At 47.1% G+C, this 249,193-nt stretch overlaps 5 protein-coding genes across 6 annotated transcripts; 3 read left to right on the top strand and 2 right to left on the bottom strand.

The window, feature by feature from the left end:
• Positions 1-25,359: 25,359 nt before the first annotated feature.
• Positions 25,360-141,944, top strand: LOC141272152 (ABC-type organic anion transporter ABCA8B-like). The gene is made up of 39 exons (XM_073682524.1): positions 25,360-25,707; positions 39,060-39,164; positions 42,484-42,697; positions 50,545-50,700; positions 50,805-50,902; positions 52,438-52,664; positions 52,788-52,926; positions 58,448-58,633; positions 59,075-59,222; positions 62,743-62,908; positions 64,697-64,755; positions 65,183-65,293; positions 66,198-66,373; positions 67,739-67,858; positions 70,538-70,676; positions 71,809-71,899; positions 72,192-72,331; positions 73,022-73,141; positions 89,552-89,744; positions 93,497-93,663; positions 93,907-94,034; positions 94,243-94,380; positions 94,906-95,016; positions 95,547-95,717; positions 105,856-105,969; positions 106,283-106,399; positions 112,574-112,633; positions 112,912-113,003; positions 113,617-113,710; positions 115,501-115,618; positions 115,740-115,831; positions 116,762-116,940; positions 122,874-122,949; positions 123,232-123,326; positions 123,425-123,544; positions 137,707-137,847; positions 139,863-139,942; positions 140,188-140,243; positions 140,341-141,944. Exons 2-39 carry the CDS (start codon positions 39,060-39,062, stop codon positions 140,374-140,376), a joined length of 4,773 nt encoding a protein of 1,590 aa, XP_073538625.1. The 5' UTR covers positions 25,360-25,707; the 3' UTR covers positions 140,377-141,944.
• A 15,175-nt stretch (positions 141,945-157,119) lies between these two features.
• On the bottom strand, positions 157,120-181,302 carry PGS1 (phosphatidylglycerophosphate synthase 1). The gene is made up of 10 exons (XM_073682522.1): positions 181,041-181,302; positions 166,943-167,141; positions 166,639-166,716; positions 166,080-166,167; positions 165,762-165,951; positions 165,397-165,575; positions 164,700-165,194; positions 163,846-163,994; positions 161,926-162,052; positions 157,120-157,398 (listed from the first exon to the last, which is right to left on the bottom strand). Exons 1-9 carry the CDS (start codon positions 181,136-181,138, stop codon positions 161,933-161,935), a joined length of 1,596 nt encoding a protein of 531 aa, XP_073538623.1. The 5' UTR covers positions 181,139-181,302; the 3' UTR covers positions 157,120-157,398; positions 161,926-161,932.
• Positions 181,303-208,570: 27,268 nt separating this feature from the next.
• SOCS3 (suppressor of cytokine signaling 3) lies at positions 208,571-211,522 on the top strand. Its single transcript, XM_073680989.1, has 2 exons — positions 208,571-208,777; positions 210,057-211,522. Exon 2 carries the CDS (start codon positions 210,142-210,144, stop codon positions 210,724-210,726), a length of 585 nt encoding a protein of 194 aa, XP_073537090.1. The 5' UTR covers positions 208,571-208,777; positions 210,057-210,141; the 3' UTR covers positions 210,727-211,522.
• Positions 211,523-217,853: 6,331 nt separating this feature from the next.
• On the top strand, positions 217,854-223,747 carry LOC141272149 (uncharacterized). 2 transcript variants are annotated; one of them, XM_073682519.1, is made up of 8 exons: positions 217,854-218,010; positions 218,262-218,481; positions 218,614-218,697; positions 218,929-219,017; positions 222,305-222,490; positions 222,566-222,703; positions 222,772-222,964; positions 223,366-223,747. In XM_073682519.1, the coding sequence occupies exons 1-8, from the start codon at positions 217,966-217,968 to the stop codon at positions 223,641-223,643; spliced, it is 1,233 nt and encodes a 410-aa protein (XP_073538620.1). In that variant the 5' UTR covers positions 217,854-217,965; the 3' UTR covers positions 223,644-223,747. The 2 variants fall into 2 exon arrangements, with proteins under 2 accessions (XP_073538620.1, XP_073538621.1); XM_073682520.1 differs by having other exon boundaries at positions 217,951-218,051.
• Positions 223,748-225,342: 1,595 nt separating this feature from the next.
• Positions 225,343-235,861, bottom strand: BIRC5 (baculoviral IAP repeat containing 5). Its single transcript, XM_073682521.1, has 4 exons — positions 235,648-235,861; positions 226,237-226,346; positions 225,961-226,078; positions 225,343-225,560 (listed from the first exon to the last, which is right to left on the bottom strand). The coding sequence occupies exons 1-4, from the start codon at positions 235,795-235,797 to the stop codon at positions 225,471-225,473; spliced, it is 468 nt and encodes a 155-aa protein (XP_073538622.1). The 5' UTR covers positions 235,798-235,861; the 3' UTR covers positions 225,343-225,470.
• Positions 235,862-249,193: the final 13,332 nt, after the last annotated feature.

Raw genomic sequence — 249,193 nt, 5'->3', positions numbered from 1 at the left:
CGGGAGCCGATAGAGGAAGCAATCGATGCAGAGAAATGGTGCCAGAAGAGAGAAAGAGCCGAAAATGCGCGCCTGAAGTTGGATAGGCCGGGAAGAAGAACGCCAAAGATAGGCTGCTGCACTGGAAGTGGGCCGGGAAGGAAGAGCAGGAGAAAAAGCCTGCGGGAATGTTATTGGCAGGCCAGGGGAAGTAGACCTCGATGATGCCTTGTACTAAATTTTGACAGCGATCCACCAGAGGGACCTGGGGATGCGACCTGAAAAGGAAAAATTGCGGTCCTGTGGAAACCTGCCGAAGGCTTTAAGGCCCGGAGCCTCCACTGCCTGCAACGCTGGAAGGAGGATTACCAGTTAAGGGCAGTGCATTTCCGTCTGGAGATGAAAGTATTTGAAGATGACTGTGCTGTCATCTGGTGTCTCAACTCCTTCTCATCATGGAAGACGTTCATCAGGGTCTCCTCATGGGAGTCACTGGTATAGGGTACGTCTTCCCTCCCCGCATACGTCCCGTTATGGTGGGCGAGCAGGCCAGAGATAGATGGCAAGGACCAATCCGTCTTTCACTCTGTGCAGATGCCCCAAACACTCGATGTGCTAGGGGGATTGGGTCCTGCCTGGTAGACATGAGAGGGTACAATGTGGATCAGACAACACTTCACTTGGTCTCTAGGTAGGATGACAAGGTGAGCAATTACACCCTGTTGCCCCTTGTCACAAGCTGTATCTGAAAAAAAAAGGGAAATCATTAATAAAACAAAACAAAAAGGTAGAGACGGGTCTGAACATAGACCAGTGTTTGCCTCCTTAGGACACTAAACAAGAACTGACTAGCTTGGTGTCACGCTCCACTAAGGAGCCAGATGGTGCACGGCGAGACAGATGGGAAGGGAAGCACTGCAACTAGGGAAAGATTAAAAGGCCACCGATGAATCTTGCTCTGCACAATCCTGAGCTCCCTAGACGTGTTCTTTCACCCCATGCGGCAATTACATTCCTAATCCTTGTCCTGCCCTAAGCACGGACTTGGCTAGTGTGTGGGGCAGCAAGAACGCTTGTCCTGTTCTATAATACAGACACAAAAGGAGAAAGACAAGGGTAAAGAAAACAGTAATGATTTTCAGCGCACCCACACTAAGAAATGTATATAAACTGAGAGGAAGGGTGAGGCAAATCAAAAAGGGAGATAAGGAGAAGGATAACACTAAACAAATTTCCAAACAGAAATCTCCAGAGACTAGTCCTAAACGGCTTCTAACTCCACGGATCACAGCTCCAAAACCAACTCCTAGGTATAGCAAGCTATCACTGGCAACTACTCATGCTAAGAAGTGAGCATTTATACCAGAGGGGAGGGGCAAACTCATAACCGTGACACTTGGTTCCAGCTGGTGAGTGTAGCCTGCTGGGGAGGAATTTTCTTCGTGTTATAACCCCCTCTTACTATTTACAGCCCTAGGTGATGACAGGAACCTTTCTTCATGTTATCATCCGTCTTACTAATCACAATCAGGTGTGATTACAGGAACTTTTCTTCATGTTATCACCCCCTTTAGAAAACAGCATAGAAAGATTACAAGAACATTTCTTCATGCTATCATCCCTCTTTCTAATCACAACTAAGGGTGATTACAGGAACTTTTCTTCATGTCACCCCTTTTACAAATTGCAGCCAGGGCAGATTATAGGAACTCTCTTTCATGGTATCATTACTCTTACTAAACATATTACCAATCACAGCCAGGGTTAATTATAGGAATTTTTATTCATATCACCCCTTTTACAAATCATGGAAAGAGGAGATTGCAGAAACTTTTCTTCATGTTATTACCCCTATTTCTAATCCCAGCCATGAGAAATTAAAGGCACTTACCTTCAAGTTATCACCCCTTTTAATAATAACAGCCAGGGGTGATTACAGGAACTTTTCTTCATGTTATCATCCCCCTTACTAATCAAGGGATATTTTAACTCTCTGGCTGTCAGGTATGGGGTAGTAAGTTATTTTTAATAACACTAAAGCAGTAACAAGTTGAGCAGTTGCACATTTAATCATGTCCTTCATTTCCTAATAAGAACAATAACAGTTCTTTGACTCGGATGTTTACTTTCATCTGGATCTGATATGCATTATCTGTGCACATATTTTATTATGTGTTTTGCATCTCAAGCTTTCCTTGGGTCAGACTTTATGTATTTTTTTTTACAAACCTTTTTGCAAAATTTCATGACGGTGCAAATATAAAGGGTGGAATTTATATTTTTTATTTTATAATTCAGTGTTTGTGAAAAGTATGAAAACTGTCCTGGCAGCAAAATTTATGTAAAATATAAATTATACTGTACTGTCATGTCACGGTTTTATGACTGTAGCATCGGCGTCTCTGCCCGCTGACAGGCAGAGATGCCGTCCCCCTTACCGTTGCGCTCCTGGCCCGGCGTCTTCCAGCTCTCCTGCTGCTGCTGCCGCCGCGCGCAGCTTCCCGGGAACTGTGCTTAGGGCGCGCGCTCCCTCCCTCTTAAAGGGGCCGCGCGCGCCGTCCTAAGGAGTCCCCGGCCAATGGCCGGAGGACCTCTCATATAAAAGGCACCGCCTCCAAAATGGAGGTGCTAGCGCAAGGTTGTAGCTCTGTGTTCTAACTCTGCTTCAGCCCTCAGGTTCCGCTGCTAGTCTGACTACCAGTCCAGACCGCCAGCCTGACTATCAGTCCAGTCCACCAGCCTGACTACCAGTCCAGTCCGCCAGCCTGACTACCAGTCCAGTCCGCCAGCCTGACTACCTGTCTCCGCCAGCCTAGTACACTTTCCAGCCCGACGGTCTGCATACAGTCCAAACCTGCCAGTCTGTCTATGGGCCAGGCTTGCCTGCCTACCCGGAGAACGTACCAGTTACCTGCCGTGCCTACCAGCCAGCCTACCTGGAGGCTCCTGCCAGTTACCCGTGGTGTCTGCCAGTCCGTCTACCCGGATCACCCGTCATCCTGCCTGCCGTGCTCATCTGCTGTACCGGTCAGTCCCTGCCTTCTGACCCGTGGGAGTCACCTGCTCTCATACAAGGACTGGCCCAGGGTAGCACCTGGTCCCTCTGCTCGGTCCTTCCCTGGTTCACGGAGTCAATTAAGCCGCCATGCGACCTTGGTCAGTCCGAGTTGATACCTAGTTGCGCCCCTCTGGTCTCTCCTTGCACCGCAGCACAGAGGTTCCACCACCCGGATCCGTAACAGTTTGAACGGGCTATGGAACTCGGTGGCCCCCAGGCTCCTTTGCTTGCTGACCTGTACCAGGAGGTTTCTCGTCAGAGATCTCAACAGGAAATCATCCTGACCTACCTGCGGTCTGTCAACTCTCGCCTGGTCACGCTGTCCGTCCCACCTGTGTCCGCTTCGAGCCGAGCGACACCCGCTCTGGTGGCGCCTCTGCCTACCAGTGCTACGGCATCCAGCTCTGGACCCCGGCTCTCTGCGCCTCCTCGTTTTGGGGGTGACCCCGTCTTATGTTGTGGTTTTCTGAACCAGAGCACGCTACACTTCGAACTACTGGCACATCAGTTTCCCTCCGACCGGGCCAAGGTGGCGTTCATTATGTCTCACCTCACTGGGGAAGCATTGGCATAGCTAAACCCTCTATGGGAGAGAGGGGATCCCCTGGTGTCCGATCTTTTGGCTTTCCTCACTGCCTTCCGGAAGGTCTTCGATGAGCCTGGACGAAGGACTTCTACTGCCTCCTCATGGCTCTGTCTCCGCCAAGGGAGTCTCACCGTTGGCCAGTATGCCATACAGTTCCTTCCCCTCGCTTCTGAGCTTGCCTGGAACAACGAGGCCCTTGTGTCCACCTTCTGGGAGGGTCTTTCCGGATGGATCAAGGACGAGCTAGCCGACCGGGACATTCCTACCACCCTGGATGACCTGGTGTCACTAGCTACCCGGATTAACATCCGTTTCCTGGAACGAGCTAAGGAGACTACCCGGGAGAGAAGATTTCCTCGTCTTGCTCCTGTTTTCCAGAAACCTGCCTCACAACCAGCAACTCCCCGGGCATGCACGCCCGAACCCATGCAGATCGACCAGACCAAGATGGTCAAGTCTCGCCAAGAAACACGCCGAGCCGAGGGGAGCTGTTTCTACTATGGTAGTAAGGAGCATCTGATCCGTTCCTGTCCGGTGAAGCTGCGAAACTCCAGTGTCTAGGACCGCTAGGAGAGGTCGTCCTAGGCAAGAGTAAATCCTCTCCATTCTTGACTCTATCCATTTCTATTTCTTGTGGAGAGAACCGCTTCTTTGAAACCGCCCACCTGGATTCCGGAGCCGCTGGGAATCTCATCTCTCAGTCCCTTGTAGAGAAATATCAGATTCCCACCAAACCTCTGGCTGAACGATTGGAAATCGCTTCCGTGGATGGAAGACTCCTCCCAGTGACCATCTTGCTCGTCACAGAGCCTGTAACCCTTCAGGTGGGAATGCTGCACTTGGAGAGGATCTCCTTCCATGTGCTATCCAGACTCTCTCACTCCCTTTTGCTAGGTCTAGCCTGGCTACAGAGACATGAACCCGTTCTGAATTGGCGATCCGGTGAGGTGCTCCGTTGGGGGCAGGATTGCCATGAGACCTGCCTGGTTCCGGTTCGCCCGGCTCTACCTCCGGCTAATTTACCTGGTCTACCAGCACCTTACTGGTCCTACAGTGGTGGCTAAAAGTATTGGCACCCCTGCAATTCTGTCAGATAATACTCAGTTTTTTTCCTGAAAATGATTGCAATCACAAATTCTTTGGTCTTATTATCTTCATTTAATTTGCTTGCAAGGAAAAAACACAAAAGAGAATGAAGCAAAAATCAAATCATTGATCATTTCACACAAAACTCCAAAAATGGGCCAGACAAAAGTATTGGCACCCTCAGCCTAATACTTGGTTGCACAACCTTTAGCCAAAATAACTGTGAACAATCGCTTCCGGTAACCATCAGTGAGTTTCTTACAATGCTCTGCTGTAATTGTAGACCATTCTTCTTTGGCAAACTGCTCCAGGTCCCTGATATTTGAAGGGTGCCTTCTCCAAACTGCCATTTTGAGATCTCTCCACAGGTGTTCTATGGGATACAGGTCTGGACTCATTGCTGGCCACCTTAGAAGTCTCCAGTGCTTTCTCTCAAACCATTTTATAGTGCTTTTGGAAGTGTGTTTTGGGTCATTGTCCTTCTGGAAAACCCATGACCTCTGAGGGAGACCCAGCTTTCTCACACTGGGCCCTACATTATGCTGCAAAATTTGTGGGTAGTCTTCAGACTTCATAATGCCATGCACACGGTCAAGCAGTCCAGTGCCAGAGGCAGCAAAGCAACCCCAAAACATCAGGGAACCTCCGCCATGTTTGACTGTAGGGACCGTGTTCTTTTCTTTGAATGACGCTTTTTTTTTCCTGTACACTCTACAGTGGTGGCCAAAAGTATTGGCACCCCTGCAATTCTGTCAGATAATACTCAGTTTCTTCCTGAAAATGATTGCAATCACAAATTCTTTGGTCTTATTATCTTCATTTAATTTGCTTGCAAGGAAAAAACACAAAAGAGAATGAAGCAAAAATCAAGTCATTGATCATTTCACACAAAACTCCAAAAATGGGCCAGACAAAAGTATTGGCACCCTCAGCCTAATACTTGGTTGCACAACCTTTAGCCAAAATAACTGCAAACAACCGCTTCCGGTAACCATCAATGAGTTTCTTACAATGCTCTGCTGGAATTGTAGACCATTCTTCTTTGGCAAACTGCTCCAGGTCCCTGATATTTGAAGTGTGCCTTCTTCAAACTGCCATTTTGAGATCTCTCCACAGGTGTTCTATGGGATTCAGGTCTGGACTCATTGCTGGCCACCTTAGAAGTCTCCAGTGCTTTCTCTCAAACCATTTTATAGTGCTTTTGGAAGTGTGTTTTGGGTCATTGTCCTGCTGGAAGATCCTTGACCTCTGAGGGAGACCCAGCTTTCTCACACTGGGCCCTACATTATGCTGCAAAATTTGTTGGTAGTCTTCAGACTTCATAATGCCATGCACACAGTCAAGCTGTCCAGTGCCAGAGGCAGCAAAGCAACCCCAAAACATCAGGGAACCTCCGCCATGTTTAACTGTAGGGACAGTGTTCTTTTCTTTGAATGCCTCTTTTTTTTTCCTGTACACTCTATGTTGATGCTTTTTCCCAAAAAGCTCTACTTTTGTCTCATCTGACCAGAGAACATTCTTCCAAAACGTTTTAGGCTTTCTCAGGTAAGTTTTGGAAAACTCCAGCCTGGCTTTTTTATGTCTCGGGGTTAGAAGTGGGGTCTTCCTGGGTATCCTACCATACAGTCCCTTTTCATTCAGACGCCGACGGATAGTACGGGTTGACACTGTTGTACCCTTGGACTGCAGGGCAGCTTGAACTTGTTTGGATGTTAGTCGAGGTTCTTTATCCACCATCCGCACAATCTTGCGTTGAAATCTCTCGTCAATTTTTCTTTTCCGTCCACATCTAGGGAGGTTAGCCACAGTGCCATGGGCTTTAAACTTCTTGATGACACTGCGCACGGAAGACACAGGAACATTCAGGTCTTTGGAGATGGACTTGTAGCCTTGAGATTGCTCATGCTTCCTCACAATTTGGTTTCTCAAGTCCTCAGACAGTTCTTTGGTCTTCTTTCTTTTCTCCATGCTCAATGTGGTACACACAAGGACACAGGACACAGGTTGAGTCAACTTTAATCCATGTTAACTGGCTGCAAGTGTGATTTAGTTATTGCCAACACCTGTTAGGTGCCACAGGTAAGTTACAGGTGCTGTTAATTACACGAATTAGAGAAGCATCACATGATTTTTCAAACAGTGCCAATACTATTGTCCACCCCCTTTTTTAGGTTTGGTGTGGAATTGTATCCAATTTGGCTTTAGGACAATTCTTTTTGTGTTTTTTTATTGAAGACAAATTAAATGAAGATAATAATACCAAAGAATTTGTGATTGCAATCATTTTTCAGGAAGAAACTCAGTATTATCTGACAGAATTGCAGGGGTGCCAATACTATTGGCCACCATTGTATGCAGATGTCTTCGACAAGAAGGAAGCAGAGACACTGCCACCTCATAGGCCATATGATTGCCCTATCAACCTGGTACCCGGTGCCACTCCACCCCGTGGGCGTATCTACTCCTTGTCGCTGGACGAAACCCGGGCCATGTCTGTGTACATCGAAGAAAATCTGGCTAGGAGATTCATCCAGAAATCTACCTCCCCGGCTGGAGCTGGATTCTTCTTCGTAAAAAAGAAAGACGGTTCACTACGCCCCTGTATCGATTATAGGGGACTCAACCAGATTACTATCAAAAATAAATACCCCCTGCCGCTCATCTCAGAGCTGTTCGACCGCCTTAAAGGCGCGAAGATCTTCACCAAGCTCGATCTTTGTGGGGCATATAACTTGGTCCGGATCCGCCAAGGAGACGAGTGGAAGACGGCATTCAATACCCGGGACGGCCACTATGAATACCGTGTGATGCCCTTCGGCCTCTGTAATTCTCCAGCTGTCTTCCAAGAACTAGTTAACGACATCTTACGTGACCTCTTATATTCATGCATGGTGGTGTACCTGGACGTCATCTTGATCTTCTCTCCGGATCTACCCACACACCGGAGGGATGTTCGTCAGGTCCTGCTTAGGCTCAGGCAGAATCACCTATACGCAAAATTTGAGAAATGCCTCTTCGAGCAGACCTCTCTTCCATTCCTGGGCTATATTATCTCTAAGACTGGTCTACGGATGGACCCCGAGAATGTCTCTGCCGTCTTAAAGTGGCCCCGACCGGAGGGGTTGAAGGCGATTCAGCGATTCCTGGGCTTCGCTAACTATTACCGCCTCTTCATCCCACATTTCTCTTCCCGGACTGCACCCATTTCTGCGCTCACCCTAATCCTAAGGAATGGACGTCCGAAGCGGAGGAGGCCTTCCTCTCCTTAAAACAAGCCTTCTCTTCTGCCCTGGTGCTGCACCGTCCGGATTGCAACAAACAGTTTTTTCTGGAGGTTGATGCTTCCTCTTCCGGAGCCGGAGCGGTGCTCACCCAGAAATCTCCGTCCGGGAGAATGGTAACCTGCGGTTTCTTCTCCAAGCTTTTCTCATCGTCCGAGCGCAACTATTCCATAGGAGACCGAGAACTGCTAGCCATCAAATTGGCGCTGGAGGAGTGGCGTTACCTGCTAGAGGGGGCTCTGCACCCGGTGGTCATCTACACTGACCACAAAAGCCTGGCATATCTACAAGATGCCCAAAGACTCAATCCACGTCAGGCCCAGTGGTCTTTGTTCTTCGCCCGTTTCAACTTTACCCTACATTACCGCCCTGCGAACAAGAACGTTAAAGCTGACGCTTTGTCCCGATCCTTCCTGTCTTCCGATCAAGAGGAGGAGCCTATGCATATCATCGATCCCTCCAAAGTGATGAATGTGGCTCCCTTGGACCTGTCTCGTCTCCCACCCGGTAAGACGTTTGTAGGGGTTCCGGATCATAAGAAGGTTCTTCACTGGGGTCATTCATCTAAACTAGCCGGCCATGCTGGCCAGAGGAAGACCTTCCTGCTCATTACCCGGCATTACTGGTGGCCTTCCCTGCACAAGGATGTTGTAGACTTCGTAACGGCCTGTTCATCCTGTGCCCGCAACAAGGTTCCCAGACATCTTCCAGCCGGCCGTCTCCTGCCTCTTCCCGTACCTGCTGCCCCGTGGCAACACATTGCTATGGACTTTATTACTGATCTCCCTGTTTCTGCCCGTTGTACTGTCATTTGGGTGGTCGCTGACCGCTTTTCTAAAATGGCCCACTTTATCCCTCTGCCTGATCTCCCTTCTGCATCTGTGCTGGCTAAGGACTTCAGCCATCACATCTTTCATCTCCATGGCCTACCCCTCCACATTGTGTCTGATCGAGGGGTCCAGTTCACTTCGCACTTCTGGAGAGCTACGTGTAAGCTGCTGGATGTCACCCTGGATTTCTCCTCTGCTTATCATCCTCAGTCCAATGGCCAAGTGGAACGTATCAACCAGATCCTTACCAGCTTCCTCCGGCACTTCGTCAACGCTCACCATACCGATTGGGTAGAGCTCCTACCATGGGCCGAGTTCTCCTATAACAACCATGAGAGCGAATCTTCTTCCAAGTCCCCGTTCTTTGTCGTCTACGGTCAACATCCCCGAATTCCGTTTCCCGTCTCCGCTTCAGTGGACAATCCTGCCGTGGAGTCTCTGGTCAGCGAATTTTCCACCATTTGGGAGGACACTAGATCCGCACTTCTTCAATCCTCCGAGTGGATGAAGAGACATGCCGACAAGAGACGTCTGGACCCACCTCAATTCCGTCCGGGAGACAAGGTTTGGCTCTCCTCCAAACATGTTCAAAATACCCTCCTATAAGTTGGGTCCACGATTCATCGGTCCATTTGAAGTCCTCAAACAAATCAATCCAGTGGCCTACAAGTTAAAACTCCCAGCCACCTTACGGATTCCCAACTCCTTCTACGTGTCTCTCCTCAAACCGGTTGTTCTTAATTCTTTTCCGACGATCCAGGTACCTCCCCAGCTCCGGTCTCCGCTGAGAACGTCTATGAGGTAGAGAACATTCTGGCCACCAAGAGGATGGTGGATTGGAAGAGGTTTGGCCTAGAGGAGAGAACTTGGGAATCCAGGGAGAACATCCATGCCCCGCTTCTTCTTAAAAAAATTTTTTCAGGCCTAAAGAAGAGGGGGTGTAAAGGGGGGGGTACTGTAGCATCAGCGTCTCTGCCTCCTGACAGGCAGAGACGCCGTCCCCCTTACCACCGCGCTCCTGGCCCGGCGTCTTCAGGCTCTCCTGCTGCTGCTGCCGCCGCGCGCAGCTTCCCGGGAACTGTGCTTAGGGCGCGCGCTCCCTCCCTCTTAAAGGGGCCGCACGTGCCGTCCTAAGGAGTCCCCGGCCAATGGCCGGAGGACCTCTCATATAAAAGGCACCTCCTCCAAAATGGAGGTGCCCGTGCAAGGTTGTAGCTCTCTCTTCTAACTCTGCTTCAGCCCTCAGGTCCTGCTGCTAGTCTGACTACCAGTCCAGACCGCCAGCCTGACTATCAGTCCAGTCCGCCAGCCTGACTACCAGTCCAGTCCGCCAGCCTGACTACCAGTCCAGTCCGCCAGCCTGACTACCTGTCTCCGCCAGCCAAGTACACTCTCCAGCCCGACGGTCTGCCTACGGTCAAAATCCGTCAGTCTGTCTATGGGCCAGGCTTGCCTGCCTACCCGGAGAATGTACCAGTTACCTGCCGTGCCTACCAGCCAGCCTACCTGGAGGCTCCTGCCAGTTACCCGTGGTGTCTGCCAGTCCGTCTACCCGGATCACCCGTCATCCTGCCTGCCGTGCTCATCTGCTGTACCGGTCAGTCCCTGCCTTCTGACCCGTGGGAGTCACCTGCTCTCATACAAGGACTGGCCCAGAGTAGCACCTGGTCCCTCTACTCGGTCCTTTCCTGGTTCACGTAGTCAATTGAACTGCCTTGCTACCTTGGTCAGTCCGAGTTGATACCTAGTTACGCCCCTCTGGTCCCTCCTTGCACCGCAGCACAGAGGTTCCACCACTCGGATCCGTAACAATGACAAGTAATTTCTGCTTATTTACCATGCTGATAAGAATGATCTAGTAAAGATTAATGGCATTTTCTTTTATAATATCACAGTGTTTACATTGAATAGCAAAGTTCATGTCCACCTTCTTTACCTAGTGTTGGTGGACACAAATGCTCAATCACCTTCCAAACAACCAGGTCTCTGCATAGTGATTTTCTGTTCACTACAGAGTAGCCATAAGAAATGGCTTCATGCCATGCATAAAGAAAAGTATCAGAACATCTGCTGTAGCATGGCAGCATATCCAAAAAGACTTCTTTTGTAAGGGAAGTAAGAAGGGAGTATATTGATAACGTCCAGAGGACAAAGAAGACTGATTTTCTCCAGAGCACATCCCCAGGAGAAGAGCAACCAATGGAAAAAAAACGTTCTGCCCTTGTTGTCAGGATAGGAACAGTCTTTGAAGTAGCATGGCAGTATAGGTGAAGAGACGACTTCTTCAAGGGTAGTAAGAAGAGACTAATATGACAACTTCCATAGGGGGAAGGAAATAGATTTTTTTCCAGAGCATGAACCCAGCAGCTGAGCAGTCAGTAAAAAAGCTTTCTGCCCTGCTTGTCTGGAAAGGAGCAGAGATTAGTGTATGCAGAAGTATGGCAATATACAGTACAGACCAAAAGTTTGGACACACCTTCTCATTTAAAGATTTTTATGTATTTTCATGACTTTGAAAATTGTACATTCACACTCAAGGCATCAAAACTATGAATTAACACATGTGGAATTATATACTTAACAAAAAAGTGTGAAACAACTGAAAACATGTCTTATATTCTAGGTTCGTCAAAGTAGCCACCTTTTGCTTTGATGACTGCTTTGCACACTCTTGGCATTCTCTTGATGAGCTTCAAGAGGTAGTCACCGGAAATGGTTTTCACTTCACAGGTGTGCCCTGTCAGGTTCAATAAGTCTTCCAACAATCTTGAAGGAGTTCCCAGAGATGCTTAGCACTTGTTGGCCCTTTTGCCTTCACTCTGCGGTCCAGCTCACTGCAAACCATCTCGATTGGGTTCAGGTCTGGTGGCTGTGGAGGCCAGGTCATCTGGCGTAGCACCCCATCACTCTCCTTCTTGGTCAAATAGCCCTTACACAGCCTGGAGGTGTGTTTGGGGTCATTGTCCTATTGAAAAATAAATGATGGTCCAACTAAACGCAAACCGGATGGAATAGAATGCCGCTGCAAGATGCTGTGGTAGCCATGCTGGTTCAGTATGCCTTCAATTTTGAATAAATCCCCAACAGTGTCACCAGCAAAGCACCCCCACTCCATCACACCTACTCCTCCATGCTTCACGGTGGTAACCAGGCATGTAGAGTCCATCCGTTCACCTTTTCTGCGTCGCACAAAGACCCGGTGGTTGAAACCAAAGATCTCAAATTTGGACTCATCAGACCAAAGCACAGATTTCCACTGGTCTAATGTCCATTCCTTGTGTTCTTTAGCCCAAACAAGTCTCTTCTGCTTGTTGCCTGTCCTTAGCAGTGGTTTCCTAGCAGCTATTTTACCATGAAGGCCTGCTGCACAAAGTCTCCTCTTAACAGTTGTTGAAGAGATGTGTCTGCTGCTAGAACTCTGTGTGGCATTGACCTGGTCTCTAATCTGAGCTGCTGTTAACCTGCGATTTCTGAGGCTGGTGACTCGGATAAACTTATCCTCAGAAGCAGAGGTGACTCTTGGTCTTCCTTTCCAGGGGCAGTCCTCATGTGAGCCAGTTTCTTTGTAGCGCTTGATGGTTTTGCAACTGCACTTGCGGACACTTTCGAAGTTTTCCCAATTTTTCGCACTGACTGACCTTCATTTCTTAAAGTAATGATGGCCACTCGTTTTTCTTTACTTAGCTGCTTTTTTCTTGCCATAATACAAATTCTAGCAGTCTATTCAGTAGGACTATCAGCTGTGTATCCACCTGACTTCTGCACAACACAACTGATGGTCCCAACGATAAGGCAAGAAATCCCACTTATTAAACCTGACAGGGCACACCTGTGAAGTGAAAACCATTTCCGGTGACTACCTCTTGAAGCTCATCAAGAGAATGCCAAGAGTGTGCAAAGCAGTCATCAAAGCAAAAGGTGGCTACTTTGAAGAACCTAGAATATGAGATATATTTTCAGTTGTTTCACACTTTTTTGTTAAGTATATAATTCCACATGTGTTAATTCATAATTTTGATGCCTTCAGTGTGAATGTACAATTTTCATAGTCATGAAAATACAGAAAAATCTTTAAATGAGAAGGTGTGTCCAAACTTTTGGTCTGTATTGTAGGTGTGAAGATTTCTTCTGCAGGGGAAGCAAGAAGGGACTATATTGTGAGCTGCCAGAGGGTGGAGGAGACTCATTTTAACCAGAACAGCCAGAGGGGAAGCAGCAAAGCATAAGCAGTGGTATGGAAGTTGTAGTGCCAGAGTCTCTGTACGCTTCCCTCTTCCCCCGGCAGGGACGCCAACTTAGTCACCACTGCGGCTCCACTCCCTCACTTCCTCCTCCTCCAGCTTCTGTCCGGGGTCTGCGCACGGCTCCCAGATCCCCGTGCAATGTGCTTAGTGCGCGCGCTCCCTCCCTGTTAAAGGGACAGCACACGCCATCCTAAAGTGTCCCCAGCCAATAACTGGGAGACACCTATTAATTAAGGCACCTCCACCTGTTGGGAGGTGCCTGAGCAACATTGTTAGTCTGTTCCCTGCACGCTTGCTAGTTCTCAGGTCCCCAGTTTGTTAGTACCAGCCAGTAACCGCTAATTCCTACTGGTGTCTTCCCATACCTGCCCGTACCCGCTTGTTCTTGCCTCATTCCTGCCTGTCCTTGCTTGTGCCTTCCAGCATACCTGCCTGCATCATCCGTGCCACCTGTATACCCGCTTTACCTACCTGCACCCACCATGCCGACCTGTATTTCAGCCATACCCCCCTGCACCTGCCTGTGCCTACCTGTATTCCAGCCATACCCGCCTGCACCTGCCTGTGCCCACCTGTATGCCAGCTGTGCCTGCCTGCACCTGCCTGTGCCCACCTGTATACCAGCCATACCTGCATGCACATACCTGTGCCTACCTGTATACCAGCTGCACCTGCCTGTGCCCACTTGTATACCAGCCATACCTGCCTGTGCCCACCTGTATACCAGCCGTACTTGCATGCACCTGCCTGTGCCCACCTGCATACCAGCCATACCTGCCTCCACCAGCCAGTGTCTGTCTATCTACCACCTATGCCCACCAGCACCTGCCACTCCTGGGTTCTTGCCGTGCCTGCCTGTACCAGCTGATCTTTTCCTTCTTGGCCGTTCCAGCTTCCTGTCAATTGGGGGTCAGCTGTTGTGCAGCTGAGGTCAGTCCTGGTGCAGCATCTAGTTACGCCCCTCCATGCTCTCCTCAGATCATGGCACAGTGGTTCCATCACACCCATTACAGTTTGCTCAGACCATGGAATACGTTGGCGCTCAATCTTCCTCTTATCTCTGACCTGTACAAGGAAGTATCCCGCCAGACAGATCAGCAAGACAAAATCTTCTTTTATCTGCACATTGTGACCACCCAGTTAGACACGGTGACATCTGCAGCCACATCCACCCCTGATCAAGCTGCAACAACCTCAGTAGTGAATCCTCAGAATACCAGCTATGTTCCCGGTTCCGGACCCCATCTATCGGCTCCACCACGCTATGACGGTGAAATCCTCTGGGGGTTCATCAATGAACTCTGCACTTTGAACTTTTGACACACCAGTTTGTTTCAGATCTAGCCAAAGTGACATTCATCATGTCTCACCTTACTGGCGAAGTTCTGGCATGGCTCAATTCCCTATGGGAGAGAGGGGATCCTCCAGACCTTTTTAGAAGCCTGGCTGTGTTTCTACCGCAGCATCGTCTCTCCTCAGTTTGCGCCAGGGAAACCTCACAGTGGCCCAGTACATTGTCCGATTTCTTACCCTGTTGCCTTAGTTGCCTGGAACAACGAGGCATTGGTGGCTGCCTTCTGGGAGGGTCTTTCTGGGAGAATCAAGAACGAGCTGGCCGGTCATGATATTCCTACCTCATTGGACAACTTGGTGTCCTTGGCTACCCGGATTGACATCAGATTTAGGATGGAGTACCAAGGAGGTGACCCGTGAGAGAAGATCCATGCGCTGGACCCCTACCTCCCAAAGGCCGATCATGCCGTAGGCCCCAGCTTCGACACCCTCACCTGAATCCATTCAAATCGACCGGGTGAAGATGGCCAAGCATATTCAGGAGGCCTGTCATGCTGAAGGGAGGTGCTTCTATTGTGGCAGTCCCGAACATCTAATCCGCTCCTGTCCTGAAAAACCGGGAAACTCCAGTGCCTAGGGTCTGTTTGAGAGGCTACCCTGGGGCGATGACTACTCTCCTCCTCCACTGATTCTGTCGGTAGCCTTTTCCTGTGGCAATATCCATTGTGTTGAATCAGCCTATCTGGACTCTGGTTCTGCAGGAAACTTAATTCAACAGGCTGTTGTGCAGTGGTATCAGAACCCCATCTACAGGACCCATTGGTGGTATCGTCCGTGGATGGGAGACTTTTATCCGATGCTGCTCTTTTAGTTTCTGAGCAGTGGAACTTCGGGTAGGAATGTTGCATTCTGAGAGGATCTCTCTTTACTTACTTTCTGGTCTGTCCCATTCCCTGCTCTTGGGCTACGAAAACACAAGCCTGTCTTGGACTGGAGATCCGGAGAAGTACTCCATTGGGGCCTGGCCTGTTATGAGAGATGTCTTGTCCCCATTCAACCTCCGGCTACTCCCTAGGATTCACTCTCTAGGTCTTTTCTGTCTTCTGACAAGGAGGAAGAGCCTTAGCACATCATTGAGTCCTCCAAATTAGTCACTGTCACTCCGGTGGACCTGTCCCAGGTTCCATCGGGAAAACTTTTGTCACAGAATTAGATAGGAAGCTGGTCCTTCAGTGGAGTCACTCTTCCAAATTGGCTGGTCATGCCGGACAGAAGAAAATGACTCTTCTCATTTCACAGCATTATTGGTGGCCTTCCATGCGCAAGAATATTGCGGATTTAGTTTTGGCCGGTCACTCCTGTGCTCAGAATAAGACTCCGAAACAACTTCTGACCGGCTGGTTACTTCCTCTCCCTGCACCATCAGTTCCCTGGCAGCACATTGCAATGGATTTCATTACCGATCTTCCAGTATCGGCCGGATGTTCTGTCATTTGGGTGGTTGTGGATCTCTTCTCTAAAATGGCCCACTTTACTCCGTTCGCCGGCCTCCCGTCTGATCCAGTGCTTGCCGAAAAGTTCATCCAACACATCTTCTGCCTCCATGGTTTTCCTCTCCTTATAGTCTCTGATACATCTCGCTTCTGGATGGCTACCTGCAAACTATTAAATGTCACCTTGGACTTCTCTTCAGCCTATTATCAGAAGTCCAATGGCCAGGTAGAACGGGTCAACCAGATAGTTATTTGTGGCACTTTGTCAATGCTCACCACAGTGATTGGGCCGAACTTATGCCTTGGGCTGAATTCTCGTATAACAGTCATGTGAGTGAATCCTCAGCCAAATCCCCATTTTTAGTGGTGTACGGTCAACATCCCAATTTTCCGTTTCCTGTGTCTACTTCCACTGATTTTCTGGCTGCTGAAACTTTCCTCAAAGGTTTCTCTAAGATCTGGGAAAATACCAAGACCTCTTTAATGAGATCTTCCGAATGGATGAAGAGACATGGGACAAGAGACATCTGTACCTGCCTCTCTTTCACCCTGGGGATAAAGTTTGGCTTTCTTCAAAGTACAGTACAGACCAAAAGTTTGGACACACCTTCTTATTTAAAGATTTTTCTGCATTTTCATGACTATGAAAATTGTACATTTACACTGAAGCTCCTCTTGACTACCTCTTGAAGCTCATCAAGAGAACGCCAAGAGTGTGCAAAGCAGTCATCAAAGCAAAAGGTGGCTACTTTGAAGAACCTAGAATATAAACATATTTTCAGTTGTTTCACACTTTTTTGTTAAGTATATAATTCCACATGTTTTAATTCATAGTTTTGATGCCTTCAGTGTGAATGTACAATTTTCAAAGTCATGAAAATACAGAAAAATCTTTAAATGAGAAGGTGTGTCCAAACTTTTGGTCTGTACTATATGTCCGTCTCAAGATACTGTCGTATAAATTAGGTCCTCGCTTCATCAGTCCGTTTGAAGTTCTCAAACAAATAAATCCTGTAGCTTACAAGTGACGCACCCCCTGGGACATATTCCTTTTTGAGGGGAATACCCGGCACCGGATCAGATGGGGGGTTGTAGTCTCCGAGCGGCTGTGACCCGGCCCGTGCCCAGGGCGTCAAGCTCAGTGTTATGTGGCAGTCCTACAGATGTTATTAAGAGTTCTTTTGTGTCGACTACGCCACCCGTTGTGATGCGGTCACTGTGGCCGCCGCTGCAGCAGGGTCCGCTGAGGCTGATGGTGGGTGCGCTGCTTGGTGGGATAACCCCCAACGGGGGGGGTTGTGGTGGTGCAGTGCAGACGGCAATGAAGACAGAGTCGGGTTGTGCAGTTAAGGGTGTTTACTTACTGCAGATGTTGTACTGGTCACTCCAGCTGCTAGTGACCACCCGAGCCGTGCTGCGTCCACCAGGTCCTGGATCCAGCCAACCCCCAAACAAGTCCGGAGCGTGGCCCTGAGCTCTCCTTCTGTCCCGTTCTCTGGCCGTCCCCACCAGTAATCCACCTAGGTCCAGCTCCCTCGGGCCTTCTGTTGGGACACCCTTGGCCCTGGGTTCCCTGACCCTTCATGTGGTGTGCCTTTGGGGTGGATGTGATGGGTGACCGTGGCAAACGCTGCCCACGGTCTCCGGTCTCTGGCTAGGGTGTGTTTTCTGCCCCCACCAGCTTGGGTTCCGGTACCCTGTGCCGACTCCTCACCCAGTGCTTTTGACGCGCCCCCTGGGACATATTCCTTTTTGAGGGGAATACCCGGCACCGGATCAGATGGGGGGGGGGTTGTAGTCTCCGAGCGGCTGTGACCCGGTCCCGTGCCCAGGGCGTCAAGCTCAGTGTGATGTGGCAGTTCTCAGATGTTACTAAAGTTCTTTTGTGTCGACTACGCCACCCGTTGTGATGCGGTCACTGTGGCCGCCGCTGCAGCAGGGTCCGCTGAGGCTGATGGTGGATGCGCAGCTTGGTGGGATAACCCCCAACGGGAGGGGTATAGCCTCAGAGGGGACAGGCGCAGAGGATGGGGGTTGTGGTGGTGCGGTGCAGCCGGCAATGAAGACAGACTCGGGTTGTGCAGTTAAGGGTGTTTACTTACTGCTGATGTTGTACTGGTCACTCCAGCTGCTAGTGACCACCCGAGCCGTGCTGCGTCCACCAGGTCCTGGATCCAGCCAACCCCCAAACAAGTCCGGAGCGTGGCCCTGAGCTCTCCCTCTGTCCTTTCTTCAGCCGTCCCCACCAGTGATTCACCTAGGTCCAGCTCCCTCGGGCCTTCTGTTGGGACACCCTTGGCCCTGGGTTCCCTGACCCTTCATGTGGTGTGCCTTCGGGGTGAATGTGGTGGGTGACCGTGGCAAACGCTGCCCACGATCTCCGGTCTCTGGCTAGGGATTGTTCTTGCCCCCACCAGCTTGGGTTCCGGTACCCTGATGCTGACTCCTCACCCGGTGCTCTAATTTGGGTTCTTGGGTCCCTTCAGTCTTTCCCCCTCTGGGTCTTTCTCTGCTCCACTCTCTCTCCAGGGCTGCTGTTTCCTTCTCTCTCCTCTCCAACTCACTTTCTGCGTCCGAACTTGTCCTCTGCAGCTGACTGACTCTCTGCGTCTGACCCTGATTCTAGTTGGTGCCCACCTTATATATCCCTCTATGTGTGAGCTCAGGTGACCAGCACCCAATGAGCTCCTAACTTTACCCAGGCTGCTCCCCCTATCTGCCCCTACACTACATGGGATGTACCACCCCCCTCCCACTCCAGCCAGGAACAGGCTCGGTTGTACCTGCACATTTCTAAGTGGGAGTACCGTCGGCCTGCTCCTCTGAAATGGGATGTATGTAGTGCATGCAGTCTATCTGAGCTCAGTTCCACACTCCATCCTTACCCGGGAGTGGAATATCACACCTCTGGGTTGAGGTGCAATACCCCTGTAGCAGCCGAATCCTCAGGGTGCTACATTCCCCCCTGGTAAATCACAGCACGTCCTCGGGCTGTAAAGACAAAAACACCAAAACATACAAAATTTTTATAAACATATAAAACATTATATATATATAAAACATCATATAAAACTTTTCAGATTAAACATTCTCGTAGTCGTTTCTTGTTTCAGGTTCCTCCTCCGGACACTATGCAACGTGTGTCCGGGAAAAGTACGACAGTCTCTTAGAAAAACTGGTTTTCCTATAAAACCGGTAGGGGGCGCTTTAGGAAGCGCAACTATATACAGGGAAAGTTGGCCGCTCTCAGTCCTCGGCCAGGTAGAGGGAAGGGAATGGCTGCTCACAGTCCTCAGCCTGTAGGATGAAGGGGGTTAACGGGTAAACAGTTCACTCAGCTGGTCCCAACGGGGACTATATATATATGTATCATCAGTTTCTTTGGTACCCGGTCGGGTAACTATTTACATCACTTGCTCTGCCGCACTCAACGGCGTCTTCCTCCTGCTCTTTGCTTACAGCTGGTTGTTACTTCAGACCCGTCCGGCCATGTGAGCTGGCTGAACAAGTCCTCCCCCAGGTGTGGCACCCTTGGTTTTACGGGCGCGGGCACGGTGGTGGTGGCGCCCGGGTTGCCCAGGCCTTGCGGCCAGGCCTGGGGCACCTGGAAGGTGAAGGGCACCGTTAGGACGGCGGCGCCCTGGGCTACCTGGCCTTGCGGCCAGGCCGGAGGCTCCGCGGAGGTAGGGGGCGCTGTTGGTGATGCGGCGCCCGGGGGTACTAGGCCTTGCGACCAGGCTGGTGGTATTTCCTGCTTTGCCACGCTCCGGGTCGAGGCGCGTGACGTCACAGGGGTCGCTGCGGCGGCTTCCGGTCGGGGCCTAGTCCATAGCGGTGACATGGCGGCTACGGGCACAGCAGGGGGACTTTCGGGCTCTGCGACGGGGAGCTGGGGCAGGTGAGCGGTGTCACGGCTTGGGGTATAGGCGTCCCCTTTACCTGCCTCCATGCGTTCGGCTCCCTCTTCGGCGCCGTCTCCGGCCTTGGGTCCTCCCGCGCCATCCTCAGAGGCGGTCTGCTTCCTCTTCCAGGGTAGCGTGCTCCGCTGACTGGTCTCTGCGTGCTGAGCCATCTCCCGGCTCCACTCCGCCAGTATCTCCCGCTGTACCCGGGCCATCCTCCGTGCGAGGCCCTCCAGGGCAGTCTGTGCACACTCCCGGTCTCGGGGGAGCTGTGCAAGGACCTCCACTAGGCCTAGTGGGGTCGTGGTGTCCAGCAGGCTCCTGACCAACGGGTCGGTGCTGCTCTGCTCTTCTTCCAGCAGGCTCCTGGCCAGCGGGCCGGTGCTGCTCTGCTCTCTGGACATCTCCGGGTGAGCTTTTCTGCTGCTCCTCTCCAGGCTTCCTGCCTCCGGGTGCGCTCGCTCCAGACTGCTCCAAGCGACACCCATCTTTTCTCTTCTCTTTCGTCTCCTCCCACCTCGAGGGCGGTCCCGGGGCAACTCGGTGACTGTCAGCTCCAGGGGTAGTTCTTTCACGCTGACAGACACCTCCAACATCACAGTCTCTGTTGGTGGGGGCGGTTTCCACTTTTGGCGCCATTTTCTGTCCCGGCCCACGATGGGAGGTGGCCTCTTGCCCTCCTTTGGCACGCCCATAATGGCGTCCGCTGCCCTTCCAAGGCGGGAAATCTGCGGTTTTGGCGGGAATCGCTTCCCAGTGGCGGGAAACTCGGCAGATGGCGGGAACAAGCTGGAAATGGCGGACAATCGGCGGGAAACGACTGGTGATGGGGTCCGATGGCGGGGACCCTCCGGAACCGGCGGGAGACTTCTTTCTGAGGTAAACTTGCACTTTTCTTCAGGCACGCAGTACCCGGGTGTTGCGGGCACGTAATCCTGCCGACTACGCCAAAGTTGACGCGCCCCCTGGGACATATTCCTTTTTGGTGAAAGTGACCTCGTCTCCTACGTAGAGGTCACGGCCTTTGTGACCTTCCGGCAGGTGGGACTCGACGTCTCTGCGGGTCACAAAAACGTCACCGCGGTTGTTACGGTCCCGAATAAAGCCCCACCCATGCTGCGGGTTGAACTTTATCACCGTCCCGATGGTGCGGGGACAGTGCGCTGCACGGGGGTTCCTCCTAGTCCGGCTCTTCTGCTCCGCGCTCCGGATTTGGGCCTGTTGTTCTCTGACCCGTCTCTCCTCCCGTTCTCTCGCAAACTCTGCTAGCTGCTGACGACAACACTCAGTACGCTCAGCGGCGACTGCCCGAGTTTCTCCGGTGAACCCCATCAAATCTTCTCCCGTGGGGTCCCACACGAATTGGGCTTCTTCTAAAGGAGGCGAGACCCGAGTCACGGGCTTCGGAGCCGGGATCAGGGGCTCACACAAGGGCCCTAGTCTTTGTTGCCGCTCCAGCTCACAAAACTCCTCGGGCCAGATAAAGGGCCGCCCGTCCGGCCATGTGAGCTGGCTGAAGAGGTCCTTTCCCAAACTCGGCACCCTTGGTTTTACGGGTGCGGGCGCGGTGGTGGTGGCGCCCGGGTTGCCCAGGCCTTGCGGCCAGGCCTGGGGCACCTGGAAGGTGAAGGGCACCGTTAGGACGGCGGCGCCCTGGGCTACCTGGCCTTGCGGCCAGGCCGGAGGCTCCGCGGAGGTAGGGGGCGCTGTTGGTGATGCGGGGCCCGGGAGTACCGGGCCTTGCGACCAGGCCGGAGGCTCTTCCTGCTTGGTCACGCTCCGGGTCGGTGCGTGTGACGTCACAGGGGTCGCGGCGGCGGCTTCTGGTCGGGGCCTAGTCATTAGCGGTGACATGGCGGTTACTGGCACGGACGGGGGACTTTCGGGCTCTGCGACGGGGAACCGGGGCAGGTGGGCGGTCTCTCGGTATGGGGTATAAGCGTCCCCTTTACCTGCCTTCATACGTTCGGCTCCCTTCTCAGCGCCGTCTCCGACCTTGGGTCCTCCCGCGTCATCCGTAGAGGCAGTTGGTGTCCTCTCCCAGGGGAGCATGCTCCGTGGACGGGTTCCAGCTTGCTGGGCCATCTCCCGGCTCCACTCCGCCAGTATCTCTCGCTGTACCCGGGCCATCCTCCTTGCGAGGCCCTCCAAGGCAGTTTGTGCACACTCCCGGTCTCGGGGGAGCTGCGCTAAGATCTCCGCTAGACCTAGCGGGGTTGTGGACTCTAGCAGGCTCCTGACCATCGGGTCGGTGCTGCTCTGCTCTTCTTCCGGCAGGCTCCTGGCCAGCGGGCCGGTGCTGCTCTGCCCTCCTTCCTCGGTCTCTAGCAGACTCCTGGCCAGCGGGCCGGTGCTGTTCTGCTTTCTCTCCATCTCCGGGTGAGCTCCTCCGCTACTCCTCATTAGACTTCTTGCCTCCGGGTGCGCTCGCTCCAGACTGCTCCAAGCGGCACCCATCTTTTCTCTTCTCTTTCGTCTCCTCCCACCTCGAGGGCGGTCCCGGGGCAACTCGGTGACTGTCAGCTCCAGGGGTAGTTCTTTCACGCTGACAGACACCTCCAACATCACAGTCTCTGTTGGTGGGGGCGGTTTCCACTTTTGGCGCCATTTTCTGTCCCGGCCCACGATGGGAGGTGGCCTCTTGCCCTCCTTTGGCACGCCCATAATGGCGTCCGCTGCTCTTCCAAGGCGGGAAATCTGCGGTTTTGGCGGGAAGCGTCGCCCAGTGGCGGGAAACTCTGCAGATGGCGGGAACAAGTTGGAAATGGCGGACAATCGGCGGGAAACGACTGGTGATGGAGTCCGATGGCGTGGACCCTCCGGAACCGGCGGGAGACTTCTTTCTGAGGTAAACTTGCACTTTTCTTCAGGCACGCAGTACCCGGGTGTTGCGGGCACGTAATCCTGCCGACTACGCCAAAGTTGACGCACCCCCTGGGACATATTCCTTTTTGAGGGGAATACCCGGCACCGGATCAGATGGGGGGTTGTAGTCTCCGAGCGGCTGTGACCCGGCCCGTGCCCAGGGCGTCAAGCTCAGTGTTATGTGGCAGTCCTACAGATGTTATTAAGAGTTCTTTTGTGTCGACTACGCCACCCGTTGTGATGCGGTCACTGTGGCCGCCGCTGCAGCAGGGTCCGCTGAGGCTGATGGTGGGTGCGCAGCTTGGTGGGATAATCCCCAACGGGAGGGGTATAGCCTCAGAGGGGACAGGTGCAGAGGATGGGGGTTGTGGTGGTGCAGTGCAGACGGCAATGAAGACAGAGTCGGGTTGTGCAGTTAAGGGTGTTTACTTACTGCAGATGTTGTACTGGTCACTCCAGCTGCTAGTGACCACCCGAGCCGTGCTGCGTCCACCAGGTCCTGGATCCAGCCAACCCCCAAACAAGTCCGGAGCGTGGCCCTGAGCTCTCCTTCTGTCCCGTTCTCTGGCCGTCCCCACCAGTAATCCACCTAGGTCCAGCTCCCTCGGGCCTTCTGTTGGGACACCCTTGGCCCTGGGTTCCCTGACCCTTCATGTGGTGTGCCTTCGGGGTGGATGTGATGGGTGACCGTGGCAAACGCTGCCCACGGTCTCCGGTCTCTGGCTAGGGTGTGTTTTCTGCCCCCACCAGCTTGGGTTCCGGTACCCTGTGCCGACTCCTCACCCAGTGCTTTAATTTGGGTTCTTGGGTCCTCTCTGTTTTCCCCTCTGGGTACTCCTTCTTTGCTCCTCTCTCACTCAGGGTCTCTCTCTTGCTGCAGGCTGACTTCCTCTCTGCTTGCTGTCTGCTCCTCTGCAGCTGTCTTGCTGTCTCCAACTGACTTGTTCTCTGCATCTGACAGACTCTCTGCATCTGACCCTGTTCTTAGTTGGTGCCCACCTTATATACACCCTCTATGTGTGAGCTCAGGTGACCAGCACCCAATGAGCTCCTATCTTTACCCAGGCTGCTCCCCCTATCTGCCCCTACACTACTTGGGATGTACCACCCCCCTCCCACTCCAGCCAGGAACAGACTCGGTCGTACCTGCACATTTCTAAGTGGGAGTACCGTCGGTCTGTTCCTCGGAAATGGGATGTGTGTAGTGCATGCAGCCTACCGAGCTCAGTTCCACACTCCATCCTTACCCGGGAGTGGAATATCACACCTCTGGGTTGAGGTGCAATACCCCTGTAGCAGCCGAATCCTCAGGGTGCTACACAAGCTTAAACTCCCAGCCTCTTTACGGATCCCCAGTTCATTTCACGAATCTCTCCTCAAGCCTTTTGTCTTCAGTCCCTTCAAGGATCCAGGTACCACTCCTGCTCCAGTCAGTACTGAAGATGTTTTAGAGGTAGAGAATATTCTGGCCACAAAGAGGATAAGATGAAAAACTTTTTCTTGTGGATTGGAAAGAGTTCGGTCCTGAGGAGGGGTCATGGGAGCCCAGGGAGAACATCCATGCCCCTCTCCTCCTGGAGATATTTTTTGCGGGTTTGAAGAAGAGGGGGAGTAAACAGCGGGGTACTCTAGCGCCTGCATCCCTGCACACTCTCCTCCTTCCTCGGCAGGGACGTATTCACTGCCGCAGCTCCACTCCTGCACTTCCTCCTCCTTCGGCTCCTGCCCGGGGTCTGCGCACAGCTCACAGATCCCCGGGCGCTATGCTTAGGTCACGCGCACTCCCTCCCTCTTAAGGGACAGCCCACCCCATCTTAAAGTGTCCTCAGCCAATGGCTGGGAGACACCTATTATTTAAGGCACCTTCACTTGTTAGAAGATGCCCGAGCAACGTTGTTAGTCTGTTCTCTGCACGCTTGCTAGTTCTCAGGTCCCCAGCTTGTTAGTACCCTCTAGTTCCCGCTGGTGTCTGCCTGTACCCGCTTGTTCTCGCCTCATTCTTGCCTGTCCTTGCTTGTGCCTTCTAGCGTACCTGCCTGCATCAGCCGTACTACCGGTATACTAGCTGTACCTGCCTGCACCTGCCCGTGCCCACCTGTATTCCAGCCGTACCTGCTTGCACCGGCTGTGCTCACCTGTATACCAGCCATAACTACATGCACCTGCCTGTGCCTACCTGTATACCAGCCGTACCTGTCTGTGCCCACCTGTATACCAGCCGTACCCGCCTGCACCTGCTTGTACCCACCTGTATACCAACCATGCCCGCCAGCACCTGCCGCTTCTGGGTTCCTGCCATGCCTTCCTGTATGAGCTGAACTTTTCCTTCTTGGCCGTTCCAGCTTTTTGTCCCTTGGGGGTCAGCTGCTGTGCATCTGAGGTCATTCCTGGTGTAGCACCTAGTTATGCCCCTCCAGGATCTTCTCGGATCGTGGCACAGTGGTTCCACCACTCTCGTTACAAAAGTTTAACTGAGAAGTCTCTTTCTGCATGTAATGTAAGAAGGGACTATGCTTTTAGCTGCCAGAAGGAGATCAGCAGCAAGCAAAAATCGTGAAAAGGAAATTTTTTTAATTCTAGAAACAGTGCAATTTATTATGAAACAGCTATCTTCTTCATTTCTGGACTTTTGGCATAAAAATCTTTCACAAAATAACATATTTGTCCCAACTCCCACCAAGTATTTCTGAGAAAAGCCACAGATGTTTCTCCTGCCAGCAGAGGACATTCTCATTATACAATGAAGCTTCTTGTCAGCAAGAACCTTGGCTCATTTTATTTTTCTGAGTTACAGTGCATAGCCAGCGGACAATCACATCACAACCGGACAATCCTAAAACAGATCACATATCACGTGATCTGACTTGTTTTCATTCTTAAGATACAGAATAGAACAGCTAGTGAGTACTTTCTACTACTATGTAGGACTGGAAAGACACAGACTCAAAGATATCTACCCCTCCCACCATATCCAAAATCTTCAGAGCAACGGAAGAAGACAACATGAAGCTACCAAACTCTACTCTGAGAGCAGCCTAAATTTCTAAGTAATACTGACTATTATCCCTGCGACTGACATCAGCATTAAGGGTAAGTCCGGGGTACTGACACAGTCCTGCTTCACGCAGCACTTTAATAGTTGATGCACTAACATGACAGATGGTGTTATTCACCATAGAATAATTATGACTGTTTATACTGTAACCGTATATATGTATTTAAAGACTGACCATCTACAGCTCAGGTAAATGAGCAATCACTTTAAAGAAAGTGTGTATGTACTGTATGTGTGTGTGTAATATATATATATATATATATATATATATATATATACACGCACATACAGTGGCATTTAAAAGTTTAGGCACCCCTGATCAAAATTACTGTTATTGTGAACAGTTAAGCAAGTTGAAGATGAAATGATCACTAAAAGGGCAAAAGTTAAAGATGACACATTTCCTTTGTATTTTAGGCACAAAAAAATTTGTCATTTTTTAAAAATTTTAAAAATGACAAAAAGGAAAATGGTTCGATGCAAAAGTTTGGGTACCCAGCATGGTTAGTACCTAGTAGCACCCCCTTTTGCAAGTATCACAGCTTCTAAATGTTTTTTGTCGCTGGCCAAGAGTCTTTCAATTCTTGTTTGACGGAATTTCATTCATTCTTCATTGCAAAATTCTTCCAGTTCTGTGAGATTCTTGGGTCGTCTTGCATGCACTACTTATTTTGAGGTCTAACCACAGATTTTCAATGATGTGCAGATCAGGGAACTGTGACGGCCATTGTAAAACCTTCAGCTTGCCCCTTTTTAGGTACTCTATTGTGGATTTTGATGTGTGTTTAGGATCATTATCCATTTGTAGAAGCCATCCTCTTTTCAACTTCAACTTTTTTTTGCAGATGGTGTTATGTTTGCATAATTTGTTGAAATTTCATTGAATCCATTCTTCCCTCTACCCATGAAATGCTCTCTGTGGGATTGGCTGCAACACAACCCCAAAGCATGATTGATCCACCCCCATGCTTAACCACTTTATAGCCTGGGGTGTATTAGTACGCATGAGGCTGTCACCCCCTGTTCAGCACGGGCTCCGGCGCTGAGCCCACACTGAACCGGGCACATGTCAGCTGATTCTTACAGCTGACATGTGCCCGCAACAGCCACAGGTGGAATCGTGATCCACCTGCGGCTGTTAACATGTTAAATGCTGCTGTCAATCTCTGACAGCGGCATTTAACATCGCCGCGCCGGAAGCGCGTCACTTACCCCGCCCATCGGTGACCCCCGTGATCGTGGGTCACTGATGGGTGGGCATGACAACCTTGGGTCTGCAGCAGACCCCAGTGGTTGTCTTGTGCTGATTGCTATGAGCACCACCTAGTGATCGGCGCTCATAGCACAGGAGCATTTCTGCTACATAGAGGTGATCTGCTCATCACCTCTATGTAGTAGAGGCAATCAGACAAGTGCTGCTTCTTGTCTCCTATGGAGACTATAGAAGCATGCAAAAAGTGAAGAAAAAAAATGTTTTTAAAAATATAAAAAAATATAAAAGTTTAAATCGTCCCCCTTTCGCCCCATTCAAAATAAAATAATAATAAAAAAAACAACACATACACATATTTGGTATCGCCGCGTTCAGAATCGCCCGATCTATCAATATAAAAAAACAATTAATCCGATTGGTAAACGGCGTAACGATAAAAAAAATTCTAAACGCCAGAATTATGTTTTTTGGTCGCAGCAACATTGCAATAAAATGCAATAACGGGCGATCAAAACATCGAATCTGCTCCAAAATGGTATCAATAAAAACAATAGCCCGGCGCGCAAAAAATAAGCCCTCACCCGGCCCCAGATCCCGAAAAATGGAGACGCTACGGGTCTTGGAAAATGGCGCCTTTTTTGTTAGCAAACTTTGCATTTTTTTTTTCACCACTTCAATAATAAAGAACCTGTACATGTTTGGTATCTACGAACTCGTAATGACCTGGAGAATAAGAATGGCCAGTCAGTTTTAGCATTCAGTGAACGTGGTAAAAAAAAAAAAAACATCTGCGGTATTGCACTTTTTTTTGCAATTTCACCACACTTGGAATTTTTTTCCTGTTTTCCCGTACACGATATGGTAAAACCAGTAATGTCGTTCAAAAGTACAACTCATCCCGCTAAAAATAAGCCCTCACGCGGCCATATTGACCAAAAAATAAAAACGCTATGGCTCTGGGAACAAGGGGAGCAAAAAACGAAAATGCAAAAATGGAAAATCCCAGGGTCCTTAAAGGGTTAATGGTTGGCGAGTTGTTCTCCACACATACCTTTGATCATTGTGGCCAAAGAGTTCTATTTTAACCCATTGGTCCACAGGACTTGTTTTCAAAATGGATCAAGCTTGTTTAGATGTCCTTTTGCATACTTGTGATGCTGGATTTTAAGGTGAGGATGCAGGAGAGGTTTTCTTCTGATGACTCTTCCATGAAGGCCATATCTGTGCAGATGTCGCTGAACAATAGAGCAATGTACCACAACTTCAGAGTCTGCTAAATCTTTCTGAAAGTCTTTTGCAGTCAAGCGGTTGTTCTGGTTTGACTTTCTAGCAATCCTACAAATAGCTCTCATTGAAATTTTGCTTGGTCGTCCAGACTTTATATTGACCTCCACTATTTCTGTTAACTGCCATTTCTTAATTGCATTTCGAACTGAGGAAAGGGCAAACTGAAAACGCATTGCTATCTTATAGCCTTCTCCTGCTTTGTGGGCCGCCACCATTTTTATTTTCAGAGTGCTAGGCAGCTGCTTAGAAAATCCATGGCTGCTGTTTTTTGGCACAAAGTTAGAGGAGGCTGGGTTTTTATAAAGCTGGGAAATTTGTCTCACCTGGCCTTTCCTAACGATGATAGTGAACAAGCCATAACCCTAGCAGGCGAATTAAAGTCTGAAACCTTGGTCAAAGTTATCTGAGCAGACAAATCTCCAAGAGTACCCAAACTTTTGCACCTGCCCATTTTCCTTTTTGTAATTTTTAAAATTTAAAAAATGACAATATATTTTTTTCTTGCCTAAAATACAAAGGAAATGTGTCATCTTTAACTTCAGCTCTTCTAGAGATCATTTCATCTTCAACTTGCTTAACTGTTTACAATAACAGTAATTTTGATCAGGGAAACACAAACTTTTACCTGCCACTGTATATATAATACACCAGTCCGCCATAACATTTATGCTACTGTGATTGCCAATCTGGTGACAGTGATGCCTGCCAAAGGTGGTGGATATATTAGGAGCAAGTGATCATTCAGTTCTAGAAGTTGATGGGCAAGTTTAAGGATGTGAGCAACTGTAGTACAGCAGGTCTTGTGGGTTGTTCCCGGTATATAGCAGGTCTTGATGGGTGTTCCCGGTATACGGCAAGTCTTGTGGGGTGTTCCTAGTATACAGCAGGTTTTGTGGAGTGTTCCCAGTATACAGCAGTACAGCAGGTATTGTGGGGTGTTCCCGGTATACGGCAGGTCATGTGGGGTGTTCCTGGTATACTGCAGTTCCTGTGGGATGTGCACCGTATACGGCAAGTCTTGTGGTGTGTTCCCAGTATATGGCAGGTCTTGTGGGTTGTTCCCGGTATACAGCGGGCCATGTGGGGTGTTCCCGGTATACAGCAGGTATTGTGAGGTGTTCCCGGTATACGGCATGTCATGTGGGGTGTTCCTGGTATATGACAGGTTTTGTGGAGTGTGCACAGTATACGACAAGTCTTGTGGTGTGTTCCCGGTATACAGCAGGTCTTGTGGGGTGTTCCCGGTATACGGCAGGTCTTGTGGGGTGTTCAAGGTGTACGGCAGGTTTTGTGGGATGCCCCTGGTATACAGCAAGTCTTTTGGGGTGTTCCAGGTATACGGTAGGTCTTGTGGGGTGTTCCAAGTATATGGAAGGTCTTGTGGGGTGTTCCCGGTATATGGCAGGTGTTACCAGTGGGGTGTTCCCAGTTTATGGCAGATCTTGTGTGGTGTTCCAGGTATACTGAAGGTCTTGTGGGGTGTTTGCGGTACATAACAGGTCTTGTGGGGCGTTCTCGGTATATAGCAGGTCTTGTGTGGTGTTCCAGGTATACGGTAGGTCTTGTGAGGTGTTCCCGGTATATGGCAGGTCTTGTGGGGTGTTCAAGGTGTACGGCAGGTTTTGTGGGATGCCCCTGGTATACAGCAAGTCTTTTGGGGTGTTCCAGGTATACGGTAGGTCTTGTGGGGTGTTCCAAGTATATGGAAGGTCTTGTGGGGTGTTCCCGGTATATGGCAGGTGTTCCCAGTGGGGTGTTCCCGGTTTATGGCAGATCTTGTGTGGTGTTCCAGGTATACTGAAGGTCTTGTGGGGTGTTTGCGGTACATAACAGGTCTTGTGGGGCGTTCTCGGTATATAGCAGGTCTTGTGTGGTGTTCCAGGTATACGGTAGGTCTTGTGGGGGTGTTTCCAGTATATGGCAGCTCTTGTGGGTGTTCCCAGTAGACAGCAGATCTTGTGGGGTGTTCCAGGTAGATCTTGTGGGGTATGGAAGGTCTGGTGGGGTACTTTGGTATGCGACAGCTCTTGTGGGGTGTCCCCGATATATATGGTGGATTTTGTGCGATGTTCCAATTATATGTCAGGTCTTGTGGGTCCCACTATGCGGCAGGTCTTGTGGGGTGTTTCAAGTATATTGCAGGTCTTGTGGGGTGTTCCCGGTATACAGCGGGTCTTGTGTGGTGTTCCAGGTGTACGGCAGGTCTTGTGGGGTGTTTCCAGTATATAGCAGGTCTTGTGGGGTGTTTCCAGTATATGGCAGGTCTTGTGGGGTGTTCCCAGTACATGGAAGGTCTGGTGGGGTATTTTGGTATGCGACAGCTCTTGTGGCGTGTCCCCGGTATATGGTAGATTTTGTGCGATGTTCCAATTATATGTCAGGTCTTGTGGGTCCCACTATACCGCTGGTCCTGTGGGGGTTACCAGTATATTGAGGTCTTGTGGGGTTGTTCCTGGTATACTGCAGGTCTTGTGGGGTGTTCCCGGTATATGGCACATTTTACACCATATGAACTGCCGGAGGCGTGTGTGTCACTTACCTGGGGAAGAGAATGCACCAGGTTGCACCGAAGAGGACAAGTGGCGCAGTATTTAGTCTGTACAATGGTTATGTAGGTTGTACGTTTCACATCGAAATGATGCCAGTAGACAAGGTTTCCAGTAGAACATAGGTGATTCTGGGAACCTTGTGCCCTGGCATCATGTGGATGTGACACGTGTCACGTATATAACCATTGTACTGACTAAGTCTCCCCTTCATGGCAGAGAAATTCCCTAGTGACAAGTCCCCGTTTTGGAGGATCTGCAGTTTATACAGAATTAATGCTTACATGTCAGGGCCTGCGGCTATGGATCTGTTGTGTTATAGCCCCCGTAAGGTGAGAGCAATCGTGGAATATGCATGTATTATTCATATTAATGAGAACTAGTGTTAATCGAGCACTAAAATGCTCAGGTGCTCGAAGCTTGGGCCGAGCTCACCGTGATACTCGGGTGCTCGACCCGAGCAACGAGCCCAATGTTAGTCTATGGGAGACCCGAGCATTTTTGCGGTGGCACCCCCGGCAGTATGTAGAAAGCCTAAAAAGTGCCCAAAACGATAGTGACAGTGCTCAAATTACATGGGGGCAGCATGGGGATCGCCCCAGGAAGCATTTCTGACCCCCAGGTTACTGCTGTCAACAACGTGGTCAGAGGTATTAAGCCACTTTTACGAGTTCACAATAAAACGTTCAAAAACGAAACTGAACCTGTTTTCCTGTGAAATATGTTAAGGAACATCCTTTCCAGGGTAAAGACTTGTGTATAAGGTAAAATAAATAACCAAAAACAAAAATACTCCTCCACACCTTGGGCTATGTTCACAAGTAGCATTTTTTATGCGTTTTTGCACTTTTGTATTGCTTTCAACCGTGACAAATGCATTCACCGGGAAATGTCATTTTAACATTTTACAACCTTATCTGGCCATGTGCTGTGTGACACATGCATACAGTGCTGAAAAGACATGGGAACAGCATGGGGAAGACCCCTGGAAGCATCTCTGACACCCAGGCCACTGCCTAAAAGTGTGCCCATCAGAAGTGATCCTTGCCGCATCAGAAGATGCAGACATCCAACTATCCCTGTGCAAGTCCTTGTCCCAGGGCAGTGTTCAATTGTACCTCCCCCATTCCTTGCAATGCAAGCGCAAGTATGCAGCCTGCCACCCACCCACCCCCAGGCTGCAATACCATACTGCTTGCTTGCACTTGAAATTGGGCCTTTTAGGCATGTGGAGGCAAAATCTGGCCACCACGTCATGGCTGCGTCGGCGGCCTGGTATCCATACTCAGTCCCCAACCGCCCGGCGGCCGGGTGTCCACGCTTCGTCCCCAGCCGCCAGGGGGCGGCAGGGCGTCCATACTCGGTCCCCAGCAGCCCCGCGGCTGGGTGCCCACACAAGGTCCCCAGCCGCCTGGGGGCGACCGGGTGTCCATAAACGGTCCCCAGCCGCCCCTATTTGTCCCGGTGCGCCTTATACACAAGCGCGCATACCAAAACATTACCTGTGCCCTCCCCAGTGCATTTAGTGGGAAGGACAGCCTAACCACAAACACGTGGACAAGTGAATGTGGCCAGGGATGATCCATCTCACTGATGCCTTCACACTAGGTTAATATTGTGGAAGCCGGGACACAGTTGGACAATGGGATGCAACACGTCCTCCAGACATAGAGGATTGCGGGTCCTGGGTCAATCAGGCTTCAACACAAAGTTCAGAAGGTAGACAGCAGCAGTGGTCGGCCTCCTACACAACGAGTAAATTATTGATGATCATGAGGCCATCCATCTCCTTAGCTTTCTGTTCCTTGGAATGCAAGCGCATGTATGTAGTAGCGGCTAGGCCTGAGGTGCTCAGCGTTTTGGCGCATATCCTACCTCCTCCGAGGATTGCTGGATGTTTTCCTGCTACTATCCCAGTTCTATGACTCCTGTTAAAACAAAGCTTCAGGTGATGAATGATGGATGAGGTGGTGGCAAAGGAGAAAGAGCAGGAGGAACAGGGACCATTCACATCAATATCAGGCCAGTCAACCACACATGTCTTGTAGGATATGTTTCTGTACCAAAAGGAGCGGTTCGGCTACACAGTTATAGGGCATACAGTGAGTGCAATGCCTACCAAAAATTTCGAGGCACTCTAATGCCCCTTGGAAGTGACATGGAGGTCAGAGGGCCTTAACTAAACCTTTTTTTCCATTTATAGCAACTGGGTCTCCTGTACACTGTTGGCCTAAGTGAATGGAAGGCTTTCCAAAAATTAAGAGGAACTGCAATGCCCCTTGAAACGTGGATTACAGCGTACTAAAAACCTTCTACCCATTATTGGGGAGTGGGTCTCCCTTAGTGTTCGCCTATGCATTGAAAAGCAAAAGCTGACTAAAATTAGGAGGAAATGCAATGCCCGTTGGAAGAGTCGTGGAGGTTAGAGGTAATTAAAAACAACATTTCAATTCCCCTTGGAAGAGCTGTGCAGTTCAGAGTGGTTTAACAAGACGGTTTTAATGCCCCTTGGAAGAGATGTGGAGGTCACAGTAGCTTAACAAGACGGTTTTAATGCCCCGTGGAAGAGACATGGAGGTCATAGTAGCTTAACAAGACGATTGTAATGCCCTTACAAGAGCCATGCAGTACAGCATATTAAAAACATTATTCCCATTATTGGGGAGTGGGTCTCCCATAGTCTTTGCCTAAGCATTCCAAGCAAAAGCTGCCAAAAATTAGGACGGAGGAACTTGCAATGCCCCTTACAAGAGCCATGCAGTACAGCATATTAAAAACATTATTCCCATTATTTGGGAGTGGGTCTCCCATAGTCTTTGTGTGTCACCCTGGCCTGGATGCCACAAATATAATAAAGCTGTGTCTGAGAGCAAGGGGGAGGTTCTCTAGTCAGGGGAACATTAGCATGCAATACCTCCTGTCTCAGGCCAGTAGGGGGAGCAGGCTGCCCCTATAAAAGCTGGAACTGGGGGCAGGGTTAGGGAGAACTGGACGACCTGTTTCAGGATTGAGAGTTGTCCCAGAGCAGTGAGGGACAGTTGTATTGCACCCTAAGAGGAAGTGTGGCAGTAGGAGAGCCACAAGCCAGAGACAAGAGGCGAAGTGAGCCTGTCTTGGTAGACAAAGAACTCAATTTACCAGACTTTGGTGTCTGAGGCTGTGAGGATTCCACATCCTGCAGCAGATAACCAGTCCGCAGGGGACTGTATGTTCCTTGGCCTAAGAAGCCCGGAGGCTCTGCCACAACAGAAGGGACCAGCAAAGCCGTACCAGGCCGGGAGTAGAAAGGGATCCACGTTGCAGGCCATACAGGCGAGAATACACGGTGAGCTCGGACCGTGGGCTGTTACCCTATCAGGAGGAGATAGCCAGAAGGAGCGCAGAGAGCACGGTAGGCCTACACCCTCACCCTGACCAGGGCCAATTTCCCGTTTGCTCTCAGACGTCCAGGCCCCCTCCTAGCCGGGCCTGTTTGTGGGTCAGTTCCCCTGTTCTAGTAAAGACCGTGGACTGCAACCTGTTGTCTGTGTGCTCCTTGCTCCGCCAGCACTAACGGTACTGGAACGCCCTACACCATCACCCGCATCTTCCATTATACTGCCCTGGGGCCGCACTCTTCCCATGGGGAGTCACACTATCCCAGCTGCATACATCATCAGCCCCAGCGGTCTGCCTTGCAGCGGCGGTTCCTAATAACCGCAATCCACGGGTGGCGTAGTCGGACATCACTTAAAACTTATAAAGGGACTACCACTGGTCTGACCACCCTGAGCCATGGACCGGGTCTCCACTACTACCCCCATCGTTCCCCTATTGCCCGGATCCGAGTGCCCCACGGCCCAGGGGGCGAGTCATTTGCCTATGCCTTCCAAGCAAAAGCTGCCAAAAATTAGGACGTAGGAACTTGCAATGCCCCTTACAAGAGCCATGCAGTACAGCATATTAAAAACATTATTCCCATTATTGGGGAGTGGGTCTCCCATAGTCTTTGCCTATGCCTTCCAAGCAAAAGCTGCCAAAAATTAGGACGGAGGAACTTGCAATGTCCCTTACAAGAGCCATGCAGTACAGCATATTAAAAACATTATTTCCATTATTGGGGAGTGGGTCTACCATAGTCTTTGCCTATGCCTTCCAAGCAAAAGCTGCCAAAAATTAGGACGGAGGAACTTGCAATGCCCCTTACAAGAGCCATGCAGTACAGCATATTAAAAACATTATTCCCATTATTGGGGAGTGGGTCTCCCATAGTCTTTGCCTATGCCTTCCAAGCAAAAGCTGTCAAAAATTAGGACGGAGGAACTTGCAATGCCCTTTACAAGAGCCATGCAGTACAGCATATTAAAAACATTATTCCCATTATTGGGGAGTGGGTCTCCCATAGTCTTTGCCTATGCCTTCCAAGCAAAAGCTGCCAAAAATTAGGACGGAGGAACTTGCAATACCCTTAGAAGAGACATGCAATACAGCATATTAAAAACATTATTCCCATTATTGGGGAGTGGTTCTCCCATAGTCTTTGCCTATGCCTTCCAAGCAAAAGCTGCCAAAAATTAGGACGGAGGAACTTGCAATGCTGGCAACACGGACCACGGTCACCCTGGTGGTATAGTGGTGGTGGAGGCTGAGGATAAGGAGAAGAGCAAAAAACAGCCGAAATGAGGAAGCGTATACCCATGTGTGGGTGTGAAGCGGTGCATGGGAATACACCTCCCGAAATAACACAGTGGATTTGACTTTATGTTACTCTGCTATCATTTGGTGGTGATGAGCAGTCTGGCCCAATCCAGCCCTTGTTCATTTTGATAAGGGTCAGCTTGTCAGCATTGTCAGTTGACAGGCGAGTGCACTTATCAGTTATAATTCCCCAGTGGCACTAAAAACACACTCCGATAACACGGTGGCAGGGCAGGCCAGGACCTCCAAGGCGTACAGAGCGAGTTCATTCCAAGTGTCCAGCTTGGATACCCAATAATTAAAAGGCACAGAGGAATCACGGAGGACGCTGGTACGGTCGGCAAGGTACTCCCTCACCATCGTTTGAAACTTTCCACTCCTTGTGAGAGTACCCCGCACCTCAGGGCCTGTAAGCTGGACGGGTCTCAGAAAACATTGACAGTGTTCCCCTGCCTCTGCTGGATTGGAGTTGTGTCTCTCTCGCCTGTACGCCTTGGTTGGGCAACGAACTGTGACCTCTGCTGCTAGCATGTTCAGATGGGAACTTTTTTAACATTTCTGCAGCAAGGGCCTTCTGGTACTGCCCCATTTTTGTAGACCTCTCCACCTCAGGAATAAGAGAGTGAAAGTTCTCCTTGTAGCGGGGGTCTAAAAGTGTCACCAACCAGTAATGACTGTCACTCAACATTTTGACAACGCGAGGGTTACGGTTAAGGCAGCGTAACATAAAGTCAGCCATGCGTGCCAGACTGGTAACGGGCAATACTTCGGTGTCCTCACCAAGATGACGACTGACCATGCTCTCCTCCTCCTCCTCCCCCCTGTCCTCAGGCCACCCACGCTGAACCGACGGTATGACAGTTGTACAGGTACTACCATCTACAGCGCATGATACCAGCTCCTGTTCTTCCTCCTCCTCCTCTCCCTCATTGTCCCCCAATGCACTTTTTGATGAGATGAGTCTGGGCTGTGTGTAATCCCCGGCTACGGCTTCTTGATCCATCTCATCATACTCTGGCTGCAATGCCTCCTCTTTAATTCTCTGCAGAGAGCGTTGCAAAAGACAGACAAGTGGGATGCTGACGCTAATGATGGCGTCATCATCGCCACTCACCATCTTGGTGCACTTCTCAAAGTTTGTCAGGATGGTACATATGTCAGACATCCAGGTCCACTCCTGAGGTCTTATGTGTGGAGTCTGACCTGAATATCGACGGCCTTGTTGCAGCTGGTACTCCACAACTGCTCTCTTCTGCTCACAAATCCTTTGCAACATGTGGAGGGTAGAGTTCAAACGTGTGGGGACATCACACACCAGTCGGTGTGCTGGGACCTGCAAACGCTGCTGCAACACAGCAAGGGCGGCGGAAGCTGTAGCCGACTTCGGAAAATGAGCTGACAGGCGGCGTACTTTGACTAGCAGATCTGGCAACTCGGGGTACGATTTAAGAAACCGCTGAACCACGAGGTTAAGCACATGAGCCAGGCATGGTACGTGTATGATCTCACCTCGCCTCAGAGCCGCCACCAGGTTACGGCCATTGTCACACACGACCATGCCTGGATGTAGGTTCAGCGGTCTCAGCCACAGATCTGCCTGCTCTTTCACAGCTGTCCAGAACTCACAAGTAGTGTGAGGTTTATCACCTAAGCTTATGAGTTTCAGCACAGCCTGTTGCCGCTTGATTGAGGCAGTACTGCAGTGCTTCCAGCTTGTAACTGATGTGGTGATATCTGAGATGGAGGCTGAACATGAGGAGGAGGTGCAGGAGATGTACACTGTGGGGACAACTCTGACTGACATAGGGCCCGCAATCCTTGGTGTGGGGAGGATGTGTTCCGTCCCAAGGTCCGACTGGGTCCCGGCTTCCACTATGTTTACCCAGTGTGCCGTCAGGGAGATGCACCGTCCCTGGCCACAAGCACTTGTCCACGTGTCCGTTGTCAGGTGGACTCTCCCAGTAACTGCGTTGTTGAGGGCACGGCAGATGTTTTGGGACACGTGCTTGTGTAGTGCTGGGATGGCACACAGGTCAAAATAGTATCGGCTGGGGACCGAGTACCGAGGGACGGCCACCGCCATAAGGTTGCGGAAGGATTCCGTCTCCACCAGCCTAAAAGGCAGCATTTCCAACGCAAGCAGTCGTGAAATGTGCGAATTTAGGACTGTGGCCTGTGGGGCGTTGGCTGCGAATTTGCGCTTTTGTTCAGAGGTCTGGGATATGGACAATTGAACGCTGCCGTGTGACGTGGATGTTGATGCTGCTTCTTGAGAAACAGCCATAACAAGTGAAGACTGAGAGGAGGGGGCATCTTTGCATGCAGTATGGACAAGGGATTGCCTTGCACGCACAACAGGGGGTTCTCTTACATGCACAACAGCGGAAGAAGCAGTCGTGACACCCACTGATAGTGATCGTGGACCCTGGGGTTCGCCTCACAAAGTCGGGTGCTTTGCTGACATGTGCCTGATCATGCTGGTGGTGGTCAGGCTGGTAGTTTTGTCACCCCTGCTGATGCTGGCCTGGCAGGTGGTACAAATGGCCTTTTTGGGGTTATCAGCAGAGTCTTTAAAAAAATTCCAGACTCTGGAAGACCTACCGGTTGTACTGGCAACGTCCCTTGTGTGGGTGTTACGGGGAACGATTGCCCGCCTTCTGTCTGCGGCCACCACACTGCTTCTTCCTGCCTGTTGGGGTACTCTGCCTCCCTCCCCCTGTGCGCTGCTGGCCTTGCTCTGCGTGTCCTCCAGCCACGTTGGGTCAGTTACTAGATCATCCACCAACTCCTCCTCTTCCACTTCCGCACCGCAGTCCTCCTCCTCACTTTGTGGCAATTGTGTCTCGTTATCGTCCACCTCTTGTGACAAATTTTTTTTTTTTTGGGGGGGGGGGGGGGTGGGAATACCAAAAGGTTAATAAGACGGGTATTTGTACAGTCTGACTGAGGAAAAAAAAAAAAAGAGGATTTAGATGAAAAAAAATGATTTTTCCTGGCCCTTGAGACCTGGCGCTAAGTCTAGCAAATGTGAGAAGCAGCACACAGGACTGTAATGCAATGTTTGTTGGTATAACCACTGCGTCTCCTATACAGCCTGCCTGCCTGCCTGATATCTGGGATGGATATTAGTCCTCAGAAGGACTGTTTGTTTGATTTTGCAGGCTTTAGAGACCCTACACTACCTATTTCGCAGTATAAATCTCTCCCTAGCTCGGCAGTACTCTCCCTAAACTGTCTGATCCGGAGTGACTGTGTCCAAGATGGCGGCGCCCGGTTTTAAATACTCGAGGTGACGCTGTGCGGCCAGCAAATTACTGTAATGCCCACAATCAACATGGCTGCGGCATTACAGTGACTGGCTGGCAATCCCTGCATGTTCATTGGCTCTGTAAAGAGCGCCAAACATGCAGGGCGGAGACCCGAGCTCCCGCCTGAGTGACCCGGAAATGCTCGGTGCTCGCCGAACATCCCGAGTAGTGAGATGCTCGGGCGAGTACCGAGCAGTGTCGAGCATGCTCGCTCAACACTAATGAGAACCATTCTTTGGCATTGGTTACGGAAGTCTGTATTTGGCAATATGTGAGGGAGCCTATGAAAATAAGAGAACTCCCCAACAGACTATATGAGATTTAAAGAGTTTTTTTACCGACCTTCTGTCTTCCAGATGACGGAGAGGAATGTGATGGATACCAGTCTTCTTCAACAAACCTTGGCTCTGCTGCTGAAGAATCTTCTTTTGAAATGGAGGAGGAAATGCTCCACTGTCTGGGTAAGCAAGTAATGTATCTGCTGAAGGTGCTAACCACTAATGATAGACATCACAATGCCCGACGATTTACAGTACGATACCTACAAATGGGGTTTTAAAAACACGACCTGTAAAAATCTCTGGAAATGAAGGGCATGTTAGCAATTTTTCCAATGCTGTGATTTTTTTTTCCGCAGATTTCACACTTTACAATGCACAGGGTGAAATCTGTCTCAAAATCAGCGTAGAGCACATGCAGATTTTTATGATGATTATTTGTTGCAAATTTGCGGCAGAAAATGTCTGCTTTGAATGGACGGAGGAAAAAGTTGTGACCAGTGAGTCCAGATTAGCTACCTTGGAGCCTGGAAATACGTCTAAACAGGATAGGCACATAGGATTTTCTGGTGCGGATTTGCATGCAAAAAATCCGCTGCATAATACATCACCTGCTAAATTGTTCGCGGTTTAAGAAATCTCATCTTTGAATTTGAAAGCTTCTGCATTTATTTTTTCACTGTGCAACAATGAGAACCGAGACATTTTACTTTCCTTCAATATGTGTGATCTTGGCGCTTTGCAAATATTCTTGTTTTTCCAATCTCTGTGAATCTCTGGAGCCTGCAGATGTGCCTCATGTATGATCTCATGTCATGGGGGCTGGGGAGTGGGGACAGACCATAATTCTCATGATCCTCTGCAACAATACAAGTGCACAACATGATTTCTAGTGCATTTAAGTAGTAAAAAAGCTGAAATCCCGTCCCATACATTGGAAAAGGGTTGTTTCTGCAGCTTGAGCAGACTCAGACTTGCCCATAGGAGAACAGGACTATCCTCTGGTAGGCCCCTGTGAAGGACTGCTAATGTGTAGTGCTGTTACACTTGATACACAATTTGCAGAAAAAAAGTATAATCTAATTATTCATTAAACAAGTTAGCCAAATTAATATTACATAGAAGCAAAAGTGAATTTGTGTACTAGAGTCAGGTTATTTTTGCATGTAGCTGAACAGTGGACCCCAAGAACTGGTTACTGGTGGGCCGATGCCAACTCAGTCCGACACTGAGCATGAGTATGGATTTAGGCAAGCCTCGTCAAATAATTGGAAAAGTTACAAATGCTTCTGCAATACATTATTCTTGTTCATACACTTGGAGTGCTGTCATGAACAGCCATATATTAACCCCTTCCTGACATCAGCCATTCATGTATGGTGGAGGGTGGGTGTGCGTATATGGAGCAGGGTCAGGAACCGATGCAGGCTGTGTTATACAGATGGCACACGCCTTTAACAGAAACAATCAGATCTAGCTCCTATCTCTGCTGTTTAACCACACAAATGTCGCTGTCAGTGTCAGATGGCAGCATTTAGGTGTTAAGATCTAGGGCAGGGTCCATTCCAGTGCTCGTGGCGCCCCCAATCTCTGTGACACGATCACAGTGTGACAATAGGTTGCCTGCTGAAGGACCCGTCGATGCCATCCTTATACTCCTGTGAAGCCCAGCCAGTGGCTTCATAGGAAATCTTAAATTTCACCATTTACGACTACACTGACAATCTGCATTGTATATCAGAAGTTATCAAATAATTGCAGGTTCATGTTCTGCAATCTTTTTCTTTTCTTTTTTTTTATGTAAAAAAAAAAGCACATTAAAAAAATGCAACCAAAATATAAAATAATTAACCAGTTTGGTAATTGCTGTAATGAAAACAAAATGAAACCTCTGAATTATAGTTTTTTATGATCATCGCACCTCCCCAAAAATTGCAATAAAAGCGATCAAAACATTGTATGTAACCCACAATGGTATCAATAAAACCGACAGCTCACCACGCAAAAGAGCAAGTTCTCTTACAGCTCAGTTGATTTAAAAATTTACGGGTCTCGGAAAATGGCGACACAAACTAAAAAAATTTTTTTTTAAAAGTTCTGAATTCTTTTTAACCACTACAATAAAAATAAAGTATACAAGTTTGTTATCACCGTAAAGTACTGATCTGAAGAATCATATTAACAGATAATTTGGTACAGCCCTGCCAGGACCTTTTTCCTCCACTTCCACTGTCACATTTGTGGACACTTGGGCGTGGCCGGTCCTGTACAGTAGGGACAGGTCACCGAATGGGAGTCACGAGGGATGTGGTAGAGGAAGGGTACTAACAATGATTGATGAGGATGACTCGCCCCCAGGGCCATGGGGTACTCGGCAGCCGGGCCTTATGGCTGCTTGCAGGGAATATTACGGTGGCTGGCCCGGTCCGTGACCCAGGGCGGTCAGTGCAAAAAGGGGATATTTATAGGGGATTTGTCGTGACGCCACCTGTGGTGTCTGGTGAGGATCACCAGCGCTGCAACAGTCCTCTGAGGCCGATGATAGGGCAGCTTGAGATGGAACGGCTCCCCACAGGTGGAGCAGGCATCAGGGCAGCGTGGGATGTATTGGATGGTGGCGCAGGGGAGAGACGGCAGGACGGTTCCGGAGGAAAGGACAGACACTCACACGGGGGTGCGCTTCAGTACCTTTACTGATGACGATGCTGACACGGTCCAGGGTACTCCAGGTGAAGGGCGCACTTTTGGACTTCTCCCCAGTGAGCGGGTATAGGGCCTCCTGATCGTCTGCCTTCACTTGCTAAGCTCTGACCGGCCTGGCTTGACTACTGTCTCTTCCTCTTGCACCTGCTGAACTGGTGGTAGGGCTTTCTCCTTGGAATCACTCTCCCTGGACGCTGGGGCCTCCGTGACTCCGTGACGCAGTCAGCGTTTGGTAACCTGGGACCTGTAGTTCTCCAGGGGTTCCAGTGGTTCCTACTGGGTATAAGGAATCCCTGTAGGCGTGGACCCGGTGTCCGGTATATATATCGGGGTGAGCTTACTATGCTCCTCTGCCCCCTTTATCACTCCTTCCTTCCTCTCGCCTTCGGCCATGCTCGGGGCCCTCACTAGGCTTCAGTGTTGCTGGAGGCCTAGCTTGCCTCACACAGCTTCCTGCGTGCTGCTCTCACTCAGAGCACGCTCTGGAACTCATTCTAACCAACTGAGCTGCCTGGCTCCACCTTCCCTTTATATATCCCTATCAGGGCTCCCTCTGCTGGTATGAGGTGGAAGGTGGAGGTGTGTGAATGTAGTGAGGGCCTCTTGTGGAGAAATCCATCCATGCACCCTTCTGGGTTCTGTGGCATCAATGCGCAGCAGGGCGCCACAAGGACATCACACAGACCTGTGGGCTGAGAAGAGGGATGGGAAACCGGGGTGCAACAACATGAAATATGGTCTTGATTTAGCCAGATGATTATTTTTATCAGGCATTTATAGCGTTTTGTGTTGTTTTCAGGAATGGATACAGAACTTGGCATTTGTATTGTTGATGTTGATGTTAATCAGCATTGGAGAACATCATGCCTTGGATACCATACAGCGCTCCCCCGCAGCGGAGATCGGGGCTTTGGATGGATTTAACAGTTCCGGTGTTACGATCGGATATGTGCGTAGTCCTCTGTCCACCAGAGAGATCATGAAGAAGGTGGCTGCAAGCAGCATAGTACCAGGTAGGTGCACAGAAAGCACAAAAAGATTGAGGCAGAATACAAATTTAATTTTAACATACAATTCCAAAATTAAAAAGTGGACACCCAGAAAGATAAATGATAGAAGCTCAGCTGCCGGGAGCTGCTCCAACATAGAAGCATGAGAGTACCTCCGTGGTATGCTGCAGGTTACATTGCCGGCAGTAGGCAGCTATAGGGACTGCTATAAGTGCTGCACACACCGGTCTGCTGTGTGCATCAGGCCTTAGACTGTATTCACATGGTGCAGGTATATGGCAACGAATAGAAAAAAAACCCTCAGTTTATCTGTAACTTTTTGCAACCACCATAAGGCTACGTACCGACGATGAGTTTTTGGAGAGTTTTTGACGCTGCTTATTTTTTTTAAAAAATGCATGTAACCTAACTTACTTAATGGGTGCAGAAATGCTGCAGAAAATCTGCAACATCAAAAACTCACCAAAAAGCTCATTGTGGGAATGTAGCCTAACGCTGCAAGTTTGTGCTCAGGTTCACATGTCTAAAAATTCGGGTGTACCTACTTGAGACATTTATTTGTGGTTTATTTCAATGATTTATTTAAATCGATATTTAAATGATTCTGTTGCAAATTTGCTACATTTACGAAAAATTTGAAAAAAAAAGTCACAGTTTTCAGCCATATTGTGCCTTTTTGCAGAGATTTTTGCAAAATTGTAGCAAAGCACCACGGATGTGCAGTGATTTTGCAAACATTATGGCAAAAAACACATATTGAAAATTAACCATCAAGTGATTTTTCCATGGTGGTGACAAATCTACTTTTTTTGTGTCATTTGACTGCACCATCAACCTGTCCATCACTCATAGGACTGGCACATTGTAACACCAGGTCTTATTACACTCCAAGATTTGATGAAAAGTTCCTGTAAACTTAAAAGAAAATCCCCAGTCTCAGGAGGGAGTTCTGTTCATGGTGCAACTTTCCATTGAATACGGGCTACATTCATGTAATGTGATTGTATGTGATGGGCACTGTCAGGGTTTCACAGAGACTACACCGGGGAGATCACACAATATCCCACCGCTGCCGTCACTATGTCATCATTGAGCAGGGATTCGTGAACACACGATCACGATTACTCACTACACAGGTATCAGCAAGCATGCAGTGAGCGTATGGCGTATACACCTCCAAATCCCAATGCATGGAATATGTGTATATGCCCCCGTACAATCACTGCTAGCTTCACGGTAGCCCAAATAATATTATTCGCTGCCACCACAGATCCAGTATGAAATATAATACAGGCCTGGTCGGGCGCCAGCTTTCTGACAGCTGATAGCTTCGGGGGAGGGAATGACTAAAGAGCAAAAGAAACAGAACTATTACATTTTATATTTAATACAAAAGAAAGGCAGTGTTTATAAAAAATATACAAAAGGCTTTACAAAAGGAGACATTACAATATAGAATATACAGTTACACAAATAAAATAGGATTAAAGAAGAACTTATTTACTATAAAGATCGCAGAGACGACTCAGTATATCTGGAGGTGGCGCTCCAATTTGATTTGACCGTTATCAAACGTGCTCCTTTGCTTATAGGATCTATACCCCCCGGCAATGAACACTGACCCATCTTCGGTCGGGTCTTTTATGCCAAAGGGGGAGACCTGCCCACACACCCCCTGTGATGATCTCATGTGGGCTGGGCTCCAGCCTTCATATTTTATTAAAAATATCTGGCTTCTGCGATAACTTATCACAGGTTAATCGCAGAAGCTTGCAAGTGACACAATTTTCATTGTTATGAATTTACCTTTCTTTAGAGACCACAAATGACATAGCTGCGGTCTGTTATTTTGTACTTTTGCATTACAGCTCACCAGAGGGGCTCACAGCTACAGTAAATTATGCATATTGTTCCTTAGCTGACCCTGCCACTAAAAATATGGGTCCCATGATTATCGGACGTATAGAACTTCAGATATTCCATATTTTGCACCGGTGCCAACCAGACTAAAGATTTCTGTTGAATTCTTCTAAAGTTCTGGGAATACAACCTTCTCACCTAGATGTAGATTTATCGCAGGTCTATGTCACTGGAACATACACTCGCATGCTAATTGGGTTTGCCACCTCTCTTTGTACTGGCATCTGCCTCTTAGCCACTTCTCCTGTGTGTGTTCATTTGCATAGAAGCCACTGGCCAAAGTGTCAGCTCTTCTCCTGTGACAAATGGTAGATAGGAGGGGGAATGAGGGGTTTCAAGGAGAGAGAGAAATCCTTAATATTTCTTAATATTTTTATGACAGGCACCTATATGTGTGCTGTGGTTTACACAAAGGACACTATTACATGTTGTCATTACACATACATTGCTTTATTATACGGTCACCATCTTGGCTCGAGAATCTTTGGATTTTTAATGGCCATCCACTCAGCATCGATTTCCAAGCAAGAGGCAAGATAACCTGAATCCTTCAATAATGCGATGTGTCAAGTCATGTTTTTATGTTTTCACCATATGATCATCTCCACATTTTTGGATATTTCCTGAGTGTAGTTCAACATCATATCCATGTCCATTAAGTATGTAGTGGACTTTCATCATCGTTGGGTGACTGGTCACATAGGTCTTTTGATAAGAAGAAGTCATTTGTAGCGAGTTTGGCCATCATTGTCTTCCAGCAATAAGGGTCCACTCTACATCCATTTTGGTGCACATGTAGTGTCTCAAAAACATTTTAAAATTGTAAGGTCTTGTGGCATAAGATGATATCGTAAACCTAACCATCTTCACATTGTCTTTGGTGCCAACACTAGTGATTGACACTTTTAATAAAAGTCTTTAAAACTTTCTGTACTTAGTGTTTTAGTTAAGTCGTCCGTCATAGTCTATTCCATCTTTCACCGTGTCTGTGCTCTTGCCACTTTCTTGTACCATTGTGTTTGGACACAACAGGTATTGTCTGAGGAGACAGGTGCTGTCCATCTCCTCTGTGCGGAAATAGCTTCTTCCAACAGGGACCTGCCAGAAGAGCGGTCTACTCCTCCGATATAAACTGGGCTCTGTTCTGAGATTTTTCCAGTCCAAGAGGAGTTTGCTGAAGTCTTTCCATGGTCTACAACACATGGACAAGACAATATATGGGCCAGGAATAGTTTTTTTCCAGGATATATCTACCTGAAGAACAGCCTACTCCTTCAATATATACTGGGCTCTGTGTTGAGCTTTTTCCAGTCCAGGAGGAGTTTGTTGAGGTCAGTCCGTGGTCTATAGCACATGACCATCTTTGTCTTTCAGCAATAAGGGTGCACATTGAGCTTGTAATGTCTCAAAAACGTTTGAAATTAGGAGATCGTGTGCCATAAAAAGACATAACTGACCTCGCCAACATCACTTTGTCTTTGGGTGCAGTCACTAGTGATTGGCCAAGTGGCCAACCCTTTTAATAAAAGTTTCTAAAACTTTCTGTACTTGTCATTTTTAGTACCGTAATCTGTCTCCATTGTTTTTTTTTCTATCTCTCACCGTGTCTGTGCTCTTGGCACTTTTTGGGAGCATTGTAATTGTACAGTCCTGAGGAGGGACAGATGAAGGCTCATACCCTGGTGTAGTCCTTTTCCTCTATACTGAAATGGCTTCTTCCAGCAGCTACCTGCTAGAAGAGCGGTCTTCTCCTCCAATGGACAAGACAATATATGGGCAAGGAATAGTTATATTTCTAGTAGGTACCTGCCAGAACAGCAGTCTACTCTTCCGATAAATACTGGGCTCTGTGCTGAGCTTTTTCCAGTCTAGGAAGAGTTTGTGAGGTCAGTCCATGGTCTATAATAGATGGACAAGACAATATATGGGCCAGGAATAGTTATATTTCTAGTAGGTACCTGCCCGAACAACGGTCTACTCCTCCAATATATACTGGACTCTGTGCTAAGCTTTTTCCAGTCTAGGAAGAGTTTGTGAGGTCAGTCCATGGTCTATAATAGATGGACAAGACAATATATGGGCCAGGAATAGTTATATTTCTAGTAGGTACCTGCCCGAACAACGGTCTACTCCTCCGATATATACTGGACTCTGTGCTGAGCTTTTTCCAGTCTAGGAAGAGTTTGTGAGGTCAGTCCATGGTCTATAATAGATGGACAAGACAATATATGGGCCAGGAATAGTTATATTTCTAGTAGGTACCTGCCCGAACAACGGTCTACTCCTCCGATATATACTGGACTCTGTGCTGAGCTTTATCCAGTCTAGGAAGAGTTTGTGAGGTCAGTCCATGGTCTATAATAGATGGACAAGACAATATATGGGCCAGGAATAGTTATATTTCTAGTAGGTACCTGCCCGGACAACAGTCTACTCCTCCGATATATACTGGACTCTGTGCTGAGCTTTTTCCAGTCTAGAAAGAGTTTGTGAGGTCAGTCCATGGTCTATAATAGATGGACAAGACAATATATGGGCCAGGAATAGTTATATTTCTAGTAGGTATCTGCCCGAACAACGGTCTACTCCTCCGATATATACTGGACTCTGTGCTGAGCTTTTTCCAGTCTAGAAAGAGTTTGTGAGGTCAGTCCATTGTCTATAATAGATGGACAAGACAATATATGGGCCAGGAATAGTTATATTTCTAGTAGGTACCTGCCCGAACAACGGTCTACTCCTCCGATATATACTGGACTCTGTGCTGAGTTTTTTCCAGTCTAGGAAGAGTTTGTGAGGTCAGTCCATGGTCTATAATAGATAGACAAGACAATATATTGGCCAGGAATAGTTATATTTCTAGTAGGTACCTTGCCGATCAACGGTCTACTCCTCCGATATATACTGGGCTCTGTCCTGAGTTTTTTACAGTCCATGAGGCGTTTGCTGCGGTCAGTCTATGGCCTACAACACATGGACAAGACAATATATGGGCTATGAGTCCAAATTGCAATAAGTATTTGGGGATGAATTAAGCTGCCATGCTGTTCATCCATGCGGACGGGAATCCTGATCGTGCCATTGAGTTACATCCTCAGCACGATGCGATGAATACTAAAGATGGCTGCGGTATAGATAGTTCTCATTGTGGTGGTTCCTGGAGAACGGAGGAGCTGATTTCTTCTCATCTCCTCCAGTTGTGGGACTAGTTTTAGTAGCCGGTCTCCCGTTCTCTCTTTCCATCCACGTTGATCATGTGTCTACCATATGTCATAAATCCTGGGAGCCGGTACATCTGACATCCATAAAGGTTTCTTGCCAATGTTGGAGGCAGCGGTTTGTGTCCCACCTGCACCAGCATCTTCACGTACATGAAGGTGTGAGACAAGTTAGTGAGACTGGAGTCCAGAAGTAACTGCTTAGCCGGGTCCATTCTCTCCAAACCGTCCAGACAATATGGCTCTGCCGTGTGAATTCCTCTTTATTTGTATTCCAAACGTCATAATGACCAAGCTGTGATGTCATAACCACCAAGTTCCAAAGTCATGCTCTGCAGCCGGTGTAGTGTGATGTCATCACTTTAGAGCCAGCCATTGTGGTAGCCATGGAAACTTAGAACATGGAACTACAACCATGAAATGTCACCAAGCTTCCCTAGAAACAGATCTAACCAAGAAACCTCTGGATTGTTTACAACTGGGCAGATGACAATGAAGAATTTGTTTCCTTCCATTTTATTTTATTATTTTAGGAGTTAGGAGGAAATAGTCTTAAAGGGGTTTTCATATCACTTTAATAAATATAGAATTACACTATAATGTATTTAACCATTTCATGACTGTCCCCCCAAAAAAATCCAAGTGGAGTGAAATGGTGAAAAAAAATAAAATTCTGCCATGGTTTTTTTTATTTTATTTTTAATCCGTTCATCTTTACAGCGATACCAGACTTGGAAGTTTTTTTTTATTATTTTAGCGGTTACAAAAAAATCAGAGCGTTGTGAAAAAAATGACATTTTTCATTGGTACCATTTTGTATTACATTTGACATTTTTGTCGCTTTTTATTATATTTTTTTGTGCATAAGTGCAGTGACCAACAAAAACACATATCTGGCTTTTTGATTTTTTTTCTTTTTCTGTTCAGCGTTAACATATGGTTTTAATAATTTTATATTTTCATAGATCGGACTTTAAGTACGGGGCGATATCAAATATGTATATATATATATATATATATATATATATGTATATTATTTTTTCATTTTTGAGCTTGGAAAATGGGGGTAATTTAAAATGTAATATTTTTTTTAATATTTCTAGTTTTTAGTCCCCTGGAACTTGAACCTATGATTGCTTATACTATACTTGTTCGATTGCTAATACTATATACTGCATGATATTAGAAAATTGGACAATACCTGTCATGTCTATCCAGGGAACCCTTTTATATCATACACATTAGTCCTTTATCTTTTCTCGCTGTTATTATAAATAAGATGCTGTTCACACCGCAGTAATATGAGGGTCCTGCAGAGAGCATGTAATGCTCTGTAGGACCCAGAAGATGTATTGCTATGAGACCTCAAAGCCAATGTCCAAAGATGCCTTATAAAAAAAATGTTTCATCAGAAAGTGACATATTGTTTTATCATACTTAAACACATTTGGTGATTTTTTTTTTTATTTAATTGTATATATAATTATCTATATTAAAAATAATAATAAAAAAAGTCCTGAAATCTTGCAGTGTTTACTCTGTTCATTAACCTCATAATATGAGATAATTTCCTTGCCGTCATCAAATTCCCTAAGTATAGCTAATATAGGATCCACCATTCACAATAGGTGATGTCACAGCTCACCTCTTCCCCCTCCTGTACAATGACTACTAACACCTCTATATATTAGATAGCACAGGATCCATCATTCACAATAGGTGATGTCACAGCTCACCTCCTCCTCCTGTACAATAACTGATAACACAGGATCCACCATTCACAATAGGTGATGTCACAGCTCACCTCTCACTCCTATACAATGACTGATAACACAGGATCCACCATTCACAATAGATGATGTCACAGCTCACCTCCTCCTGCTGTACAATAACTGATAAGACGTCTACATACAGTAGATAACACAGGATCTACCATTCACAATAGGTGATGTCACAGCTCACCTCCTACTCCAGTACAATGATTGATAACACAGGATCCACCATTCACAGTAGGTGATGTCACAGCTCACTACTTCCCCCTCCTGTACAATGATTGATAACAACTCTATATAGAGTAGATAACACAGGATCCACCATTCACAACAGGTGATGTCACAGCTCACCTCCTCCTGTACAATGACTGATAACATCTCTATATACAGTAGATAACACAGGATCCACCATTCACAGCAGGTGATGTCACAGCTCACCTCCTCCTGTACAATGACTGATAACATCTCTATATACAGTAGATAACAGGATCCACCATTCACAATAGGTGATGTCACAGCTCACCTCCTCCCCCCTGTACAATGACAGATTTGGGTGCAGCACCTGTACTCATCTATACTCTGTTTTGACCCCACATTGATGTAGCTGTAGAGGGTGCAGTGGGAGCTGTTGTTTCTGGACCCACTAGTGTTTTACACGGTAGACGAGGGCACTGTGGCTCTGTTACAGACTTTGCATTGGGGTCCAGGAACGCCAAGATACTCTTCTTACCTCCAATAAATCACATCAGGAGCTATTTAAAGGGACAACCTATAAATGCACATTGACATGTTAAATATATCTACAGATTATATGTATACAGTAGACATTTAGTGCCTGAAGGATTGCACAGCTGGTTATGGTGGGCAGTGGTTGTCACAGGGTCCTTCCCTGGCCTCTCGTTTCACATCTGTCACTTTTTTGTTTGTTTGTTTCTTTCAGCAGAGAATTTTGAAGAATATGCAGAAGAAAGTGAATTGCTGGATGCCATGAGCAGAAACCTCACGGTGGCCGTTCTTTTCCAGGACTCATTCCGCTATCATATCAGATACAGCATGAACGATATCATCCTTCCCAATGAATACCTCTCATACATGGGTAAAGGAATCATTCACTGACATTAATCAGGGCCTCAGTTTCTTATTTGTCACTCCAGTCAGGTCCGTTTCTCCAGTGATGGACAGCTACTTTCTTTTTTGCAGGATTCTGTGATGCAGCGTCAGAGTATTGTGCACCCTTAAAATATTGGAGAAGTGGATTCCTCTCACTGCAAGCAAGTATCGACTCTGCCATCATTGAAGTGAGTGGAGTTTCTTTTTCTTTTTTTTTGCCCCTTTCCCCTTTATAAAGTTATAAAATACCTTTGGGGAAGTTTTAACAGTACATTATTTTTTTTTTTTAATTCTGATTTTCCCTTAACTGGGGTTGACATATTAAGCCCAAATCCAGGGGAACCACATGTTCCTGGGATGGATAATCTCTGTCTCCTAAAACCCAACATAGATCACTTGATCACCAGGACTGGAGCAGTTAGAAGCATTGCCTCTTACTGATCAATGAACACTTGGCGGTTATATACCGTAATATACTTTTTTAAAAGTCATAATTGATGAATCAGCCTAAAACATAAAAACCTAAAATGCCATCCACAGTGGCGAACATAAAAAAACAGACGAGCACATATAAAGTAGATTTTAAAAAAGACGCAAATTAAAGGAAGAATTAGGCACAAATTCAAAAAACATCAAGAACTAGACAAAACAAAGGCGCAAATGAAAAACAAGTGAAAAACATAAAAAACTAGATAAAAAAAGGCACAAATGCAGTAAAAAATCGCTATTAGAGTTCAATTGATTGTTGTCTTTAAACCTTTTATATCTCGTTTTTTATGTTTTTCATTTATGCCTTGTTTTCTCTAGTTTTTGGTGTTTTTCGCCTGTGTCTTTTACTTCTTTTTTAATTTGCACTTTTTTATATTTTAGCCTGTTTGTTTTTCAATGTTCATCATTGTGAGCGATGCTTTCGACTGATTGATTGATTGCGACTTTTTAAAAGTTGCAATATTTTGGAGTCCATCCCTCCCACAGAGATTTTAGAGGCGCAAATTTTGCACCATTTTAGCGAAACATGGGACTTTTTGGACAAAAAAAAATCACGAAAGAGGTTAACGACAAAAAAATAAAGAGGATTTATGATTTTGAGCAAAATTCCGGAATAATGTGCGCCATTTTGAAGAATTTGGTGTAAAAAAAACCCTAGTGAATGCCACAAGACTGAAAAAGAGAAAATTGCAAATGTTAAATCGGGCCATAAGAGTTTTACATATGTCTGCAATAGAGGTGTCATAATAATAATAATAATAATATTTATATTTATATAGCTGCAACATATTCCGCAGCGCTTTACAAATCAGACAATTTACAGACATTATGGGCACTGTCCCCATTGGGGCTCACAATCTACATTCTCTATCAGTATGTCTTTGGAGTCATCTGTTTTCCCAGACAAATCTACTGATGCATTTTACTAATTGGCAAAGTGAGTGGTAAGACACGGTAACAATCACTGTCCATATGCCCTATTAGATCGCAGGGATGTCATAGATACAGATAGATGTCACTTTTTCTGGCAGGCTCATGTATGACACATATGACAATTTATTTTGACCACCATGTAATACTGTACTTCACCTCTAGTGGCGCTGTTTGGCCAGACTTGGCTTTCCACGGCGATCATCTTTGATCTCGGGCGGTCACAGAAATTTTAAAATAGATGATTTTTAACTCCTATATTACCCCACATTAATATTGCCACCACCAACTTTATGGTTTACAGATGACCACCAATCATTCTGCATGGAAAAACATGGCTTCCATCAGGGTAACCAAAATGCTGTCTCCAACGCATACGTGGCGATCAAATCTGCACATCGGATCCTTCCTGCTCTTCATAAACTTGAGCTTTGTGTGTGTGATGTATCTCCTGTCTCTGTACGTCTCAAGAGAGCGGCGTGAGATGAGGGAGATCATGGACATGATGAGGCTGAGAGACTTCGCTTTCTGGTGAGCTGTCAAACATTATTCCCCTTAAAGGGATAAGGAATACCCCTTTAAAAGGAAATGTAAGTTTCTTTAACATTATACTGTAAGTATTAGCTCATTGCACTTATTGCTCTCCACTTCTAGGTTGTCCTGGGCCATAATGTACGCCGGCTACCTGCTCATCATTGCCAATCTGATGACTCTGCTTACACAAGATTTTCTGTTTTTGCAAAGCTCCTATGGCGTCATCATGCTTTTGTTTTTCCTGTATGGTTTATCATCAGTAGGTATTATTATTGTCTAGCATTCTACAAATTATTATTTAGCAGGGTCTGGAATAATGTGTATCTTCAACAAGGATTTTAGGTCCACAATTCTGTGCTTAGCACTTTCATATTTTATGTAAGTCAAATGTGGCGGGCACCACCCTAATGTTCAGAGGGGATCAACCCAAAGCATATGAATAGCAAGGTACAAAGGAAGAAAAAGATATGCATAGATGGGGATCCCACCCAGAAATAATTAACACTTTGATAATATCGAACCTTTATTAGCACATAAATATACACAACAACCAGCATATAAAAACATTTAAAACAGCCAAACTGGCCCAAAAGGAAACAGCCGAACTAAAGATAAAAAGTTAGGCAAACACCCATCCCTCAACATACCGGCACTTGAAATCATCAATCATGAAATAATAAGAGGCCATGATGTCCCTATGTAGATATTACACTTTTAAATACATTAGGCATGTGGAGACCATCATCCAGTAAAATGCTCAAAGCATATATGGCATTAATCCCAAAACAGTTTACAAAACAGGTATAACCCTGACATGACAAGAGAACATAATACCAAGAAAAGTTGAATACTCATATACCCAAACGTATTACAGTGGCATTACACTGGAGAAGGCAAGATGAAACTTATAAATAAGTAGTCATAACATGATCAAAAACCCCTTGTCTACCCAATGGGGTCGTCGTCAAGAGGCCCAGATTAGGTTCAAAGCAAGTCACCTGTCCGAATGATACATAGAGGAAGGGGGCATTGGAACCCCATGCGTATCGCTACATTAAACCTGTAGCTTCCTCAGGGGAGAAAAATATGTGATGTGTTTCATATTTTACCTTTTGGTAGGGATTGGAGCATTGTTTTTTTCTGAAACATAGCACACTAGCATAGAGGTAAATGATAGTTTAGATCGACTTCAGTAACCATAAGGGGGAGGTATACAGCAGTAATAATGACACCTTTTGCCCCTACACTGTAATGATGCCCCCTCTTTTGCAGCCATATAGTAATAGTGTCCTTGTTATGCTTCCCCAATTGTGAAACGCCCATTTTGCCTCCATATGTAATAGTGCCCCCTCTGTGCCTCCATATGTAATAGTGTCCCCTCTCTGCCTCCACATAGTAACAGTGCCCACTCTGAGACTCCATATAGTAATCCTGACCCTTTTGTGCCTCCAAATAGTAATAGTGCCCCCTCTGTACCTCCATGTAGTAATTGTACTACATCTGTGCCTCCTTATATTAATAATCCCCAATCTGCTCCTCCGTATAGTAATAGTGCCCCCTATATGCCTCCATACAGCAATAGTGCCCCAATTGGGCTTCTATATAATAATAGTGCCCCATCTGTGCCTCAATATAATAATAGTGCCTCCATATAGTATTAGTGCCCCACCTGTTTCATATAGTAATAATGGCCCATCTGTGCATCACTATAGTAATAGTACCCCCTATGTGCCCCCATATAGTAATAGTGCCCACTCTGTGCCTCCATACAGTAATAGTGCTCCATCTGTGCCTCCATATAGTAAGGCTGAGTGCACACTATGCGGTTTTAATGTGTTTCTCCGCCGCAGAAACGCATTAAAACCACTTGGTAATAGGTCTGCCATGTATAGCAATGATAATCCGCATGTGCTGTGCACATGATGCGGAATTTCCGCTCCGGATTATCATTTCGGCAAAAACCGCAGTATAACCAATTCAGGCACGATTTCGCGGCGAATTTGCGCCCATTGATTTGCATTGAATCGCAGCAAACCTGCATGTATAATACCTGTGCATGCGGATTTGCTGCGTTTCAATGAAAATCAATAGGCGCAAAATCGCGCCGGAATCACGCTGCAGGTGGTACCCGAGTCGGGAGAGGAGGCTGCTACTCCTCTCATCCGACCGCTGCTCTGGCTGATAACAGCGAGAGCAGCGTGGATGGGAGGAGTATCAGTCTGCTCTTCCCAGCCCGCGGTAGCTAAAAACAAAATAAAAAAGTAAAAATAAAAGAAAAAACCTTTATACTCACCTGTCCGGCAGCTCTCGGTGTCCTCCTGGTCCCCAGCGGCGATCCTCTCTTGTCGGCGGCCAGTGGTACACTGCAGGGCGCGGGCTTGCGCCCCGCAGTGTACTGCCAGGACCTGCAGTGACGTCACTGATCACCTGATGGTCACGCGACCATCTGGTGATCGGTGACGTCAGCGGTCAGCTGATGGTCGCGTGACCATCAGCTGATCAGTGCCAACAGCAATCAGCTGATGGTCACGTGACCATCAGCTGATTGCTGACGCCAGTAATCAGCTGAATGGTCCCATGACCGATCAGCTGATGCTCACTGTGGGGACATTCACAAGAATGTTTCCACGGTCTCTAGCTCACCCGGGCTCATCAGCTGATCTTCAGCTGATGAACCCCAGTGACCTCCTGCAGCCTGTATACTGACATGGGGTGATTTTACACAGTGCTGTATTCTACAGCTGTGACATAAGTGATTGCTAACGTCACAGCTGTAGAATTCACCCGGATCGTCATGGGACACTTGGCGTTACGTGGACTGCGTTGTGTGTTTTATTTCATTAAAATACTTTATTCTGGCCATGTCTTTTATTGAAGAAGCAGCGACCATTTTACCACGCGGTTAGTAATGGTGGTGTCTTATAGACGCCCTCCATTACTAACCTGGGCTTCACGTCAGCCACAATACAAGGCTGACGTGAACCCCAACCCAATTACTCCACTCGCCACCGCTATAGGGCAGTGGGAAGAGCGAGGCTAAGCACCAGATTTGGCGCATCTTCCATGGATATTAATATCAGCCCGCAGCTGTCTAGTTTAGCCTTTGCTGGTTAGATGTTATAGGGGGACCCCACATCAATTTTTTTCTGGGGTCCCCCTGTAATCTCATGTCATTATATGCGGTGGATTCATATGTACTGACAACTAAAGTGCGGCATTAAAATATTGCGTTTTGAACGCAACATAAATATATTGTGTCCAAAGTGCTGCTGAGTTCTGATTGGGGGGGCGTCGTGGCTAACGAACCAGCTATGAGATGTTATTTAATGGCCAGGGAAATGTTTGCCTAATGGCACCTTCCCAGGCCAAAAAAAAACAGCTCACAGCAGTCGCATAAATTACATGAATAGAAATGCTAATGAAGATTGGGTGAATGGGACTAGCTGACACCGAGCTCTTTTGTTTGGTGATGTCAAGGTGTCAATCAGACATTTTCATGACCTAACAAAGTAAAGAAACACACAGACACAGGGTAAACACTTTATTTGAAATACAACAGACCCATTCTCTAATCATTTAAATGAACCAATATACTCACCCCAGTTCTTATGGTAATCCAAGGGCTTAAGCAATGTCCCACCAAATAACTTTATTTAGCTCCAAAAATCATTCATTGATGCTCAAAAACGCTTCAAAAAACGCATGTAAAGATGTGTCAAAAACGCATATAAATCCGCATGCGTTTTTTTCTGCCAGGGAGAGGCAAAAATGCTCAGGAAATTTCTGCTTCAATTCCTGAACGTGTGCACATACCCTAAAGTGCCCCCCTTTACGCCTTGATATAGTAATAGTACTCCATCTGTGCCTACATATACTAATAGTGCCCCATCTGTGCATCCATATAGTAATATCCTCTCTGTGCCTCCATATAGTAACAGTGCACACTCTGTGCCTCCATACAGTGATAGATCCCCTTCTGTACATCCATGTAGTAATAGTGCTCCATCTGTGCCTTCATATAGTAATAATGCCCTCTCTGTGCCTCCATATAGTAAGGCTGTGTGCCCACCATGCAGATTTAATGTGTTTCCGCGGCGCCATTTCCGGCGCGGAAACGCATTAAAATTGCTTAAGATGTCTGCCATGTTTCCTAATGATAATCCGCATGTGCTGTTCACATGCTGCAGAAATTTCCGCTGCGGAAAAATCCGCAGCACAACCATTTATTGTGCGATTTTGTGGCGAAATAGCCACCACTGACTTGCATTGAACCACATAACATCCGCATGTATAGGTGAAGATGTTATGCGGTTCAATGTGTGGATGGTACCCGGGTCTGGAGAAGAGGAGACTCTCCTCCAACCTGGGTACCATGGTACCTGCAAGTTAAAAAAGAATAAAAAAATATATATATATTCATACACACCTCTCCGGCAGCCCCCGATGGCATCCTCTCTCCTCGGCAGCCTGCGGTGTTCTAGCAGGACCTGCGGTGACGTCATTTAGTCATCTGATGGTCACGCGACCGCTGACGTCAGCGGTCAGGTGATGGCCTCGTGACCATTGGCTAACTAAATGACGTCACCGCAGGTCCTGCCAGAACACCGCAGGCCACTGAGGAGAGAGGATCATCGCCAGGAGGAGACCGGGGGCCGCCAGAGAGGTGTGCATGAATATTTATTTTTTACAATTTTTTTTTTTTTTACTATAGGTGCAGTATTTTAAGCAGAAATCTCGGTCACGCAATATAAATCCATGCCAGTTGCATAGATTTATATTGTGTGACCAACTTGTCAAACCCTTTTCCAAGTGATGCTCAAAATTGCTTGAAAAAACGCATGCATAAATGCATGTAAAAACGCTTAAAAAACGCTTCTCCCTGGCAGAAAAAACACATGTGAAATATGCATGCTTTTTTTCTGCCAGGGAGAGGAAAAAACACTCAGGAAATTTCTGCTTAAAATCTGCATCATGGGCACATAGCCTAACATTGCCTACTCTGTGACTCCATATAGTAATAGTCCCCCATCTGTTTCTTTATATAGTAATAGTGTCCCCCTTTTGTAATAATGCCCCCTCAGTGCCTATATGTAGTAATAGTGCTCCATCTGTGCCTCCATATGGTAATACTCACCCATCTGTGCCCCCACATAATAATAGTGCCCCATTGTGCCTTCGTTTAGTAATATTGCCCGCTCTGTACCTCCATAGAGTACCCCAATTTATACCTCCATATAGTAATAATACCCCCTTTGTGCTTCCATAGGAGTGCCTTTGTGCCTCCAGAGGACTGCCCTCCGCTGGTCCTCCAAATAATAATAGTGCCCCTCTTTGTGCCTCCATGTACTAATAGTGCCCCCTTTGTGCCTCCATATAGTAATAGTGCTCCTCTGTCTGTACCTCCATATACTAATAATGCCTCTCTGTGTCTCCATAGTAATAGTGACCCTCTGTGCCCAGAAATAAAATCAGAAAAAAAAATACTTTCCTTACTCTTCTGCCATGATAAGTGGTGAATGCCTCTTCTGCGTTCCGGCAGTCTGTGTGCAGGTGTAGGCGGCACAAGGAAGTGACCTAATCGCACTGTGTGATGGCCCCTATGTGATCTTGATGTATCTTTGCTCTACCACAGTTTTTAATAGTATCCACATCCTGAAGACCTAGTGCAACCCGCCACCAGCACCGAATCATCTAGTATTTGCCAGAACTGCCAGATGGGCAATCCTGAAAGACATACTGACATAGTATATGTCACTGGCAGTATTTTTGTTTTCGCACAGATGTGTTTCACCTTCATGCTGATCGCTCTTATCAGAAGTCCTCGACCTACGGCCATTGCAGGATTCTTCATCACCTTCCTCCAATCTGTCCTCAGCCTCCTTCTCCTAATGAAAGATCTCCCCAAATCTATGGAGGTTCTCTTAAGCATCTTCCCGACTTTTGCCTTCTCGGTTGGAATTTCACAGGTAACCTATGCAGATGCCCAGATTAAGAGTTTCCCATGTTATCATTTGTATTAAATACTGACTTCACAGGATTGCTGGTTGCAAAGCATTCATTAATGGGACTCGAAGCCTGTACGAGAAGTCAGTGATAGGATGAATGACATAATTTCTAAACAATATCTACCTCCGTGATAACTACTTTATGTTAAAAAAAACAGTAGGGTTTCCTAAAAAGTGTGTAATACTTCATTTCTCCTGGGGTGGCGTGGTAGGCATATTGAACACTTGGTGTGAGTTAATCACAGATCACAACTGATCGCAGGAGACTTAAGTAATAAAATTCTAGCCGACTGCAGCCACCACCAGGGGAGCTCACCGTAGTCAGATATACACCACTGACGTGCAGCCCGCTCCTGGGCTGCCCCTTATCATTCTCTGTTATGGATTTTGCTTTCTTTTCAGACTTTACATTTGGAACATGATTTTCGAGGTGTCCACTTCTCTGACATGATGAACGATTCCTCTCACATCCTGTTCAGCTGCATCGTTCTCATCGTGGACACAGTTTTTTACATGATGTTGACGCTGTATTTTGAGAAGATTTTGGCTGGTAAATAATGTGATGTGTATATGAGATGGTTTACACAAAAAGTAGAGCATTAGAGGGCTATTCCTATCTCAGCAAATAATAGGACCCCCGTCGATCCTGTGAAATAAGGGGCCACAGCTCTATGGTCTCTTAACAGTTTTTCCTTTGCATACAGGTGTTTGGTGGACGAGTGCTTTGTATCATAGCTGAGATACTCTGCATTTCCTCACACCTTTCTATCACCATCAACAGTATTTATCAGTAATTTAGGGTACAGTAACTCTGAGGTGGGATCAGACCAGATGGGCAGGCCTTCACTAACCTTACCAATCAATGACACCATTCACCGGTTGTCTTTCCTTGTACCAATTTTGGTAGGCACTAACCACTAAATACTGGGAGCTCCTCAAAAGACTTGCCGTATATCGTGAACACACCCCAAAACTTGTCGTATGCCAGAAACACCCCACAAGACCTGTCGTATACCAGGAACACCCCACAAGACCCGTCGCATACTGGGAACACACCAAAAGACCTGTCGCATACCGGGAACACCCCACAAGACCTGTCGCATACCGGGAACACCCCACAAGACCTGTCGCATACCTGGAACACCCCACAAGACCTGCCGTATACCAGGAACACCCCACAAGACCTGTCGCATACCGGGAACACACCAAAAGACCTGTTGCATACTGGGAACACCCCACAAGACCTACTGTATACCAGAAACACTCCACAAGACCTTCTGTATATTGGGAACACCCCACAAGACCTGCCATATTTCGGGAACACCACACGTTACCTGCTGTATATAGGGAACATCCCACAAGACCTGCCGTATATAACAACTAGAATTCACATGGCCCCAACCATCCATTTTTTGTACTGCAGCCTTATGTGACACAGGGGTTCAGGTCTGAGCTGTTGGCATAAAATAACTTGTTACAGCTTGCCTAAAGTGCAGGACATGCATAGCTTGGAGAGCGGCCAGTGTCCAACCATTGATCTCTTACTCTGTGGTACTGATTTCAGCATGGACCTCTCCAGAATACAGAGTGTGGTCATTACAAACCTCAGTACAGTGCATCCTGTAACCACAGATGGAGGACGTGCCAGCACAGCCTACAACGTCCCAGCAAGAGCAATACTTCAACACTGCCCCCTGCCGTCTGAAATCACAGATAAGAACTACAATAAGACTATTGGTGCTAGCCACTAGACCCTCCACTCTTCAGAGGGAATGTATCAAAGCCGTTCCCTTAAGGAGAAGTTATCATCATGACATATTATGTAAATCAGGTTTTTCTATAAAAACATTTTTTTGCAATGTCTTTTTTTTCCTACAAAATACAATAAATTGTGAATAAGATAAAAAATTTTGCAATTCTCACACAGGCAACTGGGGCTTTTTTAAACTCTAACTTCCAGTTCTTTCAGGAAACAACACATGTACAGGTTAGGTAATTTCTGATGATTGCTTCCCCTTAAGGTGACCATACACAAGGCTCCCTGCTGATTTGGGCAGGACTGGCCTACCATCTAACATGTTTTGGGGCTTGATGACTCTTCTCACAATGGCAGATGTTGAGAAAAAGTAGGAACAGGCATGTTGTATTTCAGCATGCCCAATCCTTTATTCTTGGGAAGATGAATTGTCACAAGTAGGGGATTACTGCACTCTCATTAAGAACACGTGTGCATGGAAGGTGTGAGGAATACCTAATGGCAATTTAAAGTATATGGCCACCTTGACACTGGCCAGAGATATGAGGTGTCTGCACATTATTGGTGCATAAGCTTATTACTTACAGTACAGACCAAACGTTTGGACACACCTTTTCATTTAAAGATTTTTCTGTATTTTCATGACTTTGAAAATTGTACATTCACACTGAAGGCATCAAAACTATGAATTAACACATGTGGAATTATATACTTAACAAAAAAGTGTGAAACAACTGAAAATATGTCTTATATTCTAGGTTCTTCAAAGTAGCCACCTTTTGCTTTGATGACTGCTTTGCACACTCTTGGCATTCTCTTGATGAGCTTCAAGAGGTAGTCACCGGAAATGGTTTTCACTTCACAGGTGTGCCCTGTCAGGTTTAATAAGTGGGATTTCTTGCCTTACAAACGGGGTTGGGACCATCAGTTGTGTTGTGCAGAAGTCTGGTGGATACACAGCTGATAGTCTTACTGAATAGACTGTTAGAATTTGTATTATGGCAAGAAAAAAGCAGCTAAGTAAAGAAAAATGAGTGGCCATCATTACTTTAAGAAATGAAGGTCAGTCAGTCCGAAAAATTGGGAAAACTTTGAAAGTGTCCCCAAGTGCAGTTGCAAAAACCATCAAGCGCTACAAAGAAACTGGCTCACATGAGGACCGCCCCAGGAAAGGAAGACCAAGAGTCACCTTTGCTTCTGAGGATAAGTTTATCCGAGTCACCAGCCTCAGAAATCGCAGGTTAACAGCAGCTCAGATTAGAGACCAGGTCAATGCCACACAGAGTTCTAGCAGCAGACACATCTCTACAACAACTGTTAAGAGGAGACTTTGTGCAGCAGGCCTTCATAGTAAAATAGCTGCTAGGAAACCACTGCTAAGGACAGGCAACAAGCAGAAGAGACTTGTTTGGGCTAAAGAACACAAGGAATGGACATTACACCAGTGGAAATCTGTGCTTTGGTCTGATGAGTCCAAATTTGAGATCTTTGGTTCCAACCACCGTGTCTTTGTGCAACGCAGAAAAGGTGAACGGATGGACTTTACATGCCTGGTTCCCAACGTGAAGCATGGAGGAGGAGGTGTGATGGTGTGGGGGTGCTTTGCTGGTGACACTGTTGGGGATTTATTCAAAATTGAAGGCATACTGAACCAGCATGGCTACCACAGCATCTTGCAGCGGCATGCTATTCCATCCGGTTTGCGTTTAGTTGGACCATCATTTATTTTTCAACAGGACAATGACCCCAAATACACCTCCAGGCTGTGTAAGGGCTATTTGACCAAGGAGGAGAGTGATGGGGTGCTACGCCAGATGAGGCCTCCACAGTCACCAGACCTGAACCATATCGAGATGGTTGGGGTGAGCTGGACCGCAGAGTGAAGGCAAAAGGGCCAACAAGTGCTAAGCATCTCTGGGAACTCCTTCAAGATTGTTGGAAGACCATTTCCGGTGACTACCTCTTGAAGCTCATCAAGAGAATGCCAAGAGTGTGCAAAGCAGTCATCAAAGCAAAAGGTGGCTACTTTGAAGAACCTAGAATATAAGACATATTTTCAGTTGTTTCACACTTTTTGTTAAGTATATAATTCCACATGAGTTAATTCATAGCTTTGATGCCTTCAGTGTGAATGTACAATTTTCAAAGTCATGAAAATACAGAAAAATCTTTAAATGAGAAGGTGTGTCCAAACTTTTGGTCTGTACTGTATGTATAAGATTCTCAGCTTATCCTCCAAAATGTATATGTACCGTATACGACGTGTGGTCCTTGCTTTACATGTAATTGCTGACATCCGTATTATTCCCACTAGACAAACATGGCAGGAGGTACGAGCCGTTGTTCTTCCTGAGATCTTCATTCTGGTCAAAAGGGAACTTGGCCCCTCTAAAGACGGAGGAGGATGGACGCAACGAGATGCCGGCAGGAGAATACGTAGAAAAAGTCTCTGCAGAATTACTGGGCAGAGAAGCTGTAAGGTAAAGACGGCAAGGCATTTCTTGTGCGCCACCTTGTATAGAGGCACCTGCTCAGGTCGGTCCGATCCACCCTGCCTATCTTTGGCATGAATACTGACAGCAAAAACTAAGGAATAGGGAATCCGCGATGGGAAAAAGGGGAAAAATTAGCGCAGCCCCTTCCTAAAATGGAGAATTTAACCATTTTTTTTTGCAGTGCATTTTGAGTGCTCTGATGAGGATTACATAATTAGATATAAGATGTCTACACTATATGGAGAAAAGTATTAGGACACACATCTTAATCATTCAATCCCACTTTTTCATTCAGCTCCATTGCCCCCCGGTGTATATCATCAGGCTCATCACCCCTGGGGTATAACATATGGCCCCTCACCCCAGTGTATAACATCAGGCCCCTTACTCCCCCTAAGTGTTTAACATCTGGCCCCTCACTCCTAGGGTATAACATCTGGCCCCCTTGCAACAAGTGTACAACTTCCGGCCCCTCACCCCCGGGGTATACCATCCGGCCCCTCGCCCCCAGTATATAACATCTAGCCCTTCACCACTGGGGTATAACATCTGGACTCTCACCCCAGGTGTATATCATCTGGTCTCCTTCCCCCAGTATATAACATCCGGCCCTCCGCCCCACAGCGTATAACATCCGGCCCCCTCGCCCAGGTATTTAACAGTCGACCCCTCACCCCCGGTATATAATATCCGGCCCCCTCCATGCTGTCTGCCTTTACTAACATGTGAGACAACAGCTGGTGGTAAAGAGCTCACTGATACCTGTGTAGTTCTGGAATAGGAGCCACCAGGTTAACAAGTCCATTCATGACATTTCTTCTTCCTAAATCTTTCCTCATCACCTATGAGTGATATTATTGAGAAGTGGAAGGAACCGCAGCAACTCAGCCACAAAGTGGAGACAACATAACATCACAGAGCGGGGTCACCAAGTGCTGAGGAGCCAATGGCAGAAAAGTCACCAATGCTCTGCTGACCCCATAACTACAGAGTCCAAACCTCTCTGGTATAACATCAGCACAAACACTGCGTTCCCCTGGGAACTTCATAGATTACCAGCTGCAACAGCCTTACACCACCAAGCACAATGCCGATCCTCAGATGGAGTGGTGTAAAGCCACCACCACTGGAGTCTGGAGGAAATGTATTTTGTGCAGTGATGGATCACACTTATCTATTTTAATTCTTCAACACATGACATTTTAGATAATTGTAGCTTCCAAATTTATGGGAACAGTTTGAGGAAGGTCCTTTTCTGGTTCACATGACTGTGCCCAGAACACAAAGTCCATACAGACATGGTTGGGGGAATTAAGTTTGGAAGAACATGACCGGCTGCACAGAACCCGATCCTCAACCCTTCCAACACCTTTGGGGTGAACTAGAACAGAGATTGTGAGCCCACCCTCTCCCCAACATCAGTGTCTGACCTGACAAATGCTCTTCTGGGTGAAGGGGCAACAATTCCCACAGACAACTCCAATATCTTGTAGAAAATCTTCCCAGAAGAGTGGGAGCTGTTATATCGGCAGGTGGGCCGACTCCAAACATGTAGAATGGGAGGTGATAAAAACTCCAGGAGGTGTCCCAATACTTTCTTTTCTGCATATAATCTATGTACATACATAGGGAAATTAAAATCTGTGCAAAACAGTAAGGCTGCAGCTTTTCAACTTTCCCTAAAGAAAACTTTTGCAAAAGTTATCGAACTTTTACTGAAGAGTATTAATCTAAGAAATGTTAAAAACTTAAAACAGTTTATTTTTCTTCCAGGATACATGAGGTTAGGAAGACATTCAGCGACTCGGATAAAAAGGTTGAGGCTTTGAGAGGCAAGTTTATTTCTTATTTCTTTTTCACCACTGTAAGCACATTATGTTTCTGTGAAGATTTTGTAAGTCAAAAGTTTAGGATTTCCAGATGTTTTCGTTTGATTCATCATTTGGGACTTTTTCAAAGTCACTAAATTTGTTGCCAATGTACTCCGGTCCCCCCCCCCCCCTTCCTTGGTGTGATTTTATGTACGCCAAAAATCTTGGCACAGTTGTTGCTTATAAAAAGTCACAAAAATGGTCAAAGACAAAAAAAATTTGGTGCAAAAATCATCAATGAAGAAAACCACAAGATGAAAAAAAGAAAAGTGACTTAAAATGACAGCTGTGGATTTTTGCAGGGAAATTCCATTAATATGGAATTGTGGGTCAAAAAGGCGCTGGATTCTTAAAAAGTCATTAAACAGCTTATTTTTTTCTCTCGCAGGTCTAAACTTAAATATATATGAAGGGCAAATTACGGCTTTGCTTGGACACAGCGGGGCAGGAAAAACGACACTACTTAATATTTTAAGTGGGATGTGCCCGGCGACTGGTGGTAAGATGGCATCGTAACGTCTATAGATAACCCTAACCCTTCATGACCGAGCGATTTTTAATTTTTGCAATTTAGATTTTTTTCCTTCCCTTCTTTCAGGTGGCATAACTTTTTTATGTTTCCATTGACATAGCCGTACTAGGGCATGTTTTTTTAGATGAGTTGTAGTTTTGAATGACACTTTTTACTTTACTGAAAAATGGGTGAGACGAAATGATAAAAGAAAACAAAAATTGCAGTGACCGAAAAACAGCAATTTTGGCGTCTCAATTATTTTTCTCTTCACAGCTTTTACCATACAGCTTAATTTAATATTTTCATAAATCGGACTTTTATGGCTGTAACAATATTGAATGTTTATTTTTTTTAACTAAAGAAAGGGAGAGAGTCAAACTTAATATTTTTTTTTCTCACTTGTTTATTTAAGGGACTTAAACCTGCAATCATTTGATCTCTTTTTCCGATTGCCTATAAATCTCAGCTTATTGTGTGGCTTCATGGGAGTAGAAAGATGATGTCTTTAGCAGGCCTCCATCTGCATTGCTAACCCTCGCCTCGATTGGTGCACGAATGTTCACGTGACGTGATCACTCCGCTTAAATGCTGCGGTCAGAGATTGATAGCGGCATTTAAGTGGTTGAACAGCAATGATCGAAGCTAGCTGGCACCTGTCTTGTGAATAAAGGGTTTAGCTTCTGAGCCCAATCCATAACCCCCACCCGATATAGGATGTACCAGTATATCTTGAGTTGATAATGGGATAAAGGGTGTGTAGAGTTTTGTGAACATTTTAGACACTTAACTGCATTCAAATCTTTAAAAAAAAAAAAAATCTAGGACAAAAATATCTGAACTTTTGTGAACAGCTCCTATGCAGATGATGTGACTTTGGATCTCTCTCCAGGTTCAGTCTCTGTTTATAACTACAGTATATCACATATGGAGCACGTGGAAGAGATAAAGAAGAGACTTGGCTTCTGTCCACAGGTTGATGTGAAGTTTGACGCTTTAACAGTAAAAGAAAATCTGAAAGTATTTGCCATAATAAAAGGCATCCCTGCCAAGCAAGTGAATCAAGAGGTAACGTCAAGTATCCACACCTTACCTATATGTACCAGAAAGTTCCTGGGGAAGCGAAACTCTTCTCTGGCGTCTGGTTACTTGGCTATGGCCGTGCCTCCTATGACGCGTAGACATATGATCTTGACGTGGCGGGACATCATGATTGGCCAATTTGTGTGTGCATCATTATGGGGGCTGGCAAGAAGCATCTGTGCCGCATCATGGCCGAATGAGCTATAACTTTCATTGTGCTCCATTGTGTTTATAAAATTGTGTCAGCCTCCTGATGACGTGATGGGGGGCGTAACGCGTTGAGGTAAATGATGCTCGATCATATATGAATTACAATATAAGGATGTTTGGTGAACACATTATCAGCATTTAATAGGCAATACCTCTATGACTGGGATTGGAGACTAGGTAGTACGTGTAGCTCTGAGGAGCAATGAATGCCGGTAGTTGGAGGAAGACATGAGTATACGCTAGTTACTGATACAGTATATATAGTCTATAGAGAACATAGAGATTATACATCATATCTCTGTGATAACTGTGGCTGTATTTATATAGGAGGAGAAGTTTCGAATTTGGGAGATATTATATATCTCTGAAATCTGCAGTGATATATGTCTCCTTCTATAATCCTGCTGACAAAATTAGATTGGTCAGTTTGGAGTTTTGGTAGGGTATAATCCCATAAACTACGTTAAATGATACCTACCAGTCCATAGAATTTATATAGCATTTATTCTTAGCATCCACTGTTCATGATTGCGCCCCTGTGGTGTCTCAGTATTTGTGGATAGACTTATGTATAGTATGGTGGAATTGTATTTGTTGACATTTTAACCAATTTAATAAAAGTTAGATTATATACTTAAAGTCAGTGAAATTTAGAATTAGTGGGCTCCTTGAGTTCTGTAGGTCCTCGATCAGTGAAATTTAGAATTAGTGGGCTCCTTGAGTTCTGTAGGTCCTCGATCAGTGAAATTTAGAATTAGTGGGCTCCTTGAGTTCTGTAGGTCCTCGATCAGTGAAATTTAGAATTAGTGGGCTCCTTGAGTTCTGTAGGTCCTCGATCAGTGAAATTTAGAATTAGTGGGCTCCTTGAGTTCTGTAGGTCCTCGATCAGTGAAATTTAGAATTAGTGGGCTCCTTGAGTTCTGTAGGTCCTCGATCAGTGAAATTTAGAATTAGTGGGCTCCTTGAGTTCTGTAGGTCCTCGATCAGTGAAATTTAGAATTAGTGGGCTCCTTGAGTTCTGTAGGTCCTCGATAAGTGAAATTTAGAATTAGTGGGCTCCTTGAATTCTGTAGGTCCTCGATCATTGAATTTATATAAAAAGATAATATTTAAATAATTTTTAATTTTTTTTTCCACTAGGTCCAAAAAATTATTTCCGATCTTCACATAAAAAACATTGAGAATGTGGAGGCCAGTAAACTAAGTGGAGGACAGAAGAGGAAATTGACACTGGGGATCGCCCTGTTAGGAGACCCGCAAGTAAGGTTTACATGGGCAGGTCTCTGCTCGTAAAGAGCGACAATATAATAAGTCAATCAGTGCTCGCTGAAGATTCTTTTTACCCTGGCCGATGCAAGCTGTATGGAGACGATTGCTTATTACTAGAACATACAGCAGGCATACTGTCAGCAGACCATTCACTGTTTACACAAGATGTTCTGCCAATAGCACTTATCTTTTCGGCTGGGCAAAAGATGAGATTAGCTGAATTCTGATCTCATTGACTAACTGATCGCTGCCACGTTTACATGGGTGAGCGATCAGGAACAATTTTTAAATTCTGGAAAATTACCGCCTGTAGGGATCCACACTCTTTGGTAGCTGCTAGTATACACACGGGCTATGTCTCTGGTCCAACAAGACAAAGTTTATTAACTTCATAAACTCCCGAAGGACTCAAAACAAAAACAGCCTTTCTCTGACACAAAGGTAAAACAGAAGAAAACAGTTTGTACATCAGATATAAGTCCAACACTCAGTGTCTGGCGGAGAACAACCAACTTTAGAGTCCTTCCCTCCTACCACACACAGACCATTTCCGAGATAGCTCAGCTGCCTGAAATAAGAGCTGCAAATCCTGGACTGGAGCTGTGGGATTGACCACTTCCACCCAAGCTCTTCCGGTCACTCCTAAAACCCAGACCCAAAATTCTGTCTCATTAAAAACTTCTCAGCAACCTATTATTGCTGGAACCTTCATTTCTACGACTTATATCACCGAGACTAGCCACTTCGGTAACAAATATCTCCTGTCCAGGACTTTACCACCTGCTTTCCTAAATGCCCCATATAAGAGGACATTAGGTGTCATATAGGGTAGGTTTTCGGATTGGTCAACCATCTGATTAATATAAGGGTGTAATTAAGACGTGCGCTGAATTAGCGTGGAAAGCCACAATAATAATCTTCCATTTTATCAGCAGTAACAAAAAAATGTACTCAGATGAGGTACTAATATACAACAAAGGAGAGTCAGCTCACCCACTAGAATGGAGGCACAGGAATTCATAGCGCAACGAGAGGTTATAGATGGAAGAAAAAGAAAAATCCAGCTTCCAGGATCATCCGATAAAATCCCAAACTTTATCATAGGAAAAAAGATATAAAAACAGTCGCAGCTAAAAACACCGCAGTGAAAGATCAGATGAGATACTTGGTCATAAATGTTACAACATCAACATATTTACAGACTCTGCAATTTTTCTCCAAAACTCATTCCTTCTCTTGTCCACATGATAACCGGGCACAATTCTGCATTTGCCCACTCCTTGGTCGCTCTCTCACCCTGAGAGATCACAGAATGTTAGAGTTGGAAGGGACCTCCAGGGTCAGTGTCCAACCCCCTGCTCAATGCAGGATTCACTAAATCATCTCAGACAGATATCTGTCCAGCCTCTGTTTGAAGACTTCCATTGAAGGAGAACTCACCACCCCTTGTGACAGCCTGTTCCATTCATTGATCACCCTCACTGTCAAAAAGTTGGTTCTTCTGGCACACGTGTCTATGGCAGGTTTACTAAAACACTCATACAACAAACCTGACGATCTTAGGCACCACTCTTTGGCATCTAAGTATTTTACAATCCTGGTAGAAAACTTTTCACCATACGCATATTTCATGATTTTGGTGACAGACTCCCTATGGTTATGTACACAGAGGCCTCTCAAGTGATGGCAGCCCATTGCTTATACTTCAACAGTCTCTCTTGACTTGAGGCGGTATCATCTCTAAGCTCCTCACCCTCACTTACCAGGTGGTCTCTTCCTCCTTTCCTTACAAACAGCATGTCTTCCTCTACATTGTCAATATCCGTTTCATAACCTGGGTTGATGCACCTCTTCAGATGTGCCCTCTTCACTAGCAGACACAGAGAGAAGAGGGCCCCTGTGCAAGAACAATACAGGGGTCCTTTGCAGTTCAATAACTCATCATAATGCCCAATTCCACTTGCTTTAGAGGTGTAAATGGGCGCCCTTACATCTTGGGCTCCTGTGCGGCTGCACAGGTTGCACTAATGATATGTCTGCCCCTGGCCCTCCTCCGGTTACAAGTTGTGGCCTCTGATAGGCAGCGGAGCTCCTACCTTCCTATTTCTTGTGCTCTCTGCAACTTGCAAAGGGAAGCCAGCTATTAAAGAGGACATAGATAAATGCTGTATGAGTCCTGGTGAGAAGCTGAAAGCTCACAAATCAAAGAAAATTAGCAAAATAGTCATTTTTCATTTTCAACCCTTTTACTATCAGTCTAACCCAACAGCAGATGTTGAGGTAAATGATTGGTCATGTTGGATTTCAACATGCCTGATCCTTTGCATCTGATAAGGGATAAACCACCGCCAGCCAAGAGGTGAAATGAGAACGCACCTCAGCCATATTTATGATGGAGTCTGAATAAATAGCCGTCTTTTTACTGACAGGCATGGCCACTCATACTGTGACAGCCATTCATTTTATGGAGAACATAATGTACTGCTATGTTTCATTTTCCCTGCGGCGGCATTAACACTTTTCCCCAGGTTCCCTCATACATTACACCTGATGCATGAAAATAAAAAGGAATTATTCAAGGCTGACTTTCCTAGATTTTTGGGGGAGAGGTGCAATTTACATTGTTAAATATGCAAGTATTGATTAGGAAATGATTGTCATTTATTACAGATTTTGCTCCTGGATGAGCCCACCGCGGGATTGGACCCGTGTTCCCGCCACTACATTTGGGCACTGTTGAAAGAACGCAAAGCCAATCGAGTGACCATGTTCAGTACCCAGTTTATGGATGAGGCAGATATTCTTGCTGGTAAGCGAAAAGAGGACCTGTTTCTTGTCACAAATAAGTATTTTCTTAAAATCACGTGTAAATGCCGCTGTTCTTCTGAATCCGCTGTATATAATTGCTGTCTGATTAACCAAATGGGAGTGCTCATCAACTCTTCTTTGTGGGCATATGTTTGGGACCACGCCCACTTGGCTAACAAGACTAAATTTATATACAAGAAAGAGGGCCATATCTCAAAAGTTGAATTTTAGTTTCACCAGACCACAGGACATGTCTTCAAAAATTAAGGTCTGTGTTCCTGTGTGCATTTGCAAACATTAATCTGGCTTTTTTATGTTTCTTTTGGAGTAATGGCTTCTTCCTGGCAGAGTGGCCTTTCTGCCCATGTTGATACAGTACTCGTTTCACTGTGGATATTGACACAATCTTACCAGCTTCCGCCATCATCTTCACAAGGTCTTTTGCTTTTGTCCTTGGGTTGATATGCACATGTCAGACCAAAGCACGTTCATCTCTGGGACACAGACCCCGTCTCCTTCCTGAGTGGTATGATGGCTGGACATTCCCATCTTGTTTGTACTTGTGTATGATTGTTTGTACAGGTGAACGAGGCATCTTCAGGTATCTTGAAATTGTACCCAAGGATGAGCCAGGCTTGTGCAAGTCCACAATTCTCTTCCTGATATCTTGGCTGATTTCTTTAGACTTTCCCATGATGCTACACAAAGAATCAGTGTGTTTCATGTGTGCATTAAAATACATCCACAATTGTGTCTCTAATTAACTCAGAAGCTTCCAAACACATGACATCATCACATGGGCAGTCCAGAATTGTTTAAAGGCATAGTAATCTTAGTGTATCTAAACTTTTGACTTTGCGGTATGTAATAAAAATGCCTTAAACATTCTCTCTCTCTCATTATTCTGGCATTTGACAAATATTAAAAATGATGGTAATCCTAATTGACCTAAAACTGGAAAGGTTTATTCTGATTTCAGGTCAGATATTGAGAAAAACATGCATATGTGTCTTTTTATATAGTGTATGGAAACTTCTGGTTTCAACTGTATGTAGTCTAAAACGTAATCTCAAAATATGTAACTTCTGTCCTAAGTGCTTATTAGTGTATTTGTGTCTTTGCATTCCTTTTAGATAGGAAAGCTGTAATATCCAATGGCAGACTGAAATGCGTTGGCTCATCCCTGTTCTTGAAGAGAAAATGGGGCATTGGCTATCATTTAAGGTATAGAAAATAACTTTTATATAAATACTAAAGTCGTCATAGCATGCTGTGAGTTGTAGTTTTCTAAAAGCTGGAGAGCTACACACATTTTTTGTATGCCTCTACCACTAGGGGGCGCTTACTGAAAGCAGATTTATTCAGCTCTCTTCGAACTCCATAATCAGAGAAATTGAGCACCGTTCTTCATAAATAATAAATCAGGACCATTGAATAATATCTGCAGTATAAATTTGTCCTTATTCCTTACATTAGTTGCTTTTTCACAATTGGTTATTCCTCTGACAATGGTCAGGATGCAGGTGCCTCCGTCTTGTGACCCTGAGCAGATGACCTCCATCATTAGGCAGCACATCCCCAGCGCTGAGCTGTCGGTGCAAAATGAAGAACAGCTCACCTACATGTTACCTTTTGAAAACATGGACAGCTTCTCAGGTAACTAATACACCTCCGTATCCTGCACGGCCGGATTAGTGTAATATTACCGAGACTGGATACAGTTAGGTTTTAATACAAATAGTAGCCCTTTCCCCCAGACGATAGTCCAGAAAAATAAATGAAGTTTTGCCAAAACTATAAATTTAAAAAGATAATCTTTATTCAATGCATAATAAAAACAATGTATTTGGATAAAAAAAAAGCAGAGATGCCTCCAGAGGGCGCTGTGGTAGCATATATCAAGAATCACAATATCCTGATCGAATAGCTATAGTATGTAACAATATCATTTCCCAATAACCACAAGTAATGGTCATATTATTCGGTAGTTGGTTCTAAATGTAAACCTTCATATTCCTGAATAATGACTATGACATGCTTTTAAGGAATACCATATAAGAATGCAGCTTTTTACCAGAGGCTGCTAGATGCTCACTATACCATATCCTATGTAGCATCATTAAGTGCCCAAACGTTGCATCATGATACCGTCAAAATCAAATGAGGGGAAAATGCAATAAATAATTACCTTAAGAGATCAATAATGCAGCTGCTGCCCACAGGACGCTCTCACCCCAACGCCGTTTCGTCTCGCTTCTTCCAGGGGCCACGGTGATTGGTAAATTTAGAATCTCATTTTGTGAATTTTTAATACAAAGACAGATTTTTCAAATATTTGACTTTTAGACCTCTTTGCTCATCTGGACAGACGTGTGGGAGAGGACGTTGTCACTTATGGAGTCTCCATGACCACACTGGATGATGTATTCATCAAACTGGAAGGAGAGGCAGAGCTGGAAAAGGGAGGTAAAGAGGAAGGTTGTGCTGAGCTACTAGAGGAACTATTGGTTTCAATACTGCCCCCCCCCCTATAAACAGTCATGGTTGAAAGTGTTGGCACCCTAGAAATTTTTCCAGAAAATTAAGTATTTCTCACAGAAAATTATTGCAATTACACATGTTTTGTTATACACATGTTTATTTCCTTTGTGTGTATTGGAACAACATAAAAGAAAAACAGAGGAAAAAAAAGGCAAAGTGAACATAATTTCACACAAAACTCCAAAAACGGGCCAGACACAATGGTTGGCACCCTCAACTTAATATTTGGTTGCACACCCTTTGGAATAAAAAACTGCAATCATTCGCTTCCTATAACCATCAATAAGCTTCTTACACCTCTCAACTGGAATTTTGGACCTTTCTTCTTTTGCAAACTGCTCCAGGCCTCTCATATTTGAAGGGGCCTTCTCCCAACAGCAATTTTAAGATCTTTCCACAGGTGTTCAATAGGATTTAGATCCGGACTCATTGCTGCCACTTCAAAACTCTCCAGCGCTTTGTTTCGATCCATTTTTGGATGCTTCTTGAAGTATGTTTGGGGTCATTGTCTTGCTGGCAGACACATGAACTAGGACACACACCCAGCTTTCTGACACTGGGCACTACATTGCAACCCAAAAGCCTTTGGTAATATTCAGATTTCATGATGCCTTGCACACAGTCAAGACACCCAGTTCCAGAGGCAGCAGAACAACCCCAAAATATCTTTGAACCTCCACCATATTTGACTGTAGGTACTGTGTTCTTTTCTTTGTAGGCCTCATTCCATTTTCTGTAAACAGTAGAATGATGTGCTTAACCAAAAAGCTCTATATTGGTCTCTTCTGTCCACAAGAGGCTTTTCCAGAAGGATTTTGGATTACTCATGTACATTTTGGCAAAATGCAGTCTACTTTTTTTATGTGTCTGTGTCTGCAGTGGGGTCCTCATAGGTCTCCTTCCTTGGCGTTTGATTTCATTCAAATGTCGATGGATAGTTCGCGCTGACACTGATGCACCCTGAGTCGGCAGGACTGCCTGAATTTCTTTGGCACTTGATTGGGGCTACTTATCCACCATCCAGACTATCCTGCGTTACAACCTTTCATCAATTTTTCTTTGCCATCCACATCCAGGGACCTAATCTACGGTGCCATGGGTTGTAAACCTCTTGATTATGTTGCCCCCTATGAACAAAGAAACATCAAGATCTCTGGAGATGAACTTGTAACCTTGAGATTGTTGATATTGTTTAACAATTTTGGTTCTTGAGTCCTTAGACAATTCTCTTCTCCTCTTTCTTTTCACCATGTTTAGTGTGGACACACAATACAAAGATTGAGTCAACTTCTCCCCTTTTTATCTGGTTTCAGGTGTGATTTTCATATTCCCCACACCTGTTACTTGCCACATGTGAGTGTGAACAAGAATCACATGCTTGAAAAAAAGTTGTTTACCCACAATTTTCGAAAAGTGCCAACAATTTTGTCCCGCCCATTTTTGGGGTTGTGTGTAAAATTATGTCCAATTTGCCTTTTTTTCTCAGTTTTTTTTTGTGATGTTAAAATAGACAAAATGAAAATAAACTTGTGTGTATAAAAGCATGTATAATTGCAATAATTTTCTGGGAGAAATACTTCATTTTCTGGAACAATTTCAAGGGTGACAACACTTTTGGCCATGACTGTACATAACTACTACAATACTGTCCCCTATCTACAAGAATATAACTACTATAATACTGCTTCTATGTACAAGAGTATAACTGCTATAATACTGCCCCCATGTACAAGAATATAACCACTATAATACTGCCCCCTATGTACAAGAATATAATTACTATAATACCCGCCCTATATACAAGAGTATAAATACTATCATACTGTCCTATGTACAAGAATATAACTACTATAATACTGACCCTATGTACAAACATATCACTACTATATGACGGCTCATATGTACAAGAGTATGATGTCACGCCAGGTATGGGAAAGACTTAACGCAACACAGAGGGAAAAGGGAAAGGGAGCCCAGACACTAGGGAAAGGGGGAAGTGGAGACCTCCCACTCTGGTCTAGCGTCACCCTGTCTCAACTATCGTCCTTATATTGCCTCCTCAGCAATCGCCGCAGGCGTGCCTTGCCCTACTCTCCCTGGCGTAAGGCTACGGCTAGGGATGGAAAAAGATGAGCACTAGTCAACCTCCACTAAACTTTATAGACAACAAGGGTGGACAAAACAGGGGAAATTGCTTAGCTTTAGATAAAGTCCAAATAAGCACACGGCCTCAAGCTCCAGAGAGGAAGAAATACTGCTCCTACTAAGCTTCACAAGTAGAAATGGATGTAGCAGACGACTCCCTCTCAGACACACCAGGTATATATACACCCAGGCCAGAGAGCTAATTAGCAATAAAGAGGTAGCCGCTCGGTTCTAAAGACAGCCTCTTAACTAAGAAACTCTCTGCAATGCCAATCGTAGAGATCTCCTGCAACCCATTGCAGGGCGACTGTCTGTCACCTCTGACACACCAATGGCATATGACTACTATAATACTGCTCCCTATGTACAAGAATATAACTACTATAATACTGCCCCCTATGTACAAGAATATAACTAGTATAATAATTCACCTATGTACAAGAATATAACTACTATAATACTGCCCCTATGTACAAGAATATACCTACTATAATACTTCTCCTATGTACAAGAATATAACTACTATAATATTGCTCCCTATGTACAAGAATATAACTACTATAATACTTCCCCTATGTACAAGAATATAGCTACTATAATACTGTTGTAACATCCCTGGCGGCGTGCTGGCATGGCTTACCACCTCCCACCATGCAAGACCGCCATCTTACCTATCCATCCAGGCTGCACACTTTGCTCCACTACCTGCTGTGTCTCTTGTCTGATTGCTTAGGGCGGTGGCGCGGCTACTGCCTGATTCTTATAGTTACTGTGTGCGCACTTGACTCGCCCCCTGGGCCGTGGGGCACTCGGAGCCGGGCAATCGGGAAACGATGGGGGTAGTAGTGGCAACCCGGTCCCGTGGCTCAGGGTGGTCAGACCAGTGGTAGTCCCTTTATAAGTTTTAAGTGATGTCCGACTACGCCACCTGTGGATTGCGGTCAGGGTTAACCACCGCTGCAGTGCAGACCGCTGGGGCTGATAGTGTGTGCAGCTGAGACTGTATAACTCCCCACGGGAGGAGTATAACCCCAGGGCAGTGCAGTGGATGGTGGGAGTGATGGTGTAGGGCGTCCCAGTGCCGTTAGTGCTGGAGGAGCAAGGAGCACACAGACAACAGGTTGCAATTCAGGGTCTTTACTAGAACAGGTGAACTGACCCACAAACAGGCCCGGCTAGGAGGGGGGCCTGGACGTCTGAGAGCAAACGGGAAATTGGCCCTGGTCAGGGTGAGGGTGTAGGCCTACCGTGCTCTCTGCGCTCCTTCTGGCTATTTCCTCCTTATAGGGTAACAGCCCACGTTCCCGAGCTCACCGTGTCTTCTCACCCATATGGCCTGCAACTTGGGTCCCTTTCAATTCCCGGCCTGGTACGGCTTTGCTGGTCCCTTCTGGTGTGGCGGAACCTCTGGGCTTCTTAGGCCAAGGAACATACAGTCCCCTGCGGACTGGTTATCTGCTGTAGGATGTGGAATCCTCACAGCCTCAGACGCCAAAGTCTAGTAAATTGGGTTCTTTGTCTGCCAGGACAGGCGCACTTCACCTCTTGTCCCTGGCTTGTGGCTCTCCTACTGCCACACGTCCTCTTAGGGTGCAATACAACTGTCCCTCACTGCTCTGGGACAGCTCTCAATCCAGAGACAGGTCGTCCAGTTCTTCCTAACCCTGCCCCCAGTTCCAGCTTTTATAGGGGCAGCCTGCTCCCCCTACTGGCCTGAGACAGGAGGTATTGCATGCTAATGTTCCCCTGACCAGAGAACCTCCCCCTTGCTCTCAGACACAGCTTTATTATATTTGTGGCATCCAGGCCAGGGTGACACATTCCCCCCTAGTAGAATTTAGTACTCTGGGACTAAACAAGAAACAAGAACAAAATGCATAACCATAAAACATTAATAGACAAACGACGCACAGATTGAGTTCTTAAGGTCACAGTGTGGTCTGTGACCGGGTGTCCATATCACCAACACAACAGGGAGCCTTAACCAGGTGGGGGTCTGTCCTACCCCAAGTTCTTTACAGTCTTAGTTCATTCCTTGGTCAGGCTCTGAACGCAGTCCATACAAGGTCCCGGTTATTAAAAGTCCATAACCTTTGAGTCCGTACGGTAACTGTAAGAAACTGAAACACAGAATTACCAATCTTGCATGTAACTTTGCAAACATTTCAACACTTGGCAACAGGGTTATTTACAATTTTAGTGCACCCTATATTCTCCAGCGAGCGGGTATCTGCCCCTTTGTGCTCCTGGTTGACCTGCATAACCCACTGTCTGGTGGTGGACCGACCTGGCTTTCCCCACTAGTGTTAGGGGTACAGCTACCAGCTGGACTTACAGGCAGGGCAGGCAGCTGTCTGCGGGTCCTTTGGCTTACCGCAGGCATGGCAGGCTCACTGTCAGCAGAGGGTTGATTCTCCTGGGCTGCTGGTACAGGCCCTTCTGCCTCTGGAACTGCTTGCTCTTCTTCACCTTCTGACTCTGGTGTAGGTTGTTGCTGAGCCGGTTGCAGGAAATGCAGGACGGGCACCACTATGGCATCGTTTATTCGAGTCCAGGACTGAGGAAACTCTCCGAGAACCGTGCTGATCATTTCTTCCTTGTCCTCTGCGGGTTCAAGGTCACTTTGATCCTCTTCTGCACTACGGAGTTGCTCGGGGCACCTTTTTAGGTGGTCTCTGGAGACGGTACTAGTGGTTTCTCCTCCATCCCTGGTGATCACGCACACCTTCGAGTTGTCGTGATCAGACTGCAGTACGGTGTAGGGCTCCCTTTCCCACTGGTCGTCCAACTTGTGAAGCCTTCTCTTTCGCTTCAGGACCTGCTCACCAGGTTCTAGGGGACCAGCAGGGGCGTGTTGGTTGAAGAGTCTTTCTTGCCTTTCTCTCACCTGGGCCAAGCTCTTCTCCACACTCTCCTGTACCTTCTTGTACTGCAGTCGCCTTTCCGTATCCCAGTCCGCATCCGGGGAGGTGTCCTCAGGTGTCAGGACTCCCATCTCCAGGTCTACGGGCAGCTTACCTGGTCTAGATCGCATCAGGTAAGCCAGGGTGCAGTTTGTAGCATTCACCGGGATATGGTTGTATAAGTCTATTAGATCCGGCAGTTTTTCTGGCCACAGGCTGCGTTCCTCCAGGGGCAACGTCTTCAGGAGATCAATGACTATATTGTTCATTTTCTCACACATCCCGTTGGTTTGTGGGTGGTAAGGCGTTGTCCGAATCTTCTTACAGCCATAGAGGTAGCAGAACTCTTGGAAGATTTCGGCCTCGAACGCTGGACCCTGGTCTGTCAGGACTTGTTCCGAATACCCGTGTGGACGGCAGAAGTATTGCTGGAAGGCTCTGGCCGCCGTTTGGGCTGTCAAGTCTTTTACTGGGACCACCACTAGAAAACGGGAATAATGGTCCACGATTGTCAGGGCGTAGATGTATCCTGACCGGCTTGGAGCCAATTTGACGTGGGCCAGAGCTAACACGCTCAAGAGGCTGCTGGGTGACGATGGGCTTCAATGGTGCCTTCTGGCTGGTGCGGTCTTTTCTCCTTAAGTTACAAGGGCCACAGTCCCTGCACCACTTCTCTACAGCCCCTCTCATGCCGACCCAAAAGAACCGTCCTCTTAGCAGGAACTCCAGTTTCTTCCAACCGAAGTGCCCCGCTCTGTCATGGTAAGCCCCCAGGACCATAGCTGCATTCCGCCTTGGGACCACGGACTTGCCAGGTCAGCTCGTGTGTCCGGTGGTTGACAAGTCGTCTGCACAGCTTGCCTTCATAGAGGAACAGCTTGCTCTTCTCTTTCCATAGCTGCTTGGCTTCCTCTGGAGCATCCGGACCTAAGCGGGCGTCTTCCTGGGTCAGCAGATCTTTCACCAGGCGGATTGCAGGGTCACTATCTTGGGTCTCGGCCCAGCTGTGGTGAGGTAGGGGATTGATCATAACGGTTGTTAAATCCTCCTCCTTCACACGGTGGGAGTATTGAGCGGCTCCATACCGGTGAAACGCGGGGAGTTCTACCTCCTCCTGCTCTTCCGGGTCTTCGTCACCTTCAGGTAAGTGAGGCATTCTCGATAGGGCGTCAGCGTTGGCATTGGTTTTGCCTGCCTGGTACTTGATCACGAAGTCATAATTGGAGAGACGGGCCATCCACCGCTGTTCCAGGGCACCAAGTTTTGCACTGTCTAGGTGTGTTAACGGGTTGTTGTCCGTGTACACAGTGAACTTTGCGGAGGCCAGGTAATGCTTGAAGCGTTCCGTTATGGCCCACACCACCGACAAGAATTCTAGCTTGAAGAAGCTGTAATTCTCCGGGTTCCTCTCGGTGGGCCTCAGCTTCTGGCTGGCGTAAGCGATCACCCTTTCTCTGCCCTGTTGGTTTTGTGACAGTACGGCTCCCAGTCCCACATTACTGGCGTCTGTGTGGAGAATAAAAGGCTGGCCATAATCAGGGTAGGCCAGGATCTCATCCCCCGTGAGGGCCATCTTCAACTGGCGGAAGGACTCCTCTTCCGGTTGATCCCACTTGAAGGGTGGCTTTTGACTTCTGGACTTACTGTCCTATCAGGAGGTCCTGCATAGGAGCTGCCATCTTAGTGAACCCGGGGATGAACCTTCGGTAGTAGCCTACCAACCCGATGAATTGCCTTACTTCTTTGATGTTCGAGGGGCTTGGCCAGCTCTTGATTGCCGTGACCTTGTCAGGGTCGAGGGCCACTCCTTCCGCGCTTACCACGTGCCCTAGGTACTGGACCTTCGGTTTCAACAGGTGACACTTGGATGGTTTCACCTTCAGGCCATAGCCTGCCAGGGCTTCGAACACCTCGGACAGGTGCTTTAGATGGTCCTCGTAGGTCTTCGAATAGACGATCACGTCGTCCAGGTAAAGGAGGACCGTCTCGAAGTTTCGGTGCCCTAGACAGCATTCCATCAGCCGCTGGAAGGTCCCGGGTGCGTTGCAGAGCCCGAAGGGCATACAGTTGAACTCACTCAGTCCCATCGGGGTGGTGAAGGCGGTCTTCTCCTTGTCAGCCTCTGCCACAGGAACCTGCCAGTACCCACTAGTAAGGTCCAAAGTAGAAAAGAAGTTAGCTGATTTTAGTGCGGCTAAAGACTCCTCTATTCTAGGCAGCGGATATGCTTCTTTGTGGGTGATACGGTTGATTTGTCTATAGTCCACGCACATTCTCATGGTGCCGTCTTTCTTTTTTACCAGAACCAGGGGGGCTGCCCAGGGGCTACAGCTATCTCTAATGACCCCAGCTTCTTTCATTTCCCGCAGCATACCCTTGGCTTTCTGATAATGTGCAGGGGGGACAGGCCTGTGTCTCTCTTTTATTGGTGGGTGGCTCCCCGTGGGGATATGGTGTTCTATCCCTTTTACTCTGCCGAAGTCTAGCGGGAGCTTACTAAAAATTCTCTCGTACTCCTGGACCACCCGGTAGACTCCTTGTTTTTGGTGCAGGGGAGCGGAGTCAGCACCCACATGGAGTTTCTGGCACCAGTCCTCCTTTTGTTTCTGGGAGCCATTACCCTCCGCCTGTGGAGATGGAGGCAAGGGTTCCACGGCCCTGATAGCTTTGTGTTCGACAACAAACAGTTTGGCAAGTGTAGCGTACCTTGGTAAGTGTACCTCTCTCTCCCCAATGTTGAGAATGCGAACGGGCACCCTCCCATGACGGACATCAACCACCCCCCGGGCTGTCAAAATGGTGGGCCTGCTGTCCGAGTACACGGGTTCTACCATGGCTTGGTAGTCTCTACCTCTCAACCCGATTGCACTCCGACACCAGATCATCATTTCCCTTTTGGGAGGCATGGAAATGGGGAATGGGTCACTCAGTCTGACAATACCGATCTCACCACCAGACAGTTCTACCTGCTGCCGTCTCATCAGGGCTTTTATCTCCTTGTTGAGGACTCTCTGTTGGCTGGAACTAGCATTCACCGCCACCTGTTGTAGAATTACAATTACCTCTGAAAGACAATTTTCAATCACGTTAGTACCCACAGTTATTTTAGGGTGACTTTCACGACGGTCAATGTCCACAATAATCACTCCCTGTGCCGGCAATTCAACTTTACCAATCTTAATGGTCATCTCTTTGAACCCCATCTGCGGCACGGGCAAGCCATTACTGGCGATGATGCTCAAGTAACTGTCTGGATACCGCGTTATATCAGCATCAGTCCAATACTGCTTAAAAAGTACATAAGGGATAGTGGTTACTTGCGAACCGGTATCCAGCAAGGCGCTCATGGGGATACCGTCCAGCACCACGGGTAAAACCGGACGCCCCCCAACGTACTTATTACGCCAATTGTAAGGGCCTGGTGATTTTATGCCTGGGGGTTGGCCCTCTGCCCCAGGTTGGACCTGTTTAAATTACAGTACCTGGAAATGTGTCCGGGCTGGTTGCATCGACGGCAAATGGGCTGTCCATCCTCTGCGTAGCGGTCTGTGGGCCTCCCTCGGAACGACGGTATCCTCCTCTGTCGACGCCACGGGACATCCTCCGGACTTGAAGCCAGCTCAATGGGTCTTGTTGGGTCCACTTGTAACGCCTGGATGGTCCTGGTCAACGCCGCGACGCTCCTGGTCAGCTCCTGGACTTGGTGGTGCAGATCTTTCGACGGGGCTTGGTTCAGGGCCTGTGCATCAGCCCCCACGGAGTCCATAGAGGAGGGCGCCGCCTCCTGGTGGTAGGTGAGAGCAGGGCGCCGGAGGTTTATAGCGCCACTTGTTGCGGGTTCACGGAGCACCCTTATGGCCCTGTCCTTGAATTGGGCAAAGGTCAGACCAGGGTTCTGAAAGGACATGAGGCGCAGCTGGCTCCTGTGGGCGCTAGACAGCAGGCCTTCTATAAACTGTTCCATTAGTAGCTTATCCGTATCTTGCACGCTGCCAGGGTCAGTTTGTTGGATGGCCCTCAAGGCTTCCTGCAAATTTAGGGCATAGTCTCTGATGCTGTCCTGTGTCCGCTGCTTACATCCATAGAACCTCATTTTAATTTCAGCGGAGGTACGTGTGTCAAAGGTACCCGCAGCCGGGCCAGAATACCCTTCACAGTTCTTTTCTCCTCAGCGTGCCATGACTTTACCTCCCACTGGGCTGCGCCAGTTAACTGCCCTGTCAGTATGCTAATCTTCTGTTCCTCTGTCAGGGGGTAAACTTGGAATAAACTGTACAGCCTTTCCTTAAAGTCAGTTAGGGCATGGGGCTCCCCTGAATACTTAGGCAGGCAGGCCGCTCCAGGGATGTATGGCAGGGAAACTGGCATCACCACTGCTGCAGCTGCGCTGGTGGTAGTGGGCGCCTACGTGTCTGACAACTTCCTCCCCCCTAGTTAAGCGTGGCCTACCTTCCGACGATCGTCTTCTGTAGGCCGCGGCTCCGCTGGTGCAGCTCCGGACGAGGACCTTGCGTCGCGTCCTGGTGACGTCAGCGTTGCTCTCTCTCCCTTCCAGGACCTTGCGCAGCGTCGGTGCGTGGGGCAGAGCTTCGGGTCTCGCGCGGATTAGACATCCACGCCCCTCTTCTTCCCACGCGGCGTCCTGAAGATGGCGTCCGTTGGCGGGAAAACGGCTGAAGATGGCGGGAACCGACGGAAGATGGCGGGAGACAGCTCCGGATGGCGGGAAACCTCTTTTCAGGTGCGTGTATAGTCTTTTTCAGGCACGCAATAACCGTTTGTGGCGGGTTGGTTACAATCCTGCAGACTACGCCAAAGCTGACTCGCCCCCTGGGCCGTGGGGCACTCAGAGCCGGGCAATCGGGAAATGATGGGGGTAGTAGTGGCAACCCTGTCCCGTGGCTCAGGGTGGTCAGACCAGTGGTAGTCCCTTTATAAGATTTAAGTGATGTCCGACTACGCCACCCGTGGATTGCGATCAGGGTTAACCGCCGCTGCAGTGCAGACCGCTGGGGCTGATAGTGTGTGCAGCTGAGACTGTATAACTCCCCACGGGAGGAGTATAACCCCAGGGCAGTGCAGTGGATGGTGGGAGTGATAGTGTAGGGCGTCCCAGCGCCGTTAGTGCTGGAGGAGCAAGGAGCACACAGACAACAGGTTGCAGTCCAGGGTCTTTACTAGAACAGGTGAACTGACCCACAAACAGGCCCAGCTAGGAGGGGGGCCTGGACGTCTGAGAGCAAACGGGAAATTGGCCCTGGTCAGGGTGAGGGTGTAGGCCTACCGTGCTCTCTGCGCTCCTTCTGGCTATTTCCTCCTTATAGGGTAACAGCCCACGTTCCCGTGCTCACCGTGTCTTCTCGCCCATATGGCCTGCAACTTGGGTCCCTTTCTATTCCCGGCCTGGTACGGCTTTGCTGGTCCCTTCTGGTGTGGCGGAACCTCCGGGCTTCTTAGGCCAAGGAACATACAGTCCCCTGCGGACTGGTTATCTGCTGTAGGACGTGGAATCCTCACAGCCTCAGACGCCAAAGTCTGGTAAATTGGGTTCTTTGTCTGCCAGGACAGGCGCACTTCACCTCTTGTCCCTGGCTTGTGGCTCTCCTACTGCCACACGTCCTCTTAGGGTGCAATACAACTGTCCCTCACTGCTTTGGGACACCTCTCAATCCAGAGACAGGTCGTCCAGTTCTTCTTAACCCTGCCCCCAGTTCCAGCTTTTATAGGGGCAGCCTGCTCCCCCTACTGGCCTGAGACAGGAGGTATTGCATGCTAATGTTCCCCTGACCAGAGAACCTCCCCCTTGCTCTCAGACACAGCTTTATTATATTTGTGGCATCCAGGCCAGGGTGACACACACTCCTAATGCCTCCCCAGCCTATTGCTGTGAGTCACTAGATACTTAAACCCCCTCCACCCAGTAGGGGGTGCCTGAGCAACACTTTCATTCAGTGTGTTCTGTGCAACTGAGTTGCCAGTTCCTGTCCTGTATCTTGTCTGTTTCCGCCCCTGGGGGCTGTATACCCAGGCCTGTTACCTGCATCTGTGACTTCTAGTCTGTCTCCGCCACCCTGGGGGCTGAGTTCCCAGGCCCGTTCCTGTATCTTATTCCTGGTTCAGTTCCTGTCTGAACTGTGTCCTAGCCCGTTACCTGTTTCTCTCTATGTCCGAACTTTCCCTTTTCCTGCAGTGTCTGAACCTGCACCTAACTCCAACTCGTTGTCTCTGAACTTCTGTTTGTGAGTTTTGTGTACACTCGCTATTTCATTGTAAGTACCTTGTGTGTATCTGGTTCTGCTTGTTCACCGCACCTGCGGTTTTTCTCTGCCCTGCTTGTCTACCGCATCTGCGGGTTTTGCTCTGCTTTGCTTGTCTACCGCACCTGCGGGTTTTGCTCTGCTCTGCTTGTCTACCGCACCTGCGGGTTTTGCTCTGCTCTGCTTGTCTACCGCACCTGCGGGTTTTGCTCTGCTCTGCTTGTCTACCGCACCTGCGGGTTTTGCTCTGCTTGTCTACCGCACCTGCGGGTTTTGCTCTGCTCTGCTTGTCTACCGCATCTGTGGGTTTTGCTCTGCTTGTCTACCGCACCTGCGGCTCCATTCCTGTGTCCCAGTCTGTACTGGTCCCTATCCTGCCTGCGTTTCTACCTGCCAGTACCCGCCTGTCTGCATGCCAGCCGTGCCTGCCAGTGCCCACCTGCCTGCATGCCAGCCGTGCCTGCCAGTGCCCACCTGCCTGCATGCCAGCCGTGCCTGCCAGTGCCCACCTGTCTGCATACCAGCCGTGCCTGCCAGTGCCCACCTGTCTGCATACCAGCCGTGCCTGCCAATACCCACCTGTCTTCATACCAGCCATGCCTGCCAGTACCCACCTGTCTGTATGCCAGCCTAACCTGCCTGTTCCTGCATTCCCCGGTGTGGGTCAACAGCTGTGACCGGGGTCTGACCTGGAGTAGCATTTGGTCCCTCTGCTCGGTTCCTCCCTGGTTCACGGAGTCGACTGAGCCGCTGTGTGACCTTGGTCAGACCGAGTTGATACTTAGTTACGCCCCTCTAGGCACTCCTCGGTTCATGGTCCAGTGGGATCACTAATCATGCTCACGCCAGTCAGTCCGGGCGTGTGCGTAACAGTTTGCTCAGGCCATGGTCCCCATTGAGCCCCACGGCCCTTCGCTCTCGGAGACATTTGAATTCTTGTCTGGCAAATACATGCACCAAGGAAAAATTTTTTCTCAAGCTGAGGTCCAGGCGATTTACGCACCAGCCCAAATGGAGCTATCAGCACTCGTTCCTGCGGATCCACCACGGTACTATGGGGATCCAAAACAAAGCCATGCGTTTGTGGAGCAATGTATGCTGCATTTCAAATTCTATACTCACTATTTTCCCACTGATCGTGTTAAAGTAGCATTCATGATGTCCTACTTAGCAGGTGATGCCTTGAATTGGATCACTCCCCTATGGAAAGCATGGGATCCTATCGTCTCTGACCTGCAGGCCTTCCTGGTGGCCTTTCTAATGGTCTTCGATGACCCTAACCCTGAGGCTTCTGCTAAAGCTTCCCTTCCCAATATCCTGGAAAAGTCCCGATGGGTGATGCATGTAGGTAGCCCACCAGCTCTCCAGCCTGGAGACTGCTGCCCACACAGAATTCACACAGGATGACAATGCTCCACAGAATACTTCTCTTCCCAACCTCAAGAGGCAGTCCAGACGTGCAAGGCGTAGAGGTAAACCGTCACGCCAGGTTCTGTCCTCCCAAAGACCTCCTGTTCCCCAGCCTGTTGAGGCAGCTACCCGCACAGAATCCATGAAGGATGACCATGTTCGTCAGGCAAAGCAGAGGCCCGAACTCAGTCACAAAATCGGATTGCGGTCCCGCTGCGGTTGTTTGGAACACCCTGGCAGTCTCTGTCCAGCGAAGGTTGGAGAATCCCAAGACATTAGGCCTGTAGGAGAGGCTGCCCTTGGCGTTAGTGTTTCATCTCCACAGATGACCGTGACTGTCTCCATGGCAAGTGAAGGCCTCAGATTAACCGAAAGTTTTGGGCATAAAGCCTTGAAGAGTCAGTGTCTGATTCCCGTCCGACAACTACAGAATCCGGTTTGGGTATTGTCAGCGGAAGGACGAGCCCTACTCAGAAACAGTCAAAATATGTCTGTACAAATTAAGCTCCAGATTGGAGCATTACACATGAAGAAGTTCACATTCCAGGTGCTGTCTGGTTTACCCACAGGTCGTCCAGAGCCGAGAGATCTAGTGCCCGCTCAGGTCTGGAGATCCTGCATGATGTTTCCTGGGGGACTGCTGAGGTACAAGGGGTGTCCAGTCCCCATATCTTCAGGACAGTCAGCAGTGTCTTCTTCTTCTTCTTCACCAGATCTGCTAGTCGCTGACTCGCTGTGCGCTGAAGTCTCCGAAGGAAGGGAAGCGGAGGCATTGTCCCCACACAGTCTCGACGATTGTACCAATGATCTGGCTTTAGGCACCGCCCTGCCTCGCAGACGAGTCATCTCAGAAACCAGACTGAAGTTGGTCCCTAAGAAAGGATCCTCCATCTCTAACAAATCTGGCAATAAGTTCATCAAGGCGGTGGCTACCTCCAAGTCTCTGCACCCCTCCAACCAGGCGGAGGACCTCCAGTTGCCTCCTGGATCCTCCGGGGTGCTATCTGATAACAAATGGAGAGACTTTTCTGCACCCTGTACCTGGTACTTCGCCCATTTCATCCAGTAAGTTTGGCAAAGTGTACGTCAAGGCGGTGGTTACCCCCGAGTCTTTGCACCCCTCCAACCCGGTGGAGGATCTCCAGTTGTCCCGTGAATCTTTTGGGGTGCTATCCGATATTAACAAATGGAGAGAGACTTTCCTGTGTCTTGTTCCTGGTACTTCACTCACTTCATCTGTTGCTGAGGATGGCTCGATGGGAGGAAGCATCCTAGTCACCAAGATGGTGAGACCAGTTTCGTTCCCTCTAGTGGACAGAAGAGGTAATCTTCTTGAAGAGAAGGATCGGCCTCCAAATTCTCTGCAGAAAATCCTTCCAGACTTGAAGAAGAGGGGGCGTAAAGGGGGGGTACTGTAACATCCCTGGCGGCATGCTGGCATGGCTTACCACCTCCCACCATGCAAGACCGCCATCTTACCTATCCATCCAGGCTGCACACTTTGCTCCAGTACCTGCTGTGTCTCTTGTCTGATTCCTTAGGGCGGCGGCGTGGCTACTGCCTGATTCTTATAGTTACTGTGTGCGCACTCCTAATGCCTCCCCAGCCTATTGCTGTGAGTCACTGTATACTTAAACCCCCTCCACCCAGTAGGGGGTGCCTGAGCAACACTTTCATTCAGTGTGTTCTGTCCAACTGAGTTGTCGGGTCCTGTCCTGTATCTTGTCTGTTTCCGCCCCTGGGGGCTGTATACCCAGGCCTGTTACCTGTATCTGTGACTTCTAGTCTGTCTCCGCCACCCTGGGGGCTGAGTTCCCATGCTCGTTCCTGTAACTTATTCCTGGTTCAGTTCCTGTCTGAACTGTGTCCTAGCCAGTTACCTGTTTCTCTCTATGTCCGAACTTTCCCTTTTCCTGCAGTGTCTGGACCTGCACCTAACTCCAACTCGTCTCTGAACTTCTATTTTTGAGAGTTTTGTGTACACTCGCTACTTCATTGTAAGTACCTTGTGTGTATCTGGTTCTGCTTGTTCACCGCACCTGCGGTTTTGCTCTGCCCTGGTTGTTCACCGCATCTGCGGTTTCGCTCTGCTCTGCTTGTTCACCGCACCTGCGGTTTTGCTCTGCTCTGCTTGTTCACCGTACCTGCGGTTTTTCTCTGCTCTGCTTGTCCACCGCACCTGCGGTTTCGCTGCGCTCTGCTTGTCCACCGCACCGGCGGTTTTGCTCTGCTTGTTCACCGCACCGGCGGTTTCGCTCTGCTCAGCTTGTTCACCGCACCTGTGGTTTCGCTCTGCTCAGCTTGTTCACCGCACCTGCGGGTTTTGCTCTGCTCTGCTTGTTTACCGCACCTGCGAGTTTTGCTCTGCTCTGCTGTCTACCACACCTGCGGGTTTTGCTCTGCTCTGCTTGTCTACCGCACCTGCGGGTTTTGCTCTACTCTGCTTGTCTACCTCACATGCGGGTTTCTCTCTGCTCTGCTTGTGTACCGCACCTGTGGGTTTTGCTCTGCTCTGCTTGTCTACTGCACCTGGGGTTTTGCTCTGCTCTGCTTGTTTACCGCACCTGCGGATTTTGCTCTACTCTGCTTGTCTACCGCACCTGCGGGTTTTGCTCTGCTCTGCTTGTCTACCGCACCTGCGGGTTTTGCTCTGCTCTGCTTGTCTACCGCACCTGCGGCTCCGTTCCTGTGTCCGAGTCTGTACTGGTCCCTAACCTGCCTGTGTTTTTACCTGCCAGTACCCGCCTGTCTGCATGCCAGCCGTGCCTGCCAGTGCGCACCTGTCTGCATGCCAGCCGTGCCTGCCAGTGCCCACCTGTCTGCATACCAGTTGTGCCTGCCAATACCCACCTGTCTTCATACCAGCCGTGCCTGCCAGTACCCACCTGTCTGTATGCCAGCCTAACCTGCCTGTTCCTGCATTCCCCGGTGTGGGTCAACAGCTGTGACCGGGGTCTGACCTGGAGTAGCACCTGGTCCCTCTGCTCAGTTCCTCCCTGGTTCACGGAGTCGACTGAGCCGCCGTGTGACCTTGGTCGGACCGAGTTGATACTTAGTTATGCCCCTCCAGGCACTCCTCGGTTCATGGTCCAGTGGGATCACTAATCATGCTCACGCCAGTCAGTCCGGGCGTGTGCGTAACAACTGCTCCCTATGTACAAGAATATAACTACTATAATACTGCCCCCTATGTACAATAATATAACTACTATAATACTGCTCCTATGTACAAGAATATAACTACTATAATACTGCTCCTACGTACAAGAATATAACTACTATAATACTGCTCCTATGTACAAGAATATAACTACTATAATACTGTCCCCTATGTACAAGAATATAACTACTATAATACTGCTCCTATGTACAAGAATATAACTACTATAATAATGCCCCTATGTACAGGAATATAACTACTATAATACTGCTCCTATGTACAAGAATATAACTACTATAATACTGTCCCCTATGTACAAGAATATAACTACTATAATACTGCCCCTATGTACAAGAATATAACTACTATAATACTGCTCCTATGTACAAGAATATAACTACTATAATACTGCTCTGTGTGGACAAGGATATGTAATATGTGATTCACTGTCTCATTCTAGATTTCAGTGTCTTCAGCCAGGAGCAGCAGACGGTAGATGACTCCTCAGCAGAAATGGAGGATTCTGTCTTACTGATGTCAGACTCAGGAAATGTGACACTAAGCGGCTTCCAGCTCTGGAGACAACAAGTTCTGGCGGCTGCACGGATCCGATACCTGAAGCTGAGACATGACACGAAAACTTTCAGATCTATGTGAGCTGTAATAACACATTGATGAGTCCTGTACAGAGTGTCACAGTATAACTGCAATAGTTCATCACATATGGAGCTTGTAGAACTTATGGTCAGGGATCTAGGAGAAAATTTTACATTTTGCCTTTATTGTAACGCATTCTGTCACATTTATTCTTATTTTTAACCCCTTCCCACAGCAGCAAATTTTCATTTTAGTGCTTTAGTTTTTTACTACTCTTCTTTCAAGAGACATCACTTTTTTATGTTTCCGGCTTTTTTTTTTTTTTTTTTTTTTTTGTGAGACAAGTGTTAGCTAAGAATGACACCACTTATTTTACCATATAATGTACTCAAAAATTAAGAAAAAAATTCCAAGTGCAGATAATTGCGGGAAAAAAATGCATTTCGGCTATCTTTTTGTTTTGTTTTTACAGCGTTCATGATGTGGTAATAATTACCTTGTAAGATGATTCTCCAGGTCAGCACGATTGCTGCGATACCAAACAAAGTTTTGTGTTTGTTTTTTTTTTTCACTTTAGTGGTCAAAAAATACTGAAATTGAAACAAAAAAAATGTTGTATTTTGTCGCTATTTTCATATAATTTTTTTTAATTTTTCTGTCAAATGAGAGATTGTTTTTTTGCCAGGCGAGCCAATGCTTTATTTAGTCCTTTTTAAGGTACGTTCAATGTTTTTGATCATTTTTTGTTGCATTTTTTGTGTGGAAGTGCTGCTACCGAAAAATGGTAATTCTGGATATTTTATTTATTTTGCTTTATGGTCTTTGGTTAAATTATGTTATATTTTGTAATTTTATATGTTAATCTTTTTATTATTTTTTTAAATCTCCATTTTTAATGAGGGAAAAAAGAGGGACTCAAATTTTAATTTTTAAAATATTTTTGAAAACTTTTTTTTAGTGCCACTTTACTTTGGTTTTCTACTCCTCTTAGGGGACATGAACCAGTAATCGCTTATTCTATATACTATAGTACAATTATATATATACAGAGAAAAGCACGGACTCCTATGAAGAACAACCTGTGGCTGGAGTATGAATATGGCAGCCAGCAGGCCCCCCAGCTGCCATAGTAATCCTTCAGTACCTTGCAATCAAATAGCGGTGGGTCGATGGGTGCGCGGGATAGCGCAGCGCCTCCCCTTGTCCACATACCTTAAACGCTGCTATCAGAGATTAACACAGCCAATCTAGTAGTTAACAGCAGTGATCCAAACTTAGCTACGGTTAAAGGAAGATGCTGGCTATGGTGCGGGCACAGCTCCTGAGCCTACTTTATACGCCCGCATTTAATATGTGCGCTACATGTACGGCGGATATCGGGAATGGGTTTAAAAAAGGTTACCTGACTTACTGACTCCCAACGTGGTTCCCCGTCCTCTAATGTCAATGATAGTTCATCAGTGGATTCTAGCCTGGCATAGATGTCACTACTATTACTCCATTTTTTCATTTGATTGTTGTAGGGCTGCCACCAGCAGAATAGTGAGTGCAGCTCTGGAGTATAATACAGGCTATAACTCAGGATCAGTACAGGATAAGTAATGTAATGTATGTACACAGTGACTGCACCAGCAGAATAGTGAGTGCAGCTCTGGAGTATAATACAGGATGTAACTCAGGATCAGTACAGGATAAGTAATGTAATGTATGTACACAGTGACTGCACCAGCAGAATAGTGAGTGCAGCTCTGGAGTATAATACAGGATGTAACTCAGGATCAGTACAGGATAAGTAATGTAATGTATGTACACAGTGACTGCACCAGCAGAATAGTGAGTGCAGCTCTGGGGTGTAATACAGGCTATAACTCAGGATCAGTACAGGATAAGTAATGTAATGTATGCATACAGTGACTCCACCAGCAGGATAGTGAGTGCAGCTCTGGGGTATAATACAGGATGTAACTCAGGATCAGTACAGGATAAGTAATGTAATGTATGCATACAGTGACTCCACCAGCAGGATAGTGAGTGCAGCTCTGGGGTATAATACAGGATGTAACTCAGGATCAGTACAGGATAAGTAATGTAATGTATGTACACAGTGACTCCACCAGCAGAATAGTGAGTGCAGCTCTGGAGTATAATACAGGCTATAACTCAGGATCAGTACAGGATAAGTAATGTAATGTATGCATACAGTGACTCCACCAGCAGGATAGTGAGTGCAGCTCTGGGGTATAATACAGGATGTAACTCAGGATCAGTACAGGATAAGTAATGTAATGTATGCATACAGTGACTCCACCAGCAGGATAGTGAGTGCAGCTCTGGGGTATAATACAGGATGTAACTCAGGATCAGTACAGGATAAGTAATGTAATGTATGTACACAGTGACTCCACCAGCAGAATAGTGAGTGCAGCTCTGGAGTATAATACAGGATGTAACTCAGGATCAGTACAGGATAAGTAATGTAATGTATGCATACAGTGACTCCACCAGCAGAATAGTGAGTGCAGCTCTGCAGTATAATACAGGAGGTAACTCAGGATCAGTACAGGATAAGTAATGTAATGTATGTACACAGTGACTCCACCAGCAGAATAGTGAGTGCAGCTCTGGAGTATAATACAAGATGTAACTCAGGATCAGTACAGGATAAGTAATGTAATGTATGCATACAGTGACTCCACCAGCAGAATAGTGAGTGCAGCTCTGCAGTATAATACAGGAGGTAACTCAGGATCAGTACAGGATAAGTAATGTAATGTATGTACACAGTGACTCCACCAGCAGAATAGTGAGTGCAGCTCTGGAGTATAATACAGGATGTAACTCAGGATCAGTACAGGATAAGTAATGTAATGTATGTACACAGTGACTGCACCAGCAGAATAGTGAGTGCAGCTATGCAGTATAATACAGGAGGTAACTCAGGATCAGTACAGGATAAGTAATGTAATGTATGTACACAGTGACTCCACCAGCAGAATAGTGAGTGCAGCTCTGGAGTATAATACAGAATGTAACTCAGGATCAGTACAGGATAAGTAATGTAATGTATGCATACAGTGACTCCACCAGCAGAATAGTGAGTGCAGCTCTGCAGTATAATACAGGAGGTAACTCAGGATCAGTACAGGATAAGTAATGTAATGTATGTACACAGTGACTCCACCAGCAGAATAGTGAGTGCAGCTCTGGAGTATAATACAGAATGTAACTCAGGATCAGTACAGGATAAGGAATGTAATGTATGTACACAGTGACTCCACCAGCTGAATAGTGAGTGCAGCTCTGGAGTATAATACAGGATGTAACTCAGGATCAGTACAGGATAAGTAATGTAATGTATGTACACAGTGACTGCACCAGCAGAATAGTGAGTGCAGCTCTGGAGTATAATACAGAATGTAACTCAGGATCAGTACAGGATAAGTAATGTAATGTATGCATACAGTGACTCCACCAGCAGAATAGTGAGTGCAGCTCTGCAGTATAATACAGGAGGTAACTCAGGATCAGTACAGGATAAGTAATGTAATGTATGTACACAGTGACTCCACCAGCAGAATAGTGAGTGCAGCTCTGGAGTATAATACAGAATGTAACTCAGGATCAGTACAGGATAAGGAATGTAATGTATGTACACAGTGACTCCACCAGCTGAATAGTGAGTGCAGCTCTGGAGTATAATACAGGATGTAACTCAGGATAAATACAGGATTTGTAATGTTATCTATGTAATGGGAACACAGCTATACAGTATATATAATATATGTTATTTTTTTATTTTATTTTCCAGATTACTGATCTTGGTCTTGTTTATTCTACCACTGATTTCGATGAGAATATTTGTTGCCATTGTTCCTATGATATATTCATTGGAACTTTCCCCAAATCTGTACTTCTCGAGACCAGGAGATCGACACCACGGATACTACACCAGCCTCTTGATTCACAATAACACAGGTATCTGGTTTTTATTAAAAAAAAAATTCCAAGCTGATCTGCACCATGTCCCACGCTGGGGTTGTTATCAGCTCGTCTATACTCCTGATCTAATTCAGAGATATTTTGCGTCTGGTGTTGCTGAATTTCCATGTTGGAGACAGTGGAAGCCTAAAGGGCAGGTGAATAGGATTTTTTATAACTTACTAAAATGATATTTTAATTTGATTATACAGGATTTTTTCTTTCCTGTCACCCTACCAGGCTCTCCTATTGAAGACTTTGTTATGGGCGTACAAACACAAGACATTGTGGTTGATGTGGTGGATGGCGAATACGACCCAAACACTGAAACATACCGAGGAGCTATTGAGGTTTCTCTTGGAGAAAAGGTCATTCATCATTCTGGCGTTGCCCATGGGTGATTTCTTTTCAGTATGGTTATAAAAAGATCACTGCATACATTGAATTTAATGGCAGATGTACATATTTGTAGACAATAAGTGCCCCCCAGTGGTAGCTTTTTCTGGTCCACATTTTGCGATGTGGCCTGTGAGTTTCTTAAATTTACGTAGCATTCCTTTTTTTTTATTATTGCAGGGCTATAGCTTTCAAATAATTGGAAACACAAAAGCGATTAACATCTTACCCGTCCTTGTGAACATCATCAGCAATGCTTTTCTCAAGATATCGAAGTCTGGAAACCTCATCCATGTGTGGAACAATCCCATATTAAATGTATGTCACTGATGTAAAAAGTGAAGTAGAAGTGATATTATCTGTCTCTGGGAATTGGCTGGATAATAGCCATGATATCTCCAATAAGATTTGTGATGGCAGATAACATTGGTTGTCAATTAACTTCTTTAGCAGGGAGGGGTGTTGGCCTTTAAAAGCTACGTTCTCCTTTTGCCATCTATTTTTTTCTTTGCCCCAACCTAAAATGAAAAATAAAGCAACTTAGCGGACAGTGTATGCATCTCCATGGTAACAGACTACAAACAAACCATGTGTAGTCTGCTCATGCTGTCTTCCATATGTCCTTTACTGCTGTTTTTCTATAATTAAATATAATCTGAAAACCTAAGGCAGCAAGACACCACTTATAACTGCAGGGTCTGACTACATATGTTTTTATTTGTAGTCTGTTACCATGGAGACATTTTTTTTGTTTTTTTTTAATGTACATGTGTTGCCACAAGAAAAAAGGCATTGAAAGCGGATATAGTTACTTACTATTCTTTATCTTCTAATTCTTTTTAGGCTATAATAAAAGATTTCCATATGTTACACGTTATAATGATTATAACCTACGCCCTGATCACAGCCAGTCTCTCACCTCACTTTGCGATGAGCAGCATTAGTGACAACAAGGTATGTAAGGTGGCCAATGCCAGGCACCTACCGGCAGAATCTTTATTTAAAGTGTATTTGTTTTTTACATTTTTATTTCATAAATCAATAGTACACATGAAAATGTCTTTTTAATATATCTTATAAGAGAAATCCGCTTATTTACTCCTGGACTGATCTTTCACTTTCAATTCACAGATAAAATCTGTTTTCAGTGAAGGCATATTTTCCCATTACTGAGATTGTAGATGACAGTTAGTGCTCATAAGATTCTATGAAGGGGAGGAGCTATAGGCAGATACAGACATTCTGCTGCAAGTTCCATACTTCCAACTTTATGAGCACCAACTGTCATTTCCTATTTCAGTAATGATAAAATCTCTTTTCACTGAAGACACATTTTACTTGTAAATTGAGAATGAGCGATAAGTCCAGGAGGAGAAGCATATTTATCTTATTAAATTGATTTATGAAAACAAAATGAAAATGATGGTTACTCCTTAAATCCAGTGAAATCCATGGGCCTAACCAAGTGATTTTTACTTTCTGAGATTAAAGCTCGGTGTCAGCTGCGGTTGTCAGGCCTCTTCTCTTCAGCGTACTGGCTCGGACAAGGATTAGTGGACATCACCTTCTACTGCCTCCTGCTCTACCTGTTGACGGCATTATTTTTTGCTTTCGACCACTACTTTCGCATGTCGTTTGGGAAGGTCGTGCTTCTGGTGAGTTATCAGAAAAAGGTTTGTCACTAAATGTATCATTTCATTTCTACATTTTTTGCCATCTGGCATTCAGCAACATAATCCAGAGCTCCATTAACATTTCGCTAGTTTCTGGCTTAAATTGTAAAAAAAAACAATCATGCCGCGAGCAGCCACACCTCCTACATAAAAATACTGTCACAGAATCAGGAGGAACAAAGATTAAGTATAGCATAAGAACAATTTTATTTATACAAAGTTAAAAAGCATAAGGTGCATTATAGGTTAACATGAAATTCAAAGGACAAAAAGTGCAGTGTGCTAGAGACAATGGCACTCCCACCCTACCAAAAAGCCACCGAAAGTCCAAATTGGCAGCATAATATATCACTCAAGGGGCCTCGCGCCTCTTGAGAAAGCCTGCTAGATTGGCGGCGAAACGCACGTCGAGGTGCTTGCCTGCCAAACTCTTCCAGCTGTGGCTCTCCACTCTGGCTCCCACCTCACCCCTTGGTAAGCGTTCATTACTCATGTTTTTTCATATGGAGGGGTTGATCCAATGTTAGGCACCATGTACTTATTTATTCCCTCCTGGATTCTTATATGAATGATATATTATGCTGCCAATTTGGACTTTCGGTGGCATTTTGGTAGGGTGGGAGTGCCATTGTCTCTAGCACACTGCACTTTTTGTCCTTTGAATTTCATGTTAACATATAATGCACCGTATGCTTTTTAACTTTGTATAAATAAAATTGTTCTTATGCCATACCTACTCTTTGTTCCTCCTGATTCTGTATCAGTTTTTTGAGTAGACTTGTGTGTTGTTGGCATGGGATTTTGACCGTTAACTATACAAATATATACAAGACTAAACTAAGCACCACACACAGTCACAACCCCGGCACTGACCTGAGAAATGGTCCTGCGTCTCATGCCTCAGTCCATGTCCAACGTCCATAGGCCTGATCAGGCAGTGCCAGTTTTTCACCCAAATAATCAGTGTCCCACAAGATGAACCCACCTCCCCCCTTTTCCCACCACCCAACCTACCACCTACAGTGGTGGCCAAAAGTATTGGCACCCCTGCAATTCGGTCAGATAATACTCAGTTTCTTCCTGAAAATGATTGCAATCACAAATTCTTTGGTCTTATTCTCTTCATTTAATTTGCTTGCAAGGAAAAAACACAAAAGAGAATGAAGAAAAAATCAAATCATGGATCATTTCACACAAAACTCCAAAAATGGGTCAGACAAAAGTATTGGCACCCTCAGCCTAATACTTGGTTGCACAACCTTTAGCCAAAATAACTGCGAACAACCGCTTCCGGTAACTATCAATGAGTTTCTTACAATGCTCTGCTGGAATTGTAGACCATTCTTCTTTGGCAAACTGCTCCAGGTCCCTGATATTTGAAGGGTGCCTTCTCCAAACTGCCATTTTGAGATCTCTACACAGGTGTTCTATGGGATTCAGGTCTGGACTCATTGCTGGCCACCTTAGAAGTCTCCAGTGCTTTCTCTCAAACCATTTTATAGTGCTTTTGGAAGTGTGTTTTGGGTCATTGTCCTGCTGGAAGACCCATGACCTCTGAGGGAGACCCAGCTTTCTCACACTGGGCCCTACATTATGCTGCAAAATTTGTTGGTAGTCTTCAGACTTCATAATGCCATGCACACGGTCAAGCAGTCCAGTGCCAGAGGCAGCAAAGCAACCCCAAAACATCAGGGAACCTCCGCCATGTTTGACTGTAGGAACCTTGTTCTTTTCTTTGAATGCCTCTTTTTTCCTGTACACTCTATGTTGATGCTTTTTCCCAAAAAGCTCTACTTTTGTCTCATCTGACCAGAGAACATTCTTCCAAAAAGTTTTAGGCTTTCTCAGGTAAGTTTTGGAAAACTCCAGCCTGGCTTTTTTATGTCTTGGGGTAAGAAGTGGGGTCTTCCTGGGTATCCTACCATACAGTCCCTTTACATTCAGACGCCGACGGATAGTACGGGTTGACACTGTTGTTCCCTCGGACTGCAGGGCAGCTTGAACTTGTTTGGATGTTAGTCGAGGTTCTTTATCCACCATCCGCACAATCTTGCGTTGAAATCTCTCATCAATTTTTCTTTTCCGTCCACATCTAGGGAGGTTAGCCACAATGCCATGGGCTTTAAACTTCTTGATGACACTGCGCACGGAAGACACAGGAACATTCAGGTCTTTGGAGATGGACTTGTAGCCTTGAGATTGCTCATGCTTCCTCACAATTTGGTTTCTCAAGTCCTCAGACAGTTCTTTGGTCTTCTTTCTTTTCTCCATGCTCAATGTGGTACACACAAGGACACAGGACAGAGGTTGAGTCAACTTTAATCCATGTTAACTGGCTGCAAGTGTGATTTAGTTATTGCCAACACCTGTTAGGTGCCACAGGTAAGTTACAGGTGCTGTTAATTACATGAATTCGAGAAGCATCACATGATTTTTCAAACAGTGCCAATACTTTTGTCCACCCCCTTTTTTAGGTTTGGTGTGGAATTATATCCAATTTGGCTTTAGGACAATTCTTTTTGTGTTTTTTCATTGAAGACAAATTAAATGAAGATAATAATACCAAAGAATTTGTGATTGTAATCATTTTCAGGAAGAAACTGAGTATTATCTGACAGATTTGCAGGGGTGCCAATACTTTTGGCCACCACTGTACACCCAAATCCATATCCTTATATACAATATATACAGAAACAAACAATACAATAACAAACAATACAATAACCAGAACTAACAAAGCCCAAGTTCTGCAGGCCTACATCACTGTCTACTGATCAAAACAAAACAAAAATCTATGGTGTCAGCAGCAGCCCACCACCAGGAGAGGAGATGACCAGACTAGGGCACACTAAAAGAAAAGCCCCCCAGAGGAGAGCAGCCCTTCGTGTACCCAGTCTCTCATACTCCAGAGAACGACCTTCACCAGGTCACCGAGTATGGTCCTAAACACATCGTCCACTGGGAGGATTTTCCGTTGCATCGATACTAAGCACCGTGCGTTCCACGTGTGATACCTAACCACTGTGCTACCTAGAAATAAGGTGCAGCGGTCCCGACCACCCATATCTCCGAATACTCCATAGGCCCATTCCGCATAAGAGACACCGGCCAGCCGGGGCCAGCCAATGGAGGCACCCACCCTGTTGTACACCTCTGTGTTAAAGGGACAACGAAGCAGGAAGTGGTCCATGCTTTCCAGCATGGTACCACAATGCTCCCGAGGACAGTTCCTGTCCTCAGAGCTCCTGCACTTCAGATTGTCCCTCACATACAGTTTTCCATGGAAGCAGCGCCAAGTCCCAGAACTTCGAGGGGATCCTGATAGAATTCAAAAGATGCAGACCCACCCCAAGATCCTGACTTGGGCAATCCCTGAGTGCCAGAGGCCTCCGAAAAAGGGTCAACAGAACCCTTTTGTCAAGGAGCTTCCTCGGCAGAGTCCTGACCTCCCACATTCCCAGACCCCACCGGCGAATTACCTTCAGAAGCCGGGTAGCGTAAGCCGGGAGACGTCCATGCGGTGTGCGTAGATCCTTCACTTGCCCTCCTGTCTCCCATTCCTGGAAGAAAGGCTGAAAACATCCCCTACAGGAGAATACCCACGGAGGAGCCCTCTCTTTCCAGAGGTTTGCAATATTGATGTTAATGAAGGTATTTACAAGGAATACTCAGGGTTGACCATACCAAACCCTCCTAGTCTCCTCGTACGGTAAGTAACCTCCCTCTTGACCAGGTTCAGTCTATTCCCCCATAAAAGCTGGAAGAACAAACTGTAGACCCGAGTCCAGAGAGGCTCCGGCAAGATGCGCACACTGCCCAGATAGATCAGCCAAGGGAGCAGGTAAGTTTTGATCAGATTTATCCTTTCCCTTAGGGTCAAAGACCAACCCTTCCATTGGTTCACCTTCTGAGTGGCAATCTCTAGCCTGCTGACCAATTTTGTTTGGGGTAATCCCCCTAGGTAAATTCGATGCCAAGAACTTTTGCAGAGACTTTGGGTCCTGGAAGGGTGTCCGGGAGATCAAAACCAGGATCTCCTCCTCCCAGCCAGAGACTCTCACACTTATCCCGGCTGATCTTAGACCCGGATGCCTCCGAGTAGCGATTTACCTCTGACACCAGCCATTCTGCCTCCCCATCAGAGGAAACAAAAATGGTGACGTCAATCGCAAACACGTACAGCAGCAGGCTCAAGGGACAACTCTGGCGAACACCACATCCAACCTCAAAGGAGCTGCCAATCCAACCGTTCACAAGCGGGAAACTCTCTGCCCCAGCGTACAAGGTCTTAAGCCAATCAACAAACCCCCCCCGGCAGGCCATACCTCAGAAGGACAGACCAGAGGTACCCATGATTAACCCGATCAAACGCTTTTGCCTGGTCCAATGACAGCATGTACCCCTTTCAGTGGCCAGCCCTACCCTGCTCCACCGCCTCTCGGACACAGAGTACAGCACTAATTATACTGCGGCCCGGAACAAAGCAATGCTGGGCTCCCGAAAGGAGTCGGGGCAGCACAAATTTTACCAGCCGATTAAACAGCACATTTGCAAAAACCTTCCTGTCTGCATTGAGAAGCGCTAGGGGATGCCAATTCTCAATGCAAGATGGGTCCTTACCCTTTAACAAGATGATCAGGGCAGACTTCCTCATTGACTTTGGTAGAGTGCCCGAGGAAAGACACTCATTGAATACCTCAGTCAAGAGGGGAACCAAGGCGTCCTTAAAGGTTTTATAGAATTCAGATGTTAAGCCATCTGGACCGGGAGATTTCTTTAGGGCAAGCCCTTCAATCGCCAACTTAACTTCCTCTTCCCTGATCATCTCTGTCAAAACGCCAAGAGATGGGTCTACCCCTAGTTTGGGGACGGCTTCAGCCAGAAAAAGCCGACATCTCATCCCAATCCAGATCCCTCTTCCCCAAGAGGTGCGAGTAGAAGGATCTGACGACCTCAAGGATCCCTGATGTGGATCTTTTCAGGGACCCCGCAGTGTCAACCAGTCCTGTAACAACTGTACTATTCACAGATATCTTGCAGTTTCTGTAAGGGTCAGGCGAGCGGTACTTCCCATAACCCCTCTCAAAAACCAAAGATGCGTGTCTATCATACTGGCACCTCATTAGCAAAGATTTTACTCTGGAGATCTCCTCACGGCTACCTCCAGTTGAGACAAGATGCTCGAGTTTCCTCCTCAGGCCATGATACAGGCGATACCTGTCCAGGCTCCTGAGGCTCGAGAGCTGGTGGAAGAATCTTGCCACCCTTTTCTTGTACATCTCCCACCACTCTGAGTTACTACTACAAAGATCCAGTAAGGGTACCTGGCTCTGAAGAAAATCTTCAAAGGACTGTCTTATCTCCGCTTCTTCCAAGAGAGACGAATTGAGCCTCCAAAAACCTCTTCCCATCCAGGGGGTCTCTGTAACATTCAGGGAAAACAAAATCAAACAGTGATCGGAGAACTCCACCTCAACAACAGATACTGCTGAAGAGACGGCTTCCTCCTTTAAATAAAACCTGTTTATCCTGGACCTACAGTTACCTCTATGATAGGTGAACCCCTGGTGGCCTGGGGTGTGCCGGATGTGGACATCCAACAGGCGAGCCTCACTAGCTATACTATTAAGGGCGTCACTATCATAAGTCAGCTTGCCTCTGGAACCTCCTTTATCCCGGGGCCTCGTGACAGTGTTAAAGTCCCCTCCAAAGACGACCTGCCGACTAGTAAAAAGGTAGTGCTTGATCCTCATAAAGAGACACTTCCGGCTCCACCTAGATTGGGGACCATAGATGTTAATGAGCCGGAGGTCTTGTCCCTTCATGAGGACATCTAATATCAGGCACCTCCCCATTTCTAACTCAATAACCCGTCGGCATTCTACCGCTGCGGTAAAAAGGACCGCCACTCCGCTATACGGCTCGGCTGCAAGAGACCACTAGGAGGGCCCGAGTATCCACTCCCTCTTAGCGATAAACACCTCTGCCATATTTGGCAGCCTGGTCACTTGCAAAAAGAAAATGTCAGCTTCAACTCGGCTGAGAAAATCAAAGGCCGCAAATCTAGCCATATTTGAGTTAATGCTGGTGACATTAATGGACGCCAGCGTCAACGGAGTGGGTACCGCCATCATTGGTGATTGAGTTAGATGGCTTTCTTCTTCCCACTTCCCTTATCCTCTGCCTCAGACGAGGAATCCTTCCCCCTCTTTAACGATACAGAGGTGTCCATTCCCACATTTTTCCTTCTTTATTCGTCCTAGTCTCCGGACTCTGGGCCAGTCCTTCCCCCCAAGGACCTTGCATCCCCAGGAGAAGGAGACTCGGCGCCCCCTGTAAGCTCCGCCGAAGCCGGAACCTCACCCTCAGCCTCCTCTTCAGAGGAAGAGATGTTATCAAGGGCTTGGAACCGGTTGGAAAGACCAACTAGAGGGGAGTCAGTTTTACCTTCCTTAGGTACCTTGGTCAGAGCGGGAGAAGATGTTTTATCTCCCTTCTTTCTCTTCTTTTTGATGCCAAGCTTACGCTTGTCCTCTAGCCACCGCTTATTATCCTCATCCATACTTTCATAATGGGAGGATTCTGAGGCAGAGGCGGTTTCCTCCCTGTGGATCCTCCTGACCTCCTCATCCAACTCATCATCCCTCGGGGCCTCAGCAGCAATACTGGCATCCAGGACATGGGCCGCCCCAGTAGCCCGGGGCTCGCCGCGCTCCCTCTCCTGTCTGCGCTTGTCTAGACGCCTCAGCTGGGCAGGCGTCTTTTTATTGCTTTTCATCCCTGGCCCCTCAGCTCCCCCACCCCTGCTAGTCCCCTCCCCAGCAGAATCGGCCTCACGGCTTTCTCCCACCGGGGTCTCGACTGCATTAGCGAAGGAGCGAGGACAACGGCTGAATGGGTGACCTAACTCACCACACAGGTGGCACCTAATCTCCACACAAGAGGCAGCAAGATGGCCGACACCCGCACATAACGTACATTTCTGTACAGTGCAGTTTGAACTGAAGTGTGCGGGGTCGCCGCACCTGTGACAGAGCTTCGGTTGCCCCTGGTAGAAGACCAGGATACGATCCCTACCCAAGAAGGCAGATGATGGAATTTGGGCAACCATACCACCTGAACGCTTAAAGTTTTACCATAAACGTCCAGGCCCCTGACCAGATACCAAACTCGTTGCGGTTTTTCTTTAGCATCTCCACCACTTCTCCATACCGACCAAAGCACGTCATGATGTCATACCAAGAAAGTGACTCGTTACGAGCGAGTCATCACGGTCACTTTCTTGATTTGGTTTTGGCAAGACACTGTCTGAACGGCAAAGTCTCGCCAGCCGGGCTCATTTTTTGCCAAATCATAATTTGTCCAGAAGAGCTCAAGCCCCTCCGGCCGAACAAAGCTGACATCAAACTCAGGCGTGGAATAGGGATGTATCAAGGCGTAGATGTCAATCGCCTTGAAGACCATCCTCAGCAGGAGCTCCACAACTTTAGACCTTGGAGGACATGCATCACTGCCCCTCCACCGAAGACGGACCACATTCCTACGCACACTCCCTGGCCCGGCTGTTGGGAGGGACCACACTGTATCCCCCCCTTTTTGCTCTCGGAAGGCCCCAAGGTCATGCCTCTCTATCCAGAAGGATAGATCAACCTCTCGACCCTCCACCATTAGTGATCTCTCCCCCTTCTTTAGAGCCTCCAGAAGGCGCCATTGCAACATGCCATCCCCAAAGCCCGAAGACGAGGAGGAGGATGTCCTATTTGCCCCGGAGGTGACACTGGCATAACTCTGGAGAGGTGTTGCCACGACCGGGGGGGGGCAACCGGACCAGTGACTACATCAGCCTCAACAGCATCACTATTACCCACCTCCATCTCAACCTCCACCAAACCAGCAACCCCATCACTAGACAATGAACTGGCCTCATTCACACCCACCACCACATTCATTCCTGCTGGATCAGTAACAATGGCGGATGACATTTTGACCTCAGCATCATCAGGCACAAGGGGCTCAGTCACCTCCATAGAACTGGAGGCGACCTCACCCCTGGTCTTATGTGTGCCCTCCACATCATCAGTCAGCAATTTCTGTTTGACATTAGGTATAATGCACCGCTGATCTTTAGCTGCTGTGAGGCGCCGCTGATCTCTAGCATCAGGATCCTCCGGACCAGCGACGCCAACACAAAATAGCACTTTCGTGGGTGGACTGGAACTCTCAGCCCCAGCAGCCCCTTCACAATGCCGCCGCTTCTCAACTAAGTGATCAGCGGCAACAGTATTCAGAGGCGCCGAGGCTACCGGAGCTGCCCCCGACACCGGGCTGCTCCCCCCTTACACTGAGGAGCGCACCACAGCATCGTGGCCTGACCGAACACCCGCCGCCGGGCTGCCCTCACTGTCCAGCCTCTCGGCTGATGCACCTCCTGCTGCGTCCCCCTACTACAAGCAGAGACGGAGCTCTGTGCCTCACTACCACGCTGTGTAATCTCCCCGCGCCTTTTCACCGGATCCACAGCAGAATCCAGGCTGGGCTGGGCAACAGGGCTTATGCAGCGAGCTGAATCTGCCGCCGACTCAGGGGGTACAGGGAGGGGGGCATATATGTATCTTACCGCTTCCTGCAGCTATGGCTTGGTCTTCTTAGCCTTTTTGTGGCCCCCAGGTGCCTCTTCTGGTAGATCGTCACCAAGATGGAAGTTTTGGAGGCACAATGGGGACCCCAGGAGCTTTATTTCCACCATTAGCACCCCTCCCTGGCCGCTGCTGTCATTGTCCTCCCCAGATCCGGCAGAACTGCGACCGGATGATGTCTTTGTTGCCTGTCCTGCAGGGAGCTCGCTGCACGTGGCCAGCAGGTGACTTTGCAGGCTGCCAGGTGGGGCTTTCTGCTGGTCATCATCACTCTCATCATCCTCCTGGCTCTCAGGCTGCAGCCCCATCTGCCTTTGCTCTCTGTTATCAGCCATTTCTCTGAATCTGTCTTCATTTATCAGTTTTTCCTTAAATGGACCACTCTGCTCCCTGATGACAGCTTTCCTTAGTTCCAGCTCATTAATTTCAGTTGTCAGCCTCTTTACCTCCGCCTGGAGTTTAGCCTTCCTCTGTTTGGAGGCCCTCACAGCATTGGCACTTGTGCAGTGCAGCTCCTCCCGAAGCCTCCTGATGAGCTTACTCGAATCTTCATACTCACTGACGTGGCTCATGACCGGGGAGGCATAGGTGGACACAGACTCCCGGGGTCTCTGCAGCGCCCAACCCTCCTCAGTGAGGTTGGCCTCACCTCTGTGAGCACTCATCTTTCCTCTGGAAGGAGCACCATCATGCACGCTGTCAGACTTTTCCTCCATGCTGGAAGCCTTGTGGCTTCTAGGAGTCTCCACAGTCCCGGGGGGTGTAGGAGCCACATTGCTGCGACTCCTGGTGGAGCGTCTCACCCCCGAGTCCTCCAATATTCAGGCCGGTTGCTAGTTTCTCCTGCCCCCCGCCGGCCTGGTTCAGGAAGCAGAAGCCTGGGACTTGGCTCCATCACTCATCCCAGGAAACCCACTCCCTCCCTGGGTAGGAGAGAGAGCAGATCCCCAGGTGGAGAGGTGTTGGTTCACAGACCTCAGGAGCACACAGCAGGATCTGCAGCCACCACACCCTCAATCACCACAGTGAGCAACAGCTGATCAGAGCTGCACTCACTATTCTGCTGGTGCAGTCACTGTGTAGATACATTATATTACTTATCCTGTACTGATCCTGAGTTACATCCTGTATTATACTCCAGAGCTGCACTCACTATTCTGCTGATGCAGTCACTGTGTACATACATTACTTATCCTGTACTGATCCTGAGTTACTTCCTGTATTATACTCCAGAGCTGCACTCACTATACTCATAAAGTAAAGACGATCATTAGAACAAGCTTTGTGATGCTGAACATGTAGGTAGTAATGGGAGATTCCAAGTGAAAAGTTACAGAATTGTAAACTGCGGCTCTGGAGTATAATAAATGCTGTGATGAGATAAATCATGATAAATATATAGTAAGTCACTGATGTTCTTCTGTCAATTACATAAATGTTGGTCCATATAATGTGATATGTTCTGTTTCTTGCTGTCTCTGTAGATTGTCAGCATCCTTGGATACAGCGCTGCAATGGTTTTCTACGTTTACATTTTTGCGTTTCTTTTTGGGAAGAATAAAACCCATTACGACAGCTGGTCCTTATTCTTTGCACTGGTAAGAATACAGAAGACAGGTACAGCCGAAACCCTGTTCTGTGCACTCCTATGATGTGGAAGGTCCTGTAATTCACCCTCACTCTATTTTTTATTATGACATACCTCTGCTGTGACACATGCCCCCTTTAGACCCTGGGTGAGTCGGTAACCTCTGTACCCCCTATAACTTGCCAATCATCAAAAAAATACAAGATGCAGCTGTATATGGCGTCTATGTAGATGCAGTCTCACCCCGTCATATTACTAATGTTGAACAATTCCTCATAAAGCTATTCCATTAAAATATGTAATTTCATTCTTCTTTCCTTCAGTCCTCATTCGTTCCCTTAGCTATAGAAGACGTGCTCATTAAATTCATTCCTGGCGATACACTGCTGTATACCTTCCTCTTTCCCAGCAGCAGCCTGTGCGGAATCCTGCAGAACATAGTAAGTGAGATCTGAAACATAGGAAATATCTCTGATCCCACTGGTCCAGGATTTTTTTCCACAGCAGGGTGCAGTGCCAGGTAGTTTATCATTACGACTTTGTGATCCATATGATTTTCTGGTTTCTTTTTATTCAATTATTTTGCGTGGCAATAAGATTTAAAAAACAGCGGTAATGTGATTTCAGGTTTTTTTTTGTGTTTCAGCATTTACAGTATGGGATAAATATTCTGATATTTTATTAGTTCATTAGTTATGGTATTAGTTCAGTTACGCACAGGGCAACACAATATATGTTTTGTTTTTTTTCCATTTACGTTCTGGAAAAAAGGCGTTATGAACTTTTTTTATATTATTGTTTTTCTATATTAAATCCCTGCAATCACTTGTACAGTGCACTACAATACTGTAATATTACAGTGCATTGTAAAAGTACAGGTCTACAGGTAGAATTTCTTAGAAGTAGAGACACGGAGGGTCTTCAGAAAATTCACTGTCTGTTATAACTGTGTTATTAGCACCCTGCAATTGCATTGCTAGGGGAAGAGGCTGATGGGTACCAGAAGGGACACCTCCACCCTTTAATCCCATCATCCTAAATGGTGCTGTCACAATTGACAGCAACATTTACAGTGGCTTGCGAAAGTATTCACTTCCCTTTGCATTTTTTGTCTTTTGCTACGTCACAACCTTTTGAGGATTTGCATCAGTTCATGTAAAGAACATGCCTACAACTGTGAACATTTGGTTTTCTTTTTATTATGAAGCAAACAAGAAAGAAGACAAACTAACTGAAAACTTCAGTGTGCATAACTATTCACTCCCCCTAAAGTCAGTACTTTGCAGAGCCTCCTTTTGCAGTACACCTGCAAGTCGCTTTGGATAAGTCTCTATGAGCTTTCCACATCTTGCAACTGGGATTTTTGGTCATTCCTCAAGACAAAACTACTCCAGCTCCTTGAAATTTGATAGTTTCCTCTGGTGAACAGCAATCTTTAAGTCTGACCACAGATTCTCAATTAGATTAAGGTCTGGGCTTTGACTAGTCCTCTCCAAAACATTTACACTTTTCTCCTTAAACGACTCGAGTGTTGCTTTAGCAGTATTCTTTGGGTCATTGTCTTATTGGAAGGTGAACCTCTGTCCCAGTCTCAAATCACAGACAGACATTAACAGGTTTTGTTCAAGAATATCCCTGTATTTAGCACCAGTCATTTTCCCCTTGACTCAGACCATTTTCCCTGTCCCTGAAGCTAAAAAGCATCCCCACAGCATGATGCTGCCACCACCATGTTTCACTGTGGGGATGGTGTTCTTGGGGTGATGATGGGCTGTGTTGGTGTGGCGTCAGACATAGTGTTTACCTTGGTGGCCAAAAAGTTAAATCTTGGTCTCATCTGACCACAGCACCTTCCTCCATACATTTGGGGAGTCTCCCACATGTCATTTGGCAAACTCAAAACAAGCCTTACAATTTTTGTGTGTAAGTAAAGGCTTTTTTCTGCCCATTCTTCCATAAAGGCCACCTCTATGGAGTGTACAGCTTATTGTGGTCGTATGAACAGATATTCCAGTCTCTGCTTGGGAACTCTGCAGCTCCTTCAGGGTTACCTTTGGTCTCTGTGCTGCCTCTCCGATTAATGCCCTCCTTGCCCGGGCTGAGAGTTTTGGTGGGTGTCCCTCTCTTGGCAGGATTGTTGTGGTACCATGTTCTTTCCATTTGATGATAATGGTGCTCCGGGAGATCATCAGAGATTGGGATATTTTTTTATAACCCAACCCTGACTTGTACGTCTCAACAACTTTGTCCCTGACTTGTTTGGAGATCTCCTTGGTCTTCATGGTGATGTTTGGTTAGTGGGCCTCTTGCTTAGTGGTGTTGCAGCCTCTGTGGCCTTTCAGAAAAGGTAAAGACCATGTGACACTTAGATTGCACATAGGTGGACTGCCTTTCACTAAGCATGTGACTTATGAAGGGAATTGCTCACACCAGAAATTTTTAAGGGGTTTCATCGCAAAAGGGGTGAATAAATATGCACATGCCAATTTTTAGCTATTTGATCACATAAATTAAATTTATGCCTATATTTTTCTCACTTCACCAATTTAGACTATTTAGTCCTGATGCATCAAACACCAATCGGATTACAAAAATATTTAAAGACAGGTTATAATGTAACAAAATACAGTTATATGAAAAAGTTTGGGCACCCCTATTAATCTTAAGCTTAATGTTTTATAAAAATTGGTGTTTTTGCAACAGCTATTTCAGTTTGATATATGTAATAACTGTTGGACACAGTAATGTTTCTGCCTTGAAATGAGGTTTATTGTACTAACAGAAAATGTGCAATCTGCATTCAAACAAAATTTGACAGGTGCATAAGTATGGGCACCTCACCAGAAAAGTGACATTAATATTTAGTAGATCCTCCTTTTGCAAAAATAACAGCCTCTAGTCGCTTCCTGTAGCTTTTAATGAGTTCCTGGATCCTGGATGAAGGTATTTTTGACCATTCCTCTTTACAAAACAATTCCAGTTCAGTTAAGTTTGATGGTCGCCGAGCATGGACAGCCCTCTTCAAATGATCCCACAGATGTTCAATGATATTCAGGTCTGGGGACTGGGATGGCCATTCCAGAACATTGTAATTGTTCCTCTGCATGAATGCCTGAGTAGATTTGGAGCGGTGTTTTAGATCATTGTCTTGCTGAAAGATCCATCCCCTGCGTAACTTCAACTTTATCACTGATTCTTGAACATTATTGTCAAGAATCTGCTGATACTGAGTGGAATCCATGCGTCCCTCAACTTTAACAAGATTCCCGGTGCCGGCATTGGCCACACAGCCCCAAAGCATGATGGAACCTCCACCAAATTTTACTGTGGGTAGCAAGTGTTTTTCTTGGAATGCTGTGTTTTTTTGCCGCCATGCATAACGCCTTTTTATATGACCAAACAACTCAATCTTGGTTTCATCAGTCCACAGGACCTTCTTCCAAAAAGAAATTGGCTTCTCCAAATGTGCTTTTGCATACCTCAGCCAACTCTGTTTGTGACGTGCTTGCAGAAACGGCTTCTTTCGCATCACTCTCCCATACAGCTTCTCCTTGTGCAAAGTGCGTTGTATAGTTGACCGATGCACAGTGACACCATCTGCAGCAAGTTGATGCTGCAGCTCTCTGGAGGTGGTCTGAGGATTGTCCTTAACTGATCTCACCATTCTTCTTCTCTGCCTTTCTGATGTTTTTCTTGGCCTGCCACTTCTGGCCTTAACAAGAACTGTCCCTATGTTCTTCCATTTCCTTACTATGTTCCTCACAGTGGAAACTGACAGGTTAAATCTCTGAGACAGCTTTTTGTATCCTTCCCCTGAACAACTATGTTGAATAATCTTTGTTTTCAGATCATTTGACAGTTGTTTTGAGGAGCCCATGATGCCACTCTTCAGAGGAGATTCAAACAGGAGAACAACTTGCAAGTGGCCACTTTAAGTAGCTTTTCTCATGATTGCATACACCTGGCTATGAAGTTCAAAGCTCAATGAGGTTACAAAACCAAAAAAAGTGCTTAAGTAAGTCAGTAAAAAGTAGGTAGGAGTATTTAAAACAAGAAAATGATAAGGGTGCCCATACTTATGCACCTGTCAAATTTTGTTTGAATGCAGATTGCACATTTTCTGTTAGTACAATAAACCTCATTTCAAGGCAGAAACATTACTGTGTCCAACAGTTATTACATATATCAAACTGGAATAGCTGTTGCAAAAACACCAATTTTTATAAAACATTAAGCTTAAGATTAATATGGGTGCCCAAACTTTTTCATATAACTGTAGGTAAAAAGTGGGGTGAATACTTTCGCAAGCCACTGTAAGGGATTATACTGGTGGCAGCAGTTAGTCTGAAGTGCCTGCTGTATAACACAGCCAGCACTCATGCTCCTGTGCCCTCTTCATACATTCAGTGCATACATTTACAGTGGTGGCCAAAAGTATAGGCACCCCTGCAATTCTGTCAGATAATACTCAGTTTCTTCCTGAAAATGATTGCAATCACAAATTCTTTGGTATTATTATCTTCATTCAATTTGCTTGCAAGGAAAAAACACAAAAGAGAATGAAGCAAAAATCAAACCATTGATCATTTCACACAAAACTCCAAAAATGGGCCAGACAAAAGTATTGGCACCCTCAGCCTAATACTTGGTTGCACAACCTTTAGCCAAAATAACTGCGAACAACCGCTTCCGGTAACCATCAATGAGTTTCTTACAATGCTCTGCTGGAATTGTAGACCATTCTTCTTTGGCAAACTGCTCCAGGTCCCTGATATTTGAAGGGTGCCTTCTCCAAACTGCCATTTTGGGATCTCTCCACAGGTGTTCTATGGGATTCAGGTCTGGACTCATTGCTGGCCACCTTAGAAGTCTCCAGTGCTTTCTCTCAAACCATTTTATAGTGCTTTTGGAAGTGTGTTTTAGGTCATTGTCCTGCTGGAAGATCCATGACCTCTGAGGGAGACCCAGCTTTCTCACACTGGGCCCTACATTATGCTGCAAAATTTGTTGGTAGTCTTCAGACTTCATAATGCCATGTACACGGTCAAGCAGTCCAGTGCCAGAGGCAGCAAAGCAACCCCAAAACATCAGGGAACCTCTGCCATGTTTGACTGTAGGGACCGTGTTCTTTTCTTTGAATGCCTCTTTTTTTTTTCCTGTACACTCTATGCTGATGCTTTTTGCCAAAAAGCTCTACTTTTGTCTCATCTGACCAGAGAACATTCTTCCAAAACGTTTTAGGCTTTCTCAGGTAAGTTTTGGCAAACTCCAATCTGGCTTTTTTATGTCTCGGGGTAAGAAGTGGGGTCTTCCTGGGTATCCTACCATACACTCCCTTTTCATTCAGACGCCGACGGATAGTACGGGTTGACACTGTTGTACCCTCGAACTGCAGGGCAGCTTGAACTTGTTTGGATGTTAGTCGAGGTTCTTTATCCACCATCCGCACAATCTTGTGTTGAAATCTCTCGTCAATTTTTCTTTTCCGTCCACATCTAGGGAGGTTAGCCACAGTGCCATGGGCTTTAAACTTCTTGATGACACTGCGCACGGAAGACACAGGAACATTTAGGTCTTTGGAGATGGACTTGTAGCCTTGAGATTGCTCATGCTTCCTCACAATTTGGTTTCTCAAGTCCTCAGACAGTTCTTTGGTCTTCTTTCTTTTCTCCATGCTCAATGTGGTACACACAAAGACACAGGACAGAGGTTGAGTCAACTTTAATCCATGTTAACTGGCTGCAAGTGTGATTTAGTTATTGCCAACACCTGTTAGGTGCCACAGGTAAGTTACAGGTGCTGTTAATTACACGAATTAGAGAAGCATCACATGATTTTTCAAACAGTGCCAATACTTTTGTCCACCCCCTTTTTTAGGTTTGGTGTGGAATTGTACCCAATTTGGCTTTAGGACAATTCTTTTTGTGTTTTTTCATTGAAGACAAATTAAATGAAGATAATAATACCAAAGAATTTGTGATTGCAATCATTTTCAGGATGAAACTGAGTATTATCTGACAGAATTGCAGGGGTGCCAATACTTTTGGCCACCACTGTATGGAGTGGATGTAAAGGTACTTTCACATGATGACTTTATTCTGACAAGATTTTCCTAGGCTAAGCAGCCTCAGGAATTTTTTTCCTGGATTTATTGTCATTTTTTGCATCAATGTTTTTTTCCTGTTGTTTGAACTATAAAGAGGGGCTGCTTCCAAACCAAGCCGGCTGAAGCATGTCTTTTCTTTTATCCGCTTCACGGTTTCCGAACCCTGAAGAGGTTAAAAGAAGTAACAAAAGACTGATCATGTGCACATTAACCTCATTTTTACATTGTTGTGTGCTATGTTCCTTTTTTCTACGCTTTTTCAGGCGGGTTCCAGACGGAACCTGCCTGAAAAAGCTGTTGTGTGCACATACGCTAAATCTGAACTGAATCTTTGCACTTGCCTGGGTTCGCTGGGTGCTGATTGTTGGCCCAGGCATCTAATATATGCTAGAAAGTCCTTTTCAGCACGCACGCAACGGTAAAAGATGTAACCCTTTGCTTCCCACGCACATGTAGGGAGGGTTAATGTTAGTTATACTGTGAAATTATATTTTTTTTCTCGCTCCAGTTGTTTTACGATTTGGATCCTGATTCCGATTTTGCAGTTGAAGACTCCATTGCCATAATGGTGAGTATTCTTCTTACTACCCACATTATACACAAGGGATGTCCAGGTAAAATACCAATACCCGACGGGTGCAGCCTCGCACTTCAAGGGAGAACAAGGAGGGCAATGGTAAAGCCAGATGTTTCCTTTCTTGAAGACTGCTGTGAATCCATAAAGTTTTTTCCGAATGCGGAACCGCCAGGAGCACCAACCGGACACGGAGTTTGCATGTTCTCACCATGTTCTTGTGCTTTCTGCATCATTCCATTGACATCTCCATCTTTGTCTCTCACTCCTAGCCCTTAATTCATATCGTCTTATTCTTCGGGATTCTTTGGGGCCTGGAATGGCTCTTCGGGAAGAAAACCATCAGGAGAGATCCAGTTTTCAGGTTTTGTGCTATCCTTATTTTCCAGATGATTCAGATATCATTACCCATGAGTGATGTCAGGATAGAACAGATGTAGCAGAGTCACTGTAAGAACATCATAGGGTTAATAGATCATTCTTCATTTTATGGCAGAAAACAGGCGAAGTCACCAAATTTTGGTGCAAAAGTTTAGCGAGTTTTGCAATCATGTGATTGCTGGGTGTTGGGAAGGAACAGGAGCTGCTGTATCCGAACAGAACCAGATCAGTTCTACAGTCTCCGTCAGGAGGCTTAATTTACCCTGTAACTGGGGCTATTACGCCAGCCCTAGTTACATGGGAAATCAAATAAAAATGTATTTAAATGTTATAATGCCCCCCTAAAGGTCTTTTATGACCTTATCGGGGGTACAATGTGTAAAATAAATAAATGGAAAAAAATGGACCGGTCTTGAACTGGTTAACTAGCATGAAAGAAACTGTTCATGTGACACAATCAGCTCTGCTACATCTGTTGTTTCAGACACATATATGATCAGAGGATGCAGCCGGTTGGAGAGGTTGATAAAAAAAAAAACAGTACACCAGTCTATTATCCCATCGTTGTGCAAAATGATTTCTTCCTTTCATTCTAGAACCTACAGGCAGAAAACCAAAGTGAAGAAAAACCCTGAGGCGCTGGAAGATCCTGAGGACGACTTCATGTTGACTTCCAAATGTGTGGAAGAGGTAATCATTCACAGACTGCAGACCTGGTGCACTCTGGCCTCCAGTGGTCGACTCACAGTGATCAGCAGATCCGCGAGATTGCACCTCTTTAGAGGCCGTGTTTTATGTGTGAGAGCCAAACCCTGACATAAGTATGTAGCACAGCTCTGGGAGGAGGCTGGGTTTCACTGAGGAAAAATACAGGGAAAATAATGCAAATTGTTTCTTCAGAGAGGAAGAGGACTAGAACTCTAGTGCCACCTACAGGAAGTAGCAATCCTAAAAGTCAATAGTGACCCTTTAACAAGCCTTATCACATGACTTAGGATATAAGCCAGAACCAGAAACTCAATTTGCAGACACTGTGTTTTGGGGTACTGCCCCTCATCAGTGCAAAGTGTGAGTTCTGGTTTGGCTGGGTGAGAGGCGTCAGACCAGTATCCAAGGGGTAACATTTCTCCTTGCGGAGAGTGACATGTTAAGCATGTCAAGGTGAGGAGACTTTTAAAGCCATAATGCTCCTTTGGGAAATATGCAAATTGTCTCTTCAGAGAGGAAGAGGACTAGAACTCTAGTGCCACCTACAGGAAGTAGCAATCCTAAAAGTCAATAGTGACCCTTTAATGAGCCTCATCATATGACTTAGGATATACACACTTTGCACTGACAAGGAGCAGTACCCAGAAACACAGTGTCTGCAAATTGAGTTTCTGGTATTGGCTTTTATCCTAAGTCATGTGATAAGGCTCGTTAAAGAGTCACTATAGACTTTTAGGATTGCTACTTCCTGTAGATGGCACTAGAGTTCTAGTCCTCTTCCTCTCTGAAGAGATAATTTGCATATTTCCCAGAGGAGCATTGCGGCTTTTAAAGTCTCCTTATCTTGACATGCTTAACATGTCACTCTCCGCAAGGAGAAGTGTTACCCCTTGGATAGGGGAAATAATGCAAATAAGTCCTTTTCCAGTAGGAACTAAACTACTATAGTGCCTCCTATTGGATGTGGCTACTCTTTAAAGGGAAAATCTGCAGTCACTCTATGTATATAGAGGTGTTATCAGTCATTGTACAGGAGGAGGAGGTGAGCTGTGCCATCACCTATTGTGAATGGTGGATCCTGTGTTGTCTGCTGTATATAGAGGTATTATCAGCCATTTTACAGCAGTAGGAGGTGAGCAGTGACATCATCTATTGTGAATGGTTGATGCTGTGTAATCTACTGTATACAGAGGTGTTCTCACTTGTTGTACAATACGGGGAGCAGTTGAACTGTGACATCACCTATTATTGTGAATGGTGTATCCTGTGTTATCTACTGTATATAGAGGTGTTATCAGTCATTGTATAGGAAGAGGTGAGCTGCGATATCACCTATTGTGAATGGTGGATCCTGTGTTATCCACTGTATATAGAGGTATCATCAGTCATTGTACAGGAGGTGGAGGAGGGAAGCTGTGACATCATCTATTGTGAATGGTGGATTCTGTATAATATAATATATATATATAAATAGAGTAGATATATGTATATCCTGTCTGTGATCATGAGATTGCTTAGAAGTCTTCTGTGGAAAACTGGAAGTGCCCTTGTGGCCGATGTGAAAATTGCTATAATTTTTTTTTACATACATGGTGACAAAAAAAATAAATAAATAATATATATTACATAAATATATATATTTATATTGAATTTAATATAGACATTTGATTGAAAGAACAGGTCATGTGTTGAGGACACATCCCTGTGGCAAATAGTATCAAGAATGGAATTACCGGCCCTAGAAATGATTTTTCACTTTTTTCTCTTTTTAGAAGCCGGTGATTATCGTTGACAACCTGCGCAAAGAATACTTGGCCAGGAGAGGCTGTTTCTGGCTTCAGAAAAAGGCCAAAGTTGCAATGAGAAATATCTCATTTCACGTCAAAAAAGGTTTGTTTCTAAGATTATTTTTACAACTTTACTGAAATTTAATATTTTACATTACCCAAAGCTACACTCCATGACGTCCCGGATGATGTGCGTTATTGTCCAACTGTCTTTGTATGTAAAGGTGAGGTGCTTGGTCTATTAGGACCCAATGGAGCAGGGAAAACCACGTCTGTGTACGTGCTGGCAGGCGAGGAAGAACCGACTGCAGGAAATGTGAGTATCCTCAAGGTCCAGAGAGGTTAATAAATGTGGAAATAAACGGGAAAACAAAAAAGACGCTGTGATAGGTGCATATTAGGGAATTGCTTGTACTGCTCCTATATCCTGTAGATGGACTGTGGGTAGTAATGAGCAAACCTGCCGAAATTTAGAATTTGTCAGTTTGCTCAAATTTATTCAATATATTCAATATAGATCTAATGTGTCACATTTTGCTTCGAGGTCTCTCCCAAGAGCCAGAGGGTAATAAATGAAGGGTGAAAAAAAAATTATTTTCACAACACCGCTCACCAAACTCGCAGCTGAAGCGCCCCGTCCTATTATCCAATCATTCTCTTCAGCTCCAGTGTCTCCTTTTTTTCAGGGGTTGGAAACGGACGTCTTCTCCGGATCTTCAGTCATCACCTACAAGTCCCTTCTGGTGATGAATGCTGATGAGCGCATGGGCTCGTTACTCGAGTTTGCCTACTGTGCTCGGGTATGCACCGAGTATCGCGAGTGATCGAGTGACATGTTCAAGTCCCCACGCTTGAATGTTTCGCGGCTGTTAGCAACAAAAGTTGTAGGATTGCCTGTGTTTGTCAGGCAATCCCCGCATGTTTTGTGGCTGTCTAACACCCGCGAAACATGCAGGTGCAAGGACTAGAATATGTCACAAGCCCCCGCGATTCTCAATGCGTACCCGAGCACACTAGGCAAACTCAAGTTACGAGCACTAGTGATGAATCTTGCCATGATGCGTCACCCAAGAGCTACTTGATGCCGGCTATGACTTAAGATCCAGAAGAGGATGTCCATCGCGACACCCAAGAAAAGAAAGCACAGGGAGGGATCGGATGACCGGGCTGAGGAGCTGGGTTGGCGGGAGTGCAGAATGGACAAAATGCCCACCAATGCTGTACACTAATCCATCGCTATCTGCAGGTAGAGCTGTGTGGGGTCGGATCTCCCGTGTCCCACAAGATGGATGAGTCCACTGGCTTCCTTGGCTACTGTCCTCAGACGAGCCCCTTGTGGCCGAACCTGACCGTACGGGAACATCTTGAGATTTATGCTGCTGTGAAGGGTCTGAGGAAGGAAGATGCAGACATCGCCATTAGACGGTAAGCAATGGCCATCATGCGTCCTATATGAAGGGTGGTGTGCACGTTACATGGGAGCATACATGTACGGTGTATTCTGTAATCGGCATTCTCAATGCTTGAACAAATATGAAATGGCCACTAGAGGTCAGCATAGCTTTGTAACAGTATAGCTAGTGGGATTCACAGGCCGTCCTCCCCCAGGCTGCATTGTCCTAATGACTGTTCTCTTAACCTTTCAGGACCGGGCATTTTTCATTTTTGGCACTTTGATTTTTTTCTCTCTCCTTCTTCCAAGAGCCGTAACTTTTTTATTTTTCCATTGATATAGCCTTATTAGGCTTGTTTTTTTGCAGGGTGAGTTGTAGTTTTGAATGACACCATTAACTTTATCATATATAGTAGCAGAAAATGGGGGGAAAAAATCCAAGTCCTGCAAAATGGTGCAAAACATGCATCCGCTATTGCTTTTTAGGGTTTGCTTTCACGGCGCTCCTTGTGCAGTAAAAAAAGACCTGGTAACTTGATTCCCCAGGTCAGTACGATTAAGGCGGGGGCGGACATAATATTGCTGCAACCTGTGCATCAGCACAGGGGCCCAAGAGGTAAGGGGACCACTACCTCCTCCAAAGCAGCAGGAATTGTGCATTATGATGAGCTATTGGTCCTCAAAAGGCCCTTATACTGTTCTTGCACAAGGGTCCTGCACTGTCTGTGTCCGCCAGTGAATTATGGCCAAAACTTGGGTAGATTTTTATTTTTATTTTACTGGTTACATTTTTTTTTTTTGAAGTTTGTAAAAAAAAAATAAAAATAATAAGGATTGTGTCGCCATTTACTGAGATGTCTTTTTTTATATTTTTCCATTCACGGAGGTGGGCGAGGGCTTATTTTTTGCAGGGTAGCTGACATGCTTATTGATACTATTTTGAGGTACATACAATGTTTTAATTGCTTTTTATTGCATTCTCATAAAGGAGGCGCAGAGATCGAAAAAAGGCAATTCTGGCATTTCTTTTATCTTTACGTGGTTTATCGTGGGTTAATTAATGTAATATTTTTATAGTACCTTATAGCTTTTTTCATTTTTAGGGTATGTGCACACGATGCAGAAATGAAGCAGAAAATTTCTGCATCATTTCTGCATCTCCCTGGCAGAAAAAACGCATGCAGATTGTGCATGCGTTTTTCCTGCAGAATACATGCGGATCCACATGCAGATTCACATGCGTTTCCGCATGCAGATTGACAAGCGCTTTCCAGGCGATGTTAGCATCACCTGGAAAGTGCTTGATAACTAGGTCACACTATATAAATCCATGCAAACAGCATGGATTCATACAGTGTGAACCGAGAGCGTGTATATACTTACCTCCGATGGCCCGCGCTGTCCTGCTCAATCTGTTCTCCCGGCTGCCGGCAACTTTGAATTGAAAGACCTGCCGACGTCAGCGTCACGTGACCCGTCACATGACTCTGACGTCACCGCAGGTCCTACAACTCACTGCAAAGTGCCGGGAACCAAGCAGGAGCGCTGCGCGGGCCGACAGAAGGTAAGAATACATTATTTTTTATTTTATTCTTCTTTTTACAGCTTTTTTAATGGTACCTGGGTGTGGATGAGACTCTCCTCTCCTCCACACCCGGGTACCATCCGCACATTAGAACGCACCAATTACGCAAGTACAGATGCTGTCTTGCGGAATTGGCGCGTTCTAATGCAAGTCAATGGCGGCGAAATCGCCGCGTTTCCGCAAAATTAATTGACATGCTGCGGATTTTTGACCGCAGCGTTAACGCTGCGGAAAAATCCGCATCATGGGCACAGCACATGCGGATTTCCATTGGGGAACATTGCTTCCCTTCTACCATGCGTTTTTCATGCGTTTCCGTGGCGTTTACGCAACTGCAAAAACGCCGCGGAGACGCATGAAATACGCATCGTGTGAACACAGCCTAAAGGTAGGAAAATGTGGTAATTTAAACATATATATATATTTATTTATATACGTATATATTTATATACACTGCTCAAAAAAAATAAAGGGAACATGTAAACACTTAATTTCACTTCTGTGAAATCTACCTGTCCAGTTATGAAGCAACATTGATTGTGAATCAATTTCTCCTGCTGTTGTGCAAATGGAACAGACAACTGGTAGAAATGATAGGCAATTAGCAAGATATCCCCTATAAAGGAGTGGTTCTGCAGGTGGTGACTACAGACCATTTGGCTGTGTGCCCACTAAGCGTTTTTCAAGCATTTTTGCCGTGGAATTTCCGCAGCGAAAACGCTTAAAAAACGCTTGGTAATACGTGCCCCATGGTCCCCAATGATAATCCGCATGTGCTGTGCACATGCTGCGGAAATTTCCGCTGGGGATTATCATTGCAGAAAAATGCACAGCATGTCCATTAATTTTGCGGACACGCAGCGTAATTGCCGCCATTGACTTGCATTGAATCGCTTAATATCCGCATCACTACATGTGCACATGTGGATATTATGCGATTCAATGTGCGGATGGTACCCGGGTCTGGAGAAGATGAGACTCTCATCCAGACCCGGGTACCATAGGTACCTGTTAAAAAAAGAATTTAAAATAAACATTATACTTACCTTCCGATGTCCCACGTTCTCTTGTACGGCTCGCGGTGGTGTGAAAGGACCTTTCATGACGTCATTTAGTCATGTGACAGGTCATGCGACCGCTGACCTGTCACATGACTAAATGACGTCATGAAAGGTCCTTTCACACCACCGCGAGCCGTACAAGAGACTGAACGCAGCGGAGAAAAGACCGGGGGACATCAGAAGGTGAGTATAATGTTTTTTTGCTTTTTTTACCATTATTCTTTTTTTTAACTATTACTTGGTCACACTATATATGCCGGTTGCATGGATTTATATAGTGTGACCAAGTTGTCAAGCACTTTTTCAAGTGATGCTAAAATCGCTTGGAAAAGCGCTTGATAACCCGCATGCAGAAATGCATGTGAAGAACACTTGACAAACGCTTCCTTCTGGCAGGAAAAACGCATGTAAAATCCGCATGCGTTTTTCCTGCCAGGGAGATGCGGAACAAATATGCAGCATTTCTGTATCGTGGGCACTTAGCCTTCCTCTGTTCTCATCCTTTTTGGCTGTTGTTTTGGTCACTTTTGCATTTTGCCATTGCTCTCACCCCTAGTGGTACAGTAGCATGAGGAGGTGTCTACAGAAGTTACTCAAGTAGTGGAGCTCATCCAGGATGGCACATCAATGCGAGCTGTGGCAAGAAGGGTAGCTTTGTCTGTCAGCACAGTGTCTAGAGCAGGGGTCTCAAACTCGGCTGGGTATATGGGCCACAAATGGAAAACATTTGAATTTGGGGGGCCGCATTTTTTGTTCAATGTGACATTTTTAGTGATACCATTTTTTTTTTGTATACACCTTTTGAACATTTTTCCCGTGTTTATTTTTTTATAGCTTGGGTCGTTATGGATGTGGCGATAATAAACGTGCACTTTTTTGTGTTTACTTTAGTTTACATATTAAACAGCATTTTTAGTGCCCAATATTTTTTCATGCTTTATTTTTATTTTTTTGATTTTTACAATTTTCTTTCCTCCAATTGGCCACATACAGTAAAATTGTCATACCATTAGCATCATATAGTAATAATGGCAAACATCTTGTAGTAATGTCCCCATCTTGTACTAATGTGCCCCAACCAGGTCCCCATCCTGTGGCTATGTGCCCCATCCAGGTCCCCATCCTGTGGCTATGTGCCCCATCCAGGTCCCCATCCTGTGGCTATGTGCCCCATCCAGGTCCCCTCTTGTGGCTATGTGCCCCATCCAGGTCCCCTCTTGTGGCTATGTGCCCCATCCAGGTCCCCTCTTGTGGCTATGTGCCCCCTGTGCTGTTCTTCACACACATAAAAAAAAAAAAGATGATTCTCACCTGTCCTCCGTTCCCTCGGCGGCCTTCCTGCAGATGTGGCCCGCAGGCACCACAGAGTCCGACCCCTTGACGATCCCGACCTGGTCCAGGAGGAGCCGCCGACAGCAGCGCTGCATTGCCGCACACAGAGACTGTCTCCCAGCACAGCATTTCCAATGTCAGCCGCTGACCAATCAGAGGCCAGCAGCTGACATCTGCATATGGCAATGACATCATACTCACTGCGCCGACACGCAGATATCAGCTGCTGGCCTCTGATTGGCCAGCGGCTGTCATTGGAAATGCTGTGCTGGGAGACAGTCTCTGTGTGGCAATTCAGCGCTGCTGTCGGCGGCTCCTCCTGGACCAGGTCGGGATCGTCAAGGGGTTTGTGCCTGCGGGCCGCATAAAGCAGCCTCAGGGGCCGCATGCGGCCCGCGGGCCGCGTGTTTGAGACCCCTGGTCTAGAGCATGGACATGTATGGGGCTGTAGGAAGGCAACAACCCAGCAGCAGGACTGCTACCTCCTCCTTTGTGCAAGGAGGAACAGGAGGAGCCCTGCAAAATGACTTCCAGCAGGCCACTAGCATCCACGCGTCTGCTCAAACTGTCAGAAACAGACTCCATGAGGGTGGTATGACGGCCCAATGTCCACAAGTGGGTGTTTTGCTTACGGCTCAACACCGTGCAGGGCGATTGGCATTTGCCAGAGAACACCAGGATTGGCAGATTAGACATTGGCACCCTGTGCTTTTCATGGATGAGAGCAGGTTCACACTGAACACATGTGAGATGTCTGGGAACGCCATGGAGAGCGTTCTGCTGCCTGCAATGTCATCCAGCATGACCGGTTTGGCAGTGGGTCAGTAATGGTGTGGGGAGGCATTTCTGCACAGTCCTCCATGTGCTCGCCACAGGTAGCCTGACTGCCATTAGGTAACGAGATGAGATCCTCAGATCCCTTGTGAGACCATATGCTTGTGCGGTTGGCCCTGGGTTCCTCCTAATGCAGGACAATGCCAGACCTCATGTGGCTGGAGTGTGTCAGCAGTTCCTGCAAGATGAAGGCATTGAAGCTATGGACTGGCCCGCCCGTTCCCCAGACCTGAATCCGATTGAGCACATCAGGGACATTATGTATCGCTCCATCCACCAACGCCACGCTACGTTGCACCACAGACTGATGCTTTAAGTATCCAGGTCTGGGAGGAGATCTCTCAGGAGACCATCGGCAACCTCATCAGGAGCATGCCCAGGCGTTGTAGGGAGGTCATACAGGCACGTGGAGGCCACACACAATACTGAGCATCATTTCTTTGTCTTGAGGCATCTCCACTGAAGTTTGATCTGCCTGAAATTTGATTTTACACTTTGATTTTGAGTATTATTCCAAATCCAGACCTCTATAAGATATTAATTTTGATTTACATTGATCATTTTTATGTTTTATTGTTCTCAACACATTCCACTATGTAATGAATAAAGATTACTTTGGAATATTTGGAATATGAATGGAATATTTCATTCAGTGATATCTAAGATGTGGTATTTATATGTTCCCTTTATTTTTTTGAGCAGTGTATATATACACACACACACATATATATAGATAGATAGATAGATAGATATATAGATATGTATGTATATATACATATATGTTTAGCTTAAAAATTTTTTTAAACTTACACTTTCTTGTTCAGTCCCCCTAAGGGACTTGAGCCTGCAATTGTTTTGATCGCTTGATCTTTACAATTGGTCTAAAATGGTACAGGGGCGTTTAGTGTCCCACTTGCCATTGCAGCTCATCGCCACATAATGATGGCAGCGCGGTCCCTCATGAGGACGTAATGTTACGTCTATATGTGCCAAGGAGTTTACAGGAAATTCCATCAGGAGGGCCTTGCAGCCTCTTTCCATTCACAGACAGGAAGAAGAGATCTCGATCACAGTGAGGAACAGAAACACAAAGTATGTGAGAAAGTTGCAGGAACTTTTTACTAAAATTCACTTTCTGCTTCTTTTGTCTCAGCGTTTCCAATGCTTTGGATCTGAAAGACCAGATGGGAAAAGCGGCCAAGAAGTTATCGGCCGGAGTGTGCAGAAAGGTGAGCGCCGCTCAGATCAGAAATCCCAGCTTTATGGTCACACAGGTATTATCAGATCAGAGGGAGAAAATCTCACACAGAAAAAATACACAAGGCAGCACTGGATCCGTCACCAGCAAGAGAAGCTGCAAAAGTCCGGACTTATGAGTCCAGAGGGCGGACCCAAGCCTTATGTGATCTGTCAGTAATAGATTAGGACCGCACTCATGACTAATTTAAGTCCAGATTTTTCAATCAATTTTAGTTTTGCGGTATCACGAGATCTGTCGCTTTCCATTTCAGGTGTGTTTTGCTATCAGCATGCTAGGTAACCCCACCATCGGTCTACTGGATGAACCCTCTACAGGGCTGGACCCCACAGGTCAGCAGCGTCTCTGGTAAGAAAGGAGGCAAACAAAAAAAAATATCTGACAATCCCAACTCAACACCTAAAAGATCCTCCTCATTAGCTTTTACCTTTCGTCTTACACTAAAGGAGAGCCATCAGGGCGGCTTTCAAAAACAAGGAGCGCGGGGCCATATTGACCACCCACTACATGGAGGAGGCAGAGGCGGTGTGCGACCGGGTCGCCATTATGATTTCTGGAAAACTCAGGTAAATCGAAAGCCGAAATCTTGATAATTGTGACTATTAGAGGTTATGTCCGCCTTTATTTTCCAAAGAATTTAAATAAAAAAAATGTGTTGTGTCTACAGCATCTATGTGTTCTCATGGAAACAGACTACAATCGTGTGTAGTCAGATCATTGGTCCCTTACTTCTTGCCAACATCCATTTGGTAGATTAGCAAGAAGTAGTGGAAATATGAAAAAAATATGACTACAGGGTCAGAGACTACACAAGGATTGTTTGTAGTCTGTTACCTTGGAGACACATAGGTCTGCAGAAGAGCTGCAGTCTATTTAAAAATTCTTTGGACATCTGAGCAGTTCACTTTTTTTTTTTAGGCTATGTGCACACGTTCGGTATGTGATTGCAGAAATTTCAGCAAGGTATTTGCATCTCTTGGCAGCAAAAAAGCGCGTTTTGCTACCATTTTGGTGCGTTTTTATGTGTTTTTTAATGCGTTTTATGCAATGAATGCTTTTTGGAGCTACAGTGCCTACAAGTAGTATTCAACCCCCTGCAGATTTAGCTGGTTGACACATGCGGAATTAACTTGGCATTGTGACATTTGTACTGTAGATCAGCCTGGAAGTGGGAAATGCACTGCAGCAACTTTTTTTTTTTTTTTTTTTTTTTTTTTAAAACGTTAAAAGTTAATTCAGAGTGTCATTTATTATTCAACCCCTCAAATCACAAGAATTCTGTTTGGTCCCCCTAAAGTATTAAGAAGTAGTTCAGGCACCAAGAATAATGAGCTTCACATGTGTGGATTAAAGATCTCTTTTGCCAGCCTTTTCTGACTATTTAAGACCCTCCCCAAACTTGTGAACAGCACTCAGACATGGTCAACATGGGAAAGACAAAGGAGCATTCCAAGGCCATCAGAGACAAGATCGTGGAGGGTCACAAGGCTGGCAAGGGGTACAAAACCCTTTCCAAGGAGTTGGGCCTACCTGTCTCCACTGTTGGGAGCATCATCCGTAAGTGGAAGGCTTATGGAACTACTGTTAGCCTTCCACGGCCAGGACAGCCTTTGAAAGTGTCCTCCCGTGCCGAGGCCAGGCTTGTCTGAAGAGTCAAGGCTAACCCAAGGACAACAAGGAAGGAGCTCCGGGAAGATCTCATGGCAGTGGGGACATTGGTTTCAGTCAATACCATAAGTAACGTACTCCACCTCAATGGTCTCTGTTCCAGACGAGCCCGTAAGGTACCTTTACTTTCAAAGCGTCATGTCAAGGCTTGTCTACAGTTTGCTCATGATCACTTGGAGGACTCTGAGACAGACTGGTTCAAGGTTCTATGGTCTGATGAGACCAAGATCGAGATCTTTGGTGCCAACCACACACGTGACGTTTGGAGACTGGATGGCACTGCATATGTGACACCCCAGGGGTCTGGTTGCCACAGTGATAGAGATATTACGTCTGAGAGCAGGTGGGAGGTCTCTTGGTCAGGGATCCTATGCATGCCACACCTCCTGCCCAGTCCTGGGAGGGGAAGAACTTCCCCTATATAAACCTAGGGCTGAGGCAGGGTTAGTGAGTAGAGAAGAAGTAGAGAAGAGAAGCAGCATAGGAAGAAACAACAGGAGGTCTGTGGGAGCAGTGCTACAAGGAGTCAGGGGCTGGCAGCTGCAGAGCTCGCCCTGACTGAGAAGTTATCACCGGACCCGGAGTCCGAGGCTGTGGGGATTAACTCCTATCCAGCAGCAGAAACCGACCGGCAGGGGATTGCAGGTCCTCTGGCCCAGAAACCCGAAGGCACGGTCACACGCGTGGGACCAGCACCGCCGTCGTGGAGCGAAAGCTACTAGAAGGCCCCGAGTCACCGGCCATACGGGTGAGCACCACACGGTACACTCAGGGACGTGGGCTACTTATACCCGCCTCTAGCAAGGTAGCCAGAAGAGTATCGTTAGTTTGGGAGGCCTACAACTCCGCCTGGCCAGGGGAGATCCCATCTGCTCAAGGACTGACCAGGCCCCAATCGCTAGCCAGTACTCCGGGAGGGTCTATCTTTGTCACCAGTAAAGACCCTGAACTACACCGTACCGTCTCCGAGTGGTTCCTGCTACCCCCATCATCCACGTCGGCTGCCCTGAGGCCATACCCCTCCCGTTGGGGGTTATACTATCACGCTGCACAATCCTACCACCGGCCTCAGCGGTCTGCCCTGCAGCAGCAGCTCCTTAGCTGTACTCAACGGGTGGCGTAGTCGTCCAACATCTACCGCTGATACAGCGCCACTTAGTCTGACTCCCTGGGCACGGACCGGATCACCGCCACGAGACTACAACCCTCAACAGATCCGGCTCCGGGTAAGCTCCCGCGTGCGCAACGCTGCGCGACACAGGCCCAGGGGCGCGTCAACTCTTGGCGTAGTCGGCAGGATCTCGTGCCCGCAACCACCGGGTACTGCGTGCCTGAAAAAGACTGTTCAAACTTACCTGTGGTGAAGATTCCCGCCATCCGGCGCCATCTTCCGCTTCCTTCCCGCCATCGGTGGAGTTTTCCCGCCATCCGGCTCCATCTTCAGCCTTCTTCCTGCCACACGTGGAGTTTTCCCGCCATTGGACGCCATCTTGAGGACGCCGCGCGGGAAGAAGAGGGGCGTATACTCCGAAAGCGCGTGAGAACTGAAGCCCCGCCTCACGTCCGGACGTTGCGTAAGGTCCTGGAAGGAGCCCAGCAGACGCCGACGACACAGGAGCGCGACGGAAGGTCCTCAACCCTGACGATCCACTGCGGAGCCGCGGCCTACGGAAGAGGATCATCGCAAGGTAGGCCACGGTCCACTAGGGGGGAGAAGGATGTCGGATACGGAGGAGAGCTTCAACCCCCGCCAGCGCCACCGCTGTTGCGGTCATGCCTTTCACCATGCCCTATATCCCGGGGGCAGCCTGGCTACCCCAGTACTCAGGGGAGTCACATACCCTGCATGACTTTAGAGAAAAGCTGGATAGCCTCTTCCAGGTGTACCCCCTCACAGAGGAGCAAAAAGTGAGCATCCTGGTGGCCCAATTAACCGGGGCAGCCCAAAGGGAGGTAAAGTCCTGGCCACCTGGGGGGAGGACTGTCGCAGGGATACTAACCCGGCTGAGGGACACCTTTGATACCCGCACCTCAGCCGAGATCAAGCTTAGATTCTACGGGTGCAAACAGCGGGCACATGAGAGTATAAGGGACTATGCCCTGAACCTACAAGAGGCCCTGAGAGCCATTAAGCAGACCGACCCTGACGGCGTGGGAGACGAGGACAGGCTGTTGACTGAACAATTTATAGAGGGTTTATATTGCAATGGCCACCGAACCCAGTTGCGGGCAATGGCCTTACAGGACCCTCATCTGGGATTTGCACAGTTCAAGGACAGAGCCATCCGGGTGCTTCGAGAACCGGCACCAGGTGGCGTTGTGACCCACAGACGCCCCACTACCACTTACCACCAGGAGGCGGCGCCCTTGTCGGCAGGGCCTGTGGGAGCTGATGCGCAGGCTTTGAACAATGACCCGGCTCCAGACCTGCACCATCAGGTCCAAGAGCTAGCTAAAAGCGTTGCTGCGCTAACCCGAATTGTGCAGTCTTTACAGGTTTCCACTCCAGGGAAGATCCAGCTGGCATCCAGACCAGAGGACATCCCGTGGCGTCGACCAAGGAGGACCCCACCGGCCAGAGGAAGACCCAGCGACCGATACAACGAGGACGGACGACCCATCTGCCGCCGCTGCAATCAACCCGGACATATGGCAAGGTACTGTCCTTTAAACTGGCACAACCTGGGGTAGAGGGCCAACCCCCAGGAAAAAGATCACCAGGCCCATCGAACTGGCGCGACAAATATGTGGGAGGACGTCCAGTCTTACCCGTGGTACTGGATGGTATTCCTATGAGTGCCCTACTGGACACCGGGTCACAGGTCACCACCATCCCGTACGTGCTCTTCAAGCAGTACTGGAATGACTCGGATATCACCCGCTACCCTGACGACGACTTGAGTATCATCGCCAGCAATGGTCAGCCCGTGCCACAGATTGGATTTAAAGAGGTGACCATTAAAATCGGTAGAGTCGAATTGGCAGCACAGGGACTGATCATTGTAGACATTGACAAACACGAAAGTCACCCAAAGATAACTCTAGGAACTAATGTAATTGAAAATTGTCTTGCAGAGGTGATTTTCCTTTTACAGCAGGTTGCCAAGAACGCCAGCTCCGGCCAGCAGCGAGTGCTCCAGAAAGAGATCCGGGCACTGATGCGACGGCAACAGCTAGAACTCTCCGGTGGTGAGATTGGTAGCGTGCGAATGTGTGACCCTTTCCCTATTGCCATGCCCCCGAAAAGTGAAATGATGATTTGGTGCCGGGCAGCTATTGGTCTGAGAGGTAGAGATTACCAGGCAATGGTAGAACCAGTTTACTCAGACAGTAGGCCCACCATTTTGACAGCACGGGGGGTGGTCAATGTACGCCATGGGAGGGTGCCCGTTCGCATAATAAATATCGGGAAGAGGGAAGTGTACCTGCCCCGGTATGCCACGCTAGCCAAATTGTATACCATCAATCAAGATTCCATACAGTCCGTAGAACCCTTGCCTCCATCTTCCCCGGAGGAAGGTAACGGCTCTAAGAAAACAATGGAGGACTGGTGTCAGCAACTACATTTGGGTACTGACTCCACTCCCTCACACCAGAAACAGGGAGTCTATCGGGTGGTTCAAGAGTACGAGAGAGTGTTTAGTAAACACCCGTTAGACTTCGGGCGAGTCAAGGGGGTAGAACACCACATCCCCACGGGAGACCATCCTCCCATAAAAGAGAGGTATCGACCCGTACCCCCTGCACACTACCAACACGCCAAGGGGATGCTTAGAGACATTAAGGAGGCTGGGGTGATCAGGGATAGCTGTAGCCCCTGGGCAGCTCCACTAGTCTTAGTCAAAAAGAAAGACAACACCATGAGGATGTGTGTAGATTACCGGAAAATCAACCGTATCACACACAAGGATGCGTACCCCTTACCAAGGATAGAGGAGTCTTTGGCTGCTTTAAGATCTGCTAACTTCTTCTCTACCTTGGATCTCACTAGTGGGTACTGGCAGGTTCCTGTAGCAGAGGCGGACCGGGAGAAGACCACATTCACCACCCCGATGGGACTTAGCGAGTTTACCTGCATGCCGTTCGGACTCTGCAACGCACCAGGAACCTTCCAACGATTAATGGAGTGCTGTCTGGGCCACAGAAACTTCGAGACGGTCTTGTTGTACCTGGACGATGTCATCGTATATTCCAAGACGTATGAGGACCACCTGAAACACCTGGCGGAAGTGTTCGAAGCTCTGGCAAGCTACGGCCTAAAGGTGAAACCCTCCAAGTGTCACCTCCTGAAACCAAAGGTGCAGTACCTGGGACACGTGGTGAGCGCTGATGGAGTGGCTCCCGACCCTGATAAGATCACCGCAATTAAGGAATGGCCAAGTCCCTCCAGTGTAAAGGAAGTGCGGCAGTTCCTCGGGTTGGTAGGCTATTACCGCAGATTCATCCCCGGTTTCACCAAAAAGGCAGCTCCTATGCAGGACCTCCTGATAGGCCAGTCCCGGAAGGCCAAGAACCAGAAGCCACCCTTCAGATGGGAGAAGTTAGAAGAAGAGTCCTTCCGCCAGCTGAAGATGGCCCTCACGGGGGATGAAATCCTGGCGTACCCTGATTACAGCCAGCCCTTTATCCTCTACACTGACGCAAGTAACATCGGGCTAGGAGCCGTGCTGTCCCAGATCCAGCAGGGGAAAGAACGAGTAATCGCTTACGCCAGCCGAAAACTGCGACCCACCGAGAGAAACCCTGAGAATTACAGCTCATTTAAGCTAGAGTTCCTGGCAGTGGTGTGGGCAGTCACCGAACGCTTTAAGCACTACCTCGCTTCTTCCCGGTTCACCGTGTACACGGATAACAACCCGTTGACACACCTGGACACGGCAAGACTCGGTGCCCTAGAGCAGAGATGGATGGCCCGTCTGTCCAACTACGAATTCACAATCAAATACCGGGCAGGACGCTCCAATACCAACGCGGACGCCCTGTCCAGGATGCCAAACCTACCGGACGTAGGAGAAGATCCAGAGGGACTGGAAGAAGTTGAACTCCCCGCGTTCCACCGTCATGGGACTATCCAGTATTCCCATCGGGTAAGGAGTAAGCAAGCCGCTACGTTTAACCCCTTGCCTCACTACAACTGGGAGGAAACGCAAGACAGTGACCCTGCCGTCCGACTGGTGAAGGAGATGCTGACTCGGCCAGAGGCTCGCCTTGACCCAGACGCTCCGGAGGAAGCCAAGCAACTGTGGGCTGAGAAGAGTCGACTGTTCCTTTACAAGGGGAAGTTGTGCCGCAGAATGGTTAACTCACGGACGCATGAACTAATCTGGCAAGTAGTGGTGCCACGGAGAGACGCAGCCATGGTGATGGAGGCATACCACGACGGGGCTGGACACTTCGGATGGAAGAAGCTGGAGTTCCTGCTGCGCGGGCGGTTCCACTGGGTAGGCATGAGGGGAACCATCGAGAGGTGGTGCAGAGACTGTGGCCCGTGCAACCTAAGAAGGAAGGACCGTGCCAGCCAGAAGACTCCCCTGCAGTCCAACGTCACCCGGCAGCCGTTGGAACTGGTAGCCTTGGATCATGTAAAACTGACCCCAAGCAGAAGTGGCTACGTTTACGCACTAACCATCGTGGATCACTACTCCCGGTTCTTGGTTGTCGTCCCCGTCAAGGACTTAACAGCTCGAACAGCAGCTAGAGCCTTCCAGCAGCACTTCTGCCGTCCACACGGGTACCCGGACCAAGTGCTGACGGACCAGGGACCTGCCTTTGAAGCGGAGGTCTTCCAGGAATTCTGCAATCTGTATGGCTGCCGGAAGATAAGGACGACACCCTATCATCCGCAAACTAATGGACTTTGTGAGAAAATGAACCAGGTGGTAATGGATCTTCTGAAAACGTTGCCCCTGGAAGAACGCAGTCTGTGGCCTGAGAAGCTGCCCGATCTGGTGGACCTATACAACCACATCCCGGTAGGTTCCACCAACTGTACCCCGGCTTACCTGATGAGGGCAAGGCCTGGTAAGCTACCTGTTGACCTGGAGATGGGAGTCCTGACACCCGAGGACACTTCACCAGAAGCAGACTGGGACACAGAGAGGCAGCAGCAGTACCGGAAAGTACAGGAGAGCGTGGAGCGAAGTCTCTGTCAAGCTAGGGAAAGACAAGAGAAAACTGACAACCAGTATGCTCCCGCTGTTCCCCTGGTACCCGGAGAGCAGGTCTTGAAGAGGAAAAGGCGGCTCCACAAGTTGGACGACCAGTGGGAGAAGGACCCGTACATCGTACTGCCCTCAAGCCACGACAACCCAAAGGTCTGTACCATCAGTAAAGACGGAGGGGAAACCACAACCATTGTATCCCGGGATCACCTGAAGAAGTGTCCCGAACAGCTACGGAACCCTGAAGAGGAACAAGAAGACCCTCGACCCGTAGAGGAAAGGGAAGACATGGTTAGTACTGTGCTCGGAGACTTCCCTCGGTCTTGGACTCAAGTCAATGGCGCAGTTGTGGTACCCGTACTCACCTTCCTCCAACCAGCATCCCAAGCACCTACGGAGCAACAGGTAGAGCTGGAAGAACAGCCGGTCCAGGAGGCAGAAGACTCCACACAAGCAGAACAGGAGGATCAACCCTCTGCTTATAGTGAGCCTGCCGTACCCCTAGTGAGCCAAAGAGCCGGTAGACAGCTGCCCAGTTTACCCTTGACAGCTCCTACACCCTGTAGTTCAGGGCTAGACAGTCAGCTCCGTAGGTCCACTAGGGCCACTAGAGGCCAGTTACCCGCACGTTGGAGGATTTGAAATGTATAAATTGTTTTATTTGTGGTTACCTGTTTTTCTTGTTGCTTGTAAATAATTATGTGTTTCTAGTTATTTTTAGGAGTCCTTGGTGGATTTACCGGGAATCCTTGTACAATTAGTTGGAGCGTAACCCAGGATGGACTAAAAGACTGATAAGGACTCGGGGCAGGACAGACCCCTACCTGGTTACGTCTCCCTGTTTTGGTGAAATGGACACCTTTGTTTTCTTCAAAACTGCACCCGGTTGCGGACACGCCGTAACCATCTTTATGTGTTTTTCTTATTGTATTATTATTGTTTGTACCTTGTTATGTTTTTCTAAAAATATGTTTAGTCCCGGAGTACTAAATTTCACTAGGGGGGAATGTGACACCCCAGGGGTCTGGTTGCCACAGTGATAGAGATATTACGTCTGAGAGCAGGTGGGAGGTCTCTTGGTCAGGGATCCTATGCATGCCACACCTCCTGCCCAGTCCTGGGAGGGGAAGAACTTCCCCTATATAAACCTAGGGCTGAGGCAGGGTTAGTGAGTAGAGAAGAAGTAGAGAAGAGAAGCAGCATAGGAAGAAACAACAGGAGCTCTGTGGGAGCAGTGCTACAAGGAGTCAGGGGCTGGCAGCTGCAGAGCTCGCCCTGACTGAGAAGTTATCACCGGACCCGGAGTCCGAGGCTGTGGGGATTAACTCCTATCCAGCAGCAGAAACCGACCGGCAGGGGATTGCAGGTCCTCTGGCCCAGAAACCCGAAGGCACGGTCACACGCGTGGGACCAGCACCGCCGTCGTGGAGCGAAAGCTACTAGAAGGCCCCGAGTCACCGGCCATACGGGTGAGCACCACACGGTACACTCAGGGACGTGGGCTACTTATACCCGCCTCTAGCAAGGTAGCCAGAAGAGTATCGTTAGTTTGGGAGGCCTACAACTCCGCCTGGCCAGGGGAGATCCCATCTGCTCAAGGACTGACCAGGCCCCAATCGCTAGCCAGTACTCCGGGAGGGTCTATCTTTGTCACCAGTAAAGACCCTGAACTACACCGTACCGTCTCCGAGTGGTTCCTGCTACCCCCATCATCCACGTCGGCTGCCCTGAGGCCATACCCCTCCCGTTGGGGGTTATACTATCACGCTGCACAATCCTACCACCGGCCTCAGCGGTCTGCCCTGCAGCAGCAGCTCCTTAGCTGTACTCAACGGGTGGCGTAGTCGTCCAACATCTACCGCTGATACAGCGCCACTTAGTCTGACTCCCTGGGCACGGACCGGATCACCGCCACGAGACTACAACCCTCAACAGATCCGGCTCCGGGTAAGCTCCCGCGTGCGCAACGCTGCGCGACACAGGCCCAGGGGCGCGTCACATACGACCCCAAGAATACCATCCCTACAGTCAAGCATGGTGGTGGCAGCATCATGCTGTGGGGCTGCTTCTCTGCCAAGGGGCCTGGCCATCTGGTCCGCATCCATGGGAAGATGGATAGCACGGCCTACCTGGAGATTTTGGCCAAGAACCTCCGCTCCTCCATCAAGGATCTTAAGATGGGTCGTAATTTCATCTTCCAACAAGACAACGACCCAAAGCACACAGCCAAGAAAACCAAGGCCTGGTTCAAGAGGGAAAAAGTCAAGGTGTTGGAGTGGCCTAGTCAGTCTCCTGACCTTAACCCAATTGAAAACTTGTGGAAGGAGCTCAAGAATAAAGTCCACATGCGACACCCAAAGAACCTAGATAACTTGGAGAAGATCTGCATGGAGGAGTGGGCCAAGATAACTCCACAGACCTGTGCCGGCCTGATCAGGTCTTATAAAAGACGATTATTAGCTGTAATTGGAAACAAGGGTTATTCCACAAAATATTAAACATAGGGGTTGAATAATAATTGACCCACACTTTTATGTTTAAAATTTAATAAAATTCAACTGAGCAACATAACTTTTTGGTTTGTAAGATTTATGCTTCTGTTCATAAAACCTACTCTCGTTTGCAGTTTGAAGGCTCTAACTTATTTGCATCTTATCAAACCAGCTAAATCTGCAGGGGGTTGAATACTACTTGTAGGCACTGTACATAAAGATATTTGAAAAAAGAAATGTGGTACATCACTTTAACCTTTGGATTACCGTCGGACCTTGGGTGAGTATATTGGTTAATTTAAATGATTAAAGAATGTGTTTGTTTTATTTAAAATAAAGTGCTTTATTCTCAGTATGTGTGCTTATATACAGTTATATGAAAAAGTTTGGGCACCCCTATTAATCTTAAGCTTAATGTTTTATAAAAATTGGTGTTTTTGCAACAGCTATTTCAGTTTGATATATGTAATAACTGTTGGACACAGTAATGTTTCTGCCTTGAAATGAGGTTTATTGTACTAACAGAAAATGTGCAATCTGCATTCAAACAAAATTTGACAGGTGCATAAGTATGGGCACCTCACCAGAAAAGTGACATTAATATTTAGTAGATCCTCCTTTTGCAAAAATAACAGCCTCTAGTCACTTCCTGTAGCTTTTAATGAGTTCCTGGATCCTGGATGAAGGTATTTTTGACCATTCCTCTTTACAAAACAATTCCAGTTCAGTTAAGTTTGATGGTCGCCGAGCATGGACAGCCCTCTTCAAATGATCCCACAGATGTTCAATGATATTCAGGTCTGGGGACTGGGATGGCCATTCCAGAACATTGTAATTGTTCCTCTGCATGAATGCCTAAGTAGATTTGGAGCGGTGTTTTGGATCATTGTCTTGCTGAAAGATCCATCCCCTGCGTAACTTCAACTTTATCACTGATTCTTGAACATTATTGTCAAGAATCTGCTGATACTGAGAGGAATCCATGCGTCCCTCAACTATAACAAGATTCCCGGTGCCGACATTGGCCACACAGCCCCAAAGCATGATGGAACCTCCACCAAATTTTACTGTGGGTAGCAAGTGTTTTTCTTGGAATGCTGTGTTTTTTTGCCGCCATGCATAACGCCTTTTTGTATGACCAAACAACTCAATCTTGGTTTCATCAGTCCACAGGACCTTCTTCCAAAAAGAAATTGGCTTCTCCAAATGTGCTTTTGCATACCTCAGCCGACTCTGTTTGTGGCGTGCTTGCAGAAACGGCTTCTTTCGCATCACTCTCCCATACAGCTTCTCCTTGTGCAAAGTGCGTTGTATAGTTGACTGATGCACAGTGACACCATCTGCAGCAAGTTGATGCTGCAGCTCTCTGGAGGTGGTCTGAGGATTGTCCTTGACTGATCTCACCATTCTTCTTCTCTGCCTTTCTGATGTTTTTCTTGGCCTGCCACTTCAGGCCTTAACAAGAACTGTCCCTGTGTTCTTCCATTTCCTTACTATGTTCCTCACAGTGGAAACTGACAGGTTAAATCTCTGAGACAGCTTTTTGTATCCTTCCCCTGAACAACTATGTTGAATAATCTTTGTTTTCAGATCATTTGACAGTTGTTTTGAGGAGCCCATGATGCCACTCTTCAGAGGAGATTCAAACAGGAGAACAACTTGCAAGTGGCCACTTTAAGTAGCTTTTCTCATGATTGCATACACCTGGCTATGAAGTTCAAAGCTCAATGAGGTTACAAAACCAAAAAAAGTGCTTTAGTAAGTCAGTAAAAAGTAGGTAGGAGTATTTAAAACAAGAAAATGATAAGGGTGCCCATACTTATGCACCTGTCAAATTTTGTTTGAATGCAGATTGCACATTTTCTGTTAGTACAATAAACCTCATTTCAAGGCAGAAACATTACTGTGTCCAACAGTTATTACATATATCAAACTGAAATAGCTGTTGCAAAAACACCAATTTTTATAAAACATTAAGCTTAAGATTAATAGGGGTGCCCAAACTTTTTCATATAACTGTAACTCTTTACTTAGTAATGAGGGTGTATGGCTGACTCCTCTTCATTACTAAAGCTAGGGTTAGGTGGCAGCAACACCTAATCCCATTACTCCTAATGCCGCACGTGTGTTGTCAGGACATGCGGATCCACCGCATGTAATGACATTTCAATCTGTCAAAATCTGCAGCGTCTCCGCTACAGAAATAGACATGCTCCGGATGAGTTTGCGTACATGCCCATGATCAGGAAATGCTGCGTATTTATGCAGCATCAAACCTGCAGCGGCCAGATGTTACAGCATAGAGGATTGGATCTCTAGAAATCCCATGTCCACTATACGTGCATGTGAGGCTAAGGATCACCCGCAGATATTGACATGCAGCATGGCTTTCAGGACCGCAGCATGTCAATTTCTCTTGCGGAGTCGCAACAGAAATTTGACCGCTAGAACGTACTGAATGCTGTAAACCCGCAGGGTTCAGTGAACACATGTGGATTTACCTGCGTTCAAAAGAACGTAGCATTTTGGACGCAGCAACAATATGCTGCGTCCAAAGCGCTGCTACGTCTAGATCATGGGCACATTCCCTTAAATTAAAAAAATTGCGTGAGCTTCCGTTCATTTTCATAACAAGCAGAGGGAAAGCCAACCACTGCGAGCTGATATTACTAGCCAGGGAAGGGGCCATTAGCCAAAAATGTTCCCTGGTTATTAATAACAGCCCACAGCTGTTTGCTTAGCCTTTACTGGCTAGATTACAGGGGGACTCCAGAAAAAAAATTGATGAAGGATCGCCCCTATAAAATCTAACCAGCAAAGGCTAGGCAGACCGCTGCAGGCTGATATTAATAGCCAGGGAAGGGGCCATGGATCCTGGCCCCCTCCGAGGCTAATAATATCGGCTCTCAGCCGCCCCAGAAATGGCGCATCCATAAGTTGGGCCAAATTTGTTGCTTAGCCTCCTCTCTTCCCACTTGCCCTGGTGCAGCGACAAATGTGGTAATTGGGGTTCATGTCAACCTTGTATTCGCAGATGACATAAAGCCCAGGTGTTTATAAGATGCCCCCATTACTAACCCCGTAGTAAAGTTTTTTAAATAAAGACACGGTCTGAATAAAGTCTTTTATTTTAAATAAGATTCCACACAGCTTTAATAATTAATTTAAAAATAAAAATCACAGTTATACTCACCCAACGCCCATTCCGCTGAAGCCATTGTCACCTGTAAAAAAAATAAATAAAAAACAACCATATTCCTCACCTGTCCGCCGTGATGACATAATCCAGTGTCCCACGACAATCTGGGTCACTTCTCTAGAACAGTCACACCAGTGATTGCTGATGTGACTGCACTATAGGACAGCACTCTATAATCACTATATAGTGTAATCACTCCTATCAGTGTATAGCGCTGAGCTGCCGGGAGTGAGGTGACCAGAGTTCGATCAGCTGATAAGCTTCGGTGACCTCACTTACTGCATCATTGCTTCGTGAGAAAATTCTCACACAGCACCAGTGCCATGAGGTCGCCGGATCTCTTAGCTGATCATCAGCTGATTGAACTCCAGTGACCCTACACCCAGCAGCTCAATGCTATACACTGCCTAGAGCGATCGCGCTCCTGTCAGTGTGTAGAATGCTGTCCTCTATAAAGTGCTGCCGGGTGATCGAATTGCCGTGGGACACTTGTGATGACGGCAGTAGGTGAGTGTGAAGTGTTTTTTTATTTTAATAGCAATTTTTTTAAACTTTTTTTTTTTTTTACACAGAACACAGGCGCCAGCTGAGGAGGCTACATCTCCCCTCAGCCGCACCTGCTCTCGCTATTATCACCAGGAGCGGCCGTAGGCTGATGGGAGGAGTAGTCTTCTCCGGGTACCATTCTCTTTGCGTTTTTGACTCATTGACTTGAATTGAGTCAGTCAATCCGCAGCAAATAACGCAAATATTTTTATACCTGTATTTTTGCTGTGGATTTGACTGACTCAACTGAAGTCAATAGGTGAAAAACGCACAATGAATTGACATTCTGCAGATTTAAACACAATGACAATCCTGATCATGTGCACAGCACTTCAGTATTGTCATTGCATTAGCTGGCATAAGGATTCCCTAGCGTTTTTGGCCCATTTCCGCGTGGAAAAAACGCAGCGAAAACACACTAAAAACGCACAGTGTGCACACAGCCTTATATTTCTTGGCATCTTCTAACTCTTTGCTGAACTGGAATAGATAATTTTGTGCTTCGCTTTGGGCTTTTTTCATGTTCTGATACATCTCGGTGACGTGTGGGAAAGTAAAAAAACCAAAACATTAGTGCGCTTTACGGTTGGACAACAATCTTGCAGCTGCTCATATGCAGATCTACTGCTATGTAAAAGATGGATGGCTGCTTTTCTTCACAGATGCATTGGATCTATACAGCAACTCAAGAGCAAATTTGGCAAAGACTATCTCCTGGAGATCAAAGTGAAAGATTCCCAGCAGCCGGAGGAGATCCACAGGGAAATTATGCAGCTGTTTCCTCACGCTGCACGACAGGACCGGTGAGGTTCATCCTGGGTCACTGCTACCATTAGAACCTTTCCTGTCACATTCTATGCATTGCCATGGTTACAGACTACAAACATTCCATCTGTAGTCAGATCATCCTCTTCATTTCTCCCTTATTTCTTGATAACGTAAATTTGGTACATTAACAAGAAATAGCAGAATTACACTTGTGCTCAAAAGTTTATATACTCCGGCAGAATTTTTGCTTTATTGGCCTTGTTTCAGAAAATATGAATGATAACAAAAAAAACGTTTTCTCCACTCATGGTTATTGGTTGGGTGAAGCCATTTATTGTCAAAGTACTGTGTTTTCTCTTTTTAAATCTTAATGACAACCAAAAACATCCAAATGACCCTGATCAAAAGTTCACATACCCTGGTGATTGTGGCCTGATAACATGCACAGAATTTGACACAAATGAGTTTGAATGGGTACTAAAGGTAACATCCTCACCTGTGACCTGTTTGCTTGTAATCAGTGTGTGTGCATAAAAGCTGAGTGAGTTTCTGGGATCCAGACAGATTCTTGCATCTTTCATCCAGCTACTGATGTTTCTGGATTGTGAGTCATGGGGAAAGCAAAATAATTGTCAACGGATCTACGGGTAAAGGCAGTTGAACTGTATAACACAGGAAAGGGATACAAAAAGATATCCAAGGAAATGATAATGCCAGTCAGCAGCGATCAAACTGTGATTAACAAATTGAAAATCAGGGGCTCTGTAAAAACAAAACCACGGTCAGGTAGGCCAACAAAAATTTCGGCCACAATTGCCAGGAAAATTGTTCGGGATGGAAAGAAAAACCCACAAATAACATCAGATGAAATTCAGGACTCTCTGAAAACTAGCAGTGTGGCTGTTTCAAGATGCACAATAAGGAGGCACTTGAAGAAAAATGGGCTGCATGGTCGAGTGGCCAGAAGAAAGCCATTACGGCGCAAATGCCACAAAATATCTCGCCTACAACATGCCAAACAGCACAGAGACAAGCCTCAAAACTTCTGGAACAAGGTAATTGGAGTGATGAGACCAAAATTAAATTTTTTGGCCACAACCATAAACGTTACATTTGGAGAGAAGTCAACAAGGCCTATGATGAAAGGAACACCATTCCTACCATTACACCATTTGTAAAGCACGTAGGTGGATCGCTGATGTTTTGGGGATGTGTGAGTCACAAAGGCACAGGAAACTTGGTAAAAGTTGAAGGAAAGATGAATGCAGCACATTATCAGCAAATACTGGAGGAAAATTTGCACTCATCAGCCCGGAAGCTGCACATAGGACTTACTTGGACGTTCCAACATGACAACGATCCAAAACACAAGGCCAAGTCGACCTGTCATTGGCTTCAGCAGAACAAAGTGAAGGTTCTGGAGTGCCCATCTCAGTCTCCTGACCTCAATATCATTGAGACACTCTGGGGAGATTTCAAGCGTGCAGTTCATGCTAGACAGCCCAGGAATTTACAGGAACTGGAGACTTTTTGCCAAGAATAATGGTAAGCTTTACTATCTGAGAAAATAAAGAACCTCATCCACAACTACCACAAAAGACTTCAAGCTGTCATTGATGTTAGAGGGGGCAATGCACGGTATTAAGAACTGGGGTATGTGAACTTTTGATCAGGGTCATTTGGATGGTTTTGGTTGCCATTAAGATTTAAAAAGAGAAAACACAGTAGTTTGGCAATAAATGGCTTCACCCAACCAATAACCATGAGTGGAGAAAAAATGTTTTTGTTATCATTCATATTCTCTGAAACAAGGCCAAGAAAGGAAAAATTCTGTCGGGGTATGTAAACTTTTGAGCACAACTGTATGAAAAAGACGTGACAAAAGGATTGTTTGTGGTCTGATACCATCGATCACGCTCAATACACACAGTATATCAGCAGTAATATGAGGACTAGTGGGCAGAATGTGTGAGTAATGGCTAGTAACCAGCACAGGATATCAGGCCATCAGAGCACTAGTCTTATATGATCTCCTGGTCTATTCCTGCAGATTCTCATCGTTGCTGGCATACAAGATACCAAAAGAAGATGTGGGCACCTTGTCGCACGCCTTTTTACTCCTGGAGGAAGGTATAAGATCTCAGTCACATGGCAGGATTTATATTGTGCAGTTCCAATGCTCTCTAGAAAACAGCGACACCCTTGTCCATGGGCTGTGTGTGGTATTGCAGATAAATCCAGTTATGTGAATATTGCAATTCTATACACAGCACATTTCTAGCAGAGGAGACGACCAAAGCTTTTCAGATTTGGCAGGGGCACAGTACATCGTTATTACTGATAATGTGTAATAATCTGTGGCATCCCCTCCACAGCTAAGCGAGCCCACAACATAGAAGAGTACAGCTTCTCTCAGCCCACCCTGGAGCAGGTAATCTAGTCATGTCCTGCCGTACATAGGGGGAGGCGTGGGCACATTTTCAGCACTGCTATGTTCTGACACAGCCTCTTCTGTCTGTATTCACCAGGTGTTCATTGAGCTGGCCAAAGAGCAAGACCCATAGGACATTCAAGCACCTGAGAGCGGATAATGTGTGAACAGCGGCATCGCTCAGCGCTGAGCACATATCAGACGGGCACAGTGCCTTGAATACACCTTACTGCAATAGCAGAGGTTTTGAAAACTAGATCTATAAAGTACCCATTGGTCACAATGGCCCTTCTGTATGACATGATATAAGTGCAGTAGCCTCCTGGACTCAGTACCGTGCCGGAGCGAGGTCCCACTCTATATTACAGTGCCGGAGCGAGGTCCCGCTCTACATTACAGTGCCGGAGCGAGGTCCCGCTCTACATTACAGTGCCGGAGCGAGGTCCCGCTCTACATTACAGTGCCGGAGCGAGGTCCCGCTCTACATTACAGTGCCGGAGCGAGGTCCCGCTCTATATTACAGTGCCGGAGTGAGGTCCCGCTCTATATTACAGTGCCTGAGCAAGGTCCCGCTCTATATTACAGTGCCGGAGCGAGGTCCCGCTCTATATTACAGTGCCGGAGCGAGGTCCCGCTCTATATTACAGTGCCGGAGCGAGGTCCCGCTCTATATTACAGTGCCGGAGCGAGGTCCCGCTCTACATTACAGTGCCGGAGCGAGGTCCCGCTCTACATTACAGTGCCGGAGCGAGGTCCCGCTCTATATCACAGTGCCGGAGCGAGGTCCCGCTCTACATTACAGTGCCGGAGCGAGGTCCCGCTCTACATTACAGTGCCGGAGCGAGGTCCCGCTCTACATTACAGTGCCGGAGCGAGGTCCCGCTCTACATTACATTACAGTGCCGGAGCGAGGTCCCGCTCTACATTACATTACAGTGCCGGAGCGAGGTCCCGCTCTACATTACAGTGCCGGAGCGAGGTCCCGCTCTACATTACAGTGCCGGAGCGAGGTCCCGCTCTACATTACAGTGCCGGAGCGAGGTCCCGCTCTACATTACAGTGCCGGAGCGAGGTCCCGCTCTACATTACAGTGCCAGAGCGAGGTCCCGCTCTACATTACAGTGCCACAGCGAGGTCCCGCTCTACATTACAGTGCCTGAGCAAGGTCCCGCTCTATATTACAGTGCCTGAGCGAGGTCCCGCTCTATATTACAGTGCCTGAGCGAGGTCCCGCTCTACATTACAGTGCCGGCGCGAGGTCCCGCTCTACATTACAGTGCCTGAGCGAGGTCCCGCTCTACATTACAGTGCCTGAGCGAGGTCCCGCTCTATATTACAGTGCCTGAGCGAGGTCCCGCTCTATATTACAGTGGCGGAGCTAGGTCCCGCTCTACATTACAGTGCCTGAGCAAGGTCCCGCTCTATATTACAGTGCCGGAGCAAGGTCCCGCTCTATATTACAGTGCCGGAGCGAGTTCCCGCTCTACATTACAGTGCCTGAGCAAGGTCCCGCTCTATATTACAGTGGCGGAGCGAGGTCCCGCTCTATATTATTATTATATTATTTCATGTATTATGTTGTCAGTATTACACTAAAGATTGCACCTTCAGTTCTCTGCCCCTCTTAGCTCTCGTCTATATATTCACTTCTTTTATTTTTAATATGTAAAAAGTTTTTGGAGTAAATGTGTTTTAAACATTTTTATTCTCATGGCATTTTTTCATGTCAGTTCTTCCATTCCTTATCATCTCCTGTGTTTTCTTGACAACATGGCCACAGATTGCATTATCTATAGATTCGTGGCTAGTTTTCTTCGCAGTGGTGCTCCAGTATCTAAGTGGGGTACAAAATCTAATTTTTAATTTTTTTTTGTGCATATGGAGGCTAACATGTGACAAAAGGTGCAAATAAAACAAAAACCTCTTCGCATTTGCTCCAAATTCAAACGTCGTGCTGTATTTCGATGAATTTGATGAAAAAAAAATCCAAAAACCAGCAAAAGATTAAACTGGACAATACTTCAAGACTTTTGAATCTACTGTTTGCTATAGATTTACAAACGGCGTCTAAAAGCCTGAACGTGTGAACACACCCTAAAGTAGTGTAAGGAGCAGAACAAAGGGTTTGTCATAGACTACTAGAATCTTCTGAGATGAAGCCACGGCCTTTCAAGTCCCCTAGCAATCTCCTGTTATTGCCAGGGTCATCGTACCTGCAATGCCACACACATACCTCGTCGTACACAGCATGTCCACCTGGGGGCAGCACTCACCTTTCTCAGAACACACATTATTCTGAACAGAAATCAGCAGACTTTTAGACCCCAAAGTAGCCGGAATATCTACTTGCACATGAGTCGCCCCTGGGAATGACAGTCCCCGTGTGAGACTGACATATCAAGCTGGATCTATCACTCCTGCGGGAGGCGCATGCGTAGATGATATTCCAGCTCTCACAACGGCACTAAAATTAGACCTCTTACCTTCATCAGTCAGGACACGCTGGGAGTAAGGCTATGTGCCCACGATGCAGAAATGCTCCGGATTTTTCCTAAGCGTTTCTGCATCTCCCTGGCAGAAAAAACGCATGCGGATTGTACATGCGGATTGTACATGCGGATTGTACATGCGTTTTCCTGCCAGGGACATGCGGAAGTGAAGCGTTCTTCACTTGCATTTCCGCATGCGGGTTGTCAAGTGCTTTCCAAGTGATTTTAGCATCACTTGGAAAGTGCTTGACAACTTGGTCACACTATCTCACACTATATAAATCCATGCAAAAGGCATGGATTTATATAGTGTGACCAAGTTAGTAAAAAAAAAACAACAAAAAAAAACCATTATACTCACCTTCCGATGGCCCCCGGTCTCCTTCTCCGGTCTCCCTGGTGGCCCGCGGTGGGGTAAAAGGACCTTCCATGACGTCATTTAGTCATGTGACAGGTCACGAAACCACTGACGTCGGCGGTCGCGTGACCTGTCACATGACTGAATGACGTCAGGGAAGGTCCTTTTACACCACCACGGGTCACCGGGGAGACTGGAGAAGGAGACCGGGGGCCATCGGAAGGTGAGTATAATGGTTTTTTTAATTTAAAATTCTTTTTTTTTTTTTTTTACGGGTACTATGGTACCCTGGTCTGGAGGAGAGTCTCCTCTTCTCCAGACCCGGGTACCATCCGCACATTGAATCGCTTAATATCCGCATGTGCACATGTAGTGATGCGGATATTAAGCGATTCAATGCAAGTCAATGGCAGCAAAAACGCAGCCCTTACACAAAATAATTGGTAGTGCTGCGGATTTTTCCGCAATGATAATCCGCAGTGGAAATTTCCGCAGCATGTGCACAGCATGCGGATTATCATTGTGGAACATGGCAGACCTTCTACCAAGTGTTTTTTAAGCGTTTCTGCGGCGGAATTGCCGCTGCGGAAACACTTAAAAAAAGCATAGTGGGCACACAGCCTTATAGTTTTATTAACAGTGGGAAACTTAAGGTAGGGTCCGTACCCCCGGCTATTATCCCTATGCTGCTGGATGGGCAAAAGTTTGTTTTGGAGCTGAAACTGAGCGAAAACTCTCCAAATCCTTCTAAAAAAAAAAAAAAAAAAACTTGGGAGTTTCCGCTCTAAAAACTCAGCAAAAAGACTGTGTGTAAGTCCAGCCCAGGAACTACTACTACTACTCTGGCTGCAAATCTATCCAGACACTTTGTGGAGAAATATGGACTGTGTCCCCCAGGATATCAACGGAGCAGAAAAATCAGCACTGAATCCACAGGAAGATCTGCACGAGTTACTGGAGGATAGATCACAAATGTGAAAATGTGGAATCCATCGAACAGACTGAAATCTGACATCTGCACCATGGGTCAATATTTTAAGCTACGTTCACACATTCGGTATTTGGTCAGTATTTTACATCAGTATTTGTAAGATAAAGCGAAGAGTGGAAGAATCAGAGGAAAAGTATAATAGAAACAGGTCACCACTTCTGTATTTATCACCCACGCCTGGTATTGCCTTACAAATACTGATGGAAAATACTGACCAAATACTGAACATGTGAATGTGGATGAGATTTGGTTAGTCCACACAGCAATAAATCACAAAGGAAAAAAAATCAGCTGCAGAATTTGCAACTAAATCCTCTGCATCTTCTGCATGTTTTAAATGCACATTTTATTGCAATATTGCTGCAAAATCTGGAGGGAAAATCTGCCACAGATCCATCCTGTGGACTTACCCTGGCAGTATAATCAAGGCTCAGCCCATTTGTCACATACTCAGTGCTGTGCAGGGAAAGTGGCAACATCAGTACAAACCCCACAACCACCGAACCACACCTCAGTGAGGGGAAGTGGTGACACCGGAGGAAGGTGGCCTCGCCTTTACTGTCAGGTAACAGAAAAATCTGAAAAACCGCAGCATTATGTATAATAAGATCAGACAGGACATAACCCCGGGGTTGTGCACTGGCCCCAGGAGCAGTCACCCAGCTTTTCCAGACCAGCTGGAGCCTTGGTTATATATCCGATGCCCCCAAATATCTGCCATAACGGGGTCTGGAAAGGTGGGCACCCCCTGCTATCTTAAAAACACCATATTTACCCAACGCATGCCACTGATTTGATGCAACGTGACTGGGCACAATGTACCGTACATGGCCGCATGACTGGCATTATCCTTGCACTGGCTCGTCAGCAGTGGAAAGGCATTTATTGTGTCTCCGGCACTGGTTCCAGTTTGGAGGATCCGTTTCTTGCCAGTGATTATAATCTAGAAGAACAAGACCTGGAGAGAATACACATGGAAGGTGCCAACAGTCAGCGAGCGGCACTTGTCCCAAATCTTCCTGCAGGAGCGGAAAGTACGAGAGAACGAAAGGGAAAATGCAAAGTGCACGTTTATACCAGTCTTCTGGTAACTGTACCCCAAACGGGTGCCAAGTCCATGCCAGTCATCAGGACCTAAATGATGTACTCCTTACAGTCCGTCCTCCGGGGACACGTTCACACAGCCATGATTCCCGTCTGTTACGGTCTGATGGGAGCAGCTCTTAGTTTTGGCAAGAAACAGGGACAGAAAACCCCATGTGACTGTGCCCGAAGTCCAAGCCCCCGATTCATCATCCTTTTTCCACCTTCCTAGTTAAATTTTGGATTTTATTTTTGCACTAAATTCAGTATAGCCTGCGTTCCATTTTCACAGTCCTCTTCATTTTTTGTTTTGTTTTAGGTTTTCAGCTAATTCATCATTTGCAAATTTTCAAAAAAAATTTTTTTTGCAGTTGTACGGTATGTCTTTTTTTGCGCAGTTCAAGTTAGGATATGTTCACACTTGGTGTTTTTTCTGCCTACTTTACGCCGCATATTTGGTGAGTAAAATACGCAGCAGTTCACAATACCAGTACAACGGGTGAGATTTCTGAAATCTCAAGCAGAAACTGCGGGGTTTTTTTCCGTGCGTATTTTGATCTCTGGTGCTTTTTTTTTTTTGCCACGACGCAGCATGTCAATTCTTTTATGTGTGAACATCCCCTAATATGTAACTGGGCCCCATAGCAAATATTCTCCCCCATGATACAAGCCCCCAATGTAAGAAGCCGCGGCCCCTCCTTGCTGGAATCCTACTATAAAAACCTTTCCAGAAATAACACATCGCTGCCGTAATAAAATCTGATGAGAACAGTGGGTCACTGGAGACCGCCGCCAAAATAGTGACCACAGAGAAGAGGGTCAGAGACTTCCTAAAAATAAGAATCGGTCTCTGCAATGTGAGCAAGAAAAAACCCTCCCCATACAAGGAATATATAGAACTCCCCCCAATATTAAGTCCATGAACTGCCAAAAAAACAACGTTTCTGGTAAGTTGGGTGACAACCAGTATGGGCACCACAGGGACTCAAATGTGCCAACCTGTGCAACAGAGCAGGAAAGAGGGGAGAGTTTCCCTTAATCACTAGGCACAATCATCAATGCTGGAGGACCCACACAAGAATGTATCCCCCCAGCGTATTAGCGCTGACAAGTCCCCATAAGGACCAGTCGATTCCAGGAAAGCAGAAGAGAAGGGGAAGTGGGGTTAGCACACAGCCTGTCATGTAATCGGTGACTGTGAGTGGGCAGTCATTGGCACAGTGATGGGCCCTGGTTGCAGAAGAAGAGACCCGAGAGGTCATTCATTATACATTTCTTCACTGCGCTGGTTTCCACACGGGAAATGCGCACGAAGTGTCTTCTTTCTGCGTGACAACGACTCTCCGTGTTATTTTTATGTTTATGTTACTCAGTGCTTGGTATTTTGTAAGTGAAAATTGCTTCAAAGTTGCATCTAATCTCATAATATCTCCTTAGGGTGTATCTAAAATATTTATTTGTCAAGTCCTTAACTAGCACTTGAAGAGTTTCCAAAGGTATCATTTTTCCTGATACACAGCTCCAAACCCCCTTCATAGGCATAAAGATAAAAAAATAAAACTGCCTGCAGCCACCACTAGGGGGACCTCACTGTATACGGCTTCATACTGCTCCATGTCTGCCTTCCTGCAGCCATGACTAGCGGGAGCTTACTTTATACGGCTCCATGTCTGCCTGCTTGCAGCCACCACTATGGGGACCTCACTGTATATGGCTTCATATGGCTCCACGTCTGCCTTCCAGCAGCCATCACTATGGGGAGCTCACTGTATACGGCCCCATGTCTGCCTGCTTGCAGCCACCACTAGGGGGACCTCACTGTATACGGTTTTATATTGCTCTATGTCTGCCGTTCTGCAGTCGTCACTAGGGTGACCTCACTGTATACGATTTTACATTGCTCCATGTCTGCCATTCTGCAGTCGTCACTAGGGGAAGCTCACTGTATACAGCTTCATACTGCTCCACGTCTGCCTTCCTGCAGCCACCACTAGGGAGACCTGATTGTATACGGCTTCATATTGCTCCATGTCTGCCTTCCTGCAGCCACCACTAGGGGGACCTCACTGTATATGGCTTCATATTGCTCCGTGTCTGCCTTCCAGCAGCCACCACTAGGGGGACCTCACTGTATATGGCTTCATACTGCTCCATGTCTGCCTTCCTGCAGCCACCACTAGGGGGAGCTCACTGTATACTGCTCCATGTCTGCCTTCCTGCAGCCACCACTAGGGGCAGCTCACTGTATACTGCTTCCATGTCTGCCTTCCTGCAGCCACCACTAGGGGCAGCTCACTGTATACTGCTCCATGTCTGCCTTCTTGCAGCTGTATAGTTTCATACTGTCTACCTTCCTGCAGCCACCACAAGGGGGCGCTCACTGTATACTGCTCCATGTCTGCCTTCCTGCAGCCATCACTAGGGGGAGCTCACTGTATATTGCTTTATGTCTGCCTTCCTGCAGCCATCACTAGGGGGAGCTTATTGTATACTGCTCCATGTCTGCCTGCCTGCAGTCACCACTAGTGGAAGTCTCTGTATACAGCTTCATACTGCTCCATGTCTGTCTTCCAGCAGCCACCTCTGGGGGGAGCTCACTGTACACTGCTCCATGTCTCCCTGCAACCACTACTAAAGGAAAATCACTGTATCCAGCTTTATACTGCTCCATGTCTGCCTGCTTGTAGATACCACTAGGGTGAGCTCACTGTATACAGCTTTATACTGCTCATCTGTCTGCCTGTAGCCACCACTAGGGGGAGCTCACTGTATACAGCTTTATGTGGCTCATCTGCCTGCCTACAGCCACCACAAGGGGGAGCTCACTGTATACAGCTTTATGCGGCTCATCTGCCTGCCTACAGCCACCACTAGGGGGAGCTCACTGTATACAGCTTTATGCGGCTCATCTGCCTGCCTGTAGCCACCGCTAGGAGGAGCTCACAGTATAGAGCTTTATACTGTGTACAATGAACTTGGCTGTCAGGGCATGCTGGGAGGTGTATTCTTACATCAGCTAAAATCTGGGGTTAGAATCCTCTGGTCTAGAGGATAGCTAGTCGTCACACAAAGTGAGCAGTGGTGCAGGAAGGATAACATACCTGCCTAAATCTGCAGAAAACCTATTCACATGCATGGGATGCAACTGAAAAAAAAATACAAAAACTGAAGGCCTGCGGCTATTAGTGACCAATGTGAAAAAAGCAAGAAGAATTTTGATAGAAAGATTGAGGAGACAGCAGGTTTTTTGGTTCTCCTATGAGTAAAGCGCTTCCTATTTTAAATGAAACTCCAAGAGCAAGACGTCATCCACGTACCTCCTGAGCATCAGGAGAAACAACACAAAGCTACTCATCTCATGGTGGAAACCATCAGCAAGCAGCCATTCTCCTATTTTCACATGTCCAGAAGGAAAAAGTCAGGAATGGATTGTCCCTGAGAGAAAGAAGGCTGGTGCTCTGGTAAATCAAATATCCCAGCACAGGATGCTGCACATAGGGGGAAGTTTAGGACCTTTTTTGTAACGGGTTTGGGTTATAATAGCAGGGCAGATTATTCATTGCTGGATGCATAATCTGAGTTATATGTAACGTATAATACAGTATAACCAGAGGTAAAATAGCAGCAGAGACCAACACTTCCCATAAATCTGCTCTGCAATCTCCTCCTCCCACACACAGAGCATTGCCTTCATCTGGGTTTCCTAAGTAAGGTCAGACTTTGTCTTTTTTTAAGAGGAAATTTAGCAGTGGCTTGGTGTTCGCAGGTACATGACTCATGTCACTTTAGTTTCCCTTTAATAAGTAAAGGGAAAAGGCAGCAGCACATGCAGAGTTCACGGTGTGAAACTGGAGGGTGGGATGAGGTGCAGCACTACAGAAAAACCATCACTTCACAGAAGAGCGTTCAGCAGCGGAGCCGCTCCGCAGAATAGCGAAACTAAAAGTGGTCACAGATGACTCCACCGCCTTATAAATAGAGCCGAAAAACACCTGGAAACCCAAATGTGTGTTACACACTCTCGTCTGCACTGCAGAAGTATTCACACCCCAGCCTGACAGTGTGAGACTGAGACTACAACTCTCAGCATGCCCGGACCAATGATCTACATCAGTGTTTCCCAAACCCCATCCTCACGGCCCCCACAGGTCATGTTTTCAGGATCTCCTTAGTATTGCACAGGTGAGAGAATTCCTGATGCCTTGATGATACTTCAATCACCTGTGTAATACTAAGGAGATCCTGAAAACATGACCTGTCACGACATGTCTTCGTACAAACGCAATGGAACGTGAAATATCAGAAATCGTCAGAACGGTTGAGAGTGCAGCGTGAGGCTCTACAGCGGCTGAGAAGTGCAGCGTGAGGCTCTACAGCGGCAGACTAGGGCACTGTGAGGCTCTACAGCAGCTGAGAAGTGCAGCGTGAGGCTCTACAGCAGCAGACTAGGGCAGTGTGAAGCTCTACAGCGGCTGAGAAGTGCAGCATGAGGCTCTACAGTGGCAGACCAGGGCAGTGTGAGGCTCTACAGCGGCTGAGAAGTGCAGCGTGAGGCTTTACAGCGGCAGACCAGGGCACTGTGAGGCTCTACAGCAGCTGAGAAGTGCAGCGTGAGGCTGTACAGCAGTAGACTAGGGCAGTGTGAGGCTCTACAGCGGCTGAGAAGTGCAGCATGAGGCTCTACGGTAACAGAGTGTAGCGTGAGGCTCTACAGGTGGCTGAGAAGTGCAGCGTGAGGCTTTACAGCGGCAGACTATGGCAGTGTGAGGCTCTATAGCGACATAGAAGTGCAGCGTGAGGCTCTACAGCGACTGAGGAATGCAACGTGAGGCTCTTCGGTAGCTGAGAAGTGCAGTGTGAGGCTCTGGTGGCTAAGAAGCGCAGTGTGAGGCTCTACAGTACATAAGAAGCTCTTCATGAGTCTCTGTGGTGGTTGAGAAGTGCTGCGTGAAGCTCTGCTATGGCTAAGGAGCACAGTGTAAGGCTCTGCAGTAGCTGAGAAGTGCAGCGTGAGGCTGTGTGCTGGCTGAGGAGCGCAGCGTGAGGCTTTGCGGCGGCAGAGGGGAGTGTGAGACTTTGCGGCCACAGATTAAGGCGCCATGAGGCTCTGCGGTGGCAGGAGAGCGGCGTGAGGCTCTGCAGCGGCAGACGAGGGCAGTGTGAGGCTCTGCTGTGGCTAAGGAGCACAGTATGAGGCTCTGCTGTAGCGGAGACGTGCAGCATGAGGCTGTGTGCTGGCTGAGGAGCGCAGCGTGGCTTTGTGGTGGCAGAGGGGAGTGTGAGACTTTGTGGCCACAGATTAAGGCGCTATAAGGCTCTGCAGCGGCAGACGAGGTCAGCGTGAGGCTCTGCAGCGGCCAAATCAATAATTGTGTCACACTTTGTTACATTTGACGCAAAAAAATTCTCAGAAATGCTGGGTGTAGTTGTTCTCTGTAGCTCTGCGCTTCCCGCCATCAACACCTACTGTGATCCTTCTGTAACTCGGCAGTCTCAGGAGGTGGCTGGAAGCATACATGACGACAATGACAAGTGAGAGCGGCCCTCAGGGGACGACGCACTGCGTATATTCTCGTAAGACCTAGATGTCATTAGTCTTCTGGTCACAGTCTGTTCTGGGAAGTGGGAGTTCTGCATCCACCCGACCTGCCCTCTGGGGAACGGCAGGATGATGAGCACTGACTGGCACTGAACCCTGGTGTAGAGGCGAGGAGCATCTGTATTTGTACACAGGAGCTTTCATACCACTTATTATTCACAGTACAGAAAAAGGAAACCATCAACAAGCAGCCGATACATCTTCTAATCTAACACTGAGCATTAAACTTTAATAGGGGATCACTTGCTGATCGCTAGGGGTCCGACTGGAGCGACTTCCACCCATCCTGGAAACAAAGCTTTGATCTGGCTCGCACCATTGCTTATATGCGACTGCCACATAGAGCAGAGTACAGTACTCAGACATCTCGGGCCGGCTCATAGACAGTGCTGTACTTGGGATCGGGGTCCCAGCTGTTGGACCCTCACCAACCAGCAAATTATTACTGTAGCTAGACAGACAATACCATGTTTTGGAAATTGAGATTTTTTTTTTCTTTACGGTTAAAAACAGAAGTTTGCAGGTAACGCGTGACAGTCTGAGTGCAAGCTCATTTGCCGCTGCAGACAGTCAAGGACTAGTGGCACCGGCATTGTAGGACCCCACCCTAATGATACAGGTGCCAATCTGTCATGTCTGTGCTTTTGTAGAGTTGGGGATTGCAGATTTTCCATAGCAGCAGCTCTACAAACATTCGTGATAAACCCGTGTGTATAATGTACCCCGCCGGTCTTTACTGCACCAAGACAGTCATCGTTACCAGCAGTAACAAATGGGACGACCTCTACAGTATAGAGCCCCCCCCTGCTACCTGCTTGTTTTCAGATTCTCCTTCCTCTGGATGAAGGAACTTGAGAGTTTACAATTTTCACCCTTTGGCCAAGTAAGAGAATGATTACCGCTCATAGTGGCCAAACTTGTCCGGCGTCTTCCAGAAAAGGCGTTCTATAAAAAGCAGCAGCGCACTCGTGGGACTTACCGTAACAGCTGATTACATGACCGCCACATTCCTGCCCGGGTCGTCTTCCTCTTAATAATACAGACGTGCTGTCCTATTACGTAAATACACAACTACAGGAGGCGGCTTCTCAGGTTATCCCAGGCCCAAGAGGAAAGGCTGCAAATAAGTCATTAGTGGAGTCAGCATCTTCTTTCCAGTAGCTATAGAAATGTTCTCTAGGACCTGCCGGCACTTTTGGAGCCCCCCCCCCCCCCCCCCGAGTCTCAGAATGAGGTATTGTGTTCTTTCTAAATTATCCCTGCAGAGCAGCGCTCCCTGTTATGCAGGAAAAGAGCTGCATACTGTTAGGGCTTCAGTCCCAGGATGAAATCCCAATAATCATAATCCTAATACTAGATATAAGAATACGCCAACCTCCTGCCCGACATTGGGTGCCCATGTATGAAGCGAGCTCAGGAGCAGTGTTACAGAGCCTGCATTCACCTGTAACAGCAGCAAACGGCACTGGCTCTGATCGCTGCTGTTTAACCAGTTTAAAGCAGCTCCTAATCACACTGACAAGTGATCCAATAATCGCATGTTCATGTTACCTAGGGCTAAAAAAAGAAATTAAAAAATAAGTTTAATAGGACTACCATAAATAATATTATAAATCACATCGGCCTCCACAACTTATATAGGTTTATTAAAAGGAGAAGAGAGGGGGGGGGGGGGGGGGGGGGGAGAGTTTGGGGAAGAGAATAAAAAACAAGCCCTCACACAGCTCGAATGGAAAAATAAAAAGGTTACAGGTATTGAAATGGCAATTTAAAAGGAGGAAAAGTTTTATTCAAAGTAGAAAAAAAAATATGAAAGTCTGGTATCGTTGTGATCGTATGGACTTGAAGAATCACGTTGCCAGGTAATCTTTCCTGTACAATAAAAGCCGTAAAGGAAAACAAAAAGGGAGAAAAAAAAAAAAAGCAATTCCATCATTATTTCACCGCACTTTGGTAATATATATTTAATGTACTAAAAACAAAGGTAAAATATCTTATTTTGCAAAAAACAAGCTCTAATTCTGTTATGTCAATGGAAAAAAAAAAAAAGTTAACGCTATTTGAAGGAGAGAGAAACCTGAAGAAAGAAAAAAAAGAGGATTTAGCGCAGCAGGTGGAGGATGAACTCTCGTATGCAGGTCTCAACTATATCTGTGCTGGGAACGCTGGCTGACAACCATCAAGGCTGCTGTAAGTGGTTGTCATTCGGTATTGTCAGACTTTAGTTACTCAGATTCACCATTCAGGAGTTCCGGAAAGCTAGATGAAAACTGCCATGTTTCCCCCTGCACAGGGCATTACACACCATCAGTTTTGTATGATGGTTTTCCTTTAACTTTTTCAGTAAGAAAAATAAATGCAATATGTAAAAAAACATCAGTCACTTTATAGTCTGAGATGGTGCAATGTAGCCTCGAGTAGCCCTTGAGATGTCAACCAGCACTTTAGTGACCCTAATGTAGTGCACCACGCAAACTGCCTGCAGCCATTCATTACACTGATCACAGCCGAGTCTTGGAGCCAATGATCAAGTTATTGCATCTGTGGAGTTGTTCTAGAATTTCAGATTTTACGGCTCAAAGCAGTCTGCACCTACAAGCAGCACAATATAATCCACACAAATCTCCCCATCCACAGGTATTTTGGCAGCTCCTTGTAAAGAAAAACTGCTCCTTGCAGCTCTGGTGTGAAGATGCAGTCTCCAGCCTGCAGGTCTCGACTCTGTCAATAGGATTTAGATCAGGGCTCATAGAAGCCACCTCAGAAGGGTCCGATGCTTTGCCGTCAGCCATTCTTGGATATTTTTAGCTGTGTTTTGGGTCATTATCCTGGTGGTTCGTCCATGACTCAGACCAAGCTACTGGGCAGCACAATCCACCCCAGAATGCCTTGATAGTCTGGAAAGTTCACAGATTCAAGACTCCCTGTGCCAGAGGTAAAGCAGCCCCAAAACCTATCTGAGCCTCTTCCATGTGTCACAGGAGATACAATGTTCTTTTCTTTGCATCTGTGAACATAGAGCTGCTATTACTCTCATCTGTCCAAAGGGCATTTTCCCCAGTCGCTTTGTGGCTTGTCAATATGCATTTTGGCATATTTCAGTCTCCCTTTTTTATGATTTGCTTCCAACAATGGTTTCCTCCTCGGGCACCTTGCGTGAAGTTCACTTTGGCCAAGACCACAATGAATGGTGTGATCTGAAACTGATGGACAAATTCACCTTGGAGTTCATCTCTTTGGAAGTTGTTCTGGGCTCTTTGGTTACCAGTCGCACAGTGTCTTCAATTTGTCATCAGGTTTCCTCTTGCGGCCACATCCAGGGAGGTTCGTACAGTCCCATAGACCTTACACCTTTGAATAATATGTGCAACTGTAATAAGGGGGTCATCATGTTGTTAGGAGATGGTCTTATAGCCTTTACCATGTGGGTCTAGAATTTTCTCTCCAATCTGAGAAAACTCTCTCCTTTGCTTTCTTTGTTCCATGTTCAGTGTGGTACACACCATGATACCAAACAGCACAATGACTACTTTTCACCATATAAATGGGCGACTGACTGATTACAAGTTTGTAGACATCTGTGATGCCAATTAGAGGACACACCTTAGCTGCACATGTCCCTATGGTCAAACCATTTCCATTCATTTTTTTCCCCTCAGTTGTACCACAATTCATAAACAATGTCTGATTTCCATTAGTTAATATTTAGGTAATTTTAATATCTTAAAACTGACAAGAGTAATTCTCAGTGACCGTTATGGGTTTACTTTACCAGAAGGGCACCCACAATTTTGGCCATCAGTGTATAATCACTTTTCTTTATAATTACTACAAACGGGCATTACACATGCATGCAAGAAAAAAAAAATAAAAAAGGAAAAAATTATCATTTTTTTCTCAGAAAAGTACTGTAGTACGCAGATTTTGTAAGAAAAAAAAAAAGCTTTATTTCAGAAATAAATGCATATATAATTCATGTCAATATAGAGCACAAAGGACCTAAACGTTCACACACTTTACCCACTTCCTGACATGGCCAGTTTCAGTTTTTTCCTCTCCAAGAGCCATAACTATTTCTCTGTCCAGACATACGAGGGCTTGTAGTTTGGAGAAGTTGTACTTTTGAATGGCATCATTCATTTTATTACAGGAAAAAAAATATTCCAAGTGCAGCGAAATTGCAAAAAATAAATAAATAAATAAATAAATAATGCAATTCTGACATTGTTTTTTGGGAATTTCTTTAATGGCGTACATGGTGTGGTAAAAATGACCTGGCAATAGAATTCTCCTCATCAGTACGGTTACAGCGATACCAAACATGTCCAGTTTTTGGTTTTGTTCCATTTTAATACGCAGGAAAAAAATAAAATCAGAAATGAAAGAAAAAAAAAAAAAATATATATATTTTTTTGTGTGTTATGTCGCCATTTTGTGAGATCCGTAACATCCTCATTTTTTGGTCGATGGAGCAGTATGAGAGCTTATCATTTTGCGGGGCGAGACATTTTTATCCATACCGTTTTGGGATAGATATGACCTTTTGATTGCTTCGTACAGCATTTTTTTCTTGTATCTAATGTTTACCGATTGGGTTAATTATTTTTATATTTTGATAGATCTGACTTTTCTTGATGAGGCGATAAAAATATTTTTAAAAAATGCACGTGTTAATACCTTTATTGGGGAAAAGGGAGGCGATTTGAACTCAAGTTTTTCTTTTTTTTCAACATTTTTTTTATTTTAGTTTTTACAGTACTCGTTAGCCCCCTTAAGGGACTTTATGACACAATACTGTGGTATCAGACAATTGAAGGTTAGAGTAAGGCTATGTGCCCATTTTTGTAGTGTTTTTACGGCTGCGAAAACGCTTGTAAAACCGTCTGCCATGTAAAGCAATGTGAATTCGGATGTGTTGTGCACATTATGTACTAATTAGCGCGCCGAATTCGCATTGCTTTGCAAAACACAGCATGACCATTTCTACCGCGATTACGCCGCAAATTCACAGCCATTGAGGAACATTGAAACGCAGCAAACCCGCAGGTATATGTGGATTTGCTACGTTTCAATTAAATTCAATGGCCGCGAATTTGCAGCGTAATCGCGGTGCGTGTGGTACCCGGGATGAAGAGGAGACTACAACGCCTCTTCATCCCGGCTACCACATGGTGAAAAAAAGAAATAAAGTTAAAAATTGAAAAAAAACTGTATATTCACCTCTCCGGCGGCCCCCGGTCTGCTCCCGGCGGCGTTCTCTCTCCTTGGCGTCCCGCGGTGTACTGTCAGGACCTGCGGTGATGTCATTTAGTCAGCTGATGGTCACGCGACCGCTGATGTCGGCGGTCAGGTGATGGTCGCGTGACCATCAGCTGACTAAATGACATCACCGCAGGTCCTGACAGTACACCGCGGGACGCCAAGGAGAGAGAACGCCGCCGGGAGCAGACTGGCGAGGTGAGTATACAGGTTTTTTTTTAACGTTTTAATTCTCTTTTTTTTTTTTTTTTACTATAGATGCTGCATATAAAGCATCAGTTGTTCACACATTATAAATCCATGCCGGTTGCATGGATTTATATTGTGTGACCAACTTGTCAAGCACTTTCCAAGTGATGCTCAAAACCGCTTGGAAAACTGCTTGAAAAAATGCATGCGAAAACGCTGAAAAAACGCTTCTCTCTGGCAGAAAAATCTGCATGCGTTTTATTCTGCCAGAGAGAGGCAAAAACGCTCTGCATCAAATCTGCTATGTGGGCACATAGCCTTAAAATCATGCTGACCTTTGCATTACAGCCACAGGCTGGGCTTCAATGGAGCTCCGTGGTTACAGACCAGGGGTCTTCTAGAGACCCCTGGTTGTCCTAACAATCCATCGGCGCCCCATGATAGCATAATTAGGACGCCGATGGGCGCATAAAAAGACGCGCCCCCATTGGCCTGTTCAAAACACCCGCTACCAACTTGTGCCGTAAATATACGTGGATGTCGGTAAGGGGTTAACTTATGCACACCGTCTTGGGCAAAGCACTGAACCAATTTATCAGGAGGAGGCAGACTGGCACCGTATACAGAGGATTCCATTTATTTTCTGTAGAGCTTTCTTACCCCCAGCCTCCATTATCATGACTCCTGTCCCTTACAGATGTGTCGGTTATCCGGTCACAATCATTTCTGGAAGCGATCTGCACTATTTCGGTGACCCCTATGACTCCTCGATGCAAGGATCCCACATCCCCGTGTCTGTGCTCTCTGAGGTTGATACTTAGGGTTTCTGGATGGAAGAGATGGTCACCAAGATTACAGCAGTGGCAGGGTGCCCAGCCTCTGGGGTGAGGGACATCACAACACCAATGTGCAGAGTTAGGGTTTTATTTGCTTTCATGCGTTATATACAAGTCCTATTAAATATTTGGGCAAATTAGTTAAAAAAAAAACAAAACAAAAAAAAAACAACAGTCCTTAGTGGAGGGCTCACCACATGGATACCTGGCGTGCGGGCGAGGGAGAAGCCACACACAGCTATGTAATACTGGAGCAAAAATGTCCTCATCAAAAGGCATCATGGTGGATCCTCGGGAGACGGCGTCCATATCCAGAAGGAATTCTCACTGCAGAGTACTGTCCGCCGACACCTGGAAACACAGGAACACATGAAAAAGCAAGAAATCTACACAGCTGAGGGTTTGTTACAACTGCATCCAATCTGTAGCTGCACAATGGAATAAACCCTCAGCTGGGACAAGTTTCTTGTGTGTGTAACCAGGAATTATCCCTTTCACTGACAGCAAGCAGAGATGTTGACACCGACCAGGAATTGAAACCCAAAGTACATTATTTTTAATAAAAACCTCTCCTAGAAGCTGTAAAGCCTTTTTTCGGGAGGTGTTAGAAGGCCTCTAAGGAGCGATGCATCCCTCAGGTTGCGCTCACCACCCCCCCATCATTATAAGGCCGTCATGGAAGGAATGACTGCCCCCTGCAATTACATAGAAGCACATGCTGTAATGGATGCTGCCCCCTAGTAACGCGTTGGCAGCCCACCCAGACAGTTGCTTTCCTGTAATGCAGATTAAGGGAAACCTGCTCTATATTTAGTCCTGAGCTCTGGGGCGGAGGACGGGGGGTGCGGATCAGAACCTCGGCCGGTGAGAGCCCCTTGGGATTTGCATACAATCACTGATCTGAAACTGTGAGGGAGTTTCTGGCGTCCGCCCTCTAGCTTCATGGTGATTTCTGCTGCAGCCGCGATTACATTATTAGGAAGGATGACTTCACTTCAGCTTCTGCTAAAAGAAAAAAACCTGACAAGGCAAGTCTGCAGGCGACGGGGGGGGGGGGGGGGGGCACGCGCGCAGTAAGGCAAGTCTGCAGGAGACAGGGGGGCACGCACGCAGTAAGGCAAGTCTGCAGGCGACAGGGGGGCACGCACGCAGTAAGGCAAGTCTGCAGGCGACAGGGGGGGGGCATGCACGCAGTAAGGCAAGTCTGCAGGCGACAGGGGGGGGGGGCACGCACGCAGTAAGGCAAGTCTGCAGGCGACAGGGGGGCACGCACGCAGTAAGGCAAGTCCCCCTGGTAACCGGTGGGCACGCGCGCAGTAAGGCAAGTCTGCAGGCGACAGGGGGGCACGCGCGCAGTAAGGCAAGTCTGCAGGCGACAGGGGGGCAAGCGCGCAGTAAGGCAAGTCTGCAGGCGACAGGGGGGCACGCGCGCAGTAAGGCAAGTCTGCAGGCGACAGGGGGGCAAGCGCGCAGTAAGGCAAGTCTGCAGGCGACAGGGGGGCACGCGCACAGTAAGGCAAGTCTGCAGGCGACAGGGGGGCACGCACGCAGTAAGGCAAGTCTGCAGGCGACAGGGGGGCACGCACGCAGTAAGGCAAGTCTGCAGGCGACGGGGGGGGGGGGGGGGGCACGCACGCAGTAAGGCAAGTCCCCCTGGTAACTGGTGAGCACGCGTGCAGTAAGGCTAGTCTGCAGGCGACAGGGGGGCAGGCGCGCAGTAAGGCAAGTCTGCAGGCGACAAGGGGGCACGTGCGCAGTAAGGCAAGTCTGCAGGCGACAGGGGGGCACGCGTGCAGTATGGCCAGTCTTTGGATAACTGGGAGGCACACTTGTAATAATGCCGGTTGGTCTCCGGATGACAGAGGGGCAGGAGTGTAGTAATGCTGGTTGGTCTCGAGTTGACATGGGGGCACGCACGCAATAATGCCGCTCTCCGGGTGTCCGATGCACGGACCCTTTCTGTAGTGTCACCCCTCCTGGGTGGTTTCTATATACGGTGTCTGGTGCATTTTCAGATCTCTTTAAATTCATAAAGTTCTGCCACTATCAGATACATTGCGTTTCCTTTCATCAACATATCAGAGATCTCTGCTTGCTGTCTGTGAATAAAGAACGATCATGTTCAGCTTTAGAAAATGTAAAAAAAAAAAAAAAGTCAGCACAGCCCAATACTTTCTAAGGGCTCTTTCATACGTACTGATTTCCGGTACCGGAAAAACCTGTACCGGAGATATCTGTGTCCCTATGTACACGTGTGGCAAACGTGAGCCGCATCAGGAGCGCCTGGGAATCAGCGATACAGTTAATGCTGTTCCCAAGCGACAGGTGCTGAATGCTGCCCCCTGCCAGCGCTGCGATCAGCACCAGCAGGGGATAATGAAGATAGTAGTAGTCTGCTCCTGGTGTCTCCACCTGTAAAAATAAGAAAATTAAAAAAAATCCATATACTCACCTCTCCTAAGTGTCCCCCACTGTAATCCATGCGACCGCTCAGCAAAGGAGCCGGGGAGAATGACTCCTGCAGCGAGTGGGCCCCGGAGCTGCGCTGCACTCAGTGAGTGACAGGACACTGCTCGCTGAGCGCAGCTCTGGGACCCGCTTGCTGCAGGAGTCATTCTCCCCGGCTTTTCTGCTGAACGGTCGCATGGATTACAGCAGGGGACACTTAGGACAGGTGAGTATATGGATTTTTTTTTTTTTTTTAACAGGTGGAGACACCAGGAGCAGACTACTACTCATCATTATCCCCTGCTGGTGATGAGGGCAGTGTTCAGCACCCGACACTTGTGAAGAACGCTAACTGTACCGCTAATGCCCAAGCGCTGGTATGTGGCATACGGATGGCATCCGTGTGCGTTACGTGTTTACACGGACCCGTTGACTTGAATGGGTCCGTGTGATCCATGCTGCCGGCCAAAAACGGACATGTTTATGTGTGGATCACACGGTCCGTGGAAACACAATGACAGGTGAGCAGACCCATTCATTTGAATTGGCCTACGCGTGTCAGTGTCTCCAGTGTGGAAGCTGTCACTACATGTACCGGACACACTGACGTGTAAAAGAGCCCTAAAGCTAAAGGAGAATGTGGCAATTTTAGCCACCCATCTGTGCACATTTCTCACTAGTGGTGATGTATCAGTAAATATGCCAGCTGCAATGCAGATTCTTTACAAGACTGTAAACTGAATACAACTGTAACAAACGCACAGCTGTGAGAGGATATTCACTCCATGCTAGAGCAGCTTCATTTTCTCACAAGTATTAAAATGGAGAGTCTCGGCCCAAACGTGGATCTCATGACCCAAGGTAACATCATAACTGCCATCCAGCATACTGTTAGTTTGGGCGACAAGATAATGAGGTTGTAGGAATTAGCCCAAATCCGATAAGATTTTATTGAGTCAAAATAAAAATAAAAAAAATGTTTCTATTCAGTATCAAGAGGAAATCTTGAAGATCGGGCAGATTGACATCCCTGCCTTAGGGCAAATCTCAAACACACACACACACACACACACACGTCCAAAATTAAAAACTTGGACAAAGTCGCGGGACAACCAGTATACAATATAATGGGCCCCACATAGTGACCCATACAGAATAATGGGCCCCACATAGTGACCCATACAGAATAATGGGCCCCACATAGTGACCCATACAGAATAATGGGCCCCACATAGTGACCCATACAGAATAATGGGCCCCACATAGTGACCCATACAGAATAATGGGCCCCACATAGTGACCCATACAGAATAATGGGCCCCACATAGTGACCCATACAGAATAATGGGCCCCACATAGTGACCCATACAGAATAATGGGCCCCACAAAGTGACCCATACAGAATAATGGGCCCCACATAGTGACCCATACAGAATAATGGGCCCCACATAGTGACCCATACAGAATAATGGGCCCCACACAGTGACCCATACAGAATAATGGGCCCCACACAGTACTCCATACAGAATAATGGGCCCCACACAGTACTCCATACAGAATAATGGGCCCCACATAGTGACCCATACAGAATAATGGGCCCCACATAGTGACCCATACAGAATAATGGGCCCCACATAGTGACCCATACAGAATAATGGGCCCCACATAGTGACCCATACAGAATAATGGGCCCCACATAGTGACCCATACAGAATAATGGGCCCCACATAGTGACCCATACAGAATAATGGGCCCCACATAGTGACCCATACAGAATAATGGGCCCCACATAGTGACCCATACAGAATAATGGGCCCCACATAGTGACCCATACAGAATAATGGGCCCCACATAGTGACCCATACAGAATAATGGGCCCCACATAGTGACCCATACAGAATAATGGGCCCCACATACTGACCCATACAGAATAATGGGCCCAACATAGAGGTGGTGGTACTGGTGCGTTGGCCAAATAGAACCGCCCTGCAGGCTGTGTGCCCTAAGGCTTTCTTTACACCACATATGGGTCAGTGCTTTCCTGTACATCACGTGGTATAAAGAATAGAGCAATTGGCTTAGTGCTGCCCTGGTCCAGTGCCTCGTCCGGTCATCATCTTTGCTCCTTGCTGCTATGAGGGACCTAGCCAAGTCTCACCGGATGACAACACATTGAGATGCCATAGCTGCCCGGGATGCCAAGGAGGGCCAGGTCAGGGCAGTGCAAATCCAGCTGCTCATCTATAGGGGTGTACACTTTTCCTCCTTGGGCCATTGTATGCCACAGTGTGGTTATGAAGGGGCACATCAGAGCCGTCTTTTCAGAGGAATACACAAACCTCTGCCCAGACCCAAACCTGATCTTTACGGATTAAGTCCAAAAATAAGTACATGGAAATGAACTGGATTTTCACAGCAGCCGTCACTCACAGGAACTTCAGAAGAAATTCTTGATCAAAGGCGTCACCAGCTTCACCCAGAGCTTCACATACCGGCTGGGGTCCAGGAAGGTATCGGGGGTCACGTCAGCTGATCGTTCGTACAAATGCTGCTGCTCCTGTAGAAACCAACACAAATGGAGGTTATATACCTGCATCAGCGACTGCCAGTCTTAGGGTGTCCCAACTGACCAAGCCGGGTCGCGGATTACAGGATGCTCTCTCACCCAAGTAGGGCAGGATTGTAAGGACAGGGTACTGTGCTGGATCTGATCCTGCCCCCGGCTCACTGGGATGTAATAAGCTGGTGCCAGTAAGCGCACAATGCGGGGGTGGGGGGGGGGGGTGTAATGAGGAAGGGACATGGGACGTGCTCGACATGCAGCCCACCACAGCAGCACAAGGGCACCGAGGGTTTTCCTGCCTTACAGTAAATCAAAGTGAAGGGACATAAAGGGAAGAGTGATCACATCGGTCAGTGTGGAGTTATGCAAAAAGAAAGAAAGATTAGCCATGGTTGACGTCTGTCCCTTTCCCCCCGTAGTCATTGTCCTCGCTGTAACACATGGAGGAAATGGAGACTCATCTGGCAGATCGCATTACTGACACAACGTTTCTGTATACGGAGGAGCCGCTTACAAAACTCCACGCTACAAGCATGACGAGGATTTCTCAATCCCAGCAGACTACAGGAAAAACAGAAAAAGTGTCAGAGAAGTTACAGGAAAGCGAAAATAAGAACTGGCTCCGGAAAAACACGTCAGAAGGAAACAAGTCCACGATCGCAGGATATGTAATAAGTGTCTGATTGCTGGGGTCTGCTCACAAGATGGGATCAGTCCTATATGCCCCGTACATGCACACTGTCGCTCCATTCAGAATCTATGGGACTGACGATCATCAGTGCCAGAAACCCTAGTACATCTCACAGCAGAGGGTTTGTTACAATTAAAAGGGGTTGTCTGGGGAAAATAACTTACTGACTGGCGGGGTATGGGAGTTCGACCGATCGGAAGTTTGGGGAACTTTTACTTCTGTTACAAATTGGCGCGGCAGGTCGGATGTTTGTTCTCTATGGGGCTGCCGGAAAAAGCCGAGTGCAGCTCTCAGCAGTCCTATAAGGAATGAACGGTGCGGCAGGTGGGCGGCTCCATCCTAACAGGAATTAAAGTGGCCTTTTCTGCCAACCAGTGAAAGCAATCGGATCCTGTGAGTAGGCGATCACTGGACAACGACTTTAAGCCTAGTCTAGGTGATATTCCTCCCCCCCCCCCCCATTACCTAACCAGCAAGGACAGGCAAACATTTTATCTTCACTGATACATTGTAGGAAACGGAGGGATAAAGAGATCACAGTTGTCCAGCCGGGATATTATTGCAGCAAACTCGCAGCTGTGAAAAAGGTCAGGAAAGTAAGGGGCGATCACGCTCCCAGCGCATTTATCTGCCCTAGTACGGAAAGGTGCAATGGCATAAAGCATCACGGTGCCCTATTTATGCCATGGCACTGCCTGGGATGTATGTGCAGCTTTACGAGCAACGACTATAAAGTCTCCATGCTGCCTGCATATCAGGCTACAGGCTGATGAGGGAAGGGGCCCTTTGTCCTTCTGGTTTCCTGGAATGAAACATCCAAAATCCTCCCATCACTTGGATCTCTCAGGCCAAAAGATCAATGAAAATGATGTCGCACAAAAAAAAAAAAAAAAATTAAAATAACCCACTCATGAGAGGGGTACGTCTGACCTTATAGGGACTGAGGAGAAACTTACTTGGCGGCCGTGGAGGGGATTCTCTGTGACCAACACTTCAGTAATGACAAACAGACAGCTCTTTAAATAGAGCTCCCCCTGTACAGGTCATAACGTAACCGCCGGCCCACCCAGCAGCCCCCTGTACAGATGGCAGTCACCTGATGGAGCTGCCGCTGCAAGTCCTTGTTTTCAGTCACAAGGGCGATTTGTGCTTCCAAATCCCGGTGAACAGATCTGTACCCGAAGTTCGGAGAGCCGATGAGTGTAAGACATGGCATGTTTTTTCCCGTCGGGTACAGCCAGAGACCTGAAGGGGGCATCAAACAAAAAACAAATAAGTTATATAAAAAGAAAAAAATATTTATAACTAATGAATTTATCATTATACAAACAGAATAAGATCAGCGGCGCCCACACGCAGGCATTCACCCTGCTGAGGTTTCCTGGCAGGGCATTTGTAAAGCAGTATTTACGGGCAGCGGCGTGTCAGGTTGGGCCAGTTTTACGGCACGAGACACCGGAGCTGGGTGTCTATAGAGCAGAATAAGGAAAAGGGGAACAAGAGCAGGTCACATTATCTAAGATGAGCGGGTCCTGACTTGACCATCTTACTAGCACGTCTTGTGTTACCCAGAGCCTGTACGGGCAGAACCCACACTAAGAGGGTGACGGCCGCTGCCAAGTGAAGTCTGGCACAACTTCAAACCCAAAAGGTTGCCCACAGACTAGGTCTACCCAGCGCCTAGAATCAGCCCTCTGGAAGCAGACTTGGACCAAACCTGGACTGGTTGGATCGGCAGCCATGACTCGTATGCTCGATCGTGAATAGTTATTACAGGGGAGCACTTGTCTGCGGGAAACATCTGCCTTTTCAGAAAATCCCAACAGTGGATCGGAGCCCGCAGCATACAGCAAGTGTAGATGTACAGCTGATGTCGTGAAGGAGTTAAAAACGATGAAATGTTGCATTGGGATTAATATGGTTGGAAGGGAACCCAGAGGAGTGTCTTACCTTTGGCGTGGAACGTCCACTGGTCTCTGAAGTATTCCCGTAGTCGGACCCTCAGCCGCTGCCCTTGTCTGCAGACCTCGTTATAAAACTGATGTTCTATGTGCACATAGGCCGCCGGTATGGCGCCTGCGATACCCTTCGCTCCAAAGAAGCCATTGACTTCAGGCGAGGCCAGGAGAATGTTGTAGTCAGCCCTCGTGCCCAGCACCAGGTCCATGTAACCCTGAGTCAGGTTAAAGTACCCCGTGGTCAGATGCAACTGGTCTCCGCGCTCCGCCTCTGTCAGTAACGTCTCTGTCACCAGCTCGTCTATCTGGATCCCAAATGGCTTCATTTGTATCAGCGGGTAAATCCACGTATCCGCTGTCTCTGTGCCCGCGGTGGGCTCCCGGCTCTGGAAGCTGGCGCTGTGCAGCTCACACTGCTTGTGTCGTGCTGTCTCTATCACGTTCATTACTCTGTTCTTGGCGGCTTCGCAGTATTTGGCTTTGTCACCTGTAAAATTATTACTACACATCACATATGGTTGTAGAAGGTGGGCAGAGACCTAAAGTGACCCACCAAAAATGCTGCCAATCCAATTCCAACAACAGATATGCAAAAGGATTGGTTGCCGTTTAACAGCGTTTTGTTTTTTGTTTTTTTTTTTACCTTTACCTCAAAAAATATTGGAACTGGTGAAATTCTAGCCACTTGCCTTCATACGGGTGCTCCATTCCCTCTTCCACATGAATCGTATCATCCGGCTCCAGCTGCAGGGAAACGTCTCCGACAGCCGCCACCAACTCATCGAAGAAATTCGCTATTTCTGAGCAGCCCTGCAGCAGAATATATCTGTCCTGGCGATTGGTGAAGTAGGAGTCGCTCAGGTTCGCTCTGAAATGGATCATACAAATCATTAACGTAGGCCAAGATCTATAGAATGAACCTAAAGGGATCAGTTTTGTATCCAAACCGATCCTGAGAATAGTCATTAGATGGTCAACCCCTCCTGCCGAAACTGCCAGGTACAGCCAAAGGTAATCCAACAGGACACCTCAAATCCCAGATTGGCGGACGCACCCACTAAGGATGACATTGTCATCAAACAGATAGATCTTCATGTGCTGCAGCCCGATTGTCTCGTTGAACCTCTCCGGTACCAACAGGCGCAGGAGTCCTCGAAGATTTGGGGTGTGAAATAGGGACACGCGTACCCGGTCTTGGTATTTCCGCAGCAAAGGGAGTAACATGGTGCGAGAATTCTTTTTTCCTGTAATAAATAAAAAAATAAAAAAAGTTACCTGAACGCTGCAACCATTTCCCACAGCCATTCGTCCGAAAGCATGTGAGCTAAGGGAAAAGTTGCATCCTGAGTTATCCCAGGATCCCATCACTGACCTCGCGATCCTCTGGTGTAATCCAGCAGAATGGACACTTGGAGGTCAGTCCGGTCCGTTCTGTGCAGGGTTTCCTCTATGCAGTCCACCTAAATGGCAACACAAAGGGAAACCAATGCAAATTAGCCATCAGGTGAACAGTGGCTGCAGTGGAGGCTCATTCAGACGTCCGTGCACATTGGTCCCAGATCGGATGGCAATGCACGGACTGGTGGCAGCTCTCGACATGAGCGTGACAGCTTGATAGAAATACATCAAGCGTTCACGCGGGAAGCCAGCGACCAGGCCATGCATTAGTGGTCCGATCTCTGACGTCTGAGACAGGTTTTCCTTAGGTGAATTGTAAAAGTCCATTCCTCACCAAAATTAGAACAAGGTCTCCCAGCCCTAATATAGTAAAGACTTCTTAAAAACGATTGCAAGGAAAAAAAGGAGAATAATTATCCACCAGTAAATCAAATCACAGCTTAAAAAAAAAAAAAAAAAAAAAAAAAAAAAAAAACACGTAATAATAATAATAAAAAAAAAAAAAAAAAATACCCATAAGAAAAGCCGCTCACCAGTTCTTGCTCCAGAACTCCTGTGCCCAGGTATAGAGACGCCATCGTGATTCGCTTCTTAGCAGTTTTCATCTGAGACTGAAGAAAACAAAATCAGCAGCCTGCAGACAGCTGAAGGCCTATGGATCACAGTGGGGGTGATATAGTGCAGATTGTGACCCAGTCGCACTGGGTATGACTAGAAACCCACAGCCGCCTCCACTTACATTAGGAAATCTCCGCTATCCTATGTGAGCCATCAGTATCAGATTTGAGGGGGTGTGAGAAGTTATTTTCCACCCGTTCGCTCTCACAGGCCACTTACTTTCATCACCTGGTAGAACTCAGCCGGGCTGGTGAGAATCTTCACACACGAACCGGAGATCCCAAATTCTGGCACCAGGTTCCCCACCCATTGAAAACGATGGGCTCCCCGTGGACAGACGCAACCTAAAGGGGGCTGCTGTGTCTTGGCTGGTGGGACAGAGGGAGCCACGAGTGGAGCCAGGAGGAACAAAGGTGTCCTAGACGAAAAAAAAAAAAAAAGAGAAATACAACACTCAGTATAGGCAACTTTCATACAAGGGAGTTTAACAAAGCATTTTTCGGCAGAGTGACTAAGGCACTTGGCCTTCCAAACTAGCTGAGGATGTTTGCTTGGATGTTAACGGGCATACAAAGGGGACCCCCGATTGTACACCAGAGAGGAGGTCTGGGGCAAGCAGATCTCACTCTGGACAACTTTCATCTCTCCTCTAGCCAAACTGGCTCTCGTGTTCCCATATCTGTGGATTTGCTAATGTGTGACGTCCCGGCGGTCCCTAAAGAACCTTCATACACTTCAATGGAAAGACCGTAGACATTGAAAATGTGCAATTCTGCATTTTCCCTGCGGAGGCGCTGCAGGGAAATGAACTACCATATTAAATGAACCACTGATCTGACGCAGGTCTTATCTTCAGATGTGCCTTCTAAATCAGACATGCTCTTTAACTACTGAATTATTATTACTGGACCCAGTGAAGGGGTCAGACCGCGGGCAGACGATGACCATTACATGGAGGTTTTGAAGAAATTTCCAATCTCTGGAGAGGGAATTTTGAAGATACCTAATAAGGGTCACATTATAAAAAGAAATTATGACAATATTGGGAAGTCCCGTAGTTCTTTTTCATCAGCGTGGTCTCTTACAGGATCATTACCAGTTTCACAGAAAGGAGGAACCAACAACACAGAAGTATTCGTTTGGATATTCCTCTCCGCCGGGGGAAATGGATGAAAGCATGAAAGGCTGAAACCAAGCAGCGGTGGTCTCCAACCTGTGGCTTTCTAATGAAAGCACATCACATGGAGATGTTCCCTCCTACACATGTAAAGCATGACCAAGAGGCATTCATTAAACCTAGGCTGGTACCAGTTGGCACCCGACTATGATGATGTAGGTTGGGCAAAGTGTATGAGGGAAGGCAAGGATAGACCATGATGATGTGCGACACCCATATAAAAGGGCCACAAACTTGGAGTGGAATCTGCAGCCTGTCCCTCGGGTCACCTCTCCTGGTCCTAAACTGGATCGAGGATGGACATTGACATTACGACTTCACAAAATAGCTCCTTACATATGAAATGGGCGATATTAGAAGAATTGTGGTAATTCGGGTACATTTCTTGTCTTCCCCCTGCACACTAAGTTTTGTATTCTGGAAGATGAAGTAACAAAATACACGTAAAGTAGATGTAAAAAAAAAAAGTGTCCTTTCATGGGGAAAGGAAAACGAGAAATGGGAACCATTCATAATCATTTCTGGAAGAAGGTTTCAACAGTGTGATTCATGACAAAAGAGAATCACCGACAGCTCAGAAATGAAGATTCCCAGAAACCCTGTGTTTGCTAATGCCAGGGTCGGGGCAAAGAACTGAGTCATGGCCCGGGAATGGCTTCCTCTAATTACAAGTGTATGCAGACTACACAAAAACCTCCTCCAACTGCGGCCCGAAATGTTTACCCTGAGACAAAAAGCTAAACACAGTGTGGGATACACCCCGAGATACACTCACCACGGAAAAGGCCAAGCACGCTAGTCTTAGCTTCATCTAAACAGAGGACTTTAAGGTGGATCTGACACCAGACTGTTGCGGGTCTCTCCAATGGGAACCCCACTGATCGCCAGAACAGGGGCCATGGCCTGCAAAACCGCAGCAAGGGGGAAGCCAAGTTGAGCCTCTGCTGCTGCAGTCACGTCTATGACAATGATGAAGTCAGCCCTCTGATGCTTGTTGCTGATGAAAGGGCTCATCAGCCTCAGGTACGGTAAAAACCCAACAGATTTTTGTTCCCCCCAAAGCCAGGAATGGGGGTCAGTGAACAACTCTGATGTCACTAGGTTAACACGAGGAATGATGTGACAGTCTTCTCATGTTCCTATTAATGTGCAGACACAGGAGCCATATACGACTCTGCTATACCGGCCATGTAACAAGGCGAGCCTCGCTGCCCACGCTGTGTAGGTGAACCTGAAACCCAAGAATAAACCCGATTGCACAATGGAGATTAAGTCCCAGGAAATAAGTAGATTCCTAAAAATAATCTTATACCACGGTCTGTGTCAGAAGATGGAAACTGGGCTTTTGTTACAAAAGTTCCCGGTTGGGTAACATCAAGACGGTTTCTAAGCTTTACTCAAGATGTCAGGATACTGGAAGATTAGCTCATTATTCCTCATCTTAATAAGGCAATTACGAAATCTCAAGCCCTTTCCAAACCACATGGGCGACTGTAGGCCGTCTTACCAGATTAATCATTTGTATCAGTTGATAAAATTTGCATTGGGAATAGGGGAAAAATCCTGGTAGACCAAGGTTTTCTGATAATGGTGAGTTCTGCGGGAAGCGAAGGAGAGTCCTCCTGTAATAAAGTGTGGGGTGTAGGGCACTCGCCCGTGTCCCCCATTACTACACATCTCGTATGTATACAGCACACAGCCAGCTGGCTACAGTAAACCTTCCCGCGCCAGAAGTCAACACGGCCCTTACCGGCAGATAGTCCCTTTCTCGTACGGAGGGAGCTCTGCTATTCCTCAAGAGGCGGAGAATGAAAACATTATGTAAGATTTCAGGGAAAAGGGCAACAAGTGGGGGAGGTGATTATTAGTATAACCCAACCAAGAAGGAAGGGCCACAACGATAACCAGGGGTAATAATCACATGCTACAGAGTCACTACAAGACAATGTCTACTGATCACTCAAAAAAACTCAAACTCTTTACCTACCGAACATTTACTACATACAAGTCATTTGTGTTTTGCAGATACAGGATGTAACTCAGGATGAGTAATGTATTATACTCCAGAGCTGCACTCACTATTCTGCTGGTGGAGTCACTGTGTACATACATTACATTACTTATCCTGTACTGATCATGAGTTACATCCTGTATTATACTCCAGAGCTGCACTCACTATTCTGCTGGTGCAGTCACAGTGTACACACATTACATTACTTATCCTGTACTGATCCTGAGTTACATCCTGTATTATACTCCAGAGCTGCACTCACTATTCTGCTGGTGCAGTCACTGTGTAAATACATTACTTATCCTGTACTGATCCTGAGTTACATCCTGTATTATACTCCAGAGCTGCACTCACTATTCTGCTGGTGCAGTCACTGTGTACATACATTACTTATCCTGTACTGATCCTGAGCTACATCCTGTATTACACTCCAGAGCTGCACTCATTAATCTGACTATTACAAAACCAATTTAGCCCTTAAAAGGGTTTACCACACTTGGCGGAGGTAAGGGATATACCGATGATACATTACTGGCGGAGGATCGAAAGTGATGACGTCTGTCCATCAGGCTCCTGATCGCGGTGCAGTTTACAGGTAAGGCACTTATTCCTTATTTTGTAACAAACCCTCTTCTCTAACAAGTTTAGAAAAGTTATGAAAAAACTTTTTTGAAAAGAATATTTTTTTATAGCAGAGACCCTCTCATTCTGGACATGACTGGGGGTCCTCCCTGTATAAGTCTATATACCCACGTACCGGGCAATGATAAATCAAAGGCATGGCAAACATGGCTGCCCCGTGGTTCACACTGCAACACTGTGCAGGACACATCAACATGTCGCAGAAGTTAGTAGGTAGTTCCCTGACTTTCCCAGAGACACCACCATCACCTGCGGGTAGTACAATAGCACTAGGACAATAGGGAGTGACCCGGGGACGGCAGGTACAGCACCGATTCCAGGCAGTGATCGGACCTTATAATGACAGTTCAGGGAATCACCCGGGTTCTGGGGTGGCGCACACCTACCATTATGTCTCTTATGCATCTTGGCATGAGATCTTACAAGACAAAGCAAACCAGTTTCAGAATGAATAATGAATCCCATTTACTATAAATCTGATACTTTCCTATCAGAAGATCACACAGATAACACGCCAGGGAGCTGTCATGTCCTACCCGTGCTCACTGATGGGAAGTAATCCCCCTGGCCTCGAGGGCGCGAATGTCCCCTCAGAAGCCAGTAGAGTCCACCCTACAAAAGCCCAGCGTGCCATAAAGAAGGATTGTCACTGAGATGACCCTGCACTGTTTCTAGAGATACGGCGCCGACCTGCAGATGACCAGGGACGGCAACTGACATTTACTGTTAATAGCCGTGCTACACCTGGCATTTTTAGCACAGGTTGGTGCGGTTTTTACCTACATTGTGGACAACATGGGACCATCCCAACTTTGCAATACATGTTAGATGCAATCTATCCCATAGAGCTAGGCTTCACACTGATGTGGCTGCGAGAAACACATGACACTGCTGATCCCAGGATCACTCTTGATCCATTAGCAAATGTCTATGAGCACAGCTGTATAGTATACAGTGGGGCAAGAAGGTTTACTCCCTCCGTACCTAATTACATGTCTTCCATTACCAGTGCCCCTCGGATCCAGTCACCCTTTCCATTCCTTGCAGTCTCCCAACATTTGCTGACTATACGTTTTTTTTTTCTGCCATGTATAATGAGACACCCACAGTCTGGAAGAACTGTACAAATACTGCAGAAATCCAATAATTCAATACAGATGGAGCAGACCTCAGTGCACATCTCCAGCCTCTGCCATAGAGACCACCAGGCCTGCACTTTATTTAATCCGCTAAATAAGGCACACCCGGCACGGACACAAGGGTCCGTAGTCCACGTTCAGCAGCAGCCGGTGGTAACGATATCTCAGTGCCCGGGCATAGTCCTCCTCCTCCGGCTCCCGGATTACTCACTCACTTCACTCTGAAGCTGCAGAACTGTGTGTTACCATGAGGCAATGTCAGACGTGGGGGGGCTTATCTGACAATAACAATCCACATTCCTGGAGGTTCGGGGTGGTCCCAGAACAGGGACAAGGTGTCGTCACTCCGTCCCCCACTTTACTGCGCTGACGTACGTCGGCTATCGTTCTCCAGATTTCATCACAATGAAGAGCACATAACTAACGGGTGAGATCAGCGCTAAGAGGAGGAAACGCATATTTACATTATTTGCTTCGTAAAAGGTTAAAGGGATTGTTTGTTTTATCTATATGTTCTGTCGTGAATTCCAAAGTCGAGATGGTTATATACTGTAAATAAAATTAATGAATGGAGGATTCTGGAATTTCCAACACTGGATTTCAGAGGGAAATTATTTATCCTGAATTTCAACATGTCCGTCCAGCTACTGACATCTTGAGGGACACCAGTGGCCACGGATGGACCCCACAGACCTATAATGGTGGTGGTTCATGGCTGCTGCTTCTGCTGTAAACAGGGATCATATTTGCGCTGTGCATCAAGTTTAATATTTGGACCTGAACCCCCCCAGTACGAAAACGACAGCTACGCCAGTAAGCCGGTCCATCGTAGGATGTAAGCCTTGAGAATTGCCTCTTTCCTGACGGCATTGGCCGTTCTTTTGATTAGTCGGCTAATCAACAACAGAAGAGCAGTGGATGCTGGCAGTTAAGAGGTGGTTTTCACGGCTTCTGTCAAGCCAGGGTTGTGGCTGATGGATTCGGTTGTGCAAATTGAGTCACACCAACTCGTCGCCCTTACTGATGCATCGCCACATGACCCGATGACTCCTACATGACAAGGAGGGACAATTTTGGTGCAATATCTTAGGAAGGATTTTCCTTGTGGACACAGCACTGTCCTTAGGTCTCATCAGGCATAAAAGTAGCCATAAACTTCTTAGCCGACACCTTCCCCATTAATGTGAATGCTCACTGAGCATGCACATGTTCTCCATGGGTAGCGGAGAATAATTTTCACAAAAACATGCCAGAACCTCCCCTACTACCCTCCCATTTATTGGGTGACCTAGTTGGTCGGCCAATTCCTACAGGATAACATTTTCATTTTTTGAATATATTTAACTTAAAAAGGGACCTCCGGCAAGGCTCACTTCAGAGTGAGGAGGAGATCAGCCCGCAGTTACACCACATGCTGGAAATAGTGCCGCTACCTAACATCCCAGCGCCGGTCACCTCCCAATGTGGAAGTGAATGGTGCCATATAACCTACTATGATGAGTGCAACCTACAGCTTTTGTCTTGTATGAACCCATGACCCAGCCAGATTTAAGTCAACCTGGGGGTTCAATCTATTTCCAGCTTTTTCATAAAACCTGAGAGATGGCAGAAAGCTTACTCATAAGTTTCTCAGCCTCCGCCGATGTGTCGTCACTTTCCTATGCACAGTAATAAGTGCTGACCTCAATATGGTACGAACGCTGAGAGTAGTAGTGTAACGATCCCTTCATGTGTCTCATCAGCAGCGTACAGCATGGCAAGGATGTGTGGCTATGAGTGTGCCATGTGCGCAGATCTGACAAGGATCTGTAGGCAGCTGTGATGGCACCTGCCGTATCCAGGATGTGCACATGACATTATTAGATGGGCATCTACACACACATGGCATGCGGCCACCGACAACCATCACTACAGGGTACACACAGTTCCCAGAAGACGTCCTGGATCACAGGAGGGGGTGACTGGAATCTCAAGGATAACCGTCTGGCCATTGCTCACCCCGCAGGATATGAGGGCAGCCGACCACGCTGATTCACTGCTGGGAAATATTACTACACTGGCCGAGAGGAGAAACCTCAAAGCGTGAGATCACCTGAGGCACAGCTGACCCCCAACCTGAGAGCCGGACAGACCACAGAGGAATAGCCATGTCTACAAGTGAGTCCAGAAGACAGGAAGCCAATAAACCTGGTTATAGTCTGTCTGTAAAGATGTCCGCGGGCACAAAGGGCGACCATGACCAACATCATGTCGATGAAATCCCGGAAGCTGAAGGCACTTTATTGTCCCATTGAGGCAGGGAAGGGCTGATGCTGACAAATCTGGGGGCCAAATCTAGTGGCCCAGTAAGAAGAACCTTTATAGATGAATTGGCTCCTGGGATTTTTCCAGCCTTGCACCGATTCCATTCCCTCCTGCAAGGCGTAAAGTCATCTGCCCATGACAGACCCCTTCCCAGTAAGTCGTGGCTATAAGGTTCACATGACAACACTGATGGGCAAATTCCTGGACAATGATGTCGGCCTGTAAGTAATGAAAGCACAAGCTAGAAATGCTGATACACAGCCACACCTTTCAGATTCTCCTCAGTTAAAGGGTTTAGAAAACTTTTCCAGTCTCTTCTCTGTCGAAGTTATGGAGGGCAAGACAAGAAAAAAAAAATCTAACCATAATAAATATGGGATTAAAAAAAATAATTAAGCAAGTTTCTTCTAACACCCCACCGCCTCACTAAAATCATCATATCCACCATACAGGTCAGAAAGCTAAAAAAGGTGCCGATCTGTAATGGGAAATGGGCCAAACCAGCTCAGCAGTGACTTCTAAAGACCTCCATACACATGAGAGAAGAGTCAGCAGGACAGGACAACCATCCTGTGTGTATGGAGGCCACTGGATCGGGAAGCTGGAATTTCCAACATCTGATCTGAGGCCTTTTTGTATTCAGGCGAGATAAGCAGCTGACAGAGGAGTCTGGTAAAGACGTTCTCCTCTCTCCCCATTGGAAACATGAATACTCAGCTGAAAAGAACATTCATTCGCGTCGAGGCAGTCGAAAGAGATAGCTCTCTGCTCATTGAATGTTCAGCCGACAGCTCGGTTATGTGTACAGTGGGTACGGAAAGTATTCAGACCCCTTTAAATTTTTCACTCTTTGTTTCATTGCAGCCATTTGGTAAATTCTAAAAAGTTCATTTTTTTCTCATTAGTGTACACTCTGCACCCCATCTTGCCTGAAAAAAAATAGAAATGTAGAAATTTTTGCAAATTTATTAAAAAAGAAAAACTGAAATATCACGTGGTCATAAGTATTCAGACCCTTTGCTCGGTATTGAGTAGAAGCACCCTTTTGAGCTAGTACAGCCATGAGTCTTCTTGGGAACAATGCAACAAGTTTTTCACACCTGGATTTGGGGATCCTCTGCCATTCTTCTTTGCAGATCCTCTCCAGTTCCATCAGGTTGGATGGTGAACAGCCATTTTCAGGTCTCTCCAGAGATGCTCAGTTGGGTTTAGGTCAGGGTTCTGGCTAGGCCAGTCAAGAATGGTCACAAGAGTTGTTCTGAAGCCACTCCTTTGTTATTCCAGCTGTGTGCTTAGGGTCATTGTCATGTTGGAAGGTGAACCTTCGGCCAAGTCTGAGGTCCAGAGCAATCTGGAAGAGGTTTTGATCCAGGATATCTCTGTACTTGGTCGCATTCATGTTTCCTTCAATTGCAACCAGTCGTCCTGTCCCTGCAGCTGAAAAACACCCCCATAGCATGATGCTGCCACCACCATGTTTCACTATTGGGATTGTATTGGGCAGGTGATGAGCAGTGCCTGGTTTTCTCCACACATATCGCTTAGAATTATCACCAAAAAGTTCTGCCTTCGTCTCATCAGACCAGAGAATCTTATTTCTCATAGTCTGGGAGTCCTTCATGTGTTTTTGAGCAAACTCTATGCGGCCTTTCATATGTCTTGCACTGAGGAGAGGCTTCCGTCAGGCCACTCTGCCATAAAGGCCCGACTGGTGGAGGGCGGCAGTGATAGTTGACTTTGTGGAAATTTCTCCCATCTCCCTACTGCATCTCTGGAGCTCACCACAGTGATCTTGGGGTTCTTCTTTACCTCTCTCACCAAGGCTCTTCTCCCACAATTTCTCAGTTTGGCTGGACGGCCAGGTCTAGGAAGACTTTTGGTGGTCGCAAACTTCTTCCATTTAAGGATTATGGAGGCCACAGTACTCTCAGGAATCTTGAGTACTGCAGAAATTATTTTGTAACCTTGGCCAGATCTGTGCCTTGCCACAATTCTGTCTCTGAGCTCCTTGGGCAGTTCCTTTGAGCTCATGATTCTCATTTGATCTGACATGCACTGTGAGCTGTGAGGTCTTACATAGACAGGTGTGTGCCTTTCCAAATCAAGTCCTATCAGTTTAATTAAACACTGCTGGACTCCAATGAAGGAGTAGAACCATCTCAAGGAGGATCACAAGGAAATGGACAGCATGTGACTTAAATATGAGTGTCTGAGCAAAGGGTCTGAATACTTATGACCATGTGATATTTCAGTTTTTCTTTTTAATAAATTTGCAAAAATTTCTACATTTCTGGGTTTTTTTTAGTCAAGATGGGGTGCAGAGTGTACTTTAATGAGAAAAAAGAATGAACTTTTTAGAATTTACCAAATGGCTGCAATGAAACAAAGAGTGAAAAATTTAAAGGGGTCTGAATATTTCCGTCCCCACTGTATGTCCAGATGGTTTCACTCGTCTGACATACATAGTCTGAGGACCAGAACGGCTATATGCCTACGAAACTGAAGAATGGGTCAGAAGATCTGCTGCTGGTTTGCAAGCTGCAGTCTGTACTTAGGCTGTGAACATTGGGCATGTAAAACAACCAGCTTTAAAGGGTTATTCTCGTCCTCCATCTTCAGGAGCACACGTTCCTCTGTATCCGGGGTAAAGGCAGCGAGCTCCTGAATACGGACAGTTCAGGCAGCGTCTGTGTGCTATACAATGCCTCTGCAGCATTGGAGGAACACTGGTGGTCAGATTCATTGAACTTCAGAGCAGCACTTACAAACTCTATAGAAGAGAAATTGTAAGCACCACGATCCTTGACAACACAGGTGGTTAGACCTAGGCATTGTGCAGAAAACTATAGAATTAAAAAGCCCACCATTCTTGAGAAGTTCTAATAAGGGGTAATTTGCAGACTTGCTCATTTTCACAGGCACTTTGCAATTTTACCCATATAAGATGTGAATAACCCTTTAAAAACTACTTCTATGGATGTCTATGGCAGGGGGGTCTTCGACCTGCAAATCCCACTGTTGCCCAGTCCAAGCTTGCTAGGAAATGTATAGTCACAGTTGAGTGGAGACCTGTGGGCTATGGTATATTCTATCACTGAGGATCTGCATTACGTAGAAAATACCTATAGCGTGATAACCTCATCACTGGACCGACTGTAAAGACCAAACCTGTCGCTAATAGCTGACAGTCTAATGTGTATGGGGGGCCTCCTGACCTATGATGTCGGAGGAGAGAAAGAGTTCTCTGAGAGATAAGCTATGACCAGAAGATAATGGCAGCAGCTCCCTCAGACAACACAGGAGCGCTTGGCCAAGCGCTCCGGACCATAAAGGAGTCGGGAGAGAAAGCAGTTGTCCCAATCTAAAATGTATGGAGCCTTAAAGAGTTAAAAGAAAAAAAAAAGTTATTCCCCATCCATTGGATAGAGGGTAAATTGCTGATCACCTGGGATTTGACCGTTGAAACCTCCGGTGATCCCGAGGCTGGGTCTCTGCAGCCTTATCCTGAACGGAGCAGAGTTCCATTCATTGTCTATGGGACTGCCGGAGAAAGTGCAGTGCTCCACTATTTCCAGCAGGTTTTAATCTCATTCAGGCCTATGGTGAAAAAAAATGTGAAAAAAAAAGAGAAATTGACATGCTGTGGATTACAAAATCACACTGCAGCTCAATGTCTTTAGCATTAAAGGAATTGTCCAGTTTATCATGATAGTCTGCAGTTACTAAGGGGAAAGTCCACATGTGGACTCGCAAGAGAAGTTGAAATGCTGCGGTCCTGAAAGACGCACCACATGTCAGTGTCCACGGGTGATCCGCAGCCTCAGATGCACGCATAGGGAACATGGGATTTCTAGAGATCCCAACCACTATACTGTAACATCTGGACGCTGCGGGTTTGACGCTGAATAACACGCAGCATTTCCTGATTGTTGGCACATACCCTAAAGATTCTTCGGTTTCGTCATAAGTGGGCGGTCATGTGACCACAGATACGTGATATGCACACTCCTAGCCACATTCTAACTATACCACCTCACTCAATACAAGTGAACTGAGCGATGCCACGCACATCTAGTCAGAATCTGTTTGGTAGTATGCACAGAGTGTATTTGTGGTCACATGACGGCCCGCTCTCGCCACTAAAAAATCCATGCAAGAATTCTGAAGTCTCCAGCGGCCTCCAGGCAGGACACATGGGGGGGGTGACAGCAGCCTTCAGACAAGACACACAGAGGGGTGACAGCGGCCTTCAGACAAGACACATGGGGCGGGGTGGGGCAGGGGTCGTGACAGCGGCCTCCGGACAGGGCATATGGGGGAGGGGGGGGGGGGGGGGGAGTTGTGACAGTGGCCCCTGGACAGGGCATATGAGGGGGAAGTCATGACAGCAGCCTCCAGGCAGGACACATGAGGGGGGGGTGACAGCGGTCTCCGGACAGGGCATATGGGGGGGGGGGGGGGGTTGTGACAGCAGCCTCTGGACAGGTCATATAAGAGGGGGGGGGGGGTGTCGTGACAGCGGCCTCCGGACAGGGCATATGGGGGGGGGGGGGTGTCGTGACAAAGGCCTCCGGACAGGGCATATTGGGGGGGGGGAGACGGTGGCCTCCAGACAGGGCATATGGAGGGGGGGGGGGTGACGGTGGCCTCCGGACAGGGCATATGGAGGGGGGGGGGGGTGACGGTGGCCTCCGGACAGGGCATATGGAGGGGGGGGGGGTGACGGTGGCCTCCGGACAGGGCATATGGAGGGGGGGGGGGGTGACGGTGGCCTCCGGACAGGGCATATGGAGGGGGGGGGGGGGGTGACGGTGGCCTCCGGACAGGGCATATGGAGGGGGGGGGGGGTGACGGTGGCCTCCGGACAGGGCATATGGAGGGGGGGGGGGTGACGGTGGCCTCCGGACAGGGCATATGGAGGGGGGGGGGTGACGGTGGCCTCCGGACAGGGCATATGGAGGGGGGGGGGGTGACGGTGGCCTCCGGACAGGGCATATGGAGGGGGGGGGGGTGACGGTGGCCTCCGGACAGGGCATATGGAGGGGGGGGGGGGGTGACGGTGGCCTCCGGACAGGGCATATGGAGGGGGGGGGGGGGTGACGGTGGCCTCCGGACAGGGCATATGGAGGGAGGGGGGGTGACGGTGGCCTCCGGACAGGGCATACGGGAGGGGGGGTGACAGTGGCCTCCGGACAGGGCATACGGGAGGGGGGGTGACAGTGGCCTCCGGACAGGGCATACGGGAGGGGGGGTGACAGTGGCCTCCGGACAGGGCATACGGGAGGGGGGGGTGACAGTGGCCTCCGGACAGGGCATACGGGAGGGGGGGTGACAGTGGCCTCCGGACAGGGCATACGGGAGGGGGGGTGACAGTGGCCTCCGGACAGGGCATACGGGAGGGGGGGTGACAGTGGCCTCCGGACAGGGCATACGGGAGGGGGGGTGACAGTGGCCTCCGGACAGGGCATACGGGAGGGGGGGTGACAGTGGCCTCCGGACAGGGCATACGGGAGGGGGGGTGACAGTGGCCTCCGGACAGGGCATACGGGAGGGGGGGTGACAGTGGCCTCCGGACAGGGCATACGGGAGGGGGGGTGACAGTGGCCTCCGGACAGGGCATACGGGAGGGGGGGTGACAGTGGCCTCCGGACAGGGCATACGGGAGGGGGGGTGACAGTGGCCTCCGGACAGGGCATACGGGAGGGGGGGTGACAGTGGCCTCCGGACAGGGCATACGGGAGGGGGGGTGACAGTGGCCTCCGGACAGGGCATACGGGAGGGGGGGTGACAGTGGCCTCCGGACAGGGCATACGGGAGGGGGGGTGACAGTGGCCTCCGGACAGGGCATACGGGAGGGGGGGTGACAGTGGCCTCCGGACAGGGCATACGGGAGGGGGGGTGACAGTGGCCTCCGGACAGGGCATACGGGAGGGGGGGTGACAGTGGCCTCCGGACAGGGCATACGGGAGGGGGGGTGACAGTGGCCTCCGGACAGGGCATACGGGAGGGGGGGTGACAGTGGCCTCCGGACAGGGCATACGGGAGGGGGGGTGACTGTGGCCTCCGGACAGGGCATACGGGAGGGGGGGTGACAGTGGCCTCCGGACAGGGCATACGGGAGGGGGGGTGACAGTGGCCTCCGGACAGGGCATACGGGAGGGGGGGTGACAGTGGCCTCCGGACAGGGCATACGGGAGGGGGGGTGACAGTGGCCTCCGGACAGGGCATACGGGAGGGGGGGTGACAGTGGCCTCCGGACAGGGCATACGGGAGGGGGGGTGACAGTGGCCTCCGGACAGGGCATACGGGAGGGGGGGTGACAGTGGCCTCCGGACAGGGCATACGGGAGGGGGGGGTGACAGTGGCCTCCGGACAGGGCATACGGGAGGGGGGGTGACAGTGGCCTCCGGACAGGGCATACGGGAGGGGGGGTGACAGTGGCCTCCGGACAGGGCATACGGGAGGGGGGGGTGACAGTGGCCTCCGGACAGGGCATACGGGAGGGGGGGGTGACAGTGGCCTCCGGACAGGGCATACGGGAGGGGGGGGTGACAGTGGCCTCCGGACAGGGCATACGGGAGGGGGGGTGACAGTGGCCTCCGGACAGGGCATACGGGAGGGGGGGTGACAGTGGCCTCCGGACAGGGCATACGGGAGGGGGGGTGACAGTGGCCTCCGGACAGGGCATACGGGAGGGGGGGTGACAGTGGCCTCCGGACAGGGCATATGGGGGGGGATGACAGTGGCCTCCGGACAGGGCATATGGGGGGGGGTGACAGTGGCCTCCGGACAGGGCATATGGGGGGGGGTGACAGTGGCCTCCGGACAGGGCATATGGGGGGGGGTGACAGTGGCCTCCGGACAGGGCATATGGGGGGGGGTGACAGTGGCCTCCGGACAGGGCATATGGGGGGGGATGACAGTGGCCTCCGGACAGGGCATATGGGGGGGGATGACAGTGTCCTCCGGACAGGGCATATGGCGGGGGTGACAGTGGCCTCCATTGCCGGTTTCCTATCTCCCTGCAGTGACCCTCGCCCGTACCTGCCCCCACGGTCCCGGTTCCGGTCACAGAGACGAGCCAAGAGAGCCAGAAGCCCCGGGCCGCGGATCCGGCGCCATAACACTGCGGGCGCCGCCATCTTTCCAGGAAGTGTTCGCCGGTCAGTCCCGCCCCTGGTGAGGAGACACGGGAATACAGAGAGCCGGGCTAACACCTTGGCGACCGTTTTACTTATGCGCTCATTTCACCAACCATTATTCATGAAGAACCTTCATCTTCACAGGATGCAAAGTCTATAATAGACGTCACCCAGAGCGAGGAGGCAGAGCAGCCAATCAGGGCGCTGCTTTCTGAACCGTGAGGAAAATATTAACTGGATTCTGATTGGTTGCTAGGAGCATCTTCTATGTGCTGAAAAGCTGCCAATAGCAACCAATCAGATTACACTTTATATTTTTCGATTGCTGATTACAAGATGAAAGCTGCGATCTGATTCGCACGGTGTGTACAACCGCCATTTTTTTCTGGATTTGTTTTGCAATTGGTGCTGGAGCCTCTGCCATTTTTGGCGTGCTCCTCTTGCGTAACTTGTATATGAGCCAATGCAATGAATAATAAGTCTATGTTCACACATCATGGTTTTTTTTGGGCAGCAATTTTCTGCAGCAAAACCTGATCTCTCAAGGGATGTTGTTCAGGATTTTTCTTGCAGTTTTGGTGCGTCTTTTTCAGTGTTTTTTTTTTTACTGTCATTCTGTCTCTTTTTATGCATAAAGTTCAGTGAAAAAAAAAACTCATTCTATTTTGGCATCAAAAACGCTGAAAAAAAGTTCCCTGCGTTTTTTCAGCGTTTTTTTTCACCACCCATTACTCCCTAGAATATATAATAGAAACACGTCACCACTTCTGCATTTTTCACCCACTCCTGATGTAAAATAGTGACTAAATACTGAACATGTGAAGACCGAGCGCCCAATGGGGCAATGGCCAAAATGCAAGTGTTAGACCCATCTGTAGGCCTGATCGGTCTCCCTCTTACCAAACCCTCTCCAATCCGTCCTGAATGCGGCCGCCAGGGTCGTATTTCTGTCCAGCCGCTTCACCGATGCCTCCACCTTGTGCCAGTCATTACAGGGTCCAATATAAACTCATCGCTCTCACCCACAAAGCTCTCCACAGTTCTGCACCGCCTTATATCTCCTCTCTCATCTCTGTCTATCGCCCTACACGTGCCCTCCGTTCTACAAATGAACTAAGACTAACATCCCCCATAATCCGAACCTCGCACCTCCGTCTCCAAGACTTCTCTCGTGCTGCGCCAGTTCTCTGGAATGCTCTACCCTAGACGATCCGATTGATGCCTAGCCCCCATGTCTTCAAGAGCGCTTTAAAAACCCATCTCTTTAAACAAGCCTACCACCTCAACTACTCAGTAAACTAACTTTCCCCCGTTCCCTCCTTCTAAATATTATTCAGAATCTGCTCCCAAATATTCATCTGCCTCCACACCCTCCATGCACACAATAACTACACTCGATACTTGATTATTACACTTAAACATACGTGCTGATGACCGAATCATGCAGCTTTATATGAAAATTCCTATTTATTATAATTGTCAGACCTGAAATAACAAGCACTTTTCACCTATTGTGTCCCCCCATTTCCTTGTAGATTGTAAGCTTGCGAGCAGGGACCTCACTCCTAATGTAACTGTGTAAACTGTCTTACCTTGTATTGTTTTTATTGTTTGTACGTGTCCTCGCTTAATTGTAAAGTGCTGCGGAATATGTTGGCGCTATATAAATAAAAATTATTAGTAGTAGTAGGTATCATCCAGTGGGCCCTATTTTGCGATATAACCCCCACGAGTCCGATACTAAATAATCACAAGTCTATGGGCCTCATCAAACATATCTCCATATTACAACTTCATGGACCCCTGCAAGTGTGACATGTGGGAAGCGAGATATTACTATAAATTGCACTTAGCCCTGAATATCTTATATGGAAACAGAGTTATCCTTTACAGGGGTTGTCATGTAATAAATGTAGATCGACGGAGGTCCGATCGCTGCGGACCAGTACCGATCGGCAGAACAGGGAACGGAGCCACAGTGCCCGGATCAACCGCCGCTCCATTCATTCCCTATGGGGCCGCGCTCAATTTCTTCCAGCAGACCTATAAAGAATGAATGGGGAGGCGTTCGGGGCTTGCTGCTCCATTTTGTAACGAGGATAAGAGTTCCCTGTCAGGGTTAAAATTTGTCGATTGTATTGATCGGTGCTCGTCTTAGCGGAGGGAGACCCAGCGATCTGCAAGTTATCCCCTATCCTACAGATAGGAACTAATTTTATGTCACCTACCGCTCTGCATTAGGAACATTGATGACTATACATTGATAGGTGTGTCATAAGCGCCTCTCACCGCCCAATGTGGTGGTACTAGAGAACCCTTTAATTTCCCATTGATATGTTTCTGGGTGGAAGCTGGCAGTCTCCTAGCTTTTGAATGACCAAATAATCTGAAGAATTACCCATTCGGGGGGCGATGTAATGGAGTCTTGGCTGTGTCACCCAGCTTTCTCAGGAACAGTTGGACCTCTAAAAGAAAGGGAATACATTGTGGACAAAGTTCTGCTCACTCCCCAACCTGACAGTTTCATAGATCACGAGGTAATGCAATCAGGAGAAAGATTTCCAGCACTGACGATCACGTTTAGAAGACACAAAACACAGATGACAGTCAGGTTAATGAGCATTCATTTTAGTCATTGCGTAAGTTGCACTTAAGCTTCCCAACATCATTCCTGGACAACACAAAATCACATGGACTCACGTGAATACTAATGAATATGTTTGCCAAGAATGGAAAAAGATACTGACAGCATTAAATATACAAAGAGATGTAGAAAAAGAAATATATAAAATGAATAATTTCAGATACAAACATAAGACCATTAGGATTTCTGTAATAATGTAAAATGAGATCCTGTTTTTGGTTGAGACTAGTGATGGGCGAGCACTAAAATGCTCAGGTGCTCGATGCTCGGGTCGAGCACATTGGAATACTTGGGTGTTCGACCTGAGCAACGAGCCCAATGTAAGTCTATGGGAAACTCAAGCATTTTTCCGGAGGCCCCCCGGCGGTCTACAGAGGGCCTAAAAATTGCCCAAATCAATGGGAACAGTGCTCAAATGACATGGGAACAGCATGGGGAAGACCCCTGGAAGCATTTCTGACTCCCAGGTCACTGCTGTCAACAACGTTGTCAGAGGTATTACGCCACTTTTATGAATTCACAATAAAACATACAAAAACTAAACCAAAATGGATTTTCCTGGGAAATATGTTAAGGAACATCCTTTCCAGGGTAATGACTTGTATATAAGGCAAAATAAATAACCAAAAACAAAAATACTCCTCCACACCTTGGGCAATGTTCACACTTAGCATTTTTGATGCATTTTTGCAGTTTTGCATTGCTTTCAACCAAGACAAATGCATTCACCAGGAAATGTCATTTTAACATTTTACAACCTTATCTGGCCATGTGATATGTGAGACATCATCAGACACATCTTGTTTCATTTATGAAGGAAGGACTCTGAAAGTCACAAAGCCTATTTTTATAGGGCCATCAGCCGGCCTTTAATATTCTTAAAGGGCCAGCATTCAGCCCTCACTATTGTTAGAGAGCCATCAGCCGGCTATGCTTCGTTGTGCCCATTACTAAAGAGTGTATCTCCTATACTGTTATTGCGTATGCAGTGAGTGGCAGGGCTGGCCAAAATTTGGATGCACAACAATACCCCTTTGAAAATTTGGACACACCCCAATACCCCTTTGAAGGGACTTAGAGGAGGGCCTCCTGAAAACAATGTTCCCATTATTAGGAAGTGGGTCTCATATACTGTTTGCCTATGCAGTGAATGCAAGGGCTGCCAAAAATTTGGACCTACTCCAATGCCCCTTGGAAGAGAGGTAGAGGAGGACCTCCTGAAAAAAAAATGTTCCCATTACTAGGAAGTGGGTCTCCCATTGTGTTTGCCTATGCAGTGAATGCAAGGGTTGCCAAAAATTTGGAGGCACTCCATTGCTCCTTGTGAGAGACGTGGAGGTCAGAGGGCCTCCTGAAAACAATGTTCCCATTATTAGGAAGTGGTTCTCCCATTGTGTTTGCCTATGCAGTGAATACAAGGGTTGCCAAAAATTTGGAGGCACTCCAATGCCCCTTGGAAGAGACGTGGAGGTCAGGGGGCCTCCTGAAAACAATGCTCCCATCATTAGAAAGTGGGTCTCCCATAGTTTTGGCCTATGCAGTGAATGCAAGGGCTGCCAAAAATTGGCAGGCACTACAATGCCCCTTGGAAGAGACGTAGAGGGCCTCATGAAAAAATTTTCCCATTAGGAAGTGGGTCTCCCATAGTGTTGGCCTATGCAGTTATGACGCGCCCCCTGGGCCGTGGGGTGCTCGGTGCCGGGCCGGTCGTTGCTAGGGGAGATGTCACAGTGGTGGTGACCCGGTCCGTGACCCAGGGCGCGTCAATAAAAGGGGATATTTACAGGGGATTTATAGTTCTTATATACAGTTCGTGACGCCACCTGTGGTATGCGGCTATATGGAGCCGCCGCTGCGGAGCAGGTCCTCTGGAGCTGGTGTAAATGCAGCAGAGTTGGTTCAGCTCTCCACAGGTAGAGCTTAGCCCCAGGGCAGTGTAGATGTTGCTGTTATGGAAGTAGCACTCGTGGTGCAGTGTAGTGCAGGGGATGATGGCGCATCAATAATAAGTGACAGAGACAGTGGGGTGCAGTCTTCTGAATTTACTCACAGTTCTTACTTTTCTCCTGGTTACAACTGCAGATCATAACTTCCCACGTCGTGCTGCGTTCACCGGGCAGGGGCTCAGCCAACCCTCAGGTACCTCCGGAGTACATAACAGGACCCCCTTCTGTGTGTTGTGTGTTCCTTCTGGCCGTCTCCTGCACCTCACACTTAGTGTCCCAATCCAGTGACCGCGGACATTGCCGGGCGACGTCTTCTCTGTCCCCTATGGCCACCTTCTTGGTGAGACTGATGTGGATTGTGGCTGCAGTACCTGAAATACTGCAGCCTCCGGTTTCCTAGTTGAGGCTTAAAGAATTCCGCTAGTTTAGGGACCGGTCGCCTCTGTGCGACCTGACCCCTCCACCTCCTGGCAGATTCGGGCGTACAGGTGGCCTCCAGCACTACCCGTACCCCTGGGGTCCCTTCCACGTTCCTGGAGCCTTTCTCCTGCTCCTCTCTCTCTTCAGTCTTGGGACTCTCTGGCTAGGCCCTCCTCCTGAGCAGAGCTCCTACAGAGCTCCTGCTCCTCTCACTGTCCTCCACTGACTGAACTCACTGACTGGACCTGACTGGACTCAACTCCCAATATGGCTTCCCTTTTTATACTATTCCCAACAAGTGCTCCCCTGATTTACTTCCTCCACCCACACCCACTACATGGTTCCCCCTACTTTGGTTCCCCCCACTCCAGCCAGGTAAAGGGCTCAGCAGGAAAGCGACGCATCTTGCCCCTCCTGCTGGTCTGGAGTGGTGTAGTGTTGGATGCAGGTGTTAGGGTCCCGGGCTGTACTCCATCCTTACCTGAGAGTGAGATACCACACCTCTGGGTGAGATGCAGTACCTCTGTGGCGACTGAACCCGCAGGGGTGCCACACAGTGAATGCAAGGGCTGCCAAAAATTGGGAGACACTCCAATGCACCTTGGAAAAGACATGGAGGAGGGCCTCATAAAAAAATGTTCCCATTAGAAAGGAGTGGGCCTCCTATACTTGTAATGCCCATGCACTAAGTGTATGGGCTGACAAACATTTACCACTGGGGGGTGTACATGAACATAATGTATAAAAAAAAAAATTTACGGGCATCATAAACACCCTTTAAAAAATTATGTGGGTGTTGCATCACGGACCATGGTCACCCTGGTGATATGGTGGTGGAGGATGAGGATGAGGAGAAGGAGGAGGACAAGAGCAAATAGCCAAAATCAGGAAACGTATACCCATCTGAGGGTGTGAAAAGGAGCATGGGAATACACCTCCCAAGAAAAGACACTGGATTGGAGTTTATGTTACGCTGCTATCATTGGTGTTGAGAAGTCTGGCCCAATCCAGCCCTTGTTCATTTTTATAAGAGTCAGCCTGTCAGCATTTTCAGTTGACAGGCGGATGCGCTTATCAGTTATAATTCCACCAGCGGCACTAAAAACCCGCTCTGATAAAACGCTAGCGGCAGGGCTGGCCAGGACCTTCAAGGCATAGAGAGACAGTTCATTTCACGTGTCCAGCTTGGATACCCAATAATTATAAGGCACAGAGGAATCACGGAGGACGTTGGTACGGTCGGCAAGGTACTCCCTCAGCATCTTCCCAAACTTTGCACTCCTTGTGAGAGTACCCCGCGCCTCAGGGCCTGTGCGATGGGAGGGGCTGAGAAAACTTTCCCAGAACTTTGACAGTGTTCCCCTGCCTCTGCTGGATTGGAGTTGTGTCTCTCTCGCCTGTACTCCTTGGTTGTCCATGAACTGTGACCTCTGCCGCCAGCGTTTTCAGATGGGAATTTTTTTAATAGTTCCGCAATAAGGGCCTTCTGGAACTGCCCCATTTTTGTAGACCTATCCGCCTCAGGAATAAGAGATATAAAGTTCTCCTTGTAGCGTGGGTCTAGAAGTGTCACCAACCAGTAATGACTGTCACCTAAAATTTTGACAATGGGAAAAGCAGCGTAACATAAACTCAGCCATGTGTGGCAGATTGCTAACAGGCAAGACTTCCGTGTCCTCACCAAGTGGACGACTGACCATGCTCTCCTCCTCTCTGTCCTCAGGCCATCCACGCTGAACAGACGGTATGACAATTGTGCAGGTAGTACCGTCTATAGAGCATGAAACTAGCTCCTGTTCTTCCTCCTCCTTCTCCTCCTCCTCTTCCTCATTGTCACCCAATCCACGTTGGGATGAGATGAGACTTGGCTGTGTGTAATCACCCTGTATGGTTCCTTGCTCCATCTCATCGTGCTCTGCCTGCAATGCATCCTCTTTGATTGTGAGCAGAGAGCATTTCAGAAGACAGAAAAGCGGGATGGTGACGCTAATTATGGCGTCATCGCCTCTCACCATGTTGGTGAAGTCCTCCAAGTTTTGGAGGATGGTACAGATGTCTGACATCCATGTCCACTCCTGAGGTCTTATGTGTGGAGTCTGAACTGAATACCAACGGCCTTGTTTATGCTGGTAGCCAACAACTGCCCTCTTCTGCTCACAAATCCTTCCCAACATCTGCACTGTAGAGTTCCAATGCGTGGGGACATCACACACCAGTCGGTGAACCAGAAGCTGCAAACGCTGCTGAAGCACGGCAATGGCGGCAGAAGCCGTAGCTGAGTTTCTAAAATGGGCGCACAGGCGGCGTACTTTGACAAGCAGATCCGACAGCTCCGGGTAGATTTTGAGAAACCGCTGAACCACGAGGTTAATCACATGGGCCAGGCATGGTACATGTGTGAGCTCGCCTCGCCTCAGAGCCACCACCAGGTTCCGGCCATTGTCACACACGACCATGCCTGTCTGTATGTTCAGCGGTGTCAGCCACAGATCTGCCTGCTCTTCCAGAGCTGTCCACAGCTCTTCAGCATTGTGCGGTTTGTCACCTAAGCATATTAGCTTCAGCACAGCCTGTTGCCGCTTGGCCGAGGCAGTGCTGCAGTGCTTCCAGCTTGTGACTGATTTGGTCATTTCGGAGATGGAGGCTGAAGAGGAGGAGGATGAGGTGCAGGAGCTGTAGACTGTGGGGGCAACCCTGATTGACCTAGGGCAAGCAATCCTCGGCATCGGGAGGATGTGTTCTGTCCCAAGGTCCGACTGGGTCCCTGCTTCCACTATGTTAACCAGTGTGCCGTCAGTGAGATGTACTGTCCCTGCCCACAAGCACTTGTCCACGTGTCTGTGGTTAGGTGGACTCTCCCTGTAACTGCATTGTTGAGGGCATGGCTAATGTTGTGGGACATGTGCTTGTGTAATGCGGGGACGGCACACCGGGAAAAATAGTGGCGGCTGGGGACCGAGTGCGTAAAAGGCAACATTTCGAGCGCAAGCAGTCGCAAAATGTGGGAATTTAGTAGTGTGGCCTGTGGGACGATGGCTGCATATTTGCGCTTGCGTTACAAGGACTGGGGTATGGACAACTGAACGCTGCACTGGGACAAGGACATGCTTGCTGATGGTGCTAGTTGAGAGTGAGCAACGACAGGTGCAGGACAGGAGGCATCATCATATGCACTATGGGCAGGGGATTGGCTTGCATGCACAACAGCAGAAGAAGCAGTGGTGTCACCCGCAGACACTGTTCCTGGACCCTGGGGTTTGGCCCACAAACTCAGGTGCTTTGCTGCCTTTTGCTGATCATGCTAGTGGTGGTCAGGCTGGTAATTTTGCTACCCCTGCTGATGCTGGCCTGGCAGGTGGTGCAAATGGCCTTTTTGGGGTTATCGACAGAGTCTTTAAAAAGCAACCAGACTCAGGAAGACCTAACTTCCTGGTAACTTCCGTCATGTTGGTGTTAATGGGCAATGGTTGCCCGCCTTCTGTCTGCGGCCACCACACTGCTTCTTCCTGCCTGTTGGGGTGCTCTGCCTCCTTCCCCCTGTGTGCTGCTGTCCTTGCTCTGTATGTCCTCCTGCCAGGTTGGGTCAGTTACTATATCATCCACCACCTTGTCTTCCACTTCCGCAACCTGGTCCTCCTCCTGACTTTCTGGCAATTGTGTTTCATCATCGTCCACCTCTTGTGACACTTTCCCACCGCCGCTTTTCTATGATCGTGGCTGCTCAAATATTTGGGCATCGCTACATGCGATCTCCTCTTGCCCTGCTTCAAGTGGACCAGGCGAGAGGCCCGAATCTATAAATGGAAAAGTGAACAGCTCTTCAGAGTGTCCAAGTGTGGGATCAGTTGTCTCTGGACACTCGGCATGGTGGGAGGAAAGAGGATCAGGGTGAGGAATATGCGGTCCAGACTCACGGCTACTGAGACTTGACTGTGTGGAAGCAGGGTGGTGGTGGTGGTGGCTAAGTGACTGGAAGCATTATCTGCTATCCAACCAATAACCTTTTCACACTGCTCTGTTTTCAATAGTGGTATTCTGCAGTCCCCTATTAATTGGGACAGGAAGGTCGAGCGAGAAGATGTGGGTGTTTGTTGTGGCACAATTTCAGCTTGCCCACGGCCTCGGCCTCTGCATGCACCATCACCATAACGTCCAGTTCCCCGTCCCTTGCCACGTGTCTTGCCCATTTTAAATGGAGGACAATATCTTCCACGCTCACTACAAATGGCTGAATTTGGAGCGAATTTATATGTGATCTGTGTGATGGACAAACCACAGTTTTAAATAGCTGGCCTGTAGGTAACTATTTTTAACAACAAACTGGTGTCAATAGCTTCACTGACACACTGAAACAAAATTTTAATGGAGGCCAGAAATGGCAGAATTTTCAGCGCAATTATATGTGATCTGTGTGACGGACAAACCACAGTTTTAAATAGCTGGCCTGTAGGTAACTATTTTTAACAGCAAACTGGTGTCAATAGCTTCACTGACACACTGAAACAAAATTTTAATGGAGGTCAGAAATGGCAGAATTTTCAGCGCAATTATATGTGATCCGTGTGATGGACAAACCACGGTTTTAAATAGCTGGCCTGTAGGTAACTATTTTTAACAGCGCCGACCTCGTGTCAATCAGTCCACTGACACACTGCAACAAAATTTAAATGGAGGCCAGAAATGGCAATATTTTCAGCGCAATTATATGTGATCCGTGTGACGGAGAAACCACAGTTTTAAATAGCTGGCCTGTAGGTAACTATTTTTAACAGTGCCGACCTAGTGTCAATCAGTTCACTGACACACTGCAACAAAATTTTAATGGAGGGCAGAAATGGCAATATTTTTAGCGCAATTATATATGATCCGTGTGACAGACAAACCACAGTTTTAAATAGCTGGATTTTTAGCGCTGTAATATGGAAAGGACCTGGCTGTATTCTGCATTGCCAACAAGCAAATAGCTCAGATAAGCTGTTCTCTGGATTGCTTTTTAAGCAAATAATCAGGATTAAGATAAAAATATATATATATTCCTGGCTCCTGATACCTGGGCCTATTTCTACAAATATCTGTAAAAGCACCAGCAGATAGAACTGGAATGGACCCTCTTGCTATGTGCACTGCAGTCTGCTATATACCCTGCCAGCCAGCCTATATGCACTGCCTGCCTGATATCTCTGCAGCTGGATTAGTCCTCAGAAGGAATGTTTGTTTGTTGAAATGTATATGTGTCTCTAATATAGTCTGGTATACCTACACTAACTAGGAACAAGCAAATCTCTCCCTAGCTCAGCAGCACCCCTCCCTACACTGCCTGATTCCGGAGTGACTGTGACGAGCATGGCGGCGCCAGGTCTGATATAGACCTGATGACCCTGTGCGGCCAGCCAATCACTGTAATGCCACAACCAACATGGCTGCGGCATTACAATGAGTGGCAGGCAATCCCTGCTTGTTGATTGGCACTCTAAAGAGCGCCAAACATGCAGGGAGGAGACCCGAGCTCCCACCGAGCAACCGTGGAAATACTCACCGAGCGCCGAGCTTGTCGAGCAGTGAGATGTTTGGGCGAGCACTGAGCAGTTGCGAGCATGCTCGCTCATCACTAGTTGAGACCTTAGGATATTTATGAAAGAGTTTGCGTTCAGGTCACCTCCTCCTTATGGGGGATTAAACTTCTCTATACCCTGGATATGAGTTAACGAGATTGGTGAGAAGTACAAGATGTGATGTACAGTACCTGCTGTGGGGGCACTATAGATGTATCCAAAAAATTAACATGGTGTAGTTTTGTAAAAACTAGAATTATTGTTAATGTGAGTGTTGGCCGCCACATATAATCCAGGCTACCACTCAATCGAGCAGGTAACATAGCTCTAAATAAAGATAGACGCCATTTAAAAATTTTCGAATCATTCATGATAAGCATGCCACACCAATTGTATTTTCAACACCTTAGGGCTCATTCAGAGTCCATTTTTCACTTACTAATACTATCCATGTTTTTCACGGATAGACCAAGTACCTGTAACGGGTCTGGGAGGTGGAACCTCTGAGCAACTATACAAGGGGGCAGTCCTTGTAAGGAAGCGGGTGGCTCCCAGGGAAGGCGGGCAGGTAGTCACGGCTAGTGACGGGGACAGTCTCTGGGTAGAAGGGCAGGAGGTCACGTCAAGTGACGGGGACAGTCTCTAGACAGGCGGGTGGTCACGGCAAGTGACGGCAGAGCCTCCAGGTAGGCTAGCAGGCAGGTAGCAGGTGAGCGCTCCCAGGTGAGCGGGCAAGAGTCTCTGGACAGGCAGGTGGTCACAGCACGTGACGGCGGAGCCTCCAGGTAGGCTAGCAGACAGGTAGTAGGTGAGCGCTCCCAGGTGAGCGGGCAGGCTGGTCCATAGACAGACTGACAGGTGTCGGAAGGCAGACCGTCGGACCGCAGGCTTGCAAGCAGGTAAGCGGATATCAGGCAGGTATCAAGCAGGAATCTGGCAGGTGACTGGCAGGTAACAAGCAGGAATCTGGCAGGTGACTGGCAGGTAACAAGCAGGAATCTGGCAGGTGACTGGCAGGTAACAAGCAGGAATCTGGCAGGTGACTGGCAGGTAACTGGTAACGGGACCTGAGGGCTGAAGCAGAGTGAAGGCTTTGCAACAACATTGCTCGGGCACCTCCATTTTGGAGGAGGTGCCTTATATATGGGAGGTCCTCCGGCAATTGGCCGGGGACTCCTTAGGACGGCGCGCGCGGTCCCTTTAAGAGAGGGGGAGCGCGCGCGCGCCCTAAGCACACTACCGGGGAAGGAGCGCGTGCCGGAAGCAGCGGGGAGAGAAGCGCTGGAGGACGCCGCGCCTGGAGCGGGGAGGTGAGAGGGACGGCGTCTCTGCCTAGTACGGGGCAGAGACGCCGATGCTACAGTACCCCCCCCTTTAGGCCCCCTCTTTTTTTGGCCAGAAAGAAATTTTTCAAGGAGAAGCGGGGCGTTGATGTTCTCCCTGGGTTCCCAAGTTCTCTCCTCAGGACCAAACCCCCTCCAATCCACCAGAAAAAAGGTTTTTCCTCTTACCCTCTTGGAGGCCAGAATACTCTCTACCTCAAAGACGTCGTCAGCGGAAACCGGAGCAGGAGGGGCACCTGGATTATTGGAAAAAGAGTTAAAGACAACGGGTTTGAGGAGAGATACGTGGAAGGAGTTGGGAATCCGTAGGGTGGCCGGGAGTTTTAATTTGTAGGCCACAGGGTTAATTTGCCTGAGGACTACGAAGGGACCGATGAATCGAGGGCCCAACTTGAAGGAGGGTACTTTGAGCAGCAATTGTTTGGACGAGAGCCAAACCTTGTCTCCCGGACGGAATTGAGGCGGATCCAGACGTCTCTTATCAGCATATCTCTTCATCCGCTCAGAGGACAGAAGAAGAGCGGACCTGGTACTCTCCCAAATAGTAGAAAATTCGCTGACAAGAGACTCCGCAGCAGGGTTGTCCACAGAAACGGAGACAGGAAGTGGAATCCGGGGATGTCGGCCACCGACTATAAAGAACGGGGATTTGGAAGAGGATTCGCTCTCATGGTTATTGTAAGAGAACTCGGCCCATGGTAGGAGATCCACCCAGTCCGAATGGTGTGCATTAACGAAGTGCCGGAGGTAACTGGTCAGGATCTGATTGATCCGCTCCACTTGACCATTGGACTGTGGGTGGTAAGCGGAGGAGAAGTCCAGGGTGATGTCAAGCAGCTTACATGTGTCTCTCCAGAAGCGTGAGGTGAACTGAACCCCACGATCCGACACGATGTGGAGGGGCAGGCCATGGAGACGGAAGATGTGGCAGATAAAGTCTTTAGCCAGCTCGGGTGCAGATGGGAGACCAGGCAGGGGAATGAAGTGGGCCATCTTAGAAAGCGGTCAGCGACAACCCAAAAGACTGTACAACCGGCAGAAATAGGAAGATCGGTGATAAAGTCCATAGCAATGTGCTGCCAAGGAGCAGCAGGTACGGGAAGGGGCAGGAGATGGCCGGCTGGAAGATGTCTGGGAACTTTGTTACGGGCACAGGATGAGCAGGCCGTGACGAAGTCTACCACGTCCTTACGCAGGGAAGGCCACCAGTAATGCCGGGTAATGAGTTGGAAGGTCTTCTTTTGGCCAGCATGGCCAGCTAGTTTAGAAGAATGTCCCCAGCGAAGAACCCTCTCCCGATCTGGTACAGCTACAAACGTCTTACCGGGTGGGAGACGAGTCAGATCCAAGGGGGCCACATTCATCACCTTGGAGGAGTCGATGATGTGCGTAGGCTCCTCCTCTTGATCGGAGGACAGGAAGGACCGGGACAAGGCATCAGCTTTGACGTTCTTGTCCGCCGGATGGAAATGAAGAATGAAGTCGAAGCGGGCAAAAAACAACGACCACCGGGCCTGGCGAGGATTGAGTCTCTGGGCATTTTGGAGATATGCCAGGTTTTTGTGATCCGTGTAGATAATTACCGGGTAGAGAGCCCCTTCAAGCAGATAGCGCCACTCCCCCAGTGCCAATTTGATGGCTAGCAATTCACGGTCTCCTATGGAGTAGTTGCGCTCAGACGAGGAGAAGATTTTGGAGAAGAAGCCGCAGGTTACCATTCTCCCGGTAGAAGATTTTTGGGTGAGTACCGCTCCGGCTCCGGAGGAGGAGGCATCAAGCTCCAGGTAGAATTGTTTATTACAGTCCGGACGGTGCAGGACGGGAGCAGAGGCGAAGGCTTTCTTTAAGGAAAGGAAGGCCTCCTCGGCTTCAGGCGACCATGTCCTGGGAATAGCCCCCTTACGGGTGAGTGCAGATATGGGAGCAGTCCGAGACGAGAAGTGTGGGATGAAAAGACGATAGTAATTAGCGAAGCCCAGGAATCGCTGTATCGCCTTCAAACCTTCAGGACGAGGCCATTTTAGAACGGAAGAGAGCTTCTCGGGATCCATTTGCAGACCTGTCTGGGAGATGACATAGCCCAAGAACGGTAGGGAGGTCTGGTCGAAGAGGCACTTCTCGTATTTGGCATAGAGGTGGTTCTGCCGAAGCCTAAGCAGGACCTGACGAACATCCCTTCGGTGTGTGGGGAGATCCGGAGAGAAGACCAAGATATCGTCCAGGTATACCACTACGCAGGAGTACAGGAGGTCACGGAAGATGTCGTTGACTAGTTCTTGAAAGACAGCGGGCGCATTACAGAGACCGAAGGGCATCACAAGGTACTCATAGTGACCGTCCCGGGTATTGAATGCCGTCTTCCACTCGTCTCCTTGACGGATACGGACCAGGTTATATGCTCCTCGTTGATCCAGCTTGGAGAAGATCCTGGCGCCCTTGAGACGGTCAAACAATTCGGAGATGAGCGGCAGGGGGTATTTGTTTTTTACTGTGATGAGATTGAGTCCTCTGTAGTCAATACAGGGACGTAATGAGCCGTCTTTCTTTTTGACAAAGAAGAATCCGGCTCCAGCCGGGGAGGTAGATTTTCGGATAAATCCCCTAGCCAGATTCTCTTCAATGTACTCAGACATGGACCGGGTCTCGGCTGCAGACAACGGGTAGATACGCCCACGAGGAGGAGTGGTGCCAGGTACCAGGTCGATCGGGCAGTCATATGGCCTATGGGGTGGCAACGTCTCTGCTTCCTTCTTACCGAAGACGTCCGCATAGGGCCAGTAAGGAGCCGGAAGACCTGGTAAATTAGCTGGAGTAGGCGGAGGGCGAGCTGGGCGAACCGGAACCAGGCAGGTCCTATGGCAGTCTGGACCCCATCGGAGTACTTCACCGGATCGCCAGTTCAATACGGGTTCGTGTGTCTGGAGCCAGGGTAGACTTAGCAACAGGGAGTGAGAAAGTCCGGACAGCACATGGAATGAGATTTCCTCAGAGTGCAGCATTCCCACCTGCAGGGTTATGGGTTCAGTGACGAGCAGGATGGTCTCCGAGAGAAGTCTTCCATCCACGGAGGCGACTGACAATGGTTCAGCCAGGGGCTTGGTGGGAATACGGTATCTCTCTACCAGAGACTGGGAGATGAGGTTTCCAGCAGCTCCAGAATCCAGGTGGGCGAGTTCAAAGTGACGGTTTTCTCCCCAAGCAATAGAGACCGGTAAAGTCAGAGACGGAGAGGGCTTACTTTTGTCTAGGACGACCTCTCCGAGCGGTCCTAGACACTGGCGTTTCCCGGCTTTTCCGGGCAGGAACGGATGAAGTGCTCCATACTGCCACAATAGAAACAGCTTCCCTCGGCTCGGCGAGATTCTTGGCGAGATCTGACCATCTTGGTCTGGTCGATCTGCATAGGTTCAGACGAGGGCGCCCGCGGAGTGACTGGTTGAGAGGCAGGTCTCAGGGAAGTAGGAGCAGAGCAAGAAAAGTCTTTCTCCCAGGCAGTCTCTTTGGCACGTTCTTGGAACCGGATGCCAATCCGGGTAGCTAGTGACACCAGGTCATCCAGAGTGGTAGGAATATCCCGACCAGCTAACTCGTCCTTAATCCGACCGGAAAGACCCTCCCAGAAGACGGATGCCAGAGCCTCATTTTCCCAGGCAAGCTCAGAAGCGAGGGTGCGGAACCGTATGGCATATTGGCCCACGGTGAGACTCCCTTGGCGGAGACATAGCAGAGAAGAGGCAGAAGAGGTTTTCCGTCCAGGTTCATCGAAGACTTTTCGGAAAGCAGCGAGGAAAGACGGCAGGTCGGACACCAGGGGATCCCCTCTCTCCCACAGGGGATTTAGCCATGCCAGTGCCTCCCCAGTGAGATGGGACATGATGAAGGCCACCTTGGCCCGGTCGGAGATGAACTGGTATGCCAATAGCTCAAAGTGCAGGGTGCACTGGTTTATGAAACCCTGAGCTAAAGAAGGTTCGCCGGCAAAGCGTGGAGGTGCCAGAAGCCGAGGTCCATAGTCGAGTACCATGAAGGGACTGGATTGCGGTACCGCAGGAATGGGCACGGCTGGACCAGAGGTAGACAAAGACGAGTCACACAATGCGCCTAAACGAGAGTTAACGGACCGTAGATAGGACAGTACCACCTCCTGCTGAGTTTTCTGACGTAAGACTTCCTGGTGCAGATCGGAGATCTGGGGACCACCGGGTTCCATGGCCCGAGCAAACTGTAACGGGTCTGGGAGGTGGAACCTCTGAGCAACTATACAAGGGGGCAGTCCTTGTAAGGAAGCGGGTGGCTCCCAGGGAAGGCGGGCAGGTAGTCACGGCTAGTGACGGGGACAGTCTCTGGGTAGAAGGGCAGGAGGTCACGGCAAGTGACGGGGACAGTCTCTAGACAGGCGAGTGGTCACGGCAAGTGACGGCAGAGCCTCCAGGTAGGGTAGCAGGCAGGTAGCAGGTGAGCGCTCCCAGGTGAGCGGGCAAGAGTCTCTGGACAGGCAGGTGGTCACAGCACGTGACAGCGGAGCCTCCAGGTAGGCTAGCAGACAGGTAGTAGGTGAGCGCTCCCAGGTGAGCGGGCAGGCTGGTCCATAGACAGACTGACAGGTGTCGGAAGGCAGACCGTCGGACCGCAGGCTTGCAAGCAGGTAAGCGGATATCAGGCAGGTATCAAGCAGGAATCTGGCAGGTGACTGGCAGGTAACAAGCAGGAATCTGGCAGGTGACTGGCAGGTAACTGGTAACGGGACCTGAGGGCTGAAGCAGAGTGAAGGCTTTGCAACAACATTGCTCCTGCACCTCCATTTTGGAGGAGGTGCCTTATATATGGGAGGTCCTCCGGCAATTGGCCGGGGACTCCTTAGGACGGCGCGCGCAGTCCCTTTAAGAGAGGGGGAGCGCGCGCGCCCTAAGCACACTGCCGGGGAAGGAGCGCATGCCGGAAGCAGCTGGGAGAGAAGTGCTGGAGGACGCCGCGCCTGGAGCGGGGAGGTGAGAGGGACGGCGTCTCTGCCTAGTACGGGGCAGAGACGCCGATGCTACAGTACCTATGATAGTCTATGGGACAGTTCACATATCTGATTATTTTTGTCGATCCTAGTGTCAGATCAAAATCGCCAATGGAAGTCTATGGGTCCATGAAAAAATTGGACAGCACTCAGATGTCATTGATGTGTTTTCCGTTTTTTACGGACTGGTTGATAGGAGAAGCTGGAGATTTTTTTTCTCATTGGAGAAAAACTGATGAGACTAAATTCTGAAGACACTGTGATGAAAGTCTGAACAAAAACTCGTATATGTAAAAAATGAACGTCTGAATGAGCCCTTAAAGTTTACAATTTCGGGAGTGTTCGATATCATTAATAAATATGTACCAGCACTGTGTAATGATGACACGTTAGCTAAGGTTTTGCAGAGTTGAGGCCACAGCCACTGACACCAATTTCACCTGGGTGGGCGTCCTCGGACACACATTCAGCTGGAATGTATTGTGGCAATACGCGCTGCCAGACAATCAGAGAATGGCAATAGAAGTCAGCTTGCCGATGTCGGGTGGTGCATGAAGAAGTAAGCTGCCAGCTTCTGCGCCAGCTATAGAGGAGGACGCCGCACAGGTAAGAATATTTGTTTTATTCTTTTTTAAATGTACTGGAGAAGAATAGAAGGGGCTCCGGACAAGGGCCATTAATACAGAATGGGGCCAGGATGGGAGACATTATTACAGAATGGGGGGTCCAGTACAAGGGATATTATTACAGAATGGGGGCACAGGACAAGGGTCAGGATGGAGGACATTATTACAGGATAGGAGGCAGGATGGAGGACATTATTATAGGAGGGGTCAGGATGGAGGACATTATTACAGGATAGGAGGCAGGATGGAGGACATTATTACAGGATAGGAGGCAGGATGGAGGACATTATTACAGGATAGGAGGCAGGATGGAGGACATTATTATAGGAGGGGCCAGGATGGAGAACAACATTATTACAGGATAGGAGGCAAGATGGAGGACATTATTATAGGATAGGAGGCAAGATGGAGGATATTATTACAGGATAGGAGGCAGGATGGAGGACATTATTACAGGATAGGAGGCAAGATAGAGGATATTATTACAGGATAGAAGGCAGGATGGAAGACATTATTACAAGATAGGGGCTGGGATGAAGAACAATATAAAAGAAAGGGTCCAGGGCGTGGGGCATTATTACAGTATCTTTATCCTTTTGACCAGTGTGCTGGTGGGGGCCAAGGTCCAATGTTTGCATCGGGCCCATAGGACAATAAGTACACCACCAGCCACAGATGTGTTGCTAAAAAAAAAGCTTCTATTACTGGAGAAAAATTGTCACATAGCCTTTTTAGAACACAAACACCAGAGCAGGACTCCCGGCTACAAGCCCATGAAGACAAATGACCCAATTCATCACTAGCGGGAGTTTTTTTTAAGTCACTTTTGCTTTTTGACTTGTGGTTTTCGCTGATGTTTTTTGTGCAAAATTCATAAAAATGGAGCATGCGATTCATGGATTTTGTGCAAAGCCCAAAATTGTGGGCCCGATTCATCATTGCATTTTCAACATTTTTTGGGGCATGAATAATACCCCTCAATTAGTGAATATTCTATGTTGTCTTTTGTGGTTTTAGTTAGGCCCCGATTCATGAAGACTAGTGTGAGCAACTTGATAAGGGTTGGAGTCATAGGCGCTAGATTCATTAAGTGAGAGGTCTCTTAATGAATCAGGGGCATCTGAAAAGTGACATGTGCCTCCATGAGCCTCACCACAAATCTTACTCCAGTCAAAGGACTGGAGTAAGATTTCTGGCGTAAGGTACACCACAGCTTGTCATGAATTAGACGAGCTGTGGCATCGTGGTCCCATTCATCCCTTCTTGGCAGAGCTGGGCAAAACTGGCATGAAAAAGGCCAACAGTTGCACATTTTTTGAGCAAATAACTTATCAAAGCCATTTCTGGCTTAAAATCTTTTCAGATTTTTACGTGAATGTAGCTTTTCCAGATGTTCTAGAGAGATTCATGAAATATGACTTTTTAAAAGTTGCAAAATATGTTGCAGCCCCCCAGAGTGATTTTATGCAAGATAGTCATTTTGGTGAATTTTTTTATGGCCATTTCCCACTAAAAAGTCGCAAAAACAGAGAAAAAAAAGAAAATTTTGGGCAGTGCGCAAAATTCATGAATCTTGTGAGCCATTTTGATGAATTTTTCACAAAAAAAGTCAGCGAAAACCATAGATCAAAAAAGAAAAGTGAGTTGAAAAAAAGGCATCTTCATCACTGTCCCCATTGGGGCTCACAATCTAAATTCCCTATCAGTATGTCTCTGGAGGAAACCCATGCAAACATGGGGAGAACATACAAACTCCTTCCAGATGTTGTCCGTGGTGGGATTTGAACCCAGGACCCCAGTGTTGTAAAGCTACTGTGTTAACCACTGAGCTGCCTCTGTGCCGCCTCTGTGCTGCCACCATGCTCTTTCATCATGAAGTGTTTTGGATCTTCTCTATAAATCACTTTTTGAAACTCACTAGTCACGATCATAGTATCCTGGGGGTCACAATACGAAAACTTATTCAGCTGTATTGTGCTTCAAATTTTGGCCACAAAATGTGTGGCAGCCTAAGTCACTATTTAGCCCCAGCTGTAAAGCTGCTAATTGCCTCGTTAGTATACATCTGTGTCACTCCGGATACTTTTACGTTACCAATGAATGAATGAATGAATGAATGAATGAATATCCAGCAGACATAGAGTACACATTATGCTGTGACTGAGGGACATTTGTGATCCGAAACGCGACAGTAATCTGTACTTTGAGTCTTCTCCAAAGAATTATTGATTCTGGAAAGCTTTTTCTTGTATTGATTGATTAAAAAAAGCAAATAGACTTATATTTACTGGGGATTTTTTAAATGTCCCCCACCTAGTGATTCTTCTACATGTTACCTGCATGTTTTTAGCTATTTGCATTCTATAAAAATGCTGGTACTGGTTCCAGTAACTTCATTTCCATTACCTGAGGCGTCTCACAGAATGTTATGCCCTTGGGTGATGAAGACTTGACATCCTGGTCTGAAGTCAACATCAAGATTACTCGAAATTCTAACCCCTTCACGACTGGGTGATTTTTTTATTTTTGCGTTTTCATTTTATCCTCCTTTTCTTCCAAGACTCATAACTCTTTTTTAAGTATTTTTCTCCATCTACATAACTGTAAGAGGGCTTGATTTATTGTGGGACAAGTTGTAGTTTTGAATGACATCATTTACTTCACTGATTTACTGTAAAAAATCAGGAAAAAAAATACTAAGTGGGGTGAAAGGGTGGGAAAATAAATGCAATTCTATTTTTTTTTTTTGAGAGGTGACGCTACCTGAAAACACAGATTCTGGCATTTTGATCTTTTTTTTTCTATGTTGACGTTGGCCGTATGAAATAAATATTTTTTTTATATTTTTTAGTTTGGACAAATACACAAATATGTTAATTATTATTATTATTATCTTTTAATGATTCGGCTATCTACTTTATGGCAAAAAATGGGTGATTCACAGATTTATTTCTGTTATATAGGTATACTGATATATTATTATAAAATATATATTAAAATATTTCTCAATGTTTTTTTTTTTACAATGCCTATTGAAACCATTAGAGGATTTGAACCGGTGATCGCGTTATCGCATATACAATCCACTGCAGTACCGTATTTTTGCTGTGTATTGTATAATTACAAGTCTGGACTTCATAGGAGTATGGCGCTCACTGAAGACCCCCGGCTGCCATAACAGCCCATCAGCACCCTGTAATCCTGTTGTGCGCGAACAATGGATGTCAGAAGTGATCTCCCCATTTCCCGTTTCTAACCTCCTAAATTCCGCTGTCATTATTGACAGCAGCATCTAAGAGGTTAATCTATTGTGATTGGAGCCAGAGTCTATGGAATATATTCGCTCAGTTGGCTAGGTCCATATATCATGCCCCCATTCTCAGTACCTGAGAGGGTCCCATTCGTTCGACCACCTCAAACTAGACACCTAATTGATAAGACCCTCAAATAATGGATGGAGCAGAGGCCAAGCTTGCGCATCTGCGCTTCATTCGAGATGGGTGCCCAGTCTTGTTCCAAAGCCCCATTATCAGGATCGCTGGAGGTCCTAAAGGTCAGACAAGTTATGGATAGGGGATAACTTGTAAAGTCGGAAAAACCCCTCTAAGTGGGAGTGAACTCTGTCGTTTTCTCTAATGTTGGCTGAACTTGCCGATATCAACAGGTTCAGTCGACAGTTCAATGTATATAGGGGTCTCGAAATTGGTCATAGGGGAAGATGTCCAATGGGCGCATGGATCATTTTGTTCCCCCGAAGATAACCCACCGGTACAGATGTCTGGCAACGTCTTTCTCATAAAGAACACAGAGCACAACCGAACGAGCGCTTCTGTGTATGGGAGAGACGGTCGAGATAGCGACCGAGACGGTCGAGATAGCGACCGATTCGGCCGAAGGATCGTTTGTCCCACAGCCATCTAATCTATATGGCGGCTTTAGTGTGAAAGCGAAACCTGAGTCGCTCACATAGCAGCCCACAATGATGATGAGATGATTATATAGTGATTAATTAAAGGCATAATGGCTCCGTGTGATGTAAGGGCCCCGTTGAACTTGCCACACGCCCCGGTGACTACGATGCTCCAATATGGGACAGAGGTTGGGAAAAGCGGGGAAATTCATCTGGGACTGTCATAGTAAAAGCAGCCGTTTAGGGGAATTGCTGAGGACTTTCTGACTAGATTGTGACTAAAATATGTCTCAGAACGTCCTCCTTCCGAGGTGTGTCACGCTTATTGAGAAAAACGACCGTCTCCTTCTGGCTTACAAGAAAGAGGAACTCTGAAGAGATACTGAAATTACCCATGTCTGCTTCCACCTAAAAAGAAATCTCAGGTGTTCCTCTTTCCCAAAAAGAACCTTTTCTCCTGAAAATAAAAAAAAAATACAGAAACTTCTCATAGCTATTTCTGAGAAAAACTGGCTGACACACCAATATGGCGGCGGCCACAACAACCAGCACAATGCAAGGCTACACGGTGACATGGCTGTTGTGTGTGACTAGTTATATATTTCAGCCAGGTCACATGTGGTGGCGTACAGGTGGTCAAATATGGCGACGAGCAAGCGTTCTGTCACACGACCAAAGTTGCCTTATATCCTCAGTCTAAGGGTTAATACCCAGCTTTACCCTGAGCCATCAATGGCTAATGTTATGTGGGGGGATGTAAAATGACAGAAATGTATGTGTAAGAGACTGGGAAAGCTGGGTGACAAACCAATATGGCTGCCTCTATAAGGGTTAATACACAGATTTTCCTGAAACCTGACTAAAAAAATGTTAAATATAGGAGAGGGGGATGTAAAATGGCAGAATTAGTCATACAAACGACTAGGAAAGCTGGGTGACAAACCAATATGGCTGTCACTACTGCCTCTACAAGGGTTAATACACAGTTGTTCCTGAAACCTGACTAAAAAAATGCTAGATATAGAAGAAGGGGATGTAAAATGGCAGAATTAGTCATGCAGGTGACTGGGAAAGCTGGGTGATAAACCAATATGGCCGCCACTATTGCCTCTATAAGGGTTAATACACTGTTTTTTTTTCCTGAAACCTGACAAAAAAATGCTAGATGTAGGAGAGGTGGATGGAAAATGACAGAATGAGTCATGCAGGTGACTGGGAAAGCTGGGTGATAAACCAACAAGGCCGCCGCTATTGCATCTATTAGGGTTAATTTCCAGCTGTTTCTGAAATATGAAAGGCAAATGCACAAGGTACAAGAGTAGTGGATGGGAAAGCTGGGTGGCAAACAAATATGGCCGCAACTACTGCCTCATGAAATAAAAAGTTAGATACGAGGAGTGGGTGTAAAATGAAGTAATTAGTCTTGTAGGTGACTGGGAAAGCTGGGTGACAAACCAACATGGCTTCCACTACTGCAATGACTAGGGTTAATTTCCCTGAGCCTTGAATGATAATCATTAGGCGTAGGATGTAAAATTACTGAATTAGATGTGTAAAATACTGGGAAAGTTGGGTGACAAACCAACATGGCCGCAACTACTGCATCTACAATGGTAGATGGCAAATGCCTGGTAATAAAATTGGTGATGTAAAATGACAGAACTACAGTAGATGTGGGAAAGCTGGGTGACAAACCAATATGGCTGTCACAACTCCCTCTACGAGAGTTAATCCCCAGCTGGTCCTGAAAGTAAAAGAGTGGTGATGTAAAATGACAGAACTATGTGTAGGAAACTAGGAAAGCTGGGTGACAAACCAATATGGCTTCTTCTACAAAGGTTGATACCCAGCTTTTTCAGAACCACAAATAAAAAATGATAGATACAAGAGAAGTGTATGTAAAATGACAGAATTAGTTGTGCAGGTGACTGGGAAAGCTGGGTGACAAACCAGTATGGCTGCTTCTACAAAGGATGATACCCATCTTTTCCTGAACCATGAATAAAAAAATGCTAGTTATAGGAGAGGTGGATGTAAAAGGAGATAACTAGTTATGAAGATGACTGGAAAAGCTGGGTGACAAACTAATATGGCGGTCACAAATGCCTCTACGAGGGTTAATCCACAGCTTTTCCTGAAAGTAAAAGGGTGGTGATATAAATGACAGAACTACGTGTAGGAAACTGGGAAAGCTGGATAACAAACCAATATGGCTGCTTCTACAAAAAGTTGATACCCAGATTTTCCTGAACCAGGAATAAAAAATGCTAGATATAAGAGAAGTATATGTAAAATGGCATAATTAGTTGTGCAGGTGACTGGGAAAGCTGGATGACAAACCAATATGTCTGGCACTAGTACAACTATGAAGGTAGATGAAAACCGCCTGATATAAGGGGGTTGGAGTAAAATGACAGAACTACCATATATAGGTGAGAGACTGAGAAAGCTAGGTGACAAATCAATATGTCTCCGACCAAAGCCATAATGTGGGCTAATATTCAGCTTTTCCTGAATGGCAAATGCTTGGTACAAGAATTGTGAATATAAAATGACGGAACTAGTTCCTATTAGTGCACGAAAGCAGGGTGCCAAAACAATATAGCTGACACTACTACCTCTACAAGGGCTGATGATACCCAGCTTTTCCAGAATCATGAATAAAAAATGCTAGTTATAGGAGAGGTGGATGTAAAAGGAGATAATTAGTCATGAAGATGGCTGGAAAAAGATGATTGACAAACCAATATGGCTGACACTACTACCTCTACAAGGGCTGATGATACCCAGCTTTTCCTGAACCGTGAATAAAAAATGCTAGTTATAGGAGAGGTGGATGTAAAAGGAGATAATTAGTCATAAAGATGACTGGAAAACGATGGTTGACAAAACAATATGGCCGTCATAACTGCATCTAAAAGTGAAAGAGTAGTGATGTAAAATGACAGAACTAGATGTGTAGGAAACTGGGAAAGCTGGGTGACATCGATATGGCCGTCACTACAGCTTTCACAAACTCTTATTAACAGTCTTTTCATCAACTTTGAAAGGCAAATCCCGTAAAATGACATAATGTCTAGGAACTGGGAAAGCTGGGTGACCTTGTATCATAAAGTAATTCAGGGGGAAACCTTTGCTCCAAGAGTAAATTTGAGTAAAAATGTGAAGGTTCGACATCAGATACGATGCCCAATGCTGGCGAGCGCTCCTGCCAATGTTCATAATGGATAATAATTTTTATTTCTATAGCGCCAACACATTCCGCGACACTTTACATTACAGACTGTCGAAATATTCTGGCGCCAGTTGCCCGACTCTGGCATGTCAGCGCAAATCCAGTGTCCAAAATTCTAATACGCAGCAAAAACAAAAGCGATGGCGGCGCCAAATATTTGCGTAGAGTGATTTAGTTGCACCCGTACGAGGAATGCGGAGCTCCCTCGAAGCATTAACGTCACATCAATGTTTTCCTACCTCTCATACATAAAGTTTATCCGAGGACGTGTACATCGGGGCTGCCCCCTCCTCTGCCCGCTGCCAACACACTGAGGCCTATTCACTTTTTTTTTTTTTTTTTTATGAAAATATTTTTTTTTTCTATGGTTTCATAACGTGATGCCAAATCTGAGCTTAGGAGGTGCCCTCCGCTCTGCCACCGCCGCCTCTAATAACACATGGTTTGCATTTCACCTGAAGAGGCAGCAGCTGTGTTTTTCAGAGCTCCGGTTCCCAGAAGCGCGGCGTGTTTGTATAGTTACAGTACAGACACACGCACAGACACGTGAGACAGAGGGACGTACATCCTGCAAACCACGTACAAAAACAGCACTGCCGGCCGGCAGCGTGCTGCCATTAACCTGCTCATTGCCAACATCATCAGCTGACGCTTTCGAAAAAATAAAGTTGAGCGCAAACTTTTTTTCGCCAAAAAATGAAGCTTTTCTAAAAAAAAAAAAAAAAAAAGCATTTTGATCTCATTTTAAGTGTCAGAAAAAAAAGTAAAAATTCTGTAACATAAAAAAATATATATAAAAAATATATTTAAAAATATTTTCAGAGTGTACTTCTAGAAAAAAAGAAAAATTCTGTAATATAAAAAATGTATAAAAAAAATGTAAAATATTTTTAGAGTGTATACCTAGAAAAAAAGGAAAAATTCAGTAATATAAAAAATGTATAAAAAAAATGTAAAATATTTTTAAAGAGGGTATACCTAGAAAAAAAGGAAAAATTCTGTAATATAACAAATTATAAAAAAAGTTAAATATTTTTAAAGAGTGTATGTCTAAAAAAAGGAAAAATTCTGTAATATAAAAAATGTATAAAAAAAATGTAAAATATTTTTAAAGAGTGTATACCTAGAAAAAAGGAAAAATTCTGTAATATAAAAAAATATATAAAGAATATATTCAAAGGGTGTATTTCAGCTCCACTCACTTCTGTCTGCATCAGGAGGTGAGCAGGGCTGGTAATGATACCTGGATGACTGCGATCGGCAGGACCTATCCACATCAAGGGGTGACTGATGTCAGTGACGTCATGTCTATTGATACCTGGCATGCCCGATTTATTAACGGACAGGTGAACAATACTTGATCAGACAAGCCACCCGGTCGGCATCAGCAGTCGTGACGTCACTGGCCCCGCTTACCTCCTGGTGCGGAAGTGAGCAGAGCAGAAATACTCCCATTACGAAAAAAAATAAAGTAAAAACAGTCAAAATTTTATTATGAAAAAAAAAATATGTAAAAAAAAAAAATAAATAAAAAATAAATAAATATATATATATATAAATAAATATAAATGTAATAATGATCCGCACAGGGACCAATGATATTCAATGTGGTAGTTCGGAACTGGAAAAAATGCAGACTCATCCATTCTTCTAGATTTCAGAAAAAAAAATACAGTTGTCAAAAACAGATATGCAGGTGTCAAAACACGGTAACAATATGGAAGAAAAATTGGATGAATTTTTCATTTGGCTGTGTTAAGATGGGCTAACAAAGAAAAAAAAAGTTTTTTTTGAAGGGGTTGTCCAGTGATAACTCACTGATCTGTGGGGGATCTAGCCGCTGTGACCTGCATCGATCGACAGAACGGGGAATTGTGATCCCCGATGGGGAACTTTAATGCTTGTTACAAGATGGTGCGACAGATCGGGTGCCCGACCGCCGCTACATTCATTCTCTATGGGGCTGCCGGAAAAATAGTCGCACTTGCGCACTGCCGTTCCATTCTAAGGCTTTGTTCCCACCATGAGTTTTTGATGTAGCAGATTTTCTGCACCCATTAAACAGGTTACTTGCATTTTACATAACCTAACGGGGATAAAAGTGTCCCCAAGATCGGACCCCCACTAATCAACAAGTTATCACCTATCCTAAGGGTTTTTTTCACTGGACAACCCCTTTAAGAAAACAAGTGAAAATTTTTTTTCTAATAATTAAAATGATATAAAACTAAACAAAAGTTATATAGTTCTTCTAAAGAAAATGATATCAGAGGAACCGGAAAAAAAATTAATTACCAGAATTACCAACAAAACAAAAAACAGTAATAAGTATAATAAAATAATAATACTGTATATAGGGGATGCAAAAAAAGGAATAAGTTCATGCAAAATTACAAAGAAAAAAGAACCTTCACCGCAACTACTGATAATCTGTACTTGTAGCAATAATTTCCTGTGAATGTTTTTTTTTTTTTGTTCTGCTGCAATTTGCCAGAAAGTGACATTTTTGAATGATAATGGTTCCAGAAAACTATTGACAGCCTGTAGTCAGGGTCTCTGCATGTGTGTGTCCTTTGTGATTCTTGGAAGGAAACACTACTAGAGAATGGGAGAAACCTCTGAGCCCTGCCAGGAATAGGGAGGCAGGATCTGGCCCCCAGCCATCACAGTGAGCTGTGTGCATGATACAGGCCTGTTCCTGGAAGAGGCTCTTCCTGTAATGTTAATGCTGTGTATGGGGAAGAGGAGTGTCTGAGGAAGGAGGAGGAGTGCGAGCTCACATCACTATAAAAGTGTGCGCGTGTCATCTCATGGAGTTGTATGCTCATTTGTAACTTGGAGCAAGCACAACGGTGGATTATTATAGTGTCCCTCGAAGCGGAATATTCCACTCTCTCCATATAGGATATTACAGGACCCCAAAACATTAACTGAGCTGGACTTCTGCAAACATACCCGGTAAGAAATCTCGAGTCATATTATCTTTTTTTTTTTCTTCTTACCAAATTTAATTTAAAAATATATAATTTTTCATTATTTCCTTATTATTAATATTATTATTAATAATAATAATAATAATAAATAATAATAATAAAATTCGGTAAAGATAAAAAGAAGGAATATTTAACAAAAAAATTTTTTTTGCCATTATTACTTTTTTTTTTTCTAATTTAAATATTTTTTTTTACCAATTAAAAAAAAAAGCAAAAATTGAATTAAATAAATAAATAAATAAATAAATAAAGGTTGCATTTTTTTTTATTGAAATTAGAAATAATAATTGAAATAATGAAAAATGCAAAAATCAAATTAATAATAAAATGGTTGCTTTTTTTTTCCGATTGAAATTAGAAATAATGATTATTGAAATAATAATAAAAAATGCAAAAAAATCAAATAAAAAAATGGTTGCTTTTTTTTATGTAAGTTATAAATAATAATAATTGAAATAATAATAATAGTAATTGCAAAAATCAAATTAATAAAAAAAAAATTGCTTTTTTATTTAAATTAGAAATAATAATAATTGAAATGATAATAATAAAAAAAATTGAATTAATAAAACAATGGTTGCATTTTTTTATTTAAATTAGAAATAATAATAATTGAAATAATAGTAACAACATGCAAAAATTGTTGCTTTTTTATTTAAATAAGAAATAATAATAATATTATTATTATATTTTATTATTGTATGTCAATGTTCAAGGAAGGTGGACGGTTCCTTGTTGCTACTGCGATAGGAAGTGTAGCAGAACTGAGTGTGCCATATGTCACTGCTGCTCTGCTACATCGGTGGGGGTCTGTTCAGCAATGCGGTGCTGGATTTGTATGATTTAAGGGGGGCTAAGCGAAGGCTGATCTTGTAGTTACTCATAGTCTATTCTGAGAATGTCAGTGGTAGATACCTGGAAGCTATGCAAATGATACGCAGGCCGAGCACAGCTGCATTTACGTGAAGCCTGACTGTATTCAAAACCTGGAAATTCAGGTGTGACTCCTTTAAGGAAGCTGAGATATGGGTTGTTGTCTGTTGGTGGGGGGGTCTTCATATTAGTGGTCAGCCATGATTTTATTCCTCGGTGACTATGATCTCAGGTTAGGTAAGTTTTGACCACCTGCTTTCCGATAGGAGAAGTCCACCATACAGCTCCCTGTATCTCAGCTTCCAGTTGTAGGAAAATGCATCGTTTCCTTCATACAAAATCCTAATCTCCTCCGTTTTTCTATTTTCCAGAAAATTGTAACGAAAATCAGCTCGGCGCTTCTCTCGAGGCACACCGGCTCCATCCTGACCGGAAGCAAAGCTGGCTCCCACCGTCATGGTCACTCAGAGCAAATTCCCGACTATGAGCCGGGTATTGGACTCCAACCTTCGGCTCAAGACCTTCACCTCTATAGTCGAGTACAACCTGGTGCTGAGTTCGGTACATAAGCTGCAGGAGAGCGGGTTTTATTGGAGCACTGTATCCGGTTCCCAAGCCAACTCACTCCTCCATACCGAACCGGCGGGCACTTTCCTTATCCGGGACAGTTCAGACCACAGGCACTTCTTCACACTTAGCGTCAAAACCGAGTCCGGCACCAGGAACTTGCGCATCCAGTGCGATCCTTGTGGCTTCTCTTTACAGACTGACCAACGCAGGTCGCAGCCGGTGCCGAGGTTCGATTGTGTACTAAAACTTCTCAAGCATTACATGTCCACCAACGCCAAGCGGTCTTATTACATCTATGCCGCGGGTGAGCGTGTCCCGTTATTACTGTCTAGGCCTCTGTCCTCAAGTGTCTCCACTCTGCAACATCTCTGCCGAAAGGCCGTCAACGGGCAGCTGGAACAGTATGGTGCCAAGGAGCAACTTCCGATGCCCATTAAGGACTTCCTAGAGAAATACGACTCCCCCGTATAATGAAGGAGCCACAATTGTGGTGGAAAGAGCACTATGGCTGACTGGAACCTCAAAGATCAACGTCACTTTGAGCCAAGTGTTGGCGCTGACGCCAACAGATCAGTATGGAAGAATCACCAAAGTGCCTACTAAGACGGAGACAGACACGAGGCCTAGATCTGACGTGACGCCAAGCGAGAGACTGTCGAGGCTGTCGAGACCCCCAGCACCGTTGACTTTACCCAACTCCACACGTTTACACGGGTGCAGGACTATGGAGACTGCAGGTTTGGTTCTGGTCCTCTTCCCCTGGCACAACACCAGAGCCAAGCACCCGCCTTGCACTGAATGTCCACATCGGTTATACAGAAGAAATATTTATTGTCACCGACGTAGCCTTAATCTGCTGAAAGAGCGAGAATAACCGTGCACACTCCCCCGGGCATGCCCACCGGCGGCAGTGTGACAGACACATCAGGAACTTTTGCACAAATTTACAGCAAGCGACTTGGCCTCGTATGTTAAGGCAGCTTCATGAAAAAAACTTGACTATAATGGATGGGTGGTGAGTCTTAGGTGCAAGATGGAGGACAGGATCGCAGTGTCCTCACCGTGAATGTGAGCAGTCTGGATCAGGACAATATTGCACAAAAAGAGACTGGACCAGAATAACCCCATGTCCTATCGCAGAATTTGCCATTGTGACCTCATTTATGTTTACATGGCGCCCCCTAAAGGCACCACTTATCTGGGACATTTGCACTAATTTATATTTTACATCGGGCTTTATAATTTATAATAAACAGAAGTATTTTTTTGCCAAAACAAATGAAATTATCTGTCTAATGTATTATGTATGTGTGTAATGTATATGTGTGACTAGTTGTACGTGTGTGTATGTAGGTCTTTTGTTTGTATATGGATGTGTTAGTGTATGCTTGTTTGAGTTGGGGTATGTGTATATATGTAAGAATGTGTATGTGTTAGTGTGGATGTCTTCCTTTATATGTGTTAGTGTGGATGTCTTCCTTTATATGTGTGTGTGTGTGTGTGTGTGTGGGTACGGTATGTGTAAGGCTGGGGCTATGTAGAGACTTTGGCCAAAGTTGGCTAGGTGTCGCAGCTACCTTGCAGTGTGATAAAAGTGAATGGGGTCACATTGCGAACCCAACTGTACTGCGACTACCAGGTCACAAAAAATCCAAGCGAGTACGATTTTCTGTGACTTTCATGTCAAGGTCGCAATGTGACCCCATTAATTAGTATTGTGCTGTTATGTCGCACCGACACCTAGCCATCTTTGCTCGCGTGACATATCACTACCAAAGCCACCGTACGGATCTTGTGTATACATTGCTGTGTGTGCACATATAGATATTTTAGTGTGTGTCTATGTATTTTGTTTATGTATGCTTGTGTTAGTGTGTATGGATGTTTTTAGTGTGTATATGCTGTGTGTGTGAATTGATGCCTTGTGTATGTTTTTGTATATGAGTTGTTGTATGTGTGTAATATATATATTATGTGTGTGAATATGTATGGATTTCTTAGTGTGTATATGTGTATCTGAGTGTGTATTGATGCCTCATTGTATATATTTTTGCATGTGAGTTGGGGTGTGTGTATACATGTGTATGGATTTCTTACTGTGTATCTGAGTTGAAGTGTGTGTGTGTATATATATATATGGCTCTATTAGTGTGTATATGTGTATCTGAGTTGCTGTGTGTATGTATTGGTGTCTTATTGTGTATGGTTTTTGTACGTGAGTTGGTGTGTGTATGTTTACCTGAGTTGGTGTGTGTGTATACATATATATGTCAGTGTGTATGGATTTCTTAGTGTGTATCTGAGTTGAAGTGTGTGTGTGTGTATATATGTATGGCTCAATTAGTGTGAACATGTGTATCTGAGTTGCTGTGTGTATGTATTGTTGCCTTATTGTGTATGTTTTTTGTATGTGAGTTGGTGTGTGTATGTTTACCTGAGTTGGTGTGTATATATATATGTCAGTGTGTATGGATTTCTTATTGTGTACCTGAGTTGCTGTGTGTGTAATATATACTGTATATATATATATATATATATATATATATATATATATATATATATATATATATATATATATATATATATATATATATATGTACAACTCAGGTACATACTACAAAATCCACATATGTGTGTAATATAAAGCTGAGTTGCTTTCTGTGTATATATTGTATTGTGTGTATGTATTGATGTCCCAGTGTGTATCTTGTGTCTGAGTTGGTGTGTATATAGATCTTAGCATGTATGGCTATATATGCACACATGTGCTTTATTATGTGTATGTTATCTTGTAGGCCTGTGAGTAAGTTGCTATGTATGTGTACTATGTGTGTTTTACACTAGTGACATCATCACGTCGGGGCTGATGATGTCACATAACCAACTACTGGCAGAGCAGAAAATAGTCCACTGCACTGATATCCATACGCCTTCAAGCACCCTATGTAGAAGACCACCCTTCCTTAGTTATATCTGTCTCTGGGAAAGCTGGGTGACAACCCGAATGGTTACTATAAGCCAAGGCCCCACTATCAGTATTTGGTCAGTATTTTTTCTCAGGAGTGGGAGCCAAAACCAGGAGTGGGTGATAAATGCAGAATTGGTGACTTGTTTCTATTATACCTTTTCTCTGATTGTTCCTCACCTGGTTTTGGCTCCCACTCCTGAGAAAAAATACTGACCGAATACTGATCAAATACTGATAGTGGGGCCAGGGCCTAAGCGTTAGCACGCTGCAGCTAGTCTATCAGGAGTCAGGGAAAGCGGGGTGACGGTTATGACTTCCCACTCCCACGCCAGGTGAGAATGGTAGATGGTTAATCCAGGTGAGATGGCGATGACATGGCCCATCAGCAGGATCAGGAGTGGCCCTGTCTACCATACACAGCAGGGTTAACAGGCGAGGCCGTCTCCTTCAGGGAAGTCATCCCTTCCTCTGTCACAGCTAGGAATGTTGCCCGTGCGTCATAATCTGTAATTATATTCCTGTTAGCGCCGCCTCGGACGCACTTCCTTGTTTCCACGACAACAAGACCATTGAGGAAACATACGGATTCCTATCTGGGTGCCAGGAAATTTAGAAGGGGGAGTGCGGGGAGGAAGCTTTGTGGTTGGGATCCCAAACACCTGTATGAACAAGTCGTGTAAAGCCAGAGGTGCCGTGCCAGACGCTTCTGTCAGCTCTCTGTCTGGGCACAAGTTTACCCCAGGCGCTGCCATCACACACCCGTTCTCACAATAGGACCATTATCACAGTCAGCTACCGCTGAAGCTAAATACTATCTTAGCTCTATTGTTCTCTGTTGTCAGCCACGACGAGGGAAAAAAATCCTCATCTCCAAATAATCTCTACTTTATGTCATCCACCTTTCCCTTACCTTCATAATCTCTGTCGTCCAGCTTTCCCTATCCCCCATAATCTCTGTCATCCAGCTCTCCCTAACCCCCATAATCTCTGTCATCCAGCTCTCCCTAGCCCCCATACTCTCTGTCATCCAGCTCTCCCTAGCCCCCATAATCTCTGTCATCCAGCTCACTTTAGCCCCCATAATCTGTCATCAATCTTTCCCTAGCCCCCATAATCTCTATATCATCCAGCTTTCCCTAGTCCCCATAACCTTTATGTCATCCAGCTTTCCCTAGCCCCTATAATCTTTATGTCATCCAGCTTTTTCTAGCCCCCATAATCTCTGTCATCCAGATTTCCCTAAACCCCATAATCTCTATGTAATCCAGTTTTCCCTAAACTCCATAATCTCCGTTATGCTATTGATTTTCCCGTGCTTTCTAATTTCCTCTTTATGTCACCCATCTTTCCCTTACCTCCATAATCTCTGTCATTCATCTTTCCCTAAATCCCATAATCTCTACTATGTCATCCAGCTTTCCCTAGCCCCCATAATCTCTGTCATCCAGTTTTCCTGTGCCCCATAATATCTACTTTATATCATCCATCTTTCCCTAGCCCCATAATCTCTACTATGCCATCCATCTTTTTTTCCTTACTCCCATAATCTGTACTTTATTTCATTCTTCTTTCCCATCCTACTGAATGGCAAAAATCACAGGAACCCAAGAACAATTCTGAAAACATACGTATATTAGGGAATTGCTTTATAAGCGATTATTTTGGATGACCCCCCCCCATCCTTTCCAAGGCCAGCTTGGTCTGTTACTCATGTGTGACTACACATGACGGCTACTTTACAGGAATAGGTTTCTTAAGTCTTCACTTCGTGGCTGCAGAGTTCCCAGAACCCCTCTCCAGCGGCAGGGAAGGGGGATTACGACACGTTTGTTTTGTGACCGCCATGGTTACAGGCTCATTTTCGCCCAGTTTCCAAAACGCTTACACAAATGTTTCCACACTGGATTCCTGAAGCGTGCGCTCACGGCAAAAAACAGCTGCAGGGCGTGATCGTTGCGGGGAACACTTGGATGGGGCGACTTTTTTTTTTTTTTGGGCTGTGGGATAAACAAAGGAAATGACCGAGGGGAATCCCTATCCTAGAAACAAAGCAAACACACTCAAGATGGAGCGGAGCTGAGGTTGCCCAGGACATACTGTTCTAGTGATCATCGGGGGCCCCTATAGATATAGCCAGGGAGGGAACAGTCCCCAGGGGTCCATAGCACTTGGGGGGCCCACTCTGCCTAGATTTCAGTTATGAACATCTGCTGTATGTGCCCACTGCATCCAACAGGGCTAGCGCCAGCTGTGTTATACAGCTGGCACCCAAGTCTTCCTGCTGCATACGTAACCCCTATTATGCTGCCCTCGGCAATCGTGACAGCGGCATTTCAGTGGTTAAAAATGGGGGGGAGGAGTCCCTTCTGATGCCTGTTACCATTTCCCGCCATAGATCAAGGGGTGGCGATGGCGATGGCATTGTCATGGCGGCCCTCCGAGTCTGCCATCCTTGTTGGTACACCTCTGAAGCCTAGCCTTTGGCTGGGCTTCATAGGAGATCGGTAATTTTACAGTAAATTTTTAAAAAGGTTTTTCTTTCTAAATGATCATGAGACCAATAAAAAAGGTCCAAAAAAAAATGACAGTTCTTATCACACCAGAACGCCGAAGCCCAAAAATGAAATAAAATAAAATGATTTTTGATCATTCCAAAAAAAGAAAATAAAAACTGATCGGAAAGTCGTATGGATTCCAAAATGGTCTGGTACCGCAGGAGAACAAGCCGTGATACAACGATACGGACCGGAAAATAATAAAGTTATAGCTCTTGGAAGGCAAGGAGGTAAAATCAAAAGTGAAGAGGGCCCCTATTCTCTGTCATCCATGGGCTCCTGCATAATATTGCCCCTGATCTGATAAATGTTTCTGGCTGGAATACCCCTTTAATAAGGACACATTCAGTTGTGCTCCATCAAAGATATCCAAGATGGCTGCCTATACCGCTCCTTTAAGGTGTCTCTACTCAGCTGTAATAGGGTCACTGATTTTTATTAGGGTCAATCAGGTTCCCATCTCGAACACGGAGTCTAATAACAAAGGAAGAGTCCTTCTTGAGCAGTCAGTTCATTAGTTATATCTAGCCGCCATTACGACTTTCCCTCACACCTGCCTTAAAGGTATATTCACATCTTGTCGGCTAGCGCTTGTAAATACAAACAACTTTGCAATTTACTGCTTATTAAAACCAACAGCCGTTCTTGAGATATTAACACTTTTCTTTTGCTTACATCTCGTTGCCCTTGGAGACCGACCACTGCAGCTAATCAGTAGAACACATGTAGTGCTTACAAGCTCTTTTATGTTGAGCTTGTTCGCTGTTTTGAAGCTTCCCAGGATAGCTGGAGCATGCTGTTACTTCAGGACAGTGCTTACAAGGAAGACAGCAGCAGTGGTCGGTCTCCTAAGCAACAAAGAAAAGTGTTAATAACTCAAGAATGGCTGCAAATTTTAACAAGCAGTAAATTGCAAAAGTGCTTGTTTTTACAAGAACTACCTGACAATATCCATCACTGAAGATAGGAAAAACCCTTTAAAGACAGTCCCTTCGGAATAAGATTTTGATATTAAGGCCGCCATTATGGCTCAGCGATATTCACCTAGCTTTTCTAGGAAAGCTGGGTGACAGCCAATATGGCCGCCATTACAGCTTTTTTTTATTTTTTTTATTGGCACTGAATCCACATTTAATATAGTTTTAGGATTTTCTTCCTCAGGTTCCTGAATGGCAGTTTACCTATTTGCTGTTCAGGACATTGGGAAAGCTGAGTGACGCCTTTTTAGGACCTTGTATTCGGGTGCAGAAACAACCCCGGAGGCAATACATTGCACCGTCTTAAGAAGATGCCCGTCCTCTGTGATTAATCTTAATTTTTTGGTAAAGTCACAGAATTGGTTCCTCAGACTTCAGATAAGATGACGAGACCGACTCACGGTTCCTCAAGGGGTCAAAGGGTTCACAGTAGTCGACTACTACCCTCATTCTATGGGGAAAGATGGGAATAAGGTATCTGGTTGGTAGCTATGGGGAACAGTTGCTATGCAAATTCTTGTATGTTAGGGAATTACTACTTCAGCGATTGTTTTAAAGGGAGTATTCCAAGTGGGATTACCTTTTTTATATCACTTAAATAGCAATTTTCCATGCATATCGCAGTTAAGAGCACGCAAAACTAAAGCAGGTGATGCTGGGAGTTGTAGTTTTGTGAAAGCTAGAGAGACCACTGTAGTAACTGTGTTGAGGAAATTTACATGCACTGTTTATTGTGTTTTTTGTCAAATACATCGACGCGCCTTGTAAATTTCTGTCCCTTTAAATCACAGCTAATCTAGCAATGCCCTAATACTACCCTAGCAACCAATCAGATCCCTTCTTTCATTCTTTAACCTGCTTTAGAAAAATAAGAGCCGGAATCTGATTGGATGCAAAGGTAAACTGCTCTACTTAACACCTACATTACTTATTTTATGGTTTTCTGAGTAGTTCTAATCTCACGTACATCAAGGAATCGTTAATTATCAACTTTTCTCCAATGTTCACATTACTTAGCAGTTTACAGCTGCCCAGCAGAGGGTTAAACTACAGCTCCCAGGGTGCATGTTTGCCTTTCTCCACCCCCCGCCTACGAGATAAGCGCTCGGTGCATGACGGGAAATGTAGTCCGGCATTTACAGCGTGTTTTCTCACGTCACTCCGCGACTCCTGGGGTCCAAATTCCATAGAGTTACTTGTATCTTGCCCTATGAAGAGAGTGAGGGCGGCTGTGTCCCTGGGGATCCGCTGCTGGGTATTGTATTATGGCTCTATACATATGGCTGCTTTGCAAATGTAGGAATTTTGTGCATTTTGCAACATGGAAGACTTTGCATCATTTGACTGTTTTGGGAGAAGGGAGGCGAAAACTCCCCAAAATAGTATCCAAAATGGCGAAACTCATAATACAGCGATAGTACGGACATCGGGCACGGGCAGGTGCCGGATTATCAGATATTCTAGATTATCAGATGTGAATGACATCATTTCCATATGTTCTTTCAGGTCAGTCCTCATCGTAATAAAAGTCTGGCACTTAGCGCGCCCCCGTTTTGCCCCATTTTCCGCTCCATGTATACAAGAAGCCAAAGCGGTGCAAACATAGGCGCCATGGTGGTGGATCTGCGCAGCGACACCGTCACCAAGCCCTGCGCGGAGATGAGGAGAGCCATGGCCGAGGCAGAGGTGGGAGATGACGTCTATGGTGAAGACCCCACTGTGAATGGCGAGTGTCATGTTTGGAGAAGGGGGGGGGAGGTCTTTAAGGATATGGCAGCTGATGGTACCCCTCTAACAAAACACAAACTTTAAGTGGAGTGTCCCTTTAGTGACAAATTACTTATGTTTTTGCCTACAGAGCTTCAGCGACATACGGCGCAGCTCCTCGGAACGGAAGACGCTCTGTTTGTGACCACCGCCACCATGGGAAATCTGATCGCAGGCAAGTGGCCCGAGCCAATGTGCACATCAGCAAAAACGTAGCATTTTTCTAATGCATCTTGGCTGTTTTCAAGATCTCTGCTTACTGCAACTGAATGAGGCCCGGCACACCCATCTAAGTCCAAGTGCATGGCTCGTCGCCATGTATTGGCTGCTTTTCTGCCTTCGTCATTCATTGACAGCAAGCAGGGTGCAGCAGACTGGTTTATCATTACGTCCCGTCTCTCGCCAGTCATGGTTCACTGCCGGCTCAGGGGATCGGAGGTCCTGGTTGGGGATGAATCTCACACGTTCTTCTATGAGCAGGGAAATACGGCACAGGTAAGACACCTGAGGACATTAAAGGGTTATTTTCTGATCACTGGGACCCTCACCCATCCTAGGGTCTTAAATGCACTTGCATCCATTTCACTGTGTTCTACTCTACGTGCGTTTATGTTGTGCTGCCACCTGGTGTGTGTCGCTTGTAACAGCAGAGACTATATACACTGCTCAAAAAAATAAAGGGAACACTCAAATAATACATCCTAGATCTGAATGAATGAAATACTGCCAATAATCCAGGACCGTGCGACCCTCCTTCTACCTGCCAACATCCTGGCACAATGTCACTCGTCCCTTATGCTACAACAGTGACGCTGCCCCATGGCTACTAATCAGAAGAGGCGCAGAATGTCCTGCTGTCATGGGCTCCTGTGAATCCATTCACTCATCTCTAGTTACCACTGTACAAAGCATCCGTGTGATACAGAGAATACACAGTGTGCGAGGCTGTACAACGACTCATACATGTCTATAAAGGTACATACATGTCCACACTCTCCTATACATACATCCATACATGTACACACTCCTATGCACGCACTGTACATACATGTACACACTATATATCTGTACATACTCTCCTGTATACACACTATATACACTGCTCAAAAAAAAAGGAACACTCAAATAACACATCCTAGATCTGAATGAATGAAATATTCTCCTTGAATACTTTGTTCTGTACAAAGTTGAATGTGCTGACAGCAAAATCACACAAAAATCATCAATGGAAATCACATTTATTAACCAACTGAGGCCTGGATTTGGAGTCACCCCCAAAATTAAAGTGGAAAAACACACTACAGGCTGATCCAACTTTGATGTAATGTCCTTAAAACAAGTCAAAATGAGTCTCAGTATTGTGTGTGGCCTCCACGTGCCTGTATGACCTCCCTACAATGCCTGGGCATGCTCCTGATGAGGTTGCGGATGGTCTCCTGTGGGATCTCCTCCCAGAACTGGACTAAAGCATCCGCCAACTCCTGGACAGTCTGTGGTGCAACGTGACGTTGGTGGATGGAGCGAGACATGATGTCCCAGATGTGCTCAATCAGATTCAGGTCTGGGGAACGGCCGGGCCAGTCCATAGCTTCAATGCCTTCATCTTGCAGGAACTGCTGACACACTCCAGCCACATGAGGTCTGGCATTGTCCTGCATTAGGAGGAACCCAGGGCCAACCGCACCAGCATATGGTCTCACAAGGGGTCTGAGGATCTCATCTAGTTACCTAATGGCAGTTAGGCTACCTCTGGCGAGCACATGGAGGGCTGTGCGGTCCTCCAAAGAAATGCCACCCCACACCATTACTGACCCACTGCCAAACCGGTCATGCTGAAGGATGTTGCAGGCAGCAGATTGCTCTCTACGGCATCTCCAGTCTCTGTCACATGTGCTCAGTGTGAACCTGCTTTCATCTGTGAAGAGCACAGGGCACCAGTGGTGACTTTGCCAATCCTGGTGTTCTGTGGCAAATGCCAAGCGTCCTGCACGGTGTTGGACTGTGAGCATAACCCCCATCTGTGGACGTCGGGCCCTCATACCACCCTCATGGAGTCGGTTTCTAACCGTTTGTGCAGACACATGCACATTTGTGGCCTGCTGGAGGTCATTTTGCAGGGCTCTGGCAGTGCTTCTCCTGTTCCTCCTTGCACAAAGGCGGAGGTAACAGTCAGGCTGCTAGGTCGTCACCCTCCTACGGCCCTCTCCACGTCTCCTGGTGTACTGGCCTGTCTCCTGGTAGCGCCTCCAGCCTCTGGACACTATGCTGACAGACACAGCAAATCTTCTTGCCACAGCTCGCATTGATGTGCCATCCTGGATGAGCTGCACTACCTGAGCAACTTCTGTGGGTTGTAGAGTCCGTCTCATGCTACCACGAGTGTGAAAGCACAACCAACATTCAAAAGTGACTAAAACATCAGCCAGAAAGCATTGGTACTGAGATGTGGTCTGTGATCCCCACCTTCAGAACCACTCCTTTATTGAGGTTGTCTTGATAATTTCCAATAATTTCCATCTATTGTCTATTCCATTTGCACAACAGCATGTGAAATTGATTGTCAGTCAGTGTTGCTTCCTAAGTGAACAGTTTGATTTACTTGGAGTTATATTCTGTTGTTTAAGTGTTCCTTTTATTTTTTTGAGCAGTGTATATTGACCATACAGGTGTTATCCTGCAACGTCTGATGGGGCTGTGCTGATTTTGAATACACCGGTCCCAAAAATACAAGGCAGCCTACGTGTTAGCGCATGGACCTCATGTCCATGTTGAAAAAAAAAATCGCAACATGCGCTCATCTGGTCTAGCAGGCTGCTCCACCGCCCTCCATAGTGTCTGAGCACAGAGGTCCAGTCACATCCACCGTTCCCAAAATTCAGTGCCAAGTCTGAATTGGTACAGATTGGAAAAAAAAAAAAAAGTGCAAAAATTGGCAAATGGTCAATAGCTTTTTTTTGAGGGTCAGAATTCACCTGCAATGGTCAGATAAGTGTGGGATTTGATCCGTCACTTAGATACAAAATAAAAAATGGAGAAAAGCAAAAAGGACAGTCCAAGTGCAAAGTGCTCAAGTATGGTCCCTGACCCTTATGTACCAAGGTTAAACAAAAAACACTGTGAGTGGTGATATAGCGCCTTTCACTTGAGTGACTATACCGCCAGCATCTGCGCTTTTTTTTTCCCTACATTGCAATTCGATGTATGAGAAAGGTCATAATCTGCCCAAAAAGTCACATTTTTGGACCCCGGAAGAGTAAACAGAACAATTTGAAAAAAAAAAACCCCGCCAAATTCTTTCTACCTTGTTAGATAAAAAACACGCTATTCTCGCCCCAACTCCAACAAAGTGGGCAGAGCTGGAGCGTGAGATGTGCGCCCGCTCCAACACGCCGAATCGTCAAGACCAGCGAGAGATTGTATGGTCTTGATGAATCGCCCCCTTTGTCTACAAAAAAAGCCCGCACACATGTGAACAGCTCCATAGACTATAATGGGTACATGATCTGCGGAAAACACTGCTAGAATACATGGGTGAATGAGATCCAAATGCTGTAAACAGTCTTTTCCTTTTTTTTTTTTTCCTCATCATGCAAAAAAATAAAATAAAGTAAAACCCTCATCCTGATCCATCAATGAACTTTATTTTTTATTGTGCAAAAGTCATAAAAACTACAGAATAAAGTCACTTAGACCACATGATGAACATCAGACAAATAGAATTTTTTTCTTCCCCCCCAAATATATACACATTTTTCACATTTGTGCTACCGCGTTTCGCACAGGTTGCAGGAGTGTTCCCTCGTTCTGTACGGACCCTGAAAGACGGACGCCTGGACTTGAAGGATTTGGAGAGCAAGATCCAGCATAGCTACCCAGATGTGCATGTTGCTCAGACGTGTCTCATTTGCTTAGAGAACAGCCACAACCGCATGGGGGGCCGCGTGCTCCCCCTATCCTACATGCAGGAGGTGGGTGCAGTGCACCGCGCTGTACTATGTGTACCACCCCCCACCAGATGATCTCACTCCCATCTTCCTCCGCAGGTACGGGACCTGGCAGATCGCTACGGGCTGAAGATCCACCTAGATGGGGCGCGACTCCACAATGCTGCAGAGGCGCTGGAGGTGGAGGCAGCAGAGATTGTCCGCTTCTGTGACTCCGTGTCACTGTGTCTGTCAAAGGTAAGGAATTCACGAAAAATGAAAACTACCTACTCAGTATCTATAGAGGATTCTTGTGTTTTGTGCAGGGACTTGGGGCACCAGTGGGTTCCTTACTTGCGGGCAAAGCAGAGTTTATTGCGGAGGCGCGGCGGGTACGGAAGATGCTCGGGGGAGGAATGCGGCAGGCGGGTGTACTGGCGGCCGCCGGACTGGTGGCATTGAAACTTGCAAAAGAGAACGTAAAGTTAGATCATCAGAACGCCAAGACGTTTGCCAAAGGTAAGACGCCGCAGTACCCAGCTAATCTGTAGGGGGTGCTGGACCCTAAACCATTTGATACTGATGCCCTCTCCTAAGCCTAGGTCATCCATAATAGTAAGCCTGCGAAACCCCTTTAATTTGCATAGATCTCCCCAATGGGAGCAGTTGTATTTTAATGCAGCACAAAAAAAGGTATGAGAATTGCTTGAGTAGCGATTCCTTGGTAATACGGATTCCCCTTTTCCAGGCTGGATATATTTCAGCGCATATTCCCCATAAAGCTGGGTTCAGCCGATCATATGTCTAAGTTTGGGTTGGGAGGTCCATATACAGATTTGTCCCTGGCCTAAAGTTCATTGGAGAGGTGCATGGTACATAGTCCAGAACAAGCCCTTTAAACTGCCAACTTTTCCTTCCAGCGGTACACGAGCTGGCCTCGCCCGTCTGCAGCACGGACCCGGCTGCAGTGGACAGTAACATGGTGCTGCTCACAATCATGGCACCGCTGAGTGGTCAGGATCTGTGTGACCGTCTGAGCGCATGCGACCAGCAGTCCGGTGTGGCGGTGAAAGCTCTGGTCATCTCTCCTGGCACCGTACGGCTCGTCTGGCATCGGGACGTGTCCACGGAAAACACCCTGCAAGCACTGGAAAAGCTCAAGTGGGTGCTACAAACATACAAAACAGGGGCTCCCTAGCAAGAGGGGCACTGGAATTTTACACTACTGCCGAATCACTGCTTTTATGCCGACCATCAATCAGTCCTTGTACATGAACGTAGAATAAAGGGATGTGACCCGCACAGCAGAGCTGAACATGTAACCAGCTCCTGTCTCAATAGACAAGGCGCATGGCGAGATCTAAGTAAGGAATAGTCTGAAGAACTAAAATGAATCAGACCCTACGCGTTTCCAGTTTTGTCTTATTGCTGAAGCATGAGTTAATCTAAGAATGTCAGCGAGCTCATCCTGACAGAGTATGTAACGCTCATCTGTATTTTTCTGGATTCCTCTGTGGTGATTTAAAAACCACATCAAAGTTCAGCCAGACTTGTATGTGGTCATAAATCAAAGGAGCTCAGAAAAATACGGATGATACGAGCTCCAAACTCTTGTCAGAAGGAGCTCACTGACAAATTCTCATGTGGCTCATTCAGATGTCAGCAATGGGTATGGATACAAAGCCTTTGCAAAATGTTTAAGTTGATAATACATGCCTTTAAACAGGACCTTTCACCAGTTTGGGCATGTTAAACTGGCCACATCTTGGTCTAGTGACGGTAGTTTATTTTCTCCTCTCCATTGCAGAGATATTAGCGTGTAAAGTATAGGATGTAATTAAGTCCGGGAGGTGGGGTGGGAGTTACCAGTGTTCTTCCCCTGAATGACGTTGACCAATCATAAGCAGGCAGCAAGATACAGGGGAAAGAACACGCCCCCACAATAGCTTAGAGCAGGTTGTGAGTCTTCTCTCCTCAATGGTGGATCGTGTGTGATAACGAGTGCTGGAAGTAGAGAGATTACTAACATCTTCAGCTTTCATCACAGCAGTCAGTGTGGGGGAGAGGGTATATATCGCAATGCTGAAGATTGCTAAATATGCTGACTGTGCACCCTTAAAGGGGTAGTCCAAAACTAACATTTTAATCCTAAATGTCTAATGTAAACTAATTTGTCTACAATACTTAACTAAAAATTCAATATATCATTCCCTCACTACGCTATCTGCTATTTTTTTTTACCTACTTGCTGCTTGACGCTAAGTCCCAGCTCCTGCCAGGATACTCACACAGGACATCAGGGGGCAGAGGCTGCGGTCACTGCGCCCCACCCTGAAACGAAGCGTCAAAAAAATTATATAATTCAGAGTAGTGAAGGAATGATAGGGAATTTTTAATTTAAGTATATTATTACATTAGACAGACATTTAGGATTAAAATAAATGTCAGTTTCTGACCACAACTTTAAGGGACTATTTTAGGACTTTTAAAGGGTTGTCTGGTGCCACTTCCATATTGGAAGGCAAGTGACGCCAGGGAGGTTGTGTAGACACAGTCCGAGGTGAGAGGCGCCAGACAACCACTATAAAATGGCAGGCTAAACAAATGGTTGTGAAGACGCCGCTCTAGTCCAGAAAATGATCAGTGATGGATGGTAGTGTGACAGCACAGCCATCAGCATCTTCTATTGTTATGATCTACACATGTGCAAGTTTTCTGGACATCCGGCAATGGCGGAAACTTGGCGGTGAGGTGACCAATACTTTTGTAAGCCCCGCTGCAAGGTCTGGGCATGCACAGATTATTGATATACCCCCCCCCCCCCCACTCCTCAATGAAGGCTGCAGGTATATTGCTGACCCCTATAATGCAGCAATCATTGTCATCAGTCAGTAGAATAGATTATTTGCACCCAGCTGGGACAGTTTATTAAAGGGAATGTTACAGGCAGCAGTAAAAACAGAATGGGACGACGGAGAAGAAAATATTAACACTATATACACCGCACAGCGGGGGATGGAGGGGCTCAGTCATCCTTATCCAGCTTCTCCAGCGATCCTCTCGTCCTCTGCGTCAAAGTCTGGAACGTCTCAATGTGTTGGTTCATCACTTTAAGCTGGGAGAGAAGAGACAGGATATGAGATACAATACTGAGAGACGGCACCCACTAATGGACAAACTGACAAGTGACTCAGCTACACAGGGAAGATTTGGAAAGTTCCCCTGAAATAAAGTGACAAGAACATGAGTGTCACTCATTGCCCAGGCAGTATGATTACGAGTCTAGATTTACCACCACTATATAGGTGTCCAGATTGTCAAAACCACAATTTCCAATATGAACAGTGGTTAGAAGGGGTCTGCAATTTCCCCATAAACAGTGCCAGGCCTGGTATTGCAGCTTTCAAGTAAATTGTGCTGATGTTCAATGCCATATGTGATCAGAGGTGGCGCTATTTTTCTGAATACTAAGCTCTGATTGGTTTGCTAGTTTTGAAGAGAGGCAGTCTATTCACCATTTTTATCTTCACCCGCTCCCTATCCAGCTTCAGAAATTCACTGAGTGTCAGCTCTTCTGGCGTCTTCTTCAGGCTGATGAAGGGACAGGCCGGGGCGTGCTTCATGTGTTCCTGGCTGGAAGGGGAACTGAAGTCATAAAGGGATTCACACCTCATAGATCGCTCAGCTACACCTACCAATATGGCTGCCATTACAGCGCCCCCTGCTGCAGTCACCTGCCTTTCTACAGTGGATGCCCGCGATGGCGCTCCCTCCCTTCCATCCACACTTACATGGGGTCGTCCTCCGGTTCCCATCCCTCCAGCTCCTTCAGGCAGAAGAAACACTGTGCGACATCAGGGCTGTTCCCCCCAGGACAGTGGATGAAGCCGGCTGCAGCCATCTGTAAGGAGGAAGATAATGGTTAGCGACTGCAGGACCAGGGCAGTCAGTGGAATCATTACCGCTAATGGCTGACCCATTAGACACTCTGACAATGTGTGGGTGGTACTACTGCTCCCAACATCTCCTGTGTCATTCAGAAGACACTGCCCTCCCGGTGTATATACAGTACATACTCCATAAGGTCCGGTATACAGAGCCACATCTACTGCGACAACTGTACACTGCGGCCTCGGCCCATAACAACTTAGCCCTGTTTCTTGGAAGAGAGAAGTCATATGGGGAGAACGGCACTTACCGGGGGATCCGTGGCTCCAAGATAGAGATGAACAAATCGATTGGCAGGTGCCTAATCCAGTGGCCATGTTAGTAATCCAAGACTGCAGGACCCTGCGACCCTCCTCCCACCTGCCAGTAATCCATGACCGCTGGACCCTTCTCCCACCTGCCAGTAATCCATGACCGCAGGACCCAGCGACACTCCTCCCACCTGCCAGTAATCCATGACCGCAGGACGCAGCGACCCTTCTCCCACCTGCCAGTAATCCATGACTGCTGGACCCTGCGACCCTCCTCCGACCTGCCAGTAATCCATGACTGCTGGACCCTGCGACACTTCTCCCACCTGCCAGTAATCCATGACCGCAGGACCCTGCTACACTTCTCCCACCTGCCAGTAATCCATGACCGCAGGACCCTGCTACCCTTCTCCCACCTGCCAGTAATCCATGACCGCTGGACCCTGCTACCCTTCTCCCACCTGCCAGTAATCCATGACCGCTGGACCCTGCTACCCTTCTCCCACCTGCCAGTAATCCATGACCGCTGGACCCTGCTACCCTTCTCCCACCTGCCAGTAATCCATGACCGCTGGACCCTGCTACCCTTCTCCCACCTGCCAGTAATCCATGACCGCTGGACCCTTCTCCCACCTGCCAGTAATCCATGACCGCAGGACCCAGCGACACTCCTCCCACCTGCCAGTAATCCATAACCGCAGGACGCAGCGACCCTTCTCCCACCTGCCAGTAATCCATGACTGCTGGACCCTGCGACCCTCCTCCCACCTGCCAGTAATCCATGACCGCTGGACCCTGCGACACTTCTCCCACCTGCCAGTAATCCATGACCGCAGGACCCTGCTACCCTTCTCCCACCTGCCAGTAATCCATGACCGCTGGACCCTGCTACCCTTCTCCCACCTGCCAGTAATCCATGACCGCTGGACCCTGCTACCCTTCTCCCACCTGCCAGTAATCCATGACCGCTGGACCCTGCTACCCTTCTCCCACCTGCCAGTAATCCATGACCGCTGGACCCTGCTACCCTTCTCCCACCTGCCAGTAATCCATGACTGATGGACTCTGCGACCCTTCTCCCACTTGCCAGTAATCCATGACCGCAGGACCCTGCTACCCTTCTCCCACCTGCCAGTAATCCATGACCGCAGGACCCTGCGACCCTTCTCCAACCTGCCAACATCCTGGCACAATGTCACGCATCCCTTATGCTACAACAATGGCGCTGCACCATGGCTACTAATCAGAAGAGGTGCAGAATGTCCTGCTGTCATGGGCTACTAACAAGGCCACTGGACCAGGCTCCTGTGAATCCATTCACTCATCTCTAGTTACCACTATACAAAGCATCCGTGTGATACAGAGAATACACAGTGTGCGAGGCTGTACAATGACTCATACATGTCTATAAGGTACATACATGTCCACACTCTCCTATACATACATCCATACATGTACACACTATACATCTGTACATACTCTCCAATATACACAATGTATATACATATATACACACACTGTAAATACAACCATACAAAACCTCGGTACATACATATACACTCCCATACACACACAGCCATACATAAATGTACACTCCCCTATATACACTGTACATACAGCCATACATAAGTGTACACACAGCCATTCATAAATGTACACATGAATGGCTGTATGTACAGTGTATACACGTATGTACAGTGTGTGTACATTTATGTATGGCTGTATGTAAAGTGTGTATATAAGGGTGTACACTCCCATATACACTGTACATACAGCCATACATAAATGTACTCTCCCATATACAAACTGTACATACAGTACAGACCAAAAGTTTGGACACACCTCATTTAAAGATTTTTCTGTATTTTCATGACTATGAAAATTGTACATTCACACTGAAGGCATCAAAACTATGAATTAACACATGTGGAATTATATACTTAACAAAAAAGTGTGAAACAACTGAAAATATGTCTTATATTCTAGGTTCTTCAAAGTAGCCACCTTTTGCTTTGATGACGGCTTTGCACACTCTTGGCATTCTCTTGATGAGCTTCAAGAGGTAGTCACCGGAAATGGTCTTCCAACAATCTTGAAGGAGTTCCCAGAGATGCTTAGCACTTGTTGGCCCTTTTGCCTTCACTCTGCGGTCCAGCTCACCCCAAACCATCTCGATTGGGTTCAGATCTGGCGACTGTGGAGGCTAGGTCATCTGGCGTAGCACCCCATCACTCTCCTTCTTGGTCAAATAGCCCTTACACCACCTGGAGGTGTGTTTGGGGTCATTGTCCTGTTGAAAAATAAATGAAGGTCCAACTAAACGCAAACCGGATGGAATAGCATGCCGCTGCAAGTTGCTGTGGTAGCCATGCTTGTTCAGTATGCCTTCAATTTTGAATAAATCCCCAACAGTGTCACCAGCAAAGCACCCCCACACCATCACACCTCCTCCTCCATGCTTCACGGTGGGAACCAGGCATGTAGAGTCCATCCGTTCACCTTTTCTGCGTCGCACAAAGACACAGTGGTTGGAACCAAAGATCTCAAATTTGGACTCATCAGACCAAAGCACAGATTTCCACTGGTCTAATGTCCATTCCTTGTGTTCTTTAGCCCAAACAAGTCTCTTCTGCTTGTTGCCTGTCCTTAGCAGTGGTTTCCTAGCAGCTATTTTACCATGAAGGCCTGCTGCACAAAGTCTCCTCTTAACAGTTGTTGTAGAGATGTGTCTGCTGCTAGAACTCTGTGTGGCATTGACCTGGTCTCTAATCTGAGCTGCTGTTAACCTGCGATTTCTGAGGCTGGGACTCGGATAAACTTATCCTCAGAAGCAGAGGTGACTCTTGGTCTTCCTTTCCTGTGGCGGTCCTCATGTGAGCCAGTTTCTTTGTAGCGCTTGATGGTTTTTGCAACTGCACTTGGGGACACTTTCAAAGTTTTGCCCAATTTTTCGCACTGATTGACCTTCATTTCTTAAAGTAATGATGGCCACTCGTTTTTCTTTACTTAGAATTTGTATTATGGCAAGAAAAAAGCAGCTAAGTAAAGAAAAACGAGTGGCCATCATTACTGAGTGATGGGGTGCTACGCCAGATGACCTGGCCTCCACAGTCACCAGACCTGAACCCAATCGAGATGGTTTGGGGTGAGCTGGACCGCAGAGTGAAGGCAAAAGGGTCAACAAGTGCTAAGCATCTCTGGGAACTCCTTCAAGATTGTTGGAAGACCATTTCCGGTGACTACTTCTTGAAGCTCATCAAGAGTGTGCAAAGCAGTCATCAAAGCAAAAGGTGGCTACTTTGAAGAACCTAGAATATAAGTCATATTTTCAGTTGGTTCACACTTTTTTGCTAAGTATATAATTCCACATGTGTTAATTCATAGTTTTGATGCCTTCAGTGTGAATGTACAATTTTCAAAGTCATGAAAATACAGAAAAATCTTTAAATGAGGTGTGTCCAAACTTTTGGTCTGTACTGTACATCCCTATATACACACACTGTACATACAGCCATACATGTACACTCCCATACACACACACACACTGTACATACATGTACACTCCCATACACACACACACACTGTACATACATGTACACTCCCATACACACACACACACACTGTACATACATGTACACTCCCATACACACACACACACTGTACATACATGTACACTCCCATACACACACACACACTGTACATACATGTACACTCCCATACACACACACACACTGTACATACATGTACACTCCCATACACACACACACTGTACATACATGTACACTCCCATACACACACACACTGTACATACATGTACACTCCCACACACACACACACTGTACATACATGTACACTCCCACACACACACACACTGTACATACATGTACACTCCCACACACACACTGTACATACATGTACACTCCCATACACACACTGTACATACATGTACACTCCCATACACACACACACACTGTACATACATGTACACTCCCATACACACACACACACTGTACATACATGTACACTCCCATACACACACACACACTGTACATACATGTACACTCCCATACACACACACACACACTGTACATACATGTACACTCCCATACACACACACACACACTGTACATACATGTACACTCCCATACACACACACACACTGTACATACATGTACACTCCCATACACACACACACACTGTACATACATGTACACTCCCACACACACACACACTGTACATACATGTACACTCCCACACACACACACACTGTACATACATGTACACTCCCACACACACACTGTACATACATGTACACTCCCATACACACACTGTACATACATGTACACTCCCATACACACACTGTACATACATGTACACTCCCATACACACACACACACTGTACATACATGTACACTCCCATACACACACACACACTGTACATACATGTACACTCCCATACACACACACACACTGTACATACATGTACACTCCCATACACACACACACACTGTACATACATGTACACTCCCATACACACACACACACTGTACATACATGTACACTCCCATACACACACACACACTGTACATACATGTACACTCCCATACACACACACACACTGTACATACATGTACACTCCCATACACACACACACACTGTACATACATGTACACTCCCACACACACACACACTGTACATACATGTACACTCCCACACACACACACACTGTACATACATGTACACTCCCACACACACACTGTACATACATGTACACTCCCATACACACACTGTACATACATGTACACTCCCATACACACACACACACTGTACATACATGTACACTCCCATACACACACACACACTGTACATACATGTACACTCCCATACACACACACACTGTACATACATGTACACTCCCACACACACTGTACATACATGTACACTCCCACACACACACTGTACATACATGTACACTCCCATACACACACTGTACATACATGTACACTCCCATACACACACACACACTGTACATACATGTACACTCCCATACACACACACACACTGTACATACATGTACACTCCCATACACACACACACACTGTACATACATGTACACTCCCATACACACACACACACACTGTACATACATGTACACTCCCATACACACACACACACTGTACATACATGTACACTCCCATACACACACACACACTGTACATACATGTACACTCCCATACACACACACACACTGTACATACATGTACACTCCCACACACACACACACTGTACATACATGTACACTCCCACACACACACACACTGTACATACATGTACACTCCCACACACACACTGTACATACATGTACACTCCCATACACACACTGTACATACATGTACACTCCCATACACACACACACACTGTACATACATGTACACTCCCATACACACACACACACTGTACATACATGTACACTCCCATACACACACACACTGTACATACATGTACACTCCCATACACACACACACTGTACATACATGTACACTCCCACACACACACACACTGTACATACATGTACACTCCCACACACACACACACTGTACATACATGTACACTCCCACACACACACACACTGTACATACATGTACACTCCCACACACACACTGTACATACATGTACACTCCCATACACACACTGTACATACATGTACACTCCCATACACACACTGTACATACATGTACACTCCCATACACACACACACACTGTACATACATGTACACTCCCACACACACACACACTGTACATACATGTACACTCCCACACACACACACACTGTACATACATGTACACTCCCACACACACACTGTACATACATGTACACTCCCATACACACACTGTACATACATGTACACTCCCATACACACACACACACTGTACATACATGTACACTCCCATACACACACACACACTGTACATACATGTACACTCCCATACACACACACACTGTACATACATGTACACTCCCATACACACACACACTGTACATACATGTACACTCCCACACACACACACACTGTACATACATGTACACTCCCACACACACACACACTGTACATACATGTACACTCCCACACACACACACACTGTACATACATGTACACTCCCACACACACACTGTACATACATGTACACTCCCATACACACACTGTACATACATGTACACTCCCATACACACACTGTACATACATGTACACTCCCATACACACACACACACTGTACATACATGTACACTCCCATACACACACACACACACACTGTACATACATGTACACTCCCATACACACACACACACACTGTACATACATGTACACTCCCATACACACACACACACACACTGTACATACATGTACACTCCCATACACACACACACACACACTGTACATACATGTACACTCCCATACACACACACACACACTGTACATACATGTACACTCCCATACACACACACACACACTGTACATACATGTACACTCCCATACACACACACACTGTACATACATGTACACTCCCATACACACACACACACTGTACATACATGTACACTCCCATACACACACACACACTGTACATACATGTACACTCCCATACACACACACACACTGTACATACATGTACACTCCCATACACACACACACACTGTACATACATGTACACTCCCATACACACACACACACACTGTACATACATGTACACTCCCATACACACACACACACTGTACATACATGTACACTCCCATACACACACACACACTGTACATACATGTACACTCCCATACACACACACACACTGTACATACATGTACACTCCCACACACACACACACTGTACATACATGTACACTCCCACACACACACACACTGTACATACATGTACACTCCCACACACACACTGTACATACATGTACACTCCCATACACACACTGTACATACATGTACACTCCCATACACACACACACACTGTACATACATGTACACTCCCATACACACACACACACACACTGTACATACATGTACACTCCCATACACACACACACACTGTACATACATGTACACTCCCATACACACACACACTGTACATACATGTACACTCCCATACACACACACACTGTACATACATGTACACTCCCACACACACACACACTGTACATACATGTACACTCCCACACACACACACACTGTACATACATGTACACTCCCACACACACACACACTGTACATACATGTACACTCCCACACACACACTGTACATACATGTACACTCCCATACACACACTGTACATACATGTACACTCCCATACACACACTGTACATACATGTACACTCCCATACACACACACACACACACTGTACATACATGTACACTCCCATACACACACACACACACTGTACATACATGTACACTCCCATACACACACACACACACACACTGTACATACATGTACACTCCCATACACACACACACACACACTGTACATACATGTACACTCCCATACACACACACACACACACTGTACATACATGTACACTCCCATACACACACACACACACTGTACATACATGTACACTCCCATACACACACACACACACTGTACATACATGTACACTCCCATACACACACACACACTGTACATACATGTACACTCCCATACACACACACACACACACTGTACATACATGTACACTCCCATACACACACACACACACACTGTACATACATGTACACTCCCATACACACACACACACACACTGTACATACATGTACACTCCCATACACACACACACACACACTGTACATACATGTACACTCCCATACACACACACACACACTGTACATACATGTACACTCCCATACACACACACACACACTGTACATACATGTACACTCCCATACACACACACACACTGTACATACATGTACACTCCCATACACACACACACTGTACATACATGTACACTCCCATACACACACACACTGTACATACATGTACACTCCCATACACACACACACTGTACATACATGTACACTCCCATACACACACACACTGTACATACATGTACACTCCCATACACACACACACTGTACATACATGTACACTCCCATACACACACACACTGTACATACATGTACACTCCCATACACACACACACACTGTACATACATGTACACTCCCATACACACACACACACTGTACATACATGTACACTCCCATACACACACACACACTGTACATACATGTACACTCCCATACACACACACACTGTACATACATGTACACTCCCATACACACACACACTGTACATACATGTACACTCCCATACACACACACACTGTACATACATGTACACTCCCATACACACACACACACACTGTACATACATGTACACTCCCATACACACACACACACACTGTACATACATGTACACTCCCATACACACACACACACTGTACATACATGTACACTCCCATACACACACACACACTGTACATACATGTACACTCCCATACACACACACACTGTACATACATGTACACTCCCATACACACACACACTGTACATACATGTACACTCCCATACACACACACTGTACATACATGTACACTCCCATACACACACACACTGTACATACATGTACACTCCCATACACACACACTGTACATACATGTACACTCCCATACACACACTGTACATATATATATATATATACACACACACATACACACACTCACTGTACATATATATATATATATATATATACACACACACACATACACACACTCACTGTACATACAGACATACATTCATGTACACCCCTATATACACACTGTACATACATGTACATAAACACATGTGTACACACTCCTATATATACAGATTGTATATCTGCACATACATGTGCACACTCCCATATACACACACTGTATGCAGAGGACATGGCAGCTGCCTCACCCGCTCCGGAGTACAGGCGCAGCCCTCAGTGAACGGCCAGTTGCTGAAGGTCCGAACCCGTGTGTCCTGCTGGTACAGGCGCCATTCATCCGGTAACCGGGGCTCCCCGGGCTGAGCCGCCGGCAGGATGAGCGGAGGAGTGTTCACCATGGCGCTCAATTCAAATCTACGTAACAGGACGCAAAGCACCACGGGATGGAGATAAAAAAAAAAGAAACCACGTACGTAATGACTATAGCGAACTACAATGCCCGAAATCCACCGCGGTATCAAGCCACACTCCGTGACGTCATCATCAACGAACTCTATTTGTGTATATAACTGACAAAATTAACATGCAGTTTTTCCCCTCAGAGCTTAACCCTTTCATTCTTCTGATGTTCTTCTCAGTAACCAAAAAGTACCCAAGTGATTCTTTCATTTCAATAACCCCCCTCCATCACTGTTGGGTGACAGGAGCCGCTTCTCTCCACATAGTCACACATTTCTGCGATTCGTCTTCCACTTTGCTGTTGGGCGACAGTTTTATAGCAGGCGACAGCATCATGTCGCGCGCGTGTCACAATGCAGCCATCGCTGTGGAATCAGCGCAGCTTTCAGCCCTCTGTGTCGTGTTCACACTTTATATATTCGCTGCAGATTCTCCTAAGATTCCTGTGCAGAAAATCCTGTATGGGCGCTAGATGCAGGTTGTGGAAAATCTGCCTCGAAACTGACATTTGTGCATATTTTTAAAGGAATTGTCCACTTCTTTAATTTAACCCCTTCCTGACATGGGATGTAATAATACGGCGAGGTATGTGGAGCGGCCTCAGGAGCTGAACTCGCCGCACACCTGGCTGTGTGAAACCCGGCAGCAATCGCTGCTGATTGACCGTTTATATGCCTCTATAAGTCTCTGACAGAGGCTCTTAAAGGGGTTTTCTGGTGAAAACAAATTGGATATGTGATCACTTCTTGATCGATGCGGCGGTTCCAACCACGGGGACCTGCACCGTTGAAATGGAGCCGCAGTGCATACGATCAACTGCTGCTCTATTCATTCCCTATGGGGCCATTAAGCGCTGCGATCAGCTTTTTCGGCAGCCCCATAGAGAATGAATGGAGCGGTGGTTGAGTGTCCATTGTAAAGAGGTGATAAAAGTTTTGCCGATTGGTAAGTAACCAACCATCCAGCGGATAGATGATGATTTGTTTTACACTGTACGACCCCTTTAAGTCGTCCGTTCTGCTTTCACCACCATATTGGTACTCCTGAAACGTCCAGCCACACATTGGGCTTCATGAAGGGAAGCCATGATTTTCCCTATACAATATAAAGTAGGTTCAAGTCTGCTAAGGGGGATTAAAAGAAAAAAGTATAAAAAAAAAAAAAGGTTTATTAAAATCTAAAAAAAAACAAAACCCACACACATTTGAATCACCCACTTTTTTCTAATACAGATACCCATAAAGTAAGAAAAAATATATTAAAAAAATGGAAAATGCAATAACAGGTGATCAAAATGTCATGTGAACCCTAACATGTTTTAATAAAATTTACAGCTCGCCACACAAGTGACCGCTGCAGCCAATCAGGTGCCCTGATCCGCCGCAGCCTTCATGTTCCATCCAAGCTGGAAGAAACAATCTCTGTTGCATCTTGGAAAGAATGTGAAAGCTGCAGCCAATCTGGGCTGGCGATTGGCTGCAGCAGTCATGTAACTCCCTCCCCCTGCTAGAAAAAGAAGACAACATACCAGCAGGGGACACAAAGTGGAGTATGTGCCGCTCATCCGGGATTGATTTCACTACAGAAATGCTGTGGATTCATGGTGCAAAAATCAGCTGTAAATCTGCAGCAAAGATGACCCATGTGGGTAGTCATAGCAGGGTTGTAGTTGGCAATCACCCAGCTTTCCCAGGATCAGATATCTATATTCCTCATGTGTGGTCATGTTGTTATTCCTGGCACAGTGTGAATGATTAATCTGCAGGAAAAATACAGCAATCATTAACCCCCGAGAGATTTCCAGGACAGGACGGCAGTTACAGTAAAGGAGATTTGGGCAGGGAGCGCGCACACTCCTAGAGACAGGTCTGCTGTCTGCAAACACACCGTACCGCCATCCGCCATTGATCGACCGTGGTCATGGGACTCCTACAGATTAAACAGTCTCAGGCTGCCCACAGACTTCGCATGGTGGCTTCTTTGTTATGTCCGACTCTGGGAAAGCTGGATGACCGCTAATATGGCCGCCGCACTATATAACCAAACAGATTTACCATTAGGAACCACCAATATGGCCGCCTTTACAGACACCCTAAATACAGTGGCATAGCGTGGGCTGCCAGCCCCCGGGGGAAAGATGAGTATTTCACACCCCGTAACTGTTAGTACTCTGAGCCCTTTCCAGCAGTCCAGTATTGAACCCCTTACATCCCAAGCACATGTATTATAGAAAATTGTTATGGTAAGTATAGTGTGCCATTTGGCCCTCTAGTTTTCTTCTGCTGAAATCCAACATAACATTTAAAAAAATTATACATTGTTAGATATAAATTTTTTATTTATGTACCTATTTAAATACCATAACCCGAACTCTAACCTAAGCTCTGCTCCGAGCCCCAACTATATAACTTTAGCCCTAAACTAAACTCGAGCCTTAATCTGAGTCATTACTTAAGCCCTAGCCCTGCTCTGAGCCCTAACTGTAAAACTCTAGCCCTAACCTGAACAGTAACCAAGGCCCTAATCCTAGCCCTAACGTGAACCCAAACGCTAGCCTGAGTTTTAACCCTAATCCTAGCCCTAACCCGAACCTGATTCCTAAAGCTAACCAGGGCCCTAATTCTAGCCCTAACCTGAACCCTAACGCTGATTCCTAATTCTAACCCTAACCTGGGTCCTAAACCTAGCCCTAACCTGAACCTGATCCCTAACCTGAGTCCTAACCAGGGCCGTAATCCTAGCCCTAACTTGAACCCTAACCCCAACACTAGCCCTAACCTGAGAAATTACCTAAGCTTTAAAGGGACTCTGTCAGCACCGAATGACTGTTCAAGCCAAGTACAGGAGCTTGGTGCTCCATGGTGTGGCCAATCATTTAACTACACTTTCCCACCTGCTTATTTTCCCTCTATCTCCACCCCCTCTTCTTAAATTGACAGCTCTGGCTTCATAGGGCTAGAGGAGGGTAGAGATTGAAGGAAAGTAAGCAGATGGGAAGGTGTAGTTAAATTATTGGCTGCGCCATGCAGCACAGAGCATCTGTACTTGATTTGAACAGTCATTATATGCTTATATAAGCCCTAACCCAAGCCCTGCTCTAAGACCTAAATCTATAACTCTAACCCTAACCTGAACAGTAACCAGGGCCTTACTTCTAGCCCTAACTTGAACCTGAGCCCTAACCCAAGCCCTGCTCTGAGCACAAACTCTAATCTGAGCCCTAACCCAAGCCCTACTCGGAGCGCAAATTCTAGCTCTAACCTGAGCCCTAACCCAAGCCATGCTCTGAGCGCTAACTCTAGCTCTAAACTGAGCCCTAACCAAGCCCTGCTCTTGACGCTAACTGTAGCTCTAACCTGAGCTATAACCCAAGCCCTGCTCTGAGCGCTAACTCTAGCTCTAACCTGAGCCCTAACCCAAGCCCTGCTCTGAGCGCGAACTCTAGCTCTAACCTGAGCCCTAACCCAAGCCCTGCTCTGAGCGCTAACTCTAGCTCTAACCTGAGCTATAACCCAAGCCCTGCTCTGAGCACTAACTGTAGCTCTAAACTGAGCCCTAACCAAGCCCTACTCTGAGCGCGAACTCTAGCTCTAACCTGAGCCCTAACCCAAGCCCTGCTCTGAGCACAAACTCTAATCTGAGCCCTAACCCAAGCCCTACTCTGAGCGCAAATTCTAGCTCTAACCTGAGCCCTAACCCAAGCCATGCTCTGAGCGCTAACTCTAGCTCTAATCTGAGCCCTAACCAAGCCCTGCTCTGAGTGCGAACTTTAGCTTAAAACTGAGCCCTAACCCAAGCCCTGCTCTGAGCGCGAACTCTAGCTCTAACCTGAGCTATAACCCAAGCCCTGCTCTGAGCACAAACTCTAGCTCTAACCTGAGCCCTAACCCAAGCCCTGCTCTGAGCGCTAACTCTAGCCTGAGCTATAACCTAAGCCCTGCTCTGAGCGCTAAATCTAGCTCAAAACTGAGCCCTAACCCAAGCCCTGCTCTGAGCGCGAACTCTAGCTCTAACCTGAGCCCTAACCCAAGCCCTGCTCTGAGCGCGAACTCTAGCTCTAACCTGAGCCCTAACCCAAGCCCTGCTCTGAGCGCGAACTCTAGCTCTAATCTGAGTCGTAACCCAAGCCCTGCTCTGAGCACGAACTCTAGCTCTAACCTGAGCCCTAACCCAAGCCCTGCTCTGAGCGCTAACTCTAGCTCTAACCTGAGCTATAACCAAAGCCCTGCTCTGAGTGCTAACTCTAGCTCTAAACTGAGCCCTAACCCAAGCCCTGCTCTGAGCGATAACTCTAGCTCTGACCTGAGCTATAACCCAAGCCCTGCTCTGAGCGCTAACTCTAGCTCTAACCTGAGCTATAACCCAAGCCCTGCTCTGAGCGCGAACTCTAATCTGAGCCGTAACCCAAGCCCTGCTCTGAGCGCGAACTTTAGCTCAAAACTGAGCCCTAAACCAAGCCCTGCTCTGAGCGCGAACTCTAGCTCTAACCTGAGCTATAACCTAAGCCCTGCTCTGAGCGCTAACTCTAGCTCTAACCTGAGCTATAACCCAAGCCCTGCTCTGATCGCGAACGCTAGCTCTAACCTGAGCCCTAACCAAAGCCCTGCTCTGAGCGCCAACTCTAGCTCTAACCTGAGCTATAACCTAAGCCCTGCTCTGAGCGCAAACTCTAGCTCTAAGCTGAGCCCTAACCCAAGCCCTGCTCTGAGCGTGAACTCTTGCTCTAACCTGAGCTATAACCAAAGCCCTGCTCTGAGCGCGAACTCTAGCTCTAACCTGAGCCCTAACCCAAGCCCTGCTCTGAGTGCGAACTCTAGCTCTAACCTGAGCTATAACCCAAGCCCTGCTCTGAGCATAAACTCTAGCTCTAACCTGAGCTATAACCCAAGCCCTGCTCTGAGCGCGAACTCAAGCTCTAACGTGAGCTATAACCTAAGCCCTGCTCTGAGCGCTAACTCTAGCTCTAACCTGAGCCCTAACCAAGCCCTGCTCTGAGCGCGAACTCTAGCTCTAACCTGAGCCCTAATCCAAGCCCTGCTCTGAGCGCGAACTCTAGCTCTAATCTGAGCCGTAACCCAAGCCCTGCTCTGAGCATGAACTCTAGCTCTAACCTGAGCACTAACCCAAGCCCTGCTCTGAGCGCTAACTCTAGCTCTAAACTGAGCCCTAACCCAAGCCCTGCTCTGAGCGCTAACTCTAGCTCTAACCTGAGCTATAACCCAAGCCCTGCTCTGAGCGCTAACTCTAGCTCTAACCTGAGCTATAACCCAAGCCCTGCTCTGAGCGCGAACTCTAGCTCTAATCTGAGCCATAACCCAAGCCCTGCTCTGAGGGCGAACTTTTGCTCGAAACTGAGCCCTAACCCAAGCACTGCTCTGAGCGCGAACTCTAGCTCTAACCTGAGCTATAAACCAAGCCCTGCTCTGAGCGCGAACTCTAACTCTAACCTGAGCCCTAACCCAAGCCCTGCTCTGAGCGCGAACTCTAGCTCTAACCTGAGCTATAACCTAAGCCCTGCTCTGAGCGCTAACTCTAGCTTTAACCTGACCCTAACCCAAGCCCTGCTCTGAGCGCGAACTCTAGCTCTAACCTGAGCCCTAATCCAAGCCCTGCTCTGAGCGCGAACTCTAGCTCTAATCTGAGCCGTAACCCAAGCCCTGCTCTGAGCACGAACTCTAGCTCTAACCTGAGCCCTAACCCAAGCCCTGCTCTGAGCGCTAACTCTAGCTCTAACCTGAGCTATAACCAAAGCCCTGCTCTGAGTGCTAACTCTAGCTCTAAACTGAGCCCTAACCCAAGCCCTGCTCTAAGCGATAACTCTAGCTCTGACCTGACCTATAACCCAAGCCCTGCTCTGAGCGCTAACTCTAGCTCTAACCTGAGCTATAACCCAAGCCCTGCTCTGAGCGCGAACTCTAGCTCTAATCTGAGCCGTAACCCAAGCCCTGCTCTGAGCGCGAACTTTAGCTCAAAACTGAGCCCTAACCCAAGCCCTGCTCTGAGCGCTAACTCTAGCTCTAACCTGAGCTATAACCCAAGCCCTGCTCTGATAGCGAACTCTAGCTCTAACCTGAGCCCTAACCCAAGCCCTGCTCTGAGCGCCAACTCTAGCTCTAACCTGAGCTATAACCTAAGCCCTGCTCTGAGCGCTAACTCTAGCTCAAAACTGAGCCCTAACCCAAGCCCTGCTCTGAGCGCGAACTCTAGCTCTAATCAGAGCCGTAACCCAAGCCCTGCTCTGAGTGCTAACTCTAGCTCTAAAATGAGCCCTAACCCAAGCCCTGCTCTGAGCGATAACTCTAGCTCTGACCTGAGCTATAACCCAAGCCCTGCTCTGAGCGCTAACTCTAGCTCTAACCTGAGCTATAACCCAAGCCCTGCTCTGAGCGCGAACTCTAGCTCTAATCTGAGCCGTAACCCAAGCCCTGCTTTGAGTGCTAACTCTAGCTCAAAAGTGAGCCCTAACCCAAGCCCTGCTCTGAGCGCGAACTCTAGCTCTAATCTGAGCCCTAAACCAAGCCCTGCTCTGAGCGCCAACTCTAGCTCTAACCTGAGCTATAACCCAAGCCCTGCTCTGATCGCGAACTCTAGCTCTAACCTGAGCCCTAACCCAAGCCCTGCTCTGAGCGCCAACTCTAGCTCTAACCTGAGCTATAACCCAAGCCCTGCTCTGAGCGATAACTCTAGCTCTGACCTGAGCTATAACCCAAGCCCTGCTCTGAGCGCTAACTCTAGCTCTAACCTGAGCTATAACCCAAGCCCTGCTCTGAGCGCGAACTCTAGCTCTAATCTGAGCCGTAACCCAAGCCCTGCTCTGAGCGCGAACTTTAGCTCAAAACTGAGCCCTAACCCAAGCCCTACTCTGAGCGCGAACTCTAGCTCTAACCTGAGCTATAAGCTAAGCCCTGCTTTGAGTGCTAACTCTAGCTCAAAACTGAGCCCTAACCCAAGCCCTGCTCTGAGCGCGAACTCTAGCTCTAATCTGAGCCCTAAACCAAGCCCTGCTCTGAGCGCTAACTCTAGCTCTAACCTGAGCTATAACCCAAGCCCTGCTCTGATCTCGAACTCTAGCTCTAACCTGAGCCCTAACCCAAGCCCTGCTCTGAGCGCGAACTCTAGCTCTAACCTGAGCTATAACCTAAGCCCTGCTCTGAGCGCTAACTCTAGCTCAAAACTGAGCCCTAACCCAAGCCCTGCTCTGAGCGCGAACTCTAGCTCTAAGCTGAGCCCTAACCCAAGCCCTGCTCTGAGCGTGAACTCTAGCTCTAACCTGAGCTATAACCCAAGCCCTGCTCTGAGCACAAACTCTAGCTCTAACCTGAGCTATAACCCAAGCCCTGCTCTGAGCGCTAACTCTAGCTCTAACCTGAGCTATAACCCAAGCCCTGCTCTGAGCGCGAACTCTAGCTCTAATCTGAGCCGTAACCCAAGCCCTGCTTTGAGTGCTAACTCTAGCTCAAAACTGAGCCCTAACCCAAGCCCTGCTCTGAGCGCGAACTCTAGCTCTAATCTGAGCCCTAAACCAAGCCCTGCTCTGAGCGCTAACTCTAGCTCTAACCTGAGCTATAACCCAAGCCCTGCTCTGATCGCGAACTCTAGCTCTAACCTGAGCCCTAACCCAAGCCCTGCTCTGAGCGCGAACTCTAGCTCTAACCTGAGCTATAACCTAAGCCCTGCTCTGAGCACAAACTCTAGCTCTAACCTGAGCTATAACCCAAGCCCTGCTCTGAGCGCGAACTCAAGCTCTAACCTGAGCTATAACCCAAGCCCTGCTCTGAGCGCGAACTCTAGCTCTAACCTGAGCCCTAATCCAAGCGCTGCTCTGAGCGCGAACTCTAGCTCTAATCTGAGCCGTAACCCAAGCCCTGCTCTGAGCGCGAACTCTAGCTCTAACCTGAGCCCTAACCCAAGCCCTGCTCTGAGCGCTAACTCTAGCTCTAACCTGAGCCCTAACCCAAGCCCTGCTCTGAGCGCTAACTCTAGCTCTAACCTGAGCTATAACCCAAGCCCTGCTCTGAGCGCTAACTCTAGCTCTAACCTGAGCTATAACCCAAGCCCTGCTCTGAGCGCGAACTCTTGCTCTAATCTGAGCCATAACCCAAGCCCTGCTCTGAGGGCGAACTTTTGCTCGAAACTGAGCCCTAACCCAAGCACTGCTCTGAGCGCGAACTCTAGCTCTAACCTGAGCTATAAACCAAGCCCTGCTCTGAGCGCTAACTCTAGCTCTAACCTGAGCCCTAACCCAAGCCCTGCTCTGAGCGCGAACTCTAGCTCTAACCTGAGCTATAACCTAAGCCCTGCTCTGAGCGCTAACTCTAGCTTTAACCTGAGCCCTAACCCAAGCCCTGCTCTGAGCGCGAACTCTAGCTCTAACCTGAGCCCTAATCCAAGCCCTGCTCTGAGCGCTAACTCTAGCTCTAATCTGAGCCGTAACCCAAGCCCTGCTCTGAGCGCTAACTCTAGCTCTAACTTGAGCTATAACCCAAGCCCTGCTCTGAGCGCGAACTCTAGCTCTAATCTGAGCCGTAACCCAAGCCCTGCTCTGAGCACGAACTCTAGCTCTAACCTGAGCCCTAACCCAAGCCCTGCTCTGAGCGCTAACTCTAGCTCTAACCTGAGCTATAACCAAAGCCCTGCTCTGAGTGCTAACTCTAGCTCTAAACTGAGCCCTAACCCAAGCCCTGCTCTGAGCGCTAACTCTAGCTCTAACCTGAGCTATAACCCAAGCCCTGCTCTGAGCACGAACTCTAGCTCTAATCTGAGCCGTAACCCAAGCCCTGCTCTGAGCGCGAACTTTAGCTCAAAACTGAGCCCTAACCCAAGCCCTGCTCTGAGCGCGAACTCTAGCTCTAACCTGAGCTATAACCTAAGCCCTGCTATGAGCGCTAACTCTAGCTCAAAACTGAGCCCTAACCCAAGCCCTGCTCTGAGCGCGAACTCTAGCTCTAATCTGAGCCCTAAACCAAGCCCTGCTCTGAGCGCAAACTCTAGCTCTAACCTGAGCTATAACCCAAGCCCTGCTCTGATCGCGAACTCTAGCTCTAACCTGAGCCCTAACCCAAGCCCTGCTCTGAGCGCCAACTCTAGCTCTAACCTGAGCTATAACCTAAGCCCTGCTCTGAGCGCTAACTCTAGCTCAAAACAGAGCCCTAACCCAAGCCCTGCTCTGAGCGCGAACTCTAGCTCTAAGCTGAGCCCTAACCCAAGCCCTGCTCTGAGCGTGAACTCTTGCTCTAACCTGAGCTATAACCAAAGCCCTGCTCTGAGCGCGAACTCTAGCTCTAACCTGAGCCCTAACCCAAGCCCTGCTCTGAGTGCGAACTCTAGCTCTAACCTGAGCTATAACCAAAGCCCTGCTCTGAGCGCGAACTCTAGCTCTAACCTGAGCCCTAACCCAAGCCCTGCTCTGAGTGCGAACTCTAGCTCTAACCTGAGCGATAACCCAAGCCCTGCTCTGAGCGCTAACTCTAGCTCTAACCTGAGCCCTAACCCAAGCCCTGCTCTGAGCGCGAACTCTAGCTCTAACCTGAGCCCTAATCCAAGCCCTGCTCTGAGCGCGAACTCTAGCTCTAATCTGAGCCGTAACCCAAGCCCTGCTCTGAGCGCTAACTCTAGCTCTAACCTGAGCTATAACCCAAGCCCTGCTCTGAGGGCGAACTCTAGCTCTAATCTGAGCCCTAAACCAAGCCCTGCTCTGAGCGCTAACTCTAGCTCTAACCTGAGCTATAACCCAAGCCCTGCTCTGATCGCGAACTCTAGCTCTAACCTAAGCCCTAACCCAAGCCCTGCTCTGAGCGCTAACTCTAGCTCTAACCTGAGCTATAACCTAAGCCCTGCTCTGAGCGCTAACTCTAGCTCAAAACTGAGCCCTAACCCAAGCCCTGCTCTGAGCGCGAACTCTAGCTCTAAGCTGAGCCCTAACCCAAGCCCTGCTCTGAGCGTGAACTCTTGCTCTAACCCGAGCTATAACCCAAGCCCTGCTCTGAGCACGAACTCTAACCTGAGCTATAACCTAAGCCCTGCTCTGAGCACAAACTCTAGCTCTAACCTGAGCTATAACCCAAGCCCTGCTCTGAGCGCGAACTCAAGCTCTAACCTGAGCTATAACCTAAGCCCTGCTCTGAGCGCTAACTCTAGTTCTAACCTGAGCCCTTACCCAAGCCCTGCTCTGAGCGCGAACTCTAGCTCTAACCTGAGCCCTAATCCAAGCCCTGCTCTGAGCGCGAACTCTAGCTCTAATCTGAGCCGTAACCCAAGCCCTGCTCTGAGCGCTAACTCTAGCTCTAACCTGAGCTATAACCCAAGCCCTGCTCTGAGCGCGAACTCTAGCTCTAACCTGAGCCCTAACCCAAGCCCTGCTCTGAGCGCGAACTCTAGCTCTAATCTGAGCCGTAACCCAAGCCCTACTCTGAGCACGAACTCTAGCTCTAACCTGAGCCCTAACCCAAGCCCTGCTCTGAGCGCTAACTCTAGCTCTAACCTGAGCTATAACCAAAGCCCTGCTCTGAGTGCTAACTCTGGCTCTAAACAGAGCCCTAACCCAAGCCCTGCTCTGAGCGCGAACTCTAGCTCTAATCTGAGCCGTAACCCAAGCCCTGCGCGCGAACTTTAGCTCAAAACTGAGCCCTAACCCAAGCCCTGCTCTGAGCGCGAACTCTAGCTCTAACCTGAGCTATAACCTAAGACCTGCTTTGAGCGCTAACTCTAGCTCAAAACTGAGCCCTAACCCAAGCCCTGCTCTGAGCGCGAACTCTAGCTCTAATCTGAGCCCTAAACCAAGCCCTGCTCTGAGCGCTAACTCTAGCTCTAACCTGAGCTCTAACCCAAGCCCTGCTCTGATCGCGAACTCTAGCTCTAACCTGAGCCCTAACCCAAGCCCTGCTCTGAGCGCCAACTCTAGCTCTAACCTGAGCTATAACCTAAGCCCTGCTCTGAGCGCTAACTCTAGCTCAAAACTGAGCCCTAACCCAAGCCCTGCTCTGAGCGCGAACTCTAGCTCTAAGCTGAGCCCTAACCCAAGCCCTGCTCTGAGCGTGAACTCTTGCTCTAACCTGAGCTATAACCAAAGCCCTGCTCTGAGCGCGAACTCCAGCTCTAACCTGAGCCCTAACCCAAGCCCTGCTCTGAGTGCGAACTCTAGCTCTAACCTGAGCTATAACCCAAGCCATGCTCTGAGCACAAACTCAAGCTCTAACCTGAGCTATAACCTAAGCCCTGCTCTGAGCGCTAACTCTAGCTCTAACCTGAGCCCTAACCCAAGCCCTGCTCTGAGCGCGAACTCTAGCTCTAACCTGAGCCCTAATCCAAGCCCTGCTCTGAGCGCGAACTCTAGCTCTAATCTGAGCCGTAACCCAAGCCCTGCTCTGAGCGCTAACTCTAGCTCTAACCTGAGCTATAACCCAAGCCCTGCTCTGAGCGCGAACTCTAGCTCTAATCTGAGCCCTAAACCAAGCCCTGCTCTGAGCGCTAACTCTAGCTCTAACCTGAGCTATAACCCAAGCCCTGCTCTGATCGCGAACTCTAGCTCAAAACTGAGCCCTAACCCAAGCCCTGCTCTGAGCGCGAACTCTAGCTCTAAGCTGAGCCCTAACCCAAGCCCTGCTCTGAGCGTGAACTCTTGCTCTAACCTGAGCTATAACCCAAGCCCTGCTCTGAGCGCGAACTCTAACTCTAACCTGAGCTATAACCTAAGCCCTGCTCTGAGCACAAACTCTAGCTCTAACCTGAGCTATAACCCAAGCCCTGCTCTGAGCGCGAACTCAAGCTCTAACCTGAGCTATAACCTAAGCCCTGCTCTGAGCGCTAACTCAAGCTCTAACCTGAGCCCTAACCCAAGCCCTGCTCTGAGCGCGAACTCTAGCTCTAACCTGAGCCCTAATCCAAGCCCTGCTCTGAGCGCGAACTCTAGCTCTAATCTGAGCCGTAACCCAAGCCCTGCTCTGAGCGCTAACTCTAGCTCTAACCTGAGCTATAACCAAGCCCTGCTCTGAGCGCGATCTCTAGCTCTAACCTGAGCTACAACCTAAGTACTGCTCTGAACGCTAACTCTAGCTCAAAACTGAGCCCTAACCCAAGCCCTGCTCTGAGCACAAACTCTAGCTCTATTCTGAGCCGTAGCCCAAGCCCTGCTCTGAGCACGAACTCTAGCTCTAACCTGAGCCCTAACCCAAGCCCTGCTCTGAGCGCTAACTCTAGCTTTAACCTGAGCCCTAACTCAAGCCCTGCTCTGAGTGTGAACTCTAGCTCTAATCTGAGCCCTAACCCAAGCCCTGCTCTGAGCACGAACTCTAGCTCTAACCTGAGCTATAACCCAAGCCCTGCTCTGAGCGCTAACTCTAGCTCTAACCTGAGCTATAACCCAAGCCCTGCTCTGAGTGCGAACTCTAGCTCTAACCTGAGCTATAACCTAAGCCCTGCTCTGAGCGCTAACTCTAGCTCTAACCTGAGCCCTAACCCAAGCCCTGCTCTGAGCGCGAATTCTAGCTCTAACCTGAGCCGTCACCTAAGCCCTGCTCTGAGCGTGAACTCTAGCTCTAACCTGAGCCCTAAGCCAAGCCCTTCCCTGAGCGCTAACTCTAGCTCTAACCTGAGCCCTAACCCAAGCCCTGCTCTGAGCACGAACTCTAGATCTAACCTGAGCTATAACCCAAGCCCTGCTCTGAGCACGAACTCTAGATCTAACCTGAGCTATAACCCAAGCCCTGCTCTGAGCACGAACTCTAGATCTAACCTGAGCCCTAACCCAAGCCCTGCTTTGAGCACGAACTCTAGATCTAACCTGAGCTATAACCCAAGCCCTGCTCTGAGCGCTAACTCTAGCTCTAACCTGAGCCCTAACCCAAGCCCTGCTTTGAGCACAAACTCTAGCTCTAACCTGAGCTATAACCCAAGCCCTGCTCTGAGCACGAACTCTAGATCTAACCTGAGCTATAACCCAAGCCCTGCTCTGAGCACGAACTCTAGATCTAACCTGAGCTATAACCCAAGCCCTGCTCTGAGCACGAACTCTAGATCTAACCTGAGCTATAACCCAAGCCCTGCTCTGAGCGCTAACTCTAGCTCTAGCCTGAGCTATAACCAAAGCCCTGCTCTGAGTGCTAACTCTAGCTCTAACCTGAGCCCTAACCCAAGCCCTGCTCTGAGCGCTAACTCTAGCTCTAGCCTGAGCTATAACCAAAGCCCTGCTCTGAGTGCTAACTCTAGCTCTAAACTGAGCCCTAACCCAAGCCCTGCTCTGAGCGCGAACTCTAGCTCTAACCTGAGCTATAACCCAAGCCCTGCTCTGAGCACGAACTCTAGCTCTAACCTGAGCCCTAACCCAAGCCCTGCTCTGAG

This window comes from Phyllobates terribilis, unplaced genomic scaffold (genome assembly GCF_046119375.1).
Source record: "Phyllobates terribilis strain yellow unplaced genomic scaffold, ASM4611937v1 Scaffold_5__5_contigs__length_657084704, whole genome shotgun sequence".
Taxonomy (NCBI): domain Eukaryota; kingdom Metazoa; phylum Chordata; class Amphibia; order Anura; family Dendrobatidae; genus Phyllobates; species Phyllobates terribilis.
Note: the sequence above shows the minus strand (reverse complement) of the source record. Positions and strands in the feature narration are given on the sequence as shown.

Coding starts and splice junctions, on each gene's coding strand:
- LOC141272152 (XM_073682524.1), top strand. CDS start 39,060: ATGACGGAGAGGAATGTGATGGATACCAGTCTTCTTCAACAAACCTTG. Junction 93,664..93,906: donor CTTGATTCACAATAACACAG/GTATCTGGTTTT, acceptor TCACCCTACCAG/GCTCTCCTATTGAAGACTTT. Junction 105,970..106,282: donor GGTCCTTATTCTTTGCACTG/GTAAGAATACAG, acceptor TCTTTCCTTCAG/TCCTCATTCGTTCCCTTAGC.
- SOCS3 (XM_073680989.1), top strand. CDS start 210,142: ATGGTCACTCAGAGCAAATTCCCGACTATGAGCCGGGTATTGGACTCC.
- LOC141272149 (XM_073682519.1), top strand. CDS start 217,966: ATGAAGAGAGTGAGGGCGGCTGTGTCCCTGGGGATCCGCTGCTGG. Junction 218,011..218,261: donor CCCTGGGGATCCGCTGCTGG/GTATTGTATTAT, acceptor ATGTTCTTTCAG/GTCAGTCCTCATCGTAATAA. Junction 222,491..222,565: donor CCCTATCCTACATGCAGGAG/GTGGGTGCAGTG, acceptor CTTCCTCCGCAG/GTACGGGACCTGGCAGATCG.
- PGS1 (XM_073682522.1), bottom strand. CDS start 181,138: ATGGCGGCGCCCGCAGTGTTATGGCGCCGGATCCGCGGCCCGGGGCTT. Junction 165,195..165,396: donor AATGGAGCACCCGTATGAAG/GCAAGTGGCTAG, acceptor ATAATTTTACAG/GTGACAAAGCCAAATACTGC. Junction 163,995..164,699: donor GTGGACGTTCCACGCCAAAG/GTAAGACACTCC, acceptor TGCCCCCTTCAG/GTCTCTGGCTGTACCCGACG.
- BIRC5 (XM_073682521.1), bottom strand. CDS start 235,797: ATGGTGAACACTCCTCCGCTCATCCTGCCGGCGGCTCAGCCCGGGGAG. Junction 226,347..235,647: donor GCGCCTGTACTCCGGAGCGG/GTGAGGCAGCTG, acceptor TCCTCCTTACAG/ATGGCTGCAGCCGGCTTCAT. Junction 226,079..226,236: donor GAACCGGAGGACGACCCCAT/GTAAGTGTGGAT, acceptor TTCCCCTTCCAG/CCAGGAACACATGAAGCACG.